The following is a 288,358-nucleotide window of genomic DNA, read 5'->3' on the forward strand; positions in this document are numbered from 1 at the left end:
ATTTTTGTATTATCAATATTATTCATCACTGTTCTGCAATATCTAACCCATAAAATAAGATCAAGCAGAGGAAAAAAAAAGTTTAGTTATTGAAGAGAAAGAGGAAAAATATTATTTACTGATGTTAAGATTGTCTTTCCAGAGGTATCAAAAACAGGAAAGAAACAGTTGAAAAATGAGTATCCTCCTTAAGCTACTTTGTCTAAATGACCAGTCTCCAACCAAATATACAAAAATCAATTGGTTTTATACATACAAGTAATAATTAATTAGAAGATTTCATTTAAACATCCCACTCATAATAAAATGAATAAATTAGCTAGGAATATATTTAATAGGAAATGTTTAAGACTTACAGGAAGAAAACTACCAAGTTTATTACAAAGGTAAAAGAAGACTTGAATAAATGGGAAGAAACACTGTATTTTGCTCTAGTTTGTGTACTGGGAACTTGTAAAGCTGTCAGTTTTGAATGGGGCTCAGAGCAACATAATCTAGTTCCACTCATGGATGTAGATGCAAAAATCCTAAGCAGAACAGTATCAGATGAAGTCTAGCAGCATATTAAAAGAGTAACACTCTTCCAGAACAAATAAGGTTTATTCAAAGAATATAAAGATTGATCAATTTTAGGACAGAAAATTTGTCTATCTTGTTGTCATTTAGATTCCTGGCATTCATCATAGTTCTTGGCATATAATAGGTGCTCAATAAATACGTTTTGATTGAGTGAACATTAAGTAATTTTTTAATTTTGTTACATTAACAAAGGAGAAAATCCACATAATATCTTAATAGATGTCACCCAAATCTTGATGAAATTCAATCCCCACTTTTCGTCCAACTCTGAGATAGAGTGAGCCGTTTTATCTTGGTAAAGTTTTCTACCAGAAACACACAGCAAGTGTTATACTTGGTAATGAAAGTCTAGATTCAGGAGCAAGAAAACTGTGCTTACTCTCACACTGATATGTCAAAACCTTACTGGAAGTCATAGTTAATGAATCAATAAAGAGAAAATTAAAAAAAACACCTACGAATTTGGGCAAGCAAAGAGACAAAACGGTCATTATCTGCATATAACGCAGGTACCATCTTCTGTGCAGAAACTAAAAGAGGGTTAAGTGAGAACTGATAAGGGATTGATTCCAAGATCAACATACAGTCATCTGTGTCTTTTTCATGTCCCAGCAATAACCAAATAAAACTTTAATAATCGTCCCTATCACAATTGTAACAAATAATTAACTCTTTTTTTCAAAAAAAATTTTTTTAATGTTTGTTTATTTTTGAGAGAGACAGAGCACAAGCAGGGAAAGGACACAGAGAGGGAGACACAGAATCCAGAGCAAGATCCAGGCTCTGAGCTGTTATCGCAGAGCCTGACTTGGGGCTCGAATTCATGAACCGTGAGATTGTGACCTGAGCCAAAGTCGGTTGCTCAATGGACTGAGCCACCCAGGTGCACCAGAAAACAATTACATTCTTAGTAGTAAAACTGAGAGAAATATGCTAAGACCTAGATGAAAAAATATTTTAAAACTTATGGAAAACCTTAATAAATGAAAAGAAAACCATGTTCCTGGATAACCTTAATAAATGAAAAGATATCTTCACAATCTTCCTGGATTGTGAAGATATCGCTTCTCTATAATTTCTCTATAAATTCAGTTAAGGCTTATTCAAAAATCCCATATGAATTTTTCTTGAAAGGAACTCAACAAGCCACTTCTAAACTTGGGAAGAAAAAATAAAAGCCAAGATATTTTTAAAAAGAGGGACAATCGGGGCACCTGGGTGGCTCAGTCAGTTAAGCGTGCAACTTTGGCTCAGGGCATGATCTCACAGTTCGTGAATTCGAACCCCACATCAGGCTCTGTGCTGACAGCTCAGAGCCTGGAGCCTGCTTTGAATTCTATGTTTCCCTCTCTCTCTGCCTCTCCCCTGCTCGTGCTCTGTCTCTCTCTCTTTCTCAAAAATAAATAAACATTAAAAAAAAAGAGGGACAATGAGGAGCGTTGTCAGGAGCCCAATCAATCAATAGATCAAAAAAGAAAGGAAATCTATGTGCCCACCTCACCCCATTCACTAAGAGAACATTCCATATGCATTAAAAAATTGTCAAGTTTTTTAAACATTTAAAAATATAGAGGACAAAGATAATATTTTTATAACTTTGGCATGGAGGCCTTCGTAAGTAAGATATAAAATCCAAAAGACATGAAGTAACAGATGGACAGATTTGCCCACATCAAAATCAGCATTTTTTTGTCTGACAAAAAACAATATGAAGCTCTAAAGCAAGTTTAGACTCAAACTGTTTTTTCGCACCATATTTAATAGAGGATTCGTAATCTGACAAAAACGGGAGCACCTTTAAATAGTAAAGGAAAAGAAGCAACCAATTTTTAAAAGGGGCAAAGGATAAGAGTAAAGAATTTACTGAAAAATAATTATAATCAGCCCTAAAGATGTTTAACTTCATTATTAACTGGGGGCATGTGAATTAAAATGAGAGTTTTGCTCCTAGAACATTGACTCAAGTTGTCGGTGAGGATTAGGGAACAGATGCTTTCACTTGATGTGTTGCTGGTGGGGGCATAAATCAGTGAAGGCAGTTTAGCAGTATCAGAGTTAAACATGAGATTCCCCCCAATTATACCTTTGGGCTTTCCATTAAAAGAAAATATATGCATACACTTATATATTGTTAATAAGAGCCAAACAGTAGAAACATCATAGGTATCGGACAACATGAATCATCTCTAGTATTGTATAATGTATGCGGGCAGAAGAAAGGAATACTATGTGGGCAGAAAAAAGGAATTATATTGACCTGTACATATGGACATATAAAGCAAGACATTGTTACATAAACATAAGCGCCATGAGCTTCAGGACTTTATTTTGTTCACCCTGTATCCTTATCACTTTAAACGATGCTTGGAATGTGGAAGGTTATCCGTTAAAAATCTCCTGAGTAAATAAGTGTGAAAAAAAAGCAAATGCGTGAACATTTTACGTATAGTGGTCCTATTGATGTTTAAAATTGAATATGTACTTATGTTTAAAAATATAGAAACGGGGCTTGAAATGAAGCAGCAAACTTATCTCTAGTGCTGGTTTGTAGGAATAGAGTACAGAAGTTGTTGGTGAAGGTGGGTATCTCATTTACCCTTTGCTGTGTAACGAACTGCTCAAATTCAAGGACACGAAACACCCACCATTTTATTATTTTCTCTGATTCTGTGGATCATGAATTTAGACAGAGGACAACAGAGATAGCTTGTGTCTGAGCTAAGGTAGCTGAATCCTCAGCTGGGCAGACTCAGAGGGCTGAGGAGATTTCCAAAGGCTGGGGTTGGATCGTCTGGAGACTTCTTACTCATATATCGTTGCCCAGGTTAGGATGGCTCCAAGCCTGTTCAGCTGGGACTGTCAGCTGGACCAGCCACATGTGACTTCGCCATGTGGTTAGATAGGGCTTCTTTGTCGCATGGTGCCTTCGGGGTAGTTGGAGGCATTATGGTGGCTTACAGCTCCAAGAGCAACTGTTCCAACGAACAAAGTAGAAGGTGTACGACCCATTATGACTTAACCTTGGCAGGAACACAGCATTGCTTCCACTGTACTCTATTGGTTGAAGACTTCACAAGCCCACACAATTTCAAGGGGAGGGGAGATAGACCCCACCTCTCAGTGGGAGGAATGGTAAAGAAATTGCGACTGCCCTTTAAAACCACCAGAGAAGAGAAATGCTTATTTCTTATTAAGCTTTTTTAAAAATTCAGTCTTTTGAATTCGAGGATTATTCATGGCAGGAGAAGAGTAGTTAAAAACACAGACTCAGGAACCAGAAGACCCTAGTTCAAATCCTGGTTTTTCCATTTAATAGCTGATTGACCTTGGGCAAACATTTAGCCTCTCTGTGCCTATGTTATTTTACATGTAAAATTAGAGGTAATAACATCTACCTCACAAGACTATGGTGAAGATTTCATGCATTAAAATATTTAAAAGTCCATAGAACAAAGTCTGGCATATAAGTATTCGTTGTAACTCTTGCTTATATATAAAAATGAAAAAAAAAAGAGAGCATGCATAAGAATTGGTCTTTTAAAAATAATAATAATAGGAGATAAGGCTTCGTTTTACTTGAACCCTTAACCCTCAGGTGAACTTAAAATCTTTTATTTTAGTTGCATAAGAAATCACTCGAAAACTAGTCTGAGTTTCCTCACAACATGGCCACCTTACACTTCTTATACAAGAAGTCGGTGGTCCAAAGATGACTGTCTCAAATGAATGAGGCGAATGCTGAATGCCTTCTCCTATGCCCTAACCTCTGCGGCCAACAGAGGCCCTTCTGCCATACACTATTGGTCCACAACTCCCTGAGCTTAGTTCAGATTCAAGGAGAACACTTATAGATCACCTGTTCGAGACGAATACTTACAGGGGCACCTGGGTGGTTCAGTCGGTTAAGTGTCGGTCTTCCACTCGGGTCATGATTTTGCATTTCTTCAGTTCAAGCCCCGCATTGGGCTCTGTGCTGACAGCTCAGAGCCTGGAGCCTGCTTCAGATTCTCTCTCCCTCTCTCTCTGCCCCTCCCCCACTTGTGTTTTCTCTCTCTCTCTCTCTCCCAAAAATAAATAAATGAACTTTAAAAAAAGAAGAATACTTAACACATCACCTCTCATTAGGAGGAATGGCAAAAAGTGTGAAAATGTGTTTTAAAATCTCTGTACTCTCTCAGGATGGCATATTGGAATAGAAACAGGTTATTTATTCACTTGCTGTTTATGTTTGTTCTCTTTAATAAATTAACACATGTGAGATGCTTGGGATGTACCATATCGAATGTTGAGTGAGTTAACTTCATTGCTTTAGCTAGAAATAAAGGATTCATTTATTAACAAAGGACTTGTTTATTAATAAAGGATTTTTTAGAATAATCATAGCGTTACCCTTTTCTATGGACATAATGGATAAATCTTGGGATGCTGTGCTATAGGTCAGGAAATTTCAAATAATCAACGGTAGGTAAATTTGTATGATGTATGAATATAGAGTGGTAATAAAATTCCTTGGTGTCCTTCACCTTCTTAGGAATTATAAAAAATGCATCTTTGCCCAAAGAATTTTCCATACTGTATATTCCCCACTGGGTAAATGTCTAGTTTCCTACTTTTTAGGGTGGTCTAGTTTCAAGCAAATAAAAATCTCTGCCAGATTTGAATATACACTTCCCCTTTCTCTTTCCAGTCACCTTGGCATTGTAGCACACTTCTAGAAAACTTAAGACTCCTATAGAAACCCTTCTCGGGATTCACCATACAGTTAGTTCTCTTTTCTCAAGCCTAGATGGTGAGCAAGGGCTCATAAAATGCATATCATATCCTTATATTATGTTTAAACATTTTTATTTCTCCAGAGAATTTAAAATACACAAACATGTGACTCTGTGAGGAAATGATCCAAAAAAGATTATAAATACAGCCATAAATGTCAAAGTTCCTAAAACATTTCACTGGCTCTATCTTCAGAAGAAAGTGTTTACACAGAGAGCACACGCCGGCATGTTTTATTATTGTTATGGTGGGCATTAAATGTTACAAATGCAATCTGTTTGACATACACATAAACGATGGTCTCCACAAACCTTTAAGAATCACCTCTAACACTGTGGAGCCCGTGAGCAGGAACATTTCAGTAAAGCACGGGCAACAGGCTCTCCAGAGCAAGCAAGACATTGCCATCACTAGGAGACAATTAGGAATTCCTCTTCAGCTTTTATCTTAGTAAATGCTGAATTTCAAACCTTATATGTTTCACTTGTAGAATTTCTGGTATTATATAGTAAGTGCTTAATCATCACTTGCTTTTCTGTTGGACACATTCAAGATAATCAAGATTTTTTTCCCTTTTCTTAAAAAAAAAGAGGGACAGAAGAAGGAAGGAAGGAGCGGGGAGGGGAGGGGAAGACAGAGTAAGAAGGGAGGGAGGAAAGCAGAGAAAGGAAAGGAAGGAAAGCAGGTGGAACAAAGAAGCAGATGCTTTCCAGTCCAGATTGGTGGGAGGTAGCTAGAGGGTCTCTTTCCTTGTGGGTTTCTCTTGCTCTTCAGTGGGTCAGCAGTAGGCTTTATCCGTTTTATCCATCCGGCCTATGCTACTTTCTTTCGAAAGGGAACTGCCCCACTCAGCTCCTACTGCCTTCCTGTTTTGTACAACGAGAATCCCTCCCCTAACCTATACCCCAACATCTCTAGAGCTGTGCTGTCCCATAGAAATAGATATATAATCTATTTTATTTTATTTTATTTTATTTTATTTTATTTTATTTTATTTTATTTTTTTGAGAGAGAGAGTGCTAGCAAGGGAGGGGCAGAGAGAGAGAGAGAGGGAGAGAGAGAATCCCAAGCAGGCTCCTCACTGTCGTCGAAAAGCCCAACACAGGGCTTAGTCTCATGGTTCCTGAGATCATGACCTGAACCAAAATCAAGAGTTGGACACTTAACTGTCTGCACCACCATGGCGCTCAAGCCATGTATATAATTTTAAGTTTTCTAGTAGCCACATTATGAAAAGTTAGAAGAAATAGGTGAAATTAATTTCAATGATATATTTTATTTAAAACAATATGTCCAAAATATTATTATATCAATAATAGATATTTCAATATATATTTCATCAACATAAAATTTTTTTACATTCTTTTTTTTTTAACACTGACTTTTTGAAACCCAATGTGTATTTTGCACTTAGAGCACATCCCAGTTAGAACCAGCCGCATTTCCATTATATCCGGTCCTCCATATTGCCCCCTAGTCATCCTTAAAATAAATCTCTCTTCACTTGAACCCGCTCGAGTTGGGCTCTGCTTCTCAAAACCAAGCAAAGCTGAATACAACGGTAAGTAGAGGGTTTGGTCACAGTGTCTTATTTACTTATTCCCGTCTTATAAAGAATTATTGGTGTAGCACCAGACTCCTTTTATTCAGCTATGTGCCGCTGGAGGTGTTTGGGATTATTTGTGCTTCATGGGATGATAGGGCTTAACTTTGCTTTTTATTTTTCCCATCTTTACCTCTTTCAATTTGATGTTACGTTTTGTTTGCAAAAATACTGGTACAATGCAATTTTTCATCAGGCAATTCAGAGAGTTCCTCTTAACAATGCCCTTTGAGACTATTATGAAAGTTGTTAACATTAAATGGCCCTAGCGAGGTGCTGTCTTTGATACTGTATAATTTCATTAACTGAAATCCAAGTAAAGATCAAATTTTCCAATTCATCTAAGCCATTTATTAGCCCTAGCTTTCTTGGTGATTAACTTTGATGACAATAGCATCTCACACAATGTTCAAACATAAAACTCGGTTTCTTACATTATTATGGGGTTATCTTTTGGTAAACATTTTACTCGGAAGCAATGTAAAGCAACCACGAATTTATGAGTTAATGATCCAAGCCTCAGTTTACCTATTAATTAAAAGGAAGTTGGTTTTTTTTTTTGTTGTTTGTTTTTTTAGAGAGAGACAGAGAGACAGAGAGAGAGAGAGAGAGAGAGAGAGAGAGAGTGTGTGTGTGCATGTACTAGTGGGTTGGGGGAGAAAGGGGGTTCATGACCTGAGCCAAAATCCAGAGTCCAATGCTTAACCTAATAAGCCACCCAGGTGCCCCTGAAAGGAAGTTTTTTTACTGTAAGATGTACTGGGAACAACAGATCTCAGTGATGCTTATGCGTGGTGCATGAATGTGCTAGGATACGAATATTGTAATTGCTTTATAGAGTATTCATATGGGGCACCTGAGTGGCTCAGTCAGTTAAGCATCCAACTTCGGCTCAGGTCATGATCTTGTGGTTCATGAATTCAAGCCCCACATCGGGCTCTCTGCTGTGGGTGGAGCCTGCTTTGGATTCTCTGTCTGCCTCTCTCTCTGCCACTGCCCCACTCATTCTCTCTCTCTCTCTCAAAAGTAAAGAGACATTAAAAATTTTTTAATAAAAAAATAAAAGTATTCTAATGCCATTCATAACATTGAAGAGTAAAATAATTGCTTGGGAAGAATGAACACTTTGGTTATTTGTAAAATGTATTTTAATTGTAATTATTTCCTCACCTCTGACCTTTTATGTTCAGCAAGGTTGGAACTAGGACCTTTGGTGCACAATTTAAGGGATGCCCCGACACTCAGTAATCAAGATAAAAATATTTTAATGCAAAATTTTAAAAAATAAAAATTAATGCCAAAAACGTGTGATGAAAAGTCAGAATTTTAGATAAAGACAGGCTCAGAGATTGCACTGAGTAGAGAAACCTGCTCCCAGACCACTAGAGGATTTTGCTATCAAACCACATTATTGTAATTTGCATAAAATTTCAGAGGCTTCCACCATACATAGAGCTCAATCAATTTTAAGCTCTTAAGCAATCTAATATCTTTTCTTACCTACTGTTGTTCTCCTCTCAATTTTCACACTTTGGGGTTCTCCCCAAATATTATATTAGGAAATTCAAATGTATTTCGCTCTTCAGATCAAAATTAAAGAAGTTCTCTGTTGGTGCTGCATGATTCTAAATAACTGTGAAACCTACTTTTAGGCAGAGTATAAATAACATGGTTGAGAATAGAAATCTATGAATAGTGCTTTGAGTGAAAGATCGGTGTAGCCAATTTCACTCCATTGAGGTAACACTAGACAAGATGAGCTTGTTTTATTTCATACAAAGGAATGACCAAATTAAGCCCAAGAAAATGTGAGATTTTCAATCATGATTTCTTTTTTCCAGTTTGAATTTTTACTCTTCTGTGCTGCTAGAAATAGAATTCTCAAGAGCCACCCTTTCTTTCTTTCATGGGTTATGGAAATACCAGTCTGTTCTAGACTTTATCATTGGCCTCCTGATGCCTTGGGGCTTTCATCACTGTTTTCATGTTAAGGGCAAATGGGAAGAAGCAAGTAGTAAGGCTGGTAGTCTAGGGTCTAAAAGCTACGTCAGGAGCAGTTGTGTGGCTCAGTCGGCTAAGCGTCCAACTATTGATTTTGGCTCAGGTCGTGATCTCCCAGCTTGGCTCCTGAGTTCGAGCCCTGAGTTGGGCTCTGTGCTGATAGCACAGAGTCTGCTCGGGATTCTCTCTCTCTCTCTCTCTCTCTCTCTCTCTCTCAAAATAAATAATAAACACTTTTTAAAGCAGATTCTGGAAAGGGCCCTGAAAATTCTGTATTTCTGACAATTCCCAGGGGATGTCAAAGTTGCCATTTCACGCACCAGACTTTGAGTAACAAGGATCTATGCTAATTGTGAATTTCTATTGTTTTTGAGACTGAGTGATTAAGAAATTACTGTACTTGGGAAAATAAATTCAGTTGCCTCTCTAGAATATAAGGTAGAAATTCTGTCCTGTTTGTTCTTATATCTATAGTGCTTAGAACATTATAGGGCATATTGAAGGTACTCAAATGTTGGTTGTGTCAAATGAGTGAATCAGTGAAATTTGGGGTTAATTTTAGAACAGGGTTCTTAAGGTTTTTTGGTGCCATGTTTCCTATCCCTTTGGCAATCTGGTAAGGACTATGGACCCCTTCTCAGGTTAATATTTTTATTAAAAATTTTTTTAAACGTTTATTTATTTTTGAGACAGAGAGAGACAGAGCATTAACGGGGGAGGGTCAGAGAGAGAGAGGGAGACACAGAATCGGAAACAGGCTCCAGGCTCTGAGCTGTCAGCGCAGAGCCCGACACGGGGCTTGAACTCACGAACCGCGAGATCATGACCTGAGCCGAAGTCTGATGCTTAACCGACTGAGCCACCCAGGTGCCCCTCAGGTTAATATTTTTAAATGCATAAAATAAAATGCATACAGATTACAAAGGAAACTAATTATATGGAATTATAGTTATCAAAATATATAAAAGTCATATGTGTGATGTAATAATATGTACTTTTAAAAGACAAAATCTAGCAGTAGATCTAATAATTACTATAATTTTGAAGAAGTGATGAGTATAAACAATGTTTTTAGATATCTGCAACAACTGTAATTTGATAGGAAAATATCTGTGACTTTGGGGTGTATGAAAAGACAGGTATTGCTAATATTACTGTAGGTTATTGCCTACATACATGATTTGAAGATATGCTCAATTCAATTGGAGGTAAGTAAAAATAATGTAATCGTTTGCACATTCAAGTTCACAGACATTCTGAATTCTATTCATGAACCTGTGAGGGTCTGTGAAACCCAGTTTAAGAATCTGTTTTCAGATAGTTCACAGGTTTATCTATTGACCTTTTCCAATGTTGGCTAAAAATTGCTTCATGAAGAGAAAAAATAAACTGTGATACTTACGATTATTTCATTTTATCCAACAAAGTGTCTAGTGCCGGGCGTATTATTTCATTTTCTTAACACAGTAGTTCAACTTGCAGAAATCTGAAATAGCTTTTCCCAGTGATAATTTTCCTCCCTTTCATTCATGTCTACAGCAGTGACAAAAATATAATGGATACCTACATTCACTGAATAAACAACTCACAAATGCAACTTTGTAAAGTGCATTCCCATGAAACAGATCCATAAACCTGGTAAGCACACCAAGACCCTGTCAGGAATGTTTGAACTAAATCTTAATTTGTTATTCACGAACACTTCACATGGCCTTCTAAATGAATTATTTGCTGCCTCATTGACAAGAAATGTAACAGACTACACATTCGAGAGACAGAACAGGACTTGTGGGATTGTTTTATTGAACAATTTCACAGGTGTTAACAATAGAGGTGGGCTGAAAAGTTGCAATCGAAAGAAGGTAACTCTGAGCCTGGAGTTATTCAAACACCTGTTGGCAAGTCGTCCTCTTTCTCTACCTCCCTTCTTTTGTAATAATTTTTTAGGGCCACCTTGCTGGTCTTTTCCTTCGGAAGTCAGACAGTGAAGAGAGGGGAGAGAAGGAAGAGAGAAAGGGCAGAAGGAGGGACAGAACGAATCTAGCACAGTGCTGACGACAGCCTAACTCCTAGAGCAGGGGTCTGCATCCAGAGCTGGATACAGGAGCACATGGGTGCTGTTTGACTCCTACGCCACGCATAAAAATTGAATTCGAATGGTCTTACACAGTAACGCGCAGGTAAATGGTTAATAACCAGCTCTCTGCGGGTGGGGGAGGGACGGAGGCCCTGATGAGTAGTGTTTGCCATCTCTGAGGGATAAATGGTTGATTTCAAGCTACCAAGGCGAGGACACTGAAAGGGGATTTAGCAAGAGATGTACGTGTACCACCATACATTTGTCTGGGGTCCCTGCGGCCAGCCAGCTCCAGTACAGCCCTTCCAGCAGGGCATGCCCTCTCTTGGGCTCCCATCGTTTCATGGTGTCTTCACCTTGCTCACCTTCCCTTTTCCCACCTCCTCGGTCCCACCGGGCCCTGGAATCCATGACTTCTGACGGGAGCTTTTCCGGGCTCCTGACATTGGCTGGAAAGCCAGAGTGAGAAATGTGCTGGCTATTCTGAGGTGTGATCAGAGACTTGTGTTCATTGTGAAGCAAGCAGGGAATTTGGCAGAAAACAACCAGGAAGGAGCCTGGATGCAGCTGCTCTAGGAAGTGTGACTTGGGTGTCAGTTGATTGGCGGCTACCTGTCTCTGTTGTTCCATCTGTCAGAGACAGCTGGGAGGTCACAACTAAATGAAACATGGAAAATAATTTGAAAAAGTCACGGGGCCACACAGAAAAAAAAAAAGTAGTACTATTATTTCTTTCCCTTCAGCTTCCCCTCTCTACTAAATGAGAGATTCTGCAAGGATTGGATACTATTTCTGTCTTTTCACACTTTTTCTCTTGCTAATTTTCAGTGGGCTTCTGAGATCTGATATAAACGTGCAGGCAATGTGGAAACTGATCAAGAGGCAGAGATTTCTATTAAAAATGATATGCATCTCTTTTACCACCCATTTTAATGTTGCGATTTTGGTGATGATCCATTTGCTGAAAAGGAAATAAAGACTTCAAGAACACGTTACTTACAAAATCATATCATGTGTCTTTTGGCCTCACATTTAAATCGGAATATAAAACCTAGATCTACTGCTGGTAATGCTCAGAACAGAAGTAAAAGATTTTATTCAGAGTTCCAAAACCAGTAGATCATGATCCATCAGGAGATTGCAAAGCCCTATTGAGTTCCAAGCCAGTTCCCAAAGAACACCCCCACTTCCCTCTCTGTTCGTGCCCAACATACACTTCCCTCCCCTTTATCAGAGGTGCTCTGCTGAGGAGGGAATAATGAAGCCAGCTGCTGTGCTTTTCTACAGCCGGGGAGAGTAACAGAGTGCTCCTAGCGGAAATTTGGGGACCCTCGCTTCATTCCATGGCTGTCTCTAACTTCTTCACTGGGTCTTCATTCTACCTTCAATAGTCACCCCTTGCCCTCCCTGCCACCGGAGGGATGACAGGAGTAAAGTAGCAAGCAGCGGGATTTGAATATTCATTGAAAGAGCACGTTTGCGATACCTCAGGAAGATAAACAGTAAACCAGGTTTAAATACAGGAGCACCTCTAATCCGTGGGGGGAAATGTTCCAAGACCCCCAGTGGATGCCTGAGACCGTGGATAGTACCAAACGCTAGATATACTCTGTTTTTTCCTTTACACGCATACCCATACTAAAGTGTAATTTAGAAATCAAACTCAGCAAGAGATTGACAACAAAAACTAATAATAACATGAAATAATTACAATGTACATAACAAAAGTTAGATGAATGTGGTCTCTCTCTTTCTCTCTCTCTGTCTCAAAATATCTTACTGTATTGTACTCACCCGTCTTGTGATGATGTGAGATGATAAGATGCCTGCATGATGAGGTAACGTGAGGGGAATGATGTAGGCTTTGTGACGTCAGAAGAGGACGTCAATCCACAGTTGACCGTGGGTAACTGAAATCGTGGAAAGCAAACCCATGGATGGGGGAACTACTGCAATGATAATAAGAATTCTAGAAGCTGTCTCCTACTACTTTGTGGCAGGTACATTATTTCATTTAATTCTTCCCTCAGATGTCCATGGCCTGCCTGTGGTCAAAAGGACACGTCAGACTGAAGAGGAAGGAAAGACACACTCATGAGCACTTGAATTAAAGAGCTACAGTGCTAACTGTAGTTACTGTCTTACTCTTTCCAGACATGGAACTAACTTCCATGCCTTGGATGCCCAGCCTGGCTAATTTCTACTCATCTTGTAAGACTCATCACAGACACTATATCTTTCAGGAAACTTCCCTGTTAGCTTCCCCACTGGCCTTCCTATAGGTGGACTCCTCTGATCATTGCACTTGCCACGATATACTGTCTGTCTGTCCAACTGGACTATATGCGTCTTGAGAAAAGAGCATGCAACTTGTTCTTGTCTGTGCCCCCAATCCTTTTTTTTTTTTTTTTGCCTTGTAAACAGTAAGCACTCAAAAGTGTTTTGTGAATGAATGAATGCTGAAGTGATAGTAATAATAAATGAAAAGAAACTGCACGGAGGTTATAGCAGAGAGGAGTTTTGAGCAGAATTTCAAAAAAGGGAGTGTTGAGGGTAAGCAGATATGTTTCCACAAGGAAATAAGAAGTAAACAAGATAGATGTAGAGGGAAGTTTATCATTTTGTTTAGCTAACATCTGAACTTCAGACAAACAGGAAATGAGGGAGGGCAACGGGTGGCAGTTAGTTTGAAGCCACTATGCAGAAGAATTTGGCCATGACAAGGACCCATCGATGCTACAGCGAGTGTGGATACGCCGTGCATCTTGAATGCTCAAATGCATGCAAGGTTGTCTTGCAAAGTCAAAACCCCCAAGAGCATTATAGGCACACTGGAAAGGAACGGAGAAAACCCTGGCTTTGTTCAGGGCTGCCTCGTTGGGCTGTACTTTTGACTGCAAAAATGAATGTGCTCTGGAAGTCCACATTTCCCCTTTCAGCCCCTGGAAAATAAAATTCAGTGGCACATATGTATCTTCACTGAATTATTAATGGCACCAGAAAATGTTCCCATTTTCAGTTTTTGTGATTAAACTTCATCTTTCATGAAAATCATATGTAGTTTCTTCATCAGCTGGTAGGCGGAACAGTTTGATACCTGAGAAAATCCCTATGTCTTAGATTCTTTGTTCTCTCATTAAACACTTTTGAGAAGGATTACTCCATTTTCTCCTATGTGTGTGCGCGCACACACACACACACACACACACGCACACATGCGTGCCCGCCCTCATGTCATTAATGGTGGATGTTTATCTTCTACAGTGAGCCTGCCATGTATTTTTTAAATTTGTCACTTCATAGCTGTTGTTGCCAGGTTGATGAAGACACAGAATCATTTCTGGCATTGGGAACAGTTTACCAAAAACCTGTGCTGCTCCTTCAACCCTCTTCTCCCACTCTTTAAGAACGCCTGCCCCTTTCTAATTTATTATCTTAAGAAACTTGCTATTTTTCCCCCAAGGGGAGGGACAAAAACTCACGCTTCAAGATGTTACTTTGTTTACTCCAGTTAATTATTTAAGAGGATTCTTTAAGCCCTCACTACTCAACCTTTACAATTCCACACAGAAACAAAGATAATTTAGAAGGCTGAGAATCTTTATGCAAATCGAGATTTTTTGAGCTGGAAAGGGCACATCGCAGCCTCAGCCTGGTGAGGGTTGGACACCAGGGCACAATGGTGTTTGGTAGCTCATGATGAGGGGGATTTGGGCCTCAAACGTGGAGCCATTTGTTGAACATGTAAGCAAATATTAATAATACAGCATTAATTTATTGCCTCTGCAGATTATTTCTAATACAGACTTGCTGACTTGTACATGTATAATACATAAACACATCCATAAAAGTTTAATGCCTGCAGAGTAGTACATTCACCCACAACACTGCCTGTTGACACGTTTTCACTCTTCTTAACACTGCTTCCGGGAGGAGTCAGCACAATGTCAAGGTGGCAGACTTAAGACTGACACCAGAGGAAGGGTCAGCAAATTAACTTTTCAAAACTTTGGGGTCAATGAAACACTTAGCAAAGAGTGCGGTGACCACGAATGTGGCTTCAGTTTATTTTGGAAGCTGGATCTTGAATTACCAACAGAAGCAGAGGAACCCGTCTACATCCCAAGGGCAAGTTGCACAGAGTTCAAAACGCTACTAGGAAGGGTGTCCTCGATGTTTTGGCTGAAGACATTTTGCACCATTTGATAGAGTCTCATCAATCTTAAAACACTTCAGCCCAGGCATTCCTTTCAAAATTAACACTTAGAAAGAAAGAATAGAAGAGAGGAATAGTGATAATTTGTTGCAAGACCTGAGTCCTAAAGTTTTGGGCACACATGACTCCTTTCCTCTCTCTCTGTCAGGGCAGCTGAGGCAACAGGCCTCCCTTACTGGGAACTCAGATTTCCAAGTGTAAGTCCTCCAACCCTTATAGGAAAGATAGGACACAACAGAAAAGCATTGCAAACCATTTCTTCTTCACCCTTTACCGATTGGAAACTAGGCTCACCCATAGCTTGGATTGTTTCTGAAGGCATTCGAATATACATTCTGCTTTTTCAGCTTCTGCGTGTCTGGCACAGAAATGGAAATTGGGACCAGCCGGCTCCATCCGTCGTCCACCCCCAAACAGTGTCTGACATTTCTGTTCCTCTCTGGATAGTGGATGTTCAGTCATTTTGCAGCACTCAGCTCGAGTCGAATAACAACTCCATTATGGCCCTGTGGCCTTTTTCATAACATTTATTTTCAGGTCTGCCATGTGTTGGGCATCCATAACAGCCGGGCTGACTATCACTCTGTGGCTCCAAAGGCGTCGACAGTGAGAGTGGATCTGGACTCCTGCAAAGTGTGATGGAATTGGCTGAATTTCATGTGACGAGCTCAGATTATGGTCCTTTGTCCAGAGCAGGCACGAAAGGAACAGAAAGGCTGGATACGGGGCCTGCTTCCCAAGAACATAAAGGACCATTTATGGTGACGCTTTTAGATTAAAGCTCAACTTTTTTCTCAATCCTAAAGCTCTGTTAATTCAGGAGGCAGGTTGCTTTACTGGGAATTTTCTTGCGATTAGCATTTGTGAAGGAAGTTATTGCTCAAGTGAAGCTGGTTCCAGCTTGTGGCTGAAACTAACATTTGGATAGCACCTTAGCAGTTTATCTCTTTGAATCAGTTATAACCACATTCCCCTAGAATCAGGGCCTGGTATCTCTTCATGGAGATTGCAGAATCACCTGCTTAGAGGGAGGTATGCATATATTACCTGCATCTATCAGTGATTAGCAAAGTAATAGATTTTGCTTCTTCCCTTTTTGCTTTGTACTGTTTCCTTAATCACTGAACTTATAAAAAGCTTTTATCATATTGAAAGGCTATGTGAAAAACCCAAAAACATTGGCCTTGGCAAAAAAATTATTATAATTTGTCACAGTCCGAAACTACTTGTTTCAGTAGTTGAATAGCTAACAAAGAGAGCAGCCATCTTTAAATAAGCATGCTGTTAGATTGAGTCTATTGAGAGCAGTTGTCAGTCAGTATACCAACTTGCTGATCACTGATGGAGAGCTGATGTCCAGAAAGCTGTTGCATGATTTAAACTCACAGAAATACTTTGAGTTGGGCAGTTCTCCAGGATAACCAATCACCTACATGACATCTCCATTTGGATGTCTAATAGGTCTCTCAAACGAGTCATGTCCACAGAGAATTCTTGATTTCCCCTAGCCCTCCAAAACTTATCCAGTCTTAGGCTTCTCCATATTTTCAATGGCACCATTTGGGTTGAGATGCTTAGGTTAAAAACTTGGGTATCATCCTTGATTCTCTTTTTATCACATACCCTATTAAAGAGAAAAGCGTACGGTAATATCACCTCTCCCTTCAAAACTTCTCAACATATGGATTTATTTTGAGGAGTTTGTTCATGCAGTTGTAGGGGTTGGCAAGTTTGAAATCTGTAGGGCAGGGCAGCAGGCTGTAAAGTGAGGCAGGATTTCTGTCACAGTCTTGAGGATGAATTTCTTTTTCTCAGGGTAACCTGAGTATTCGCTCTTAAAGGCTTTCAGATGATTGAATGAATCCCACCTGCATTATCAAATTGAATCTCCTTTACTTAAAAGCAACAGGTTTTGAGGGTTAAAATTTAAAATACAAAATATCAATCTTCATATCAACATCTAGGCTGGTATTTGACCGAACAACTGGGCAACCATAGCGTTTAACCATCACGGCACCCATCACTTTGTGGCATCATACAGACAGTGATCTACTTGTTTATAATAAATGCTCTTCCTTAAACTGCAAGGGCCATGACAATGAGGACCCTGTCTATTTGTATTGACACCATCCTCCAGAGGCTAGAATAGTAACCGACGTACGATAAATGCTAGATAAATTAATTGGGCTTCTTTCTCATCTTCCATGAAACCCAGAGAGTCACAGACAGTATTTTGACAGCACAACCATTCACCAAACAGGTATCAGATACTGAGAAGTAATTGAAGGAAGCTCTTCTGGAGTGCTAACATGTCCTCGCTCAGGTTGGAGGTAAGCAGGAGACTGGATCATTGACAGGAAAAGCTGACAACTGATGAGAAAGAGCTAGCCAATTTCAATCAACCAGTGTGTAATTTCAGCATCAGTTATTTAATTTGAATATGTGAGAAGAAAACTCATCACGGACAGTCTACATTATATATTTTAAAATAGTAAGTAAGTCCTATATTAAATTATCATTCAGAATAAAAATACAGCACCTCAAGATACCCATCTAAATTATAAGTTTATTTTAACTTTGAGTTTCGGGGGACTACATGGCTAGTTTTACAGTGTTGAGGAGACCTTTTAAGAATTTTATATATATCTTCATTAAAGGATTCTTCTTCTTAGTTAAGTTGATACAGTGGGAGGAGATAAAAGTGATAAACATCAAGGGGCTCTGGAGTTTAAGGCCAAGCACCTGGAAGAAAGTAGGACATAGAATGCTCTGGGGAAGGAGTCTGGTGGAGTTGAGCCAACACATTATTCAAGTTGCAATGTGTGTTTGCCAAGGCAAGATTAAGAAAGTCAGGCTTTCCAGACAGCAGAAAGACTTCAGCTTATTTGATCTTGGTAGTTATTAAAATATTTTGAAAAACTGGACCTTACAGCCCTTCCAGACTTTGGAATCTTAAAATGTGACTGATATGCTGGACCTGGGAAATACTGTGAATATTTTTTTAAGTTAGTCATGTGAGATATATGGACTTCAATATCCCACCATATTTAACTTTACAGTCTTCAACCCTAACTGTTTAAAAAGATCTTTTTCACATTTCTCGTCTTGTGACAACTCTGTGAGGAAAGCGAGGTAACGTTATCATCCTTATTTCACTGGAGTGGAAACTGAGGCTTTGGACATTTAATTTCTCGGTAGAGATCACACAGTTAGGAAGTGTGTCTTAGGGGGTGCCTGGGTGGCTCAATCGGCTAAGTGTCTGACTTTGGCTCGGGTCATGATCTCGTAGTTTGTGAGTTCGAGCCCCGTGTATGGCTCTGGGCTGACAGCTCAGATTCTGTGTCTCCCTCTCTCTCTGCCTTCCCCTGCTCATGCTCTGTCCCTCTCCCAAAAATAAATAAACATTAAAAAAAGAAAGAAAGAAAAAATAAAAGAAAGTATTAAAAAAAGAAGTGTGTCTTAGGAACAGTTTAAACCCCATTATTCTGTCTCCGTCTTAGTGAAGGCTGAGATTATCAAGGTATAAACCTTTTGGTTCTTTAGAACTAAATGATTGATGAGATGCTCATTCTATTAACTGGGCTGCTTTTTTTTTTCTTTTCCAATGATGCATCCAAGAATTTTGTCGAGACACATGAGAGTGTCTTTGCCTAAGCCTTGTAACAATTTAGGAAATGTTTTATTCTAGTAGAATGTGTGGACTAGTCCTGTATTGAAGGACAACTGCTATTAACAATTAATTATCTTATGTAGTGTGATTGCCTTTCTGTTTCACATAGAATCATAAGGAAATATTTTTCCCCAAGAGGAGTAATTTCTCCAGTGATCAACATATTCTTTTCTGGTTTCTGGTTTGGATTTTAGTGTGTGCATTTTTTTTTTTAATCAGGATTTTTGTTTTGTTTTATTTTTGGTCGATTCCTTACTTCAATTTTGTACAAGCCCTAGCACATTATTTTTACATCCACTGCTTCAAGAAATAAATTTACTCCATATCCATAACAGTTTTGCTGACTCTTTGAGGTTGCTTTTATCTTTTCCTGAGCTGTTTTTCTTGCTATGAAGAATACACTAAAAAAAGTAATATAGTATAAATTTGGACAAAATATTTGGTACAAGTTTTATTCAATACAAATTAAAACAACATCTGATTTGGTAAAAATTGAAACATATAATAAGATGGAGGACTGGTGAAAGTGGAAGAAACAGGAAAATTCTATCCTGATAGTGGACTATGCATGAGCCCAATCTTTTTGGAAACAGTTTGGTAGCACTGATACCAAAGAATTTTAAAACTTGCAAACTCTTTGACATTCCACTTCTATATTTAGGAATTTATCCACAATATTAAATGATTTGTGTGAAAGCTTATTTCCGTGGCTTTCAATGAACATTGTTTTCAAGAGTAAAATTTGGAATAGCTTAGGTAGCCAATATTAAGAGATTGGTTAAATACGTTAAGTACATCCCAACTCCAAATTATTGTGCATCCATTTAAGAGAGAGGTTGAAGAAACAATATGCATGACATTGTAGAAAGACGTTCGAGATATATTTTAAAATTAAAAATCCAATTAAGGGGCGTCTGGGTGGCTCAGTCGGCTAAATGTCCAATTTTGGCTCAGGTCATGATCTCATGGTTCATGAGTTTGAGCCCCACATCTGGCTCTGTACTGACAGCTTAGATCCTGGACCCTGTTTTGGATTCTGTGTCTCCCTCTCTCTCTGACCCCACTCCTGCTCATGCTCTGTCTCTCTATCAAAAATAAATAAACATTAAAAAATAATAAATAAATAGGGGTGCCTGGGTGGCTCAGTCGGTTGAGCGTCCAGCTTCGGTTCAGGTCATGATCTCACAGTTTGTGGGTTCGAGCCCTGCGTCAGGCTCTGTCCTGACAGCTCGGAGCCTGGAGCCTGCTTTGCATTCTGTGTCTCCCTCTCTCTCTGCTTCTCTCCTGCTCACACTCTGTCTCTCAAAAATGAATAAGGATTTTAATTAATTAATATCCAATTAAAAACAGTAGGATCTCACTTTTTAAAAAAGCATGTTTAGGGAAAAAAAGACTGGAAAATCACACACAAAAATGTTCATAGTTGTTGTCCTTGGGATATAAGTTTATGAATGGTTTCTTTTTCTTATCTGTAGTTTCTACACTTTTTAAACTAAGTTTGTATTACTTTTATGAAGAGAAGAAGGCAGACATTATTAAAAATCACAAACACTTGATTTAGTAGGTCCGATTGGCTACAAGTGATTGGTTCTGCATGATTTGATGTATTTTTTAAGGGGTCACTTTACTTCCAGGACATCTCACAGAATGACTTAAAGGTAAAATTTTTTAAAACCATTAGATTTTTTAAAATGACATTTCATTTTGTTTAGTTGTTTTATTTAAATATAATTGACACATTACATTCTATTAGTTTCAGGTGTACAATATAAAGATTCAATATTTATATATATTATGAAATGATCACCTCACAAGGTCTAGGGAACATCCATCATCATAAATAACATTTTATAAAGCCCTAATGAACCACTTTCAAACACCTTATTTAAAATGTACCAGAGTCACTCTTTGCAGATGGCTGGAGAAGTGATCATCCTGTAAAAAAAAAAAAAAAAAAAAAAAAAGACAACTGATTTTTTTTTTCTATTTCTATTGTAATAATAGCCTTGGTGCAGCAAATCCTACACCTAGCAAAGAAGAAACCTTTCTAGAGGCACTTGTCCATAATTGTGAACCACTTAAGCCCAAATGGAGTACAATAGATTTGAACACATGTAATCAAGTAACTGCTTTAATCTTGTTGAATTTGAGGTGCCAAAGATACATGGTACAATCTTAGAATTATAAAAATCTGGGAATTTAGTATTGGGTAACACTGGTGGCACCTTTTGCTCTCATTTTACAGATCAGAGAACAATGGCCCAGTAAGGCTAAGTGATGCATTCACAACTCAGACCCAATTAATGTCAAAACCAGGATGAGATTTCTAGTCCTCTAGCTTTTAGCCCAATCCCTTTTCCAGAATCAGGGTCCAAGTACCATGACTGTGTCATAAAATACATGGTATTGAGCAAGTTATTTAACTTCCCTAAGCCTGGATATTCTCATCTGTTAAGGAGTGCACAATATTATCTACATGCAGAGTTGTGGAGGGAATAAAATAAGACAATTTAAACAAAAATTCAGTACCACGTCCAGAATACAGGAGGGGCTGATTACATTGTAGCCGTTATTAGGGCTAGTATTGTTCCTCTAAGATCCACTTGAAAGTTGGATTTGGGGGTGCCTGGCTTGCTCAGTCGCTTAAGCGTAAGCGTCGGACTTCAGCTCAGATCATGATCTTGAGGTTCGTGCGTTTAAGCCCCACGTCAGGCTCTGTACTGTCAGCACGGATCCTGCTTCAGATCCTATGTCTCCAGCTCTGTGTCCCTCCCATGCTCATGTGTGTACTTTCTCTCTCTGTCTCTCTCTCGCTATCTCTCAAAAATAAATAAGGATGTCTGGGTGGCTCAGACAGTTAAGCGTCCAACTCATGGTTTCCGCTCAGGTCATGATCTCACAGTTCCTGCGTTTGAGCCCCACATCAGACTCTGTGTTCACAGTTATGGAGCCTGCTTGGGATTTTCTCTCTTGCTGTTTCTATCTCTGCCCCTCCCCTGTGTGCTCTCTCTCTCTCAAAATAAATAAATAAAAATAAAAGAAAAGAAAGAAAGAAAGAAACAATTTTTAAAAGTTGGATTTGTAAGGTGGGGCTTGGAAGACAGATTAGAGCTTATTTGGAGAATTCTCTGCATAGTGATGACATCTGGAACCAGGAAAGTGGATAAGATTGTTGACAGCATGGAGAGAAAAGGGAGAAGAAGTGAGGGTAGAACCCTGAGTCAAACCACCTTGAAAGTTTAGAAAACAGAAGAGGAACCCGTTAAAAAGACAGAAAAACCAAAATGGTACAGCATCCTTGAAGCCATGTGAGCAGCAGCCTTCGGGTTTATCATTTTCATAGGTAATGTTTGGGCAGATCATTTTTGTTGGCAGAGAAATAGAATCCAGATGCAAAAGAGAGAGTAGGTTATGTGTTGAGATGTCTCAAAGGACCAGAGAAAGTTGGTTATTTAAGACAGTGATAGGGTCAAGGAAAGAGTTTCTTTTTTTAAAAAAAAAAATATTTTTTAACGTTTATTTATTTTCGAGAGACAGAGCATGAACGGGGGGAGGGGCAGAGAGAGGGGGAGACACAGAATCCGAAGCGGGCTCCAGGCTCCGAGCCTGACACGGGGCTCGAACCCACGAACCGTGAGATCATGACCTGAGCCGAAGTCGGGCGCTTAACCAACTGGTGGACGCTCACCAAGCTGGAGGCTCACCACCCAGGTGCCCCAAGATTTTCCTTTTTAAATGTATGGAAGATCCAAGCATGCATAGGAAGTAGCAAGAGTTTGGCCTAGCAGAAAGAGACATGGGAGATGAGATAAGTGATAGCTGAATAGGATCCAGTCATAGGTTAGAGTTGAATCAGTCTTGGCAGAAAAGGGAAATCTGTCTTCCTCCGAAATAAGGGCAAAGGGAAGCTGAGGGTAGAGTGATTTTGAGGTGAGGAGGAGAGAGACTATGCATTCTTATATTGTCTGCTCTCAGGTCTTCGGGGTGGACTAAGTCGTCAGGTTATTTCTCTCTAATGAAGAGCCAGGGGCTGGAGTGGGAGTACGAGAGAGACAGAAGGTTTGGAACAAAGCACTGTGGGGAGTTGGCAGGGTCGATTCAAGAGAGATACGAACATGTTGGTGTAGGCTAACGGCCCACCTGCGGTCAAACAGCATGACCGTGTCAGCCCGGGACCAATATCTGGACCTCCTCAGCTGGGACAGTCGGCAAGCGCTTCCAGGAAGAGGGTTTCGGAGCTAACGAGGGAGCAAGAAAGTCCAGGCCGAGGGGGAGAGGTTCTGTCAGAACCGTGGTGAGGGAGTGGGAGAATAAAAGCAAAAGCCTCGTGCTGGCAGGAGCTGGGGAGAAGGTGAGGCGTAGCCAGTGGGGCCGTTTCCAGCGGGGCCGTTTCGGGCCTGTGGCTCGGGTGAAGTGAGGCACAGACTGGAGTGGTTGGAACAGAGAGGTTAAGAAACCGAAAGCGGGTTTCATCTCCGTCCACCCCAGGGACCGGGTGAGGGAGGAGGAGGGTGAGCGAGGGCACCCCTCTGCTCGAGGTAGGAATGGTGTGGAAGCAACTGGCTCAGGGCGTCCCATCCGCAACTTCGGTTCAGAGGCCCCCATGTCTGCCCCCTTCCCTGCTCGCACAGAGACTTTTTGGGTGTCTCCTCCCAGGATTCTTGACAAGCTGGTCTTTTGAATTCTGGTCGTCCGATTCATCTCAAGAGACCCTGGGCCTCCGGGTCTCCCTGCAGGAGGAGAATGTGCCTACCTACATTTTCCCCGAAGTGCCTGTTTGTTCGCTACCCAGATTCCCAGTATCGTCAACCTCCCCCGTGGTGCCAGCCTGCGCTCTCATTTAGAGCGGAGTGTGATGCCGCTATCCATTTTGCAGTCTTTGTACACATCAAAACAAACAAACAGAGCCCCAAACACACCCCAGCAGGCTTATTGTCAGAGAATTAGCTCCCATGCTGGCACAGCCAGACGAATTCAGATAAGAATAGCTTAAAATAAATCCTCCCAGGCAAACTGGTCACAGGCCAGAGCTATGGGCTCACTTCTGGCTACAACCACGTCGGGTACACATGTTCTGTTATCCTAAAAGATTTGATTTTATATTTTTCGAAGGAGCCAGAGATAACAGAGCAGCGAATTAAAATTGCCTTCTCCTCCCTGGAACCTGAGGTAGTTGAGGAGGTGTTTGGTTGAGAAGTCAGACAGCATGATTGAACATTCAAGAGCACCTGTTTATGATTACTTTTCGCCTCCAGGTAAATAGGAATTTGATCTTCTGCTGCTGGAGGCTTCTCCTCCCCACAAACATTAACCACATGCATCAGTTGGAAGGCGCTCCACTCCTAGGTCAAGCCTGTGGCTCCCTCCTCTCTAACCTTGAGAGCTACCTATGAACACTCTTTGACACTTGGTACCACTTTAACAGAATAAACATCTTTGGGGACTACCTCACTAATTACGGACAGAAAAATAATTTTCATCTTCTAGTTAACTCGGGTGGATTCGAAACGGGTGCCTAGATTATCCTTACCTACCTCTTCCTTCAGGGAAACCGGAGTCAAACATTGTAACCTTGCATATGCCAGTTTCAAATTATTACAACTATTATTAACACGTTCCCATGTCTGGCTGTGTGGATAGACGATGACCCAGCAAGGGAACAAGGTGTAGAGCCTGGAGTCAGATGAATGCTTTTCAGCTGGTGATGCAGAAAATATGCATGAACCTCGCTCGTGGCTGTTCTGTTTTCTTTCTGAGTGAGTTTTTACAAGCTGCAAATCACCCTGATTGTCTAAAAAGTGAACGGGTTTATCATGGCAACAAGCTTTAATTTGTTGCATGGACGGATAAGCGAAACCATTTTTCTAAACCTACAGTTCTAAATCAAAAATTTTTGCTCTCGGGGCACCTGGGTGGCTCAGTCGGTTAAGCGTCTGACTCTTGATTTCAGTTTGGGTCACGATCTCACAGTTCGTGAGTGTGAGCCCTGCACTGGGCTCTGAACTGCCCTGCCCCTCCCCTGCTCATGTTCGCTGTCTAAATAGATACATCAATAAACTTAAACAACAACAACAACAACTTTTACTCTCTCTTAGCACTTGCACTCCCCAATCTGGGAGGGCTCGCTCCATTCTGAAGTGAGCTATGAAGCTGAGTAGGAATGTGGCGTCATATAAAGGGGCGATGTTAATCAAGGGCAAATGGATCTATGTTTATATCTCAGCGCAATCACCAAGTGGTCTTGAGCAAGTGACTTAGCCTCCAATGCTATAGTTTCCTCATTTATACGATTATCCTAACATTTTCCACTCTGCATTACATGACATAATGCATATAGAACAGTTAGTACTACGGATGTTTGTTAGCAGGAAGAGGAATTAGTAACAGTCAACTCTGGGTCTGAGGCACGGTGCTAGATTCTTTGTACAAAGTAAGTCACTTCGTCCTCACAGCAAACCTGTGACATAGGACTATCATGAAGATCCACGTTATCCCATAGAAATACAAAGAGGTCAAAGAATAGAGGTATAAGAAGAAACCACCTGTACGGGAATAAAAAGTGTGCTGGGGGTGGTGATGGTTGCAGAAGCGAGCATTCGTTGAACGCTTACTAAGTACCAGGTCTTCTGCCAATTATTAAAATACACATTACCTTGTTCATGCCTGACAACCACTGTAAGAGATAAGGTACAATCTTCAGCCCATTTTGTACTGGAGACAACAGAAGGGCAGAGGAGATTGAACCCTTGCCCAAGGTCACACGACGGGTCCGTGGCAGGCTGGGACTGAATTTAGCCCCCTGTGACTTCATAAACTGCTTTTAGCTATTAGTCCAGTGATTCTCAGAGCTTGGTCCCCAGACGCAGCATCAGCATCACCTGAGAATTTACAACAAAGGCAAATTCTCAGGCACACGCAAGACCTACTGAATTAGAAACTCTAGGGGCAGAATCCAGTGGTGTATATTTTAATATCTCCTAGGTGATTCTAACGCAAGATCGAGTTTGAAAACCCTGCCCTAGACTGTATTGCCTATTTTTATGGAGACACTTTAGGCTTGTACTCTATAGAATGGATTTGATCTTTTCAGTTTGGCTTAGCCTTTGCATCTGGCTATCTCCAGAGCAAGAGCTCATCATTAAATTTCTTTTACCTTCCATTACCCCCTGCCCATGCTCCACCATTGCTATGCAGTGCCAGGGGAAAAAAAAAACCCTTTTGGAATAATATGTGATCATGTGCATCGTAGAGCTGTTACTGTGTATATTGTTGCATTGGAGGTGACCGGCAAGATGATACCTCACACCTTATTAGTTGTGTGTGGGCAACCAAGTTGACTTGTCTCTGCCTCCGTTTCTTCAGCTGTGCATTAGAGATGACCACTTCACCTATTTCACGTGGATGAACTGAAGATTAAGTATGACAATCCATGTGTCAAGTATGAGCTCTGAGCTTAGCATCTTTACTCAATAAGCATTAGCCATTATTATTAGAAAAAAAAATCTTGCCTGAAAAGAATCAGGCATCATCCTGAAAGAATATATAGGGCAAATAAAAATTTATATCCTAATGTCTAGAGATAAGCCTATGGGAGAGGCAGTCAGTGTCAAAAGTACCTTGTCTCCCAGGTTCTGTCCATTTCAGGAAGTAACTAACGGATCTGAAGATAGTGATTTTTCTATTCTATGCTTTCAATAAAGGTCATGGACTCTGCTTAAAGAGGCTGTGAATTGTGGACTTTGCTCTGAGTCACTAATGAGTGAAATGGATACATATTCAAATATATTTTTTTCTTTAAATTTCACTGGGGCAAACCGCCTCTAAACAGCCCATTAGTTAAAACACTTGAGTAGAAACAGATACGCAAGGATAGTGGGGTTTGTTTCATCAGCCGTTCTCTGTACCCAACTGCTTCCCACTTCTATCTAAGGGCACGGAAAGCTGAATGTGCTCCTCCGTGGGAGCCCTGCAAGAGTGCTAACTTCTGCAAGCCTTTGGAGGTGTCATTTGACCCGGTGAAAAGGGAAGAACTTGCAGAAGGTGCTGATGGAAGGACCATGACAGCCTGAGAGGGAGGTGGCATCTTGTGCCCTCTTTATTCCCCCTAATTTTTTTTTATTAGCCAGAAGATACGCCCAAGGGTGTCTTTTCTAGGGCACTGCATACGCTAGTCACAAACTGGGTGACGTATCCAACAGAATTTTATCATTTAACCGTTCTGGAAGCTAGAGGTCCGAGAGGGAGGTGTTGGTGGGGGTCGGTTCCTTCCGGGACTGTGAGGGAGAATCTGTTCCAGGCCCCTCTCCCAGATTCTGGTGCTTTGCTGGCAATCGGTGGTGTCCCTTGGCTTCTGTAGCATCACCCTGATCTCTGCTTTCAGCCTCACATGGTGCTCTCCTGTGTGAGTCTGCGTCCAAAAGCCCCCTTTTATAAGGACTCCACTCACATTGGATAAGGGGCTCATCTTGCTCCAGTAGGACCTCGTCGTAACTAATTCTATCTGAAACAATCCTATTTCCAAATAAGGTCACATTCTGATATAGTGGGGGTTTAGACTTCAACACGCGAATTCTGAGGGGCCACAATTCAACTCATAACAGATGGTAAATGAAACTCTATCCACCAAACTGACAGTTCTGGCCCGTTGAAACAGGCTTAGAGCAGTGTTTAAACTGTGATGTGCACATGAATCACCTGGGAATCTTACTAAAATGCAGACTCTGATTTCACAGGTCTGGGGTAGGGGCCAAAATTCTGCGTTTCCAGCCCGCTCCTACTGATGCTGCTGCTGCTGCTGCTACTTTGAGTAACAAGGTCCCAGAAGAAGCTTAATGGTGGTATATTCTCATTCCCGATCTCTCCCATCTATTATACCAGAGCTTACAGTCCTTCATCCCAAGGGCTCTCAGGTCACCACCTCCTTACCTGGAGTCATCTTATAGTTCAGGGCATAAAAGTGATTTGAACGACAAAATTCAGATGCGCTTAGCACCACTTAGGTCTGAACCAGTGGTGGCTAAATGTTGTCTGGTATACACATTCTTTTCTGAACTGTGACCACAGCACCTGTCTTGCCCATGTCGTCCTTAAACCTGTACTAGAACTGCATTCTGAACGTGGCCAGCATGGCTTCTGCGTGGTTTAATTTTCCTGGATCCCACTAGATTATAGGACTCGTTGAGGGTGGGTTAAAGTTTCCTTGGAGTACTTTAATAAACGAATGCCTGGACGGGGGGTGGGGGAAACATATTTGCAGCATATAACAAGCCAAGTATTAGCGTGCAGAACTTATAAAGAAGCTCTACAAACCAAATAACTCAATACAAAAATGGCCAAAGATTACAAGGAGGGAATTCACCTCGGAGGAAACCTCAATAACCCATAAACCTATGAAAAAAATGCTTTATTTCCATTAGTCATTTCAGAAATTCAAATTAAAACATACCGGAATTAAAATTAAAAACTTAAAATTAAAAACAGACATTAAAACCAGATTATTTAGTGTTCTTTAGTGGGATGAATATTTAAAACACTAATTGACAGCAAGAGTGTGGAGAAATTGGTAGTCTTGTTCATGGACAGAATCATAAATTGGAGGCAAATTTGGCATTACCGCTGCATCTTACATGTGTAATCCCTAAGTCTGTGGAGTTCTGCTTTTTGTATCTCTACAGAAACACATGGATACGTAAGGAAGCGTATTCAGGGGCAGTCATCGAAGTACGTATTCATTATTGACAGTAGCAAAATTTATTAACAATCTAAATGTACATGGGTACATGAAACAACTGTAGTGTAGACATAAGGCACAGCCATTAAATGAATAACAACAGACAACATTTCTTGGCTACATTACAGGTACCAGACTCTGTCCTTGGTGCTTTGCATGTATGAACTTTTTAATATGACGTAGGTACTATCTTGGTTCCATTTTAGTGATGCAGAAACTGAAGCACAGAAAAAGCTAATAATTTTTTCAAGGTGATTCAGCTGGGACAGAGATGAGATTTGAGTGCATGTAGTCTAGCTGCAGGGGATACGTTCTTAGCCAATTCAGGGGACCACAGGTAGAGCAATAGAATGGAGTGTTCTCTGTATCCTGACGTGGAAAGATTGCTAAGAAATATTATTACATAATATAAAATAAATGTGAATTTATAAATAATATAAGTATTAAATGAATGAAAACCGAGGTGCAAAATGAGTCCTCTGGTGTATGTTAAACAAACAAGCAAACAAACAAACCTCAAACACTTTTATACTTGGAGCGCCTTGGGTGGCTCAGTTGGTTAAGTGTCCGACTTCGGCTCCGGTCATGATCTTGCCGTTCGAGCCCCGCATCAGGCTCTGTGCTGAGAGCTCAGAGCCTGGAGCCCGCTTCTGATTCTGTGTCTCCCTCTTTTTCTGCCCCTGCCCTGCTCACACTCTGTCTCTGTCTCTCTCTCAAAAATAAATAAACACTAAAAAAAAACCGTACATACTTTATGGGAACTTGTGTACGCATGTAAATGCAGTGAAAGTTCTGAAAGGTATCACAACAAACAATTATCTCTGAAAAGAGGGAAGGGGTGACTCTGGAAGTTATGGAGATGGTACAAAGGACATTTTTACTTTTATTGGCAATAATGTTTCTTTGAAGGATTACGTATTAATTATCTTGCAATTAAAATTACCTAATTAAAACATTAATTGACGGGATCCGTTCTTAGTCCTGCGCTGACTTGGTTCCACCCTCCGAGCAGCGCAGAGATATCGCCACATTCCCTTTTGACCCAGATGGGCAAAGCCTTCTATTTCTGTTCTGTCGGCACAGAGTCGGCCTCCGAGCACATTACCTCTCCTCTGCCGTCCTCCTCATCATCACTATTTCTTTACCTTTCATTAAGATGTTATTTATTAACATAAGATGTTATTTCATTAAGATGTTATCTTTCATTAAGATGTTATTTCATTAAGATGGTTGTTTATGGGTGCTGCTGTTATAGTTGGGAAGGATATGAAAACTCTAGTTTGAGAGAGGCTGGAAATCTAATGGCTACAGCATGGCTTATACTGGTTGATGTCTGGGGAAAGGGGAGTATTTTGGTAGAGCTCTATGTTCTCAAAATTCTCTGTTCTTCACTAGGTCTGACACAAAATCCTCAATTTCCCTGATAGATCAAAATAACTTTGTCTCCTCAGTATAGTTTATCGTAGTTTTTTTTTTTTTTAATGTTTATTTATTTTGAGAGAGAGAGAGAGCAAGCAAGTGGGAGAGGGGCAGAGAGTGAGGGAGAGAGAGAATCCTAAGCAGGCTCTGTGCTGTCAGCGGGGAGCCCAACACAGGGCTCAGTCTCACAACCCTGAGATCATAACCTGAGCCAAAATCAAGAGTCAGATGCTTAACCAACTGAGCCACCCAGGAGCCCTAGTTTACCCTAGGTTATCACCTGGTCCTCCTATGCCTCCAGACCAAGCCACCCCTGTGATCAAACGAACATAGCCTTGTGAAAAGAAATGGAATTTATCATTGATTTTTATTTATTGACCAAGCAGATATTCTAGGTGATGCCTAGTGCATATAGACGGTGCATTTCAATTGCCAATTTTCATTTTTAGGCTGAAACCAGATGGCCAGTTCTACTTGTCACTGCGTCTAGTACATTCTGAGCCACTGGCCTGGAAACCGATACACTTGCAGCATAGTCTGGCTGTGTCCTCGCCTCGTCTGCACTTACATCCAAGGCACACGAAGAAACCACTCTCCCCACCAAAAACATGCTCACCTTCCACACCTCAAATTTTAGAGATTCTTTTATGCTTGACCCCCCAAAATACATTGACAAGATATAGATTCTGTGTAACTCCCATACATAAAGGTGTGCTTCTTTATTCTGTACGTAACTGTAGTAAAATTTAAAAAAATACACCTGCATGAAAGTGTATTTAAACCCTTCTCCCACAAACATGGGACTGAGGTACAAAAGTGAAACAATAAAACTTCTAGAATAAAATATAGAAAATCTTTATGATCTTAGATTGGGCAAAGAATCCTTATCTACTATATAAAAGAATGATCCTTAAAAGGAAAAACTGGTAAGTTGGACTTTATCAAACTTAGAAACTTTTGTGCTTCAGAATGTATCACCAAAACTTTTTTTTTTTTAAATAAGGAGATATCACTAAGACAATGAAAAGACAAGCTATAGACTGGGAGACAATATTTGTACATCATATATTTAATAAAGAACTTTATTCAGAATATATAAAGAATTATGACAATTTAATAAGAAGAAGACAAACAACTCAATTAAAAAACAGGTAAAAGATTTGATAGACGTTTCACCAAAGAAGAAATTTGAATGGCAAATAAGCATATAAATAAATATATGCTTATGATCATTACTCATTAGAGAAATGCAAATTAAAAACACAACGTGTAGAATGGCCCTATTATTAAAGAAGGCCAACTTTTGGGAAGGATATGTGTAGAGAAACTTCAAACTTCATGCATTGCTGGCGGATATGTAAACTGGTACAGCTATTCTCGAAGCAGTTTGACAGTTTCTGAAAAACTTAAACAATCTTTCCATACCTCTTGGCAATTATATTAAGAATCTACACAAGAGAAATGAAAACATATGTCCACACAAAGATATGTGTGCAAATGTTCATAGTAGCATTATTCATAATAGCCAAAAACTGGAAACAACCTAAAAGTCCAACAACTGGTGAATGGATAACCAAATATGGGGTGTGTGATATGTATGTATACACACACACACACATACAGTGGAATGTTATTTAGCAACAAAAAGAAATGAAGTACCGATGTTTTCTGTAACATGGAAGGGCCTCAGAAAACACGCTAAGTGGAAGAAGCCAGATGTGAAATTCCATTTACATGAAATGTCTAGAAGAGGCCAATTGATACAGACAGAAAACAGACCAATGGTTGCCGAGGGCTGGGGGTGAGCACAAGGATTAACTGGAAACGGTCATGAGGAAACTTTTGGGGAGGATAGAAATGTTAAAAACCTAGAATGTGGGGGCGCTTGGCTGGCTCAGTCAGAAAAGCATGTGACTCCTGATCTTGGAGTCGTGAGTTCAAGACCCACAGTGGGCATAGAGATTACTTAAGAAAAATTTTTTTTAAAACAACCACCTGGAATGTGGTGATGGTTGCAAAACTAGAAATTTACTAAAAATCAATGAGTTGTATTCTTACAACTGGTGGATTTTCTGGCATGTAAATTACACTTCGATAAAGCGATTTAAAAATAGAAAACTTAATAGCATATCCCTATGGGCCTGACCTAGACAGGGTCATTTGATCTATCACTCCAATACTAGCTTAGTTATTTGCCAGCCACATTAACCAGGACCTTTTGTCCCCAGAGGAGTTCATTACTCACATTAGGGATTGACCAGTACTCTGTATCATTTTAAAGACAGAGCACCAAAACAGTAAAGGGCAGAGCAGATAACAAAGCTGCCTACTCCATCATATGGTGGTTACAATTCCGAGAAAATTCAACTTGCAGGAAAAGTTGCTGCCAACGCATAGTTACTTAACGAGGTCTCGATAAGAGCTGCTGGCATTTTTGTAGACAAATACTCCCTTCTCACCCATGGCTGAAACTCTTCTTTCAGATTAATGTGGCCATTTTATATCCTCCAATCACTGAGGACAGAGGCCCAGCAAGCACACATGGAAAAGTCAGTGTGGAATTGAGACGGAGTCAGAAGTCACAGATTCAAACCCCAACTCCTACAACTCAGTGAGGTAATACGTAACAGTGTTTGCGAATTTACAAAGCACTCTAGGCATACAGGCTAGTGTTATTATAATTCAATAACTTTACAGTGTTTAAAAGAATTTTTTAAATGATGGCTTATCTTAAAATCAGGAAGTCTATGTTGAATTATTATCAACACAAATCCATATTTATATCATCTTGATTTGAACTCATCTCCTCTCCCAAACTTTTTTTTTTTTTAATTTTTTTTTTTCAACGTTTTTTATTTATTTTTGGGACAGAGAGAGACAGAGCATGAACGGGGGAGGGGCAGAGAGAGAGGGAGACACAGAATCGGAAACAGGCTCCAGGCTCCGAGCCATCAGCCCAGAGCCTGACGCGGGGCTCGAACTCACGGACCGCGAGATCGTGACCTGGCTGAAGTCGGACGCTTAACCGACTGCGCCACCCAGGCGCCCCTCCTCTCCCAAACTTTTAACTTGCTCATTTGTTTAAGGACTTTTCTTGAGTCCCTAACGCTAAAATTCATCCCCAGATTTTGCCTATTCACCTTTTGACAGATTCCCCCCATTTCTCTTCATTTCAGTGGTAACTACTCCAGTGAAGGTCATCAGCTTCTGAGCTTGTGACAGAAACCTTTTGCTTTGTTTCTCCCTCCCTTTCAAGCCATCCACATGGCTGTCCGGAACCCATCACTTTTCCCATCTAAAACATGCAGTGGCTCACTAGCTCTTCCAGTCTTATTATCTATCTGTTGATTCATTAGCTAGGCCACGAGTTTCATCTCAATCATCAGATCCCAATCTCACTTCTCCCAACATGAATCCCCTTCTCCAATCAAACTAGCCCCTTTCCTATCCACTCAATCTTGCCCATCATGGTTTATGTCAGGAAGGCCCTCTTCTTATTCTTGAATATTTCCTCCAAGAGTCATCTCAAGACTCACTTTGTAAATGGTAAAGTAGAAAGGTGGCTCTCGGCCCCCATATGCTCCTCAATCTGTCCATTCTCTCAGATACCCCAATACCTCATGATTCTGAGTTTCTCACTGAGGCTTCCTTCAGGTAGGCTTCAAAGTTATTCCCTCTCTTGACCCGTCCATCTACTGTTCCATTTCCTTGATGTTCAGATTTCAGGAGCTTTTTGGAGCTCAAATGACCCAATAAACTAATTCTTATTATGGAATAAATATATATACACTTTTGTACCCTGTCAGAAATGAATATCTCATTTGAAAAAGGGATAGTCTATGACACGATGCAATAGCCCAACAATCACTGGTGACAGAGAATGTCATGCAAGTGGCAGGGAAACATGGCGGGAGGTGGGAAGGGTACACATGAACATCATCCCAATGCCCTTGACATCACTCTTCCTACGCTGCCTCTTAAAACACTGCCTGTCCCCACTGTGAGGTATGTCCCAACTTCTTCTTGGTATAGTGTTTCTGGAGACACACAGGTTTAGGAGTCAGAAAGACCTGGATCTGACCCCTCACTCTGCTACTGACTAGCTGTGCAACTTTGGGCTAGTCATTTAACTGCTCTGGGCCTCAGTTTTCTCATCTGTCTGTTAGGGACCATAACAACTAGCTTATGGAGTGGCTGTGAGGGTCAGGTGAAATAAGATATGCAAAATGCTTAGCAAAAGTAAGTATAGTAAGAGGTGAACACAGAGGTAATATATCACCTCACAAAGTCTTGTTCTCAAATAATTCTATGAATTCCTATTGCATCTCTTCAGACAGTGCTCAAAGATAGGGATTTTGTCTTATTTTTCCTTCCTTTTTAAATTTTTTTTCAGAATTACAGTGGTTCCTTTAAGTATGTGTGTGTATTCATATATATTTATTTATTATATATATAAATATATAAATATATAAATATGTATATAAATATAAATATATAAATATATATTTATTCTCACATCATTCCCTAAGGTTTTCCATGCAGCTTTTCTTATTTCTAAAATAAAGCACTAAAAAGAAATAATCTCAAGTTTACATTTAGTTGTAAAGTTGCACAAACCTATAGGAAGGCAAAGCTGAAGAAGTCATTTTGTCCACCCAAGAAGTGTCATTGCCTGGTTTTTTGTTTTGTTTTGTTTTTCAATCCCGGATATCTCTAGTAACATAATACATTAACATGCAGATTTTTTGATGAGGTCACAGGCTTCTCAATGCATTCTTTTTAATTAATTAATTAATTAATTAATTAAAAAAATTTTTTTTGAGGGGCGCCTGGGTGGCGCAGTCGGTTAAGCGTCCGACTTCAGCCAGGTCACGATCTCACGGTCTGTGAGTTCGAGCCCCGCGCCGGGCTCTGGGCTGATGGCTCAAAGCCTGGAGCCTGTTTCCGATTCTGTGTCTCCCTCTCTCTCTGTCCCTCCCCGTTCATGCTCTGTCTCTCTCTGTCCCAAAAATAAATAAACGTTGAAAAAAAAAATTAAAAAATTTTTTTTGAGAGAGAGAGAGAGAATGTGCAAACAGGGGAGGGGCAAGGGAGAGGGAGGTAGAGAATCTTAAGTGGGCTCCACACCCAGCTCAGCACAGAGCCTGATGCGGAGCTCGATCTAACCACCATGCGATCATGACCTGAGCCAAGATCAGGAGTCAGTCGCTTAACCACCTGAGCCACCCAGGCATCCTGCTTCTCAATGCATTCTTGTTTCAACCCAAATACTTCTTTCTTTCTTTTCTTTTGAGGAAAAGTATTCAATGTTTTCAAATACCTGAATAATTTAGCTCCCAGTATTTCTTTGTCACAGATGCTGAATAGGCCTCATTTTCTAACCAATATATGATACAAGACTTAGGAATTAAAAAACAAATAACTGTTGGGGTGCTTGGATGGCTCAGTCGGTTAAGCCTCCGACTTCGGCTCAGGTCATGATCTCATGGTTTGTGAGTTCAAGCCCTGCGTTGGATTCCGTGCTGACAGCTCAGAGCCTGAAGCCTGCTTTGGACCTGTGTCTCTTCTCTCTCTGCCCCTCTCCTGCTCTCTCTCTGTCTCTCTCTCTCTCATTCTCAAAAACAAATAAACAAAAACCATTCAAGAAACAAAACAAACAAAAAAAACCCACAAATAATTATTTACTAAGCAGCATATTCTATTTGCAGAGTAGTGTGGTAATTAAGAGCATAGTTTTAGTTTGGGCTTGAATCCCAGTTCTTACCCTCCTGGAAAGCTTTCTCCATTCTCAGCCTCAGTTTCCTCATCAGAAAAATGGACTGGTAACTGCAACCTAACCCGTACAGATAGAATGAGGATAAGTAACGAATAGAGCGTGTTTGTACAATGTTTGGCACATAGGGAGCTCGCAGTTATTGCTCTATTTATGAAGCCATCGTTTCACCAGTCCGATATTACACGGGTATACCTCGTTCCACCGTGCTTCCCTTTACTGTGCTGCACAGACACCGTGTGATTTTACTAGTCGAAGGTCGGTCGCCACCCTGCACGGAGCAAATCTGTCAGCGCCATTTTTCCAACAGCATTTGCTCACTTTGTGTCCCTGTGTCGCACTTTGGTAATGCTCTCAAATTTTCAAACTTGATCTTTCTTGTTAGATTTATCATGGTGACCTGTGATCAGTGATTAGGACTCATTGAGAGCTCAGACAATGGTTAGAATTTCACAGCATTGAAGTATTTTTTTAATGAAGGTATGTGCATTGTCTTAAAAGAAATTTTTTTAAGTTCACTTATTTCTTTTGGGAGAGACAGAGCGAGCTGGGCAGGGGCAAAGAGAGGGAGAGAAAGAACCGGAAGCAGGCTCTACACTGTCAGCGCAGAGCCCCATAAGGGGCTCGAACTCATGAACGGTGAGATCATGACCGAGCCAAAACTAAGAGTCAGACGCTTTTTAAAAATTTTTTTCTTAATGTTTATTTATTTTTGAGAGAGAGAGAGAGACAAAGCATGGGGGCGAGGGGCAGAGAGAGAGGGAGACACAGAATTCAAAGCAGGCTCCAGGCTTCCAGCTGCCAGCACAGAGTCCAATGTGGGGGCTCAAACCCAGGAACCGTGAGCTCATGACCTGAGCTGAAATAGGATGTTTAATCGACTGAGCCACCCAGGCCCCCCTAAGAGTTGGGCACTTAATCAACTGAGCCACCCAGGTGCCCAAGGTACGTACGTTGTGTTTTAGACATAGTGCTATTGCATTCTCTATGGACTACAGTGTGTGTAAACATTACTTCTATATGCACTGGGAAACCAAAAGTGGTTTGACTCACTTTATGGAAATGCTCACTTCATGTACTAGTCTGGAACCAAAACCGCAGCATCTCCGAGGTATGCCTACACCAGATGCTTTCACACACATCCTCCTATGGACCTTGGACTTCTCAGATCCCAGAAGTCTGGGGCAAAGGACAGCTCACTACAACAGCCAGCATTTCTCTGATTCCTCTTCCACTCATTCTGAGAAACGTTTCTTTTCCTATCACTATTCTTTGACATCGTGGTAAAGCACACATAACATTAAATTTATCATCTTAACCATTTTTAAGGGGATAGCTCAGTAACGTTAAGTACATTCACATTGTTGGACCACCAATCTCCAGAACGCTTTTCATCTTGCAAAACTGAAACTCGGTACTTGTCAAACATTTCCCCATTCTCCACCCCCTAGCCCCTGATAACCACTCTTCCACTTTCTGTCCCTAGGAATTCAACCATTCTAGGAACCTCATGTTAGTGGAACATACAGTAATTGTCTTTTTATGACTGGCTTCTTTCACTCAGCACAGTATCTTCAAGTTTCATCTATGTTGTAGCATGTGTCAGAATTTCTTTGCTTTTCATAGTCAAATAATATTCCACTGTGTGTATATACCACATTTATTTACATTCATCCACTGATGGACACTTAGTGGTTTCTGCCTTTTGACTACTGTGATGCTATGAACAGAGGTGTACAAATATCTTTTCCAGATCCTGCTTCCTAGTCCTTGGGTATATACCCAAAAGTGTAATTGTGGGATAATTTTTTTCAGTTGACTGGGGAACTGCCATACTGTTTTCCACAGTGTGAGCCACCGTTTTATGGCTCTCTCTCAAGTTCCAAGAATCTTCAGAGGCTGTGACACATGACTTTACAGCTGCCTCCTTCTTTCCTGTCTTATTCTGCCCACATAGCAGTATCGATTTGCCTCTAATAGTGGCCAAAGTTCCTCTGTCTCGCTGTTGATCTTGACATCTGCTGCAACTGATATTCTGTGTTGTCAGTGCCTTGGTAATGTCTCTCGTTACGCCTAAAGCTACCTTTAACAGTCGAGGTTTATTGAGGAACCACCATATGGCAGAGGCTGGGCTAAGCACTTTGCTGCATTATCTCATTTAACTCCCACAACAACTTTCTGGAATGGGCTTGAATGCTGGCCCCTTAGACCAGTGTGGTTCTCAAACATGGCTGCACATTAGACTTGGCGAGGAGGGGCAGGGGCAGGGCACATGTTTAAAATACCCCAATTAAATCAGAACCTTCAGAGAATTTTTTTTGAGATTTTATTTATATTTTTAAGTAATCTCTACATTCAACATGAGACTCAAACTCACAACCCTGAGATCAAGTGTTGCATGCAACATCGACTGAGCCAGCCAGGTGCCCCACCTTTGGGAAGTCTATATAAAGCTCTCCAGCTCATTCCAACATGCAACCAACTTTGAAAACCAGAGACTTTAGACCCTAGCTGTTCAAAGTGTGGTCCAGCAGCATTGAACTCACTGGGAGCTTGTCAGAAATGCAGACTCTTAAGCCACACCCCAAACCTGCTGAATCAGAACCCCCATTTTAATGAGAACCCCCTGGGATCTGCATGCACATTAAAGTTCGAGAAGCACTGCCTTAGCACACAGAACATTTAGACAAATAAATCCAATAGAGCAATAAAGCTTCCACCTGAGGTCTGTAAGTGCTTCCTGGTCATTAACTAATTTATCTTCCTAATGGGACACTAGACCTATTTTAGAGATGCATAAAGAAAGGCATATTTGCAATTTTTAATTATTTGATTATTTCTCATTGTTGAGCATTCTAATTGACATGTTGAGGCATTATGACTCCTTAAATCAATCCCTCCCTTATAATCCTTACACTTGTTTCTAAAGTAAAAATCAAATGCAGTGAGCAACCAAATGAAGGCGTATCTACATGCAGGAAAAAAATGCCTTTTTACCCTCAGAACGGGTTCTTGCCTGGGTTTCTCGTTGCCTGTTCTGTGTCCCTGATAAACCCCAGAAATGCTTCCATTCAGATTTTCTGCAAGCTTCTGCTTCCAGTACAACTTGCAAGAGCCCCAGCTTCTCCCAAGAATTTAGCACATCGTGTGCACTTAGGTCCTATTTTCTTAGCGCTCTCCTAACCTTCCCAGCTTTATACTAAAACAACAAATTAGCACTCACCTTCTCCAAGCCCACAAATATTTGTACAATTAAGCAGCCAGCTTTGTAGTTAGTCAGGGAAGAGCGTTCTCTTGTATTTTGTGGCTCCAAGCAGCCGTTTTTCTTTTCTGGTTCAGCTAGATTAAGTCAGATTAGCAATATCAGATAAATAGGGCAACTGTCAAGGCACTCAGCAATAAATTGAAACATTCTATTTCAGGAATGTATAATTCAACAGCTTTGATATGTGGAAGTTCTCAAAAGCTCCTAGGGAGGAGGCCTGTGGAGAAATTCATCAGTATTCACCAGAACAAGAGATTTTACTGGATTTTAGAAAATTAACAATCAAGGAATATGCCTGGGACAAAACCCAAAGCCCTAGAGGGTAACTAAGGTGAATGCCTTCTGACCCCAAGCCCTATTAGAGCTCTTTATTTCCAGGGGTATTGTGAGCTAATCTTCTGTAAATGATCTATGCTGCACTCAGCTTTTGGTTTCTGGTTCCCGTGGCCAGAGTCACAATGCAAAAACAGGCCAGAGTTCAATGGAAGCCAGATCCCAGGCCTGGAGCAGATATGGCGCTGAAGCTTCCTATTCTTATTCTAAGAGTAACTGTTCCTTGGCCTCATTCTTTTTGGAGGGGTGGAGTGTATTAGCCTTAAGATAAATGTCTCTATCTTAAAACTGGGCTTTGTGAACAAAACCTCACCTCTTTTGAACAAAGAGTAAAAAGGGAAAGTGTGGGACGGAATAGAAATTTGAGTGGAGGGAGAGAGGAGCATATCACCGCACCCTTAGAGGTAAGACTCTATTTGAAACACAGGCCCCAAACCAAATGGCACACATAACTGTCTTCAGAGGATTCTGGTATCATCCTGGACTTGGGTCAGAGGCAACGATGCCCGTGTAAGAAAACACGGACCAGAACAGAGGAAAGTATTCCACCAAAGGTTTTGTGTGTTCGCTTTACTTGATTTTTAAAACCACTTTGCTAAGGTATGTTTGATATGTAGAAAGCTGTACATCTTTAACATATACAACCCAATGTTTTTGGGGATAAGTATACACCCGTGGAAGCACCACCACCATCAAGGCCATAAGCATATTCATTCCCTCCCAAACTTTCCTCCCACCTCCATGATGATGATGATGATGATTGCAAATTTTTTGAACATATGGTAAGAGCACTTAAGATCTACCCTTTTAGCAAATTCTAAGTATATATTGTAGTATTCTTAACTGGGCTCTATGCCGCAGAGTAGATCTGCAGAACTTACTTCTCTTGCATAACTTAGGGTTGCTATGTTTTGATTAGAATTTGGAAATATGAATGCAGGTCAGCCAGGCCAGTCACCCTGAAAAGTCATTAGGCCTGCAAGCTTTGGAGCAAGGGGCTTATTCAATCGACTTAGACCACCCAGGATGAACACAAGCAATGGTATTTTCTTTTAGTCCTCACCAACCTCCCAGACTCTCCCCACTCCCCCACCCCCACCAAAAAAAAAAAAGGAATGGAAGTTTCCTGCCCACAGTAAAAACATCCAGATTCCTCCAAGGACAGATGTTAGGAATCTGACTGGCATTCCCCAGGTCTCCTTTGCTTAGTGAAATCAGTCATAATTCATTAGCACCCTCTCTTCCTGGAGGAAAGGAGAATCATTACATTGGGAATTCCCAATTTCTTGAGAATTCCCAACAGTCTAGCAGAGGTTTCCATGCAAACAGTGCTTTTGGGTTTTGCTCAACGCCACTAAATCTTTGCAGGATTTAAAAACAAGGGGAGTGGGGAGAGCAGAACAGGTCCCCTGATGTATTTGGAATCACCCCTCCCTTCACCCCCAACAACTTGGCAACTGTTGATCAGTCATGCTGTGTATGTGATCACTTTCCCCATAGTGAGCTCGTGTCTCAGGTGGTTGTTTGCCAATCTTCCAGGAAGCTCATCTATCTTTCGATACAAAAGAGCTTGGGAGTCCACACCACACATCACTCACTCAGAATGTCTAGCCTTTTTTGATCTCTAGCAGTGAACAGAACCTAAATGCCAGCTGGGACATCTCAGTGTGTATCCAGTGTAGAGACCACAAAACCCAATGGCCCAGGCCACAGGTATGAAGCCCCGCCTGACCACAAACACTGCATCAGGAGTTCTCCAGGGCAGAGGATCATAGTATTAGCAAAAGAATGATAGCCAACATAGGAGTCCTTAGCATATGCCAGAATTATTACAAGTGCATTGCATTTATGAATTGCAAGCACATTGTATGTTTAATACTCACAGCAATTAAGTGTTTATTATTATTTTCTTTTTAATATGGGGACTGGGGAAACTGAGGAACAAAGAAGTTAACTAGCTCAAGTTCTCACAGACCAGGATTTAAACCCATGTAGTTTAGAACCACACTCTGCCCTTTTAACCATTATGCAATTCTAAAGAGACCCAAACACCTATTATTTCATTTCATGTAACGGAAGCAGGTAGATCTAAGGCCACTGACTCTAAAAATGGAAATTCCCACCTCTTCTAAGACCTTCAGCGAGTTCCTGGGAATGGGACAAAGTAGTAGTCTTTGAGTAGTCTCTCAGCTTGGATTCCTAATGAGTTGTTACGGTAGCCACCATATTGGATGTGTGTGCTAGAAGCCAAGTTCAATGCTTTAAAATCATAGATAATATAGTTTCAGAAGGGAATACGCCCCTCTGTAAGAGTCCTTACCCTTTATGAAAATTCTCTCTTATGTCATCAAAAGGGGATAGGAAAGCAGTTGATATCCCACGACCACATGTTTTCTATCACTAGAAAGGCCAATTTTGGTTTAAAATAGTAGTTCTCTTCTAGTGGCATACTCGGGAGCTACTTGGCTGCTTCCTGCTTCCCACAACTCATAATAAAATTCCACAGTGGGGTTAAAGAATAGGAAAGATCGACATAACCGATAGACCTGAGAACAAAAAAGGTCACATTCCTTTTGTTTGTTTCAAATAAATCAAATTAAGTCCAGATCTAGCCACCACTCAACAAGATTGATGAGAAATCCAACATTGGTCAATTTTCAACTTCAAAGGCTCTTTTCTCCTACCTTCAATCACATAAAATCTTAGGGATTTACATAATCCAGAGTCATGGAGGAGAACCTAAGTTCTCAGGCCCCTGTGTCATTTTTTTTTGCTCTGGCCTGCACGGATTATTTGAAATGCCAGCCTTGGTGTCATTCCACTCTGTCCATACCAAGCTCAATGTCTGGAGCCTTTAAAGCCATGACGCCTGAAAGCCTAGTCTACACCAGCACCACACAGCCCAACCTCCCGTGTGAGTTCACATGGCCTGGACTGTTTGCAACACAATTCAACTCAATTCTGACACTAATTACCTGAAATCAGAGCAACCTCCTACAAGTTAAGGGCTTAGTCCCACAAGACTGCCCTCACTTCAGAAACCAGTTGCAAGTCCCAGGTTGTCACCTGTACTTTTTTTTTTACAGCTTATTTATTTATTTTTGACAGAAAAAGAGCGAGCAAGCAGGGGAGGGGCAGAGAGAGGGAAAGAACGAGAATCCAAGCAGGCTCTGCACTTTCAGCGCAGAACCCAATGTGGGGCTCAAACTCACAAACCGTGAGATCATGAAATGAGCTGCAGTCAAGAGTCAGATGCTTAACTGACTGAGCCCCCCCATCACCAGCACTTCTAAACAACTGGCTATAAATTGGAGGTTCCCACGACCCCATCTTCGGGTTCTACGTTTTGCTAGAACAGTTCATAGAACCCAGAAAAATCACTTTACTTACCCTTACCGTTTTATTGTAAAACACAACTCAGGAACAACCAAATGGAAGGGATGCATAGGGCAGAACATGGGGTAAGGGTGTGTGGGGAGCTTCCATGCTCTCTCTAGGTGTACCACCCTCCCAGTACCTCGATGTGTTCACCAACACAGAAGTTTTCCAACCTCCGTTACTTAGGGGATTTTATGGAGGCTTCATTATGCAGGAATGATTGATTAAATCATTTTGCTGCTGGTAGTTAAGTCAACTTTAGCCACTGTCCTCCCCCCAAAGATCAGGGCTGGAGCTTAAAGCTCTAATTCCCCAATCGTGCCCTGGTCTTTCTGGTGACCAGCTTCATCTTCAGCTAGCAATCATCTCATTAGCATAGAAAAGACTCTTATCACCCCAGAGATCCCAAGGGTTTTAGTGGCTGTGTGCCAGGAACTCAGGACAAAGACCAAATATACATCTTATTATATCACACATGGTAATCTGGTCTCTGTGCCTTTTAGTGCTCATCATTTTCTGTCTCCCACTCCCATTCTTCAGAATCATCGGCAATCAGGCTAACGTTCCTTCTGGAAGTGCACGGTTTCATCTCCCCCTACCCCCCCTTATGACAATATGGTGGACTACCTTTGTAGAGCTTCTCTTTATGTTATTGAGCAAACACTACATAGCACTTACTGTGGGTCTAACCTGTTCTAAGCATTCTCCATGTTTTAGCTCATTTAATCCCCCACAACAATCCGATGAAGAAAGTACTATTATTTTCTCCATTTGACAAATGAAAAAAATGGAATCACAGTGAGATTCAGTAACTTGCACCATGACAAAGAGTAGTGGAGCCAAGATTCAAATTCTCCACTTGCTTTGAAATATAAAACACTGTGATCAACTCCCTGCATCACCACCCACCTCAGTAAGAAGTCAATCCTTTAGAAACATAGAGCGGTTGACTCTCGACTGATAGAAAGAAGAGAGATGCTGCACTTCTTCTCTGAAGAGTCTACAGCAGGTCAAAAAAAAAAAAAAACAAAAAACCACTGCCATAAATATAGAATTTTCAGAAAATCAATGGTTAGAGAAACAAATATCCCTAAGGCTCAGAGTCAAGCAAGATCTCTGAGATAAATCACCAAGAGGATAAGGAAGAGCCAAGGCTGAGTTCAGTGGTTCAAGAAGAACAGTCCCTCCAGCCTCCATTTACTAGGCATGCCTAGGGCAGGCTTATACCTTGAGGAAAGAGCAACATGAATGACCACAGAGCACCAGGGGCCCTGCCAAATATTACCACACCTGAACATCGTCCTCCCTCACATCCTAAAAGCAACATGGAGGTTTGAATAGCAATTCACACCGAGGGCAGCTATAACAACTACGGCAGGAAGCCGAAGCTCATTACGACGGGCCACACCATGGACTCCAGCACCTGTGATAGGAGACACAAAGGTAGAATCTGTTGGGGTCTCCTTTAACACCAGGCCACCAGCAGTAATGGTAGCTCATTTTCCAGAAGCACTGTAGTCCTCCACCCTCAGGAGGGCATACCTCCTGAGTAGTAACTCCACTGTTGAGGTGGAGCAAACAGGACAGTTATTGACTGTTGTACACTTGGAGTGCCTGTTGTCACCCTTAGAGCTTCCTGAGCGTATCAATAATACGGTGCATAGAGGGAGACTCAGCGATTAGAGAGCTCTGTAAGAGAGAACAAAACTTTGAAATCCAGCAAGCTTGGGTTCAAATGCTGACTCTGCTATTCCTTTCAACTTCCTCTTGGGAAATTATTATACTTTTCCACTTCCGTGTCTGATTTGTAACATGGGATCATGTGCTCTATCCCCGTGACTGTTGCTTGCATTTAGTGAGATAATGTTTTCTAATTCAGTAATTCAATGTTTCATGCGTTGTTAATACCTGACAAATGACAGACATATTAGGATTGTTATTTCTTAAATCTGCCTGACCTTCATTTCCTTATCCAAAAAATGGTGTTGCCTCACAAGGCTGTTGGGGAGAATAATTAATACAATTAATAATTCAAAGTGCCTTGGAGTGAAGGCACCCACGCTATATAGATTCCTAAAAGCAAAACAAGCACAGCTCCCGCGCGTACCCCTCCTCCTCAAGTGCCCCATAGATTTTCTTCATGAGGTCTTGCTGTAGAATGATTCAATTTTCTCGTCTGGGTGGAACTTTTTGAAAGGAGAAATACAATGAAACCTTGTTATATTGCTTGTCTATTCCCACATTCAACATTTCCCTGCCTGTAATGTTCCCAGTTCCTTGAAAAATGGAAACAACATGGTTTTCTATGTGTCTTTCAGTCTTCAGAGAACTCTCCTGCCTGCCCCCGGCAGTGGAGGCCTCGGACATGTCTCTTTATGCCGTTGTTTAGTGACGTTTTGCGTGCTTTTTAACAGCATCAGCCTCTCCACCCGCATGGGTTCTAGCTATCTTGGCAATGGCGGGGGTGTTTTTCATTGTTCTTGTGGAAGGCAGGCATTTGGCTGCTTCCACTGCAGCTGCTCAACTTCAGCAAAGATAGAAATGTGAGGGTCTGAGACATCCTTTGAGCAAACTTCCTTCTTGTTACATTGAGGTTGGATCTTTGAGGATTGAGCATTATAATCACATTGCGGCTTTAATGTGATCATAAAGCAGTAATTCTGTTGTTGTTGTTGTTGATGATGATGTTTGAACTGTATGTGTTTCTATGCGATCGTAATACTGCTGATTATTTATTTGACTGATGCCACTCAAATTTGACCTCTTAGAGTCTGCACCAATAAAGAGTTCAAACTGAAAGCAGAGGAACATTTAATTAGTCTTCACTTATAACAATCTGATGAGTTGGGTTAGCTTTAAAACAAAAAGGTTCAGTTGCCAACAAAGGATGCTAATTTTATACATTACATGTGGAGAAGGTCCAGAAATAACCTTCTTACAACATGTTACTTGGAAGCCAAGCATTTCAAGTCCACTAAATTAAAAGGTATAAGCATTCATGGTCAAATTTAGAAAGCTACTAAAATCTCATGAGCCTTTTTTGAAAGCCTATTTTGGAGCCAACTCTCCACTTGGCTTTTCCTTAAGTCCAAATACATAGGTTAAAAATTGTATTGTGTCCAGTTTACATAAGCTTACTAAAGTTGGCCTGTCCTTCTTAGCTGTTTATGGGGATAATACTTTCCTTAAGGTTATCATTTTTTGCTGCTCACTCATTCCATGGCATGTTATATTCCAAACTATTATGAGAGCATACAGGATGGTGCTCCCTAGGGACCACTTGCCACTTGACTAAGATAGCCTTCACACTCTGAATCCTATACATAAAGGCCCCTAACAGGCTGATTAATTTGAGGATATAATTTAGTGAGACAAGACCGAATATAATATGAACACAGAAACATAGAAACACACACATACTCTTAAGAAGAAAGAAATTGTATCAGCAAAGGAAGTTATGATGCAAAAAAGAAAATCAAGGGACGCCTGGGTGACTCAGTCGGTTGAGTGTCCGACTTCGGCTCAGGTCATGATCTCACGGTTCATGGGTTCAAGCCCCGCGTCGGGCTGTGTGCCGACAGCTAGAGCCTGGAGCCTGCTTTGGATTCTGTGTCTCCCTCTCTCTCTGTCCCTCCCCCACTCATGCTCTGTCTCTGTCTCTCAAAAATAAACATTGAAAAAAAATCTTTTAAATCAATACTGAATAAAAATAATGATTTTATTGAGTTCTAAGCATTTAGCTAAGTGATATGCATATATCTTATTTCTTCCTCATAAAACTCCCAATAAGCGACATTTATTAACCCCATTTTATACATGAGCAAAGCAAAGCCCAAAGAGAATAAGCAACTCGACCAGCAGCACATAACAAGCAAGAATTCTGAAATCTGAACCCTGTTGCATAAAATGACACCAGCATGGATAGAGCACAGGTGGGAAGAATAGGATGACATGAGATATGGTGAAGTTTGAAGGCGAAGAATCACTGGGAAACTTCTCGCTTTGGTTAAACTTTTACCAAATTTAAACAATATAGGAGGGGCACCTGGGTGGGTGGCTCAGTTGGTTGAGTGTCCGACTTTGGCTCAGGTCATGATCTCACAGTTTGTGAGTTCAGGCCCCACGTCAGGCTCTGTGCTGACAGCTCGGAGCCTGCAGCCTGCTTTGAGTTCTGTGTCTCCCTCTCTCTCTGCCCCTCCCCTGCTCATACTCTGCCTCTCTCTGTCTCTCAAAAATAAATAAATGTTAAAAACAATTAAACAATATAGGAAAAATTTCATTCTTACACAAGAATGGCATGCAAATTGATGATAAATCCCATATTTTTATTAAATATGCATAGTAAAATTTCCAGGACAACCACTAAAAGAATAGAATTAGAGTGTTTAACTTCCAAACCAATAAAGAAGGAAATATTTAATAAGAAACAAAATAAAAAGCAAATGTTAAATCATCATTTCTTTAGAGGAAAGAAAGAACAAATAAGAATTTAAAAAGCACAGAAAAGAGCATGGTAGATACAAATTTAAACACATTAGTAATTACAATAAATGTATTTGGATAAAATTCTTCAGTTAAAAGAAAAAGATTTTCAGTTTGGAATTTAAAAATTCAGTATATGCTGCTTACAAAATAACACTCAAAATATAAGAATATGGAAAGGCTGAAAATAGAGATGGGAAAGCATATACCCAGAATATCAGCAAAAGGTGTAACTATAACAATAACAAACAAAACAGATGCTAAGACAAAAAAGATTCCTAAGGGTACAGAGAGTGTATTCATTTTCTATTGCTATGTAACACATTGCCACAAACTCAGGCTTAAAAAAACACCAATTTATTATCTCATAGTTTCAGTGGGTCAGAAGTCTGGTACAGCATGGGTAGGCTCTGTGTTTAGGGTTTCATAAAGTTGATATCAAGGTATTAGCAAGTTGCATCTCCATCTACAGTCTTGACTAGGGAGAAAGTTCCTGCAGGCATCTTCTGACTGTTGGCAGAATTTATTTCCTTGTTTATTTCCTTGTTATTGAGATTTCTGTTGTTTTGCTGGCTGTTAAGCAGGGACCATTTTCAGCTCTTAGAGGTTGCTTTCAGGTCCTTGCCCTGGGGCCCCTTCCATCTCAGCAACAGAAAACTTCCCAACATCAAATCTCTCTCATGCTTTAAATCTCTCCAGCTTCTCCTTCAGCTCCCAGCCAGAGAAACCTCTGCTTTGAAAGATTAGGTTAGACCCACCCAGATCATCTCTCATGTCCCTTTCTTAAAGTCAACTGTGTGTGTCATAACATAATCATGGGGTAACAGCCATCAAGTTCTCAGTCTTAGGAATTGTGCAGGGTGTGTACAACAAGGGGGCAGGACACCTTGGGGACATTTTAGAAATCTGCCTACCAAAAAGCCACTAGATGAGGGCTATGCGAGGGAAGTCCTACTCTTGGACTAAAGGTTCACTTTTCCAGGAAGATAAAAAAAGTATAAATGTCTATGCATCACTAAATATCTCAAAATAATATTTGATAGAAATCAGGAAGGAAATTACATATCCATGATCATACTGGTATGTTTCAATATACCTTTCCCAAATGGCCAAAAAATCAGTAAATCTAGACTATTTGAAAAACAACTAAGAAATATGTGATTCTAGACTTTTTAGAATATTGCAATCAAAGAAAATACATTCTTTTCAAGCAAACATAGAATCACTACATACTAGCAATAAATTTAAACCTTAGATAAAATGAGAGCATTTCTAGAAAAATGTAACTTCCTCAACTTCCTCAAGACTTAGAAAGCCTGTATAACCCAATAACCTCTAAAGAAATTAATCAGTAGTTAAAATGTTTCTACAAGAAAATACCAGTCCCAGGTGGTTTTTAAGTGAATGCACAAAGTTTCAAAAACAGTAATTCTGAATTTACCCCAAATTTTCCAAAATATAGGAGAAAAAGTGAATATTTTCCAATCCGATACATGGGTCTAGTAAAGATTTAATATCAGAGGTAGACAAAGGAGAACATGTCATTTTTGTATGTGAACATAGATAAAAATTTTTAAACAATATATGGTCAAAATGATTCAAGAAACATAAAAAGATAAGGGAGCACGTAGGTGGCTCAGTCAGTTAAGCCTCCAACTCCTGGTTTTGGCTCAGATCATGATCTTGCAGTTTATGAGATTGAGCCCCACATCTGCTGTCAGCACAGAACCTACTTGGGATTCTCTCTCTTTCTCTCTCTGCTCCTCTCCTGCTTGCTCTCTATTTCTCAAAATAAATAAATAAACACTCTTTTTTACAAAAAGAAGCATATATAAAGATAAAACATCACAATCAGATTGAATTTATCACACTTCTATAAGGAGAGCATAACAGTAGAAAAATGTGTAAATATAAATTATGCCATTAAAACCTTTATTTAAATGTATATATATGGTCTTCTTGATATATGCAAAACAGGCATCTGAAATTTCCACATTCAGAAATATTTAAATGTTCCCTTAGCAAAAAGGAATACGATTGTACTTTAGTCTGATAAACACTGTCACTGAAAAGGTTAAGAAAATATATCTCCAATATATCTCTTGGTGAGAATGTGTCTCTAAAATGAGGAACAAGATAAGAATGCCTACAAACCACCAACTTTATTCAAGACTGAATTTGAATTCTTAGCCAGTGGAATAAAACAGGAAAAAGGTTTAAAAGATGTAAAGGCCGCTGAGAAAGAAACAAAATTCTCATTTGCAAAAAAGATGTGATTTTGGGGGTGCCTGAGTGGCTCAGTTGGTTAAGCATCCAATTCTTGATTTTTGGCTCAGGTCATGACCTCACAGTTCATGAGTTTGAGCCCTTCATCGGCTCTGCACTTACAGTGAGGAGCCTGCTTGGAATTCTCCATCTCCCTCTCTCTCTGCCTCTCCCCTACTGTGCTCACACATTCTCTAAATAAATAAATACATAAACATTAAAAAATTAAAAAAAAAAACCACCAAAAGGAGGCACATGAGAACATTTACAATGTTTGTGCTAAGTGATAGTATTGGGTAGTTTTCTTTTAATATATTTACTCTCCTACATTTTCTAACGTTTCTGCAATGAATATATCTTTCATAGTGAGAAAGAAGAAAAATAGATGGTAACTGAAAAAACTCACTGAGAGAGCAGTGGGAACTGGCCTCGAGAAATCCTTCTAAGAATAGGGCGTAAGTAAATAGAGATAAAGAGATGGGTATGGGGAGGCCGATTACACAGAGTCCAACTTGCCAAGGAAAAATCTGCTTGAAGTAGTCACTGTTTTCTCAGACATCTTTCATTGTACCTGTGCCCACATGTGGTGGTTTCCCAAGTACAGGCTCTTTATATCTACACTGTGTGGATTGAAAGTTTAGTCCTCTCTTTGTAAACAAAGGTTCAAAGGTAAATATATAGAGTTCTAGCCTTGGAATTATTAAGAGTGGAAAGAGAAATTTGAGGAACTTTAGAAACACAGAGAAGATAATCTCTGTAACTGAGTGTATACTGAAGCAGACAAAATTTAGAGCAGTCATGTGGGAGAACTTCTAGAAAATGAAAATTGTTAAACATTGGAACAGAGTAGTATTTGTATTTGGTGGGGAAAGGAAAACAAAGAACAAACTATTAAAGAGTTTACAGGATCTCATTTCCAAGATATCCTTACAGCGTCGAATAAGTAATCAATATTTTGAAGGCATGGATGGAAGCTAAGTTTAGAGGATAAGACATGTCTGGTGATCTATAGTCTTGGGATGGTTCTTGCTTATTTGTAGATTAAAAGAAGTAAGAAATAGCTTTATATATTACTATCAGGAGACCTTCAAGTTGTACTTGACGTAAAAAAAGCAAAGAGGATAAAGATATGTATATTAACCTACTGTTTATCTAAAGAGGGTAATACAGGTATATAAATATATATATGAGTATATAAGGGCAGCACATGCCTGGGAGATTTTATTTATTTAATAAACTTACATTTAACTAACATCTAATAAACATGCAACTAAAGGGTTAAACTGTGAACTTATGTAAGACAATTTTTTTAAGTTTATTTATTTTGAGAGAGACAGGGAGAGAGGGAGAGAGAGTGTGAGCTGGGGAGGAGCAGAGAGAGAGGGAGAGAGAGAATCTCAAGCATGCTCTGCATTGTCAGCACAGAGCCCAACTCAGGCTCAAACTCACGAACCATGAGATCATGACCTGAGCTGAAGTCCAGAGTCATGACACTTAACCTATTGAGTCACCCAGGTACCCCTGGAATTTTATTTTTTAAGAAAATCTCTAACAACCTGTGGGAGTAGTAATTTTTATAAAGACCATTACCTATGGTTTACAGAAGGAAGGAAGGGATAGGGGACAGAGATAGATGCTAGACTTTATTGAATTTGCCCTATTTGTAGATTTGACTTTGGAACTGTGTAAATATTTTACATCATAATAAAATAAAAATAAATTTTATAAAGTATTTTTGTTTAAAAAAATGAGACAAAGAGACCTAATGTATAACCAGTTGCTAGCATAGCAGCAAAGTGAAACAATTCCAAGTGATCTACTAAAACACTGTAATTTGACAACTCTAAAAGGATATATTCTGTGTACAAAAAGAATTTAAAACAATTATCTATTTTTGGTAATCATATTATTGTTGGTAGTATAAGCACTGCTATTCTGATCTTGCTGTAAAATACTGTGGGATAAAGCAACTGAATAATTATGAAATATTCCAATTCCATCATTTCTGGCATTGTTGAGACCCAGGATTCTTAAATCAGTTACATATTTGAGACTGAAGAGTTTAAGAAAAATTCTGTGGTCCCGAACTTGAATTGGAAACATCTCTATGAACTAATGGCATGTGTATATCACCCAGTCCACTGAAAATATCTAGAAACATTTCCCAACTCATTGTTACTGAGTCCAGTCCAGTTACTGAGTCAATGTCCAGATTGTGGTATCCAAATGCCATTTCCCACCAAAGGAGCCTGGGAACATTAAGAAACGGCTGATTTCAGCTCTGAATCAAAATAAGCCTAGCATGCCTTGTAGCAGATAACAACAACAAAAAACAAAAACAAAAACAAACTTATCAAAGATTACTAGCAACAACTCAAAAGTCTCCTATTCAGGAAAAATCTTCAAAATAGATAAAATTTCAAATGTATAAAACATTTCAAATCTGTTTAAATCCATTTTACAACGATACTTTAAAAATAACATGGGCTGTGCTAGAAAACTACTTTAAAAACTGATAGATAAGAAGGGAAAATCAAATATTTTATCCTGCCTTTCCTATATAAACTGTACTACTGAGTAATCACTAATAAACCAGGGAAATCTTTCTCTTTTTCAAGTCATTACAGCTATTACGTGAGGAAACTATGAAAATGCTAGAATCACGCTATTTTTCAAGGACTGAACTACCGAATCTTGATACTGATCATTAATGACTGTTGACATGACATAAACAGAAGCAACCAGACACTGCATGCCTCCTGCTAGAAGCAATCCTGTCAATGAGACTGTCTTAGCAAAGAAATCAGACCCGAATTGGATTAAGTCTCTAATATACAAAGTATACATACATATATACATTAATATGCAAAAACAACAACAACAAAAACAACCCGCAGAGGACATAAGAACATGTTAAAAGACACCACAGGGATGCAATCTGCAAAATCCAGGCTGCAGGGATCTCTATACGACAAATAACCATCCAGGGAAGAAATGGAAAGAAAATAGCGATGTATGGATCATGTTTGAATTCTGACTCAAATAAATAACCTTTAACAAACCATGAGACCGTTGGAAACGTTAACAACTGACTGGATATTGAAAGATATTAAGAAACCATTGCGATATTTTTAAGAGAGATAATGATATTGTGATTATGTTTCAAAAAAATGTAACCTAATTCTCTATGAGGGCAGTTAGATTTGAGCTGAGGAACAAAAGGATTTATGGAAAGTGCAAAGGAAAGATATGCTAAAGGAACCTTTTTTTTTTTAAGTTTGCAGGAAGATATCTATAGAATAACAACAGATGTCCTAGAAAGCATGCAAAGCCTCTTTCTCTCTGAAGAATCTAGGGCTATTCATAAACTGTTCAACTATTTTGTGTCATTAGCAGAGTCCCTCCAGTGAATTACAGCCTTCTAGCCACTTTGGGACCATCCATTACAAGATGCAACCAGCAGCCAAGATACCGTTGGCTCATTTCACTAAGTGTTTTCATAAACAGATTTATAATGAGAGGGAAATGCATTTTTATCAATACTAAGCAGGGCTGCAGAGAACTTCCCCCAATTATTAGGGGGCTCCTATTAATCCAGGAGCGATTTGCAGAGCCTTGCAGATAGTTAAACAGCCCCCAACCCTGCTAGCTTTTTAAAATCTACTAAACAATGTGAAGCCACAGTTTCATTTTTTCTTTCTGGCTGGAGATGGTGGAAATGTTCATCACCCAGTGTGAAGTAATATGTGAAACAGGTGTTTTATTCCCTAGCAGGTAAAATGGGTTTGATTCCTGTGAGATGTAGACATTTCAAGGCTACCAGCAAGAGGTCCAGATGGTGTGTATTTTCATACCTAATATTATATAAAAGATTTCAAATGTATCCTGACTCTTAACAAAACCATAAATTTACAGCTTATTGCCATGCTGAACAGCTCTGGTAGCTACTAATTAGTATTACTGTTTTTGCTTTACTCTTCCAGGGATCACTAGCATATCTGAGCCTTTCATTTTTAGCTTCCGGTAAAAAGACAAAAAATTCCAGGGTAGGGGCCCATCTCACTTCAGGGCCAGCTGTACATAGAACAGTAGAACCTTAGGGGGTACGCAAATGTTTACGAAGCCACAGGGGAAATGAGGGTCAACCTTTTAAGGAAAAGCCCTTCCAACCTTGAGGGCAGAGGTCTTTGCCTAGTTGTTCCCAATTTGAACATGTAACTGTTTCAGAAATACTATTGAACATATTTTAAGAATAATGACACCAATAGCGAGCATCACTGCAAGTTTATTATGAGCCAGGTATTTTTTCGGATTATGCTACACGCACTCCTGTTCAATATTCTTAATCGCCCTTGGAGATAGCAGTCGTAGCTCTGTGTTACACAGGAGGCAACTGAGGCTCCGACAACTTTAGCAACTTGCTCAAGAGCCAACTCAGGTCTAACCAGTGGCTGAGCCCTCCCTCTTTTTTTTTTTAATGTTTATTTATTTTTGAGAAAGAAAGAGAGATACAGAGCGTGATGGGGGCGGAGGGGCAAAGGGAGAGGGAGACACAGAATCCGAAGCAGGATCCAGGCTCTGAGCTGTCAGCACAGAGCCCAATGCGGGGCTCTAACCCACGGACCGTGAGATCATGACCTGAGCTGAAGTCAGACGCTCAACCGACTGAGCCACCCAGGTGTCCCGAGCCATCACTCTTAATAAGAACAGAATGCTTCTTCTTATCTATGTAGCATGGCAGTCCAGAAGGCACAGTGTCCATGGTGCACATAAAGAGACCCTTGGTGAGAGTTCTGTGGGATTTGTAGATAACACTATTATGAAGAAGGGAAGTCGAGTCAGCAAAGTAGTGGGTCAGGGTTGTTCCCATTCTAGAAGGCAATGATCTGGGTTGAGATGAAGGGTAATGAGGCAACCCATGGTTCCCAACAGCCATGGGCAACGTTTAACCTCCTGATCTAGCGCTCTCGCCTCTCATGCTGGTGTGCTAATCAGTGTATCACTCACAGCTCTGTGAAAGGAACACTTGGCTTCTTCTTAATATTTAATATGCTATACAGAGTGGGGAGCTAATAAGGGAAACTGTATAATCTCACATTGTTCATTTTATGAACAAGCTCTTGCTTTCTATTGAAAAGAGTCAACAGGACTGATTTCTTCAATCCTGATACCCCACGATTTAAGCTTCACTGATACCAGCCAACACAAATATCCCAATCCTGCTTCATCCCCAAGAACATGAAGAGAAGAAAGTAATGTAGAAAGAATTCAAGCTGATATTCAGCTGCTTGGCTTGGCCATAAAATTGCTTCTGTGAGTTTAGTCTGTCCCTTCACCTCCGTGGGGCTCCGTGGGGCTCCGTGGGGCTCCGTGGACTCGTCTCCAGAAGGCTTTTTGTGAAACAGGTCTAAGGATTCATGTAACTTTGAAAAATCAATAACTTAATGCACATGCCTGTAGCTTCAAAGTGTGGGCTCATGAGAATAATAATACCATGATTGATGGGATAGAAACACTTTAAAACAGGGATTTTAAAATCCTTCTTGTGAAAATAAAAGCCTGGGTACGGTTTGCCCTAATCTTACCTACAAGGCCGACTCTGAAATGGAAAGTTAACATAAGAGAACGCTAAACAAATCTGACCACATTTCTGGGTGAGTTTTGTGGGATGAAGTGCACTATTTTAACTTCACGCTATTTAAAAGTTCGAGGTAACAGAGACATTGGCATCTTAAATTTCTAGAAGAGCCAAGGGGCCATTGCATAAATAATTAAAGCCCCTCATTTTTAGCCTCTGCAGTAACTCTTGCAGACAAATATAACTTGGCTTTTACTTATCTTTTCAGTCTGGTAATTTTTTTTACAAGTGAGAAGGATCTTGACCAACAGGGGTCTAAATACATTTTCCACCTCCATGCTTCACTGAATTCTGAAGGAATACGCATGTTCCCTTTCTGTCCAGATGTGCAGAAGTTACCTGTGAAAGGCAGGGATAAAAGTGAGTTGCCCTCCGCGAGAAGCAAGTGATCTCCCCAGATCTAATCCCAGTGTATGGCTCCAGATTCTGTTTCCATTTCTCAGTGATTATGAGTTTTGCGCCATATCTTCTCCCCCTTTATTCCTGCAATATTTGCATTTCATGTTCTTATTCTCTTAATGCCTGAGCAATTTGAAACTCTCATATATAGGCAATTCCCAGATCTCGTTCCTAAAGCATTGTGATTCCCTTTCAGCTTTTCACAGGCACGTGTGCTGGGAAGGAACCGAGCCCTCCCTGTCAATCCAATTTGTGATAAGGATTTCCCCAGGTGCACCCATTCCATGGTTCCCGTGTTGCTTTGTGCCTGGTTGGCATCCTTTTGGGGAGCATTTGTATTGCTTTTTCATCTCCGAAAAGATACTCTAGTCACAAACCAGTCATCTGCCTGTTAAGCTGTATTTAGAACAAATCACTCTGAAGCAAAACAATGACAATGACAACAAAAGAGCTACACTTATTTTTTTCTAGACTTTTAACAAAATGTTTGATGTTGTGGAGATTTCCAAACAATTAATGTGAAATTGGGGACTGTTGTTCACATGATTTATTTACCATATATAGAGAACTCAGCTGGAACGCTGTTGCCGTGCACAGTCCCAATGAAATTTTCGCGGAGAGTTGGAAAATCAGGGAACTCTCTCCTAGGAAGCTGTACATTTTTCAAAGGATATAAGTAAACAGGAATCACAGGGCTCGAAAGCCATGGGGTCCAGGGAAGTCCACCTCACCCACCAAAGGGGACATACTGCTTTGAGCATGTGATTTCATACTCAAAACTGATAGGTTGTTTCCAACACTCTCTCTTGCAGGCTGAGAACTAGTCTTTCGTGTCACAGATCAGGGGCCTTGTGCACACGTGTGCACATACACAAAACAAGGGAACGAGAGAATGTTGAGTAGTAAGCACATTTTATGAAAGTAAGACCGAGACCTCGAAAATCTCAAACTTTACTAACGCCAAATGAAATACTCACAAAGAATCCAACCGATTTCTCATGAGTAGTTTTTCAGACTCTCAGTACAGGCCACGTGAGGTGGCCCAGGTTTTCATTCCACAGGGTAGTGCAAAACTTGGCCAGGAATAAAAAAAGAGCAGTGGCACCACCCAAAATAGTAAAAATGAAATAGAGAATGTGTGAAGTTAGATGCTTGATTTATGTGTGGAAACCAGCACCAAGAATATTGTTATGGGCCCGGCTCCTTGAGGCAAGGTTTGTTAGCAAAAACTGTCTCTAAATATTTATGCTCAGCTAAATAATTGCTAAATAATTCCAGTTCTCCACTGGAAATCTGGGATCAGGATTAGCCTACATTGGTAGATCTGTGAGACTGCATACTGGTATTTCATCCAGCAGTACTCTTGCTCGGTGATACTTTGGAAATATTTCCCTAAAATAAACAAAGCGCTTAAAGTAGTCCGTTCCATAGCATTTGTTTTAGGGCTATTAAAGACATACAGAGTTTTGGCTTTCCCACTGTGTGCCTACAAGGATTCTTTCATTTGCTGAGCCTTGCATATGGAGCGGTGCATTGAAAGTGGGGAAGGCAGTGGTTTCCTTCTTCATCTACCTTCCTGAGAATCAGCATATGTTTCTAACATTCTTTGGATGGCCCTGACTGGTGCTTAGTGAACCCAAGATTAAAAGCAGGACTCCAGTCTGCAGGGACTCTAGAAGAAAACATTTTGGATGAGCCAAGAGACAAAGAGGAAGCTTTGTCACTTGATTCAACTGCCAGAGAAACACCATGAAATTCTCACTTTCTTCTCATATTGGAACAGGGGATTGTTGCAGGGTTTTGACCCAAGATAGAAATGGTCTGCATTTACAAAGAATTCATTGAAATGAAATCCTGTACTTACATGTCTCTCTCTGGACACCGTAAACATGATTTAAAAAAAAATACAAAGGAGGCCTACAGTCTAAAGAGGACTGTACCCTAAACAATTTCTGTGACCAGTTATTTCTCCTGTTCCTTGTTTTTGAGCTCCAGTCTCCTCATCTGTGCATGGGACATTGGAAAGACTAAGTCTTTCTTTCTGCTTAGTTCTGCCCTTCAGTAATTCATCTCTGACTTAAAAAATCATGCTGCAGAAACAAAGAAGAAGAAGAGAGGAAAAAGCTGATGAAAGCAACGATCTCATTTGGAGACTGGGAGGGGTTGATGTAAATCTTTTCTTGTTATGACGTATAGAAGAGAAAGTTTGACCTTGGCCTTTGAGTTAACTATCCATCCCTTGAGAGGCCACATCGTGAAATTTTGGTAAAGGGCAAGGGACCGGGAGCCTCCCCGCTGACTTCATAACCCATCTCACCTGCTCGCTGTCTGGGTCAGTTACTCAACATCTCTGTGCCTCAGTTTCCTCATCTGTAGAAATGGAGATAATAAATAATGGAATCTGCCTCAGAGCTTCCTTTGAGGATTAAACAAAGTAACATAATGGAGCACAGTGCATGGGACTGAGAAAAAACCCAATTAGTGTTATCTGTTGTTATTGTTCCCTGACTACAGCACTCTGAGCTACAGGAGGAAAAAAATGTATTGATGTTACCAAAAGGCATTTTGAGGAAACGATAAAGAAAAATATTTAGCTAGAGCAAACGCATGTATATGGTTTCCTGTGCCATTTTATTTTTTTTAAGAGACGAAGAAATGGAGAGGTTTTTCTCTTCCTACCAGACAAGAGATACAGAGATGAAGCTCTGCAATCTAAAACAGATCTATTTTGTCCACTAATGCAGAAATAACATCATGTGCATTTCGAAGGCTCTGGATCTGTTTAAATCAATTAAGATAAAGTTAATGTATTTTAATATCTGAGCTCTTTCCTTATCAAGATAATTCTGCGATGTTTTCTTCTCGGAGCCCAAGGTGATGAAAAATAGACTCATTTATTCTATTACGTCTTGTAACTGTGGCTTCGTGAATTTTTTTGTGCGTTGTTTTGTTTTCATTGTAAAGCTACAGGAAGACTTTACGTGGCTCGAAAACTGCTGTCGGTTTTCATACCACAATACTCCAGGGCATTTGTCTCCTTCAGGCTGCTATTGTTTCCAATGTGGAGATAAATGTGCACTTGATAAAACTATTTTAATGATGCTAATGTTAATACTTTGGTAGAATACTTTATCTGCTAGTAATAGCTTTAAAGAGTTTGTTGGGATTTTGTCCTCTCATACATTTTAATAGAATATTAAGTTTGTAATTAGCAAGAAAAATACAGTAGATTCACCTTCACTTCCTTCACATTCACATAATGATTACCAGTGGAATATTTGCTGCTTTGTACCCTTTGTAGGCCAATCAATATTTTGGTGAATGGAGAAGTCTGAAGCACGGAATCGTAGTGTAAACAAATGAGAAACATTAAAAGTATGCTAAATATGATAGCCAGTTGATTATGTAAATTTAAACAGTGTAGGGCAAAGGAATTGCTTATTAAATGAGTCTGTTTTTAGTTCACTCTGGCATTGTTTATTATACACCATAGCTGGGTATTTCATAAATAGACTCCTTTTACAACCTGGAGGTTTGGGGAATTGCAGCTGATCACTGAAGTAATATACGTGCTTGGAGGCCATGATGGACAAAACTTGTCCTGTGACCATTTTTATTATACATGGAACAGACCTGGGTTTCTGTGGGGACCAAGGTGCTCTGACAGACAGCTCGTTCCAATAGAAGCACCTGTTACATCCGTCTGGGAAGTGGCTGGCTCTTAGCTACATCCTGTTAGTGGTCTTCGTAGAATCCACAACCTAAGATTTTTTCTGCTAAGAATTAAATGAATTTATTCCACACACAGTAGACTTAATTTGTCGACTATAGAAATATCTACAAGCTTACAACTCAAGAGAAATCTCTATCGAAGTGACAGAGTGGCCTGCGAAACATCTTACACTGACGCGTCAGATACTCAGTTGCCATCTTGGAAGAAGAGATCTGACCTCTCAAATGGGGTACAGTTTGAGAATTTGTATTAGAACCGGGATAACCAAAGAACAATAAATTGGCATTCCTATTTCTCAGAAGTCAAGAAGGATGACCCCTATCATCATCCGTTGGGAAAATCGATCTTCTAGGCTGATAAATCCTAATATGGAAGACTTCTCATTCTACCAATTCTGATGCGATTAGACCTGCATGTTCCACTTCTCAATTTTTCAGATTTCCTAATAACTCTGATTTGCATTTGGCATTCACTCCTCTGCTTCTTCACTACTTAGAGGTCATACCAAGGTCATCTGTTCATCCCAAGTTCTAGCTCCATGTAGCCCCTGTTCACATGAACACTCTTCCTTGCATCTTCTGTCCCTTCCCGTCTGCCCCCCCCCCCCAGCCTTCATCGATAAAAGGGCCTTCTCTCGTTCCAATTCTGCTCCTGTACACTTGCATCTGTTTTCCCCTGCATAACCACCGTGATCTTGAAAAAGTACTTCACAGTATCTACCTTTGTTTCCTCAGCCCACACATTCTGATTTTGGTGTCAATCATTTCATGGAACCTGTAAAGGTGAAAGTCACCAGTGACATTTTCATGAGCAAATCCAGTGTCTTCTCTCAGCCTGGCTCTCCGTCTTTCTGTACCATGTTGCCTATGTCCCACTTCTCAGTGTGGGAATTCCTTCCTTGATATTCATGTTATTGTGTCCCTCTTGTTCTCCAATCCCTGATTTTAATCTCTGATTGCTGCTTTTGCATTTCCTTTGCTTGTCTTTTCAAAAGTACTACTCATGTCTATATGCTTTATATATACTATCCAGAAATTTAATGGGCTAAGGATGTGGTAATTGCCATTTTACACACGAAGAAGTGGAGGCTCAGGGATTTAAATAACTTGCTCAAAGTCACATGTCTCCTCACTGAGAGACTGAGGTTTTGATGTCAGGTCTAACTTCATAAAAACTTCAGAGGACTCTGAAATGTTTTTTTTCTCAGAGCCCAAGGTGAGGCAAAAGAGACTTATTTATTCGATTGCATGTTATCACTGTGGCTTCAAGAAATTTTTTAACTAGTGAGGCTGTGAAGCCTCTAACAATATTACTGGAGCTCTTTCACCTTCCAAGCCAGCCATGTAACCTACAAACCCACCTGCCTCTGGATCCACAGTCTCCACTTTTCCTCCAAGTACAATACAAGAAGGGTTCCTTCCATTTATTCTCTGGATCCCTCTTATGTTGCTTTCGTAAGGTCTTCCCTCCTCTTTCCCATTTCCATCACTGTTTCTCTGGCTGTTGCATCAGGGTGATAAGTGTGCAAATCTCCTCTGCTCCCTCCCATTCCATTGCAGCCTCTGCCCCATTTCTGAGAAGATTCTCAAGACTCAACTGTCTCCATTTCTTCACTTGTCATTTATGTTTCAACCTATTGTGTTCTGGCCTGTGTCCCCACTACTCAATCGAAACTACTCTTGACAAGGCTTCCAAAGACCTCATGTGGATGGCTTCAGTGAGACCGTCCTGTCCCCATCCTACTCTCTAGCTCATCAGTTTTCCAGCTGCTTGATCTGCTTCCATGCTGCCACACGGTCCTGGTTTTCCTTCCACCTCCGTGGCTGCTCCTTCTCGAGCCCCTCTGCTGGCTCCTCTGCCTCTGCCCCACTAGGAAATCTTGGAATGTTCCAGGGCGTGGTCCGTGGTCCTCTTTTATTTCCTCTCTATCTCCATTCATCATTGATGATTTCATCCAACGTTGTGGATTTAAATACCACTGATTTGATGATAATTTCAAGTTAACACATCTGACCTTAATTTTTCTACAGGCTCCAGGTTTATCTATCCGGTTACCTATTGTTCAACATTCTGATTCAGATCGTACTTGGCGTTTTAAGTTTACCATAGCCAAATGTGAAATCAAGTTAATTTACCTCAAACTCCCAGTCTCAGTAATGGTACTCGCATCCCCTTTAGCTGCTCAGTGCAGAAGTTCAGGGGTCATCTTTGGCCCTTCCCTTTTCCTCATGTGCAACGTCTAATCCGTCAGCATTCTGCTCATTTCAAATTATATTTTGCGTCCATCCTAATTCCCAACTGCACTCCGCATTTCTAGTTCCACTTACCTTCATATCTTCCCTTTGAACAGGCATCTCACTCTTGCCCCATCCAGTCCGTTCTTCACGCAGAAGCCTGTATGTTAAAACATTAATCAAAACATGCCATTTCCTTTGAATCCTCTCAGTGATTTCCCATGAAACTTAGCATGAAACCCTACTTTTTCTCGAGGCTTCCTTCCCTCCTCTGTCCCAGGCCCCTTTCTCCATCTCTCACGTCCTCCAGCCGTATTCGCCTCCTTTCTTTTCCTCATACACATCTCCTTCTTTCATGCCTCAGAGCCTTTGCACATGCTGATTCCTCTGCTTTGACAGCTTTTTGCAGAGTTGAATTCTTCAGGTTTTAGTTAAAATGCATTCTTGTCAGAGATGTCTATCCCGATCACCTTATAAAAAGTGGCCATCCCACTCTCCAAATGGTCTCTATCACATCCTCCTGTTTATTTCCTTGAGAGTTTTTATCATAGTCTAAAAATGTCTTCTTCATTTAATTATTTATTGTTCGTTCTCGGTCTCCAGCCTCCAGAATGGCACTGTCTGAGAGAACTTTCTGCAGTGTTGAAAATGTTCTCCCGTGCTATCCCATACAGCAGCTACTAGCCACATTTGATTATTGGTCACTTGAAATTTGACTAGTGGGACCGAGGAACTGAATTTTTTATTTTAATTACTTTAAATTTAAATGTAAATAGCCACATGTGGCTACTGGCTACCATAATGAACAGCTCTCAAATGTATGTTCCACAAAAGCAGGGATCTTTGTTTAATTTGTTCATTGCTATACCCCACTGTTTACAAACATGCCTGAAACACACGTGATGCTCGGTTTATGATAAATGAGGGAACGAGTGATTTCTAGTGGGGATGAAATTCTGGGAGAAAAAAGGATTGTTTCTAATTGTGGCATGCTTTGCAAGTAATACAATCCTCCTTCCAGAAATGTGTTTGGACTATATATACCTTTCCTGAGATCTTTAATTAGGATTCTAAGAGAAGAACCCAATATTGTAAATTAAATTTTTGACCATGTTGAAAACATGCTTGATTCTTTTGCTGTGTTTTGTTAACCAGTGATACAATTATGCTATCTATGGAGTTATCATACGTAATTAATGAATTAATCAATTTACTTAATTCACAGGCAGAAAGATATTCTGTTTTCTAGTGTTGTCTACTAATTATGCAGTAAATCAAGGCTTTGAAGAGTTTCAACAACCATTCATTTTTTATGAATTAATCTTTCTTTGGCTTTCTTCTCTAGGGGTGAACAAATAATGCAAACATAGACCGAAGGATACATGAAGTCTGAATGCTAAGAGCATGCAGAGATGTAGCTGAATATATAAAAAAAATATGGAATTAATTTTCCAGTGTTGTACTAATGTCACCGGGCACAGACAGGGTCAGTCTGTGCCAAGAGCAGGCAAGACCCCGTGTTGCAAAGACAGATCAGTATTAAGGACTCGCTTTCTTAGAGAAAGATGCTAAATTAAACATATAATCAGTAAAAAAAAAAATGAAGAAGAATGTACAAGCAATAAATATAATAAAAAACAGAATTCATGGCTAAAGTACAACTTGGCCAGCTTTAATATTAATATCTAGCTATGAATAGCTACCATAATTACTGCTGCTGCTATGCTACCATTTTTTGAGAGCCTACTGTGTGCAGGAACTATGCTGAATACTTCACATACACAGTTTTGTTTAACACCCTGATCAATTCTGTACGGTGGACATTAATTTCTCCACTTTGTAGGGGAGAAAACAAATTCAGTTTAGACCCATAGTTCATGAATAGTGGAGCTACAATCTGTCCCCAGATAAATCTCATTAAAAAGCTTGAGCTTTTAAAAAGAAAAAAAAAATCAAAATCTGGTATTCTCTATGGCATTCAAATACAGACACATGGGAGTTTCTAGGTGTGTGGAATATGATCCAGTTTGGGATCTAACATTTTTAGGGTGTCGTTTCTATTTTTCTGATCCAATTGACTGTTAACATTCATGGCCTAAAGCAAAAGGAAAGCAGGTCATATAAATTAATAAAGCAAAGTTATGTGTGAGGCAATTTGAAGTGGTGGGACCTGCAGCAAAACAAAAAACACATACCCACCCAGTGGCATTTTTAGAAAAATATTTTAATGTTTATTTATTTTGAGAGATAGAGCATGAGTGGGGGCGGGGCAGAGAGGGAGACACAGAATGCAAAGCAGGCTCCAGGCTCCGAGCTGTCAGCCCAGAGCCTGACACGGGGCTCAAACTCACAGACCGTGAGATCATGACCTGAGCAGAAGTCAGACCTTAACTGACTGAGCCACCCAGGCAACCCCCATCCAGTGGCATTAAAGCTCATTTTAAGATGCTGTTATGGGTTGAAATGTATCCCTCTAAAAAAGGTATTCTGAAGTCCTAACTCCTAGTGCCTCAGCATGTGACTTTGTTCAGATTTAGGGACAGTGCATGTGTAATTAGTTAAGTTAAGATGAGGTTAATGAGGGGAGAGAGAGTAGAGTGGGTCCCTAATTGAATATGGCTGGTGTACTTAGAAGAAACAGAGATAGGGACATAGGGAGAATGCCACGTGAAGATGGAAAATTGCATTTGTGCATCTACGAGAAACATCGAATATTACCAGCAAACCACCAGAAGCTAGAAAGAGGCAAGGATAGATTCCCTGCAAGTTTCAGCGGGAGTATGACGGGGCTGACACCTTGATTTTGAACTTCTAGCCTCCAGAACTATGAGAAAACAAATCTTACCTCCCGTCAGCCAGTCTGTGGTGCTTTGTCACAGTAGCCCTAGGAAACGAATCCAGATGCACTGAAAGGGCCATCATCCATTGTTTAGATGAGCATATCAAATATAGTTGATTTGAAACAACTTAAACCCTTGACACAATGATCTACAAGGTAAATAGAGCCATTGATGATGAATAAATAACAGCAAACTAAGGCCTAACTCTGAATTTCTCTGATTTTATACAACAACTTACAGAGCACTGGGTATGTGCTATATAGTGCACTGAGTGCTTTGTAAGCACTAACTCATTTATTCCTCATCATAATCCTACGTATTAGGAACCGTTACTACCATCTCCATACGATTCAGGGGGAAATTTAGACACATAAGGTTAAGTGACACCCACGGTCACACAGTCAGTAAGTGGCAGAGAGGGACCAAACCTAAGCAGTCTGGTGCTGGAGTCCATGCCCTTGACCACTGTCCCATGCCAGGACACCTGAGCAAGGGTATCATTCGTCATCAGTGCTCTGACTCCACCTTTAGTTTTAGTGACTGGTGCGTGAATGTGACATTTCCCCTCCATCCATCAAGTCTATTGCAGGGGCTCTGATTGCCATGCTCCCTTCGAGGATACTCAGTACCTTTTGATTTGCTTCTTTGGTACGGAGAGGGAACAGCATTAGTTCAACTGGTCCCTTTCTGTAATAGCCCTGGCTTACCCAAAGATCGAAGGAAGGAATTCTAATGATTGCTAGCAACATCTATTCCAACCATATATTTAAAATGTGGGGGATTAACTCTCAGATATATTCAAGAGCTTATTGGATCTATCATGAGGCGGAGTGGAGCCAAACCCCCTCTAAATTTTCCCTTCTCCCAATACACATTTACCTTGATACACGTGTACAGAGATACCTTCTCCTCTGGGGATTCTGTCTTTCTTCCATGCTTGGGACCCTGAGTCTATAGCTAACTCAGGTCTGGGATCTGGTGAGGAGCTATGGGTCTCTAGGGAGATGGCTCAAGTCAAGCTTCTAGTCACCAGACCTAAAGTGATTTTGATTGTTTATTAAATAAATCAAGAAAGACGGGTGGTTGCTTATTAATTTTAATCCTTACAAGCCCACGTTTAATTAAGCACATCTGGGGATATCTGTGGGTCAGAGAAGCCTCAAAAATTCTGATTGCCTCACCGGCTTTGACGTCTGCATGCAGTCGGCGTCTGGTCTCCCCTGCTCACTAAAGTTAGGGGGAGTTTCTACTGTACTCCTTTTCATGAGTGTTGTCATTCTAGAGAGCAGAGCCAAGAAAGTTCTTTGTGCTCATGGCCTTGCTGAATTAGAGGATCCTCTGGACCCTCTAGAAAGGGGGGTGAGTGGGCAAAAAGTACCTGGTAAAAACAAACCAGCATTTCAACCTCTCTGTCTTCAAATTCATTCCCCCACATTTGTGGTTCTCAAACTTGAACATGATTCAGAATCTCCTGGAAGACTTATTAAAGCACAGTTAGCTACGTTCCTCCCCTAGAGTTTTTGAAGCCCGAGACTCTGCATTTCTAACAAGTTTCCAAATGATGCTGATGGTCCAAGAACCACACTTTGAGAACCGCTGTTCTATATTAAGTCATAGGCTTTCTAGCCTTTCAATATAATTTACTGGGGAAAGTATTCGATCTACATTTGCATTAACCAACCTTGAGAGTTTTTAGAACCACGGCCAGCTGTCTGTGCTAACACATTGAAGGCAACATTCTGAAGGCACATTCATACCAAAGAATTCAGACCAATCCATGTTTTTTTGATCAAGTACCTTCAAAATCCATCCCCATAAATCACACAAAGACTTTAATGGTCCATAATAGCAAGCTGTGCAACTCTTTTCTTTGCTCTGCCTCTGTATTTTTCACCCCAGTTCAGACTGAGATCAGATTCTGAATACTGGCCTGAAATAATTGTGGGAGTGGGTTGGGGGTAGAGTGGGGGCAGCTATTATTAGTTTCCTCTTTGCTTCAGCAAAAGAGGAAGTAAAGAAAATTTCGTGGGAGTTTTTCAGAGGGTGTTGGTGGGTTCAGAGTATTGCAAGCACTCTGAATTCTCTGCAGGTATCACCATTCCTATTGTGGGGAGTCAGGCTACTACTTAACCTTCACATAAAAGCTTTATGTGACTGTGAATTCAACTGTCACAATCCAGCAACCTTGTGAATTTTACTCTGGGCTTTTTTTTTTTTTTTTTTGGCAGCCTTAGCCCTTACTTAAAAGAGGCAAGAGGGGTGCCTGGGTGGCTCACTTGGTTAAGCGACTGACTTCAGCTCAGGTCATGATCTCATGATCTGTGGGTTCAAGCCCCGCATCAGGCTCTGTCTGACAGCTCAGAGCCTGGAGTCTGCTTCATATTCTGTGTCTTATCTCTCTGCTTATTCCCCACTCATGCTCTGTCTCTTTCTCAAAAATAAATAAACATTAAAAAAAAGAGGCAAGAGAATGTTTCAGCATGGTCAGGACAATCTCTGAATTTCATTTGGGGCCTCAAGGCCAGAATATATGTATTTCCATTTGCCATCCTCTTACCTTAAAGATAGCCACAGATAACTTCACTCCAGTCCCAGCATTCTTCATGCCTTTTAAGTTGTTCTATGGAATCGAAACACTTACCCTTGGTTTTTATTGTTAATGGGCTTCCAGTGCCGAGTATTCAGAGGCTACTATGTAGTTACTTTGCCGTATTATGTTTCAGTGTTTTTTGCAAAATTACGAATTCCAAACATTACACTTTTTCCTGATGGTGTTAGCTGTCCCCTACTCTTTGTTTCAAGTGTTGTATCAGAGTTCTTTGGTTGCAAACAAAAGATCCTAAGTAAGAAGAATGTATGGTCTAACTAAATGGATTTCAGGTAGCCCTTAGAACAGGAGGAAAAGCTCAAACTCAAGCTTAGAAAGTACTGGAACCAGAACAGCCCTGGAAAAGTAAATAATAAAAATTTAACAGGCAGTCTCATTAGGGGTACATGGCCCAAACGAATAAGCTGCAACTAGTTTTGGTCTTTGAGGAATTGTTTTTGAGAGATTCAATATTCACATTCCAGGAGGAAGGAAACTCATGTCCGCTTAACTATGTGCCCACCCATTTTCCAGGAGATGTCATTTCACCTTGATGAACAGTCTCACTAATATTGTGTTCAGTTAGGGAAGAAGCAGTTGCCAAGGCAAATTTAGGGTGTTTGTTCCCAGAAGAAAGAGGAAAAAATGCTGAGCAAGTAGCATGAAGTGTCCACCCCGATCACGGGTTGTATTAAATACCTCTCTGCTATACGTGAATGGGCTGTGTAAGTTGTAACAGTTGTACATGTATTCGGGGTCTTTATTTTACCCAAATGCTTGGCTTTTGGAGAGTCTAGTTTCTGCACTGTCTTTGTTCTATTCTGGCTACTGTGAGTGCAGAGTTATAGGTACTTTCTTAATAAATCACAGCATATTTTAGGGACAGCAAAATGAAGACGGACACAAGTGGGTTTTAATATCCAAGAGTGTAATAGTGTAAATCTCCCTTTAAACTTAAACCATATGGGTTTACAGAGCAGTTGAAAATAAGCCTGAAAGGCATTAATAGCCTTGACTAAATAGAAACAGACATCAACCTAAGCACACAAACAGTCAGAAAACCAATGGGATGATAGAGATGTACAACAAATACAATCAAAAAGACGCAATCAAATGTGGAATACAGCACCAAGGTAAAACCTTTACCTATTATTAATTATGACAGTAATTTCTATCTCATAACATCTCACATAGCAACTGTAACCAAGAACATCTGCATTTTAAACTGAAGGTGCCTCATACGCTACAGGGAGGCAGGATATAAGCACATCTAGGAGCTGAGGAAAATGGTTGCGCAACATCCAAGCTTTCACGCAAACCACCTCTTGCCTTAATGTGATGATGGATAGCATCTTCTCTATATACACAATGGTATGCAATTCCAAATAGATTCTGGACTAGAAGGGAAGGGTGATGTAAACGTCCTAAGTTTCTTTAGTTACATATTCCATGTGTTCTGTTTCAACAAATGCCATTTAAAAAAGGATACCCTCTTTTCATAAGTACCATTCAACCAAAGTATAAACCATCATAAACACCTTTGTCTCGAAATAAGCAAAGACAGTCACAAAAGGCCAAGAATTTCTTTGGTAAGCAGGATTTTATTGACAACCAAATCTCTCGTGATGTCTTTGATGTCTGTTCAATCAAATTTCTGCTTCCCGGGATTCCCTCATGTCCATTTACACAAAAAATCTGCAGGATCCTTGTACCTGCTTCTCAAGTCCTTAGCCCCATATCTAGGCTTGTGGTCTCCGTGTTCACTGGATAAGACATTGTTCTTGATCTTTTAAAAGCAAATATTGGGTTAGTCATATGAGAGCTCCTAGTGGTTGAGCTAATTTTCCCTGACAAACCATTAGTTGGTACTTAGTGTATCTGGGTCATATCCAGCTTCTTGTAACAACTATTAATAAAATTCATCATTTTTTTAGGGTGGACTGTGGGCTCAACGCCTACTAACCATTTTATGTGTGTCACCTTGAACTTCCCTTGCTCCAGTTCTATCTGGAAATACTAGCAGTGGACATATTTTGTTTTGATAATTCTTTGTATGAACCCCACCTTCCCGAAGTGTAAACAAACATCAGCTTCCTATAGATTCCTTGCACCTGGGGTAGAGATATGTCATAAATTCATCCTAACTGATCTATCCATGCAAGACTGCATTCAGAATTGAGTAATCTGAGGTCACAGGCTCGACATGGGGGGTGGGGGGAGCATTCATGTTACTGCCATGGTAGAAGCATGGGTGGCCGTGGTGAATTCAAGAGAGTCCCTGTCAACTTGGACTCAGGAAGCGTCTGTAGTGGTTGTGTCCCCATTCATCCAGCTTGTCCTCTGGGCTTTGGGCATTGTTTATTGTGCCCAAAACGTTATTTACTTCCTGAGTGAGCCGGTTAGTTCCTGAAACTATAGAGTTGAGTCTGTTACTCCATCATTCCTATGGATTATATGAGCTGCTTGATATCCTTTCAAAAACCCGACTTCGACTCAGGTCATGATCTCATGGTTTGTGAGTTCGAGCCCCACATTGGGCTCACTGCTATCAGCGCAGAGCCTCCTTCAAATCCTCTGTCTCTCTCTGCCCCTCCCCACTCTCTCTCTCTGTCAAAAATAAATAAAACACTTAAAAAATTCAATGTCACTTTAAAATATGAAACTAAGACCCATGAACAATACAATACTGTTACTATTCTCTTTCTTTTAAGCATGGAATAAATTGAAGCACAGGGAAGTTAAGTAATTTGTCTAATACCACACAAAGAATAAGTGTGGGAGCTAGAATTGAAATTAGTGCCTTGATAGTATTTCATACCTTTAACTCTCTCCACGGATAGGCTATAATTTGAATTGTTAATGATCATAGAGTTCGCGGGACATATTTGTGCCTGACCCTTTTCAGTGACAAGTTTTTAGACCATAAGAACATGGTATGCCGTGACGGGAGAAAAGAAAAAAAAATGTCTTCATGGTCCCAAGAGTTACACTGCAGATGCCAGGGAAGGAAGGGAAAACCCAAAATAGTCTGAAGATAGAAGAAGGAGAGTAGATTTGCAAAATCAACTTTTACAGGTTACACTCTTTTTATAGAGATTTCCATTTGAAGTGTATTCATTCTGGTCATGTTTTTTGCAAAGCATGGCCTGAAAATCAGGGAATGCCATTGTAGGTGACAGCAACACTCCTTAAGTTATCGTATCTTCATCAAAGAGAAACAGGTCTATGTCCTCAGGTATTTGGTTCAGATATTAAAATTTTCAAAGTGTGCATTGTCTACTTTGTTTCCAACTTTCTAATGATACTGTCCCCCTCCACCACCATCACCACTATGGTGGCCTGTGTCCACGATTGGAGCACACAGCCCTATTTTCCAGGGTCGTGAGGGACTCTTCTGGCTTGCGTCATTAGTGAAGGCTTCTGAATCCCTTCTCGCTTATCTTCCCCACATATTGTTTGGAACTGAAGTTCTATGACTCCCTAGAAATGTTTTGTTCAATGTTACTTGATTTTGAATGTGGCTTGTTCTCAAGGATCCATAGAATGAGTTTTGAGATGTCCATGTTCTGTGAATAGGCAAACACTCTTGGTTTCTAAAAATTAGCAACTTTTGTTTGTATTCTCAGTGAATCGCTTTGTGTTGACAACCTTTTATTGCCTTTCCTTGTTCCTTTATTAATTAGATATTTAAATGGGTCTTTTAAAATGAAAAGTTCCCATTATTACATTTAAATCATACTTTTATCATTATTATGTATGAATTATCCATCATTTTTAAACGTCAATTACTTTTTTCAGTGGAGATTCAGCACTGCATAAAGTGCCTGCAAAGAATATAGTCCAAGTTGGTAGACTTGGTCGACCTTTCCTAAGGCCTCTCTAAAGACCATAGGTTCAGAAACTTGAAAAATTCCCCAACTGATGACGATTAGGCTATGGTAACAATCAGGGTATACTCAGAACAAGAGAACTCACTCCAGATCTTTCCATGAAGGGAAGTTTATAATTAGAAAGACATTGTAAGAACAAAAAGGGAAAAAGGAGAAGGTGAGGAACCCCGATATTAACAATAGCAGAAAGTTGCTCTCATCCACAGCACTGGAAGAACAGACATAAGAGATGGTGTAACTAGAGCCCAGGTGCCTGGGCTTCCCTCCGGAGAACTGGACCAGAGAGGACACGCAGCCATTGCTGGACACACAGCTCAAAGTAGGGAAATAAGAAGAAACCCACTGGGTTTTCCCCTTCTTTCATGTCCATTTTCCTGCCAGGACCTCCCAACTGATGGAGTCTAACTGAAAGCCAGTTGGCAAAGGAAACTGGGAAATACACATTTTGGCCCTTGTGACACACAGCCTAGTGAGGGATGGGTGGGAAACCCTCCGAAGAGCAAACAGCAACCTAAGGAAAAGTTTGGAACTAGAGCAGGATTACGTCTGAAACTGCTTCCACTTATTCTTCTTCTGCCTGTACGTTATTTAATGGAGCTTTCTAGAGGCAACAGTTCTGTGAGGGCTCTCATTGTACAAAAAGCTGTTCTGATAATACACACAAAACATTATGTCATCAGATTATAGTTATTTTTTAAATATTAGTTTATTTGCCTTGCCTTATGATGAGCTATTTATTTTTCTTTCTTCTATATATAGAACCCAAGATAGTATCAGTGCTAATGAAGTCTTATAATAACAATTATTATTAGCATGCTCTTATTCCATAAACTGGCAAGTTTCCGGTACGCCTCCAACTCCATTCCCATTATTATAATCATGTAATGTCTAGCAATAACATCACATTAAAATTTCAAAGAATTTTTCTCTGTTCCCTGACAAAATAAAACCTTTACTTGTTTTACAGATTATAATTCCTATTTTTAGTCATAAAAAGGGGCAGATATAAGGGACTTTCTGGTTGATAATGCAGGAGGGAGTAAAAAGAAAGTGTTGTGAAAGCTATTTCATGAAAGCGCTGAGTGATCACCAGTGACCAAGTTGTGCCAAAGGCAAATGGAAGACAGCGGTGGAGACCTAGTAGCGAAGGGCAGCAGGTGACAGGGAGCTTGCGGTGAAGACGAGGCAGAGGGCAATTAAGTTATTCCACATGTATTTTAAAAGGACCCACCGCATTCCAACCACTATCTCAGCTGCTGGCCATAGAGAGAAAAACAAGAGAGAGACCTGCTATTTTTCTGTGGATCTTCTATTCTCATGAGGAAGAAGAAAAAACAAAGCGAGTTTAAAATCTGGAATAATTTTAGGGAGTGATGTTGTAAAGAGACGATATTTGCCAAACGGGCACCTTTGAAGAGGATGGCCAGGAAATTCCTCCCCGAGATGGCTTTGCTACTGAGACCTGAGTGAGGACCTCAGGACAAAGCATTCCACACAGGACATAATCCTAGAAACCGCAACAAACTTGGCATTTTTGGAGGAATCCAAAGGCGGCCACGTGGCTAGAACACAGTGAGGGAGGGAGAGAGGAAATGGGTTGGCTGCTGCAGCAGCTGCGTTTTATTAAACCCACAAATTAGGGTGGAACCATTATTCCAGGATGACTGTTAAACAGATAACACTGGGATTGTAAGGAAGGAATTCCGTTAATGCATGCCATGGTATTAGGTGCTTAAAGGACACCAAAATGAATATGGCACAGTTCCTACCTCTCAGGACACGCAGCTCAAGAGGGAGATGCCAGAATTAAAAAAAAAAAAAAAGACTCAGGACAAGAAACACACACACATAGTGCAATGGTTGTGTAGAAGGAACCCATTCAAACAAGGCAGTAAACTATTAAAGAAGACTTTATTTTCATAAAGAAGTTTAAGATGGAGTGTGATGCTTCATATGTAAAACAAAATAATTCAACTTTGAGCACATGCGACGAGGGACCATTTCATGTCTTCTGGTATCAAACCAGAATGTGGGTCATAAGGTTTCGGAGCTCGAAGGGATATTAGTTATCGCTAAGTTCAAACCCGTCACTTTTCTAATGAGGAGTTACAAGCGGTGAAACTACTAGCTCAAGGTCAGTAAGCTGACACCTGCCCATGAATCTTTCTAAACATGTCTTGTTTCTGTTTTGCATATAATAATAACACGGTCATAGGTGTCAGCTTTAACCAATATGCCAATACACGTTCTGAGACACAATTTAAAGGTATGGTTCACCTCATGTCATTCATTCATTCATTCATTCACTTACTCATCAACAGATATTTATAGAAAATATGCCTTTCATATGCCATCGAACACCTACTTTATATGTGCTCCTGAACATTTTATGGTAATCACTGTACTCTTACACAGTGAATCAAAAAGCCAAGTTTAAAACATACAGTTGTTATTTCTCCCTTAGCAGAATGTAATGGAAAGTACGAAGTCATTATAAGTAGAACCATAATTTTCCCAAAGCATGACAGTAATTCTGGGCTTCCTGTCTAAAAATAGGTTGGTCCACGCTAAATGGACCCCACTGCACTTCTTTAAATCACAATTACTAAGTAACCATCCACAAACAGCTGATGTTAGAATTACATGATCTAGATGAGCAAACTTCATACTAGGGCATTTAAAGATATGTCTGTGGGATGACTAATAGACTATATGGAGAGTGAAATGCTCAGCTGCTCAGAATTCTTAGCAGGTCTCTGAATTCTGTCTAAAAATATTGGCAGCAACATCTGCCCTCATTGTCAACGCATGCTGAGAAGGCTTTAATATTCACCCAGAACAGGTAGGCTCTTGGCTTTCAGGGCGGTTGAATAAAGATCCTCTACCCAGCAATCTGTGTAGACTGCATTTAAACATCCTTGGAGATACGGAAAACTGCTGGGAACTTAAATTTTAGTTTCAGGAGGATTGGTATTTGTTAAAGAAATCATTCATTTGGAGTCAACAGACAGGTTCTAACATCACCTGTGCAATGAACAAGTCCATGGCTTTGAATGTTCTCTTCTCCATCCCTGTATAACTCTTTACTGTGCTCTCAGGGCAACCCATGGGTCGTTTATGGATGGTCTTCTGATCCCCGAACATATCATATATCTTCTAACCCCAGTGCCTTTGCTCAGGAATCCAACAGATTCCTCTGTTTGGCATCTCTATTTCTGTGCCGAAAACAAAGCAAAATAACACAAACTTCTGCTTATCCTGTAAGGCCTGACTTGCATCAGGAAAAATGATCACATCTTCCCCAGTATTCTATAACTTTATTATGCATAAAGGCCTACTTTGTGCCATGTCCTTTATATGCATTTATCTAATTTAATTCGCACAACATTTTCCCTCATTTCTAAAGATGGAAATGAGAACCAGTGTCAAGGTGCTAGCAACTAGTACAGCTGAGATTCAAACCTACGAACATTTAGCTTATTTTCTAGCTATCTAGCCTCTACCTGCCAAGCATATCAGAACGAGTTTTATAAATCTCTACTTATTCTGCAGAATGTGACTCTTTGAATGGAAAGACCAAGAAAGTGGAGCTGGAGCTTGGGGAAAAAGATCAGTTCATCCTACAAACGTAAGGTGGTATTCCACCATGTTTGTCGCAAGATTGAAATCTGTTATAATAAAATCGTAATTGGGGCGCCTGGGTGGCTCAGTCGATTAAGCGCCCGGCTTTGGCTCCGGTCATGATCTTGGTCTTTGTGAGTTTGAGCCCCGCATTGGGCTCTGCGCTGACAGCTCAGAGCCTGGAGCCTGCTTTGGATTCTGTGTCTCCTTCTCCCTCTGTCCTTCCCCGACTCGTGCTCTGTTTCTGTCTCTTAAAAATAAGTAAACATTAAAAAAATGTTTTTAATCATAATTGATTGGGCAGGTTTGGAACTAGAAAGCACAATTTGTCACAGGCACACAAATTTTGATACTTCTCTTCCTTAGTTTTTCTATCTCCAATCCCTAAGACACATGGTATTCCGCATCTTTTTGCAACAGGTCTGTGAATGAGTCTCTCCAATTTTTCTAGAATGACTCATTTATCCAATTAATGCTTACTGAGCATCTATTGTGCTCAAGGCATTATAAAGAGTTCATAGAGGTATAAGGTTGAATCCAAGCCCTCAGTTCCACCCATAAGTGAGATAAGACATGTACACATGTAACTATAATTGAATTTTGTGTAACTATTCAATTTTAGGGGAAACACCACTTATCTTTCATTAATACAGATTCACACTTTTAAGCCATCATCAGTTTGCGATTCGTTTGCACTGTCACACCTAAGAGGAAGTCAGTTGAGAGTGGAAGGAAGGGAAAGGTACAGACAAAGCATAGAAGGGATGCTAATGTATACGAACAAAAACAGACAGAAGACATCATGGTAGTTCTGAGTAATATCTCAAAAACTCATTTTCCCTTTTACTGCAAATGGCAAGTTCTAAGTCAGAATAGTTGTAGTCAAATGGTGCACCATCCAAAACATCGCCCCAAACGGTAACATTATAAATACATAATGCTCCCTCCTCCCACATACACAGATAGCTATTTGAGGTCACCAGTATCTCACCAGTCTGGGAGATTTTTCTGTTCCTATAGCTCTTGGTCTCATTCCTTTAGGCAAATTAGCAGAGCTCCATCAAAATGCATCCTTAATTCATAAGCAGATAATACTTTGAGCTGGCAAGTCTCATAGCTGAATACAGTGCTGGCATCCGTTCCTTATCCAACACACCAGCAACTGCTCCATAGCCAAATCCCCTGTTAAGTCCTTCACCACACTGTTTATGTCTCCTGTAGGGTCCCCGGAATATATTTTGTGTATCGTCTTTGTCGGTCCAGAACTAGAAGCCCAACAGTACTGGTTAGGACAAATGTTAGTTTGCTAATGGGTTATTTCTTCTCATATTCTATAGACTTATTTATCCCTTTCACCACATGTCCTACTATTACCATCTAGAGACATTTGGGAGTTAGTCTTCCTGTGTCACTTCTGCACCAATGATTACAGAGCACTAAGCTGAAAATTATACCTTTGTCCTTCTTAAAAACCAGAATTTGGAGGTAAAGAATGGGAATTTCATGAAGGCTGCTTTATGTTTCATCTTTTGGTTGTAAATGACATCATAGATTTGAAACCCTGAATTCATATGAAAATGATCCGCAGGACCATGAGGCCCTTGGGAGCAAAAACTGTGTTTGTTCCCTGCACCCCACACAAAGTTTCCAAATGGGTGCTCAGTGCATTTGTGTTGAATCCAACTGAATAAAAAATTGCGGTTCATTTTGTTTATGCTGCAGATGGAAATCTGCTGGTAATGTCACCCAAGTTTAAAGGAAAATCCTTGGGTTTTAAAGAACCTAGGTAGCAAGACAAACAGTATGTGGAATGGTTGGAAGAGTTTTGCTTTAAGTTCCGAAATCCGTGGGGAACTCCTTTAACCAACCTGTTCTGTTTTGCATCTATCTCTCCACAGTGCTATGGGTTTTACCCAGTGCAAACATTTACCTGTCAAGTTGATGCTTGGATGAAAAGACAAGCGAACGTGCCCATATGTATGTATATTAAAAAAAAAAAAAGCAGAAAGGGTGCAACCTCTTTCACTCTTTTTAATTGTTTTAATTTTTGAATTATTTTAGTCATCTTTACACCCAACGTGGGACTCAAACTACAACCTAGAGATCACAGGGTCACATGTTCTTTCGACTGAGCCAGCCAGGCACCCCTCTTTCACTCTTTATAGTAGCAGAACATTTGACTTTTGCACCCTCTTTTCCATAGTCTCATGATTTAAATGCATCCTTAAAGCTAACCTGTCTTGTCAAGCATGTAATAACTGCAGGAAGGTACAGCGATTGTGGAGAGTGGAGAAGGGGTGATGTCCTGCTGTTCCTTTTTGTAGTCACTTTATCAGCCAGAGGAGTCAGTTTTCCCCGGTGGCTCCCTTCAGCTTGGTTGTCATTTTTCAGCGGTGAAAGCTACATCAACAGACAGCAGCCTCTTCAACGGAAGAAAGAGGATCTGCCACTTTAAATTTTCAGCAGGCAACTGGCATTTTATTATTTACGTATTTCATGTCATTATGTTGGATAATATAACAAATGATGCAATCAGATCCACGGGAAATTTAAAGTGGTGTGCACCTGTTCTCACCTGGGAGAGGAGCATAGCTCATGCACAACTTCCCCAGCTGAAACCCAGCAGTACACAAAGCCTTTGCACACGGCCGCGCTCCCAGACTGACAAATAGGCCAAGTTGGAGAACGCCAAACGCATTCCTTTAGCCTTCTTTGATGGGCTTGACTTGATTTGTTAAGAAAATGGCCTTTCCTCATATCGAAAAAAAAAATTCTTGCTGTTGTTGGCAAAATCGGTTCCCCAAACTGCCACTGAGGCAAGACTATAAAAGCCAAGTAGAAGTCACAAGCGCTTTTCTGAGGTCATTGGCTGAATATGCCTGCCGGTCCTAGAAATGGACCCATTTATCAGTAATGCTGCTACTCCTATTTGAATTTGTATGCAGAGGACACATAATTGCATTTTCTGCAGCAAGCAAGCCAGGAAAATACGTTTCTCAAAAGAAGAGAATCATGGGTCACGCGAAAGGACCAAGCTCCGCCCCTCACCCCTTTTTAACATCCTTGAGAAACTTGGAAGTTATTCAAAGAAAAAAATGACTAAAATAAATAGTCAGTCTGGTGGATAACTGCCCTTTGAGTCGTGAGTCATAGTGGGATAGTGTCAGGAGGGGTGGGGTACGGAAAAATGCTGAACACCCCAATTCATAGCCCGTCACTTGTCACCAGACCAGGTTCCTGAAAGAGGATAAACATTCAAGCAATACCTTTTTTTTTTCTTGTAAGGCTTTTGTCTGAAATCCCAGTGGAGTCTCCTAGCTAGCTAAATATCTAATAGGGCTACTAGATAATATATAGGAACCCCAGTCAAATTTGAATTTCAGATAAACACGTAATCTTTTCGCATAAATATGTCCCAAATATTGGACGCTGAAAATAACAAACAACAAGAACATCCAATCTAGTGAGATCAGACATATAGACATATGATGAAGTATTAATCACATTAAGACAACATGCTATACAGCACACGTTTAAAGTGTTTTGTTCATTCTATACTAAAATAACATATATAATATATTTATACTATACAGCAAGTCCCAAATATGGCATTAGACATATTTATACTGAAAAGTTATTTGTTGTATACGTGAAATTCAAGTTTAACTGGGAATTGGGGTTTTATGTTTGGCTCATTAGTTTGGCTTGGTTTTTGCTAAATCTGTCAACCCTACCAAGAAGAAAAGGACACCCAGTGGCTGGACTACCTATAAGCCTAAGACAAGTGCCCTGCTTGGCCCCTGTCACCTGGATCCACACCCACATCCGTCACATACATCATTACTAGCCCACCTGTCAGCAAAAAACACCGTAAGGAAGGAAGTCGAAGGAAGATGTGTCAACTCCTCTCAGCCCAAGCTTCCCCAGGAAAATGCCTCTTCCCAAATGGGAGGCAGCCCAGATCCCTCCATTACGTCAACCATGTATAAGAAGGACACTAGGGAGAGACAACCTGCTCAGGGTCTCTGAGTTTCAGTACCTTCAGTCTTTACCTCACAATCTCCACCACCAAGCACTGGGGTCCAACCAAAGACCTTAGACATCTTCTGGACAGTTATCTACCTGAGCATCAGAGATGCTTCTGCTTCTCAGACTGTTTGTTTCTTCATGACCATATCTATAAAAATCTTCTTTCTTTTGATAACGCCTACTGTAAAGGACATTAGTGTTCATAGCTGTGACTTTCAACTTTTCCTATGTCAGAGTCATCTGGCGGGCTTGCTAAAACAAGGGTTGAATTTCTAATTCTGTAGATCCGGGGTGAAGCTTGAGGGTTTGCATTTGTAATATGAACTCACATCATGGTGATGCTGCTGGTCCAGGGTCTACCCTTTGAGAACAATTAGGCCACAGATTAGTCTTCCTTGTCATGGCCAGATGTTGTCTTCTCATGGTTATAAGATACTAGTATCCTATTAAAGTGGCCATTAGACACCTTTAAATCAATTTTAGAAGACACACACATGCGTGTGTGTGTGTGTGTACATACACACGTTATAATATTTATATATCAATTACTTTGAAAGTCAATAAATACATATACAGCTAATGTTATATTAATTATAGAATGCTGCGTTTCTTACATATCTGCTTTTAGTGAGACACAGAAATTTCTCTATATATCTGAGAATACATTTCCCTTCCCACCCACCCACCCACCAAACTACTATGTATATAATATTTATACTTAGAGAAGATAGTACTTTTGCAAATAAATCAACTCGAAGTTATAAACTGCTCATTTAAAAATGGTTTTTCTTATTTTAATAAGTAATATATATTTTAACAGAAAATTTAAAAATAAAGAAAACATCTTCAAAATAAAACATAGAAGTTACCTCTAATCCCACTACCTAGAAAACCTCCATGAACGTTGTGTATCTTTCCTGTACTTTTTGTTTTCCCTTTTTTGCTGCATTATGAAATCAGGACCACATTGAACATACTGTTTTGTAATTTTTTTCACCAAATGATAAATTGTGGGCATTTCCCTATGCCACTAATATTCTTCGACAATATGATTTCTGATGACTACAAAGTGTTCTTTCGCGAAGATATGCCATCATTTGTTTTGTTTATCCCCTATTGTTGGGCATTTTTTTGCTAATATAAATAATGCCAGAGGTGCCTGGGTGACTCAGTAGGTTAAGCATCTGACTCTTGATTTCAGCTCAGGTTATGATCTCACGGTTCATGGGTTCAGGTCCTGCATCAGGCTCTGCACTGACAGTATGGAGCCTGCTTGGGATTCTCTCTCTCTCTCTCTCTCTCTCTCTGCCCCTCCTCCCACTTAAAATAAATAAATAGACTTTTTAAAAATTTTAATATAAAATGCCAAGAGAAATTTCCAAGTTAAAATGCTATCCTAGCTGGTCACTACAATCAAACTTCATCTCATTTTTTAACTAAAGTATCAGTGAAGACCAGAAAACAATTAAAACTCACAGTAAATCCTAACACTTTGATTTATGAACAATTTAATGCTAGAATCTGGACGGACCTTAACTAGAAGACAGAGAGAACTAAGCAAAAAATAAAGCTAGTTAAGTTTTATCTTATGAAATCCCTCTCCTTTACCCCTGTGAAACAGAAACCACGTGGTGGCAGGGAAAATGGGATACTATAGGAATGTCCTATGGTCTATCCTCTGCTCAGAATTCAAGATCATCACCTAACAGATTAGAAGCTGTTCTTTGCACGACAGCTGGTATTTCTTAAGGATGGACTCTCTTCTTTCCAGTACCTCATATTCCACACCTCTACGGAAACACCTCTACCCAGAATGCAACTGATTGCACAAATGGTGCACTGGTGGTAATGACCCCCATCTGAGGAAGTGGAGCCCCACGAAAACAAACAAACAAACAAACAAACACCCTCTGTCAGTTAGGAACACAGGGTTAAACAGACTGCTAGGAAATGTGTATCAAAGAGTATCGTGTTCCAAGTATTCTGCCTGTTTACAGCCTCATAAAGCCAGACAGTAGCCGTAGAAGATGCTATCTCAATAAAGCAGAACTGTAATAGATGAATGCCTTCCAGAAGTAGGTATTGGACTCACCAATTTTCCTTCTAGTTGTCATAATAAGTAAGGAATTATACCATGATACAGGTGGACAAAACCAACGGGAAGCAGCATATATTGTGTTTGTTGACATATGCCAAGCTCATAACAAAAGTGAATAGAAAGCACCAGGAAGCCCATGAGAAAATAATAAAAACATGAAAGATTCAGATGAGAAGTGTAACTATAAAAATTATCAACTGCCAATTCAGGGGAAAAAATGTGAAACTTTTTGACATCTTCAATTGATACAAGGGAAAATTACTTTGATGAAAAGGAGCTGAACTGTGTACAATGAGAATAACCCAGGAAGAGAGCCAACAAGTTGTCGTGAAGGCAACAGTATGAGACAAAAATAGACGTAGATGAGATGTGGAAGGATTGCAGATAAACTGAAAACATAATATCAGAATTTAAAATGCCATTGGAGGTCAAAAAGAACATAATTGATGTAGAGCACAAACTTGGGATCCTTTACCAGATTTCAGGGGAAAAAAACACAGCTATGAAAGTTACAAGAGAGCTGTAAGTTCAGACAATAGAAAGCTGTAATATATACTATAGAATAATTGGATTCCTGAAGAAAAGCTAAAGCAATTACAACAGAAGAAAGTACCAAATATAGTTTTTTAAAAAAAAATTTACAAACTAAATAAAAATCAGATTCCATCAGCTAATAATTTGTAGGGGGGAAAAATCAGTGAAATACTACCTATAACTGGAGTTACTCTGTGTAGATTTATTTTTTTATTTATGCCCTTAAATTTTTTTATAATCCTCCTTTGAGAGGTGGAGCCTCATTCCCTTTCTCTTGAGTGTGGTCCAGATGTGGGGCCTTGCTTCTAACAAATAGAATAAAGTGGAAATGATAGTGTGTGACTTAGGGACTAAGGCAGGCACTACAGTGTCCTGCTTGTCTTTCTCTCTGTATTTGCCTCCTTGTCTCTGTCTCTCTCTGTCTCTTTCTGTCTCTCTCTTTCTCCCATCACTTGCTTTGGGGAAAGTCAAATGCCATGCTGAACAGCGTGTGGAGGGATTCATGTGGTCAGGGACTGAGACCTCCTGGTGGCAAACAGGAAGGAACTGAAGTTTTCAGTCAATAGATGGCAGCCATGACAGCTGTCATCGTGGCATTAGATCCTTCAGCCCCAAGCAAGCCTTCAGATGACTGTAGCCCCAGCTAACTCTGGACTTCGACCTCATCCGAGACCCTAAGCCAGAATTACCAGCTAAATCTCTACTGGATTCTGACTCTTAGAAATGATAACAAATGTTTGTTGTTTCAAGCCACAAAATTCTGAGGTAATTTTTTACCCATCTGTAAACAACTAATACATCCTGGCAGCGTTTTTAATTTTCAATTTTTTGTATGTTAATGCAAATACTATTAAGTATAAATTATTTGAAAAATAGTTATGTGCTGATAATAAGCAATCACCTCTACCAAAAAATTACTTAAGAGAACAAAAATAGAAACAGCCTTCGACTTCTCTTCTACAATACTAAATGCTAGATATTAGTAAAGGAATCTCTATTGAATTTGGAGAAAATATTTTGACTCCATGATTGTTTACAGAGCTAAGACATTCTCAGATATTAGAGTTCTTAAAATATACCACCAAATGTTCTTGGGGGAAAAATGGCAATATTTTCCAAATAAGTTAGTAAAAAACCAAAAAGTTTAATAAGAGGAAAAAATGGCTACAAAAAGCAGTAAGCACTGCTAATTAACTATTGATGAGTGTAAAACATTGCAATATTGTTGAAAACTAGTTATTAAATGATTATAATTATCAATTTCTTCAAAATTCAAGATACGTAATTAAAAACCAAAAGTTGCTCTAATGATATAACATAATAAAATATAAATATACATTTAAAACCCAGATTATATTAGAAAGATTGAGACATGAGGGATAAGGGAGAGAGCGCCCTGAACTCTTTTACTTCTAGGAGTGGGGGAAGACTTAAAAATTGTTTCACTAAGGTTGTTGAAAATTAGAGAAATACAGAGTAAAGATTTATTTTGAAGTTGTTAAATATAACCAATGACAGAATTAAAATCAGGACCTATCTTCACATACCTGAGAGATAGTGAAATATGAAAACATGGTTTATACAACAAAAGTAAGAAAAAAGTGAAAAAATGTGAAAGCATAATGATTGTACAAAATACGTGGATAGATACAAAAGTGAATGTTTAAGTTATCACAAAAATATAATTAAGTTAAAATCCCACATTATAAACCGAGATATATACTAGGTCAAAAACAAAATCTGTTTACTGACAATGACATAACATCAAAAAAATGACACAAATTATATGAGTAAACATTAAAGTAAAAATAGATTTAATAAATTTCAAAAGAAACAATATTGCAGGACTAACATTAGACAAAGTGGAATTCAGTGTAACAGATAAAGGAATTACCTGTCTTAAGGGGTCATTTTATATTAATAAAAGTATACTTGACAAACAAAGTATAAATATCATAAACCTTCCTGTACCAATGAAAATTAGAACTACATATATAAAGCAGAAATTCTTATAAATACGATGGAATTGTAGGCATGTTAAATGTAAGTTTTTAAAGCTTTTTCCCTAAAGTTGATCAAAAAGAAGGGGAAAAAGAGTAAGAGAAAATACAGCATAATTTGAGATATCAAAATCATAAATCTCCCCAAAAGAATTAGCAGTTTTAGCTATTTTTTAAAAGTTAAACTTTTATATGAAAAAATAATAAAAAAATAAATTTACCAATCAGTAAGAAGTTTGGAACATATTTGACAAAAGGATAATATTCTACACTTAAAATTTTTTTAAAAAATGTAAATTGACAAGAATAGAAAAATAAGAAAAATCATGTACTGGTAATGACAAGCCCTCTTGGTGGGAATGCAAACTGGTGCAGCCACTCTGGAAAACAGTATGGAGGTTCCTCAAAATTTTAAATATATATATATATATATATATATATATATATATATATACACACACACACACACATATACATATATACATATATAGTATGTTATATATTATAATATGTAATATAAAATATATATATAGTCCAATATATAATATATATAATGGAATATTACTCAGCCATTAAAAAGAATGAAATTTTGTCATTTGCAATGATGTGAATGGAGCTAGAGTGTATGATGCTAAGTGAAATAAGTCAGAGAAAGACACGTTATGATTTCACTCATTGTGGATTTTAAGAAACACAACAGACAAACATATGGGAAGGTGGAAAAAGAGAGAGAGAGAAACAAACCATAAGAGAGTCTTAATGATAGGGAACAAACTTGAGGGTTGATGGAGGGAGGTGAATGGGGGATGGGCTAGATGGGTGATTGGTATTAAGGGGGGCACTGGTGATGAGCACTGGGGGTTGTTTATAAGTGATGAATCGCTGAATTCTACTCCTGAAACCAATATTGCACTGATGTTAACTAACTAGAATTTAAGTAAAAATTTAAAAAGGAAAAAAAGAAATTAAAATTATCAAGAAGCTCCCCAAAACACCTTTGTTAAAGAAAACAAAAGACTGTAAGTTCAGAGATTGAGCACGGAGAGGAGAAACTTCACTGCAAAATGTGAAATCCAGTTACAGAGTCTAGGCTCTGAGGAACACGGTCCATGGTAGAAAAAATTAGATAGGTCTTCTAAAGCTAGAACAATGCACATGTCTGTGTCCCATATTAAGAAGCAAAGCCTCTGAATGTTGTTGATTAGCTGGTGATGAACTGGATTTATTGGTTAAATAAGCACAGGCTGGCTGGAGATGGTCTGCTGCACATGTGGGGGCCCAGCTTTGGGCTATGGCATCCAGCTGCCTCTGTGTCATACATGAGGTGACCAAATGGAAATTCTTACTTCCCAGCAGGTGAGGCGACTAGATCAGGGTTTGTCAATTTCATATTGCTTAATTTTTCTTTTTACAATAAGCATGAATTACTTTTATGATCAGAAAAGAGAATAATATATTTCCAATTTGAAAACAAAATGTAAATTTTGAATCAAATCGAGAGTTTAAATCATGAAGCAACTCACAATGCCCTTCAAGAAAGCACCATAACGTGAGAAAATAAATTTTAAAAATTCTAAAATCATCACTCATATTTTCTAAATTGAGGGACAGGATTTAGGACTCAGAGTCATTTAAGGAAGAGACTGCAGTGCCTCACAGGAGCTCCTTTTTCATTACAGGTAGAATATTCCAAGGCTATTACAATAAAGCAAGAAGATCCATCGTATTTTGATAATTTCATTTTCTTCTGACCGGATGGACAGGTGCATTGATGAGGATTAAATTCCTGGGAGCTACTGACCTAGTTGAGACCTAATAGCCCCAAGTCAACATAACTGTGCAGGCGTACCAAAGAATAAGCTGATTCATCTAAAGAGCTTCTTTCTAAGGTAATTGTGAGCTCATTAAAAAGCCAAAAACTTAGGCCCTGAAACACATGTTCTAAAGGAATCCAGTATGGCCCCAAGCCAGTGAAACTGGTGCTCCATGAAAAATTTCAACAAATACAAAAGTATGTGTTGTGCATTACATTATTGTATCAAGTCTGTTCTGCTTCCTTCACCCCTACCTCCTACCTCGGGAAGATTACACTCAGACCCTCATGTCTCTGGGGCCAAAAATCAGGTCAAGAGAGCTGCTCAGCATCCAAGGAGGACTTGTTCTGCCAGGTGTTTATAAGTGAGCAAGAAGGAAGATGGGAAGAAAGGATCTCTTAGAGGTCAAACCAAGAGTCGTGTAGAATAAGGGACTGGACAACTACTGCACAGGCAGAACCAGGACCTATTCAAGGAATGTTTTCCAATGTCATGGCCAGAGTCCTGGCTATGTGTGCCAGAGGGCTTTCAGCGTTGTTATGGGTCAGTGGCTTCGGTGGACTTCCGACTCATTCCCTTTCCAAAAGGGAGTGTAGGTTGTGGTTGTTCTGTCAGTGTTGCCTACATATAGTTCATACATCTCCAGATCAAAAGGACCCACATGTAGAACTGGTATGGAGCTTATCACAAGAATTCTGGTACTTTGCGCCTAGTGCTATAATTGGGGAACACTTTGTATTATCTCTTTTAGGGAGGGATGGAGTGTATTTTCAATGCAGAAGGGAAGGAGAAAATACTTGTGACAGAGACGCAGGACAGAGGTAAGATTATATTATTGTACAAAATATTTGCTATCCTTCCCTGTGGTTGAATCACACACTCATACTCCATGGAAGTCAGTTTTTGTCATGATATGTGAGCAGAAGACACGTGAATCTCTACTGAGCAGAACTTCTAAGAATGGTTGTATGGTTCTGCCATGCTCTCATTTCCCCATAGCACAAGCCATTGCCCTAAGTCTATTCTATCATCCCAGAGATGAGAGTGAGGAAACAGACCAGCAGGTAATTCATGATGAGCAATAAAACAATTTAAAAATAAATCTTTATCATTGTAAGCCATTAAGATTTTTGAGTCACTTGTTACCCCAACATATCAATCTAGGATGGCTGATACAGGATACTTATTATGTGATTAAAGTGAATATTATTTGATGAAAGCTATTTCGGACCTCAGCAAATTCCCCTCTCTCCTGGGTTAAACATCTGCTTTGTCTTTTAAAATTCTTTCATATTTAAAAGTTTCATATTTTAAATTCTTTCTTATTTCCTTTTCATTTTTAAATTTAAATTAAATTTTTAAGTGAAAAGGAAAAGAAAAAGAAAAATTAATTTTTCTGAGTATACCTTTGACCTCAATGCACAATTACAAATATATACTGTTGTCATCACCGTTTTCTAAATCTTTTTGTGATTGTATTTTTATTTCCCCTCTGGCACAAAAGTTGAGTTCTTCAATTTTTTTGAGCTGCTGGGTCTTTGAATTTTAACTCGAAGTACTAATTTCTGTTTTCTCTGCATCAAAATTCAGAGCCCACATAAATTTAGCATTTTAATGTAGTAAAGACCTTTTTTGATACATAAATTTTATACATGTTCCAAAGCTGTCTAAAACAGATGTGTTACAGAAAGGTCTAAGGATTAATGCATATATATACCTTTATTTAATTATGGAAACTATATTACTTAGATCCTATATATCATTATTTACTTTTTACTCATTTCATTTGTTTAAGACTGACTGGGTTAAGTAATTTGGTAAAATAGTGCTTTGTATATTATTTCTTGTATTTCCAAAAGTTTTATGCTACGTATTGTTTTTCAATAATAACACTTCACACTAGTGATACCTCATATTTCGTATTTATTGAGCACTGACAAAATACTAGGCATCTTAGTTTTTCGCTTTCTGTTATTTTCTTTTGGATGTCTTTGTTTTCTGTATTTTTCTATACGAGATAGATTTTCTTCTCTCTCTCTCTTTATACTCTTTTAAGAAACTACTCATCCCAATTCTAATTCAAATGCTTTTTTCTTCTAAAATTTTTAAACAAAAATTTAATATTCATATTCAAAAACTTCTATGAACTCAGCAGTGTCAAGAAAATCCGAGAAGAAACATGAGAGAGGGGACTCACAGCTATCAAGCTTTGTTATATTGAAATTATCATTTAGACACAGTAATAATGTTGACAAACAATAGCAGCACGCACAATTTACTGAGCACCTGTTAATATGCTAAGCACTTTACATAATTACGTATTCTAATTATCACATTAATCCTATAGTGCAAATGCCATTATCTCCAGTTTCGGATGAGGAAACTGAAGCTCAGAAAAGTTAGGTAATGTTCTCCAATTCATACGCTCTCAAGTGGTCGAGTTAGGATTGTGCCCATGTCTGTCTGATTCTTAGACAAGTGATTTTAAGGCACTGAGCATCTATACAGAACACACTGAATGCCCTTCTTGGAGGAAAAGTTAAATAGCTTTGTCACTATTTGAGGTAGTGCATGATTGGTTTTTCTATCCAAGAAGCTTTAGAAGAAATACAGGATTATAATTCATCTTTGTATACCTGGGTGTTTCATAAGAATTACAGACATTTGTGAATTAGAATGAGTAACATTTATAGTGCTCTCCTTCGTTTGCTAAATACAAACCTTAAACATTCTTTCCTGAATTCTTCATCCAGCATTTTACCACCTGGTGGAACCACCAGCTCCTGAGTGAATATTCCTAGTTTTCACACGTGTAAGAATACGTTAAAATGTTTGTGCCGTATTCTTGTTGCTCATCCCCCGCCCCACCTGCACACACTTATCTTCCAGAAATAAATCTGAATAAAAAAGAGGGTTATTTTTTCCCTTTATTTATCTGGTAAGCTGTTTTAGTACAAAGGTCTCACTTCAAACACAATACCCAAAATAGAGTTCCTCCCAGCTTCCCCATCCACTAAACTGCGGCATTATATGTATGTGTGGTCTCTATCAACTTGACCTTCCTAGCAGGATAAACTAAATGTCATTCTTAAATTTGGGCTCTAAGGATATTAAATGTGAGTCTCGGCCTATCCAACATTTCAGAAGGAAAGAACATAAATCTTTTATGTTTTTTTCGTAACGCATGAGAAGAGGAAGGGAAATAAGTTTCGGTGTGGTTATATCAGGTGCAATTAGTTTGACTTTTCTAACAGAAACACCCCAAAGAACAGTGGCTTCAGTGGTATAGAAATTTACTTTTTTTTAACATATAATAGACAGAGCTCTCATAGCAGCTCTGCCTCATAAAACTGTCAGGGTTGTCTTCCAACCCTGGTTGAGAGGTCGTTCGGCCTTCCTCCCTAGGTATTGTCTTCATCAGCATGGCCCACGACCCACATTTATTTCAAGGGGGAAAGAGGAAAAAGAACGACATGTGTGTTCCTCTCAAGTCTACAAGCTGAAGGCTGCCCAAGTCAGATCCGCTCACATCCCATTGGCCAGATTTAGCTGCAAGGATGCCTGGGACTGTAGATTTTTATGGGAGCCATGTACCTCCGATGGTACAATGAAAAGTGCCTTAGCCTAAGATGAAAGGATTTCTGGAGACTGGTCGCACAGCAACATGAATGGACTTAACACCACTGAATGGTACATTCAACACTTACAATGGTAAATTTTGTGTTATGTATATTTTGCCTCGATACTTTTTTTTTATATAACAAAAGAAGAAATGCCTTAGCCTAGACGTTAAGAGAAATGAATTCTGGTTCCATCTATGCCATAATTAACTTTGTAATCTTGGGTGATTTTAGTTTTAGTGAACGTGACTTTACTCATCTATCTATGCAATGAAACCATTATAGGTTACCCTTTTGAGGTATAACTCACTTGACTCTGCATTAGCTATTTATGTTAAGTAAAAGTGGATTTATTGGACATAAGTAGGAAACTGGAAAAATAAATAAGTAGGACATAAATAGGAAACTGAAAATCAGAGGGACTAGTAAACTGAGGAAAAGGACTACCACTAGGTCCATCCACCAGGCCCAGTCTTGTCTACACTGCCCTTGTGATGAGTTAACCCCAACTGCTCCCTGCCTTCTTGCTGTTTACATTAAAAATTGTTAGGTCATTGAAGACAGTGTCCCCACAGGCCCAGCCTAGATCTGTTCCTACCCCAGGGCAGATAGAAGATGAACCTGAACCCTTTGGTTTCATTATGGAAAATAGATAAAACCTGGCATTAACACTACTCACAACAAAGGGCAGACACAAAGAGAATGGGACGCCTGAAAGTCCAGACAACAATACCCACCTTTTCCCTTTTCCTCAAAACTCTCTTCTTGGTCAACTTGCATCACAACACTTTCTCCTACTTTTCCTCCTGTTTCTGTAACATTCTTCATTCTCTCGGCTTTGCTTTCTCTCTGATTCTGAAATCTTACAGTTCTTCAAGAATGTTCTACGAGGGCCTCATCTTTTCTTTAGTAGTACACTCCGACACCCTTGCTCAACATTTCAGCTCCTGATTCTGCTGACGGTCCCCAGATGGCCGTCACAAGCCTGGGTTCTCTTGCAGTCCGGAAGCATGTATATAACCGTCTAGTAGATCTGTGACCCCTCAAACTTATGATGCCCAGAACCACATTCCTCAGATTTTCCTGAAATTATGCTTCTTTTTTGCTTACCTTTTCTACCTTGGCCAATGGCATTACGATCCACGTTGCCTGCAAGGTGAAAAGAAACCAAGCAAACGCACCAAACAGGAATTGCCTTGAACTTATCTCTCTATCTATCCACATCCATCCAACCACCATGTCTCTGAGATATTGTGCCTCTGAGATATTTCCTGAACCCTCACTTGGTCTTTATCCACATTGACAAAGCCCTTGCTTTTATAAAGGCTGTTGGAGTTGGTACCTAAATCAAACCCAAGAAACTGACCAGTATTGCAGCTTATAAAACAATATGCTTTGGAGATGCCATCACATATCAGTTTATATTCCTAATGAAAAGTAAAATTATTTATCATAACACACATAGCCATGTTTTAACTTTTTGTGTATTTATTTTAGCATGGTAACTTCAAAAAAAACAGAACGAAAGTCATATCAGATGTCACTGTTATGTTGATACATTGATTTAATATGTGAAATCAGTTTTGGATTATTACCATTTTTTAATCTTGGAAATACTCCAGCTCGACTAATTTGGACTTCAGAACTTATTTGAAGGACTGCGTCATATGCGATTGTTTACCAGAACTTTTTGAAATAGAATTTGACCACCACCATTAAAGTGTTCAGCTGACCACGGCTGCTCAAACATCAGTGTTTCCATTCTTTTATCGAATCCGTGCTTCCAAACAGAAACCATCAAAGGTCAGATTTGTACCGAAGCCCCAAATCTGAAGGTATAGGTCTATAACTTGAATTCCTGCCACTTAGGACAAAATTTAAAGATACTGATGCATTTTTTTTCTATACAAAATTAAGGAAGAAGTCATTTCTCAGTAGACATAGAGGAATCTATGTTGTCAACGGGAGATGCTTTCAATAAATATCCAAGAAACAGCTATTTCAATATAAATGCTCCAGATGGCTTCATCCCAGCCCTCCCACCCCTCCACACTCTCCCTCGTTACTTACGCAAGTCTTTTTATATATACTAATGTGCACATGTCTCCCTCCAAGGGCTGATGCTTTTTAATAAGTGTAAAGGGGTATTTTTCTAACTTGACTTGGCAACTGATGAGAATAGCACGCACTCCCAACTGCCACCAGTATCAGGTGGCATTCACTGAGATTCATGGGGACTTTCATTTTGTGACTGGTTGAGAAGGGAAGATTTGGTTGAGATCAGAGTCCAGAAAATGCAGATAAATGAAGAGCATGAAGAGCCCTCTGGAAGAGGTAAGGAAGCAGCTATGACTTACCCAGTTCAGGGGCTCGGATTGGGTCTCTCTGGGGAACGGCCTGCAGGCTGCAACTTGACAGAAATAGTGTCATTAGGGACTTTGTGAAGCCCTGGGCAGAAGAAAGTCTGCTTCAGGTTCTGGGTGACAAAGTGTGGCAATGGAGTGGGGGCAAGAGCCATTCTCTCTTTCTTTGCACAGGCTGCCATGACACAGCGAAGGCTGGTGTGTCCCCACCGAAGCCTGGGAACACAGAAGGTAGATTTTTCACAGTGAGCTCCACGGCCTGTGGCAGGAGTGAAATTTGCGAATGAATTTTTGAGACACACAGCTCCCTGCGTGAAGCAGGTAGGAGGAACAGAGGGCAGTCTTTGTCCATGGCACGTAGCCTGATTTTCAGCACATACATGGGTATCAAATTTAACAACCTGAGAGCAGCTGAAGCCAGCCGTAAATCACTAGTATCTGCCAGCTAAAGATCAGCCCCCTGGGGGTTCCAGAAATGCTCAGAGGAGATTTTGAAAGTGCAAACGGGTTCCAGTCAGGGCAGACAAGGCAAGAACGAAAACTTTGGTACTTGAAAATTCACTTGCCTATAAAACTGATGAGGTCTTCGTTGCATTAGCATTACCTAGAGATCAAGTTTAAGTGGAAAAAAATATATACAGATTTACCTTGGGAATATCAACTGCCACCTGGAGGATGAGGAAAAGGGTGTTTTTGTTTTATTTGTTTCGTTTTTTTTTTTTTTACAAGCAGAAATAACCCTAACCAATATCAGTTAGGAAGCCGTGTTTTGAACTAAGACATTACTAATAGTGTAGCTCTTAGATAACATTAGTATGTGAGCTATAGTAGAAAGTTTGACACAGAGGGGTACCTGAGTGGCTCAGTTGGTTAAGCGTCTGACTCTTGATTTTGGCTCAGGTCATGGTCTCACAGTTTGTGAGTTCGAGCCCCGTGTCAGCTCTCTGCTGGCAGCGTGGAGCCTGCTGAGGGTCCTCTCTCTCTCTCTCTCTCTCTGCCCCTCCCCCATGCATGCATGCATGCTCTCTCTCTCTCAAAAATAAACATTTTAAAAAAAGAAAGTTTAACAAAGAATTATATGTGATGCCTTTTATAATAGAGTGGGATTTGATCAACCAATTCTGGCAACCAGACCAGATATTTCATAGTTTCAGAATCAAAATTTTAAAGCACTATAGGACAAAGAAAAATTCATTCTTTCACTTAAAAAAGTTCTTTTCCTGGAGAGTTATGGTTTATTGCAGAAAGTTTTAGTAGTTTTATTTTTAGGGCATTTAGAAGTAACAGCAAAAAAATGGAACATTTTCCTCAAAATTTTCCTAGTATACTTTCTCAATAATATTCTATTGTTTTCCCAGTGTACAGAGCTTATTAACAATTTGCACGAATGTACATTTATCTAGGTGCTGATTTTGCTAATATCCTCATCAGGGCTCCAAATCTCCAGGCATCACTCCTTCAATAGATCTCTCAAATTCTGTCACGCAATCTTCTACACCTCATCTTTGTCTAAGATAAAAAGGAGAACTTCCATTTGCATCATTGATTCCACAGAAGGATATCATGATATAGAATATATTCATGGAATTGTCAATTGCTGAGAATTTTTGGTGGCAGTGTGAGAATATTTCCAAAAGGATAAAGGAAATTTTGCCAGAAGTTCTGTGTCTGGAAACTTGGTTTATAAATTCTGTCACAAACTGTGTGATGATGAGTCTTAATGTCTCTGGGCCTCAGTTTTCTAAGAGAGAAATTGATATGAATAATGTTTTGTAAAGAGCAAGTTACATGAAATACAAATCGTACGAGATTCTCCTTTTGAAAAGGGGCCTGCAGTCAAATAGGCCGTGTCAATGCCCGTTCCTCAAGTCTATATGACCATTATCACAAATCAACCCACTTATTTAATCATGGGATCCTTTCTTCAGGTTAATACCCAATAAAATCCAGATAAAACACTTTACCAAAGGCTAGATTAAATGATCCATATGTCTGTTTCCAACAACAAAAAAAAAAATTCCTCAAGAATAATAGCTTTAGACCTTAGCAAAATGGCTGACAAATGACAAAATCATAAAACAAAATTAAAAGCAAGTGAAAACTTCAATAACATAAGTGCATTTTTATTGTTACGGACCAATAGTAAAAGAAAGGATGATGATGTTAGGCTTTTATTTTTCAAAGTAACTTTTTTGGGGGCACCTGGGTGACTCAGTAGGTTAAGCATCTGACTTCTCAGGTCATGATCTCATGGGTTGTGGGTTCGAGACCCACATCGGGCTCTGTGCTGACAGCTCAGAGCCTGGAGCCTATTTCAGACTCTGCGTCTCCCTCTCTCTCTCTCTCTCTGCCCGCCCCCCTCCCCCACTTGTGTGTGCACGAACACTCTCTCTCTCTCTCTCTCTCTCTCTCTCTCTCTCACTCTCTCTCAAAAGTAAACAAATAAACTTAAGAAAACCTTTTTTTGTCCGGTATTATTTATACAATTAAAAACTTTTTGCACAGAAATGACAGTTTTCCCTCTGTGTCTAGCAAATATTGTCATTCTAGCAAATAATGTCATTCTGTTAATTTTTAGGCTGTTCTTTGACTACCGAACCTTTGGCTAGTCTTCAGTAGGGTGCAGCAAATGTAGGTAAATGGACATTTCAAACTTTCAGTGACTATTTCTTCAAGACAAAGCCATTAGCCTGTAGGAGCAGGAAGTCACTACACACACATATATATATCTTTTGCACTTGTACCAACTTCCTCGGGATGTTTGGCCAAACCATTCAACCACTATGTGGCTTTGTCCACTGAACTAGAAAAGAACACTGTTTGATCTTATCGTCATGACCCATAGTCATAATCTGTCCTGTCTGCCATGGCCAAACTGATTTGTGCACTTACATGGATGTGCTGATGTAATCTTACTGGTTCCTCTCTGTTTAGTGAACTTTAGACTGAGAGGTAGGTTTTAGAGTGTGCCTTTAAATATAATTTGTTGAACAATGAGAAAAGCTTTGTTTTAGTTTAATTTCTATTTTCAGTATTGTTAAGAAATTGCTTTGATTTCAGTTTTGGCTGTTTAATGGGTTGTCTTTTGGAGGAGCCCTGATCTCTATGCTTAAGAAAAAGAATTTTTTTAAAGAGTTAGGGGAGGGTGCCTGGATGCCTCAGTCGGTTAAGCATCCAGCTTCTTGATTTCAGCTGAGGTCATGATCTCATGGTTGTGAGATCGAGCCCTGCATCAGGCTCTATGGACCTTGCTTAAGATTCTCTCTCTCTCTCTCTCTCTCTCTCTCTCTCTCTCACACACACACACACACACATACTCTTCCCCTCCCCCTGCTTGTGCTCACTCTCTCTTTCTCTTTTTAGAGAAAATAAATAAAAAAATAGAGGAAGATTATTTTCCTTCTCTCTGAAGGCATAATTCTTCCTTGGTCCAAATAAAGCTCATGTTAAGATAGAAATTAGGTTTCAAACATTAGAATCATATAAAGCAAGAGCTAAAAAATCACACTTGTAGCCATAGTGTCCGAGAAGAGAAATCCCCCCCCCCACCTCATTTTCTTCATCCTGGTGGTAGAGGAAGATTACTTTCCTTCTCTCTGAAGGCATAATTCTTCCTTGGTCCAAATAAAGCTCATGTTAAGATAGAAATTAGGTTTCAAACATTAGAATCATATAAAGCAAGAGCTAAAAAATCATACTCGTAGCCATAGTGTCCGAGAAGAGAAATCCCGCCCCCCCCCCCTCATTTTCTTCATCCTGGTGGTAAGCCCAGATCTGCTGTTAGGAGGAAGTACTATCTTTCTTTTGTCTATTCTGTTAGAAAGGTACAAGCAGCATCGTCACAACCAGCAACACTTACCTTTACGTCTAAAACACTTGTCTTCCCCTACAGTCTCGGGACACGGAGCCTTGCCTTCTGCCAGCACGCCACTGCTGGGAGTCTGTCCACCACTCTTTATACTGAGATTGAGCTTGTTTCAGAAACGTGTACAGATCTGATGTATGCCTTCAGCCAGTTGACTGCATGTTTTCATTACACGTGACTCCAGGTAGTTCCAGCATGCTGTCAGATCATTTTTTCATATTCTAGGATGCTGACCGGAGGATATTGATTTCCTTATTATCCCAAGATTAGTGGAACCACTTTTGGCTTGAGAAGTATTTGAGTTAGAAAAGAGAGGAGAGGAGAGGAGAGGAGAGGAGAGGAGAGGAGAGGAGAGGAGAGGAGAGGAAGGGGAGGTTAGAAGAGGGGAGGGAAGAGAAAGGGAAAGGGGAAGGGGAAGGGGAAAGGGAAGGGGAAAGGAGAAGGAAGGATGATTCTAAGCCAGATGGCAGAAGATAATGAAGAAAAGTGTGGTAATGAGATATAATTTACATAAATTAAAATGCACCTATTTTAAGTGGAACAATTTCAATGAGTTTTGAAAAATTTATCAGTGTATCTACCACCACAATTGACAGAACACTTCCATCACCCCAAAAGATTCCTTTATGCCCCATTATACTTCATTACTCCCAACCTGCTGCCTCAAGTAATCATTAATCTGCTTTCTGTCACTGTAGGTTGATTTTGCCTGTTGTCGAATTACGTATAAATGGAATCATTCAGTTTATAGTCTTTTATATCTGGCTCCTTGTCTTCAGTATGATGTTTTTGCAATTCATCCACACTGTAGTTATATACCCATAATTCATTTCTTTTTACTGCTGAGTAGTATTCCATAGCATGGATGTGCCACAATTCATTTTTCCATTCACTGGCTAATGGCAATTGAGGTTGTTTAAAGCTCAGGGCTACTATGAATAAAGCCATTATGACCATCTGCGTAAAGTCTTTGTGTGGAAATACACTTTCATTTCTTAAATAATCTTTTTTTTTTAGTTGCCAATTTTACGTTGCTTATTTATAGAGATCTAATTGATTTTTTTTGTTCATCTTGATTCCTGTGACCTTGCTAAACTCACTGTTTCTTGAAGTTTTTTATTAGATTCCTTAGAATTACATTTAAAAATATATATTATTAAAGCTATTATCTGCGAGTAGGGAGAGTTTAATCTCTTTCTTCCAATTTTATGCCTTTTAAATTTCTTTTTCTTACCCTATTGCAAAGAATAGGTGTGATGAGAGTGGACCTCCTTGCCTTTTTCCTAATAATAAAGCATTCTGCCTTTCGACACTAAGTATGATGTTAGCTATAGATATTTTGTAGATGCCTTTTGCCAGGTTAAAGAATTACTTTCTGTTCCTAGTTTGCCAAGAATAGGATTTTTTAAAATGTTTTTCTGTACCCATATGATCACGTGGTTTGCCCCTTCAGACTGCTAATGGGGTGAATTGCACTGATTGATTGCCAAACATTGAAATAATTTGGCAATCTCTGGATAAACTTCACTTGTTTGTGATATATTGTTCTTTTGGCATATTGCTGGATTCAATTTGCTACTTTTTTTTGAGGATTTTTGTGTCAGGGTTCTTGGGAGATACTGGTCTGTAACTTTAATATACCTTTGGTTTTGCATGAGCATAATGCTAGTCTCATAAATTGAGCTGAGAAGTATCTTCTTCTCTTCTATTTTGTGGAAGAGATTGTGTACATTTGGTAAGGTTAATTCTTTCTTAAATGTCTGGTATAATTAAACAGTGAAATCACCTGGGCCTGGAGATTTAAATTTAGATTTTTTTTTTAACTCTGAATTCAGCTTTTTAAAAAATAATTATAGGGCTTTTTAGGTTGTCTGTTTCATCTTGGGTGAGTTTTAGCTGTTTGTGAATTTTAAGGAATTTGTACATTTTATCATAGTTGTCGAATTTATGTGCACGGAGTTGTTCGTAGCTTTCTCTCATGATCTTTTTGCCTTCTGCTGTGTTTGTGGTGATATCATCACTTTCATTCCTAATATGAGTGACATGTGTCTTTTTCTTTCTTTCTCATTCTTGCTAGACTTATGGATATTTTTAAGGAATCAGCTTTTGGTTTTATTTATTTTCTCTTTTTGTTTGTTTGTTTACTTTCACTTGTTTGATTTTTGCTTCCTACTACTTTCTTCCTTCTGCTCAATTGGGTTCATCTGATTCTTCTTTGTCTAGTTTCTATAGGTGGTAACTTAGCCTATTTCTCTGAGACCTTTATTTTCTAATATAAGCACTTACTGCTGTAAATTTCCCTCTAAGTACTGCTTCAGCTGCTCCTACAAATTTTAACATGCTGTACTTGTTCACTTCAAAATAGTTTTTAATGTTTTTTGAGACTTCTTCATTGACCATGGATTATTTCAGAGTGTGTTGTTTAATTTGTAACTGTTTGGAAAATTTCCCATCATCTTTCTGTTACCAGTTTCTAGCTTAATTCCATTATCTCTGAAGATATACTTTGTATAACTTTGATTCTGTCCAGTTTAGTCCTCCTTAATTTTTGACTTGTTGTCTAATCAGCAATTTCCATTCCAGTGAAACAAATATTCTAAATGTGGATATGTATACTGGAATAGATTAAAATCAAGTTGCTACGAGGCCTAAGTACCATGGGTAAAGATGCTTTTCCAGCATGTTTGCAATAAAAGTGAACTTTTTTAAAATTTATCTTCGATTGAAAAATTTGCAAGAGACATTTTAAATATTGGAAACCTATGTTGTTTGGAGAGTCATGTGGATGATGTATTTTGGTTTGTACATAGAATTCCCTTCCATCCCACCTCTACCCTACCCATTGTTGCCAGTAGGATAGGGAGTTTCGTGACAAGATCAGATTGTTAAAAAGAATTAAGCAACCCTGAAACTTTCTCTGGAATTTGAGTTTGAAGTGGGTGTCCTAGGAGAAATTTCATTCTATCTTATGGTAGTATTTTCCTCATTACAAGCTTTTCTACTCATGATTTATTTTTCATTAGTTGTAAGATGTGTTGGTATATTCACCATACTGTTCCAAAATCCCATGGTCTTTTGGAGGTGGTAATAGAGCAGAATGAAAGATACAATGACATCTATGGGTGGGCTTTAATCTGCAGATCAGTAGACTATAGTATGGAGTTTTTAAGAGTGAAAACGATTGGGTCGCCTGGGTGGCTCAGTCTATCGTCTGACTCTGATTTCCACTCGGGTCATGATCCCAGGGTCGTGGGATTGAGCCCCATCTCAGTGGAGTGTGGAGCCTGCTTGGGATTCTCTCTGTCTCTCTCTGCCTCTCTCTCTCTCTCTCCCCTGCTTGCACACTCTCTCTCTGAAGTAAAATGATAATAATACTAATTTTAAAATGAATGAAAAGATCTTTATACCATGTGCCATACTTTCCCTGTTAACAGAATCTTACTTTAGACACTGGGGCATTCCAATCTTTAGTTCTTAAATTTCAATATGAATGCATCTCCTGATGTGTTGTTGATGTAAGAGTCTCCTTCAGAGATTTAGGAATTTGCATTTCTAAAAAGCACCCGTAGCCTTCCTCTCTGGACCACTCTATGAAACCCATGGCTTTAATCAGTATGTGTGTCATTAATGCTCACAAGTAAGCAGTTATGTGAAATTTCTCCCGTTGGCCTGTTCCACCCACCCCTCACCCCCCACCCCCATCACATTTCTAGTAGTCCTGGGTTTTCTGCTGTATTTGAAATTTTGCCAATAAAGGGACACTAAGAACAACTACCACAGTGATAGAGATTTAACAAACCCAAGGCCAACTTGACACCAATGAGAGGCGGGAATCAGTGGATAAATACCTCAGTCTTTCCACCCCGAGGGGGGCAATTCTGAGCTTCATTCTTCCTGGTTCCTCTGAGTCTCTAATACATTACTGGCACCCAAATCTATGTCCTAGGGTTTGCTTTCATGGGAATCCAAAAGAAAATAGGAGGAATTCAATACATATTTGTTGGGTAACTTTTTAAATGTAGTTGTATAAAAAGAACACACAGCAAATAGAACATTAAATAGAAAAAATGCACTAAGACACTGAAAACTTCTGGATAAACACCTTCCACATCATTTTCCACCTCTCTCACACCTCTGATATTTAGACTCCTTTTTCTGGGTCAGTAAGCAAGACTGTCCATCTTGAGCCATGAAGCCATTTGTTAAAAAAGAAACCCCTGTGCAAAGAAACAGAGCATCTTCCTGGTCTCCTTCAGCAATATTTCATGGCTTCTCTCATCAGATAATTTGTTTTTAAATGTGTTGGCTGTGTTTTTAATGACTTTTCTTTTGTTCTGACCTCATTCAAGACAGGATTCAGGGTCACAGTTCTTTGAATGAGATTGCCCATTGGTTTTCTCTTCCTCCTGACTAAATAACTCTTTCTTCACACGTTTCCTTTTATTCAATTAGTAAGATGTAGGCTTCACTTAGTCAGCCTTTATCACCACCATGTATAATAAACCACTCAAAAACTCAGTGGCATTTAACAATAAATATTTATTCTTATAGTCATGAGTCTGTAGTTTCACTGTGAAATCAGCTAATCTAGGGTTGGCTAGCTGGGCTCTGCTTCAGTCTGAGTGTTTGGCTGAGCTTGGTTCCTCATGGTGAGGTGGACCCAGATATGATCATGTTTGTTTATACTGGGCTTCCGGCTGAAGGGAAGTAGTTACTCAAGACGTGGAAGGCTTCTGCTTGCCTCAAGACAACTAACACATTGACCAAAGCAGGTCCATGGTCAAGCCCAAAATCAAGGGGTGGGAGAATGTACTTGGCCACAGCAAGGGTGTAAGATGCAAGTTGTATCCCATAAGAATCAGGAATTGTAACCAATAACTCAATCTCCCACAGAGTTCTGGCTGATTGGGATGATGAATGGTCTTGTTTGGCGGTTCTCAAATTGTGATCTAGAAACCTGTGTGAGTTCCTGAGATCCTTTAAGCAGTCTGCAAGGTTGAAACTATGTTCATAATAATAATAATAATGTGATATTATCTGACTAATTTACTCTTCTTTTCTCATGAATGTGTAGTGCAGTTTTTCAGTGTATGAGATATAATAACATGGCAACAGATTGACTGCAGAAGTAAATAATCCAGCTGTCTTCTGAGGAGGTAGATATTTTTTAATGTTTATTTTTGAGAGAGAGAGAGAGAGAGAGAGAGAGAGACAGAGACAGAGCACGAGTTGGGGAGAGGCAGAGAGAAAGGGAGACACAGAATCCAAAGCAGGCTCCAGGCTCTGAGCTGTCAGCACAGAGCCTGACTCAGGGCTCGAACTCACAAACCGCGAGATCATGACCTGAGCTGAAGTCAGATACTTAACTGACTGAGCCACCCCGGGCTGTCCTTATGAGGTAGATACTAAAGACATGTGCAAAATGTAAAACAATGCTACTATTTTCAATAATTACTTTCAAATATATGGTAATTTTAAAGAAAAAGATATTATTTACATTAACATGTAATGACTTTATAATTGACATTTTAATGAATTTATAAATAAATATGTTTAAATGTCTCAGTTATTTATTTAGTTAGTTTATTTTTAAAATATTCTTTAGAATTTTTTTAAAGTTTCTTTATTCATTTTTGAGAGAGAGGGAAAAATTGAGAGAGCGCAGTGGGGTAGGGGCAGAGAAGAGGGAGAGAGCAAGCTGACAGCCCAAGCTGACAGCACAGAGCTCAATGCGGGGCTCAGACTCATGAACCATGAGATCATGACCTGAGCTGAAATCAAGAGTCGGACCCCGAACCAACCGAGCCACCCCGGCGCCCCTAAATGTCTCAGTTTTAATGCCAAATATAAATAGTAATAGATACAATCTATACAAACGAAAGCTGTATAGTGTATTTTCATTCTTTCCCCGCTTTTTTTATTGTGATGAAAAACACGTAACATAAAATTTACCATCTTAACCATTTTCAGTGTAAAGTCAGTAGTATATTTGCAATGTTGTGAAAAACGTCTCCCAAACCCTTCACGTTGCAAGTCTCAAACTCTGTACCCGTTAAAAACCAACTCTCCTTTCCCCCTCTCCCCCAGCCCCTGGTAACCATCATTCTGTTTGATGTTTCTGTGAATTTGGCTACTTTAAACACATCTTTTAAGTGGAATTACGCAGTGTTTTTCTTTTTATGACTGGTTTATTTCACCTAGCATAATGTTGTAACATCACATTGCAGGATTTCCTTCTTTTTTAAAGACTGAATAATATTCCAGTGTGGTGTGTGTGTGTGTATCTATATATCTATATCACCTATATCATCTGTGTCATTTATATCATCTATATCTATATATCTGTATCTATACCTATATTATGTGAGATATATATATGTGTATATATATATATATATATATCCACTCATCCATCAATGGACATTTGCATTGCTTCCACCTCCTGGCTATTGTGAATAGTGTTGCTGCAAAGAGAGGTGTGCAAACATCCTTTGACCCTGCTTTCAATTCTTTTGGATTTATACCCAGAAGCGGAACTGCTAGATTTTATGGTAGTGTGGTTTTTTTTTAAAATTTATTTATTTATTTTGGGAGAGAGAGAGAGAGAGAGAGAGCGTGTGTACACAGGCGGGGGAGGGGCAAAGAGAAAGGAGAGGGAGAATCCCAAACAGTCTCTGTGCTGACAGTGGAGCTCAGTGTCATGAACCTGTGAAATCATGACCTGAGCCAAAAACAAGAGTCAGACACGTAGCCAACTGAGACTCGCAAGAAGCCCTAAATTGCACAGTAGTTCTTTTTTTAACTTAATAATGTATTTTTAACTAAGTTGTTTTATTTGGAGATAATTGTAGATTCATATGCAGTGATAAGAAATAATACAGGGAGATCTATGCACTCTTTACCCGGTTTTCCCGATGGTAAAGTTACAGCACAATATCTCAGAGATGACATTGATGTTGATACAATGAAGGTACAGATCATTTCCATCAACACAAGGAGCCCTCAGGATTCCCTTTTATAGTTACACTCACTTCCTTTCCATCTCCTCATTAACCTTTGCATTGACTGTTCTTTCTGTACTTGAAAAATATTGTGCCATTTTCTTTTGGTCTCCGTGGTTTCTGATGAGATATCTGCTGTTTTTCAAAATGTTTCCCCCTGTATGTCAAGCGTTATTTCTGTCTTGCTGTTTCAAGATAATTTCTTTGATTTTAGTTTTCAGAAGTCTGATCACAATGCGTCTTGGATTTCTTTGTGTTTATCATATTTGGTGTTTGCTCAGCATATTGAATCTGTAGTTTATGTCTTTTGGAAGCGTTTGGTCATTATTTCAATTACTTTTTCAGCTTTGCCTTCTTTCTCCTTCATTCAGTTTTTCTATTTCAGTTATTGTGCATTTCAGTTCTAACATTTCCACTTGGTTCTTATTGATATCTTCTATACGTTTGGTGAAACTTTCTACTTTTTAAATTTGTTTCAAATATGTTTGTAATTGCTCACTAAAGCATTTTTATGACTGCTTTAAAATCTTTGTTGGATAATTCTTATATCTCTGTAGGCTTAGTGTTTGTATCTGTCTATTGATTGTCCTTTTTACATCCTGTTTGAGATTTTTCTGGGTTTTGGTATGATTAGTTTTTTTAACTGGAGTCTGGAAATTGTTCCGAATTTCTGGATCTTTTTTAAATCCTCTGTGTTAGCTAACTTTTTTTTGGCGCTGATTTGGCAAGGGAAAAGGGGCTACCTCCTTACTATTATCAGGTTGAGGGTAGAAGTCCAGCTTCCCCACTGCCTTTCACTGAAATCTGGTGGGTTCTCTTCATTATTGCTGGATGGGGACGGGGGTTCCAGTTCCCCACCAAAATTCCAGTGATATCTGCCTGGTTGGGAGAAGTAAGAGTACCTCACATAGCCTCCATTGATGCCATTTTTGGCATGGAGGAATGCTTTGTCACCCCTGGGCAGTGACTATCCACTAGACTCCCTCTGACATCACCCCAGCAGTGAGGCTGGGGCACCTGGTTACAGTCTCTTGAGAATGGAAGTCTAGACCCTCCACTCAACTTTGCCAGCCTGAGAGGGGTAGGGTACGGTAGGGTACGGTTTTTTTTTATGTGGTGGAGTAAGAGAGTTATTATCTAAAACTTTTCTGTTTACCAGGCTGTCCCCTTTCTTTTCCTTTGGCCAGAGAGAACAGGCTATCAGAGCCTTCTTTTTAGCGTGTGTATTGGCATTTCTGGATTCCTGCCCTCTTCAGCTCCAAGACTGGGATATATGAGGCAAAAAGGGAACCCAGGGCATGTACCACTATGTTGTTCTTTGTGTCCTGAGATCCCTAGGTGGTCTGCCTTCTTGCCACCTTTTGGAGTCTTTTAGTGTTTGTTTTATGTATAACACCAGAGTTTTTATTGTACTCAGCAAGAGGAATAAGGAAAAGTATGCCTACCCAATATCCCGGAAGTGGAGGACTCAATAATTTTTACAAGGATAAAAAGTCCTGAGACCAAAAGGTTGGGCAACTGCTGATTACATTTAACAGTTCTCAGGTTTTGGATTTCATGGATCTATAAAACAAAATAAAAAAGATTTTAAAAGGTAGTCTTAATAAGGTTGCTTTCTATTCATTGTACCACACAAAATGGTAAAAAAACAAATGGTCTTCTCATACTTTATCACCACCTTTTCACAAAAAAACTGCATTACCACCAAAAAGTAAGAAACCAAAAATCTCAGAAGTTGCAATCCTTCAAAATGTACAAATATCACATTACCAAAAAATTTTACCTTCACCGTCTTTTTTATGTACCTCAACTCCCTCAAGTCCACTGGAAACTCAATTTTACATAAGCACCAATGGAGAGACAAGCATGTTGGAGCTCCTTCTCTGGTTTACCTCTCTGACAGTGGCGGTTTTAAACTCAAACCAGGTGGCCTATTGTAAGGAAACTATACAAAGTGATTAAATGAAATTCTCTCTAGATTCATTTTGTGGGTTTGCAGAGAAAAGTACCTTTTTACGCTTGAACTAGAAAACCAAGCTGCTTGCTTCATGTAGGAAATTGCCACACATACCCATATATACCACGTATATATGGTATACCCAGATTCGGGTATACATATCCACGTATACCCAGATTCGGGGATAATTGTCCAATATGGGACTGCAAATAGGTCCATGAGAAGGACTGTAATGGCCGAAGCTTCTTGTTATTTTGGGATAGATGTTTATTACAAGCTTTTGTTTCTTATGTTTTTCCTCGTGTTTTTACCTAGAGGCTGTTGTAATAGGCGTAGTTTTAATAGCAAATAAATAAATAAATAAATAAAGTATTGGGTCCAATCCAGATAGAATTGGGCTCTGCAGTTGTTCTCTCCTACACACACTCACAGCATTACTCAGTTTCTGCAGGCTTCATGAGCCCAAGAGTTAAGAGAGATTTGGACAAGGCCCTTTGCTCCTTCTGGGTTCTCCAGCGGTCAGTGGAATGTTCCTCCAGGACGTGGCATCAACCACTGGGTCTACAGAAATAGGCTTTCTGAAATAGTGGAGGTTCTGTATATAAGAAGACATTATTTAAGTCCTTGTGGTCTTGGTTTGCTTTAACAGAACTCTCTTTAGATTGAATCATTCCCCAAAGGGCCATCAAGCCAAGTGTCAATTTAATCTCAAATCCTCAAAGGAAAAGCTTACAGTTGTCAATGGTGTGTCCTTCTCAAGTTGGAAATAAGACAGATCTAGCTTTCTGCTAGGCCAGGAAGCATTGATTGCAGGAGAGAGCAAATGCTCGTACAGTCTAATCAATCTCACAGAGCAGATGGATGTGGCAATTAGTGCAAAGACAATTTTGCCAAGAATATTAACACTTCTTAAGTTTATCAAGAAAGGGTGAAGTTTCTAGTCAATAATTTTCTAAATTTATAGAAGAGTTACTGGTGAACAACAGGGTGTGGGATGTCTAGTCTTATGCTTTTGCATAGGCCAATGAGTTTCTAACTAGTAGAAACGAAACTACTAGTTTCTAACTAGTAGAAACGAAAGAATTAGGTTCTTTGTACACATCCAGTGAGACTGTGGAGTTGAGAACAAATGAGTTCTATTTAATATATGCTCTAACTCTTGTAAAAAATACTGAAATGATTATTTTGTTTTGATACAAATTATTCAGAAAACTGCTTTAATTCCTTACCTTTCCAAACCTTGGCGCAGTTCAGTGATCTAGAACAGAGGTTGACAAACATTTTCTATAACGGGCCAGAGAGTAAATATTTTAGGCTTGATGGCCATATGGCTTCATAGCCATGCTAATTCTTCTGTTGTAGCACAAAAGCAGCCACAGGGAATATAAATCAATGGGCATGGCTATGTTCCAATAAAACTTTATTTATAAAACAAGTGGCAGTACAGATTTGGACCATGGACCATAGACTGCAGAAGTCTGATCCGGGGCTTTGATATGATCATTTGATCTCCTCTAATATTATAGATAGAATACTTTCTTTTTTCCAAAATTAGGGCACTTATTAGAAGCAGCAGACTTTAAAAAGGAGTGCTTCTAGAATCATTGAAAGAGGGCAGTTTCCATGATTTCCTTTTTACTCATATGGAAATATTCATGAGGTATGCTTCCCCTTTGAGTGATCTCGCTTGCCATCCAAAGACTTCTTATATCCTCCCTAACATCTTTGTCCTTTTTTCCCTGAGTCCCTCTTCCTTCTTTTAGCTCTCTTCTCTTTTTTCCTTAGTTTCTTTTGCACAACCCTCCCCCTACTCCCTTTCCACATTTCAACTTCGTTTTAGTCAAATAGGATTTTGTAGCATTGCCTAACAACCTAACCAAGAATTGAGTGTTAAAACTATCAACGCTTAGTAAGGATAAAGCAGTGAGTGCCAAGGCAAAAACTATAGCTACTTTTTGAGAGGTGAAAGAGCTTTTGAGAGATATATTCACTAGGGCCAGTTACATAAATTCTCTGTGTTTCAGTTTAATTATCAATAATCTATTGATAATAATGTATCTACCTTATATGGTTGTTATACAGATTAAGTGAGTTTGTATTGTAAAGTGCTTAGAACACTGCTAGCATTTAAGTTCAGGAACAAAGCAAAGGTATCTTCTCTCCCCATTTTTATTCAACATTGTACTGGATGTTCTAGAAAAAGAGAAGAGAAGAGAAGAGAATAAGAGAAGAGAGGAGAGGAGAGGAGAGGAGAAGAGAAGAGAAGAGAAGAGAAGAGAAGAGAAGAGAAGAAAGTAGGTATTTAGATTGCAAAGAAGAAATAAAGCCATTTTTATTTTTAGATGACATGATAATCTGTGTAGAAAACATGATGGAATCTACGAAAAAGCTCCTAGAACTATTAAGTGAATGTAGGCTAGGTTGCAGGATAAAAGATCAGTATACCAAAAAAAAAAAAAAAAAAAAATCAATTCTGTATCCATATTCTAGGAACAAACAATTAGAAATCAAAAATTCTAAAAATATATGTGATGGAATAAAAAATATGAAATAGTTGAGGGGTAAATCTGAAAAGATATGCTAGAACTGTATATTGCAAACCATAAAACATTGCTGAGAGAAAGTAAAGAAGACCTAAATAAATGAAGACGTATATAGTGCTCAAGGATCTGAAGATTCAATATTGTTAAAAGGCTCTTTTGCAAAATTATCTATGGAGTTAAAGCGATCTCAGTCAAAAATCAGCAGATGTGTTTTTTTCTTGTAGAAATTGACAAGCTGAATCTAGAATTCACAGGGAGATGAAAAGATCCAGAATCACCAAGACAATTTTTAAGAATAATAAAATTTGAAGACTCTAGATTACCTAGATCACTTGAATTTAAGACACGTAGAGCTAATCAGAACAGCATGGTCTTGGTGGAAAGGTTGATAAAAGTGAGAAAATAAATTTTAAAGAAGTCCAGAAGTGACACACACATGTATGATCAATCGATTTTGGACAAAAGTGCAAATGTAATTAGGTGGAAAAAGAATAAGCTTTTAAACAAATGGTACTGGAATAATTGGAAATGCTTATGGAAAAAAGAAAGAAAGAACAAGTTTCGATCCACACCTTGATACCTTATACCATATATAAAAATTAACTCAAAATAGATCATACTTAAAACTATGAATCTTCGAAAAGAAAAGAAAAAACTGTGACCTTGGATTCCGCAAATATAACACTAAAAGCAAGACTTTTAAAAGCAAAAACAAAATTGTTAAATTGGACTTTACCTAAAATCTTTCTGGTTTCAAAGGACACTATTAAGAGAATGAGAACATAAGCCATAGACTGAAATACTATTTGCAAATCACATATCTGACAAAGGACTTGTAACCAAAATATATAAAGGACTCTCAAAAGTCAGTAATAAGAAAACAAACAACCAATAAAAAAATTGGTAAAAGAACAAACCCTTAATAAAGAAGATACATGGATAGCAAATCACATGAAAAGATATTCAGTGGGAAATGCAATTTATTACAGAAATGCAAGTTAAAATTGTGAGGTATCACTGCACACCTATTGGAATGTTTAAAATTAAAAAGTCTGACCATATCAAGTGTTGGCAAGGATCTTAATCGATGAAACAAATTGCACTATATCTCAATAATATACTCACTACTCAATAATAAACAAACTGAACGTGGATCAATCTTATAATAATTATGCTTAGCGAAAGAAGGTGGACAAAAGTGAGTACCTTCTAAACTCTATTTATATAAAACCTTAGAATATGCAAACTAATTTATAATGACAGAAAGCAGATCCATGCTTTCATGGGCATGGTGATTAATGAGGATGGGAAGGTGGGAGGGAGGAATTATTACAAAAAGGCACAAGGAAACTACTGGGATAAGGGACGTGTTCGTTGTGTTCCCAACTGTGTGGGTGTATAAATATACACACATATCTGTATGTGTGTGCATGTGTGTGTGTGAAAACTTATCAGTCTGTGTACTTTAAGTGTATGCAGTTGATTGTATGTCAATTGTACCTCAATAAAGCTGTTGCCTACTCTAATAAATTGTGTGGGATCTCATGATATGCATTTCTGTGTGTCAAATATTCTTGTCAATTTGTGTTATTTTCTATCCAAATTTTTATATGTTTTGTTTTATTTTTTCTTTTTTGTCCCATGATATTGTAGTACATATAGAAGTCTTCAGCTAATTCTTTTTGTAATAAGATGGGATACAGAAAGACACACAAATACAAAAATGTCATATTTCAGCAGAACCATGAGATGCTATAGGCTAACAAAAGTCTCTTTACATGTGTCCATTTATTTTTTCTTTCCTTCTTTTTTTTTAAATGTTTATTTATTTTTGAGACAGAGAGAGACAGAGCATGAACGGGGGAGGAGCAGAGAGAGAGAGGGAGACACAGAATCCGAAGCAGGCTCCAGGCTCTGAGCTGTCAGCACAGAGCCCGCACAGGGCTCGAGCTCCCGGACCATGAGATAGTGACCTGAGCCAAAGTCGGACGCTTAACCGACTGAGCCACCCAGGGGCCCCTACATGTGTCCATTTAAAAAGCCCCACTAAAAGGATTGTCCATGGGATATAGGTCTCATTCCTTATTATGTGTCCAATATTTCTTCCAAATTATCTGATCTCATTCATTCACAAACCAAACATAGATTTCCATGTCAGGATTGGAGTAATACAGACACAGGATAGTGAATTTACTTGCTCTCATACGGTTGATTATAACTATAGTTTAAACATTGTATGAAAAACTGTAGCTAGATAGACAGAAAGTTCTACTGATGTTCCATGTGGTGTTTCCTCTCTATATTACAATTTTTTTCTTAAGTGTTCAATAGAATAGCTTATTTTCAGAATCATCCTGACGCAGTCTGACATTTGAGGGGTTTGATTTTATTTGATGCATTACTCTTTTTAAAAAATAGGATAGATGCCAGATGCCTCTATGAACTTACGTTTATAGCATAAGTCTACTGGACTCTACCAATTGGAATTAATTGTGAATTAATTTAATGTAGTTTGAGATGCAGGAATGATCGACTGCAATTAACTTTTTATTATGTTATTTCTGGTTCTTGAAACGGTAGCCCCCAATTTAGAGATTTTTTTTTCTCCCCAGGCTTAGATTTCTGTCCTTTTTAGTGTAGCCTTCATGGGCACCTTGCACATAGGTTACCTCACTATTTTTCAGGTCTACTGTGGTAGCCACTTCTTCATTTCTCTGCTTCTCACCTGTGTCTGTCTATTTATTTGTGTATAAGATGTCAAAGGAAAATGAAAAGTAACACCTCAAAATACCACCTTGAAAAAGAAGATGCCAACAAATTCTTTTCTGCACCTGAAGCTTTTAATTCTTTAATCCACTATGGAATGTTGCTTAATTACATATTTTATTATGCATAACTGAAAATTATGTACTTTAGTTTCAACAATGATATGAAAGCACGTATTGTTTATAAATAAAGAGAGGCTGGTTTGTCCCTTTTTTTCTTATGTTACAAATATTTGTGGAATTCTCACAGGCTCTCCTTCTAAAATTGGCTTTTTGAGAATTCCCAGAGAGTTCCGAGGAAAACTTCATTTTTTTCTCCAGAAATCAGAAAATTCATTATTTTGTAAAAAGTGACATGATGCCAGAACATCATTATGGGAAAAAGCCATTGAACAGTTTGAATATTTTTATCAAAATTTCATCTCTAATTTTAATGAGTTTCACAATGTCCTTATTGGGAAAATGTTACAGTGGTTGACCTGGGGATGAATCGTCAGGGGTTCATTACATTATTCTATTTTTTCGTGTATATTTTACATTCCTATAAGCTGTATGCTTTTTTAGAAAAAAATATTTTCTGTATATGGCTCTTACACCAGGACAGCAGAGTTTGGAGGTTAACATCTCACACATTTGATTTCAAATACTTAGTGATAGACTTTTTCATATTAACAAAATACATGCTACATTATATTTCTGAAATTTTTGAATTGCAACTAATGTTTCTACATTTTCTGCATTTGGAGAAGCTTTTATAAAGGAGAAGATAGAGATAGAAATGCATAGATGGAAGGCTTGGGTTTGAAACCAACATGGCCACTTAGATGGACAAATGAGTTACCCTAGTTGAGTTTCCTCTCCCTGGTTTTTGAAGTGGGACTTTTCAGAGCCTGCCGGAAGTGTCTCAGAGTGGGATGGAGGTATGTTTGCGGCAGTACCTTATATAACGAAGCATTTTACAAATGTTGCTATTTTCATCTTAAGCATATCTGCGTGTGCGGTCAGTGAGGGGCCCTGGGAACACAGGAAGGCTTTGAAAGAGACCTGGTAACATTTGGAAAGTAAAATCAGAAACAAAGGCAGAGTAGGTGACACCTGTCTCGGCAGTAAGATGCTATCGGACAGGTTTGTGCTCTGGACAAATGCTCATTCTGCATCACACTGCCACAGACTCGATGAGTTAGCAGACATTAAATATTCGGACCTTCTCAACATCCTCATTTATAACAGGTACTGTTTGTTCTTTTGTGAGTGGAAAATCAGAGCAGCACACGGGACGTCGTTTCTTTTGGGGGCGTAAAGACACGAATTAGATCCTGTCACTGTAATGAAGACTTAACTACCATAGAGAGCAAATAATACCAGTGCAAGAAATTCAACTAATAGTACAGAAATAATGTTCAAGATTTAATTTAGTGCAAAATAGGTCACTTTAGAGTTTATGTTTACTTTGCAAGGCAACAAGTATAAGGTACTCTTTTACTGTATTCCCTCATCAACCATTGCCAGAGACCGGGGGCCCAGGTCACGTGCTTTTGATCACAATAAGGCTATTAGCAGTTGAAAATAGTTGACAGAAGGTGACTTAATACACAACCTCGGTGTAAGGCAAGAAGCCATAATGGAATTTTAGTGGAATTATCTTGATAAAATTAAATTTGGAGATACATGATTCATAGAAGTAGGGTAATGTAAGAAAGGCTTAATTAAAAATGTTGCTCATCTTTTAAACATTAATTCCAAACTACTTTTATTTAACATTTGGTATTGTTAAACAGGTAATAGTATTCTGGACATACACCTTTCACCACATCTCTTTATTAAGGGTACTTTATATTTTATCAAAAATGTGCAGGTTAATAGATTGTAATTTAACCTCTGTTGCAAGACATGCAAGTATTTAGTATTTACATTGAAAGGATTGCCTTGGAAGAAACACTGAATCCGTAATATGCCCCCTTTAAAAGTCCAAAATATTTACTTGTAAGATAAGCTCCAGTATCAGTTATCTTCTGATATTTTAAATGTGATAAATGTTTCTGGACCTTCGTTGGTTTCCACACTATCATGCAGATTTTTGGCTTGCTTTGGCAAGACAGTCCTATTTGGGGGGCTATATAATAGGGTATACACATTTTGCTCCTTTTGAAAATATCACCAGGCAGTTCAGAATACCTCATTTATTGATAATATTGTGACAATCAAGGACCTTAATATTAGCTGATGGTAACAATAGGGAAAAGGGCAGAATTTAATAGTGGAATGTATGGGATTGTCAGTTTTACTCAATGTTGAATCATTTTGAAAATGTTTTCTACTCAAGCTATATATTTTAGATAAGCACAGTTAGATATAGATATCACTACTTGGAAAAAAAAAAACACTTCTTTTAAGCTCAGAATTCCTTAGGACTAAATGTTAATCAATACACATTTTATACATAATATGTACAGACTTTTTAACCAAGTGCCATACAACTAGGGCACAGATATTAGTTACCTTGGTTTTCAAAGGTTATGTGTCAACTCTGCATATTACGTGCCAAGGAGATACTGTCAACATTATTTTTTGCATAATGTGCAAGTATTATATGGCCACAGAGTGTAATACAAATTAGTGGCAAAGTGCTGAGGGAAGGAATCCATGACAGATTCAGATGCACAAGGTTGAATATTACCTGCAAACTACCTGACTCTGCTAAGGTCTTAATAGCACAAAGCGCTATGTCATGCCCAGCTTTTAAAAGTTTCTGAAATCCTTGGACACAATGAAGCTTGTTCAAGGAGTTTTTACCATAGCCACCTGTAGTAAGAGGACTGGTATTAACAATAAAAAACATCGGGGGAGCAATGTGGAAGATCACCCAAACGAATCATTGTCAAATTGTGCCATCTTCCCTGGAAACAATTTTGCTCACTCCATCATGACCATCACTCTCTTTTAATATGTGCTTTTATTTTAATTTTTGGCTTAAAAGATCATATTAGTACGATTATGCTGCTTACGTTAAAGGGTCTGAGACTTTCATTAGTATCGTATTGATTTCTTACACACACTCATCAATTCTTTCAAAATGTTATTTCAAAAGAAATGAGGTTACTGTGAATGGCGAAATCGTATTTGCAACCCAATTTTTCGTTCTAAAGAAATTAAATTTCTGGCACCTTATATTCTGTTGGGCCGGTTAAAAAAATAAAAGTCTACTCTTTGCTCTACCTTTCTCCCCCAAACTCAGAGGAGAAAAAGCAGGAGAAAGGAATTTGTAAAAAACTTTATGGCATACTCGTTTCTATGTATTCCTTTTTTAAATACATGAAATCTAGCTTCTATTTTATTAATTCAAATGTCGTTTGCTCAAGTGATTTTCTGAACTCTACGCAAGAAATGTTTAAAAGTTGTCTTCTCATTTAATAAAAAGAACTGAAAACTTTTTCAATACAATTTTAAGTTACAGCAAACCAGCTGCCTTCGTAGTTCAGCTGTGCTTCAAAAGTAAATAGTACTTTTACGGCTGAATTGGGAGTCTTCAATGATGCCATTTTAGTTCCTTAAGTAAAAGTTCAACATTAAAGCAGCCCAGTTGCGTACCACTGAGCTCATCAGGGCCTGGAAAAACGTTAGGCATGAAGAGATTGGACAATTTCAGAACCAACCATCAAGGAACCCAGACAGATACCCCTATCAACATCTAGGAAACCTTAAAAAGCAGCAAAAGATAAAGTGAATACAAACAAAATACTAACAATCAAAAACCGCAGCGCTGGCCTCAATCCCTTCCACGACCATGATTAGCACATCTCATTCTAGATCTTGGAGTTTACAGAGCTTTATGTTGCGAGAGTTCAGAAGACTGTGTTTAAGATCCAGGTGTGTTACTCTTATTCTCTTCATTTAGTTCCTATACTTATGACATACACAACAAAATGAGCTCCGAGTTAACTCATATTCCACTTAGAACTTAAAAAAATACATTGCTTACTGTGACGTTTTTATACAGAAGGTCCATTTTTTCCCTACTTACTTTGTTACTGGTAAAGGCCTTTAAAATATTTATACATTAGCTTAAAAAAAGCGTTGCCATAATCAAATATTGTGAACTAAATGCAGACGAATTCATTCTAAGTGCATAACTCCTAGAGACTAGATTTATGTTTTCGTTGGCAGGTCTTCTGACCATCCTGCTCTCTCTGTTTGTTAGGCAAAATGTTAAGCAAAAACAGGCTATGGTCTTTGTTGTTAAACTTAAAAAAACGACCACGTCTGTGACTGAAATTTACAGTGTTTCAAGTGACTTTTCAGTTGCTCTTTATAAAATCGGTAAAATATCCTCAAGAAAGTATCAACATGCACCTAACTGAGAGGGCCATCTTTGACTCTTTCAAGTTACTTCACATAAGCAGACAAACCCTACCATGTCATACCATACAAACAATTTTAATTGTGTAGTTACAGTCAATAACCACTCCTAATCAGAACATTTCTGCATAAAGAAAATTGTGATACACTTATAAAAACAGCCAGCTGTAACAAAATAGCTGGTGTTTTCATAGCCATAAACTCATAAAAAAGAAATACACCTTTATACAGAAATTTTATACAGATGTAGCTTTAAAATTGATTGTAAACCAAAGGAAGACACATTGCAAACATCCATTATTTTCACATTAATTGCATAATTTTCTAAGGTGATCTATTAGTTTTATTTACCTAAGCTTATTTGCATGATAGTAAAAATTGCATACAACAATAAGAGTGAAGCTTATAGTATGAATTGCTTGGATAACATAGAGCACTTTTTATAGGCAACTGTGTAAAGCACATTTTCTCTATTTAAAACTTTTAAGACACTTTGTTTTACTGCCCATCAAAATACATTTATAAATAGAAAAGAATCAGTATGGTAACAAGAGAAGCAATATTACATTTAACGGAAACTTCCAAAAAATTAATTACAACATGATGCTGCAGGATCTACAAATAAATAATGAGGACTAAATTGTGTTTCACATTTTCTTTTCATTTTTTAAAAAATCATGTAACAATGAGAATGAAAAAAATTACAGTGAACTTTTATTTCCAAAATAAAAACAAATTTGAATTACGGCAGTGCCATATAATACAAGGCATTTGTTGGCATATGTCATCTTTAAACTGCATTCCACAGTCTATAGTTCTTTTGTAACATACAATAGAGTAACAAACTCTTTTTTTTTCTTTTTTTAAAATAAGGGGCGAGTTTCCAAAGATCAGTGTGGAGTGTTACAGAAATAATTAAAGGAAGGAAATAATAATCACAGAAGTTATAATGCTTGTTTGAGGCTCCAGAATAATTTTTTTTTTTAAAAAAAAAGATATCACTGGTATCATGCTTACGGGTATGCACATCGATGCGTCCCGTGAACACAAATTTTAATTTTAAATACCAAACAATCCTCGATGCTTCACCTGGGGCTGCCAAGCAGTTTGTAAAACAGAGTAAAACATTTAGTGCAGTCTGTATTATCCTTTCTCAACTTTCCTGTTTGTGCAAGTTTCTGAAGATTCATTGGCCAAACAATGAACAACAAAGGTTTTCTGAGAGAATACAAGGTGGACTTCTCATGTCGTTAGTAAATACCAGTGGCACTGTTGAATGAAAATAATACTTTGATCTCAGTCTTTCAAGTCAGTGTTAATGTCTGTGTTTCCTTCCACCGACAGCTCTTCTTCTAGCTTCACCGAGAAAAGGGTGTTAGCATTTTTGTCTTGGGCACTCTCTTCCAAATCCTTAAGCAACTCCTCTTCCTTGTATTCGGCCACATCCACCTCTAAGCCGGAGTTGTCCTTCAGTTTGCCGTGGTGCTTGAGATAATACCGCTGGTTCTGAAAGAACTTGATGATGGTGTACTTGGGAAGGTCAAGTTGCGCGGACAGAGTCTGGATGGCCTCTTCGTCCGGGTACAGGCCCACGTCCTGGATGAAACTCTGGAGGATGCCCAGGGCTTCCACGGAAATTTTCGTCCGCGGCCGGGTCTTCTGCCGGTTCTCGTCCTCGGCCTCTGCGGGCGAGGCCACCGTGGGCTGCCGCGGGGGGAGCCGGGGCCCGGCCGGCTGCTGCGCCTGCGCCTGCGGGGGTGGCGGCGCCGGCTGCTGCTGCGCCTGCGCCTGCGGCTGCTGCTGCAAAGGAACAAGCGGACAGTCAGAGCTCTGCCTTCTCCCCAGGCGGGCGCGCGAAGCCATCTGGGAGGAAGCAGGTGGCTCGGAATCCCACCAGTAGCTTCTCCGAGGGGGACAAGATTCAGGACAAAAAGGGAGGCCGGCTAGATGGCCCACGCCATCAGGGGAAGAAGTCAAAATGATAAACACCGGGAGGGGAGGCGTTACTAGGATTTTGGAGGCAGCCGCTGGGCTGCATTATCGGAGGTCAGTGGAGCCTCCCTGCCCTTCATTTTCTGTCTGGCTCACGGAAGTGAAAAGTCAGCGCGCTGAAAATACGGGCCATGAACTTCACCAGAAGGATACGCATCAAAGACGAAGACAGCAAAGCAAATTATGATGTAAATAATGAACAAAGATTTAAAACGAAGATTGAGGAGTAAGGATTTCAAAGGCATTTTAGAAAGGAGAGCTACAGAGCCCTGGGGAAAGAAATGTGTGTTTTGCCTCATTTCATCCATGGCTAAAACATGGAGCAAGAACGGAAAGTCTTATTTAAATTCCAAATAAAATAGATAAACGTCTGCTCTTTTTCAGCACTATCCCCTAAGACTCCGAGGATTTTTGGGATTCTCACTTTTGTGAGTTTCCTACCAGTCAGTTCCGATTTAATACACGCACAATTACTTACCAAATTGCACTAGGCTGACACTGCAAGTTTTTTTTTTTCCTACGGAAAAATAAAGGTTTGATCCACCATACAACGGCTAGCAAATTGTTTTGTCTATAGTAAACTGAGATGTGATTAGGATTTAAATTTAGTGTATACAGACACTTTTTCGTAATTAGTGTCTGTATATGTGCTGTAATTTCCATACACAATTATACATAACAAATGTGTGACACATGCACATACTGTATACTCTATATCCATAATTCTTATCATCAAAGCAAATCAACCTGAGTAAGCCGCGAAATATTAGAACGTTTATACCGTGCCTAAGCATTTCCTTTTATCCCCCTAAGAAACAATTTTATTAAAAACAATTTACATTTTCAAACAAGTACTATTTTTATTACTTAACATACACCTTTCTTTCTTTTTTTTTTTTGTTTTTGCTAAACAGTAAGTTTTTCAGGCTTTCATGATTATTTTAGTGCTTGATATCCTAAGGGATTCTCTTTTCCAATTTATCTTTAATACACACTCAAGGATTTTTTTTTCCTAGTGGATGGATAGCCCTATTATTGTTTTCAGCTGTGTGTGTGTGTCTGTGTGTGTACACACACAGACACACACACACACACACACACACACACACACACACATTTTCCACAGCAATACCAAGAAATAATGCAGGTGATTCAACAAAGACAGAATTTTAGGACTCTGCAAAGCAATGGCATTTTCTCTTATATGGGAAAGCTAAAAATATCCCCTTAGATTTAACAGAAATACATCATACAAATCAAGGCCATAAGGCACCAACAAACTACATGATCGTAGAGCCTCCCAATCTAAACTCACAGGGGCGTTCCCTCAGTGGATGAATGGAGACCAGTCCCATGACCAGCTCAGCACACGGCTGAATCTGGGGCACAGTGGTCTTTGGCTACCACCATGGTTAGTATGTCCTTTGCAAGTCTGAAAATCCAGACCAAGGGAGAGCAGGTCTTCACGCCACCCCCTCTCGCTGGCATAGGTTAACTTGTGCCCGCTCACCTGAGGAGCAGCACCGAGCCATGGTGCAGGGGTCAGCAGGCCTGGTAAGAAAACGCCTCTAGACTCTCCTTTCCCAAGGGTGGTGGGAGAGGGGCTCTAAAGGAAAGACAAACAGACGTGACTCACCCCTAACCTGTGTTCTGTGAGGGTGTGGGGAGACAGCTACAAGGTGAAGGAAGGGCCAAGGAGTCAGAAGCAAGATTCCAATTAGGTTTCCCTCCCCTCCTCATCCTGGACAGCACCCAAGGAGGTATAACGTTGTGATTGCACAGACCTCCTCTACAGAAAATCCCTTTCCTAAAGGGCAGTGTTGGTAGTCATTAGAAAAATAGTGGGTTTTTTTTTTTTAGATTCTGATTTTCAAAACACAAAAACAAAATTTGAGCTCTCACACACAAAACCACCCAATTCGAACAAAAACACACTTGCCAAACAAGTGTTAGAAAGGGGGTTCCTGCCACTTTGTGGGTGGGGAGATGAGGGAAGAGGAACACAATACACATGTTGGAAAAAGTGTGTTAATTTCCCTTTACTCCCCTGAGCAAGATGGCAGCGTATTGTTATCTCTTGCTAAAGCCTATGTTTAGACTGGCGGGAAGAAGAGAAACGCTAATTTCCCTGCTAAGTGTAAAGCTCTATTTACTTAGTGCTATATTGAATTGGCCAAGGTAAACGAACCTGAATCTGCTCTGCTGGAACATGGATAATGTGGGGCGGCCTGTCGCCATGGTGATGCACCGCGTTGCTCTCCTGTTCATAAATGGCATCACGTTCTGGCTGAGGAAGACTGAGGAACCTTCGGATCATGGAGAGGTTCTCCCACAGAGTCCTGTTTTCTGGAGAGGGATCTTCTTTCCAGCGTAACAGCTCACACAACCACCCCTTGGAGACAAGGGCATAATAGGTCAGTTCATGCCTGTGGGGGGGCTGGTATGTTCCATTAAGAGCTAAAAAGAAAAGACCCTGTGAAGTTAACTTTTTTTTATAAGCTCAAAACACTCCAACCTGCTTAAAAAAAATTTTTTTTTAACCTGTTAAGAAAGAATAGCTGTACGTGTCAGGGAGGCAGGCTCTGTTTCTAATAAATGTTCAGATTTGCATCTCAAAGGAGGGTCATATTTTTTAGATTCCAAGGGCAAGACACATTTACCACGGACTTTGCAATATATGAAACATGAGAAGAGCCAAGTTGAGTGTGCTTCTAGTCGTGCCCAACTTTCTTGTCTGATGAGTGGCCGTCTGAGATCCTGAAGGTATTTAAGAGATAGGGCAGATTTTTGGAATAGTTTTTTTCTAAAAGGATTCCTCAAGTTTATACTTCTTGTATTAGGAAGGAAACTACGTGTAAATATTTGTGTGTGTGTGTGTGTGTGTGTGTGTGTGAGAGAGAGAGAGAGAGAGACAGAGAGAGAGAGAGAGACAGAGAGACAGAGAGAGAGAAAACAGACATGTGCAGTAGTGTGAGTGAGAACGTTGTCTAGTGTAAGCGTAATGCTCAGAATGGGCATTAGAAGAATTCTCCCAGAAACAACTTTCCAGAAAAACATCTCAGGGCCTGTTTTTTTTCTGCCCACTGCAGTGTGCAATATATGATTCATCAGGCAAGAATTTTAATAGATTTCCTAGGCTGAGAGAAGGAAATGTCCAATGAATGCCCAAACCTGAACCTCTCTGATGCCTCCCCAAGGGTCCCATGTTTGATCCTCAGATTATCTGTCAAAAACTGAGTGGTCCAACAGAGGACCCTGTCTAACATCTTCTAATCACCATTCCGAACGTTCTTCATTTTGGCTGCCATGATGGACACTAAGCAACGGGGTGGTGAGAGGGAGCGTGTGTCCCACCCAAACCCCTTCACCAGCAAGGCAACCACCTGCAGCTGCCGTGCTGCCTGCTAACAGCTCAGAGCCACATCCTTCTCTGGGGCGATGTCTGGAGTCATCTCGCCTGGAGATGCCTGGACAGTTCCTCCACGTCCTCACTGACCCCCTCACCCTGGGGTGGCCAGTGACTGGCTGACCCAGTGGTACAACGTTCCTGTCCTCTTCCCCTCAAGGGACCACTCACTCAACCCTTCAATTTACTCAACAGAGATGGCCCTCCCCATTCTTCTTACTCCCTTCCCCCATCAATACAGACCACCTGAGACCATACCTCTTACCGGACCCCTACCTCTTCCCTATCCTTCCTCACTCCTTCTAGGTCTCTCATAAAAGCCTAGACACTTGATTCCTGTCTTAGGCTCTGCTTTAGGGACTTGACCGAAGATGAAGGGATTTCTTGGAAATGCCAACTAAATTAGTTCGATGGGAGTGGAAAAAGCACAATTTCTTTATCATCTGCGTTTTAGAACCGGCCAACGAAAGTTTTTTTGGTGTATTGCTGCTGTTGTTGTACGGGGTGAGACCAGGGAACGGTATGACTTTTCTCCATTCGTCCCATACTGAACTACCGGAGAAAATTCCCCTTCCCCTTCTAACTGCAACATACAGCGAAAAGAAACAAGGCCCATTCTGCCCCAAATGGCCTACGTGAGAGAATTTAAAAGAAAAGATGGAGAGCTGCTAACATTAGCTTCCCAAGACCCACCTACTAACCAGCCAAGGGTGAGTGACTGTTGCTAAACCTCATGAGATCTATTTTTTTCTAAGACATTTGTTTCTCTACTCAACAGGTCTCTTAATTAAACAAATACGTACAAGGAGATGGTCACGCAATCATGCACTCATTCAGTGCCACTGAATGCATAATTCAAGGCTGAGAGAGCAGGCAGTAAACTGAAGATTTACCGGCAAGAATATTAGTGAAAAAAAGTAATAATTGTGATGAGCATGTCACTGAATGTGCTTCTTTCCTAACCATGGCGATTCTACGTTTATTTCCAGAAAAATATCTTGATGTGTCATATTTTCGCTCTATAGGAGTATAACATTAACTCTCAAACTGTATTTGAGTATTTGAGACCCACTTGCACATGTGCCCTGGAGATGTTTATTTAGCTCTTATTGGCAAATATTTGCTATCTGGATTGAGCCACGAAAATATTTTATATTTTCCTACATCTCAGCTATTTCTTTATACTTTACCTCTAAGTTGGATGCTGTGCAGGTTTCAGATATATATCTTCCTGTAGGCTTGAATATTAACTATGGTTAAGATGGCTTTCCTCCTCCATTCTTCAGCTACGGCAATTGACAGGCCCCCATGCCTACACGGAGGAAACTACTGCAGTTCTATTTATCTTTCAAGATGTTAGAGGGCGCATTAAAAACAGAACAGAAAAGTCGGGATTTGGGGGGTTTTGTACTTAGCTGGTATTGTATATTGGCCCACTAAGTGCTAAGCATTGAGCAGCTAAGGTTTTGTTTTGTTTTTTTTTTTAAGAACTAAATGCCTGTAACTAAAAATTGCTGAAAGTTAAATTAAGAATAATTCACATAAGAAAAGCTTCTTGGAGGGAGCTGAAACACTCCAATAATTTTTCCAATCCTTTAGAAAAACTTTTTAAAGTAACACAGAGATCAGTTAGCACTCGGATATATGTGAAAAAACATGTGGATCACAGATGTTCTTTGGAAAAGAAAATCATTAGTTCTTTTAAAATGGCTAATAATGATAGCTAATTCCTAAACAATCACACTCATGCTGGTTTAACAAATATTTCAGAAAAAGAGCCGTGACTCATTCGACAAATATTTTGCTCATATTGTCACTTCTGTGTCTCTACACTGATGAATGGATCCTTATTTTTATTAATTGCCCATGACTACCATAACATTTCCAGTAGTTTGCTATTAACCTCTGCCCTTAAATAATACTTCTAATTCCTTATCTAAAAATAATTTGATGAATTATAAGTTTGAAGCTTGTCTCTGCTAGCCTTTCAAGAGACATGATGATTTTAAGAGACTGAAATCAGATGCTTCTTAGAAAAATATTTAACGGTGCAGCTGGGAACTGTTAGTTCTACAAGGGTATTCCAAAAAGAAAAAAAAAAATTAAAAAGGGGGAGTGCTTTTCTTGACGTGTGTCTCTCTTGGAAAATAACGGAAAACAGACATTTTGATACGCTAGTTCTTTGTCAGCAGAGACATTGGCTCATTCCCAATTTACACTGGCAAAAATAAGATTAATTTATTCTAATACTATTTAAATACCTTGGAATATTCTGACTACCTCAAATCCTATCGACTGAGACTCTATTAATGATGACAGTAATCTGATCTAGGTTTTTGCACAAAGTGACTAAAAAAGCCAAATGCTTTCTAATTCCCCAATACCTTTTTCTAGGTCACTTTTCCATAAGTGATACTATTAGAGCCAAGAAACTTGGTAAGACAAGCAACGTGTCAGAATATTACAATATCTGACAAATAATGATGATTCCCCTAAGCACTGTATGGGTTTTTAAGTGATAAATGTACAGATCTGCTTGGTAGAGGAGAGGCAAGGAATGAAATGCAGGACTTTGCTGCAAAATGTGAACATAATTACATTTTTAAGAGAGGTCTCTGGGACTTGAAATATTCTAAGACCACAGGCGGGAGTAGTGAGCTACTCCCCAAATCAAATTAGATCACAACTGTTCCGTACAGTAGGAAAGACAGGAGCGTAACAGCCTTAAAATAATAAGACCAATCCATGCTCAGAAAACTAAAATGGCACAAGGAACAACCTAAACTTTAAGTGTAGTCAATTTGCCAAGCAACATTACACTGCATATAAAGAGGGCAAAATATAAACAGTAGCCACATGTAAATAAATTAGTAATACTTTCAGGATGTTACTACTTTTCAAACTGACAAAGTTTAATTTGACACCTTCTGTTCTAAACCCTTTGTTTCCATTCAAAATCACGCCTTGAGCTGTTGCTATCAATCACAGCGCTCCCCCATTACTTAAAAAAACTGGCTTGAACCCTGAATAAGCTGAAAATGCCATGCAGATGAATTCTGAGATAATATGTTCAAACCTGTTATATACAACACAAATCCTGTAAAGTTATGTATTGTAAACCTACATTTATTGAGAACTAAAAGTCTTAAATCCATCTGCCACAAAGGAAATACTGTTATGTACTTTATAGTAACCAAGAACCATCTGCAAATGTCTTGCTACCGTAAGCAAGAAAACGGTGCAGAAGATGCTAAACCTAAGACCGCATGAAATAAATAACATTCTTCGGACGGGTTTTGGTGAGGGATCTATTAAAAAAAAAAAAAAAAAGTAAGATGGGGGAGGGGCGGGGAAGGAAAAGAGAAAATGCAGAATGACTGCCAAACCAGTACTGAAAAAAAGCAAAACAAACTCAATGACAACACAATGGCAATTTATTATGGTCCATGAAACACATGACTGTATGCTCATTTTAAAGGAAAAATTAGCAGTTCTAAACTCAATATTCTAATGATGTGCTTTACTGACAGAATCTTGTTGTACCACATTTAAATAAAAATCCTGGCACCCTCATCTCTCAGCTGCTAATTTCCAACCAAACTCGATCCCTGATTTCCACTTCACTCTTTTTAGAACAATTAATTCAAGTCAATTCACTTCGAACATCTGAACGGAGAAGGGTACACAATGATTTTAATTGAGTCAGAAAAGTAACCTCCTTTCCTGAATGAATTTATTGTACCTATACAGTCTCACAAACATAAAAAGAGAACCCTTACAGGGCCTGTTCTGTGACAGAGCTGGGAACACATAACACAACGAGCTTTCCAGGGGAAAATAGGCTTCAGTATTCTCTGAGGAAAAAAAAATCATTTAATGCAATATACAGATACGTATATGTTATTGTTATATGCATATACATTTTAAATCCTAGAGCTACAAGAAAAAAGAAGAAAGAAAATGACAATTCTTGCTGCAACTAAGAAGGAAAAATACATCTTAAAAAACGGAACGGTAATGTGAGTTCTAAAAAGCAAAACATTTTATAGTCTGTGTTTATTCCCCCTCACCCTCATCTTTTATGTGTTATTTGCAGGAGTATTTTGTTCCAATCTCTGGGGCATATAGTATAATAATATATGATATTAAAAGAAATCAATCTAAATAGGGACGTATTTGATACAAACATTTTAGTGGAAAGCATGAATTACATTTTAGCAAGTAGTAGGAACAAGGATTAAGTACATAATCCATTAAATAGTACTTCCAACACAAAAAATTCAGTATTGTAGACTAAACTACACCAGGCATTTTGAATGAGTACATTTTCAACAACAACTAACTATAAAGCTAGCAATTTATCATTCAGCAAATAATTTTCTACTTTTAAAAGAATCCGTAAGTGTTACTTATGCTAATGAAGACAGTTTTTAATCTGCCCACAAACATGCTAATAGAGGGCAATTTTTTTTTTTATTTACAAAGCTGTCGGCACTCAAGGGTAATTTCGTATCAATGTTCTATAAGCTGGGGGGAAAATGGGTTCTAATTGTCAGAGTTGCAGAATCTTTCACCTTTAGCATGAAGGTTTACAGATATCACAAAGACGCAAAGCGAACGATGGCGGCGTAAGCCATGCCTTTAACATTCCAGAAGGGTTCCATTTTCATACTTTTTATGCCTTTTACTACACTCTGCCTCAAATACAGTATTAACACATTATCACCTCTTTGGGGCCCTACTGCAGACACAGGACCCAATGGAGGCAAAACCCCACTTCCAGATTGGAGGGGCCCGGATGCTTCACACACCAACTTCTACCCTTTTTCTTTTCCTCGAGAACAGTCGTAACACTTCAAACAGCGGGAAACAGAACAGTAGCAAAACAATATTGAAAGCATTTTAAATTATTTACTAGGTTAAGAGGGTGAAATGATACTTTAAATACATCAAATTTCATCGTCCAGGCCATTTTTTGGTGGCAAAGTGGTATTGATCTTTCCAAATGCTTAAAATTAACTATTTTCCAGAAGGTCATTATTTGATTAAAGGCATTAAAGTTGAGGGCAAGAAGCAGGGCACTTTTTCTTCTTCCCCATTCAAATCATCATGTAATTTAATAAAAACCATCCCATCATGTCCTGTAATAAAAACACTTATCTTAAGATACTGTTCTTTACCTAACATATTAACCTTTAAATGTTATGAAGTTCTTTAGAAGAAAAACCTTTGCTAAAGCAGATAATTCTATAACATAATGAGAGGCCCCCACCATTAACATTAATAAAGATACATGTTCTCCTCTATGGAATTAGTAGGAAATACATTAATCTTTCTCCCCAGTTTAATAACATCTACTTTGTGTTCTGTGAAGAAAATCTCAGCAGGCACTGAGTAACTTTGCCTGCTACGTTAACATTGGTCTTATTAAAGAAAACACGGGAAATAAGTTTGAAAGGAGACATACCAATAAATTTTCATGCTAAAAGTAGCACATTACTTCCACTGTATTTAAAGAGGGCTTTTAAAAAGAAACATATTTTAAATAGAATACCCGTGTGTATGTATTCCCCAAATATATTTATTTTCAAGGTATGGTTTCTGATACCTGTATTTGCTGAAAAGAAAAAAAAAATCATGATATTTTAAAACTATTACTAGTTTTACACTTCTAAACTGGCACTGTTGTAAACCCTCTCCAGGTTATTGAAGGGGCTCAGTATCTCAGCCAAAAATCTGTGGGTTTCCGTACTGTGGAAACAGGACATACAGTGGCTACTGGTCAATTTCTCCTGAGTAAATTTTTGCCACTTTATCTTTAAAAGGTTAAACACATCCAAGCAGAGTTTCTGGAGATTTCTGAGTAGCAAAAAGAAATGCTCATACAATGTGAGGAAAAGCTCCCACTAAAATTTAGTGAATTTTGAATAATCAGAATCATTGGTAAATAATCTTCAGCATGCAATTTTGCTTAAAATTTAAGTAAAAAAATGAAAATAGCTTTTATGTTCCCCTCTTTTCTACCTTGTCAAAGCCACTGGCTTTATGGCACACGTAAATATAGTGTTTTTTTTTTCTTTTGCTACAGATTGTTTGATCTATAGTAAGATTATCAGATGACAGTTTGGCCAGAGTAGATAAAAAGTGAATTTAAGTGAAAATTTAAGTGAAGCAAACAAAAATGTGGCTTACAAGCCTGCTTCTTGAATATGGTCTCAAAAAGAATTTTTTTTTGTTTTCTCTCCTCAATCTAAGATGTATTTTCGACACTACATAAATTTCAGTGATATGATTTGGCTCCTGTTTAACATTTATACACACTGTGCCTTAATATCGTACTTAAGTTTTTATTCTCTTCTCACTCTCCATAAATAGTGTCGTTAAAAAACAGAAAAGTCAGTACTCCCAAGGTCCATCAATGTCAGCCTTTCTTCTATCGTGCAGAATCCACGACTCCTTTCCACCTGTCGTCCACCACTGACTTGTCAGCCTGGGAGTCGTCTCCCTTGAAGTATGCTCTTAGGTACCAAGCATTCTTTTTAATTATTCCAAATGGACAATTATTTTGATTTCTGGACAAAAAACCATTTAACTAATCATGCCTTTTCTTAACTCAGGGGAAACAGTGCACCGATGATGACTAGAGCTATCATACGAAGTTGTGACACCTAAAGGAACAAATACATGTGATGTCTAACTTAGCCTATGGAACTTCCTGCCAGGTAAATACACAGGTTTAACTAAGCTTTCTTGAATCCCCTTAGCCATCTCTGAGATGCTCTTAGAAAAGAGATGCTGGGATGAAAATCATTGCTCTGGTCTTTCAAACTGCCCAAAGTTATCTTACTGTTCAAAATGCCCTTCAAAGGCTTCCCATCACAGAGAAAATGCTCACACTCCATGGGGCTGCCCTGAAGGCTACTCCCAATCCCATTCATGTCCTAATTCACTGGATTATTTATGAGCTGTTGCCCAGCACTTCCCCACTTTCTATTCTCCATCCTTCATCCTGAAGGAAAGCCCTTTCTCCTTTTTTCTGCCCATCCAAACACTAACTCTCCTAGTAATGCTCAAACACCTCAGTATATTGATAAAGGGTTATATCCCATGTAGGCATTTATGTATGTGAACTTGAGCAAATTACCTTTTCGAGCCTCAGCTCCTCCTCTACAAAGTGCAGACAATAGGAGTATTAATCTCACAGGACTGTGACTGGTACATACGAAATAGAACACATTCAGCCCAGTGCCTGGTCCATGATAACTACAAAAAGGTCTGATGAACTTAAATTGAAAGCACTTGCCTTAAAAAGGCTCACAGTGTATTTGGGAAGCATTCAGAAATAACTGCCAGTACAAGGCAGTGAGTGATAGAGGTCAATGATGGACAGACCCCAAGGGAGATCCAAGTGGCGAGGAAGAAGAGATGGTCTGTGTGGTCCAGAAACTCTACACTGATGAAAAGTGATATTGACTTGGCCTTGAAGAATAGGCAATATATAAAATGGTGAGGATAATGAAAAAAGGGAGGAAAATGAATTATCAATGTGCTGGGAAAAATAGGTAGATCAGTTGCTTGTATGTACCATTCTTTCGCTATAGCTCTTTCCCATACTGGACTTTCTTGAGAATACTCAAGTACTGTGACCTCACCTCCTTTACATGCTGTACTTCTAAGACCCATTTATTAAGAATGCCTGGGGTTTGGGGTGCCTGGGTGGCTCAGTCGGTTAAGTGTCTGACTCCTGATTTCGGCCCAGATCATGATCTCATGATTCATGAGATCAAGGCCCATGTCGGGCTCTGTGCTGACAGTGCGGAGCCTGCCTGGGATTCTTTCTCTCTCTTTCTCTCTGCCCCTCCCCTGCTTGCTCGTTCTCTATCTCTCAAAATAAAGTAAAACAAAATTTTTAAAAATCATTAAAAAAAAAAGCAACAAAGTTAAAAAAAAAAAAAAAAAGCAAGCCTGGGTTTGAATATGTATTCCTATTCCACTATTTACCAGCCCTGTATCTTTGGTCAAGCTTTTCAACTTCTTTAGACCTCAATTTTCTCCTCTGCAAATGGGGGTAACTTTACCACTACTCATAGGGTTGTGTGAGTTAAAAGAGACAATCCGTGCAAGGGGTTCGGCACACAGAAGCAGTATGACGAATGTCAGCTCTCACTATTTTTATTATTGTTGCCATTATCACAAAGATAATCCAAAGGAATTTGAATATCTGGGGAGTTAATGAAAACAGCTCAGTTATCACATCCCAAACTGAACCCAATATCTTCCTCTTATAGACTACGTTCTCCTCATATGTAGTTTAACTCAATAGCATCAACACCCACCTAGCCACCTGGGCTGAAAGGCTGTTATTTGAAGTATAAACTGGTATAATCTTGCTGACGGGCAATGTGGAAATGTTGAATGTAGAATTATCTAGTAATCACCTTTAAAACACAAAAGGCTTTTTTTACCCAATAATTCTACTTTTAAGAATTTGTTCTAAATAAATGATAAAGAGGGGTGCCTGGGTGGCTCAGTCAGTGAAGCGTCCAACTTTGGCTCAGGTCATGATCTCACGGTTTGTGGGTTCGAGCCCCATGTTGGGCTCTGTGCTCATAGCTCAGAACCTGGATCCTGCTTCAGATTCTGGGTCTCCTTCTCTCTCTGCCTCTCCCCTGCTCGTGCTCTCTCTCTCTCTCAAAAATAAATAAACATTAAAAAAGTTTGTTTTAATAAATAAATAAATGATAAAGAGGTATACAAATATTTAACTATAATAACGTTCATGTTAGCATTATTTGTGATAGGAAACATAGAATATAACTTAAATCTATCTTTAGATAGTAAAAGATATGTATAGCATATGAATAAATGTAAGACATATATATACATGTGCACATATATATGTATACGTATACATATGTGTGTATAAAGAACATAAATCAGGCTATCTTTAGTTAATTTGGGATTCTGAGTATTTCCTTACGTTCTTCTTTATGCTTGCATTTTTTTATAGTAGCTGTATGTTTTCAATAAAAAAAACTTAGCAAACAGCTTCAATTAAAAATCTGATATTTCTTGTCGGCTTGCTTTATAAAGAGAACAATCATGATGAATTCCTGCCAATTCTACTCCTTCAGAACATTTCTTGAATTGGTTCCTTATTTTCCATTCCTACTGCTCTGGTTGAGGCCAGAGCATTTCTTCCACGAACTAACGCTGATGGGTTTCTTTAATTCAGCTCCCTGCCCCACCCCCCATCTCAGCTGAATTACATTTATCATAAACAAACGTCCACACAAATAGCCCTTTGAGTGACATAGTCTTCATTTTCCTTCATCCAAGGGGCCTGGACATGCCCTGAGGCTCACGCTTGAATGAGTGAGTGTAAAAATGCAGCAAAGGATTCCCTGTAACACTGCAGTGGCAGTAAGTTCGAGGGAGAGAGAGAGAGAGCTGTAAAAATTGCACAATCTGGATCATTTAGTTAGTGGCAAGAAACCGTATACCTCTCTGTAATTCCTGAGGGTATCATGTATTGTAGCAAAGTCCCAAAACTTGCATTCATCATGATGCTGCAGTTCAAAAAAACTAAGACGCAAACTGAGCTCATCTTACTAGGTTTAAGGAGGCAGGGTAGCACGATTAAAGGCTTCTGTCAAAAGCAAATACAACATCGGATTGTTTCAAGAAGCTGAATGGGAAACTTCACTTTTCCTAAACCCCTCAACTCAAATAAATACGGACTCGTACACAGCAATGTTATGAAGCAAATGTCTCATCATGTGGTACCCTAAAGTCACCATTAAAGTTTTACAGGGTGTATTTGTCTTTTCAAAACTATGAAGATCATGAAGAAAAGAATGTTGCTGAATATCCATATATGCTACGTGCAAAAAAAAAGAAGAAACCAAACCTATAAAAACTTGAGCTTATAAAACAAATAATTTTTCGGTGATGATCTACTTGATACAGGGATTTATCTGCTTACAAAAATAACTTGCTACAGGTTATTTTAAACAAATATTTCCTCCAATGCATTTTTAGTTGGTTTATATAAAACTTTTCAACACTGCAGACATCTCCTAGAATGAACTATATGTCCCATTATGCATATTTAGGGGCTAGGAATTAAAAATTTAAATCTTCCCTCTATGATATCCTAGGAAAGATAACAAAGAATTTTTAAAACCAGAGGAAGGCAATTCGGGATTGTAAAAGTTATGGGACTCATATCCTAAGAGGAACAATCAAGCGGGCAGGGTCATTATGAGCTCCCGAGTTGCTTATGATTTTGCTGATAAAGTAACACCCATTTTGTGGCCAAAACCCACATCATTTTATCCATTATGCAAACCTACTAATCAGAGGTTGGCTTAATTGAGGGATTCAAATCTTGTGATTCCCAAGGACACATCAAAAAAAGAAGGCATAAATATTTCTAGAAGCATCACGTGGATCCCAGTGACAATGGCCGGGTTATAATTTTACCAATAAAAGGAGACAGGGGAGGCTGAGCTCTCTGCACAGGTCATCTGAGTCACTCCTCAGGACCACTGAAACTGTCTTATACCTGGGGAAGGCAGGCTCCGAGAGGGCCCCGGGGGAGGGGGACAGGAGTGTGACCCTACTCTGTCTTTCGGAGCACAGAATCTCCCTCCTCCCACCAGAGCTCCTTTAGGAATGTGCTGGGTTTTGTGAGGGCAAAATTGAGAACGGATGAAATGTGTTTCTGAATCATTTTGTTCTTCTACAAATAATTATTAAGTGCCATCTATGTGCCACCTACTGTGCAGGCTAAGAGGAGATGTGGGGACAGATATAATAGGGAGTCATTTCCGCCAGCACTTATAGTCCAGTGAGGAAAGAACAGCTTACACTTCAGATGTAAGTTGATATTAAAGGTGAAGCCCCCTGGACGCAGTCTCCAGTCGAAGGGCAAAGGCCCTTGCTCACAAAGTCATCTGTATGTGGCATCAGCATGTTGGAGAAAAGGCTGCCAATAGGTTTCTGTTTTTGCTGTTGTTGTTTTAAACGTTATGGCAATGAATCTAACCCCTGCTTACGTGCTCTGAAGTGAAGGACCCTTGAAAAATAAGCATAGTATAAAGTCATAAATAACAAAGGTTTCCCCTGCAAATTCAAGAATTCTTCAGCTAATGTACTAAAAAAATATGTAATTTTCCCCCTACATATAATTTATCTAATCATTGATCTCATTTTTTTTTTTGTGCCATCGACCCTTCTGGCAAGCTGGTAAAGCCCACAGATGATGCCTTTCCAGAACAATGTTTTTATGCGCCTGAAATAAAATGCATAAGATTATGAAGAAAACCAATTATGCTGAAATACGGTTATCAAAAATTTGTGATACAGTGATATAAATGCTTCTTTATTAACACACTCAATAACAGTACCTAACAACAGATCTGATAACTACTGTGATTTTATAGTGGTTAGCAAAGATAATATTTTGAGATATCTGCAGTAACTTAATGTGCTATGAAAATATTTGTGATTTTTACTGGTGACAAGTTCATAGGTATTGTTAATACTACTATGATTTATTGGCTATATTGATAATTGAATAAAATGTCAAACTTCAGTAAAATGTTAGTGAGAATAAAGCTTTCTTTTTCCCAAGTTCATGGACCCCTGGGGGGAAGGTGGGCTACAGTTAAGAACTCCCATCACTCCACGTGCATGTGTGTGTATACACACATTTATACTCCAATACACACACACACACACACACACACACACACACACACATTTCAAATATTTTTCTACAGCTATCTTCTATAAGCTCCTAGTAGTTTAGAAAATTTTGGTTATTTATGGATTCATGGAATAGATTTTATTTTATTTTATTTTTGCCACTAAAGGACCAAGCCTGTTAGAGACGGTTGGAGGAAAAGAGTTAATCACTAGTTCAGTGCAATGGTTCCCAGACTATGTCCTCAGGAGCCCCAGGTTTCGATCAGGGCATCTCAACAGTGCCATGATCGATGAGAAGGGCCACCTCCGTCCAGTCCTCAAGTCAATCAAAATGGGGGAAGGCTTTTGATTTATTTATGTCAGGGCTGGATGAGATTTCATTCATAAAACAACAGTTTTTCCAGTTTAAAAATCTCTGATTCACAATTACGCTAGCACATATATACCTCACTCTTTCTTCCTGGTCCCGTTACAAACTCACAAAACGGTTCACAACCTCTGAACAAAGCAACCGTATACTAATTTAGTTAACTTCCTACCAGCCGAGTAACTGCAAAGGTGGACAAGATTAGCAGAGTATCCTTTGAGAAATGTCCATCTGCCAAAAGAGGAACACTAAGGAGGTTTTCTGAAGACACCTGGGTTTCCCAAACAGAAGGGGGATAAGGCAGCAGGGCAGAGAGAGAGGATGGAGGCAGGGAAAGGAACCGAACAGTGACATGGGCGTCCTATGGGGCGCGGGGACCTATGAAAGGCTAGGAAACCAGAGTAATCAAAGCGCCAGGCAAGCAGCCCTTGCTCTCGTCACCACTTTTCAAAGAGCAAACGGTTATAGAGTATTTGCCTTTGAGATCTGAGGAGAGGGCAAGAAGGAAGCTAGTCAAATAGAGGATTAAAGCAAGGAAAAAAGTGAATGGGAAAGATGGTAGGTGGGGGTGGGCTGGGGGTGGGACAGGGAGAAAATACCCGAGCACACATCCGTCTCCTCACTATATATGAAGCACAATGCTCAACGTATCCAGAAATACAATGCAACTTTCTGTCTAGAAATTAAGCTTGATGGATAAGGCTTTAGTCCTTATGGTTATCCAGGGTCCAAGTTATTTAGTCTCTTTAATCAAAATACTAAAATAAAATCATTACCCATTAGGCTATTACCCTTCCCCCAATCTCCAAACACACAAGCAAAAATTAATTGCAAGCCAGGAAGAAAGAAGGCAATTTAGACAGTAACAGCTTGGCATGGACTGAGCTGGATTTCCTAATAGCATTTGTCTGTTTGTGAATGTATATTTTATTTACAGCTTTCACTTCCTTGACCTTATTGAAAGTAATTTATTTTTAGCTAATCTACATTTCATTTAAACCACCAAATACTCCATCAATGAACCAGCCAAGTAGCACCCATAACAAGTAGCACTCGTGCTGGCACCATTAGTAAATGGGTAAACATTTAAAGGAGACATGTGGGAATGGGCACTCCTCAGCAGCTATTAAATGCTACAGGTACCAATTTATGAACTTGCAAACACGGGCTTCAAGCTATTCCTTCAACTGAGCTGTCATTCCCTGCCTCCTTTTTCTGGTGTACTTTCTCTTTCACTGATCTCTTCCAAACCTGGGATTTCTCATGGACCAAGAATAGTTTTTCCTCTTTAATGTGTTATCCTTCCCATGACTTGCACCAGTCCCCAAACAGTGAGATGTTAAAGGCAGAATTTCAGGCATCGGTTAAAAAAAACCAAGCAAACAAACAAACAAAAAATGTGTTTAAGGAGGACACTCTTTAGCAACCTTCCAGTCACACTGTTTTGGCAAACCACTGCCCTGCCACATGTTAAGCCAAGCTCGTTCCCCAACTGAACTGAGCTCACCTCATGTCCATACTGTACTGGTTCCTCTAGGTCCTTGATAATGAGACAGAGGTCTTTCAGGTAGGTAATAACCAGTCTCAGATGACTTTACGAGAGCCTCAGTTCATCTATTATCAACATGAAGTTTTCACACTGGATCTCAAACAATCAATCCTCCCCACTCTATCCCACCTATGAATGCTTTCTGGCTACAGGCCCCAAAATAGGACTTTGTCTGTCCCCCCACCAAACTAAGCCCTGTCAGTATTCAAAACCTTACCTCCTCTGTGACTCATTCCTAGACTAACACACCTGTCGGCAGTACCTTCAATCAAAATAGCATCCTCTTTCATACTTGTGCACCTGTTTCAGCAACAAACACACAGAAGTCGGAACTGCAAGGGACACTGGGTCAGACATAATCTGACCCAACCAATTTTACCTTCCTAAAGGGGAAGTTCAGAGCCTGAGAGGTTAAATGACTTGCCTGGGGCCACACGGCATGATAGCAGCGGGACTGTGATCACCACTCTTTGCAATCCTCAATGCTTTCTCTGAAAGATGAAGTTTACGTCCAAGTTGTTATATAAACCATCTGTGAGCTTGTAAATTAGTTACCATCGCCCTATCTCTATCTGCCATAGATATTCAGAAACATGCCCTCCCATTCCTGTCAGCTTGGAATAAAAAGATGAGCTTCACTGTAAATGATATCGGTGATTTCAACAATGAAAAATGCAAATAGTGGGTCTGAAAGAAAACAGCATATAGCCAATTGTACTTTCCTGTATGTTTTCAGGAGGATCCAACAGCAATGCAAAAGAACAGCTGCTCGGTGGCTGGGGAAAGTGGCCTGAGTTGGGCAAGATAAAGTTTTGCGAACTACTTTCTACTGAATCTTCAACTATGACTTGTTAACAGATACATGAAAACTGTTCTTTTATTAGACAGGGTAGTGGAGCAGGGTCCACAAAGAAAACTGTAATCTTTTTTTGAACAATGGGATTTTTGTAATCTAATTAAATTGAATGAAAAGACATGCTCTTCTCTCACACTCAAAATACTCAATATTTTCAAACTCCATACAGAAAACAGCATCCCTAAACAGTAACTCTTTTTTGTTCCCCCCTCTCCTTCCTGAGCCCTTTTGTATCAACAGGTGTGCTGGGAACAAAGAAATTCTAATACACAAAAACAAAAGTTTGCAAACATGGAAAACTAGTGGATGATTTTTCAGAATGTTAATGAAATCTTTCATTCGCTGTGGAACAAATCAAGTTTCCTTTACCTAGTGAGCGCTACTAATGACTGCAAAATGTGATTCAATTTGCATGCTGGCTTATCCCTAACATATCTTGAGGCAGCTGTGCAAAAACTTCAGGGCTATTAAAACCAGGGCAGTAGCAATGAAGTTATGAGGTGCAGGATTTTTTTTTCTTACCTCCACTTCTCGTATTTCTTGGACTCATCCCCATACATCCTATGTTTAGCATTCTTGGGAACGCTGAAATACAAGTGACTGAAGCAGTGGTGGGTTGACTTTACTATTTAGTGACCAGTACCTTCACCTTTTAAGAAGGATTTTCGAGGTGATATCTTTCAACAGGAGATACTGTTGTGAGATTGCTTAGGTGAGGACCGAATCAAATCTTCCACGATATCTGCATCTTGCAAAATGACTACAAAGGCAGATGAAGACTGTGAAAAGAAACTGACCTAATAATTTGGTATCGACCATGTGAACTGCTGAGCATCTGAGATGGGAGATGGGTTCTAACTAAAAGGCAAACACTTTTTGTTTTCCCTTGGAGGTGATATTCAAGCCAGAATAAAGTATGAAGAGGCAGAAAATGTTAAAATTTCCAGTTGGAAGAGATCACGGAGCAAACCCAAAACACACAGAAAATAGCCAGAGTAAAAGGAAAGAAAGTTCTGGTCAAAAACTGCGAAGTTTTTTGTTTTGTTTTTTTTTTTTTTAATGTGAGAAAGTAACAAAGGAAGGGGGAAAATGAATAAAGTAAGGGAACAAGAATAAAAAACCCACAGGTCTATGGGAAATGGCACTTCTTATCAGATAATAGGAATCACCACAGAATCCTAGGAAGCTTCCAAAAGTGAGGTTCATAACTGAAGTAGTAAAAGTAAAGATAAAAGAAAAGGAGTGTATTTTATTTGGCATTAAAAGACCTTTAACTAGGCTGTATCTATGGTTTTAAATGTTCTCTAAAGTGGATTGTGGTGAACCTTCTCCAGAGGTACGATTCTAAATCACTACTGATCTTATTTCTTTCTCCTCTCTTAATTTTAGTTTTCTACTGGCTTATTTGCTTTCTTATGGCTCCAATACTTTAATTTTTTTATGGCTGGATTCTTCTGAGACTGGTGATAACTCTGGCCTTATATGGTTACCTATTGAGCCTGTACTTTCTGCCAGGTTATCTCCAATTTGTCTACTGAAACAGAAATCACTGGTTTTCACCTCTACCTTTCGGACTGATTCTGCAGAGCAACAGACATCTCTAAGAAGTAAATTTCCTGATTGGCCCCATTTTGTGTTTGCATTGCCTGGGACGTGACCATAACGCCTAAACTAGCAACTTTTCATTTAAAAAAAAAAATAGGGAAACTGTCCTTTAAAAAGCTATATATGCCCAACAGTAAATATGCTTTCAGAACTTATGTTCAAATAACAGGTTTAACCCTGAAAAAAAAAAAAAAAAACCAAAACCAAAACCAAAACCAAAACCAAGGGAATAGACCAAAGGGATAATATCCCTTCCATCCAAAATAAACGTTAGAGAAAATAATGGAAAGGCCAATGGAGAATCTTTTTCTCATTTGAGTTTTGGTGAAAGTGGAAAAATGGGATTTGAGGAAGACTGTGATAAAATAACCTGGAAAAAAACAGGCAACTTCTCCATTTTTATAGACACTTAACTTCTTTTCATTGCATTTTATTTTTATTTAAGCACATCTTCAACACGCACACATACATACCCCAACTCTTAAGAAAAAAAAGGGACTGAAATTTTAGTTACACCACATGTGGTTTTCATTTGTGAAAAATGAACAAGCTGTTTGTGGTTAAACTGTCTAATCGCCTGTTATCAATCTAGCGCTGCATTCAAGATTTACAGGATACATCAGCTTCTGTGCCACATTAGCTGTAAGGGGGGGGGGGGGTGGGAGGAAAAAGGAGGAGGAGAGAGTTTATCCTGAGGAATAATATTTCCAATGCAGCCACACTCGCACTACATCTGGTTGTGCTGGTAGCGGCAGTTAAATTGAAATATTTCACAGCGTGTGTCAGAAACATGCAGAATGGTAATTATGACAGATCTGATTAAGCCGGAGTGCCACAAGCTCCCTGGCCAGCGCCGGTTGTGCAGGTGTGACCTTGTGCGTGCCTGCGTGTGTAAATAAAATTAATTACAAGCGAGAGGGTGAAGGCTTCAGTGACATCACAAAGCGGAGAAACTCCCAAGGGGGAGACCTAATGGAATATTTTCCCTCAGTCTAATAATACAGTTCATATTGACTTGAGGTAATTAGTGGGATCATTAAAGCAGTTTTCCCGGCGTATTTGGCTGCCTGATCAGATTAGTGAAAATGTTCTTCAGAACAAGCCCTGTGTGGTCTGCCAGAGAGGAGGAAATAAAAAGCAACAAAGCATATTTTGGAATGATAAGCAGTGCTGGACTTTTAGTCTAGCAAAAAATCTCTACTTCTCTCTGGAGCCTCCAGATCTAAGTGTCCTGTCCATTTTAATTCTTCTATTCGACTTGGGTATTCCTATACACATTCGGAACTATTTCTTTTCCTTCCCCTTTCTCTCCGTCAAATCAGACTGCTTTGTCACAAAGAGCCATCCCAACTCCCAACAAATCTCTTTTAAACAAGGCAATTTTAAAATTGGGAAAAGTATCTTAAATGACTGCTTTCCTGTTAACTGACAATATGGGGCAATCAGGAGAGTCGAAAATCCGGGAAGCAATGCCACTTGAAATTCACCTGCTAAACAAAAGATGCCTCTCTTATGTCACACGGGACAGAGATTTACATGTTCATTCACATTTGGATCTCAAAATGGGTGTCGCGTAGGCCAAAGTTGGGGCAAACGCTCTTCCAGTTGAGAATACAGAGCCCTCGTCAAGAAAAGGGCCATTTGTTTGAAAATACTCTATTGAGCATGCTCTACCTTGCCACTGGAATGTGCCAAGCGCTGTCACAGATGGCAGGCTCTGACAGTTCCCATCCGTAGCGCCGATACTCGACAGTTCAGCACAAGATCAGTGACATTCTGTCTCATTAGAACCACGCTAATTATCACAGCTAGTTTCAGGGGAAACCATGTGTTGCAATGGTCAATTTGAAGGAGTCTGTGCATCAACAAACTGGTAATAAGGATCAGACACCTTATTATATGACAGCATGCTGCCTATGATCTGATTTACGGAATCAGAGGCACTGAGGCGGCCGAGGAGGCTGGCAGTTTATGAAACAGTGTGTTTAAACCCAATTCCTGAAGCATACTGGTTGAAAAGGGAACTGTTAAAAAAAATACACAAAGGCAACCGGAGTTGTTGAAGCAAGCGATCAAAGGAGAATAGATTCTCTATTAACATACAACGGACGTAGATTAAGACTTAGAAAAAAGACCACTTCATCAATTTAACAACATGGCAACTCCCAAAGAGGATGGAATTTCTATTTTTACAAGGTATTTCGTGACAAATTACAACAGAATGGCTGTATTTCTACTAATCTCTAAAATATATACATTTATTTTTACATGAGTTGTCTATGACATTGTTGTGTTTTGTCATGCAAAAGAATTGCACGTGTAAAAGCTTAACAACTATACGTCTAAAAATGAATAATCTTAAAGGTTACTTTTTAAGGTACTGAAGGTATTATTCTGGCAGAACAGAAAAAAAATCCACATTAGATTCATATTACCAACCTATGTTCTTCAATCCTTCTCTTAGCACCTTTCATTGATGTGAAATTTTAATGGTGCAGTTTCTTCCAGAGCTATTTTTCTATTGTCATTTTGCATAAATGCATTTTCATAGTTCATTCATTTCACAGGGCCTTTATTTTCATTTCTCATATGAGGACAAAAAGAAGATAAAGCTAAAATAAAACCTACCTTTACTACCCAAAACATAAAAGACAACTGTTGAGACTTCTGAGGAAACGCTTTTTCTTTCAACTTGGTAGTCTGTGAAAGGATTGTATCAGTGTTACAGTTATGTGCTAAGTGTCAGAGAATTACGTGCAGCCTGAGGATTAAATGCTTTTAAGAGTTAAACCCCACTGGTTTGCTCTCTTCTCTGCTCCCGTTTTGTGGCTACCTGAGCTTGTCCCGAAGAACTCACTCTTGAAGGGTCAAAACCTATCGTATAATACAAGAGCTTCCAGAAAAAGGATCTTCCCCAGATACTCAGTCCACGCTTTTCAACTTACACTAACATTTAAGGACAAAAGGTGGACTCAATTAAAACAGATTCTATAAATACATAATTGGTATACTTGTGCTTTAGAACGTGTATGCTGAACTACTTTAAAGTGACCCACTCTTGTGGGAACCTTCCTTGGACTTCCTCCTACGGTGATCCTCTTTAAAGAGCTGGCCCGGTATCTACAAATGGATTCCTTTCCAGTATTGTCTACAATTTTCTTGCGACATTTTCGAAAGATGGAGAAAATAGGCTTAATGAGTTATGACTATATTTATAACGGTTAACTTATTAAATGGGTCAATGAGGAAAATGTATTTACATGATTTTAGTTAATTAATTTTAAATTTAAGGGAAAAGAGTCAACATTTTATTTATTTATTTATCTATCTTAATTTATTCAGAGTGCATATGGGGGAGGGGAGAAGAGAGATAGAGAGAGACATCGAGAGTATCTTAAGCAGGCCCCACACCCAGCACAGAGTCCAACGTGGGGCTCAATCGCGCAACCCTAAGATCATGACCTAAGCCACAATCAAGAGTCGGACCCTTAACTGACTGATGCTCAACTTCACCCAGGCACCCCCAAAATGAACATTTTAAATGATTTGAAAGCGGCAGGAAGACAACTGAAAATCTGTCCAAGTTGTTTAAAATAGATAGCATCAAGTGTCTAGAAGGAAAAATACCCCTTTACATGATTTTGTAGCCAAAAATATATTGAGCAAGTGTTCTACTTAATTCTGGGTTTCCTCGATCGAATCCTAGATTTATAAAACCTAGATTTATAAAACATATGCTTGTCTTTATACTGTAGGGAGGCTGATATTCAGATCCACAAATTTAACTAGCTCTTAAAACACTGTGGAACAGGGGTGCCTGGGTGGCTCAGTCAGTTGAGCGTCCGACTTTAGCTCAGGTCATGATCTCGTGGCTCCGTGAGTTCGAGCCCCGCCACGGGCTCTGTGCTGACAGCTCGAAGCCTGGAGCCTGCTTCGGATTCTGGGTCTCCCTCTCACTCGCTCCTCACCCACTCACATTCTGTCTCTGTCTCTCTCAAAAATAAACAAACATTTAAAAAAATTAAAACAAAGGAAACAAAAAGCATCGTGAAACATACAATCATGTACCCTTTAAACTGTTGGAGCATGTCACTATTTGTGTATTTAAAACCGTTGATTTCTTGCAGTACCCAGTGGTCATACGCTTTGACCACTGGGTACTGCAAGGAAAAACTGTGTGCACTGAAGAGCCTGATGGGAGATGGACACCAGAACCAGAAAGAGAAAGCCTTTCTTTCTTTCTAAAGCTTACCACTGTACCATCTGGCAAAAGAGAACTATTTATAGGATTCAGTTCCATTATCATATAGCAGGCAATGAAATGTAGATATGGAACTGAGAGTCAATAAGCTGATAACTGGTACACTTGGAAAATACATATATGTGGAATGACTGAATCACATGTTACTACTGTATGTTTAACTGTATAAGAGACTGCTAGCTTTTCCAGAGCGGTTGTACCATTTACATTCCCATGGTCAGCAATGTATGAGTTTTTCAGATGTTCCACACCATCACTAACACTTGGGTCTTTTCACTTTTAGTTATTGTAGTGAATTTGATATGGTATATATTTTTGGCTTTAATTAACATTTTTCTGATGGCGAATGATGTGATAGCCTTTTAATTTTCCTTTTGGCCACTCGAATATCTTTTGTTGATAAGTGTCGAAATATTTTGCTCACTAAAACAAATTAGATTGTCTTTTTACAACTAAGTTAAAAAGAATAAAAACAAAACCGTTGATTTCAATAGTCCTGGTTAGCAACCAACTAGAAATATAATAGGCCTACATTTTAGAAAACTAAATCCAATATGGATTCCCAGTATTTAGACATGAGAGGTTTTTAGGTGGTTATCGACACAGAACACCTTAAATGGGAGACAGATGGAACAACACATCCTTGTCATTCAAGAATGCAGTACGGGGGCCTCCCGCATGGGTGTTAATGGGCACATGGGCAGGTTGCTGAAGTGGCTACACTCGGGGTGGTCTTGCTTCTCTCCTTGCTCTCCCCTCAAAGTACTTCTCTGACCCTTTCTCTACCAGGGATGCTGATGCAGGGAAATTTGAGCTGTATCTCCCAGGATCACCTCTACCCAGTAAAAAATAATACAAAAAATTTTAAAAATAAAATAAAATAAAATAGAAAGCACTAGATGCAGAGTGTGTAAAGAGGCAGTTCTCTCCTCAGACCTTGGCTGAAGAAAACTTGATTTGCCTGAGAGGAGGGGCTATGAGGACAATATGTAAAGATCATCCCACAGACTCCCAGAAAAGGATGTGGCACCAGAAATAACAGAAACCGTGACTCTCAGATCTGCAGGGGCCTCCTTTGTGTCTTAAATAAGAGGCTACACAGGTGAAATCGTGTTGCAGCAAAGTCTGTTGCATGAACATTCCAAAAGAATGAATCAGCACTGAGCTTCAAAGTATAGTTTCCGTGAAGTATAATTTAATTCTGACAAAATAAAAGATGCCTTCACTAACATGCTGGAATACAGTATGCAATCATGGTTCCGTGGTTTTTTTTTCCCCCTGGATTTTGTCCTTATGCGTTCCTATCCCCGGCAATGAAAATTACATTTTTTTGCCCCATTTCTAGCCCCACTGATCTGTGATATGTCTTCGTACTTGTATCTAAGACATTCTAATCACCATCTAAGAATTTCAAACCCAAAGGCCACAAAGATGCACGAAAGCTTCCTTCTTTCTTCCACTCCCCCCTCCCTTCGCTCCCCTCACTAAAGGCTTTGAACCTCGGTGACAAAAGTGTCGGAAAAGTGAATGGAAGAAAGCAAAAGGCTTTAAATTATATGGTCTCCTCCACTGGTCGTGCTGTCTTTTGCAGAAGCAAAGAACCACTTTTTTTCTTTTTTCTTTTTTTCTTCTTTGAGCACTAAAACCATACCTATCAACTAGCTGTTATCAGTAGCAGGCAAAGAGTCCTGTAACTGTACGGGACTGGTGGGTAGGGAGTGCCAAAGATTATACTCAGTCATGTTCAGTCAGATAGAATTTTCATCATCCCGTCGCTCTACCTAAAAGAAATACCCTGTTCAATAAAGCACCGGAGAGAAATCATTTTCTAAACACAAGTGGCGATGCAGCGCCGGCCCATAAAAGCCCTGTACTCCTGTATTACTGTATCTGGAAGCCCCACCTCTGCAGACACGAAAATCAATGTAACAATTCGATGTACAAGGCAAGGCCTATGGTGCCACTAATGTCCCCTTGCTGGACATACACCTTAAGTCTCAGAGCTCTCAGGGGGTTTGCTGTGGAATAAAATTAGATTCCAACATCTGCCACCATTAAGAAAAAATTCCATTTCCATCTCCCATATGAAAACACTATAACCAATGAACAGTAACTGAACCTTGCTACCGTAATGGTTATTACCCAAATCAACTATTTTTTTTTAAACAGTAAAATTAGCGAATTCTGCTCTCATAATTATTTGAATGTTATCAGACTAAATGTTTGATAAAATTCCAATATGATTCACTTGGAAAAACTGCTGCTTATTTGAATACCCAGAATATAAAGTGTATTCATTTGGAGCTATTCACATTATGTTTAAAGCATATCATCTTTTTAAAGTTTGCATTAGCCTGCTTTCCTACCCAAGCACAGAAAGTAGCCTACCTTCAGTTTTTACTTGCATATTTTATTCAGACATTTCTATTAGAGTTAAAAACAATCCCATTTCTATTACTCATCGAAAAGAAGAGATCATGTAATACATGTGAAATGGTGGAATCCACAGAGTTGGTTTCTTTTACTGAAAATACTTTGTGCATTAGTCAGTACATAGCCCAACTGTGATATGTGTGGTTTCGTAACATTCTGGGACCGTGGAAACTTTCAAATAATTACACTGCCTCCCAGCTACCTAAAGCTTTACCTTTTAGTTTAAAATGGAAAGTATTTCAGATACATACACAGATAATAAGAAGTCACTCTGTGTAGAGGTCTGAGCCCCTTGGGTAGCACATTATAAGACATTATCCATTTGTGCAGAGTGCTGTATAATTTAAAAGCTCTTCTGCATCTATTGTAGCATGTGACCTTCTCCCATGTTAAAAGAATCTTGGGCTCAAAAAGGTTAAATAATTTTTCAATATTATAACACCAGTGATACAGACAGGACCATAGCCTACTTTGGGGATCCCCCACCATGGATCTTCCCCTAGCACAATGGGACATGAAAAAGCCTGGATTCCAAGGACCCTATTCTGGTAAGAACCCATATTCCATGGAAACGTCAATGAAGAAAGGAAAGTTCTCACCGTTCCCTCGATCAAATTAGTCCAACACCCCTAATTCCTCTTTCCTAGAGCAGGGTATCACTTCAGGACTGAGGCTACCTAGAACCCCAAGGAAATTCTAAAATAGGAGGCCAGATGCAGAGAATCAAGAAATTAGGATTGGCTCTACTATTTATGAGTCCGGTGACTCTCGTGTATAAAATGAGGAAAACAAGCCCAGCTCAAAAGGTTACTCTGAGAATTAAATGTAGGTCATTCGTAACGCACAGTGGAGTCTAAGTACAAAGACAGTGCTGGAAGGTAAGCTAGCCCAGAGAACCAGAAGCAGATGGAGTGAGACGGGCTGAGATAAAAGACTTCTGTTCTTCCCTTTTTACACACACGTCATTTTCAGGGACCTCTGCCACACTCTGACAAGCCTTGACACATACATCCAAGACATAAATCGCTCTTTTAGAGGTTAAAATTTTGACCACGAGAAGGTCAATCTAGTTTGAAGACTTCAGCTGGGGGGGGGGGGGGGGAGGGGGTTATTTGCTGGTTTTTCCATTTCCTTCACAAAAATCATGGCAGAACAGAACTTAAATAGTGACTACTTCCCTTGTTAAGTCACACTTTTCCAAGTGGTATATATACACAGTTTTTGGACTGCTTATTTTTAAGGAATCGCAAATCTTTCTACATAGTTTCATAATGAGGGCAGTGCTAACACCTAAACTGACCAACAAAGAGAAAACTACAAAAATCCTCTGTTGGGAAGTTATAGGAGAGTAGTAGTTAGGAAGAATAACTATCCGAGAGAATGAAAGTTAACACTATGCTGGACCCCACAGCCAACAACCGGCTCCCTGGATTCTTTCTTCTTCAGTAATGAGGGGATCAGGTTAAGGGGTTCTGGGAAACACACCGTCCTGGCAGAGGCCCAGAAGCTGCCAATCGACACTTGCTGAAAGAGACTCACGGGGAGCTTCGTAGGACAGGGGCAGAGAGCTGGGATGTTTAAAAAACTCACCAGAACAGCACTCACATGACGTTACCAACCAACTGCCGCCACTGTCTACAGAGTTCCCACATCAGTAACTCAGCCCAGTTGGGCAGATGTGGAGACATCATTTAAGAGAAAGAAAGGATGAAGGTAACAAAGGGACTGCCAACCCTAAAGGAGCTCTGCGTTTCGGAAAGGAAATGGGGAGGGAGGAAACGCCACTGAATTCAAGGACAGATGACAAGCAAGGAAAGGACAGTTAACAAAAAGTTTTAGTATTTTGTATGTTTTAAGGCTGACCCCATGTATTACAATAATACACACCTAGTTTCTCTGTTTATCTATTTTTTGGAGTGGAGAAAGGGGCGCTATAGGGATCCAGTCTGTTGTTCTTGCTAATTTAATTGGACAGGTCAGAAAAGACGTAGGATCAGAAAGAAAGGCAAGATAATATACGTCTGAATACGAGATCCTCATCATAATTAGACTAAATAGCCCAAACAAGAACGTGCAGGGTGGGTGGGTGAGGGGTAAAGGGAGAACAGGACATTTCTCCTTAATGCATAGTCTTGGCATGTAAATGAAGACATCTGAAGAAGCACACAGGTTTGAAGCGGCTCTAACATTCTATCATAATTAGAAACATTTCAAGAGCCCTGTAATTTCCAATCAAAATTACAGTAATTTCCGATATACAAGCCATGATTCATGACAGAATTTTACATTCCATGAGAGATTACGGTGGCCTGATGTATGACACGCTGAGTACAGCACTAACATAAACAATTCAGTTTAATGTTTAAACAGCACTTGATGTTTAGAATCTCACAATAAAAGAAACATATTATTGTAGAAATTATCACTTTGACAGTGATTGAAGGGTAGGCAGGCATGTGGCCTATAAAGCTATAATTTTTACAGTCCACAGCTTGAGTTTAATCATTTTTATATAACATTTCCAAGATATCCCTTAAGTATTTCAACCAGTCTATAACTTAAATAAGAACAACCTTTTCTAAAGCAAAACTCCTATCGAGTACCACGATTAATGCTGATAGAGAAAAATTTTAGGAAGAGCTAAAAAAAAAAAAAAAAAAAGTATGGTATAGTCAATCCAGTGTATGTAAGTACTCTCAGAATTGTATATTTTTATCAGAAGTTGACAGCAGCAAAGAAGGCCGTTTTACAAAGGAGAGTTCACTAATGATAGGGAAAACGTGTCTGTCTAAAATTGCAAGTTGTTAAAATCTCACCTGAGCCCTTGACTGCCTCTAAATCCCCACCTTGATCTTGTTACCAAATATTTGTAAAGGAGAAGACAGTTCAGTATTCTTTTGGTCCTTTAAAAAGTATTTGTGGCTTTGAACAAAGGTTTAGAAGTAATTATAAGTTTGTTCCTATGGATGACCCTGCTTTTGATGGGCACAAATTATCAATATATGAGAATTATACTGATAAAGGACTGCATTTTCTGTCCTTTGTTACGTATTCATCTTGTTTAGTGGGGACTTGTAACTTTTCCAATTCATTTCTATTCATTTATAATTTACCAGACTTGGACAGTTTTTCTAGTTGCAATTCAGTCTGTACGTCTTACATATCATGTATCTATGGAAAAATGAGGGTCATTAATGTGCAAAGTTTTGTTTGGTGGGCGAGCTGGTTTGTTTTAGTGAGTGCACCTAATAGATGCAGATGGCTGAGTTGGAACAGAAGAAACTATTATGTTTGCAGTATTTTAGGATGGAGATCAAGGTCATCTAAGTAATAATGAAACAATAGTAATTCAAGTTACTTGCACCAGTACAATAGACCACATTGAGAAATTGCCTCTACATTACAATATCCTTCTGAAAACAACTATTAACTGACCCCAGAGAGTTACCGAGAAATCCTTGGTCTGGAGAGTAGGTGTTGGGAGGAAACAGAACCACTTATCTACTGCCTGAATCTGAACAACATATTTTTTTCATCACAGAGCTCTGTCAATAATCCTGGAGACTCTGACCTCTCATGGATGCAATAGGGTCAATACTGCAATAGGGTCAATTCAGTAGGGTCAATACTGAAAACAGACACCCCTCTGAAAGAAATTTTCACAGGCATCGCGGATCAACATTCTCAGTGCCTAACAGAGGCTCTTACCTGGCTTTTGGTTGCGGCAACCTTTGCAAACAGTGCTTGGGACACTTTAGCGCGCTTCATTTCCTGCTGAATCTCATCATAAATGGAAGCATTAATGTTCATGGTATTGTTCTCTGGTTTCCCATTCCTCTCAGTGGCAATCGTAGCTGTTTTCACCTACAAAACATTTTCAACATGACTGTCATTTTTCATTGGCCAAATTGTTTTGAAGCTTTTCAGGCTCGGCATCCAAACTGGACACTGTTGTTCCTTTTATGATCAAGGTGATCAACAGTGCAGTCATTCAACATTAGTTATTACCCCGAGATCAGATTGCTTAAGTTAAGAAAGTCACATTGTCACAGGTGATTGCATCGGTAATAAGACAGCAATTGCCAGCTGACAAACAGGAATTAGAGCATCATAAAGTAAGTTTTCTGGAAAACAGAATAGTTTCAAAGACTTGAAAACCCTAAACGAATTGTTTCCCAATTACTGTCCATTGCAATTCTAACAAAGGAAATTCACAATTAAAATCATAATGCCCAGTGCTGTACCTTCACTGGGTGCCCGGTGCCTAATAGACAATTGCATCACTAATAGCTATCACATACTACAGCCTTTTTAATTTTGGACTCTTTTTTTTCAATGCCTGTTCCTCTTATGTTTCATTTTTAAAATCTTCCATAACAAAGCCATTTGCAAAGCTGCATATTTAAATCTTCTATCCATCCATGAAACAGGTAGAGTGCCTTGTTTAATTATCATAAAGGCTGGTTGCATTTTACACGTGCGTGTCCGAGCTGTTCTGTATAATTATTTCATCTTCTCCTGGCACCCCAGTATGTAACTATTTCCTTTTGACTCGTGGAACCAGACAAGAAGAAAATGTTTCACAATATTTAACAGAACATTACTACAAGTTACACATATTATAGAATTGGTGACTTTATATTCAAAATGAATAATCTTGAGTGAAAAATTAGTATCAATGCCTTTGGTAATAACAATAAGCAGGTATCAGCAGGAAAATGACACAAAATTTGGGGGTAAAAATAAAATCTCAACCTCAAAATTTATTGATAACTATTATTAATTTTTAAAACTCCTAATTTAATTTTTATTATGCAGTCATGTGAATCAGCCTGGAAATTTTTACATATAAATGATGTCGTTGCTTTTTTACCAGGAAATTGGGGAAAATGTAAATGGAAGTCACCACAGATACAGGACCCTGCTTCTCCCAGCAAAATGACTCACTAAGGGCCACATTTCTTAGGATCCCTTCCAGAGCCCAGGTTTCCGTTATCATCTTGGACAATTCCTCACATATACAATGAGCAACAGAAAATGAAGTCCATTCCAGAATGAATGATTTTTTTTTTTTTTTTGGTCACGAAATGATACATCCTTTTAGTCACGCTGCAAATCTTTCAGAATCGCCGTTAATATTTGGTTATCAAAAGATATGCAGGGGTTATCCTAAAGCAATTCAATCCTCTGCACTTAAGAGAGGAAATAGGAGTCTTTAAAACATGCCTCCTAACTTCTAGCCAGTTAGCAAAATAACACCCTTAACTTGCTTAACTTGAGGAGGCAGCGAGATTCTTCCACTTGGACACTACCCTTCTAGGCACTGAAAGGATGATGCTGTGAAATGGGTGGGCCACAGGCCCAAGTGAGGACACAGAGAGTAAGGCAGGGTAAGTCACCAACTGGTTAGACCTCATTTGCCACTACTAACCTATAAGCTGGAGATGGGAATGGCAAGTGTGGAAGCGTGATTTCCAGAATGCCCCTTCCAGCTCTATGGCTCCAGAATGCAAGGACACTCTCGGAGGTATATTAACGACTGGAGGCCACTAAGAACATACACGGGGCTTTGAAGCAATAATCTGCTAAATACCACTTTAGGAGCCAGAAGAGTTAAAGCATTACCATAAATTGCCTACAAAGTTGCTTTGGTGAGATTCGCAACTTTGCTCTGGGGTGGTCTTGCTTTGAGGCAGAAGGATAGATTTGATCACCCCATGGGGTCTCTTTTAATACCTATTTTTCTCACTGCTTAAATGAAAGAGAAAAGAAAAGCCATTTCAATCGCTTTGAAAATTGAATGTTATGGAAATGGGGGCATGAAGTCCAGTACATTGGAAGAAAGTTCCTTGGTAGCAATCTGCTTAGCAATAGTTAAGGAAGCAGGCTTTGGAAACTTGTTTCAGTTTGTTTTTAAAATAATTGTCATTCTTTTGTAAAAACTATGTTTAAGAATTTATCTTTGAGGTGGGCTATAATCATTTGTTTCAACCCTGTGATCTGGTTTCTAAAAATTTCTTCTGTTTAATTTTTTTTAATAAAGCAATTTCAACTGGAACCAAAAAGCAAGAATTTCAAATCATTAAAAAAAAAAAAAATCAAGTAACTGCTTCCTAGTAGGCAACACAATCAAAAGTGGAAAAGGCGTACAGACGAAACCATTAAAACAGAAAAAAAAAAAATTAGAGCAACAATTTTTTTTAAATATAAAGAAACTCTATCACTCATTTAAAAAAATATTTAGAAAAGCTTTTCTTTATCATCTTGTTGGCTCAGATACGTATCTTATCATAGATAAGCTATTAGAATTCTGGAATCACATTTTTTCCTAAGCACAAGCTATTGCTTAAGGGGAACTGACTTGGACAGCTTTTCAAAAATATGAAAGCTGAATTTTTCCCCAGGTAAAAATGGAAACGAAAATCTTTTCTACCTCACTCTACTAAGTACTATTTTAGCTTAGTACAAAAAAAATCTTCGTTAATCCTGGTTTAGCTTTTAATATTATATCACACATTAAAATTCATAAAGTAGTTCATTCCAGGCAAAACAAACTACTCTTCAGCTCTTCTCCGCAAATAGCACAGGAGGTAAAATAAATGCAGTTGCTTTCCGAATAGCTTTTATCAAGGTAGGGTGTGCTACTCCCTCATTACCGCGGCGCCGGGGAAGCAGTTGAGAATTGGAGCTTCTACGATTACACCCTCCCAAGTGAGCACAGGGTGCAAGCACTGGGGTCTGCTTTATATTTCACTAAAATCTGTGCAGGAGAATGCAAATTTTCCAGGAAAATTCTATTTTGTTTCTCCATGGATCGCTGAATGCATCGAATCATGCTAGCAAACGAACCCTAGGTACTATATACATGCCACCTACCTCATACATACTACTCAAAACGAACTCTACTGTGGTCCCGATCAGTGTATGTACGATTCGTTGACGGAGGAGGGACTGCCCGCAAGCACATAGTGCACACGTGTGTGCACGCACACACACACGCACACACACACAATTAAAGTTGGTCGTAGTTTCAACAGTAATTATGGTAATAACAAAGGCTGGCAGTTATTAGTTGTTTCTAATGTGCTAGGCATCATGTTCAGGTACATTAGCTCTAACCTGCACAACAGGCCCGAGTACGGACTATTATTGCCCCAGTTGAAAATTGAGAAAACTCTCCTAAAACAAAGAAGTGATTTATTCATAAGGCAACATGAGCTCTAAACTCAAGTCTGTCTAATGCTAATGCTTATTTTAGAAACCACTGCACTATACTGAGGTCATGATGTTATACAAGAGTTCTTTATTTGGAAAAACTCTTACTTTTTAAAGATATGCTGGACCTGCTTTTTGGTGGCCTTTTGCTGAGTCAGGCTCATTAATGTCTAATTTTTAGCTAACGGCTTTATCTGCTTTAGTTATTACCCGGAGTAATCCAACCTGAATTTATTTGTCAAGGCATATAAACTACAGATGTTTTCTTGGAATTGTTATATAAGGAATGTGCTGTTTTGAAGTACTTTTACCAGTGACAGAAAATGGTCCCCATCCTTAAATTTTTACATATTAACACCGGCTTGAATATCATGGTCCTATCTTTTCATACTACTTTTCTTTCTGTTCTTTTTAGGAACAATATTAATTATTTTCCTAATCCGGACATCATAAAGTCCTCTAGTTATTTTAAAAGATGACTGTTAATGGGAAGCATCTTATAAACACGTAAGATCTTAAAATCATGCTGGCCACGTGATTCATAACAAAACTTTTACCAAATGTTAACTGAGCGCCCATGACTGAAGCCATGTTTCATTACATTATAGAAGACTTTGCTGTAAAGAGACGGAAGGGTGCAGCCACTATGTAAATTATACATTGCTAATAGGAACTTAGGACGTTTTCTAATGCCGTTATAAAATATCCCATCTTTCTTCAGGAGAAACTAAAGAATTACATAAAGAGACGTAAAAATATAAGAAAAAATAATCATGTAATTCATGTATAAGTTATAACTTGGTAATTAGAGGCTTTCAAACAGTCCTTATGGAAACAGAAATTGCTAACTCTAAAAGCCACACATAATGAAACACACAAATAAAATCAAATAAGCACATACCTAAACAGAAATCATCAACTTAAAACTGATCTGTTCCATGGAACAGACAAGTCCCAGAAAATAATCACTAATTACTATTAATCAAAGTCCTCTTATAAACTCATTTGTTAAATTTGCTAACCATAATCAGAAAAGAAACTTTAAGACCAGGGAGCTTTGGAGGGTTTGGGTTCCCCCAGACATTTTCATACGAACAAAGTTTGGAAAGGGCTACTCTCTCCACCATTTCAGAAATGCCCAACTGTCTGACGTCTTCAAAAACAGAGCATTTGTCAAACATTTAACATATTGTATCAGGAGAATGTTCTCACATGTGTTCCTCTTCCTAATCTAAAAATAAAACTTCCCATCCTCTATGACAGACAGAAAAAGTCCCCACATTTCATTTTCCCCTTCCTAAAATGTTTGCGTTTTGAAGAGGTGGCCTGAGGTGTGGAGAAAGAGCAAGAGACTTAATAGGGGTCGTGAAAATTGACAAGGTCTTAACTTTGTTTTTTTTTTTTTTCCTCTTTCTCCTACCAAAAGGTTGAAATGAGGATTCAATGAACTAACGTGCATGAGGGTGCTAGAGAACTATGAAACCATTATCGAGTACAAGGTATTCTTATTTCTCTAATTGGAAAACGTAAGTTATGAAAACAGGCTTTCAGCAAGTAGGTTGGGCCCAGAGCCAACTGCCGCTGACAGAGGACAGAGCCCATGGCTGAGCCCAACTGAGGCACAGAGGGACAGAGCCCAACTGAGGCACAAGGGACAGGTCTGCAGCAGGGGCATCTCACCTAGGCAGCAGCCAGCCAAGAGCTCTGGTGATATCTGAGGCTGGCCTAGATTTTCCCAGGGAAGTACTCCTTGGAATAAAACTTGGGGCTGGACTAAAACCAGGGAAGAGCCGTCTTAAAGATAATTTAGAATCCGAGTTACTCAATAGTTTAGGTCCTTAGTCTGGTATGACCCTGGGAAGATATCTCAATCATCCTCTGTATGGGGGCACCATGGTGGCTTAGTCGGTTAAGTGTCCGACTTTGGCTTAGGTCATGATCTCACGGTTCATGGGTTTGAGCCCCGTGTCTGGCTCTGGGCTAATAGCTCAGAGCCTTGGAGCTTGCTTCAGATTCTGTATCTCCCTCTCTCTCTTCCCCTCCCCTACTTGCATGCTCTCTCTCTCTCTCTCTCTCTCTTAAAAATATAACATCAATCATCTTCTGTATGACCTCAACTCTACAGGGAAGGAGCTGGAAGAGAATCCAGCTCTCTCAGGCCTAAAGGTAGTCTGGTCTCCTGTGAGCCATAAGAGACCTCTGCCTTTGAAAAGCAGTACTTTAGAAAGAAATCAGGGTTCGGCTCCAAACCAAGCCAAAGACTTGTCTCAAAATATGTTTTGAATCTCTTCCTGTACAGTGAAATGAAATGTGATGATAGACTCCTCTTTGTCAAAAATATAAAATTAAAAAAGATAAAATTCTGCAGTTTGTTTCTGTATCTGTGGTTTTGTCCTTTTTTCCCCTTCCATTTTAATCACTTGTAATAAACATATTAAAACCTTAAGTATGGTGTATTGGTTCCATTTCAACTGTTGCAAAACTATACTAACTCCACTGCTGGAGAACACATTAAGTACTCATTTCACATTGATAATACTTTTAATACATTTAAGATTTCTTAAAATTTAATTCAGAAAGTCATTGTTAAAGGGTAAAAGGTGGACAAAGTGGTTATGAGCTCTATTAAAATAATATTAAGTAATGCAAAGGGATTCTTAGGCAAGTTAAGATACTTGAAGATGTATATTATAGCAGTGAACTAAAACTACACACATCTGATAATCATTTCGGAATTTGGTTAGAGGGCTAGTAATTCTGCATTAACAGAAACTGTTTTCCTTTGAAAGAGTTTCACTAAGAATCTGTGGTATCTACATACTTTACTACATGTTCATCGTTGGCTGGGTATCCCCGCTATGGCCTTGGTCTCAACCCCTTTTGAGAACAAACAAATAAAGCTAAGGGTGGCTCAACTAGTTAATCAATAATGCAGGCCAAAATAAATTATATTTTCTTCCCAACTTACCAGCAGACATAGTCTTTAGACGTATATATAAGAAAGCTACCCAAGAGTATCTTAATGGTATATGAAAAGAAATACCACTTAAGAATTAATGTAAATGTGGCTAAAGGAAAAACTTGATGAATAAGGATAGCAGAATCACATTAGAAAAAACAAAAGCATTAAAATCACAGAAATATTAGAAAACAAAACTGTCTTAAGGAACTACTAAGTCAAATATTTAGATTAAAAAAAAAAGAAAAAAGAAACAGCTTAATGCTGAAGTTCATACTGATCTTAAGTAAGCAATTCTTTTGTTAGTATTGCAGATTAAGTGATAAGTAAAATAACTCTTTGCCCAGAGGCCTTCTGTGACGATTATAGAAGCAAAGTTAACTAACGATGGTGCATTAACTCTAAACACCACAAACTAAGTGTTAAACCAAGTCCAAAGTACATTATTTTTGTTTAATCACTCTCTAAAAACCATATATATATATATATATATATATATATATATATATATACACACACACACATATACATATATATGTATGTATACACATATATACATAAAGAATTCTTCATTTTTTTTCTTAAAAAATATTTTAAGGAAGGCTTTACAGATCAAATTCAGTAACTGTATGTGTAGACAGGTAGATATGTATACATGCAGATAAATGTCATTATTCTCTACTAGAGGCCCATGACTTTCTTATTCACAATTACAGCAATGACTTCCTTACACTCTGTGCCTATAGACATCAAGACCGAATGATTTTTATTACATAAAATGGAGAAAACGAACTCTGGATGTTTCCACAAAAGATTCATTTCAGAACATTACAATGTACAGCTTAAGGACCTCAACAAGTGGCTGAATATTATGTCTATTCTTTACTGATGAAGTTATTATCTGTGGCAATTTCATTTTTAGTGTTGAATGAGCTTTTCTATATTTCCATACTTGGAAAGGTGGGAATTTTTTTTTTTACTATTGATGGAAAGAAATTAACATCAAAATACAATTTCATGATGACCTTGTATGAATATTTTATGTTCCATATTCAGTTTTTAGAAATTTTTTTTAATATTTGTTTATTCTTGAGAGAGAGACAGACAGAGACAGAGTGTGAGGGGGGAGGGTCAGAGAGAGAGGGAGACACAGAATCCGAAGCAGGCTCCAGGCTCTGAGCTGTCAGCACAGGGCCCGATGCAGGGCTCGAACTCACAAACTGTGAGATTGTGACCTGAGCTGAAGTCGGACGCTTAACCGACTGAGCCACCCAGGTGCCTCCCATATTCAGTTTTGATCCAGCTTTAGCTGACCTTATTTTTAAGAGTTGTACATGCTATAAATTAAATGTGTAAAAATATACTTGCCTATTGATTTGAAGTCTAATCCATTATCAAACTTTTATCTATGAGTTTGTACTGCAAATCAACTTCTTTAATTCTCATAATAATTACAAGGTTATCTTTAAAACTCTATTTAAAAAATATAAATATAGATACATGTACACAAAGTCAGGTCCCTATACAGGTCCCTACTTCCAACTGCATGGTGACTTTTGTCTTTTCTAAAAGTGCAAAAATTCAGAAAAACAGAAAATGTGCCCATTTCTGGGAATATGGATGGCGTTCCTTATCAGCACCATTTAAAGCTGCCTTCAAGGATTGTATTAAACTTAATTATGAAAGATTACGAACAAGATGATGTGTAATTGGTACCAGCTGCAGTTCGTATTGGAAAGCATAAATACAAATGGAATTATTTATTTATTTTTATTTATTCACTATTCAAACGGCAGTTCTAAAACTCAGAGGGATAAAATGGACTATTACTTTTTTTCGTATTGAGCTTAAAATATTTCTTTACTTAATAATAGTAGTAGAGACAAACATCCCATTTAAAGACTACTTTTCACCCCCAAAGAACCCCCAAAAGGAAGCAACAGAAAGCAATTTTCTTTCCTCTAATTAGTAGCTTATTGTTTTTATATCAGAATCACTGATTTGGGACCAAATTCTCCTCAAGCAACTCTATGAATTATTATTTTTAGAAAAATTGGTATCTATTCATCTATCTTTCCAATTTCTTGTTGAGATTCTTCCTGAGACATTAAAAAGAAGAGGAAAAAGAGGAGGAGGAGGAGGAGGAGGAGGAGGAGGAGGAGGAGGAGGAGGAGGAGGAGGAGGAAGAGGAGGAGAAGGAAGAAGAAAAAGAAGGGCAAAGAGCACAGGAGACTTCACCTGGGGAGGGCGGCTGGGTGGTGTGCTTATCAGGGGGGCTGGACCCATAGCCGAGGCAGCATTCAAGCTCCTTTCCCTTTCATCCTGGTAAATTCGATCTCTTTCAGCTTCTGGTAACTGCAAGAAATTCTGCATAGCCCGAAGGTTTACCAGCAAAGACTGGGATGCAGTCTTGGGGTCCTCTTCCTTTCGGAGGATTTCTGAAAGCAAGCCCTGCAGGGAATGAAAGGCACAGGGTGAGCTTGCTCCTGAGCTCTGCCCAGCCAGCGGTGATCCTTCCCTCTCCTTCTCCACTCTGTTTAGAAAATGAACAGTCAGAAGCATCAATTCTACATAGAAATGTATTAGTTACATTTGAAGTGGTAAAGAGGAGAGAGCCTCAATTGTATTCTTAATTTTATTAAGCATCTGCTTTACGTGTAACACAAACTGAAGCTGCCTAATTGGTCTCCTTCCTTTGAGTAGCTTAACTTGCCATGAAATCTTTCACAGAGAGACGATCGAGCGAAGTTAAGAATAAATGAAATGCTCATAATACAACAGCATTGAACTGTATAGTTCTCAAGCTGCCTAGACAAAGGCAGTGGAAGGCTGACAGCCCGATACATAAAGATACAAGATACTACTAGAGAAGTAGAACTTTCAAAGAGAGTATCAGAAGATGAATTGTTAGAAAAAGAGTATTACTAAAGCATCATCTAAGATTTATGCTACGTTTTCACAGGCAGTACTTTAAGTCATCCCTTAATTTTCAATTAAGAGTCAATGACAAGTGATTCTTTGTATTTACCATTCAAGGAAAGTATACAGACTCTCTCGAAAAATTCTAAATACTATCATGCTCTGGGTAACAGGTTGAAATTCTGACCTTCAGAAAACATTGATTAAATCTGAAACACGTAGCCCCATATTTACATTGCAAAAATCCATCATAACATGCCCAGGAAAAGAACACTATCAAATTCTGTAGTTACTGAATTTCTTAAGGAATAGAAGTCTTTATTAGTAATAGAAGAAATTTACAAACCATTGTAAACTCCTTTAAGGTGTCCCTCTCCCTAAATACTAGAGCATGAATTGTCAACCAATTTTTTTTTTTAATTTTTAGGAGAAGCTTTTCAACAATGAATGAGTTTCCTCATTTTTGTTTAAAGAATTATATGAAATAGAATGATTACAAAAATTTTCTGCCCATTTGATAAGGACTGAGCAGCCTTTAACCTGTTCTATCTTGTGCATGAAATAATGCCTGGAATACCAGGACATGTTTGCCTTCAACGTTTAGCCAGAGTATCAGTTTATCACAGTACAGTTCGAAATAAAATGTTGCCAAGATCTCCATATAATCTGCAAATTTCACTTTCCAGCAGCCCTGCAGAAATGGTGAAAGACTACATTCGGGAAAGGGGAGGCAAAGTTTCATATCAAAACGAGTGAGCCCAAAGATGATAACATTTGGGTGTTTTCATGGCTTCCTACAAATGCAAACCTAATTTTGTTCCTAATTCTTCGGGGATAAGGTACCACATTGTCCAAATAGAACACTTGGATGCAGAGAGTATAAAACCATGGTCCACTTTAAAAATGATTTGAACAGGCTGCTATTAAAAAGAGCCTTTAATAGGCTCGGGGGCTTACTGTTAAATTTTAGTCTCTCACTTGGTCTGGAAAGGGGAACCAAACTTTGTTTTACCGTTAAGAAATGTGACTGAAGAATGAAGGGTGCATGTCCCTTCATTCATAATACTGACAAGTAATGCTGCAACTGTGTTTATACAGGAATAAAACATCCAGTCAATTTAACTAAAATTTAGTCAAACAGGCAGTCAATCATCCAGCTATTTAATTTGCACAAGGCCAACTAATTAGATTGACTGTTTTGGATGTGTCACACTGAAACCAAAAAATACAGGTCTCAAAAAATGCTTGAAAATAGGTGTAAAAAATAGTCCTGGGTCTCTACTTTTCCCCACCAAATGTTACGTATTAAAACAACGTGCCCGGCAAAGCGATATATGTGAACCACACAGAAATCAAGAGATAGAAAGGTACATTATAGACAAATACAGTGCTCTCACTTCCTTGAGCATAATAACCTAATATTCCTTTTTGTCATCCCAGCACAATGCCTATCACATGAGTGTTTAATAAACATTTACTAAGTGGATTAATTACGTGTATTCAGACCACAAAAGGAAAAAATTGTAAATGAGTGATAGAAACTCAAGAACAAGACATGCTACTCATGGGCAAATTTTAGTGGCAATTACTAATTTAATCAAAGTAAGCCTTCAATGAAAAGTTACATGGTGCCACATAAGATGTTCATCTACACTAACTGTTCAATAATTTAAAAAAACCAGATTAGGTCAAAAGGATCCTACAGATATTTAGGATGTCACTGTATTTGGGAACCTTGAAATTAGACATTTATAAATCTCAAGTAACAAAATATTGTATCATCTCCATTAAAAATGTTTTCTGAGACAGCAGACAACTATAGTGAGAAAAGCAAACACATGAAAAAATACATTAATATTCTCTATCAAGTCATGTTAACATGAAACTAAGTCAATCCTGCGTGCTTAAAGGAGAAGACAACACATCACTTGGGAGAGAATTTAAAATTTCCTCTTCCCATATTTTGATATTGGCATGACTTCCCAGTTGAGCATATGAAGTATTTTAGGGGCAGAGCATTTATTTCCACTTAATTATTCCACTGCAGCAAGCACAGTTTTTCTGCTTGCACTATGCTAAGGTCTAAAGCAATACTTTGAATCTTGGAACACTCAAAGAGCTCTAAAGCAGTGAGTGTAGACACTGTCAGGTGTTGTAGAAACCTTTGGATTTTTTTTTTTTTTTTTTTTGGCCCAGGCTTTCAATGAGGGGAGTGCCCCCTGGTGGAAATGCTTGAAAATATTGTTAGAAAATATTTTGATTAGAATGTGTTAATTACCAAAAAAAAAAAAAAAAAAAAAAAAATCATGTCACTTGAGAATAATTCTGTATGCAAAATGACTTTAGAATCTGAATATGAGAATGCATGTTCTGGTCCCATTCAAGTTGTTATGTGAGTGGTTGCATTTACAGACTCAAGATGTACATGGCCCCTGTTTCCCATATCCTGTAGTCAAAAATATAGTCCAGACTTAGATCAAGGTCGTTTGTAGTAATCCCCCACGGGGCAGAGTATGAGGGATCTATTACCAAAATTTTTTCTTCATGCTAAAAAAATAATATGTCAAGCTCTTCATGTACATTACCTGCTATCTTAGAGACTATACTAAAACACCAGGACTAAAACATGTACTGTGGATCATAGGTGCTCAATGAACTTACTGAACAAAGTCAAACAAAATCATCAGTCATTCTTGCCTCCGAAAAGAACTTGAGAATTTGTATGTTATGTAGTAAGTTACCAACGACTAATGAATATTAATTTTATTATATTAAATGAGAAGCTGCTTTTCATTGGGACTTTACATCATCAAATAATGCACTATGTGCTCTGTACATAAAAACAGAAAATTATTCTGCATTGTCATTGCACAGGGGTTAAGAGAGAATTCCAATTTTTTTCACTTAGTGAACTTAGTGATGAATTCCTAAACCCTTTTTACATTCCAAAAAGAGTTTACTAGTTATTACAAGTAAAACTCATTAGTAATTGTAAAAGAAAGAAAAAACCTTCAATAAATATTATCAGTACTTCCAAAAGCTAATTATGAATTCTTTAAAACAGCAGATAAGCGAAAGAGACTGCCAATCTGAACAAAAGGCCTGTCTGGCCTCCCGTTTGTCTCCTCTTTGAACATAATCACTGATTCAAATAGATTTTATCAGCTTCATGGAACTTCAAAGCCCTCAGAAGGAAAACAGGATTTTATGAAACCTCCCTCCCTAAAAAGAAAATAAGTAGAATATTCTTCAAGACTACCTACCTCTGTTGTTTTGTGAATTTTTAATCACATGTCCAGGTGAAAGACTATTTTCAACTCCACCTACTACCTTGGATGCCTGCCAAGTAAGTTATAAGCAGACGCATTTATCTCTGTCGCTTGGGAGGCTAAACGAGAGCTGTCACGTTGGGGTAATAGCACCTTTTTACCTTTTATTCAATAGTGATATGGATAGTGGACTTTCCTTAAATTACACTGTGAAGAATTATAGGAACACAGTAGCAATTTCTGTTATACTTAAGCAGGCAAATTTCTCTCCACCACATAATTTACAGAACTCAAATTCAATAAAACATTACATGATGGTCCATTACTGTTATCAGTTTTGAATAATCCATCTTCATTCTTTATTTTACTGGAAAATAAAGTGTGCCAAAGGGGTGTGGGGAGAAAAAAGGAAAAAAAAAAGCCACAGAATGGGATCAGAGTTAGATTCTGGGTTTTATTTTTTTTTTAATTTTTTAAAGGCACTAACGAATAAATATATTTGCTCCTATCACAATCCCTAAATAGCAATAATATAGGGAAGTGAACTGAAAAGTATAAATCTAGAAGCTTCGACAATTATTTTTAGCCATAGGTTTCCACTAAAAAGACATCAAGTAGGTATAACTGAATGAATGACATATGCTAAAAGCTGGTACCTTTGGTAGCAATTAAAGCACATACGCCCATCAATTTAGAAGGGGAAAAAGTCCTTAGAACAAGTAATTATATAAATTTCACCATAAATTTTCAGAAAAGGTAAACTTTTTTTTTAATAGTCACATGTGAAAGTCTTAAGAGAGGGGTTTTAGGAGACCCAATTAGGATGACGAGAAAATTCTCCAGTGAAGAGTTAAAACATGAAATCCAGGATTTTAAAGTTGCACAGAACTGTCAATGACTAAAATACTCTCAACTCATAACAGCATTATCTATTATATTAATGTTTTAAAATACTCTTTATAGGGTACCAAATTCTTTATTCGATCATATCATATAACTTTGCCTTTGCATGTACATATTTTACGTTAATTTTTTAAAACTCGGAGTTGGAATTGCACATTGTAGTAAGTGCACGCAAATGTGTGATGTGCGATTTAACTCTGCAGAGCTCCTTTCCTATACATATGCATTAGCATGTGTATTTTCGTACGCCACACTCACACCATACACTCTCACTCTGCACCTGCTTTTATTGAAATGCATACACTTCGAAATAAACACACTACATGCATTCATATGAATGTATAATCATTAAAATAAATGCAGCTGTGTGTGTGTGCGTGCGCGCGTGTGTGGTTTTTAAGTATGACCACCAAAAACACACGCATGCTTGCATGTTCAAAAGCTCGTTCCCAAAAAGTGAACACTTAAATATACATAGAAAATTACTCTTATTGAAGTAAAACAGCTTCAAATATGGCCAATATCCACTTCGACTCAGGCGTACCAATGACCAATATACAGGTTTAAAACCAAATCTCTCTATCACCCGGGGCTCCAAATAATTTTTTATGGTAGTAACTTTTTCTAAATTAGCTATTATTACTAAAGAGAGCTTGGTACTGAGGCTGTCACTGTTTTCATTCCCCTACCAACCTCAGAAAAATTAAGTCACTGTTTTTGGTGTTTTAACCACAGAGATAACTATCTTTTTAAAGAGATTACTATGGTATAAAGAGAGAATTCTGCCTTCTTTCCAGCAACAAATCCTAGAGATATCCATGGAATTAGTCAATGTGGGAACCAAAGGCAGGACAAATGGTCAACCCTTCAGAGTAACGGCGTGACATCATAACCCAAGAGAAGAAAAACCGTACAGATGGATAGTGACTTCACACATCCCTCAGCTAAACTCTCTTGTCACTTTTCACCATGTAAAATACTTTCCTTAGTGCTTTAAGACCTTGTCATTCTTCACCATATAAAATACATTCTTATTTCATTTCCTTATTTCTTAAAGCAGATTCCTTAGTGCTTTAAGAAATAACAATTTGCTCAGTTTTTAAAACACTTCTTAGCAAATCTGTATTTCATTTGCGTTTATGTCAATGTTGTCTTTGTGGGCTTTCAATTAAATTGACAAACATTTTACTGATCATTTATGAAGAGACCTATTTTTTGCCCAGTACTGAGAAATACTAGCAGTTACTGCTATTTACAGAAATAAAGAATGCTGACAGAAACAGGATAACTAGAAGTTTGACTTTTGATTCATTCACTCATTTAATTTTTTAAATAATAACTTCCCAACTGATATAAATGTCATGAAATTTACCAGCCACTAATTAACATTTTTAAGTTGTAAAAATATAAAATTAGTTAAATTCATACTAACCTGAGAAATTACCCTCTGCAAGTACCCTTTAAAAAAGACAAATGATACACACACACACACACACACACACACACACCAAAAAAACCCAAAAAACAAACAAACAAAAAAAAACAGATAAAGAAAATGAAAACAAACACTGAGTTAAAGGCTTTGTCAGGCCTCCTAACTTTCAATCCAGTTAAGGCAAGCCAAAAATAAGTCACTGCTGGGATTCTCCTAGGTATGGAAACTCTGCCAGCAAGTAATTAATACTAGATTATTTTTATACCAGAATCTTATTCTTATAATCACGTAATAAACAAAATAACTTAAATATGAAAGGAAAGTATGAGTCAGTCCAAAAAAAAACCTGACAAAAGAAAAGAACCCTGGTAAAACAACGAAGTTGAAAGGACGTAATGTCCTCATTTCTAATCAAAGTTACATGTTCTTTTGTCTTTTTTTAGTGTGCCTGGGCCAAAAATAAACACCATATATACCATAGTAATTTCCAAAAAAAGAAATTTTTAAAAAACCCTCTCATTTACAATTTAATAGAATTGGTTTAGGACTTTTCGTCTTAGGCCTTCTCATATCATACATCACTCTTTCTCCAGGTCCCTCTAAACATCCTCTGTGCTGATAATATCCTCACAGGTATTTGCCCAGGAGGACAAAGGTGTGAACACAGGGGTATGTGCAGGTCTCAGTGAAAAGACAGCAAACTAAGGCTTTCGGGCCAAACCTCCCAGGGGGCCTGTTTTATAGGCAGTTTTACTGAAACACCACCACACCTGCATCCATTCACCTATTGTCCCTGGCTGTGACCATGCTACCCACACCCTGACAGGGCCCTGATGGCCCTCAAAGCCTGAAATATTTGCTTTCTGGACAATTACAGAAAGGTTTGCTGATCTCTGATCTAAAGAATGAAGTTTGAAGGAATACTAACAATAATGTAAAGAGGGAAGAGGACAAAGCTAAGAAACATTTTATGTTAATAAGCCACACACACACACACACACACACACACACACACACACACCATATATTTTTCCCCCAAATGGCTGTTCAAATTAAATGGCAGAAATTGCTATGGAGTCTCACAATATGTTTTGTTTTGGTTTTTTCCAGAAAGTTGTAGAGGAACTTAAACAGGGCATGTTTATATACTCATGCTTGATATGGGGATAACAGGGGGAAGATAGTAGGCTAGAAGCCTGGAGTCTTACCAATGGCCTTGACCAAGTCATGAAACTTTTCTCAACCTGCTACTACTAACAGTCTATGACCTCGTTAGGTAAAAACATAGGTAATGCCAGTTTGAAATATATTCAATATTGAATTTATTCTTTCAAAGCCCCTGAGTCAAGATCAATCTGTACGTAGCTCTTGGTAGAGGAGGTTTATGATAGGGAAAGGAATGATAAGACTTAGGCATCATCAAGAACAGACAACATGATCACACAACAAGAAGGATTGAAAAGAGTAAGCGTAAAGTAAAAAAATAAGAGCATAGAGCAAAAGAATAAGCATTAGCAAAAATTGGGACCAAAGAAAGAAGAGAGAAAAAGAGAGAGAACCATTCCAAAAAGAACAAAACTGACCTGAGTTCTGTTAAAAGCCACACGTGCAAATACTGCCTGGGAGATTCCTGCTCGTTTCAGTTCATCACGTACCCACTGGTAGATTTCGGAAGACACCTCTGTGTTGGTTGAAACCTGTTGCTCCAAAGGCTTATTCATAGATCTACTGACAGGGGGAGGGTGGTTCAAGTATTGTTGGTTTAAGGACTGCTGGGCTAAAAGTCTATTCACTGCATACTGCTGGTTCAGCAGCTGAGCCATCACCAGCTGCTGGTTGACCAATTGAGGACTGATGGGCGTTGACACAAGCCCAGGGTGCAGGTTCGGTAGAGGGGTCCGGACAGAGGGCTGGTTGCCATGGGAGAGCTGCGCGGGGGACGGAGGCTGCTCAGCTGTGTTCCCTGGGACAGGCTGCTGGCCAAAGTTGACGTGATTGGCACCTTGCTGGGATAGTTCAGAAAGACTATCCATTTCGACTAAAGTAGACAAAAGTAAAGCCATGTTAAGCCAACAGTAATGGGTATTGACAAGCATTTCTGATCATTTCTTAAATAGAGACAGTAGGCACAGGGCACGCTGAAAATCCAATTGAACTAAAGAAAATGTTAAGATGGAACCCAATGGCTATGGATTCACTTTCCTCTTCTGCACAGTTCCACAAACGTTGAAAGGGGGACAATACGATACTTCAGATCTAATTTTATAATGTGGTTTAGACTTAAGGCATAAAATCAATTATTTTCAAATTCCAGGTGACTAGTTTTGGGGTCAAGCTATTTTTCACTCTCACTTATTACCCCCAAGAAGGCTTATACAGAATTTTTTTTTCTAAAACAGCTTCTAGAAGAACACCATGTGCTTAAGAGCAACTAGAAAGAGTTGGGCTAAGAAAATATATGCACTAAAGAAAAAAGAAATATCCAGGTATTTTCTCATGATAGATATTGACTGTTATTACTCGAAGCAAAAGTTTTGAAAGGAAAAAGAGGACAAAAATGTTATCTGCATTCAATTTTTACCTAGCCATGGATTGTAAAAAAGTAATCAATATAATAAAGTGAGCATAGTAAGTAATAATAACTGAGTGCATACTGAACACTGTGTTGAGTATCCTATATGGTTTGTTTCGTTTAATCCTAACTATCACCGGTGGCAAGTATATCCACCGGAGAATGAAGCGACTGGTTTACTGTACTGCAAGCCAGTATACCCAGTTTTGCTAAGAGCCAAATGTTTCTTGAAGAAGCTATGGCTACCAGCAATCTTTCAAGAAGGGTCAGAGAATCATCCTGGTGCAACAGTGATACTGTCACGATTTTGCAATTTATTACCACCTATCAGGATGAATGCTTCTCCCTTGGCTAGGTCCCTAATGCGGACTGGCCGAGAGTCAGCTGTCAGTGTGTCCAATGCTTTGCTGTAGCAAGGAAGAGACCGGTTTGATGCTCTTGACTGGAAAGGCTGAGCACGGCTGTTATATGTAAATAGGTGAGTCTTTTCCAAATAGCACACCATACCTCCCATGTATAGACTCTGGCTTGATTTCTATCGTCATTTCTCTTTTTATTAAATATTCAGGCCTTATATTTAGAGGAACTTATCATATTGCTATAATCACTGATATATGCAAAATATAACTAAGAATTGGGAAAGAAACCTTCCATTTCTACCAGTGGTATCAGCCCAAGTGGGCCATTCACAGGGAATAGTAATTCAAGCAATTATTCCAAAAATGATGCATTGTCTTCATTACAGCTCTAAGCTATAAAAGGCAAAGAATCTGTTTTGGTAGATGGATGGCTTTGCTTCAAATATTAAAAGCTAAAACACACTCAAAATTCAGGTTCGCTTGTTTCTTAAAATCTTTAGGAAAAGTCATTATTGTTGTTGTTATTACACGAACACGATGGAAGGAAAGAGACACAGGTTTAAAACAGCACGTAATGCTATGCATATTAAACATCCTGTTCCTATATTATTTTAAAATGCATTATTTGGAAGGTACAAGTCTGTGAAAGAAAACATTAATAGAAATTCAAACATGAACCTTAATCACAGTGTTTGCTCTGGCAACATTAGCAAACTCAAAAGGGAGAAAACATCAGCGTCTAAATGCTCAGGCACAGCACACAACTTGTATGGGTCGTCTCACACTGCCGACAATTTCTAATGCGTTTCCTGCTCAACACATATTGACCTGGAGTTGCACGCTAAGATGGGCCGCTGCACTGGAATTAAAAGTTGAGAAATGGTACAATGATGCGTCTGCTATCAGGGTGGTAAAGCTCAACGAAGTGCCCATCTAGAAGGGCTGGGGATCAGAGCTACAAAACTCACTTGGTCTCAACTGTGGAAACTATAAATACAATTTAATTTCCTTAAAAATTGGGTGTAAAAATAGGCGCTTTCTCCCCCTCTCAAACAAAAACAAAACACATAAAAGCATGATTTATCTCTGAGCGAAATCACAGCTAATATTAGTTATTCAAGGCCTGGTTAGGTCTTCACGGAGATGTTAAGAAATGACAGCTTCCCTCCTCCCGCCTCGATTTCCTGCATGTCTGACAACCAAGTCAGTTTGGCTGATTTAAACACAAACATTTATTGAATTTAATTATCTCATTATACTCATACCCACTCCCCACCCTCAGAGAAACGTTCTAAATTGATCTCTAATTGGGCAATCACAAGACCTGGCTTTAGATGTGACTTTGATAAACCCCCAAATGACACATAATGGTATGTAGTCACCACTGCAACAGTTTTTTGCTTACCCATCATATCTTTTGTCTTCTTGAAATGTTTGTACCACCTTCCAAATTCTTGACATTTTGCTGCTGAGACATTTGCATAGTAAGTGCTGTTCACAATGGAAGAAATCATACTCTGCATGAAGAGGGGGGAAAACATTTGTAATACACATCGGCACAAGATGGAACACAAAAATCATTTCAATTGTGTAAATGGCATTTTTTTAAATCAACTGAGTACCAATACGTTTTTGTTTCACGCTTTGGCCTAAAGCCTCAACTTCTTAAAATTCATTAAGTAGCGCATCGAACGCTTATTTAAGTAGAAAGCAACAGCCCCCTGAGACCAGTATAAAGCTATCAAACCAACGGACTTTGCTCTGGTACTCGTGGAACCTCCATCAATGCCATCTATTCTTAGGCTGACAAACTTTCACTCATCTCAATAAATCCCAATACGTGAAGATGACTTTATGACTGCAATTCGTAAGTAAACACTACTTTGAGGTTAAGTGGCTACACATCGTTGCTGCTCAAAGTGTGGCCCAGGGACCAGCAATATTAGCATCACCTGGAAGTCTATTAGAAATGCATAATCTTGGGCCCTACCCCAGACACAGCCAATCATCACTTGCAGTTTACCAAGATCCCCCAGGAATTTGAGTGTGCATAAAGTTTGGGAAATACTACTTGTACTTTCTACTATTATTTCGGTTTTAGCTGGAGGTGCATTAACTACGCTAACGTTCTTCAGAGGTGAACTGACCACATTGAGGGAAAAAAATACACTATTCACAGGGCCCCTCTATTTAGAGAAAGAAACATTCTACAATCTCATCGCTAGCTTCATCTACAGTAAAGCTGGATTTTGAATTCCAAACTAACCGTAAGATTTTAAAAGATACACATTTCATGCCTACTAAATTTCTCAAGGATACCACAAAAAAGAAAATGACCTATTTTGTCACTTGTCTTCACTCTGCTTTTCACAAAAACCCTGAAGACGGAATCAATGGTCTAACATGATAAAAATAAAGAGAGGAATGACCATGATTTTGAAGTTTTTGGTGTTTTTTTTTTTAACTCATCTCCAAGAAACAAACGTGTTTTCTTCCCAGCAAATTTCGGTTATGGTAATTTCAGTACCTTAATTTGTTGTTCTTTTTAACCCTAATGCCCTTATTACCTAGTAGCAGCTCAATTAATTTCCAGCTGCATTTTAGGAATAATTAGACTTGTACCACCAATCCTTCCTCCACTCCTATGTGTAGAAACATGAGAACTTACATTTCAGACTTCAGTTGGTCTATGGTGAAAGAGTTTACAGAAGGCAGCATTGTTTGGGAGGCAGGCAACAACCAGAAAAGCCAGTTTGGGGACAAAAGTATTTTTATATCATTATCTTCTTTAAGCTACTTCTAATTTAAAGTTTTTTTGGTGACTCTTGATTCTCCTGACATCCATACAGTGTTAATTTTGTAACATGCACAAGTTCCTGCAATATCTAACTCTTGGGGCTCTTTAAAGAACCTCCAATGAAAAATAAGCCAGAGTTGTATTATTTGTGTAAAACACGGCTATCTTTCGTAAGAGGCACCGTGATAGCTTTTTTTTTTTTTTTTTTTGGACACTTTCTACTTTATAGTCATTTTTACATTTTATTTCTCTAAAAAGACATTCTTAATGTGCTCGTGATTCTCTGCCATTAATCCAGTAGCTTGCAATTTTACTAAGAGCCTCCCTCAGTCCAGAGTACAAAAAGATACTTAGCAAGGTTGCCAAAACCAGAGCCAGAAGATTACCTGATCCAGTTAACAATCCGTCAGCCTCAATCACACTTACTCTATTGTAATAATGGATCAATAAAGTCAGACACTAATAAAACTATTCAGATCGCTGATGGATAATGGTGATTCTGCAAATGGATGACAGTTGATGCTCTTCAACTTTGGTCCAATTTTTAAAAAATTATTACTCTTGTTCCTAGACATTCTGGCAGTTTCTTAAATGTCAATGTAATAGTACATACAAGTTGTAGACGTAGTTTATGCCTTAGTTTTCAGAAACGTATGGGAATATCTCAATTTCGCTGAGGTTTCTGACGCTCAGTCTATTTCAGTTTGCCGACAGTTCTATACATGAAATTTGTTCTTTGCCGCACACCTACTATGTGTCTAGCTGGTACTAGAGACACAAAGGCAGATAAGACACAGCCTCTGCCTAGAAGTTTACCATCTGTTAGGAAGACAGATACATAAACAGATTACTTCAATTTAATGTGATTTAGCAGACCAACAGTGGAAAGTATATGGGGGGACAAAAGGAAGAATACACGGTACGTGGTAAGACAACCCATCTGAAATATTTTTATAAAATTAGAGCCCATATGTAATAGTGCTATGTAGTTCATTATTATCCATATGTGGAAAATAATATCCATATGTGCATGATCATCAAAGCTTCTTCCTGCCCTTGTTTAACCCCATTCGATAGGCTCTGTCCTTAAGTGACTTTCTGGATGTTTTCTACTCTGTCAAGTGATGTGTGCTTAAAAAACTCTGATTAATGTAAATATTAGCCTAAGCAAGATGTAAATGAAAAGGCTAATCCACAGGTTATGACACATGTCAAAGCCACTTTTTAAATTCTTTCTGTGCTTTCAGGGGGCTGGGGAATATTCCATAATTCAGGTAACTTGAGGTGACCTCTATTTTTATTAGAACAATATGTAGTAATCTGTACAACTAAATTGCTCAAGTACCACTGCGTCAGGACTTTTTTTTTCCATGTGGTAAAATCCCTATTGGGAGACTTAGCTGTGGCATCAGACTAGACCATGAATTTTGAGGGCAAGAAAGAGATTTCAGAATCTTGTGGGTCACATGGCATTTGAAAGATCATATTTAGGGGCACCTGGGTGGCTGTCAGTTGGGCTTCTGACCTCAGCTCAGGTCATGATCTCACAGTTTGTGAATTTGAACCCTGCATCGGGCTCTGTGCTGACAGCTCAGAGCCTGGAACCTGCTTCAGATTCTGTGTCTCCCTCTCTCTCTCTGCCCCTTCCCTGCTCGCGTTCTGTCTCTCTCTCTCTCAAAAGTAAGTAAACATTAAAAAAAAAGAAAGAAAGATTATATTCAGTACTGGTTCTTAAATTTAGAAAATCATAAAGAAACACCAATTATTTGGAGAACACATATAACAAAGCCAAGATTGGTACTATCTGCCTAGGGGATGGGGATATGCAGGGGGTAGGCAGATCAAGATCCACATTTTGAAAGAAAGAGGCTTGGGATTCTTATGTTGATTAAAAAAAAAAAAAAAAAAAAGCCTTTGGTTTAAAAAGATTATACTAAGTTGTACTTTACGCAGCTCTGGGGCTCTATATTATTGTCCAGCCCCAAATGTCTGGCATATACTAAATACACACTAAATATTCATTTGATGAAAGAGAATAGCTAAATCTGCATTCAAGTCCAAAATGTGTCGCACAGAGGCAGTGTGACCTTGGTCACATTAACTGACCACTCATTCTATCATAATCCCCCTTACTAGATGGGAATCACAGCAACACTCACTTCACAGGCTTGTTCTGAGAATCCATTCATTCAGGCATTTTTTTCCCATTCATTCAGCATGTTATCTACTGAACTCCTACTAGGTGCCAAGCACTAGGCAAGTTCCTAGAAAAATAATGACCCGAAGAGACATACTATCCACACTTACACAGACAATAAATAAGATAAATATGGTTCTCTTAGCACAGAGCCGGGAACAGACCAAGTATGGACTTCAAGATACGTTAATTACTATGACAACCCTCTGCCTCCTCCTCACTGGCTTTTATTATATGATCACATTTCAGATCAGTCCAAAGACTATGCTTTAAATAACAGAAGAGCATCAGATAAAATTTTCAAATGTTGTTATTTTATGTCAAATTTTCTTCCGAAGAACAGAGTAGACTAATTAAATTTATTAACTCGGGTCACGGGATAACAAGAGAACACACCCCGGGAAAAAAAGTATTTCTACCATTTGTTTCAATATTCCAATCTGGCAGTATCTTTGTGAAGCTGGCCTGTACCCAGTAGCAGGTATCAGGAAGACATCTACTGCTTCTCTGACTTGGATTTTCGAGCTGTGCCCTCTCTCCTCTCTATCTAACAGCAGCTCATTCTTCAGGACAGTTCAGGCACCCTTGCTTCTGCAAAGCCTTTCCTGACTTGGTATAGATCCAGCACATGGCACCTTCCCAGCACTCTTCCTGCTGCTGTCAGTCTTGGGGTTGCATGTCTGAAAGGCCTGGACTCACCACAGGGCTGGGCATATATTAGCTGATCAATCAAAGGATCAAAGATCACTGAATTAGCCGTTACTGGAGGCTACCAGAAACAATTTTTTTTTTTTTTTTTTTGCTCCTAAGGGTCAAAGGTAATGGCAGCTTGTCCCATGAATCTTTTCAGATGCATCATTTTTAGCTGTCATGATAGGACACATAGTTTAAAGAAACTTTGTTCATTAATTTGCAAGAGATCCCTTCCCAGGTTTTTCAAAATACATCCACACAGATGTCTCGGAAGTCGCAGTGCTTGGTGGTTATGTTATTCCAGTTCTCTCTCTCGGTGTCTATTTATACAAGCTCTCCAAAGCACTTTGAAAAAGGCACAAGTTGTATCGCAAGTTTTCCTACTCAGCGGCCGGTCTGTGTAGACCACCGATGGTCAGGGAATAAAACAATCAAGAGGACCAAACTCAGGCAGCTCAAATCTCAAGTTCAAATGCTACACAGTACACCAGCCAAGGACTAGGCCACAGCTTCCAGTGTTGGGAAACGCAATTTGAAAGTTGGCAGAAATTGGCTGTGGGTCTCATAACCCCAGTGTGACACAATATTCTCATCCTAGGAGCCAAGTTGTAAGCTTTTCTAAGATCCATAAAGCACATGTCTGCTCCCTATGAAGAGCTTCGGTTCTTTCTGAGAGTCTGCTGAAGTTCCGATCTGAAAGAATGCCATCTTCACAGAAACCCCAGTACTCTAGAATGATACCATCTGCCACAGGCTGAGCTTCCTTTTCAGCCAAATACATTATTTATAACCTTTCTAATTGTGAAAAGGTAAGGGTGGAATTTTTCTAAAGCCTGACTTAGATATAGTTAGAACATTCTAAACCTTTGCTCTCAAATACTGCAGGTCTCCAAATTTGAAAAACAAAAACAACAACAAAAAAAATCCCATAAGGAATTGCTTGAGGTCAAATCATTTTTCAACATATTATATATTCTTTCAACCCCCCCGCTAGAATATAACATACGCTGTAGGTATATATTTAGAACACATTTAGAAACTGAAAGAAGATGTTTTTATTTTTCTACTTGGTCATCCTGGTAGCCAATAAAGAGGTTTAGGGAGAGGTGAGGCCTTCTGGAGAAAAAAAAAAAAAAAAAAAAAAAAAAGGTTTATCAACTGGGGAAAGGCAGTGATCTGATTACCCTTAAAATTGCTTTGTTGTGCCTTTAACAACAACAAAAAAACCCACCCCAAAACAATGCTAATCAGGTTATTCAATCATTTAAACCAAAACTGTTCATGCTTTTCTGCCAAATCAACCAACCACAGCAAAATCTGTTATCTCTGATTGCTCAGCTTCCAGTCAAAAAACAGTTAACCCCCACTATACCAAAAGTTTTCCAAAATACCCTCCAAGCTCCGAATACTCGTGAAGAATAAAGAGAAAGCCACGTCATCTTTAAAGGGTAATTGAAGTGCTGTACCATATTTGCATATTACGATATACTCTAATAAACTAAACAGCCTGTCCCGGAAGCCAGAAGCTCCCTAGCATTTCATCTGATCTCCATACTGACTTTTTGTGCACTATTTTTTTTTTTTTTTTTAAACAGGACTGTGATATCATGATCAAAACTTACTAAAGACTTGCTGATGGTTTTACTGCGGTGGGAGGAGGTAGCAGGAGCATCTACAAAATGGTGGTTCACCCATGTTTAAAGCTTTCAGGCTCCATCAGCAGAGAGGGCAAAGGCTACAACATCTTATTTACACAATTATCTAAATACGATTAAACAGCTGATGGACAAATATTAAACTGGAAAATGTATAGTCATTTCAGCTTAATGTAATCCTCTTTCTGTAAACACCCAGGATGATTTTTTTCAACCAGAACAGTCCTGACATCTCATAAGCCTAAGGGTGAATAGCAAGAGATTGTTTTTGATAGTTATAAATATTCAAAAGACATGCAGACCATCTGCTTTCATAATACAGGTAAAGCAAGACTGAAATGGTGACTGCTGTATAAAAATGATTCTTTTAACAAAGTCTTCCTCTCCTCGAAAACTATAAAGACAGATGTCAAAAACTGTTTACACAGAGCAATCAGGAGCGTGCAAAATGTAATATTCCTTTTACACACAGTGCTTGCTAAAGAGATTTTTTTTTCTTTTTCTTCCCATCTGTGTGTTGCAACACATTTCTACAAGTTAAAAACATTTTTTTCAAACAGAGATCTCATGAATACCCAAAAACATGCTATCTGGTTTCTGAATGCTAATTAATTTCAACTAAGGAATCTGAATATCTTTTTCTGTAGGAAGGAATGTATGTTTTGAATTGGAATACTCTAGAGACAGCAAGGGAAATAATCTCACCCCGGTTTAATTCTATAAGGCGATTTTCATGGTTCTACCTTGTCTGTAATATATATCTGCTATGTCCATGTTTTAAATGAAAGCACATTACTGCTAATGTCTTTGGCATAAAGTCTAAAATAATTGTTTTCTGAAATAAATGCCCGCGCATGTGAAATGTATATACAGAAACCTTTAACTTCTCAGTCGATGCAGAGTGATGCATAAAACCCTATAGTTAATTTTCAGGACTGGAACACTAATCTTGACAGTAACCTTTTTATGTATTGTATTAATGGCACAGAGGCATTAAGCACCTTTTTATAATTTTCAATAAAATGAGCATTTACTGAACAATCTGTCAAACTGCTGGCTCCCTATTCTTTTACATTTTTATTTTTTGAGAAGTGTAACTTCATACACTCTGACGCCCCTCCTCTTTCTCTGTGTCCTGTCTGCCTGTGGCCTGAATTTCACAGCAGTTTTTCATATGCATGTGAAAAACCCAAAGGTCAAACTTTAATTTTGGATCAAATGGAATCAACTCCATGTTCAAACACAATTTTAATGGAGATTCTCAGCAAATGGAATTTTCTTTTAATCCCAAAGGATATCAAATACTACAAACAAGCTCTAAAAGGCATCATATGAGATGGTGACATGGAACGAATTTGTTGAAAATTAACAGGTAGTCCCCCATCTGGTATTTGGGGGTGGGAAGGAAGGGAAATGGGCTTGAATTTATGAGAAGCAAATGGCAGGATTTCTAAGTGTAATACTCTGTTTGTGCATGTTAGCTTATGTTCCCCAAATCTTTCCCTCTGGATCCTCTATTGCTTTCTAAGCCATTCTCTTGGGAGATACAACTGGGGCATATTCGGAATCTCAATTTGTTGAGAGGAGACTAATCACTTATAAATTTTACTTAAACTCCAGTTGTCATAGTTATGGCTCTTGCCATCGTGATCAATTCCAGTGCCTGAAAACGGCATTTTCACAGAAAGTAACCCTTGTGTCATGCTAAAAATGGAATCTCAGTACCAACTTCCAATACAAAAGGAAGCACAAAGAGAACACATCTAAATCTTTTTGAATTTTCTGGCGTTTCCTAAAGATGAAAACGTGACCATTCCAAAGCACAGAAATCTTATTTAATTATTTAAATACCCAATTCATAATTTTTAAAGAAAATGTTGGCTCACAGTTCACATGGTTTTTCCACATAAAGTAATTTTACCTAAGGCCCGGATAATACCTTCGACCAGATTCTCTACTCTGTTATTTTGTAGAAGTACCTATTCTAGAAATGTTTACCATCCTGAAACCTTCTTATTCAAACTAATTGAATATATTAGTAAAGGGCTTAAATTAGAAAATATTTGTTAAAGGTGTATTATGACTAAGGGTACGTAATATTTCAAATTAATTGCACAGCGGCTTACTTCGTTCATCTGCAACATGAAGGGGATTGAATTAGATAATCTCCAGGGTCCCTTCTAATGGCTTTCAGAGTCTATGAAATCTACATGTATTCCCAAACAGAGGTCCTGTAGGGTCTTCTTCAATGACTTAAGAAGATTTACCTGTAATACACATCAGCCATTCACAGGCATTCACTGCAAATGTCCCAACTACAGTGTTATTTTTAGGAAGGTTAAAGTCCCCTGGTTTCTTATTTATAATGTGATTATTAAAAATACACCCATCATTATAAATTAAACATTATCCTACTCCAAAAAGAATTTTCACAAGCTTTTCATTAGATTAATCTAAATCCAATGACTTATTTTACAGCAAAAATTGTTTCCTAAGATTCTAAATTTTAAGCAGTCTGCACCAACTTGGCAATTTGAGGAATGCTTGCTTTTCTTTCTCTGATGGTCCTTGCATAGTTAAATCTCTCATCCGCTATGGAGATTACAATTTCTAATATCTGTACTTAGACACAGCACAAGAAAAAGTAACAAATTTGTGTTAAATGCCAGGGGTCCTAAATAAAGCATTCTGAAAAACTTTAAGCCACGGAGTAAAAGGACTGAAGTAGTTAGAATCCATTTTTTCAAAAGTAAACACAGTTGACCCTTGAACAACATAGGTTTGAACTGCATGGGTCCACTTATATGCAGACTTTTTTACAGTACAGTAATGCATTTTCTCTTCTTCATGATTTTCTTAACATTTTCTTTCCTCTAGCTTATTTTATTGTAAGAATACAGTAAATAATACGTGTAACATACAAATATGTGTTAATCAACTTATATGTTATCTGTAGGGCTTCTGGTCAACAGTAGGCTGTTAGTAGTTAAGTTTTTAAGAAGTCAAAAGTTATATGTGGATTTTTGACTATGCAGGGGGTCAGTGTCCCCAACCCTGTGTTGTTCAAAGGTCAACTGTACTAGAATTAGGCTCTGTAACTCTTTACAGATTTTATGTTCCTTCTCTGCATTCTTTCTTCATATGAACACTATTAAGATTTTTAAGCCAGACTGCCTACAACTTGGGGAGAAAAGACAGCCCAGAATTTAGCTTTTTATGGAATGACAAAACTCTCTTTGGGAATCTCATGAAACCTGTGGAAGGTCTCTCCACATACACTCCCAAAAGTAACTTATAATTTCTGGGTCTGCACAAATCCTCATAAGCCTATCACAGAGTTGATGGATCCCCTCATATCTGATCCAAGATTTCACAGGAGACTAAGAGCTAAATCATGTCCTTGATTTCTGTGTTTTTAAGTTACTGTTAGTTGTTAACCAAGACTTTCTATGTCTACTCAATAAAGATAAACCAATGTCACCTCTGGAATAGGTCACAGAGGAAAATCAAATTAATCTGGCTCGTCTTTATCAATATTATGAAAACGCTTCCCAGCTTTGGAAACTGCCATATTCTGGTAATCACCTCTTTAGGAGTTATAGTGAAACAGTAAAAATGTTGCACAGGTTGGACATCAAGAGATAATGTGCCCCGTCCATCACTGGAGGTATGTGCTCCAGGCTGAGCTGGTGCTCATGCAGAAGGGTGGACAAGCCGGGTCCCTGGGGCCCATTCTGGAATGGCTGAACAGTTATCTACACTTGCAGCTCTCCCTAAATTCAGGTGATTCTGGGCCTTTATACAGTGGACTTTTACACATTATGTGTTTATAGCCCTATACAGAGTCTCCAATGCCAAATGTGGACTTTAGAACATCAATTGAGGAATGGACATTGTGAGCCCATATGGGGTGGTACTGACTGTTAGCATTTCTATGTTGGCAGCATCAGCATCTCTGAATATAAATCAATGGACTCTGCTATCGAAATTTTCCTTCTTTACATTATTTTTAAACACGAGAAATGGACAAATGGAACTAACAGTAAAAAAGCATGGATCTCAAATATAACACAATTGACCCAAAATGAGAAGTATGAGCCATGCTGAAATATATGTTTGATAGGGAAGAAAAATTTCAGACATGCATATAAATATATCGTTAAAAGGCTGTGCTTAACAGTGACATATAATTAGATCTTTTGCAGCATATTTTGCATCTCTGGGTCCCTTGTATCTCCAAGGCCACTGTTCTGCTTACAAACATGTAAATTTGTACATATATTCAAGAACATTATAACATAAGCAAAAATACAAGACAGCTTGGAGTATCAGTAGATTTCCTTACAGAAAAATTCAGAATTTGCTCTCAGTTAGATAAACTAAAAATTCAGAAGTGTAATAGGAGAAATATTTTGTACAGTAGGATATTATAGATCAGAGTATCTATAAACTACTACTAATAAAACTACTGACATAGTTTATTGGTTCATGAAATTAACACGGCAAAAAGCCTATGAGGCATCAGCTTCATAAATATTCCTGAGATCCTACTGTGTGCCAGGATTTACAACTGTGATGATGAATCAAACTTAGTCCCTTTGTGACAGTTAATCACAAGGTAAGGCGAGCCTAGTTAGTCTGCACATAATCTCAGAACAGCACGGAAAGTACTACGATGGGTGCGCAAAGGCAGGATGGAGCCCTGAGTGCAGGGAGTGGGGGTGAGGGGAGTTCACGAAAGGACACGAGACAGGCTCCCACCCACAGGACAGTCCCCTGAGGCATCTTTATGCTTTTTGGACACCGTCTAATCTAAGGTACCTTATTTGCTTAACTTGCAAATGGACTTATTTAAAGTGCAAGGTTTGAGCCTTTCCCCACTTCCATTTAAAAATACGTGGGAAATTTATAATGATTCAAAGGATGATGCTAAAAGTGCCCCTCACAGGTGAGAATGGACTGTAACACAGTCCTCTGCTTTTTCCACATGTGAAAAGTTCTTGGTTGTTTCCATAAAAAGTCTGCATCAAAATCTTCTTTGGAGCAGCAGTTTCTTAGATGACTATACAGCATCCCCATGTGTAATTGCAACCTCTCAATCATCATGTTGTAGAAAAACAGCCAAAGTTATTGTACACTTTAGAACCGAGCGATGTTCCAAATGTTTAACAAGTAGTATTTCACGTAATTCTCATAACAATCCTGAAAAATTGGTGCTATTATCTTCCTACTTTATAGATGAGGAAATTGAGGCATGGAGAGTCACTTCCCAGAGCTGACAGAGCTAGTAATGACAGAGCTCACATTCTTGACTCCTAGGTAATGAATGGTACAAGCTCACTAATTAAAGTGATGGCAAAGAGCAATGACACGCAAAGACTCCCATAAAAAGTGACAGAATGAAGTTGCTAAAGAAATATATCACACCAAGAAATAGTTCCATTAAGAAATAAAAAGAAAACGAAATTAGGCTCTGTCCTATGTTATCATAACCCAGGAGTTTCAACACATCTGGAAATTCTATTGTGTCGTTTCATAAAGTTAATACTTGCTTCAGGTAGCTTCACGTTTTTTAACTGCCTGGGAATAAAGGCTGGATTGACAGTAGAAAGGGACAAGCCTAGGACAATCAGTGGTACCCAAGGATGAAGTGAAAATGTGATCTCAAAGGGTGCTAACAAAGCGTTAATCTTCTCTTAACTTTCAACCTATCATGTGGTTTGCACCTTTAACCCCTCTGAGGAAACTAAATTAGATTAGCATTTTTATGGGAAAGTACTGCAATAAAGATAATATTTTTTTTTAAAGAAGTAAAGAAAACGATGATGGCTAAAGAGGATAAAGTTTTAGAGTAAAAATAAAAGAAAAAAAAAAGACTACTGAAGGATGTCTGAAAGATGTCAGCTACCTTCAATGAAGAATTCTGCAACCTTATGAATTGTCCGTGATGAAACTCCAGCACCCCATAATAATACTACATATTAGAACACAATACAATCTTACATTTCTGAAGCGCCCTTCATGCAAGCATCCCAGGGTGCTTTACAATCATTATGAGTTAAAATTAAAACTGAAGCACATACAATTCCTAATAGAATCGTTTTAAAAATGCTAAACAGAACAAATAACTTTTAAGTCTAGATTTAAAAGTCCCAACAGCCAGAGCGTTCCTTACTTCAATTGGCAATGAGCTGCAGAGCCGGGCTGAGGCTCTCTCCTGTTATGTTAAAGGCTCTCTTATGTTTTTTATACTCCGAACACGTTATGATCGAGCAGTTTCCAATGAAACAGGAAAAAAAAAAATTGGGTGCGTGTATCTATTTGTTTTGATTATTCCGAATTTAAGGTCTTTTGTTTATTTGTTTATGAGTCTGGCCAAATCTGACACGAAATAAAGCAGGTTTAAAAAGCAAGTCCAGACAGAGCCCAACTTGAAATTTAAGTAGTAGTTGCAAAAAAAAAGACACTCAAAAGCACTCTAAAACTAGCTCTGTTTTAGCAAGAAAATCAGATTTATTAGCATGATTTGGTTAACTTAAAAAAAAATTAGAAAATAGCATTTAATAGGCTTTTTCCAGGCCAGGTCTATATTCCTCAACCTTGGCAGTATTTATTATTCTGCAAGTCAGAAAAAAAAAAAAAAATAGGGGAAATGCTCTCATGATATGGTAATTTTCCTTGCATTAGTGATTTTGAGGTCAAAGGAAACCTGTTCAGATCTAAAACAAAGCACAGGTAAAAATCTATTAAGTGAAAATGAAGTACTTACACATTGTTAAGCACTCTCTAAATTGGCATGGCTTAAACTCTTTTATGTTTTACTATTGTGAAAAGATAGCAGCTATAAAATATTTGAGATCAATCCATTTTAAGTTAGATGCTTTATTAAGTTTGGCTTTTTTGATTAATATATCTGAAAGGTTACAGAGAGCTAACATCAAGCTACAGTAAAATCCTTATGTATCTAAATCAGCTAAAATTGAGCCTGCTATATGAGACTTAGGAAAACTTGCAATTTGGAGCACATTTTTATTCTTCTATTGTAAATTCTATACATTATAATATTAACACAGAGCAGATGACTAAGTTCAAAGAGAATGAAGAATAACTAGTTCCAATAGAAAGGCAGAAAAAAATAAGTAGCAATTCACACTACTACCCATATAAGACTGGTTTACCATTTCCTTTATGAATCTCATTGCTGAAAATGGTAGTAAAATCCAATCAGTATCAAGTACTTCAGTGCCTGGCAAAGCAGATGTTCATAACCTTGGATACCCATGGTCAGTAGAGTAAGGACTGGGAAAAGTCCTAGAATTTAAAAAAGTTTATGTATCCAATAAGATTTATGTATTAATCAGGAACGGGCAAGTATAAAAACCTACAAGCACATCTCAAACAGGAAACGCTCTATTTTTAAATGGAGTTGGGCAGTTATATCCTCATCTATCATATCAGGCCAGTGGCTGAGGAAGGTCTATACTTGCAAATAGACTCAAGAAATTAAAGTGCCCACTACTTCCAATGCAAATTCCTAACACTGTCTTGGGGTTCAAAATAAAGGCCTATTAGCTCAATTATACCTATTGATCCAGATGGATGTGACAGGATGGGGGGAGGAAGTGACTGCCATAGAGCTAGTAAACTCAAGCCTTTTGGAACCTCCAAAACACCTGTATCCCAGAAGTTAGTCCCTGTGCTCTAAACTACCCTCTCACTTCTAAACTAGGGGCATTAAACAATAATACTTTCAAAGCAAGTCAATGTGCAAACAACAAAATCAAAACACATCTGCTAAACCAAAATTTCAGCAATGAGAATAAATGCGATTGGAAAACTGTAAGTAGTTACCAGTACTTCAGGGAAATGGAAGTATTTTACAAAACGCATCAAATTAATTTGAGAAAGCCTTAAAAAAATCTTTCATCTATATATGACCAAGAAGGATATTTAGTTAAGCTCACAGGCTCTGGGTGTGAATTCTCTCTCCTCTGCTTTAGCAGCTATGTAACCATGAGACTCATTTAAACGCTGCCTCCACTGTGAGTACAACACAAACTATATTCCACTCAGGGTGATGGACTTGCCCATCCTACATCAAAAGCACTAAATAAAATTATTTCAATTATGAAGGTGTATCATCCTTATTACCACATAGAAAACAGGAAACCTGTCACACAGCAGACTGCCAATACATAGTTTTGAATGAGTTAAGTATGTGAACATGTGAATAAATTTCATAGGGTTAGACTCTCAGATGAAATACAATAGATGAATATTGATGTTGGGTGCTGTCTAGAGAGTGATTTTTTTAAAATTTTTTTAAGTGTTTATTATTTTTGAGAGACAGAGAGAGAGAGAGACAGAGCATGAGTGGAGGGGAGAGAGAGACACACACACAGAATCCGAAGCAGGATCCAGGCTGTCATCACAGAGCCCGACACGGGACTCGAACTCACTGACCAGGAGACCATGACCTGAGCCGAAGTCAGACGCCTAATCGACTAAGCCACCCAGGTGCTCCCTCTATAGAGTGATTATTAATGCTTATTTACAAATTTTCAAAGTGTCATTTCAGTCTAAAAATTATGAAACAATAATGCAAAGTGCAATTTAAAAAACACGTATTTATAGTACAACTGATATGGATTTTTAAGTTGTTGCTCTGGTGCTATGCATCATATAGACTGAAAATCAACTGAGCACAGAGGTCTATTAGATGCTTATGGCAGTGACTGTCAAGTTTCATAGAATCAGCATGATCAAACGGTAAGCTTCAGGAGGGCAGGTTTACCTGTCCTACCAATACCTAACAGAAAGTCTGGCATATATTAGATCTTAGATGCTCTCAGGAAAAGGAAAGATGATTTTATTCAATACAACTTCTAAATGAAACATTCTTAGGAGGGAGGGGAAGGTGGGTGATGGGTATTGAGGAGGGCACCTGTTGGGATGAGCGCTGGGTGTTGTATGGAAACCAATTTGACAATAAATTTCATATAAAAATATAAATGAAACATTCAAACTTAAATACATTTTATATATATTTTGCTACTTGAAAATAAAAATTATGCTTTTCACTTACTTCATGTAGGACTAGGGCCTGGGGCTACTGATCTCTAGGCGAGAAAGGAAATAGTAATCCAATCCCTTAACAATGTGAAAGTCATGATGGGTGAGTGTGTGTGTGTGTGTGTGTGTGTGTGTGTGTGTGTGTGTGTGTGGTGGGGTAGGGGTGGTAAAAATGCACGTATCAGATTATAATTTCTCAGGAATATCTGATCTAAACATTTTTAGAAGAAAGACATTAGTTAGGCTGGGAGAAGTAATCCTTGACCTTTTAACAAAATGAATCTATCCTTATACTGAATGTATGTATATTTATCCAGTGCTTAAGTTCAATTTCTAAAACTTCAGGGAAAACTAAAATGAAAATGAAATGTTTTATTGTAAATCAAATGTTTACTTCTTTCTAAGTTCCCATTTACCTCCCGAATCCATACATTCAATGTTCTTATGACCACAGGCTTTCTTGTCCCCAAGCCAGATTGATTCTCTCCTTCTTACTTGCAGTTCAGAATACAACGCCCGCCTTATCCAACCACATCCACTGAAAAAAGTAAAAGTAACAAGAAAGCGACCAAGAAAGCGATCGACTTCGGCTCCATAAGGAGCTAAGTGTTTGCATCTTAGCATGTTTTTACAAAAATAAACACGTGATACAAAAACGTAATAGATGGATGTCAATCTATTTGGGCAGATTCATGATTTAGGAAAGCGGTCACAGAAATAAAGGCATAGTTATAAATCAAACCACATGCACCCTTACGGAATTTCTGCAGCTGGAGAAAACCTTGCAAATATTATCACACATTATTGCACAAAAACATTAAGTGTGCATTTTAAAATCAACACACTCTACAATTTATCATTGGGAAAGGATTTTTGGGTCAGACACTAACCAGTGTTTTGACTAACCTCTAGGCTCATTGGCTTCTTCATCTGTCCAAGGAAGAGTCTGGGTACAATAAAAACCTAGTTTGAGGGGCGCCTGGGTGGCTCAGTCGGTTAAGCGGCCGACTTCGGCTCAGGTCATGATCTCGCGGTCCGTGAGTTCGAGCCCCGCGTCGGGCTCTGTGCTGACAGCTCAGAGCCTGGAGCCTGTTTCCGCTTCTGTGTCTCCCTCTCTCTGACCCTCCCCCGTTCGTGCTCTGTCTCTCTCTGTCTCAAAAATAAATAAATGTTGAAAAAAAAATTAAAAAAAAAACAAAACCTAGTTTGAATATTCCAAGGACATCTGTCTATCAAGTGTGGGGCAATCCTCCGAAGAGCACTGGAGGCAAGGCTTCTCAGGCACCCCAAGCACATTCCTGCTGGATTCCCATTGGTTTTCCCTCCCGGACTCTACTCTGTAAAGGGAGTCAAGCTAGGGTCCAGAGGCTGGACATTCTGCTAAGCATAGTATTAAGGGGCCCTGTAGCTATACTTGCCATTGAGGTATTTTATCATAGTAAACAAAACTCTCAATGTACAGCAAAATGTGTATGCTAGACTTTTATACTCAAAATGCTCAAGCAAGTAGATGAAAACTCCACAGGCCGGGGCGGGGGGCTAAACAAGTCTTAACATGAGTGTTTCTTCGCGTCGGGTTCCATTTTGTGTAAAAGTGAGGCAATATTTACTTGCAAGGCATTTTTCACAAAGCCATCTTCATCACTGTATCTCAACCACAGGGGAGAGAAAGAGTTGTTTTGCCCAGCTCACCATATATTTTGGGCTAAGGCCTGACAGAGCCTGGTTCTCTCTTCTTTAATAACTTACAACAAAAAAGAAAATCAAGAAGCAAAGGGAAACCAGTTCATTATTACAACGTTCCAGATTAAGTATTCAGATTCATGGACTCATTCTAGAGAGAGAAGTAACCCCCTCACATTTAAAGAACAGGTCGCCTTTTTTTCATATTAAGCGTTAAATTAACCTCAAATATCTGTTGCCACTGGTAAACCACACGTAGTTTTTTCGAAAGGTATTTTTAAAGAAAGGACAACTGTAACTACAACTGATGGTGAAGTTACAGCCTGGTTCCACCACTTCACGATCACAGCAGGGGCTCCAGCTTACACACAGCCTCATGTTCTCCTAGACGCGTCTCCACAGAAGCTCACCCACGGAGGACTCCAAAACCAAGCCCCGAATTTCATCTGGTCGTTCCGTTTAATGTTATAATTGTCTGTATTCGATTCACTTCCCATGATAACATTAAGTACGTTCACAAGTATATTTCCAGGCTATAGTGAGGTAGAGTTTACTGGCTGAATGTTGAGGTCACTGAACAATCAGTTCTCCCTGCTTATATCAGTAAATACTTGCACTAGCATTCTCTTCTCCGGTTCACAGTAAATGCCTGAAATCGTTGCCTGAATTTCCTCCCAAAATCAATGGGACATCCAGCAACATACTGGGGCTACGTAGGTCTTAACTTTGAATTCTAAAAAAGTTTATTTCTAGGCCATTTCAAGTTTTCAAATGCTAGTAACCAAGTGACATTATCTGGAGTTGTCTGCGAAACCCCAAGTCCCAGATGTAAGAGTCACCTGCTTCATTATATCATCCTATTGATTTAACTGTGTTTAATTAATTTAAATTACTTGTATTCGATGGTTATAAATTCACATCCTCCCTACTCCAAGGGTGAGCACATCCTCTCTACTCCAAGGGTGAGAGAGGGAAGATAGAAGGAAATAAGCTAAATGACAAAAAGAATTTGCTCTGAATTCCAAGAAACTGACACCTGCAATATAAAAATTTTTTTACCTATGGCTACAGCTTACCTTATGATATAGAAAGCCATAATTAACTATAAATTTAATTCACTTGCTTCACTCCTATAATTGTTAACAAATATCAAAGTAAAGCCGATGGACTGTAATGCAGCAACCTGGGATACATGGAGTTTCCATAAGACAGTAGCACAAAAGCCCGCAAGCTTCCTTCTGAAGGTACCAGTACCTTCACGAGCATCACACTGGAAGTATATTTTGAGAAAATCTCAAGAGCAGAAATGTTTATAGCAGAGTCATACGGTTCACATTCAAGTGACTGACAGACTAACACTCAGGATTCCATTTTGAACTTGACATAAAAGAAAAACCTCAAAATGGGGTAAAAATCTCGTCGGATCATACTTGAATCGTACTAGATCATGGGATGACCTCACATCGGGGGATGGCATCTTGACACAATTATGTAGCGACTACACAAGCAGCCCATGAAGAGCAGGTTCACAGCACCCTTTCTTATGTGAAATCAGCCGAGCGTGATCAAAAATGTTTGGTTTGAAATTTAGAAAAAGGGGCAGTCTCCATCTAGAGTTTTAGTTACGCTTCACCAAAATTCATTCTAAAATATCAAATACAATAATAAATCTTTGTCTCATTTCAAGAGTCTCTGATAACATGACAGGAATCTCAGAGGAAAAAATAAAATTCCACCAAAGAACAAAGCAAAACAAGTAAACCAATGCCACAGAACTGGTGACAAAACCCCGAGCACCACTCAACCTTTAGTTACAGGGAAGAAATTCCTTATTTTTATGATTGTTTATACGAAATGCTTTTTTTCCTCCTTTTTTTCTAACGGATAAAATATCTAGAAACTGTACTCTTTTTTTTTTTTTTATTGAGGTAGCATGGCGAAGTTTTCCATTAACACTTACGCTGCCGCTCGCGCTCACCAAAGGTTCCTGGAGGTTATACAACCTTTACTCTCTCTTACATAAGGACACTCAGGAGAATGCAGCTTCCATGCTCAGAGAACTCAGAGGAGGAATCTAAAAACAAGCTAAGGCAGTCTTCTGCTGAGCTGTTTCTCCTTTGCTCTTTTCCCCAAGGGAGAAAAAGCGTAACGGCGCTGTCCAGAATAAATCAGGCATATTGTTACAAGTCACCAGGGGTCAAGTCACCTTGCAATTTTGACAGACCTGCTTCAGATACCAGTTGCTTTCGACTATGGAGCCCCATCAAACCTGAAATCAGGGCTGCCCATGATGGCTTATTATTTATTACATGCTATGCTAAGTACCTGTGAAAGGGGGCACTCCTTGGCCAACGAACTCTGATTCATATCTTTCAGTAAGTCCTTCAGAGCATTCCTTACTGTGGTGTGCGACCATTGTTCGGGAGGCAAGTCTTCTAGTTTGGGGCAACTATTTGAGACATAGATTAGAAAGGGGATTATTACAAGATTGCATCCCGCTGCAGAACATTCCTTTAAGACAGACAGATTTCATTTTGCGCATCAAACAGATGCATCTGGAGATTGCTCTCGGTCTCCTGATTGTTCCGATTAGTTAATTACTTTATACAACACATCTGCTGTATCGATGCATGAATTATACATCAGCTGCCTGTGGTGGCTATTTTTTCACGTTACTTCTACCTTCCTGCTCTGATGCGCTTGGGAAGACAATTTAAGGTGTACTGCTTTCTCGCGAGCCATCGTGAAAAGCATTAACGTATTAACCGTTTTCCTTTCGTGACTCCGTTCATACGAATTAAAATGGTAAAAAAAATATATAAATAAATGAGATCGCGGCAATAGTGAATAAGGCATTCTTTCACAAAATGTACACAGATGGCACTGTTCATGATATGCAAAAATATTTTTCTCTTAAGTAAACTTTATGTAAAATGCCTTCTTGTAATGCATCATTTAATTGACTAAATATAAAAAGTCTTGTCTTTTGATATCCTGCATAAAACCTACAAATTTGGGGGTGGGGGGGGGAGCGGGTTTTCAATATACACTGAAGTTAGGAAAATAAAGCAGAAGGGGCAAAACAATGAAATCAATTTGGATTTACCTTTCTGAAACACCCAGTAAATGCACATCAAAGGCTGACCAGACACGCTTTATTTCCAAAGAGCAGGCACGGAAAACGTTCTGCCCTAGAACTGCTGTCCTGACTCACCTGTGTAACTGAATTTTCAATGTGACCACATGGTACACGTCTTGAAGCATATCTGCTACCGTAGCATCAGGGGCGTCTGTCACATAAGATAGTGGCACTGGATTCCACTTTCCGACCTGGATTAGCCCTATTCCAGATAAAGAGAATACATCACTAAATATTGTACCCTTCAGATAATATTTCCAGCAGGAGGTTGTCGTTGTCCTTGTTTTTTACGCTGCCCCCACCACAAGCAATACTGTGATTTCTGTTTGAATGATTCCCTTCCCTCTAAAAGGCAGGTCAATGAAAATATTCACAGCTTAGCTTTCCAAATTGTAAAATTATGTAAATGACTGAAGGGTTGTTTATTATTTGGGAAATAAAAGCCCATCAATAAAACCTATGCACAGGCCACATTTTCCTAACTTACAGGAAGTTCTAATAAGACATAGCTGAACCAGTTCTAAATGGCTTTACGATTTAGATAAGATTCTCTATTGCAATGGGAATCAGCATTGAAAAATACTTTACAGCCCATAAAACCATCAGAAACAGAATAAAAGAAACAGAACTAGATATTCAGTCATAAATGCAAATTGACTCTCAACAGTCCATCTGCTCAAATACGCTCCTCACTTCCTTGTGGGTCCTCAGTGGAGCAGATTATTAAGGTCAATAAGCATACTAATGATTCAGCTGAAGTAATTTAAAAAAAAAAATCTACCTCGACATTCCACACGCGCAAAATGTGTGTTAACTAAACCAAACTGAATTAAGCCAATTTTTTAAACCCACAGTCTATAAGGCACGAGTGCAACACACAGGCTACAGTTCTTTGAATAAAAATATTCAGTGCTTTCCCTGCAAAGTAAACAAAGGATGCCAAGCAATTTTTCCAACCCCACGGATGCATTATTTACCTTTGGCCTGGGCAGCAGAGCTATGCGAATAACCCAGAGACAGCAATGCCATTTCTATCAGCTGGTTGAAAAGCATATCCTTTCTCACCAACACAAATTCCGCATGCTCCTCCTTGCAGTCATATTCAATGGCATTTTCATAATGTTCCACCACGCAGAAAACTGGTAGCATGGTTCCTGTCAAAGAGACAGAGAAGGAGAGACGCAAACCGACAGCCTTCAGATACACAATCCGGGGGGAGGAAAAACTAAGCCATGAAAATAAATCTTCCCAACAGTGAGAGAAGGGGAGACTGTGTTTCCCAGGCAGACAGGGCACAGAAATACAAGCACGCACACACAAACATGTACGTTCTTTAATGTTTTAAAGTTGTAAGAGAAATATTTAACTAGAATGTGAACTTGGTCCTAAGGTAACTTGGGCTCTGTTTTCATCTCAACAGTGTATTTTCCAAAGTCAATTAACGCAGAATTACCTTTTTGATCAAATAATAATGCTGACGAGAGAGAAGTATCTTGTCTGATCTCCCAGAAGTGGTATACAGTTTGCAAATGTAACTCACTACACTGGTCTTCAGAGGAGCCCACCTTCCCGCTTCCTACATCCTTTTGTTGATATTGAACTTGCCCTGCTTGTGCCCAGAGGATCTTTGACTATAAAATTATTAGCATTTTTCTTCCTTTTTGAAGATCGTTACTTAACAGTTCCATACAAGAAACACAAAACTTCACCAAACTGATGTTCAAAATATGTGATTTCAATATGTGCATAATGCAAATAATTAAGATTTATCTTTATGGCTACTCATTTAATGTACCTGACTAAAAAGACATCACAGTCACCACATGCCCTGAAAATAAACAATCTTTGTGACAGGTTAGGAGACAGAGAAAAGGAAACTGGCCTCGTAATAACAGATTCGGATAAAGGAATCTGCACAGATCTGATGTGTTCTCTATTTACTTTAGTCCATGTAATAACTCAGTAGCCAGATGATTATTAATAAGCACAGGCCACACCACTGTTGGAAAAGAGGCTTCTAGAAACTGAAATCACGGAATGCTGTAGTCCTCAAGGTGTTTATGCAGCGCACTGTCAGACTTCCAGTGATATACGGAAAAGGGTTAAAAGCAGATGCGTCTGAACTGTACTGTGGCAAACTGCCAGGAGGGTATCATCTTTAGCATAAATGATGACAAGGGTTACTTTAACAGGGCACCCAGGATCCCCAATTAGTCCCATAACGTTAATGCCTCTATAAGCTCTGCCCTCTGGACTCCCAGAATCAATCCTACCAACTTCTGGAGATTTCTAGCACACACCAACCAGAGCTAAAAATCAGGATATCCTACTGACACCAGCGATGCCCCTTCAACACGCTCTGTTTTCTCGTTTATGCTGAACAAAAGCTGGCAGTAAAACAGCTACATTTGTCTACATGCGCATCTTCACCAAAGCCTTAGCGAACTGTTCACTAGAGATTCTAGCTCTGACAAATAAACCCCTTTAGGTTTACTTAGGAAAGCTCACAAACTCATTCGGAGGTACCCAACAGGCTAGGCATGAAAAACAAGCCACAGAGCTTGCCAATATTCTTGTCATTCATTCATCTGTTTTATACCAGAGAGAGAACCTGTCAGGGATCAGAAGAAGACTTGGGAAGACCACAGCAAAAATAGCAACATGCAAACTGGTGATTTCTTCCTTGGCTTGAAGGTACTTTGGCAAAATTTCCTACACAAATAAACAAAAACATCCAACCTCTTTTTCTTAAGTAGTGCTTTCTCATCTCAGCCACAATTTTTATCTAGCACCTGTCAAACAGAAACCATGCACATGAAAAATAAGATGAAAAACAACAACAACAACAACACATCATCACCACCAAAAAGCTTTAGTAATTTGGTTGTTTGAAGCTGAGAACCTTCTACAATTAAACTGGATTTTAAAAATATGTCACTGTGAAAGCAGTGTTTTAAAAAAAAATTGAGCAGGAAGTGAAATTACTGTACTTTGGTTTCTCCTCCCCCTGTTCTGATGGCTTCAAAGAGTTGGGTTAGTGCAACAAAAACACACGCATTGATTTTTCCTCTTATAGAATGATACAGACGTGTTCTATACTCTATGCTCCTTAGACCTATGAAAGTAGCTGTCGCTTTTGCAAACTGTTGAAACATACTGGATTTACTCTGGATTTTATTTCGAGATACCCTATAGATAATTAAGGTGACTACTGATAAGGGGCAACAGAATCACTTAATTACAAATCTAGCTGCTAAACCTCCCAGCCAACTTGTCACCGTCGCCTTACTGATACTGGGAGTAACGCTGAACAGGAGCCTTCTCTGAACTGTCTGATTATTAGTGCTAGTGTTTGGCGAGACTTCCAACTACAGCAACTTCGTAACCTTCCAGCATTAAAAGGGGAGTGCACTGGTCACTGCTGAATGCTAAAAATACCACATGATTTAAACCTGGAGGCAGTCTTAGAAGCTTTTGCTGAAGGTTTATGAGCCTGTGTAAACAGCACGTCTGCCATAAGGAGCAGTGAAGTCTGTAGAATCCTTGTCTAAAACTGTCCTGGCATTAAAGTTTGCTGTGCAAATATCACATAATACCAGAGACAGCTGAAATCTCCTATTTAGGAATTTATGGAACTTATATGTTTGCAGGCGTCAGAAAGTCTTTTTTATAGAGCCCCAGTGCTTCACAGTACAATATTAATGCACTCAGTTTGAAAAGCCGTAATAAATTATATTTTTAATGCTCTTACCCTGGCTTTCTTAAGATGCATACATTCTTGGCAAACAATCAATAAATAGGGTAATCATGAGTAGAGGCCAAAGAATTTGCTGAAGTGCTGTTTTTCCATTTTTAATAGATAAAGATCTAACAATACGGACTGCTGTGTCTGTTCATTTCAGGATCAATATATTCTTTGTTTTCGCCAAACCAAGAAAAAAATAAATGATTGTATGATAAATGTTATGCATCAAACACAATGAAATTCCTCTGCCTTCTAACTTTACCTACTTAATATTCTTGGTTGCTAAAAGATGGCATTTTTATCCTTGGCTTATTAGCAAATGTAAGGAGAATCTGACTCCTATGCACAGTTGTTCAGAGACAAAATAAAGGCCATTATGAGACACACACGTTCTACCCATAGAGGCACTGATCTACACAAGTAGCGGTGCTGAACACAAAGTTGTTAAACTTCATCAATTTAATATAGAATTGGTAGAAAGGAGTCACACAGTTACACGCTTCCCCCGATAAACTTGCCTAAGTCTGCCCTTCCTTTATCAAAAATACTCAACTGCAGCAGAAACAAAGAACTAGAATCATCAGGGTTTTCACTGCTAAATAATAAATCTGCTCTTAAGAAAACAAACCACAAAAAAGGATATCGCAAAACTTTTCCATCGTATCACGTAAGGTTCCCATTGTCTCTAAAACGACTTACAGCTAGTAACCCTCTGAAAAAGCTAGAACAGTACTCAATCTAAGTGTCTTATTCTCAATCAGGGTTAGTTTAAGCAACAGCCACCTACATATTCTCTACTACCACAACACCTTATCCACGGAAGCCTTGTGTCAGGAAGGCCATTATATGTAACTCAGTCCTTATCATCCCAAACAGCCAAAGACTGCAGTCTACATAGGAGACAGGTCAGGTACCGCGCTCAAGCACAGAGCCTATACTTTCCAAACATGACGGACACTGCAGCCTGGAATGCAACTAATTTCACATCAGAAAGAGAATCAAGGAAAAGGACATACAGAGACACGTTCTGCCTCTCCCACCCCCACACAAAGTGGCCTTGAGTAGACACAAGGCCTTGCAGCTTTCCAGGATTGGGCTCCCAAGTATTTACCTTTCCTAAGGTTGGTTTTCATCAGATGGCCCGAGTGTTTTAAAGGCACTCCCTGCATTTTTGCACCTGTGCTCCCAAGCCTTCCTCTTCCTAGCGGGCTCCCGTTCTGCTCCAGGCGGGCAATCTTGGCTGGTGGACCCTTCGGATCGCTCACATTGTTAGACATTTCTGAATGTTCTTTCCCCTGAGTTGCCTCGTTCAAATGATCCATACTCAGTTACCCTCTAAAGATCACCTGCCAGAATTTAAAAAGAAGACATGTTATAATTGGGTGGGGGTCTCTCCCTCTCTCTTCCTCTCTCTCTCTCTCTCTCTCTCTCTCTCCATATATATATATGATACACCAAGTAAATATTTTGTCCCTATTTCTCTCCACAAATATAACATACTTGTAAAATTGCTTAACTAGGTACATAATATAATGCAGATGTTAATTCTATTTCTAGATCACAGTATTACATTTCCATTCAAGTTAACAAAATAATTTGTGGAGACTGTAGCAACACACATTAGAATAAAAACACAATTTGTCACCTACCAACAAAACTAAGTTGGAGGAAATGGGCTTACTTGTAGAACAAGAATTACCACCAGTGTAGTTAAAAAGAAAATAACATATTTATGTACTCCCAATTTTTAAAAATTAGAAACTCATTACAGAACACAATAGCAACACTTTAATCAAGAATGGGAAGATTATCACAGTCCAAAATATTAATTAGACCTGATGTGTATGTTTATATTTTTACATAGTTTAATTTTTATGAGGAAAAATAAATATATATATGCCACCTTAAAAAGAAGGTACTAAATATCTGCTTTTTAAACTCTTCATTGGCTTTACAGGTCAATTCACAGAAAAAGTTTTCTACTTTTCAAGTTTTCTATTTTCAGGACTTACATGAGCTGTTAAAGACCTAGTCAAGTCTTGGCTCAAACATGTGATTGGATCCCTTCACCCTTAAGAAAATGGGAGGTGGAGGCTTTCTTCAAATATTTCAGGTACTGAAGCATTACAACTTATGTGTTTTAGTGTTAATATTTAGGCGTCCCTCAGTAATAGAATGCTGCTAACAAGTTCACCAGAAAAAAACTTGAAAATACTTTGTGTATACACATTAGATTGAAGTGCTAAACTCACTTTAAAAAAAAATCTTGATGATTTTGGTAAAACACAGTCACTAGCATTTAGTATGCAGTGAAGTCAACATCTTAACTGACTTTAGGAAAAGTGTAACAGATCATTGTTTTCAGTTATATTATACATTGGACATCAATTTTCATAGTTTATAATAAAGCAATTAGTATGACCTCAAAGTCACTTCTAAAATACACTTTTAACTGGAACTGATAAGAACAGATTTAGTAGAATTATTTTATAAACTTTCATGGTACTTGAGGTGTGCAGCACATGAATACTAAGGGGTTGGGGATCATATTTAGGAAAGCCAAAGAGACTATAATAATTACCACTTTCTTCCAGCTGTCTGGTAATTCAACATATCTTGTACTTAAAAAAAAAAAAAAAAAAATTATTGCACCAAAGAAGCTATTGAGATCTGTGTTTGTTGAAAGCCAGCTTGTATCAGCATGGCCTTTCTGTAAATGTTTTTTGCCTGTTCAACCAAAGATTACTTTGTTCATTATAATCAAGAAAAGAGGTGAATTGGGGTGGGAGGGGGAAGTAACAATGGTAATCTGCAGGTTTAAAAGTAAAAGTAACCTTAAGAATACCAATTGAGGAACTATAAAGTTTGAGAAATAATGGCTATTTATCCTTGTACTCTAGGGTGGCACGCTGAGAACTAAAGGTTTACCCTTGATCGAGGTCCCATCTGTTTTTGGTTATGAGGTTCATTAACAATAAATGTGCCTCTTTTAACCACTTTTTATCAAGATTACTCTTTTCCATTATATTAGACTACTACCGTCTAAAGCCAAAATTAGAGAGTGATGATTATTAACTTATTCAAAACACTGTTTATAATGTTTCGTGTGGATTATAATACAGAGCTGCTTTTTCTGAAATTGGTTGCCTTACCCTAGAGCAGATGATGAATTTTATAACATATGATTTGAAAAGAAAATACTTAACCCGTGGGGCAATTTGAGAAAAAAAGGTGGGGGGGGGTGGAGTAGACAACAGCATCAAAGTTAATGCTACAAAACATATTAAGTAGTCATGAGGCTTAACAGCATTATAAGCTGTACAGCAAATGAAAGTGATAGATTATAATTTAGTTAATGTATTGACAATCAAAACATCATATAGGTCATACAAAATTATCCTTCCAATACCCACCTATAAGAGTCTATTAAACACTCAGTCATCTTGTAAAAGGCTTTACATTATAAAGCAAAATTACATGCACATAAAACACCCAATTTACTCATTTAAACTCTATGCCCAAGGCTAAAGTTCACCAAACCTCAGTTTGGTCTTGCAAAGAGCAGCCTTCAGGGGCCTGCTGGACTGACAGCACGGGAACTAACTAAGGTCTCAACAGATACCAGGCTTAAGAGTTTTCTTTTGAGTTACACATTTTAAAACGCATTTTAGTGTAAAGTCTGGTTGGCACACAGAATGCAGGTTACTTTCTCGAAATCCCGTTTCCCTCTCTCTAAAACAAATCTGTATGTGATCATTACTGAATTAAACCGTGAACTCAGACACTGCTATCATTTCCTCTAAAAGGAAAAAAGAAAAGCACAAAATTCTGGTTTCCAGAACCTATTTTTTGCAACGTGGGATCTTTTTCAACCAGTTCCTTGCTGGATCACCTCATTTGCCCCCACAGAACCCCATAATCACATTTTAAGAGATTGTGCCCTTATCCATTCCATATGGCCGGCACGATCCAGGCCAAGCTTTCACTGTGACCTTTTAAAGAGACAAAGAAGCAAAGTACTATCTAGAAACAGAAACACTGCAGTTTTACTGAGTGAAATTAGCAAAACCGACCTGAAACTCACCACTTCAAAACTTGACAGCATATAAATAACAAAAACAAAGGAGATTTCCTTTGCAGCCCGGGTTCTTGAAGAGAAGTTCAAGACTGATGTTTTCTATGTCCTTTTTTTTTTTTAATTAAAAAAAAAAAAAAAAAAAAAAAAAAAAAGCAGCAGACCTGAAGGCGACTTCCCCTGAAATTGTATTATTTTCTCTTCCCCTACCCCCGCCCCCCTAAGCGGGGGAAGGGCAGAAATAAACGTCTAGAAGAGTAGCCATGGGAGAGGGGGGTTAAAAAAAAAAATCACAATTCGAAAAACAACATATATGGTTTGTAAAATGTCTAACCTCGGAGAACGGGGTTTTCGATGGGGGAGGAGGGGAGAGTGGGAAGTAGGGAGGAGGGAGAAGATAAAATTGATCTGACAAGTGATTCGTTGGGGGGAAAATCGTAAAAACAAAGCAAAACCCGTTATGAGCCGTGCACTGTGGTGGTGCTGGGGAGGCGAGGTGGTGACTGAGGATTCTCTTAAAAAGGGAAGAAAAAAAAAACCCCCACTGCGGACAAGGTCTCCAAAAAGGAAAAAAAAAAAAAAAAAAAAAAAAAAAAAAAAAGGTCCCCTCGCTCCCCTCCCTCCCTCCCTCCCGCTCGCTCTGGTTCTTGGGTGTGAGGACAGAAAGTCTACTTCTGGCTGTCACTTGCGGTATTATTTTCCAATAACCCCGGAGAACGCGGGGAGGGGAAGGCCACCTCGCCTCCCTTCCAACGGCCCCCACCCCCTCCCCAACAATTTCGACTGATTATTAACAAACCTTAAACTTTCTTCCCACAGCCTCGCACCCCCAAGGAGGGCATCTACCGGGGAACAGCGAGGGTGGGGGGCAGAAGGTCGCGGAAAGAGCCCCGGAAAGGCACTGAAATGCCACTTTTGACTCGGCCCTCGCTGATAGCAGCCCCGAGGACCCTCTCCCAGCCCATTGACGCGGGGCTGCGAGCGCCTGGGGAGCCGAGTGAGTAGAGAGAGAGAGAGAAAAAGAGGGTCTGGGGGGAGGGGGAGGGAATCTGAAGGCGCCCCCCCAGCCACCTCCACCGCCTCGGCAGCGACGAACTCCCCGCCCCCTCCCCCCAAAAAGTCGCCGAGCTCTCACTCAGCCCGAGTCCGAGGTAAACAACGAGCACCACAATGGCACTGGGACTTAGGGGGGAAAAAAGAAGCCCAGAAACCCCAACAAAACTGATGAGGAGTTTCCCGAAATGCAAGAGGAGGGGTGGGAAGCGTCCCTTGGAGTCGCCCCGGCTTCAGGCTCGGTCCCCGGGCCGGGCTAGAGGGCGGCTGTTGCTGTTGTTGTGACGAGGCCGGTTGTTGCTGGGTGGCACAGGGAGAGGTGTGTGTGTGTGTGTTTGTGTGTGTGCGTGCGTGTGAGCGCGAGTCCCCGGACGGGGCTGCTGCTCTCTCTCTCGCTCGCTCGCTCTCGCTCTCGCTCGCTCGCTCTCCCCCGCGCTGCCGTCTCTGCCCCCATTAAATTATTAGTTGACTCATCCCGGCCGCTGTCGCCGCCGCCGCCGTGCCCAGCTCGGCTCCGCGCGTCCGCCCGGGCTGCAGCCCTCTACGCCGCTGCTCCTGCCGCCGCTGCTGCTGCCGCTGCTGCCGCCGCCGCCGCTGTGGCTGCCGCTTCTTCCTCCTCCTCATTTTAATACAAAATCACCCCGCTCGCAGCCCCAGCCCCGAGCACGCAGCCTCCTCCCGGCCGCCCGCCGCCGCCCCGAGCCCTTCCCCAGCGGGGCCGGCTCATCCGCCGCGTCCGGGGAGCGGGAGCGAGCGAGAAAGTGGCGGTGGCGGCGGCGGAGGGGGGAGGGAGAGGAGGAGGAAGGGGGTGCGGAGCGGAGGAGGAAGGCGGCGGGGGGGGGGGGCAGGGTGCAAGGAGAAGGCGGAAAAGGGATGGGGATTAAAACCCGGGCTGGAGGGCCGGGATTGGGGGAGGGGGCGGGGGCGGCGAGTTAAAAAGCAGAAAGACAAGTAACTAGTGAATGAGTGAGGGAAGGGGTGGGGGGGGTGGGGGAGCGCACGATTTCCGGCCCAGGGCGCGCAAGAATTTGTAATGAGCTTGATTAGAGTGAGGCGGCCCGACATTTATTACACACAATACCCAGAATAACAGGGCGCCGCGCGAGGGCTAGCGCCGGCCGCCGCCAGGCGCGCCGGGGAGGGCGCGGAGGGGAGGGGAGAGGGGGCTTCCCTGGCAGCGGCCGCCTCGGCGGGGAGGGGAGCGCGCGGCGCGCGGGCGGCAGGGGCAGGTGTGCGAGAGTGAGCGGGGCGGGAGGAGGGGCACGACTGGCGGGGGGCGGCGGGGGGGAGAAAGTGCGGGGGAGGAGGGGGCGAGGGCCAGGGCGGGGGGGGAGGGCGCCAGGGGAAACTAACCAACCACCCACGCGCGCAAAAGCCTCAGAAGGGAGTAGGTCGGGAGCGTCGCGGGCGGGCACCCGGGCGAGGCGGGGAGGGCGCCAAGGCCCCGCGGGAGAGGGGCCCGGGCGTACAGGTGACGGGCACAGAGTACAGAGGTAGGGGGACTTCAGAAGTGGCTGAAGGGGACAGACAATTGGAGGTAGATCTCTGCGGAGAAGCGCGGAGGGTGCAGAAACGTTTGCACAGGAATAAAGGCCGGGAGCCTTGAAAAGAAAGCTCTCGCGAATATTTATCCTCAAAGGAGGATGAATCCCAAACTATTGAGAGCCAACATTAAAAAAAAAAAAAGATGAGTAAGAGCGTTCTGTATCTAGTCAGGGGTGGGTTCAAAACTCCCTCACTTCTGAGCCATAAAACACGTTGGAGGAAGAAATACGTGGCCCATAGAGGCTGAGCCACAATTTGGGTCACTTGAAAGAGATCTGACTTGTTATCACAAAGGAGAAGATGTCACCATTCTTAAATTAATTCACGACGAGTAAAAGAAAAGTTTGGATGGGTAAATACATCTGTCGTAGCAATAAATACTTGTGTAATCTAGGGTAAATTACCCGGTTAGATTAATGGTCATTAGCACAGAAGTATGATCCTCTTATTTAGATAATCTATTAAATATAGTTCCTATAAAAACGAAGAACATTACCATCTCATTCAAAACAGAGATGCAGCGTTTATCGCTTGGGTTTCAATACTAACATCTTAGAACCCTGAAGGCAGTTAATCATTAAACAGAACCAAAAATGTTGTAAGAATTATTTTTCAGAGTACACTAGTAGGGAAAAGAGAAAAATCGGTCAGATAAACATTTTGTTACACATAAAAAAAGCAACAAGTTAGCACAAGTACTGAGATAAGAGGGAAATATGCAAATTAAGCTCTTTAAAGCTACCAATACACTCTTAGAGACACTGTTTACATTAGAAATCTAAGAAAAGCAGAAGGTAAAGCAGAAGATGAAGTATAGGAAATAATGGCCTCCTGGGGAGAACAAGTTTAGGAGAAACACAATGAAAATATATCACTCTAATGGCACCCAAGTTTCACCCACAAACCGGAAAGGTTAGTCAAAATCGAGGAAGGCAACCGTGAATCTTGGCACATATAAACCCAAGCCTTGAGCAAAAGGAAGAACATGTAATAATAAAACACAAAACACAACATTGAAAGCAAGAAAATAAATATAAGGCAATCTTTACCAAAAAAGCCCACGTGATGTCACATTTTTAAAAGCTGAAAGGTGGGGAAATACGGAGGAGGATTTTGTAATTGAAGTGTAAGAAATACAATCAATAAGGAAAAATACAAACGTGTAAAAAATGTAGCACTGCTGTCTGAGTTGGTATTGTGGATGGAAGAGCTTAAGCTTATTTCAGAAAGATATTTAAAAGAAAAACACAGATAACTGGTTACCATCAATTATCTCTATGACAATGATTTTTGCAATGATAGGTTAAATTAGGAATTTCCAAGATGTAGATTTTAATAGTTGCTTCAAACTGGTGATGCCTGACACGTTTCCCTGAAACCTGCTTGGATTTCAGCAGGAACAGTGCATTCTAGTATCACGCTGTGCAAACTTCCAGGGGAGCAAAATTTTAAAAAATAGAAAAATTATAATGGACTACAAAACAAAATTTATCCATGCAACTTCGCCTCAAGTTAAATATTTTTAGAAAAAAAAAAAAAGAAAAAAGGGAATGAAAGTTGTTGGAATACAAAATTTGAGCAGAGAAAAGACTAAAAAAGGGTTACTGAAAACATTAGGACACAATGGAATAAAATACTGTAAATATGTTTATCCTATCATTTACACAAATAAATAAGACAAAAAGATCCTGATTGCCTTAGTCTCCTAATGATTTGGCCAATACTAATGTAATGTGGGAATTAAAATAGCAGTCTTTAAATCTGAATAGAACCTTTTAACTAGGAATTACAAGCTAATTCTTAAACACAACCTAAGTGTGTAATAAGGATGGACATGGCCTTGGAAAATGATAAAATAAATGAGGATAGTGACATCTAACAATGACTTCATTACAAAGAATACCGAAATAGTATCATTATGTATATGTTAATGACATATGTATATACTAATTTTCCCTCAAGTACATTCTTTATTTCAGAACTGTATAAGAAATGACATAAGTAAAATGACACACAAAAGCTTATGCCCTCCAATGGTATATAGTACGTTAATGAGCTTACTTACTATATATTCTCTCCCTCTTTAGAATACTCATTATAACCACTGAACGTTGGCCAGTGTAAACCCAGGTTGAGATAAAGAAGAAAAAAACATAATTAGGAAAATACCACCTTCCTAGGCATAGGTGAGGATAAACAATTATGGTGGAGGGGGGAAAAACATCAATTTATTCCATACAGGCATCTAATATTTGTCAATAAAGATGCAAGTATTGCAAAAAAAAAAAAAAAAAGTTAAAGTAAACTTTATAAATTAAGCTATCAAAATATAAAGCCTCAGGAACATGAAAGATCACAAGTCAAATACATGAACTATTATTTAACACGTGGGTATATGGTTAAAACACAGTGCATCCATTTTTTTATCCCATGAGAAGGCATTCAAACTGGCTACACAAAGGTAGCAAAGATACAATATTGTAAAAGATACACAAGATTTTTTTTTAAAAAAACTTAATAATGAAAGGACTAGTGCATATTTCAGATGGCACCATATTAAGATAAATATGCAGGCAGATATCCGAAAGCATTAAAACACATTCAGAGTTCTGAATAGCACATACATTTGTAATAAACAGAGAAAGCATTTAGAATCTGAACGCTTTTAAGATATGGCAACTCCACCAGTGACTGTTAGCAAAGCAATGCTTACCACCATAGCACTTTCTAAGGACATGTTTTGTTTTGTTTTTTCATCTTTTTAAATTCAAATAGAGTTGGCTATCTCTCTACACTTTTAGAGCAGCACAATTTACGTAGCATATTGCTCTTTTTATCGTGTCAACTCTTTGTTTTTTGGCTTTAGCTGCAGGTGGTGTTTTCCATATATGAATTTCTGGGAATATGGTCTGTGTTGGCCATATAAGGATGTCTATTGGAGCCATATGTTTTGCTGTCATGTGTCTCATTTTGTCTGTCTGAAATGTCAGGACTGATTTCCACATCGTTTCTTGAATGGACCAAATACAAATTTGTAAGAGCAGAGAGGAAAAAGCTGGGGCTGGAACTCACACAACTTTGTCAAAACATATATTGGAGAGGAAATGCAATATCCTGTAAACATTTGCACCCTTCTTCTCACATCTTATCTGTGACTGACATCATCACAACTGCACAATTTAGGAGAGAATCTACTTGGTCAAGTTCAGAAGTTTGCAGTATGCGGATGCATGCAACGCAATCAAACAGACCTCACATCTTTGGAGGTCATGGTATGACACATGTTAGCTGCCCTACTCTGAGCCTGGGGTCCAGCCTTGAACTTGGGGAAGGGGAGGTCACGCTCTTCTTGCTTGGTGAATAAATGGAACTCCGACTGAGCTTTCTCACTAGTCTCACAAGAAGGTATGGCCTCCATTTCTCAAAGCTTCTTGCATTGCTCCTTTCTGAAAGTCATTGCAGTCTTAATCAATTAACAATTATTGACTTAATAAATGTTTTGCATACCAGACTGTAAGCCTTATGAGAGCAGAGACGGTCTTGCCCATTGCCATATTACCAGGAATTCATACACTGTCCTTGCAGTATTTACATTATGAATAAATAATTGAGAGCAAAAAGCTCACAGTGTCACCTGCCACCAGCCTCCCCTGCTAAATGCAATGACAGTTCCTTTTAGAGTTCACAGAAGTGAGGAGGAGGGAACTGTGGGGAAAGTGGCTACAACATTTATATTTGAATTCACTGAAATTAAATAAAATTTACAATTGAGATCCTCAGTCACGATTCAAATGCTCAATAGCCTCACGTGGCTAGTGGCCATTGTGCTGGGCAATGTAGTCTACAGAAGACTTCCACCCCTGCAGAAAGTTCTCTTGGACAGCACTTATCTAGAGAACTTCTATAAAAGACAGCGAAGTAAATCCAGGACCTAGCCAGGAAGAGTCTTAGAGGTGCTGAATGGCTTTCAGACATTCTAATGATGTCCAAATTGAAATCATTTTCCATTTTAGAATTAGCCCATAGATCTATAAAGTTGCATGGAAATGAGGCTTGTGTGCCGCTGTACACAAATTTAAGACAACTTTCTAGGCATGTCTGTATCTGAAAGGGTCCTGTAGTACATTTGGAATAATATGCATTTACCCCAAATGCTGCTTTCCATGAACATTTAAATAGCTCACAGGTGAAGTTAAAAACCACAGAGTCATTTCCCACCCTCATTCCCACCCCAGAATTAAATAAGCATAGTTGCCATTAGAAATGGCTCTTTTGGAAGCTTTAAAGTAGATACCTACTCAAACTGGGAGGGCTTCCAGATACCAAAGAAATAATGGTGTACTGCAGGAAACAATAGCAAAAGGCTTGACTATCTTTCAGGAGAGATAAAAGAGAAATGATAATGAACTCTAAACATGGGGCTTAAGGTTTTTTGTTTTTGTTTTTTCCCTAATAAGTGAGGTTTCAGTTATAGCCAGACTGATAGTGATCAAAAGTTATTTCCTGATTACCTTGGGGCAGATGTAAATACCCACTGGTAGCTTGGGATATGGTCTTAATAGACAAGGGTCATTATTAAAACTGAGCAAAGAAAAGACAATGCTTAAGCCAGTTTGGGGAGTGCTGGATAAGGGAAATGAACAGCCATTGTAGATGGCTTCTAGGGCTTGACAGGATATCTGGGCCTTTTACCCAGAAATACTACCTTTCTTAACAAGAATTGATCAAACAAAAATTTTTTAAAGCTACCTTTCCTTTCATAGATGCCGGTATGGATCATAACCTTGACAAGGCTCCACGGTAATAGTTCCATCAAGATTGGTATCTCTATCTAGACTCACATCCAAAATTGAGTAGGGGGGGGATTCTTGTCATTGCTGTTGAGTCCTCCAGTGTTGATATCACCACCAAAGTACTTACAGTTTCAGGTTACCTCATTCTCCCATTGCTTCTGGAGTGCCCTTCCTCCCCCTTCTCACCTGGGGACCTCCCTTCTGCCAGCTTGATCGCATCGCTTCTGTCTGAAGCCTCTTTCCAGCTGTTCGTTTTTTCCTTTGATGTTCCGGCACACTACCTGTCCTTCAGTGCAACATTCTGTTTCTACCTGTCTGCTCCTCCGAACTGCAAGTCATTAAGCATTCTGAGGGTCTATTTGGGTCTGTATTCCTGGAGTCTCTCACAGTGTCATCGCAGGAAAAGGAATCCAAGAACTGTTCTTATGAGAGAGTACTCAGAAGAATCTTAGGAAGATTCTTGCAAACTCAGGAGGTAAAGCCAGGTGCCAGGATCAGAAGTTAGCTCAGTGGCTTCCCAAATTTGCTGCACATTAACATGACCTAAGGAGCTCCTTCAACAATCCAGATGGCCAGGCTGCACCCCACTGCAAAAAAAATCAGAATGGCTGAGAGTGGGAGCCAGGCATTTGGTTGTTTAGAGCTCCTCAAGGTGATTCCCGTGTATAGCCAGCTTTGGCATTCGCTGGATAAGGTAATGTTTTGGAGAGAGGAAGTCAAATAAACTTGCTAGGACATCTTCAAAGTGAAGTTTTCAACCCAATCCTCAGGTCACTTGGAAAAGTCAAGGCTGTTCCAGGAGCCAGCACTTGCCCCCCAATTTAGGGAATGTATGTGCAGGCAAGCTACTTGTTTCAAACAAAAAAAGGTGGGCGCGAGCTGTTAGACCACTGATTGGGTGAAACAGTCATGGTGTTTGAGGAACCAGGATAAATTAGCATTTGGGCACTTGCCTGAGATTTACTGAGGTGCCAGAAATCCTGTGCAGGTATATGATTTATCATTATAGACATAAGTGACTAACCACAAAATTACACGTGGAAGTTAAACTCGAAAACCAGTCTATTATTTACTGGAGCCAGAACCATCCCAGTTTCCTCTAAGTCCTTTTCAACATAGATGAGCATGAATTTTTCTCCCTGAAAACTTCAACCTTGAGTGGGTTTCCCCTTGAACAGCTGAAAACTGTTCTGCTTGCTTCCAGACTAAGTCCTGCACTTAAGCAGAACCGAAGGATTCGCGTTGTCCCTGCCAAGGAGCTAGTGGCGGGGCGTCACAGCCCCTGCAGTACCCTCGGGAAGTTCAAGGGATTTTAATTCCAGCGAAGTCAAACAGCAATCGTTCCCAATCAACCTTCAGCCAAGACATATCAACCAAATCTTCTTAGTGATGTGAATGTTATTGCTCGTGTTTCCTGGTTTAATTGGAGGGAGGAACAGTTTGAGGTTACAATGGACCTGAATCTTTGTCCAGGTTGTTTCTGGGAGTATCAGCCAAAGGCAACATCTGATACTGTCCTGCCATTCCCACTGCCACAGGGCACTGGAGAGGGGCTGTCCATCAGGAAAGAAAACCAGGAACAACTGCATCACACCTGGACAATGACTAAATACCGCTATAACGCTTGAAATTTGTTGCAGCAGCAAAGGCGAAGTTTAATAGAAAAACTAAAGTGCATTCTATTTGGGACGAGGGAGAAGATGTGGAAGCAGACTGTGGTGATGGTTGCACAGGAGTGTGGATGTAATTAATGCCACTGAATTGTACACTTAACGACTGTCAAGATGGAATATTTGTGTTATATATCTTTTACTCCAACAAAATAAAAACAAAAAACTAAGGGAAAACATATATTCCTAAAATTGGCAGATATGTATTATCATCAAAGTATCATGCCAAGCAGAAAACCAATGAGCTACAACCTATCGAACAGACCTCCCCTTACCGCCAACCTTCCACTGCTTTGTCCTTACCCGCCAACAGCCACAGTCCAGTCTATGCTCGATAATTAATTCATATGATGAATACCTGACCCAAGGATAATTAACATGGATTGGTAATTAGAGACCAAGATCCCACCCGAAGTAGGTAATTTGATGGTCCTCTGATGCAAGAAAATGGTTCTCTTTTCAGATTTTATTCTATACGATGGCACGTTAGCAACAGCAGAGAAAGAAACATAGACAAAACCAAACAAGTAAGAGTACTGTAAGTCCAAAAACTCTTTTTGGATGTTTTCAAATGAATAAAAATGAACTATACTCATGAAATACTAGCTGCTCCCAATTAAAGAGCACTTAAGAGTGTTGAACACTTGCATGCACAGTCACACATGTTTGGCAACAGTATAAATGCAGTCAATGTAATAATTTATAAATTGTCTCTGTATAAAGACTTTAGATTCTATTTTTTTTAAATAGAAGAATAGAACCTTTTGGTTATAAAGAGCCCAGAAGGCTTTCAAATTTAATTCTATCAGTCACTTTTTAGTGATACTAATTAGGATTAAAGTATTGACCTCTGCATGCAATAATACATAATATCATCTTTTTCTCTAAAATATTGTCCTATATTCTGTTTCCTATCATCTGTTCTGATTTTATATTAGGGATTTTTATATTAATGATGGGATTTTTAATGTATTAGAAATTCATATAAAACTTAGATCTTACTGCAGTTCATACCTACACATAGGTATTTTTCTGATGGATGCATGACTAGGGAAATATGAATACACAGTGAAGCCAAATTAAAATGACATGTTTATTATGTATAAAATCATAAATAAAATACTTAAAAATAGTTGCACAGTACAGCTATTGCGAGGGCACATCCAGTTACCTATTTTGTAGTTGCCTCTTGCTTAACTCGTGTGTTGATTGTGGAATTTAATTCATTAGATAACTAAATGGACTATAAATATACATGCAAATTTCCAGCTGATCCGAAGCAAAAAGTTGATAAATAATGCTACAGCATAACTTTAAACACAGAACTAGTGAGCCTGGAGGCTATTTTTTAATCATTTATTTTTATTTATTCTGTAAAGACTATTTTCATTTGTGTTTTTTATGCACACACACACACACACACACACACACCCTTGGGAGACAAACAAACAACATACTTATGAAAAATTTTGATGGGGACCAGCTTGTAACTGTTTTGAGACTGCACTGCTTTAAAAATGGACAATACCCACTCTTCTGTTATTTCTACCACTGAAAAAAAACACCACATATTCAAATTATAGTTAATGAAGATTACACTTATCTCTCCATGGAAGTGACAAGGCTCTCAAACATAACTTCTGAGTTCACTTTGCACAAAGGGGTTTTGTCACTAAGCATTTACAATACTGCAAGCAAATGAAAAGGCATCTTCGCGGCCGGCACATGCCACAGTTTAGGATATAAACCAAATCTTGGGACATTCTCAATAGATTTGGGAAATCCAACTGTTTGGCCAACATCCAAGTATGAATACATGTATATCTGATATACATAGATCGTAACATCATACATGTTCACAGATAACATTTGTTCACCATAGAAGAGGACACTATGTAATTTAACACAACTACCACACTTTTCATCAGAAATTGTTTAAAACCCAGAGATAGCGTAACTCCTACAAAAGAGGAAAAAGGACATAGCGGGAAGAATAGCGGAGAAAAGGTAAGGAACCGAGATTTGGGTCTCGCTTTTTCCTTTGCTAGCCCGCTGAGTGACCCTTCCTAAGTCAAGCAGAATCGGGTTCTGCATCTATAAAGTGATGGAAAAGAATCTGATCATCTTTTAGACCACATAAAAAATTCTCTGCCCTCAAATGTAACTAAAAAAAAAAAAAACAAACCAAGTTCACTTTAAAGAGAACATAAAGATATAAGGAAATTTATCACACCCTACATTAGATGTTTATCTCTATGTAAGAGACAGGTGTCAAACAAACAAATAAGAAAAAAAAACCCACTAAGGCAAAGAGAAACTTTAACTCACCAGATTCCATCTGTTACATTTGAATTCATGCATAATTGATTATCCATGACTGGTAAGTTCTTTTCTCACTAGCCGACCACAGTTTTCTAAACATTAGGTATTAAATCACTACTAAAGTAGACTACATTTTAGAAACAGCAAGGGCAGAATAAGAATATTTTAAATGAAAAATTACATGCCGGTTAATAATAATACAGCTGACCTATGTTTAAGGGAGAGAAATTTTAATCATGTGCATATTAAATATTAATAGCCTATTCTGTTATTGTTATAATAAGGTTAAGTAGGCTTCTCCATGCTTAAGGAAAGAGGGAGAAGTAGGAATGCATAATGGTGCAAAAAGATACTGAGACAGGAGACAGACAGAAGGAAAATGTGTCAACAATAAACAAGAGGAAATGAGAAAGAAGGAAAAGATGAAGGTGGAAACTAATCTCTATGTGTCATTATGACTGCCAGAGTACTGGCAAAGAAGCAGCATCCTTTTATTTCAATTTTAATCATTTCTGAATTTTAATACCCGGCTCCTTTTGTAATTCTCCTGGCATTCCCCATATGCCTCCATCCCAGCCAAAACACCAGCGTAAATTAAATGGCAGGCAACCACACCACTGATGTAGCCTCCCCAAAGAACCTACCAGGTGACCAAAAGCAAAAAAGTAAGGTATGTCTACCTCACTTCCCTGAGGACCTCTAGCCAATTAACTGGCTGAATGTTCTCTACTTTCTTTGATTTTGAAAAGAAGGACAGGAGTTAGGTAATCTACAGATAGAGAATCATTAAAAAAAATAAAGCAAGCCAGTAGTAATACAATAATCAGTGGCCATCAGGGCCTGGAAAAATGAGTTTGCTCTCACTGGCACTAAGGAGCATCACATGATTATTTAATTACAGCTCTAATTTTTGTCTCGTGGATGGCAACATATCAACAATTAATAGGGCAAATAGAGGAGACTGTTTTTAAAGAGACAGAATGTGCATGATAATGTAATAGGTCACACAGCAGTGCACCGCTTGAGGAATACTTCCTTTTGTGGAACTAAAGAGGACTGGCTTGCAAACAGCTCCATCCACGTTTCAAAAAGAAAATAAATTTAAAAAGCAGGAGTCTTTTTTTAGATAACTCTCAAAGAACTTTTCAGAACGTTTTAGAGGCGGCGAACGCAATCCTACTGCAACTCCAGCATGAATTCTAAGGAATGGAGTGAAATCTTTGTTAAAATAAGTACCCTAAATCTTAAAATATTTTTAAACAGTGTATATAGCTACAGTGAAAATTTTCTTTTCATGCAATAATTATGACAGATATTTACTCAATGGGATCCAGAAAAAAAAAATCATTTTAGTAAAGAACAGGTACAGGTCAATCAGTCATGGGCCAGCAGTCTGTAGTATTTTTGGTTACACGGTATCACAAAGACCATTACATGGGTGACCTGCCTGCACCCAGGTCTGGGTTGACTTCAGTACAGTTCGTTACTACACCAAACACCAAAGGACCATGGACCTACACTGGGATTTGTCACCTAATCCTGAAGGTCAGATGATGAGGGTAAAATAGACCCTGCTGCTATTGTCAAACAATGACAGCACATAGTTAAAGAAGAAACACATTCAATTATCCAGGAAACTGGGACATGTGTAGATTAAGTGTTCAGATAACCCCAGCAAAAACAGAAAATTAGAGGAAAAAAGTCTCTTTTCCCATTAAGTCATTATTGACCCAAGCCGAATTCACCATTTGATTATTAGTTTAGCAAATCTTTAATGAGCGCTCACTACACAACACAAAGGACGCTATGAAGTTTCTCCTGTTTTATAGAACACAGACATGTATCTTACACTGAATTTCTTTTTTGTGGTCTTTTAATGCCTTGTAGAAATAAGTAACAGCAGCACCTAAAAATTCATAAAGTGAGAATATTAGTGTACTTTGAAATGTTACATATTACAAGGTTACAAGGTCTGCATATCCAAATTAACCAGGGAATTCAAACAGTTAGCCAACTTGGTAGCATCGTCTAAGTAAAGCTAAGTCCAGCTTTAAATTCTAGTGCGGTCAACCTTTGTTGTGCCATGCCAGAAGCCAAAGGAAAACCCAGGGTTGACGTCTGGAACATGAATTAGGCTTAGACGTATCTCTGTGATCAATTGCTCCAATGTATCTTAAATATCAGGTTATAGAGAATCGTAAGCAAACATAACTTGGCTAAAGAAACAGTGACTAAAATCATTCTACAAAAAGAAGTATGAAGAGGTGCTAAATCAACTCCAGAAGCTTTTAATGGCTTTGGTTGGCCAAAGTCACCAGAGTACAAGAAAATGTAGGCGTCTCAAAATACAATGTGGGAAATATAAAACTGCAGAAGGACAACAAATTCTAATGCCACTGGCAAAAGTGACCAAGTCAGTAACAATTTCAAAGAAAGGAGGAAAGACAAAAAAAAAAGAAGAAAAAAAAAGAAGAAAATTTTATATCCTGTGAAAAGTTTTAAAATTAAGTGCGGTAGAAAACAATTTGATGATTCTGGATGAAAAATCTGACTCCATACGTTCTAAAGGAATATTGTTAAAGGAGTCTAGCAAGCAGCAACTTGCATGCAAGAGTGTACATCATTCTTTTTTAACGTGACTGTTAATATACAGTTAACATGTCTCAGAAAAGGCTGTAATTAACTGTCTACTGCTCTAATAACACTAATAAGCATACAGTATTATTAACATACAATGACTCCATACAAAGTAAGACTGTCATTTTTTTTAACTTTTAAGATAACGTTCTAAATTGTTTTTGAGTCCTCTTAAACCACGCCAAAGAGAGCCCACCTTTAAGATTTTTCTTAAATAACAGCTATTAAAACGTTGTTCTTTCCTTTCACAGTCTGGAGAAATCTGTCTAACATGAAGCAGGACATCCAGGCATCATCTCAGTTGGTGGAAAGACAGTGGGAAAACACCTGGTTTATTTTCTCAATTCTATATATTCTGCTAAAATTGAACACTGTAAGCGTTTTAATTTAGTTCTTCATTCACTGATAAAATGTGTTTATCAGTGAATGGGGCAAGGTTTGCTATTTCAAGAATCCCATAGCCCTGTTGTTAATCCCCAGTGATTTCCATCGTCTGGTTCACTGGAACAGGAAAACTCAATTGCATTCAACATCAAACAGCTAATTATGGATACGCTCTATTCAAGACTATCTCCATTTCAAAAGATATCTGCATATACTAGATTCTATTTTATTTACAATAATTATCACAATAAAATATTTATACCATAAAACCGCTTTTACCTTAAAGTCCTTATCGTTATAAACATTAAAAGGCCAAATTGTCATTTATATGCTCTTAACGGCATATCAGAAACCATTGAGTAAGACTAGAAAGGAACCTCCAGCAATCAACTCCACTGTATGCCTGGCTTCCTGGAAAATAGCATGTAAAGAATTCCCTCTCACACAGATTACTACCTTTTCTTTAAATATCTCAAGGAAAGAAGGTCTACTAATGTCTCCTGGGAGCCTCCTACCATACTTCACCACCCAAAGAAGAATGCCCATTGAAGAATTTTTGTTGGTGTCTGGTCCCAAATCATCTCTAGCTGAGAAAAAGCAACACCCCAACACAGAGATCTCCCCCGAACACTACCTGCCCCCGTCTCCCCCTGTGGCTGTAGCCTTGATTCTCCATATGGAACCGATAGGAACTTTTTTGGCACTTACCCTCCAAATATCAGAGGCTGCTCTCCAAATCTAGCCCTATGGGAGAGCTCGCAAAAAGTAGTCTTTGATGAGGTGACAATGACGAAGTTCTCTCTGGCACTGCTAGCAGGGCAGAAGCATCCCCAAATGAGGTGTTGCCAGTTGCCTGTGAAGCAGCTGGACCATGACTGCAGTTCTGAGGGTGCGTCACAAATCAGGTCATAGCTCTGGGTAGAGTCCACCCACTTCACCCAGCATAACGCCCTCCACTTCCTGCACACCTGGGGGGAGGAAGGGGTGCAGAGGAGGGGGGCCGATGCAGGTCCACAGACATTCTAGTAAAGGCACGGCCAGGTGCAGCCTGACATCTCCTTCTGTGAGTGTTTTCAGCTTCATTTGGGGAGCCTGCACCCCAAGGTCCTCAAAAATTTGTGCAACAATGAGCGGGCTCTAAAATGAGTGATGAGTGTAATAAAATATTGCACAGTTAAACATTTTATCCAGCAAGATCTTTCCTCCACTGGAAACTGAACCAACTCTTAATTTTTGATTACAAGATACTTCACTACCAAATGTCAAATAACTGGACTGAATAAATTTCAGCAGAATCTAGGGACATAAATGCTAGGGTACCAGTTAACTAATTTTCATCTCTCATAACTAAACTAGATCATCACATAAACTGAATTACATCCTTGAAAGTCCACTGAAAGAGGTGATTAGAATTTCTATTATGAACCTTCAGACAGCAACAACTGTGGCAGTGAGGCAGAGTAACTTAAAAGAATAAAAATAGGCCAATATGCTGGAGAAATGCTCTGCTACTAAATCTCACCCTGAATATATATACACACAATCTGTATCTATTTACTCTGAAATGAAATATCTGATCTTAAAAAAGACTTTAAAAAAATAAACAGCAAAAGGTACCGTTGGCGTAAGTTCAAAAGTACTAAATAATGTGTGTTAATGTGTTGATCACACTCTATGAAGACATCAAGTTTAAATAGACTTAACCATTGAGAATAGCACTTAGGAATGAGATATAAATTACCATAGTAGACACTTTTTCTTTGGTATAGTGAAGAAGAACCTTGTGTAACAGATTTGATTTATATGCTGTATTAAGACCACATTCTGCTCTGATGTCAATGGAATATATGATTAGAGATTGACAACCGTGTGTAGATGATGGTGTAAGAGCTACTTATAGAACATAAGTGAAAACAAGCATTTTCACAAGTTAATCATAAGTTTGGGAATTCAGCTTTCACAGTATATTGAGCAGTATTTCCAGGAGTCTTGAAAGAGAAGGGGCTTTTAACTTAAAAAGAAGACAACAAGTGCATTTAGTATCAGAACCAAGTTGAAATCTCTCTTAAATGTGGCAGATTAACAAGAAGACAAAGGGGGCAAGCCTATTTTCAGAGGAAAGCCAACAGTATCAGTCAATCAATCAGTGAGCCCCACTTTGTCCTCACGTTAGCAGATCTCCATTAACAACTGAACCATTTCATGTAAGACTTGGGAGGTACCACACTTGATCAAAGTTATTCTCTAAGTAATCAGATAGTTTAAGTAATCTCGTTGGAACTTTGCAGAAAGTTAGTTTCACAAACACACACTTCACTGTGTTTGGATGTGTTGGTCCTGAGGTTGCCCTAAGATGACTATTTTAAGTGGCATGCAGAGTCTTTTGGGGTTTTGATGTTACATTTGAGGTATGTAAAGCAAAAGTGCATAGCGTGCCTTTCAACCGGTTCCCACACGACAGAAATAAGAAGATATTACTCTGCTTTAAAGTTTTGCCACTGGTAAATGATTAAGAAAAACTCCTCTCGACCCCTACCCCCAACCAGGAAGAGCCTGAAGCCCTGGATTATAGTACAGGTAGATATTAAAATGGAGACAGAGCCGTTATTTAGTGGTGACAGGAATATAAATACGTGCGCTAACCTATAAACTGGTATTTACTTCAGGAAGGTAAGTAATATTTTTCCTCTGATTGCTGAGCTGTCAGTTTAATGCAGCGTAAATAAACAGTAGGTGCCTGCTAGCTCGAAGTAGGAAGTGTTCATTCCACACGAGGAACAGATTACTGAAGCCTGATGCTCATGATGCTGAAACATAACTTTCATTTTACCAGAAAATACACCCTACCGTGGATGATTTTTCGTGCCTGATCTATTAATTAACTTAACTCTGTTCTGTCAAAATGTAAACCAATTTGTTAAAATCACCCCAGAGTTCTGGAGTTTGAAAACCAAATCAATTTGAAAAGCAAGAGTAATGACCATTCTGTAATCTGATCACAAATGCTAAGAATGAATACTTAAAATAATAAGCATAAACTATACAAAGCTAAGACAAAGAACATATTTAAATATAGAACTTAATAATCTGAGATGCTCAATTTACTCAAAGATCTTACTCGTTTGCTAATTAAAAACAACTAGCACCTTTAATATTTCACAACCTTGTGCTACTTGGGTCTGTTCAATATGTATGCTTATTCTGCTCTCTGAAATATCTCAAAGTAACCACTCATAAAAATCAAATCACACTCCTTAATTCTAATAGACATATCACTGAGCTCTCCTGAGAGACGTGGCAAGTTTGAAGATCAAATGATGATACCCTTCCTAACAGCATTCATGTAAAATGTGGATTTCTTCCCATTTTCATTATACCACAAAGCTATGACAGTCTATGGCAACTAATTCTCTCCTTATACACAAGTGTTGAGTAAAATATTTCATGGCATTATTTAAAATGGGAACTCATCTAAAAAAGGACAGAAGGCAATTCGGGGAGGTTTCTATTTAAAATATGGACAAATTCTGATAACTAAACAGTGGATTGTAAAGGAAAAAGAGGGGCTAAAAAATAATGTTTTTGCCCTCAACTACAACATGTCTCGACATAGTCTGAAGACTGATTCAGTCGTATGCATTTATTTTACATACTTCATCAATCCCAAGTACTCATGTAAGACTCACCCAAGACAACACGTTTTGGAAGAAATGATTTGTTTGTGTAAGGGGCACATCTACGTATGGCCCTCTTGGAAATTTACAGAGCAGAAAAAAAGCCACTAGAGTGCTTTATAGAGTCCCTGCTGTATATCCATGTTGTGTTTAGCTTAATAGTGTTTGTAACCAAAAGATTTTTATAATAATGAGGAACAGGTGCCTGTCACCTGACCTTTTAGGCCTAATTTACAATCCACAACCTGTCACATGAGAAAAATAATTGAAAGTCTCCTTCAGATACTTCAGTCTTTGCTAATTTAATGTAGTCTTTCTTAACCATCACTCAGCATACCATAGCTGATTCAATCACAGGTTCACATAGCTGGCAACGGACTGCTCTGCAAAAATAAACCAATACTCATTTTGTTGTTGTTCTTGTTTAAGATGCTGGGAGACAAAAGAACGACTTTTGTCGATTATCAACTGAAGAATATATTAATTTACTACCACAACTAAACAAAAGGCATTCCTTTTGAATACTTTTACATACAAAGAACTATTATTTATTACATATTTCAGCTTGTGGGAAAATGAGGAATGCATTGATTCTGGAAATAACTATTCAGACTTTTTTGGAAGTTCTTTAGGTCTTCTCTCTCTATCTTTTTTTTCCCCCTTCTCCCCCTTGATCCCCCCACCTCCTACCCCACACACATTTCAAGGCACTAGTGCTTTAGGAGGGAAATCCCTATCTGTTCTTTTTTCATCCATCATTTGTATTCATTATTCAGAAAGGAATACAAAATTGAGCAGTGATTTTTGTTTCTCTTGTATAATCTTGTTACATGTAGCCATACTTAAATTTAACAATGCTTTGTATTTTATAGCTACTGTTTACATATTATGCATTACATGCGACTGAACAACCCTACATTTAAAATATTGTTTCCATTAGAAAAAATATGAAGTAATAAGTGTCAAATGGAGATGAAGAATAAACATGCTTGGTATATTTATAAAATGCATAGTCACTTAAAACGTGCACAAATAGGATACATATAAATTGCAACTGTTACATTTTACATAGTGTACACATGGTCTAAAGTATATTTAATAATGTGCCTAGCCAAGTTAATTAAAGTATTTATGTCTGGTGACTGTGTTAAACACTTGGAGAGGTAGTGAAAGATGCAGCCAGTTACTTCTGCTAACTAAAGTTGAAATTATGCACTTATTATAACCTTTTCTAACAATGTGAGAAAAACAGAGTAAATATATTAAATTTGTTTCACAACAGATGCTTAGGTTGTTAATATTTAAGATGCCTATTCATGCTATTCCTGTCTGCACATTTGTCAAAAATGTAAGCTTGAATGCTAATGTTTGCCAGCAGACTGGAGCAGCCAGTATATGAATGTACTACTGTTCTACTAAAATAATATGCAATAGAAATAAAGGACTGCTGCTAAATCATAGCATTAGTCTCACACAGCAGATTAAAGGGTTTTAGAGCTAACACCTCAACCTTGGCTTTCTCCAGTCTTAAAGTACGGTTTTGGTTGTTGTTGTTGTTGGCTTTTGCAGCTACGTTTTACTATAGAATCAATCTTACATTCCTGACGTCTCAGAAAAATCCACTTTAGATAGGGTGTAAATTTCAATAAAGTTTCAACGGCATGACTTACTCGTCGGTAGCACAGACACTGGAGATTTCAGGGACTGCTTGGGACAAAACCTGACACCTACCAGTCGCCTTTCACTAATTTCTTACACCTCCTCTGTCCTGTTAGAAAAGTCAGGTCCCCTGGCCTCCAAGGATGCAAGCAGGGAACCCCAGCCAGTCCGGGTAGAAAGGTTGTCTCTTGAGAATAGAACGTCTTTCTGCTTTCCCTGTCTCTTTTACAACCCATGTAGAGTCCAAGTCTTACAGTATTTGCCTGGAAATCTGTAATGCCGCGGAGAAAGTTCGCCGAGGAAGGGCGCAGAGGTCAAAGTTGCCAAGCAGGGCACTTTGAGAGGCGATCCTGTGGTTGACACTAGTAAGTGAAATTTGCAACGCCCCAGTGGAGGTCCGGGCCAAGACCTCCAGCAAGAGCCCTAAGCCCCTTTCCGTCTTCTGGGGTCATCCCAAGAGTCCTGCTCAGTGCATTTCCCCGGTATGCGCGTGTCACTCCCCGAACCTGACACCTGCCTGCTTTGTCCCTCTGATCTTGGTTGCCCAGACCCACGCTCCGCCGCCCCGCAGTGAAGCGCTCGGAAAAGGCCGCCACGCTCGGGTCGGGACCGACGGAGGGAGACAAGGTGCGGATCTCGAGGCCGCACCTGTGATGTCTCGGTTCTGCTAAGAGGGCAGCACCGCTTCCCGCCTCCAGCCCTCCTCCAAACCTACATTCACTCCAGGAGTCCCTTCAGCACCGACCTCACGACCGCCAGCGAGGGCTCGCAATGCGGAGAGTCGCGGCTTTCAAAATCCCGGCTCCAACTTCAGCGCCCCGGCGCTCGAGTGTTCCCGGGATGGAGAAGTTGCCACTAACTTCCTAGGCCCCTCTCCGCCGCCGCTCCCACCCGGTCGCGCGGGCGGGGGGCGGAGGAAGGAGGAGATGGACCAGGGAAGGATGCTGAGCTTACGTGCGATCCGGCGGGGAACGTTTCTACTCCCCCAGTCTACTCCGCCGGGCACCTTTATGCCAGCCCCGCTTCAGGGCGCACAGAGAGGTTTGCTTTCCCTTTTCCCGTTTGCTTCCTTCGGTCTTTGCGGCTCCCCTTTTCTCTTCCAAGAGGGGTCACACTGATGACCTGAAGGAGTTTGTTCAGCCAGGATTTGTTGGGCAGGTGTGTTAGTGTGCCCACACCCTGAGAGAGAATGAATGGCATCTCCAAGTCCCCCATCCCGGGTGCTCTCCCACGCTCTACCCGCCCACCCCTCCGGGGTCCGACTGCTCACGAGGGAAGGGGCTCCGGGGACCCCTGCCGCCGGAGGTCCACAAGAGGGGAGCCGCGCCGCCCCAGGAAGGGGCGCCGTGGGTGGGTGCTACGGAGAAGTTTGGATCGATTCCGAAAAAAGGGAGACAGACATGAAAGAGCAAGAATAGGGGGGGAAAAGAGAGGCAAAGGAGCAGAACTCACTCAGGCATGGGCGCTGGGGGCGGCGGTGGCTGTCGAGTGCGGGCCCGCGACCAGGAACAGCTCCCCGGGCGGGCGCGCCGGCGTCGGACTTCCGAGGCGGCGGCTTCTGCCTCTGGTGCCGCCGCCGCCGGAGCTGCGGCTGCCGCGGAAGTTAATTGCAACTTGACTTCAAGTTGTCTTCTTTCCCCATCCGAAGTGGGCGTTTAAAGGGGAGAGCGAGGCGAGGAGCGAGCTAGCGAGCGCGCGGGGCCGAGGGAAGGAAGGGGGGGGGGGGAGGGAGGGGATGTTAACGGGGGAGGAGGGGGAGGGGGCGGCGGCGGGGGCGGGAGGGGGAAGGGGCCGGCGGGAGCTGCTCTCCGCTCGGCGGTCGCCGCGCCCGCAGTCTGGAGGCGCACCGGAGCGGCCGGGGCGCCCCCCGCGGGAGCCCAGAGCCCCCCGGAGCGCGCATCCAGCCGCGGCTCCTTCGGCCGGGCACGCCGCGCCCGGGGGCTCCGCGGACCCCGCGTCGCCGCCGCTCCCGAGCTTGTGCGACGCGGGCTGGTCGGCGGGGCGGCGAGGGCCCGGCCCGCCTCCCCAGCGCCCGCCCCGGCTTCTCCCCCTGGCGGTGGAGCCTCAGCGGCCGCCGGCTACACTGAGCGCGCCGGAGCCCGAGCCGAGCCGAGCCCGAGCCGCCGCCGCCGCCGCCGCCGCCGCCACTGCCGCGCGCCGCTCCCAGGCTCCCTCCCAGCGCGCCGGCCGGGGTGTGGGGGGCGGCGGGCCGGAGGGACGAGGGCGGGCGAGAGGCGCGCGCTGGGATTGGCGCCGAAGACCGGACCCTCAGCCGCTAGGGGTAAGTGTGGGCGCCTGGGAGTGCGCTTAGGGGTGCGCGGCGCGGTTCTCGACGCCAGCCAACCCTGCCCCCTCACCTCTCCCGTGCCCCCACCACGCGCACCCCTCCTCTTGCCGCCTGCGGCTTCCTCTTGTTGTTCGTTGTTTGGCTGGGCTTTTTTTTTGGGGGGGGGGGGGGGAGAAGCGGGTGATTGTAGTTTGTGTGCCAGCGGAGGAGGAAGTCAGGTGAGAGGCCCCGACGCACCCCCCCCTCCCACCCAGCCCGCATGGGGTGTATCGCTCCCCACTAGAGGCATGTGGGCCAATTTTTTTTTTCTCTTATCAATGTTCGGCCGAGAAGATCTTTCCTAGGGGGCCTCCTTTTCTCACAGCCTGCTCTGTCCCTCTCCCTCCACCCTACCTTCGCCCCTTTCAGCACCCCATCCAAGAGCGATGCCCCCAACAGAGGAGCACGTGGCGGCGGGAGAAGGAGGGGGCTGTCTTGCAGACCCCCACGCTGCGCCCCTGCCTGTGTGTTTAATATGTATTCTCCCGTCGGCAGCTGCACTTCTTTGCAAGCCACTGAGAAGAGACCCCTAAATTGAGGTCCAGTTAATCCAAAAAGCTGGAAGCAAAAGGGGCAAGTGATGAGAATTTCATGACAGGGGGCTGGCGGACGAGAGGGCCAAGGGAAGCTTCCCAAAAGGTGAATGAAACTCCAAAAACCTCTGCAAGAGCAGAGTGACTAGGAGGTTTGGGACCCCAGGCTAAGGAGAAAGGAGAACTCCACCAACTTTGCCCCTCTCCTTCTGCCACCCTCCACCCCCACCCCCACCCCCACCCCCACCCCCACCCCCACCCAGTTGCAAGGAAGCTAACAGGTCTTTTGTGTTGTACCCTCTTTGGGAAATTTGCATTGAGTATGACAACAGAAAATTACTACTGTTTACTCAAAGTTAAGGGGTTTGCAGAAAGGAAAAAACAGTCTACTTTTTTTTCTCCGTGTGTGTAGTTGTTAGGTTCAAACCTTGAACGGCAAAACGTCAGTTTGTAGCAATAAGGACTGTCGAGCCGCCTCAGTGTATTTTTAGAAGCTGCACTTTTCTGAGTTCCTTTCACACAAGGCTTGCTCTCTCATTAAGTCCCCATACATAATTGTATTTAGAGAGAAGGAGAGTATGGAAGCCGGAGGGAGATTGCTAAGATCTCCATCCCGCCAGCGCGGAGCACTGTTTGCAGTGAAGTTCCTGGAAAGTGACTGTGGGCTGAGAATTCAGTTTTTCCTAAAAGCTCTGTTAGGTCCTCTTCTGTCAGATGTCTATGAATAAAGCACGCTGGGAAAATCCTCCTATCCGTGCAGTCTTATTTTATCTTTTACACAGTGGTTGATTCTACTTTCAAGTTCTGGTAACAGCACATCAACTGTGCTGTATTTCCGTGTGGTTTTTTCTAAATAAAGGAGGGTAGTGCTTGTATTCACACTGCTTTCTGATATGCCAGTTTTTTTCCTATCAAGTGAGTATTGGATTCACTGGAATGTCCGTCTTTTTCAGTTGACTGTCATTTTATGCAGAGACAACAATTCCAAAGACATTAGAATATTAAAAGTTTATGCATTCGTGTTATTTTGGAGAACTAGTCCCTCGTTTCTAAGACACAAGTGCCCACCTCAACTCCTAGTTCTGAAAAGCAAAGCAAAAAGGTACAAATGCCATGGGCAAAAAACAAAACACAAGTTTTCCTTCCTGGACCACTTTGCGTATCCATAGGACCCAAGAGGCACCGACTCCTCCTGCCTTAATTTACCAAAATGCTGAATTGCCTAACTAGTACCAGTATCTCCATCTGGTAATGACATCAGGTTTGGAATGGAAGAATTCTCAGTCTTTAATTACTGCTTATTAGCAATTTCTTATAGCAGGCAGCTGATTCTCCAATTCTGAAAGGCTGAAAGGCTGACATGAAGCTTGCAGAAATTGAAATACCAAAAAAAAAAAAAAAAAAGATTTTTTTTCTCTCTTACATACTCATTTATTCCGCAGGGTCATCAACTAAGTCCGCCGAATTTAAGGTGTGATATGCTCCCTTGCATTAAACCATGGGAACATTTTGCCCCAACCTTATGAATTTGCTTTTTTTCCCCTAAATAGTCTTGAACAGAGAGCTCACAGGCTCTATTATAAAACAGAATTATATAATGATGGGTACAGTACATTAAGTAACATAACTTGATAAACTCTTTTGTAAACCTTACCCCCGGCACATAGTAGGAATACATTAAATACTGAATTAAGATGTTAATGGTACTAGGGTAAGGCTTTTTTTTTTTTTTTTCCCCAGAGGAGAAAGGTATTTTGCCTGAAAGTTATTAGGGTAATACATTTCTGCTCCTAGATTTTTTTTTTTTTTAACAAGTCCAAATCTAATTTAAATGGTTGAAAGACGACCAAATCGGAAACATATCAAATGGTTAATAATACTAGCTAGTGTCAAAAGCTGATTATTTTCCTAGGAGAATAGACAACAAATATTGCTTATCAAATAGTGTGAGACAGATACAAAGGAGGGATAAAACAGTATCGGCTTGCAAGGAATTCGGTGGCCAGATGACATCAAAATGTGAAAACACAACTCAGTGGATCAGCGAATGGATGGAATCAAAGGAATATTTGAGAGAACAGATTTTTTTTTTCTTTTTTAGACCAGAGAAAACAGACATCCTTCAGTTCCAAGTTGAAATGTATTCTTGAAGTTACTTTGCCCGCCAAACCTTCAGGGGCTATCAATGCAAACACCCTGAATAAAGGGGAATTCACCACTTACCTACCCAAAGGTGGGGATTTTACCTCCAGAGTAGTTACCACAGTGTATATTGTGTATATAAATGAGGAATATCCTAAGTAGTTCATTCCATCTTTGTACAATTTTTTACATTTTCTAAAAAATTGAACAAAATTGATGCACACTTTCTTAAAACTTTCAACCCTAAAACTCCTAAGTCCTATAGACCCTAAAACTTCCAGACGTTAGTCTAAGTTCCATTTGCAGCAAAACAGAGCAAATCTATTACATTAGGATAGGCTATCTTATGGCGGAATAACAAACAATTGCAATGTTTAGTGACCTACAATGGCAGAAGTTGTTTTCTTGGTCATGCTGAGTTCATTGTAAGTCAGCCCCTTCCACGTCTCCTCACTCAGGGTCCCAGGCTGACAGAAGAGTTGCCATCTTGAATGTTTCATGTTGCTATGGCAAAAATAAAGGTCATTTAAATGCTATGGCCGGAAGTGACACATGTCATTTGGGCTCACAACTGACTGGCAACAATAATTGGATGGCTCCATAGAATCACCACAATGAGGCCAGATAGTACAGCCTACCTTGTGCCCCAAAGTAGAGAGCTGTGGTGCACAGGTTTAAGGACTAACATACTCTTAAGGACCCTTGTGCACTGTTATCCTTTAGCTAAGTGATCCCACCCTGCTCCTTTGTGGCCCAGATGTTCCATTCTTCAGGGTAAATACTGCAGGAAAGGCCACCACGTTACAGGGAGACATGCTGTGACTTCTTTCACTGTCTTTTCTCTTTGAATACAAGACTCCAGTCCCACCCCTCTCCCACAGATTGCAATGCCCTATCAATTTTAAGTCCGTCTTTATATATTCCCTAATATTATATATATTTTATTTTTTCAAGACTTGTTTTCCGAGAAAGGGTACGATGAACAGAACTTTTGAGAAGTGTTATCTGGGGGAAAAAATGTTATCTGAAGATGTCATGATCATTATCAAATTTTGAAATTTGTCTTGAGTAGCTACTTCCCTTATTTTAACCATCAGAATGTTGCAACACAAATAAAACAGTCTTTTGGAAGTATTCATTCATTCACTTACTTATCCATCTTTTTATTGATTCGATTAATACTCATTTATTGATGCCAAACACTCTATTAAGGACCGGGTATGTGGAGATGATTGGGAGTTCTTCTTTTCAAGAAACACATTTTCCAAATGGGCACACAGAAGGAAAAGTCGTTGCAATGCTAGTAGAGGCACAAAGTATTATGGGAACACTTGCGAAGAAGCAAAGAACTCTCTGGCAAGATTAAGGAAAGTTCTATAGAGGAGTTGAACTAAGTCCTGAGGGTAAGTGAGTCTTCTCTAGTCGGGAAAGGAAGATAGAGGATATTTTAAGCAGAGAGAGCAATATGAGTGAAGGCACTGAGGATGACAAAGCTTGTTGTTTAGGAAACTACCCAGGAACTCAGTGTGGCTGGAACAGGAGGTCTTTGTGAAGGATGAAATCAAGCAACTACAAATTGTAAAGAATCTTGCAGACATGCTGTAGAATTTAGGCATTAGCCCATCTATCAGGGATTGCAAACCCTTCTGTCTACTCTGGGCCGAGCATGGATACAAGTGAGCTAAGCAGACCAAGTTGAGACCGTAAGCAATGGTGGAGACTGGCAATCTGGAGAATATGGGACTGTCCAAATGGGATAGTCAGGGCCAACGATGCCCAATGTCAGATCTTCTAGTTGTTAAAGAGAAGCTGCTAATTTGGATTTATATGAAAAATTGAAATATTAAGTGTTGAGAACTTAACCACATTTTAAAGTACACATGTGGGGAGAAAACTACATGTGTACAGACCAAAATCAGCTTAAAGACCACCAGTCAGATGTCTCCTACCATATGAGATAGGGAGCCATTAAAGGTTGTAAGGATGGGAGTAACACCATTGGACCTCTTTAGAAAGTTTACTGTGGTGGCAAAGTGGACAGGAAAATTCTGGAGCCTGGTAGGCTGTAGTTGATATTCCATAATGTCATTTGAGGGGTGATGCAAAGCCTTTTATAACACTGCCCTTTTTTAGTACACAACTTCCCATGCATGTAGGGGCAACTGATGAGTATTTGAAAAGGTGATGAATGGAAGAGAAAAACCTAAAGTTTTAGAAGGAGGGCACATTTTTAGAGGGTTCCTTATACCATATGCTACCTTTGTTAGACCGTTAGTTTGTCAAGAGCACAATGATCTTATATTGATCATATGTAATTTTTCTATATCTGTCTGTGGTAAACGTTATTGGTTTTTAAAAATGCATAAATCATTTAGAGTAGGACATAAAGATCAGCACAGCATCAGAATGTCTATTATCTAGGACTGATCTTACTGATCCTACCACCTTGTAAAGGAACTCCAGCTGAACACATGTCTGTTGTAGCAGGCCCTAAAAGTCTGTACTCCCAGGATCTGCAAAACTCCACTAGACCCATGTGTATAGCTTATGCAGGTTTTTGGTGACGGCCAAACTCTTTATTACTGCCCATCAGAGTATATTATAGTTCAATCCATCCCAGAGCCAGGTGCCTAAGACTGTCTTGATTATGTTTAATTTTTCAATTAAAAAAAAATTGAATCCACTAAACACTGTTCCCAGCTTCTTTCTTGCTTTGAAACCATACTTACCTGCCACCCTGCAGTCACCAATCCCCGCACTCTCTCATAAATTCCCATTAAGTGTTAGAAACACTAGGTACTCTTCCTAAGGTATGCTGACTGGTTGTAGGTTATGTGTGTTCCCATGGGCACATCCATATTCTGAAAGCCACTCAGTTCATTGGACAATCAAGTCTTTAAAGTCTTAGCAGTTTGGCTCTACAAATTGTCATTTTTAATTGAACTTTCTTGAGGTATGATTTATGGACAGTAAAATCTACCCATGTTATGTGTTCCATGAGTTTTGAATCCAAAGAAGCAACATGAGCAAATTATAATATTTTAAGTGAACTTCAGAGGAGAAATATACATACAGACTATATATAAATGGATATAGATAGATATAGAGAGATATATAGGTAGATGATGATAGATCAATAGGTGGCTAGATAGACAGGCAAAGTTAGCCTTACAATCCAAGCACCTGGATTGTAATCCTGGTTCAACTAGTTCCTGCTTGCATTTGCTTGGCCAAGTCTCTTAGCTTTCTGCCTCTATTTCCTCATCCATGTGATGGGGATTATAATTGTACTCCCCTCCTAGAGTTAGCAAATACCAGTGCATCAACACAGCTAGTAGTCAATAGAGACTAACCCTGTTTTCTTTTGTTAATGTTGTTATTGTCATTATTATTCTAATAGAGAGGAAATCCAGGGACTTAAACAAGAAAACGAATTGACTGGAATGTAAGTGGGGTAGAAAGAAGCAAGTACCTCCTGGGTGGCTTGCTGGTATGCTAAGGGGACTCAAAGCCAGAGAATAATTAATGGCCTCTATTTCTGGAATATTTTTTTACTGAAGGATTTTGGAAGAAATAATCTTTCTATTAAAACAGCTACACATACGGTGGAATGCTTTCTCTCTTCTTTAACTTTTGTGGAAATGTTTGCAAAGTACAGAACATATTCACTAGTAACATCTTTAAAAAAATTTTTTTTAATGTTTTATTTATTTTTGAGAGAGAGAGCAAGCAGGTGAGGGAGAGAGAGAGAGAGGGAGACACAGAACTCAAAATGGGATCCAGGCTCCATGCTGTCAGCACAGAGCCTGATGGGGGGCTTGAACTTACAAACTGTGAGATCATGACCTGAGCCAAAGTCAGACACTTAACCAACCAACCGAGCCACCCAGGTGCCCCTCTAGTAACATTTATCTTGAATTGTTAAAGCACCTCCTGCTTTTATATGCTATGAATGCTGCCCAAATGTAGAATCTTTGCCATTAGTTAAATGTTTACATTTTAGATGAAAAATGTGTTGGAAAAAGTATTAGAGTATGACCATGGGGAAATCAAGTCACCAGGAAGAAAGGAGGAGAACTGGACTCTAGTTCTGATTCCATAACTCACCCACTAGTTTGTTGATGACAACAAACATCAGGGTGGGGATCTTTGTTCTTTTCACTCTTAATTCCCACATACCAGTTGATCTCAAACTTTAGCGTGTATAGGAATTAAATGCAATGGTTATTTAAATGCATATACCTTGGCTCCGTGCTCATTAATTCTGATTTGGTAGAAATAAGTGGGGATCCAGAAATCCAAGTATAAATGAAGGTTTTGTTTCACTTTTTATCTCCCCCCCAACACCACACACACACACACACACACACACACACACACACACACACAAACTGGAAAATGCAGTGTAAAGAGTATTTTAGGCATAATTATATCAACCTGCTTAAATAATGTCACCAACTATCTCTTGTTTCTCCTTTCTTCTGTGTCAACTTCTGTTTTACCTTCATTCTTAATCTAGTTTTCCCTTTGCTATGATAAGCTAGTCCCTCCAAGCTTCCATTCTTCTGACATAGAAACTCCAACCAAAGAGCACTCCTCTTCCTCAGTTTCTAGCAAAAGAACTAGACCTGACTGTGACTGGATCAGCTTGTACCACGTACTCATAGCTGCATTTATCACCCTGGTCCGGGGCTGTGTTTCTTTAACTTGCCAGCTTTGGGTCAGATGCGCGCCTTGGATTTAGGAGTGCAGCCACCCTACCCAAACTGTGTCGCCTGGGAGTGGGGGAGGTACTGTTCTCCAAGATAAGTTAGGGGTAATTTTTCCAGAAATAGGGAAGGCTTATTGGCCAAATCTATAGATTTTCATCCACTACTGTACATTTTTTTAGAAGCACTCAGATGAGAATGAGCCAACTGCCGTGGCAAAAGTATAACTAGTGTGCCAAGTTATTGAAGCTTTCGGCCTCAAAGGTGACCCACCAGGGCCTGGGAAGGGCTTAGGATGCCCAGAGTTCCTGAGCCAGTTGCTTCATACATGTACCCCAGAGGCTTTGGCAAATATTAAACATTCTCTGTATGCACTGTGAAGATGATTTGTATACAGGTCATCTGTGACTTGCACATCGGGAATCAGTGGATTTTAAGATTGTGTTTTGAGGTCATCTCAAACATGCAATAATATTATTTCTTTTGGATCTAAATGAGACAACTTGGAAGTTGGTTTATGCAATCAAAACATTCCAGGTATAGTATACATTCCAGGTATAGTATACAGAAGGGGGACAAACAGACAGGACCAGCAGTTGAATCCTGCTTTGGCTTGGTTATCAGTTTTGTTTTATTTAGTATTCTTGGACATACATAGTTTGTTCCATCTAAGAGATACAGTCCTAGCCTAGATCTCAGCATGCTTGGCTCCTTATAATGTTTGGAACATAAGTGAATGTTATATGGACATTATATGTTATATGGACAATGGAAAAGGGTAAGCTGGCAACAGCGTGGAACAGAAAACTGACTTGACTATTAGTCATGAGATAAATTTTAGGTATATTAACCTGAAAGTTTATGGAAGAAGTGAATTCTGATGAATGAATTATTAACTCATTCTTCTGTTAAGTGTAGAAGTTACTATTATTTTCTTAACCTCATTAATAAGGTCAATAAAATAAAATAAGTTTTTTTTATTTAAAAAAATTTTTCTAACGTTTATTTATTTTTGAGACAGAGAGAGACAGAGCATGAACGGGGGAGGGTCAGAGACAGGGAGACACAGAATCCGAAACAGGCTCCAGGCTCCGAGCTGTCAGCACAGAGCCTGACACGGGGCTCGAACTCATGGACCGCGAGATCATGACCTGAGCCGAAGTCGGCTGCCCAACTGACTGAGCCACCCAGGCGCCCCAAAAAATAAAATAAGTTTGCATCAGCATTTTAGTATTGAGTCATTGGTTTCAGATGGCTTCAGATGGCCCCACTCCACCAACTTTAACCTCCACCAAAGCAACCCCACACACAAAATAAAGTATTTTCAACAAATGATGCTAGAATAACTAGATACCCATGCAGACAAAAGCAAACAAACAAAAACCAAAACAAACAAACAGAACACTTTGACTTCTGCCTCACACCATATACAAAAGTTCATTGACAGTGGATTATAGATCTAAATGTAGAAGTTAAAACCATAAAGCTTTTTGAGGAAAACATAACTTGGAGATGCAAAAAAATTTCTTAGATAAGCCATAAAAGCAGTAAACAATAAAAGAAAGACTAGCTAAGTTACATGTTAAAATTAAGAACTTCTCACCTGAAGGAAAGCAGGGGGATGAGTAAAGCCTAAAGATCCATGATTAAACAATCATTACCACCAGTGATATTTTCTCCCCTGTGCGTTAGTTCAAGTTGACCTGTAAGTGATGGAAACTGACTCTGTGAACTTGAGCAAAAAGGGAAAAGCCTACCGGGGCTTTTTGTGGAATCCGAAGTCAAGGGTACAGTGGGGTGTCAGGAATAGAGGTATTGAAGTGCTTCAGGGACCCCAGTCAGTCTTCTCTCTTGTCCATATTTCTTCTCTGTCTTTCTCGTGGCAACACAGCACCCTCCTTTCCTCAGTTCCATAGCAGATCATGGTTGCCAGTTGTTCCTGAGCTATAGGTGTTGCAGTCAAGCCACCCAGAAAAAGGCCCATCTTTCTGTCCCTCACAGTTCTTAGGGATGGGTCTGATTGGCTCACTTGGATCCAGTGACCACCCTTAGTCTAATAAACTGTGACCCAGAGGCAGGGTGATTGATATTTAAGAAGCATAGCAACTCCTTTTATCCATGGGAATATAGATGGAAAAGAAGAAGCATTCCAGTTGATAGTCTCTCTACGTTTCCTCTTTACTTGACAAAAGACAGAGTTGATGGAAGTGTGTACTTGGTTAGTTTTTAATGATCACTAGTTTTGGTGTATTGATACACTATCCCTTTGAGTATCTAATATCAGCATCTCTGCATCTCTGCCAGTTGACTGATATATATTAAGGACCATAAACAAAATTAGTTCATTTTTAAAATGGTCACATTTATTTGTAAATTATTAGCCCAGATCTATTCAAATGCAGACATGCTTTGTTCTAGTCTGGATATACAATCAAATTAATTTAAATAACTTTAATCAGCTTCAAAAACAGCAAATTCCAAGACAATTAGGTTAACTTTAAGAACTCATATTTATTGAGTTAACAGATGGTAAATTAAAAAACAATGAAGCTAATTTTTAAAATCATTCATTGAATTAAAAAAACAGACATTTAACAAAACTGTTTTTAAGCTGTTTTTTCATCCCAATATGCATATTTTAAGATTCCAATTTGGGGAACTTCTGGGAAGACACCAAATGAGTTGCAGTATGTGAACATTCTTCCAGTGAATTACTTTTTTAAAGGATTTAGAACCACCTGAAAAAGAATTTTATGAATCACCAATAAAGATACAAGAAATAAGCATATTCTAGAGATTGGAAGGAATGAAGAGTCTACTTCATCAATTCCAATTTACTCTCTAACATGCTGCTCCTATGGCCTTCTATGTTGCTGGCCCTGACACACTTTGAGAGTTTCCTGTGCTAACAGAGTGAAAGTTATTCCTAGCCAGAATTGCATTTCTGCATTTTAATGGTCAAGCAGAAGACTTCCCTTTGATGGCTTCTTGGGCCTTGTGTACCAATGACCTGAAATATATTGTAAATGCTAGAAGCTGACTCTGCAAGCTTACAAGGAAAGGGGACTTCTGTGGAAGCCCACTGACGACGTGGGATCTTCTCCCCTTGGGCTCCCACTTTGCTGGGTCTCCTTGCAGTTTTTGGAAATAGAGCAATGAACGTATCCCAACACATGAATTTTACCGGAAATTGGTCATTTCCATATGCAAGTTCAATCATTTCTCCCACTTCCTGTGGTTTTATAGATAGAATTGGAGATACCATCATGGCTACATTAAGATATGTCACTTGCGTTGTACTTGCTATGATTGGTTTTAACATGATGGCATATTGAAAACTATAGTTATATATGTAGAAATGCAATTACTACATAAAAACATTTGAAATAGATTTGTTTAATGGCTGCTTGATCAATTGGCGTTATAGTTTTTTCTTTACCTTGGAGAGTTGCAAACTATAATATAATTTATTTTAAGGTCCTAGTAACCCATTGTCTAAGATCTGGTTTTACTTTATGTTTTAAATCTTACGTTACTTGGTCAGTAATGTTGATAATCATATTTACTGGTTTTGGTAGACCAATTTATTAGTTACAATTTGAGTTTCAGACACTTAGAAACATAAAAACACATTTATTATTGAAGTTATGGTAGTAAAAATTATCTTATTGCATAAATATCTTCTTGCATTTGAAACTACTTAGCCCCATCCCCTTTTTGCCTCGAAATAATTGTTTTTCTAATAACCTTCTGATAATATGAGGCTTTTTAGGAATGTAATTATAACAATATAGTGGGATGGACTATATTGTTTTTAATTAAACAAGAACAGGTAAAAATAAGAATAAATTGTGACTAGATGAAAAATTCAGGAAGTGAAATTTCAATTTGCAGGAATAGAAATTAGGGATATAGAAGAAGAACTTCATAAGTGGTCTAAACATCCAAAGGAAATGAAAAAAAGTTAAAAGGGTAAGAGGAAATTGGATAGACACATCTTGGAGATTTAACTTAGAATGTAAGCTCCTTGAGAGCAATAAACATCTTATTATTGTAACACTACCCCTAACAGAGGGCTTAACACACAGTATATGCTATTAGTATTAGACAAACATTTCTTATATTTAAGAATAAAATAATGGGTGTTCCTCCGAAAACAGAGCATGTGGATCAGAAGTAAAAATCAAAGTTTGTAACTTTTTCTGTGTAAAAACTGCAGTAAGATTGTAAGACTTATTTTGAGCAAAACTAAGAAGTAGAGATAAATGCCTAGTCACAGGCTGGTAAATTTTTAACTTTCTAGAACGAACAAAAAAATTCCTGCAAGTGTCTAAGAAAACAGATACTCTTGTAGTCTGTCTTCATACTTCTTTTACAGAACTGGAGCTTTTTTAAGACCAAAGGTAAATTTTTACATACTTCTAAGTAAAACAAGTTTGACTCTTTAAGTTTTATGCCTACCCAATTATTGGCTCATACGTAAAAGCAACAGAAGAAAATTTTTAACTTGGGAAGGTCTTAGAAAGTATAACAACAAAGGGTACTTAACTGCAAAAGTTGCAGAGATATCATCCAGATCACTCAGTGGTCAGATATATAAGAAATCAAGAATGGGAAATTTCAGGAAAAAGTTTAGCCTTAACTAAGCATCGAAGGTCAAGACAAAGTAATAAATGAATAAAACATAGTGAAAATTGAAATGAATTAAGAATTGATGTTGATCACCGTATGGTTTTCTTTACTAAGGGAGCAATGTTTTCAATAAAATAATCCTAAAAGCTTTTTTTAATTTTTAAATGAAGAGCCTGTAACTAGTAACCACCATGTGGAAAAAGAAGGTGGAGAAAACAAATGCATTAGCAGTTGCTGCTTTAGTTTTAAATCTTTAGATAAGAAGGCATTTAGGATAGTCATGAGCAATTCCAAATGGATACTAGTTGAGTGGGAAGAAAAATATCTATTTTATAAATAATTGTAGAAGATAAAAATAAACAAAACAGTCCAAAAGACAAAATGGAAAGGAAACAATAAGGAATGATTGAAAAGAAGAAAACATAGAATAAGTGCAGCCAAGCTCAAAAATTATGACAAGTATAAATGTCTTAAATTTCTCTATTCAAATGGGAAGATCTTCACATTAAATTAAAATGAAAGTCGTATGATTTGGTGGTGCTTAATAGAGTCATACTTAAAGATAAATGACATGGAAATACTTTTTAAAAGGGCAAAGATTTTGCAGCCTAACGTGCTCACATCTAAAGCAGATAAAGCAATAGCAGAATTACAAAAGAGACTATTTTATAATAATTATTAATATAACATTAGTAAAGGAATAATGACACTGAAAAATAATGCATTAAATAACTTAAAACATAAAGTAATTTAACGTGCTTTTTATTTAAAAAAATTTTTAATGTTTATTTATTTTTGAGAGAGAAAGGGAGAGAGAGGGACAGAGCACAAGCAGGGGAGGGGCAGAGAGAGAGGGAGACACAGAATCCTAAGCAGGCTCTAGGCTTTGAGCTGTCAGCACACAGCCCCAGTCGGGGCTCTAACCCAGGAACCGTGAGATCATGACCTGAGCTGAAGTCAGACGCTTAACCGACTGGGCCACTCAGGCACCCTTTAGCATGCTTTTTATGATGGAGCAAAACAGTGAAAATAACGTATATCCAAGCAGCAGTGCAAAAGTTTACAAAATTAGAAACTTAAACTAATGAAATATTTCACATCGGTAAATTAAATAAGAAGTAAATGATTATTATGATAGATTGCTTTTTAAACACAGTGTTGGACAAAATTTAACACTTGTTCCTGATAAAATGATAAAAAGAAAAAATAAACTGTGTTTTAACATGATAATAAATTTGTTTAACCAATAGTCAAAATTAATGTAAAAATACTAGAAATATACATCTTTAAAAACAGAGGTGGGTAGAAGTTGGTATAGTGGTTCTGCCATAATAATTGTTATTAAACATTATTTTAAAGCCCTTATCAATATAATAAAACATACTAAAGGAAAAAGTATGTTTGAAAACCCAAAGAAGTGAACAAAAATGTGTATAGACCTAATTAATTAGTGAAATCTTGGAAGACATATGACTCTTCACATAAACCAATAGTATTTCTAAATATTAGCAATCATTAGCTTAAACACAAACCTCTAAAAGATTTATTTTACAAGAACAACAAGATATGTAAAACTCTGAGTTTAAACAGAAATATGCTACCTACCTAGATAAAACTGTTTGAGAGCTATAAAAATATTAAGTTAATCAAAATATTGGTTTCTGATTTTGAAAAGGTAACATTTTTAAATTGTTAATTATTTCCAAAGTATAGATTTAATGGGGAATCTAATAATCATGTCTCTTTTGTTTTTCACATTTTGAGGTAATGGTGAGAGGAACTTGATTTTCACATAAATCTGGAAAAGAAAGTAGGCAAGAATAGTAGAAATCATTTCTGAGAAAGAAAAATAATGAGGGCAGACTAGTCTTATCAAATATTAAAATATATTATAAAGTTATAATAACTAAAATCATGTGATACTGGCACCAAAATAGATTAATTAGGAAAAATAAGTGGTTAACAATTATATAATAACAAAATATTTGATAATGTTAGAACACAAACCAATGGAAAGGGAAAATATTTTACAGTGTGTGGACTGATTAACTGTTTGAAAAAAAACAATTTATATACTCATGATACACAAAATAGCAACACTTAAACCATAGGAAATCTAAAGGGACTTGGTTTTAAAGATTTAGAATACTGTAACAAATTGCAAAGTGAAAAATAAAATAGATTTGATTTATATAAAGATAGCAGCAAAACAAACAGTAGGCTAGGTACAATTATTTGAACATAACAAAAGGGTTAATTATCGTATTATTAACAGAAGCTCATACAAACTCCACAGCTAAAAACTAATACATGAGATAAAATAGAAGCCTATTTAGCCAATATATGAGATAAGACTAAAATCACATTTCACAAAAGATGAAATATAACACATTTGCAAACATAAAAACATTCAGCCTTACTAATAATCAATTGAATATATACTAAAACAAAAATAAGCTGTATTTAGGCTTAATCAATTATTTTAACTTTAATGTCAAGGATTTACATTCCCAGCTGATACAGATTATTTTCATTTAGATAAACTTACCCTCTGGAGAAAGTGGGAAACCTGGATAAAATCTAGCAAATATTTGTTTAAAAGCATCCTAGAGCTTTAAGGTGGAGAGGATTGGAGAAGCCAAAAACCCAGAGAGTAGGCAATCCAAGAGAGATCTCACTTACACAACTACCTGTTAGAAGGTAAAACACCACTTGACAAAGATATCACCCAGAGGCTCAAATTATCTGTACAATTTTTCATACACAATGTCTGGCAATAAAATTAACCAGTCATACCTGTAGACCAGATAACAGACTTTAAAATATCTGTAATTAATAAATTAACAAAATTAGATGAGCAGATAGGGAATTTCTGCATATTATTGGTAACTATATAAAAACCAAATGGAAATTCTGTAACTAAGAAGTAAACTGACAGAAATTAAAAACTCAATGGATGGGTTTAAGAACAGATTAGAAACAGCTGAAGAACAGATTGATGAACTGGAAGGCAAAGCAATAGAAAATTTAATGTTAGTACCCAGAGTTAGCAAGGTACAGTGGAAAATGGTTTCTTCTTACATAACTGGTGGCATGTAAATCTATGTAATACTTTTTGGAAATGCTTTGGTGATGTAAATCAGATATTAGAACAAAAAAGAGGGGCACCTCGGTGGCTCAGTCTGGGGCTGAGACTTCAGCTCAGGTCATGAGCTCACAGTTCATGACTTTGAGCCCCGCATTTGGCTCCCAGCCGTCAGTCTGTCAGCACAAAGCCCACTCTGGACTCACTGTCCCCCTCTTTCTGCCCCTCCCCCACTTGCGCTCTCCCAAAAATAAATAAATATTTTTTTTAAAATAAACAAAAAAATTTGTATGTTTTGACCCAGTAATCTCATGTCTAGGAATATCTATTATGGAAATAATTTTTTTTAATTTTTTAAATTTAGAAAAAATTGTTTTTACATTTATTTATTTTTGAGAGACAGAGAGAGAGAGAGAGAGAGGGAGCACAAGTGGGGGAGGGGCAGAGAGAGAAGGAGACACAGAATCCGAAGCAGGCTCCAGGCTCTGAGCTGTCAGCACAGAGCCTGATGCAGGGCTCAAACCCACAAACCACAAACGACTGAGCCACCCAGGTGCCCCTACAGAAATAATTTTTTTACTGTGAATTGTTTTATGTATAAAGATGTTCACTACAGAATTACTCATTATACTAACTACAGGGTGCAATGTTTTAAGTGCTTTACTTCAATTTATGCAGTTAATCCTCACAAAAAACCCAAGGAGGTAGAGGTTGTTACCACTAATATCCTCATTTTATAGATGAGAACAATAAAACCTTGAGAGGTCAAGTAGCTTGCTCGAGATTATGGAACTAGTGAGTAGAGAAACAATGTTTGAACCAGGCTGCCTGGCTCCACAGCTTGCACTTGAACCTGCCCTGGGCTTTTGGAAGCAACCTAGATAGCTAAGAACTGGAGACTTGCCAAATAAGTGATACCCCCCAGTCTATGTAATATTATGCGGGCATTAAAAATGAGCATCACCAACACTTTTAGCAACATGGGAAATAATTCTGATATAATATGAAGAGGGAAAAAAATCAAAATCCTAGAATTACACCAAATAAAAAATATATGTACAAATATGATGGGAAGCAAATATCCCCAAAGGCTAATAACAATTATGTGAGGTTAGTAGCACTAATTTTCCGTTTCTCTTCTTCCATTCTTCATTTTCTCAAAATTTTAATGATGAGTTTCATATATATATATATTATGCTTCATATAGAAAATACCATTACCTATATGTAAAAAGTAGTAGTTTATTGGGTAAGAACCTGGGTTCTGGAAGCAGACTGCCTATGTCACCACTTACTAGGTATGTGACCTTGGGCAGGTTGTTGAACTTTTGTTTCTTAGTTTCTAAGTTTATCCTATAAAATGAGGACAATTTTAGTATGTATCTGATAGGGTAATTGTAAGGATTAAATGTGCTTAAAATGTATTTAGAACAGTGTCTGAAACTGAAGTATGTAAGCATGATCTAGTGTTGTTATTCTGCAAACAGGCCTCATTGTTTTAGACCCTGAGTGACCAGACAAAATGACAATTCCCCCCTGCCAGTCCTTTGCTAGGCACATACATTAGCAACAAGTTTTGTTTCTAGATATAGATCTTTGTCCTTACTATGAATTCCCCAATGCAGAGATGTCTAGGAACCAAGAACCGTTGGCTAAGGAGACACTTCCGAACCCTTTCCAAGAAGCAGTGATAATCAAATGTCTGATGTGTTTTTTATTTTAGAGAAGTTCAGCCTCCTTGCCTGTGTCACATCTCTGAGACCTGTACAAGAGTGATTGAAGCTACCCCTTGAAGCCAATATTACATGAACGTCATCAGCAGTGAATTAGAGAAAATATTTATCTATTTCCCCAATTTTACCCTTCTCTGTTAAAATTTTTTTTTCAACGTTTTTTATTTATTTTTGGGACAGAGAGAGACAGAGCATGAACGGGGGAGGGGCAGAGAGAGAGGGAGACACAGAATCGGAAACAGGCTCCAGGCTCCGAGCCATCAGCCCAGAGCCTGACGCGGGGCTCGAACTCAGACCGCGAGATCGTGACCTGGCTGAAGTCGGACGCTTAACCGACTGCCAGGCGCCCCTACCCTTCTCTGAATGAATGACTTTCTACCGGCTCCGTGATCTGACAGTCCAAGTAACAACAGAAAGCTGTTTAAGAAATAGGACACTTGTTGTAACTTGATTTTTCTGAATTGAACACCCCAGGGGGACTGAAAATGTGCTTCAAAACTTTTTTCCACTTGGCAGATCCAAAAAGTTTGGAAAATTTTTATAGAATTTCCTCATTCCTTAAAACAGTTTCATTGAAATTGTAAAAGAAAAAAAAAAAAAAAGATCTGTTAGATGCCAGGATTTACTGTTAGCTGTCTTAATGGCTAATGAAATGATAAGACCTTGCAATAACCCCTGCCAATTAAAAATTAACAGGTGCTTGCCAGGTAGAATATTGCATTACCTGTAAGAGAAAAGGATGCAGATTGGTATTTCACACATTTGTGGGAATGATCACCTTTGACTTGTGTCTCTGGTTTTCAGGACATTGCACGTGTCTGCTCTTGTAAGACTTTGGCTGCAGAACCCAAGTGTGAACCCTGCTCGGTGAGTTAGCTGTTTCCTGAGTGTTGTCTGTCTCTTCCTTGCCTCTGTCAAGACCCTGTGATGTTCACTGTCAGTGTCCTTTGCTTAAACTTTCTAAAAATTCTCAGCTGTCTTTTATGGTAAATGTCTAACATATTGCTCTAATCGAGTCTGAGTTTTACAGTGTTGCTAAAGAGCTTGCACACAAACCCCCACTTTGTTCCAGGGTTTACCCCAAACCTTTCCCACTCTCTTTCCTAATAGTCATCTTCTAACACAAGACTACTCGTTAAGACATTCACTGTCTAAATCACAGGTCAACATTTCACAGTTAGTGATGACTGGTCCCATGAAGGATGAGAAGAGCATGGTAATAGTGAAATTCCTTTCCCCTTTTACGAAAATAAATCACGAGATTCAACCAGCAAATGGTGAATCAATGGCAAGTCAATAATAAGGTGAGAGATTATGTTACTGAAAAATGACCTCAAGATTAATTTCTTATGTAGATAAATGCTGGACAATTTCTTATTGTCATAGTGTTATTGGAGGTTATTTCAAGTGTTCCTATTGCCACATGAGGTAACGGAATTGAGATGGGCCCCCTCTCTAACAGGCCATCTGTGTCTGAATCTGCAAAAATTTCTAAACAGTTCTGGTCTTCAGTATCTCCACTTGAAAATGGGAGTGATAGTATTAATCTGTTAGGTTATGAAGGCAAAATGTTATAACACGAAACACCTGACAACCAGCAATCACTTCACGAACACTAGTCCTCCCTACCACTGTTTATTTTGATAGAAAATAAATACATAACCCAGAACTCTGCTTTCATCTTCAAATATATTATTCTTCATTGATTTTTTTATGAATATAATCATTGATTCAGAAAATAAATGGAATTTTTATCCCTCCAACCTTCATTCTTTTATTCATTTCTCAGAGCTTTAATGAGCATCTACTATAAGCTAAGAAGTAAGTGCTGTGGGACACAAAAAGGAGAGTGAAGTACCCATTGTATTCTCATGGAGATTGGAGTCTAGAAAGAGGTTGTATGTATGTATGTATGTATGTATTAAATGCCATTAGAGAAACGAAGTATTAGCTTCGTTTATTAGAAGGAGAAAGTATTTTATCTAGGGTTTCAATTTCTTTTATCTAGGGTTTCAATTTCTTTATCTGTGAAATGTGTAAAATAATCTCTGCCCCGCTGGTCTTTTAGGGGTCTGGAGAAGATCAAAGGGGAGCCTGCATGTGAGATCTCTTTGGAAACCCTGAGGCACTCTGTGAATGAAAAGGGTAAATTTTTTCTCTCTTCCCTTGTACCATAAACGCCATGAGAATGTTTGACAGGGCCTGTTATGTTGGTCTGTAAAAATTTTTGAAGTATATATATAAAAAAATCACACTGTAAACCTTAAATATTTACAATTTTTATTTGCCAATTAAACATCAGTAAAGAGGGCTAAGTTTTTTTTTTTTAATTTTTTTAACATTTATTTATTTTTGAGACAGAGAGAGACAGAGCGTGAACAGGGGAGGGTCAGAGAGAGAGGGAGACACAGAATCTGAAACAGGCTCCAGGCTCTGAGCTGTCAGCACAGAGCCCGACGCGGGGCTCGAACTCACGGACCGTGAGATCATGACCTGAGCTGAAGTCGGACGCTTAATCGACTGAGCCACCCAGGCACCCCAAGAGGGCTAAGTTTTGATGAAACAATGAACCACTGATGGAATGAAAGAATCCGTGAATGTTATGCACTGAATGTCTGTGCCCCACCCCCCCAACCTCATATGTTGAAATCCCAACCCCCAATGTGATAGTGTGAGAGGTGGGGCCTTTGAGAGGTAATTAGGTTTATATGAGGTCATGAGGGTGGAGCTCGAGTTAGTGCCTTTACAAGAAGGGGAGATACCAGCATTTCCTCTCCACCACATGACGACACAGTGAGAAGGCAGCCATCTGCAAGCCAAGAAGAGGGCCCCCACCAAGAACTGAATATACTGGTGCCTTGATCTTGGATCTCCCAGCCTCCCGAGCTGTGAAAAAATAAACATCTGCTGTTTAAGCCGCCCACCCTGTGGTATTCTGTCATAGCAGCCTGAGCCGACTATGACAATAAGTGAGAAAATACATGAGTAAGTCAATGAAGGAAACAAAACAAAGATGCAGAGTAGGAAAACCTACAAAATAAACGAGGAATAAAGGGTTGTCTTTGAAAATATGCAGTATAGCTGAGTGTTAGGAGTATGACCCATAGCTAGATGGAAGGATGGATGGACGCAGTGTTCTCAGAGTGTGGTCCGTGGACCAGCGGCATGAGTATCGTGTGGGAACTCATTAGAAATGCAAGTTCCTGGTCCACCAGCCAGTCCTGCTGAGTCTGAAAGTCAGAGGTAGGGCCAGCAGTCTGTGTTTTAGCAATCCCTGTAGATCATTCTGAGACAAAGTAAAGTTTTGAGAACCATTACTTTGTACTAACATGGGGACTTTGGAAATTATTCTGCTGTAATACATTCAGTGTTAATGAAGGTTTTTAGCTGTGGATGGATATAATCAGACCTGTATTTCTAGGATGATGAGTCTTGGAGCTTCGCCTAAAAGAATTTATGGCTTCAATGTAAAAAGGACCATTGGAGATACTGGAAAACACATTGTATTTGCCAAGCCCCAGAGTGACAGATTTTGGTTTTTCCTACTTCCTGATAATATGCACATCATCAGCTAGGAGGCAGAGCAGTGCAGGCACTGCCCCCAGGCACTGAAGAAACCTGCTTGGTCTGCAGAGACCCAGCGGGATGAGAATGTTGAGCTGTCAAATATATCAAATACCAGTCCTCACTGATCTTGGAGAGCCCTCTTAGTCCTGACCAGCTGTGGGGAAACATCAAGTGGAACCTTCCAGACCAAGATAAATGGGCAACTCTTCCTAACACTGGCCTAGGTAGCTGCCCTGGCTGAAAATGCAGCTCCGTATTTAGGGCTGGTGGAGACAGGTCTGCCAAAGGGGAGGGCAGTATGGAGGAAAAACGGAAGAGCCTCAAGGGGAAATAGTTGCTTTAAGAAAGAGTCTAGGGGCGCCTGGGTGGCGCAGTTGGTTAAGCCTCCGACTTCAGCCAGGTCACGATCTCGCGGTCCGTGAGTTCGAGCCCCGCATCAGGCTCTGGGCTGATGGCTCGGAGCCTGGAGCCTGTTTCCGATTCTGTGTCTCCCTCTCTCTCTGCCCCTCCCCCGTTCATGCTCTGTCTCTCTCTGTCCCAAAAATAAATAAAAAACGTTGAAAAAAATTTTTTTTTTAAAAAAAAGAAAGAGTCTAGAAGCCCAAGATACAAGCGTCGGGTGGGGAATCAGCGGGGAGAAGAAGGATGAGGGCTTCTCAGAGAAGGACTGCTCAGATGCCCAATCATCTGGGTTTGCCCAAGACACAGGGTGTTCAGGACAATCCCTGTCAAACCAGGGCAGCTGGTCACCCTACAACTGTGTTCCCTCACCTGTGTTGAAGACCATGTGACAGCAGAAAAGTCACCGCTCTAGACCTTGTTTCTCAAAATATTGTCCACAGACTGGCAGCATCAGTATCACCTGGGAGCTTGTTAGAAATGTACCTTCTCAGGCCCACACTAAGGCTGCAGGATCATACCTGCCGGAGAGGAAGAACCCCAGGTGATCTGCAGGCACATGAGTTGAGAAAGACTGCTTTAGAAGATCCTGTGAGCCCTGGGGAAGAAAAAGTAGCACTGGTAGGGAGCAGAGAGAATTTCTTGGCTGTGATCTGGCAAATGTCCAGGTCGGCCAGATTCTATACTGAAACTGTATCAACCGGACCCGGCAAGGAGCAGAAGCATTGAGAAGGTTACACAGTAAGGGGTGCCAGGAATTGAGAGCAGAGAGGTAAAAGGACAGATGACACAAACTAGCCAAGAGGGGCCTCCTGAACTATTAATAGTAGTAGTTGTAGGAATGTAGGAAAGCCAGAAATCCAGCTGTTATGTGGCGAGAGTAAAGCTGGAGAAATAATCTTCTGTACCTGTTACCGTGACCCTGTTTCGGTAAAAACAAAAACAAAAACAAAAAACAAAAACAAGCTGACGTGGGCTGGGAAATGTGAAATGCGGAGTCACAGCATTGTGGGTAGGCTTGCAGAGGAAGAAAAAAGGATCACCCACTAAAAGTCTCAGCATTAGCATCTTGGCCTTCACTCACTTGCATATTGCTCAGATATGCAAAGCAAGTTCAGTTTTCTCCCTTTTTCTCTACCTGGTCTGATCTTCATGGGCTCCAGCTCTGCATTCTAGCAGGAATAATTTGCACTTAATTAATAGTGTTTCATTTTCTTCCCGCTTGAACATAATTCTTTGACTTTAAACATTCTAACCAGGGGTTCTTAAACTCAAACACACTGCAGAATCACCTAGAGGGCATGTTAAAACACAGATTGCTGGGCCCACCCCCAGGGTTTCTGATTCAGTACATCTGGTAGAAACTTAGAATTTGCATTTCTAAGGAGTTCCCAGTCGATGCTGATATAACTGGTCCAAGGAACACGCTTTACAACCTCTGATTCAAAGTATTCGGCATTTTATTCCCTCCCAAAGGTGATGGTTTCAAAGGTCTTAGATTAAAATGTTTCTCAAATTGGTTGATCTTCTGTTCTATCTTGGATCCAGAACCTGGTCTTCCTGTGTATGGCCGGTATGCAGTGGCACAGGCATGCTTGCATTGCTGGTTCAACACATCTGAAATGGTCTGTATCTTGTTCCACAAGACAAGTCCTTTGGTCACATGCTAGGATGTCCTGGCAAGGTCAATTTGTGATACAAATCTCTAAAAAGCAGCTCTCACTTGTATTTACCTTGCTTCAGACCAGTAGTAGTTTGTGGACTGGCACTGGCCCATGGACCACGTTTTGAGTAATGCTGTTTAGATGACTCAGTCTTTCTCAGATTCTTTACCTCCTTCTTCCTCCTCTTTCCCAAGATAGCATTTGGGTATGCAAGGCGGGGGGGGGGGGGGGGTGTCTTATTTTATCCTTGTGACAGCCTCGTATCATGCACCATCCTGTAGATACTCAGTGATCCTCCCTATTGAGGGGCTGGATTCATTCTTTCCCTGGAATGGGGACCACCGAAATGCAAGTAGATCCCATCTGATCTTTTGGAATGATGTGTGCCGGTCTTCACGACTGCTGCCATAGCCCTGAACACATCCCTTAGTACCCAAGGTCTATCTTCACGGCCTCTGTCCCTGCTCCGAGACCGCCACTAGTCTACCAGTCGTCTCCATGGGAAAGTAAGAAGCTCCAGACACTCCTGTTTCCCACATGAAGGCCATCAGGAGGCAGGAATGCCTTCCGAGTCCTGTGTATCCATCCATCTGCTGCCGCCTCTGTACCTTTGCTTCTGAGCCCCTTGGGATTTGGTGTTGAGCCAAATAGCCAGAGCCCGCTAGAGGCAGTGTAGTGCTGGAAGGAGCTTGTAGCCCAGCCAGTTGTTAATTTTTCAGGAATTTGGCCTTCCAGCTGTCCAACGTGGCCATTATTAAAAGTTAAAGGATAACAACATACATTTAAACAAGTTATATTAAAAGCAAAGGTAGTCAATACACAAAATCATCACCTCCTATTTATTTTACTGCGCTGGACTGTTAATCTATGTTTAGCATACGTGTGTGATAGAAATACTGTATAATCGTGTACTGCCACACAGGTCTTCTAAGCCCTGTTCGGTGATACCGTGTTGAGAGCTTCCAATCAGCCAAGGTAGGAGTATTTACGCTGTAGAAATGAGCAAACATTATAAATCAGGGTTCCACTCTCTCTCATCTCCACCTCCCCAAGGCCAGTTGTTAAACATTTACCAACACACCATTGCTTAGAGCCTAAATCTGGGAGTGAGCCACTAATCCACTGGCCTCTAGTCACCCTTTACTTACATAGATGTTACAAAGCTGCTCTTCCCCTAAAGATTAGCTCCTGAAAGGTATCTGTGAAAGAGATATTGAATACTAGAACCTTGATATCATCTTATCTCCTTACCCTACTTTTATCTCTCTTTTCTCTCTACCATCTCTTGGGACCAGAAGAATTGATCTTCTGGTTTTTTATTTCCTCCACAGCTTATCCTCGTACATTAAGGGTGAACATTCATGGCCTAACTTTACTCTCTGGCATTCTTTCCCAAAACGTATAAATTTATTCTAATCATGAGAAAACATGAGACCAAATTGAGGGGCATTCTACAAAACTTCTTCCTAGTTCCCTTCAAAACTGTGAGATCGGGAAAGACAAGAAAAGACCAAGAAACAATCGTAGCTTGGAGAAGGAGACTTGTGTACTAGATTCAATGTGGTATCATAGATTGGCCCCTGGAAAAGAAAGAAAATTGGTAGAAAAACTGAGGAGATCCAAATAAGGTCTGAGTATTGTACCAACGTTGATTTCTTAATTTCAATCATTGTTCCATTGTTATGTAAAATGTTAACATCATATGAAGCTGGATGAAGGGTATATGAGAACTCTATATTATATGTGCAGCTCTTCTGTAAATATACAGTTATTTCTAAATAAAACTAATGATGGGAAAAATTCATGACCTAGGTAATAGATATCTTTTCTATCCTATGGAAAAAACCTACTATGTGCGTCCACCTGCTTTGTGATATGCAAAAGGCGGGGGGGGGGGAATGGGGATGGTATAAAATCTTTTTCTAGATAAAGATAAAAAGCTTTACTTTCAAGTGTTTTTTCTTTTGCAGAATAAAAAAAATTATTTTGGATGTTGTAAGCTGAGCATTAACTGTTTCTTTCCCTTTCTTTGTAATCTTGCTGTAATAAAAGTAAGTTTGTAAGCGGTATCTTCAGATGATGGAGAAGACATAGAAAGTAGATTAATATAAATTCAAAATATCACCTTTATTTTGTGTTGATCTGAAAATGGGCCACTGTTCACACAGCTACATTTCTTTCTAAGTGGAAGGAGAGCCAGGAAGAAAAATCCCTGAGCAGAGAAGAGGAAATGTGCTCTAAGGCAATGCTTCTCCAATTTTAATTTGCATTTGCTTCATCTGGGGACCTTGTTAAAATGCAGATTCCTTTTCAATAGGTTTGGGGTGGGGATCCCAAATTAGTCTGATTTTCCAGTAAGTTCCCAGATAATGCCAGCCTGCTGGCCTCTGAGTAGCAAGAGTCAAGGGTCCTTTCTGAGGAATTTCCTCTTCCTTGGCACAGGAGGCATAAGGCAAGTGCTTACCAGCCAGAGGCTTAAAGACACATAAGAAATGCACAGTAAGACCAGAAATAAAGCAGCTAAAACAAAGAAGACGCACATTAATCAAAGTATGACATTATTGCACATACTGAGATGGGGTGAAAGAAGGACTATTCAGGAGGTCACTGGACATGTAAAGCTGTTCTTGAAGTTTAATTTGAAGCCCCAACTAAGAAGCATTGTATGTAGTCATTCCCTTTCACTACACAGGAAAAATGCAACATTTTCTATGAAAGAGGAACTACAGCTTTCAGAATTACTGAATTGTACAGTGCCAATGTACATGAATCTCTTCCCCTCTCCAACGTTTCCAATGATGATAGTTCCTGGAAAATAGTATATCGTTTTTTCAAGCATATGCTCAGTCTACAAAAAAAAAATTCTCCCGAAAGTTCTCTTCAAGCTAGGAAAACGGGTAATTGGCCTGTATCAACGGGACAACTCATGCCAGTCAAAACACCATTACAAGAGAATAAAGTGTGAGGCATGTGCATCGGCATGTTTTTACCCCCACCCCATGAGGAGCTTCCAACGTGTGACATGCACTTTCACTGTCTTTTTCAGCATTTAAACTGAGATGTTTTTCTGGAAGCCTTGCTCAGTGGACCTATGGGCCCTCTGGTATTCTTAGACACGATTTATAAATGTTGTGATGAACTTGACCAAAGTAGATCTGGCTTTGCTAATCACTTATTAGTTCTTTGACCCACTATTTCTTTGTTTAAGAAGCAATGTTGCTTGTCTTCGGATACATATTATCCAATTTGCAGAAAATATAAATAATATTGCAAATAGCAAATGAGATCCAGCGTGCGGCTTCCTGCATCCCGGTGGGCACAGTCCTATTTAGTAATAGCTTTCCCTTTCACTGTTGCCACTGGCAGACAGACTGCTTATGCGATCTTTGGCTTCCCTAATGTCTCTTCAGGGATCAATAGAGTGTTTCTTTTTTCCTAGATGCCAACTTCATCTTCTTTATACTTTAAGAATACAGTATCAGTTTAAGAATACTTCAGGAATACAGTATTAGTCTAAAGACCGTTCAATTGAAAGCAACCTTGCAGAGATGTAGTCACCCATGATTGATGTTAGGCGAGTGAAAGAAAAATGTAGGTTTGTTTTACCCTCTGCCTTTCAGATCTTTGAAAGAGAAAGGGGACTGGTTTTTCAAAACTGTGCCATTGTTGGAAAGTAGCCATCGCCTACCTTGTGCTATCTGATCGTATCCGTAGATACAGGAACGTGTATGTAGCAGCCACTTCTCTCAATACTTTTGTTCATTTTTCTCTTGAAGTAAATATTAATAATTGGAAATTAGAGAATTGCTATTTTAATGTTTCAAGTGAAATAAATCTGATATGTGAATTACCAACAAAGACTTATGTCTCAAACAGGAAATAACAATTCATGAAACCAAATTTAAAGTTCAAGCAGAGCTTTCACGCTGATGGATTCATATTTTCCTTTTTCTTGGCCCTGTGGGTCTGTTTTTAATTTTAATTTTTTTTATTTGTTACTTTTATCATTTTGAAACATATCCTTGTCTCAAACTCTTTGTGCAATGGTGAGCGTATAAATAAGTACAAATAAATAACTACTGACCACATTTCTACTGTGAAATTTTTTATTTTAAATGTGACAACTATCCCTCAATTATCTGTGCACGTTCAACTGTTGGCTGAGCCAGATTCTTGGGTATAAGAAAAATTGGTGAATCTGACATAAAAGTGCAAAATATCTTTCATGCAAATAATACTAATAATACCCAAGAAAGCAAGAAAGCTTACTTAAAAAAATAATTGTTCTTGACAGGAGATTTATAAATAGGAGCCTAATTAATAAATTTCACTATTGTTCTCCTTAGCTGCAGCCATGCCCCCTTGGACTTCTTTATTTCAGATGACCTTGTACTTTCTTTGCAACTCACACTAAATAATGTGTGTTGTTGTGCATTTTTTATATCAGAAAGCAAAATATTAAAAAATTAATCAATGTTGCAGAGAAAAGGGCACTCCCATAATAGAAAAAAGAAATACAGCCTTATTTCATCATCTTCTTAAAGACTCTCTAAAAGTGAGTGTAGTTCCTTTAAAAATATGACATGATATATTGTTTGAAAGTTGCTTTAACTATCCATCACTGATTTAGATGGTCATTTGACACAACTTTGGCCCATGGCCATGTAAAAAACAAAAACAAAAACCTTAAACTGTGTATAGTCATTCATACAGAGGCATTCACTTTTAGAAATTTCTGCTAACCAGGGCACCTGGGTGGCTCAGTCTCTGTTAAGCCTTTGACTCTGGATCTCAGGGTCATCAGTTCAAGCCCCGTGTTGGGCTCCACACTGGGCATGAAGCCAACTTAAGAAGAAGAAGAAGAAGAAGAAGAAGAAGAAGAAGAAGAAGAAGAAGAAGAAGAAGAAGAAGAAATTTATGCTAAGGAAATATGGGTGTGTTCACAGGTATTATGAACACAATGTTCGCCATGGCATGGCATATATTGGGGGACAATTGGAAATGCTCTGGTGTCCAAACATAAAGACTAGTATAATAAATTATTATACAGCCAACCTATAAAATTCCGTTCATCATCACAAAGAAATAATGCAGCACATATTTAATGATGAGAGACACATGAAGTGTTAGGTGAGAAAAGTAAGTTAGAAAACAATTTGTATGAAATGATCATATACACACAACCTCCATACATATGTACATATGTGTGTTATACAGTAAAATGTTAACAGGTCAATTATATCTCAATAAAGCTGGGAAAAAAATGTTAACCATATCTTTCTGGGTGTTGGGATTATGGAAATTGTTCATGTGTGTTTATATTTTCTGTTTTTTTCAACATGTATGTATGGTTTTTAATAAGAAAAACAATGACATTTAACCTTTAAAAATAAGTGAATTCCATTAATACTCTCCTACTTGTCCTTTGAAAATCTGATAGCTTTATATGTTAATCGTTCTGTAACGGGTAGTTTATTTTAAAAATGGAAACACATCAGATAGTTGTTTTAAAACGAACCAAGAAAGGGTCATGTAAAATATTGTAGTGACTTACTTTATTAGTAGATAAATATCCTGATGAACTATTTCCTGGTGAGAAGTAGGAATTGCTCAGGCCCAGGTGACATTTTCCTGGAATATCATCGAAGCTGCAAGCGATTTGCATAGCTATTCTAACCTTGTATCTTAAGGAGTAGTTTTTAACGTTCCTGCATAGATAAGACAGCTCCTGGAATCTTCCCAGTGCCCAACTATTTCTTTGATGACTCAGTATAGTAGCTGATTCGTTGATATGCATGTTAAACTGACATATATTTATTAAATGTCTATTAAGTATTTAAATGTTCCTGACGACTGAGCATACCAGCCCTGACCTAAAGGAGCTTCAGCATTGTTGGGAAATAAATAATATGAAACAAATATAAACATTAAAAAAAAAATAAAAACACTAAGTTAACTGAGGAGATAAGAACCAGAGTATTTATAAAAAGCAAATGATAAATATAGGAGGAAAGTTTGGGAAAAGGTTCCAGGAAAAGATGTGATTTGCCCTGACTTTGGAAAGATGAGTGGGATTTGGGCCTGAGGAAGGAAGGAAAAGACATTTTAGTTATAGAGATGAAGGTCCCAAGTCCACAGGGCTGAATTTGTTAGTTGTGGGATTGCTTACTGCAGTTTGGCCAGAGTTAGGGATTTGGTTACCACAGGGCAACAGAACAACAAGGATATCTGGCTGGGGGGAGGTGAGATGGCAGAGAACAGGTAGCATGCTATATGCAGGAGCCCAAAGTTAAAGCTGAGGGGTGTATTTTCTTGCTACTCGGACTCCATGCTCTGAGTTCCTCCCACTTCTCTGACTGTCCTTGGTGGGGTCCCAGCCCCCTCTCTACTCAACCTTTGAATCTTGGGCTTCTCCACGATCCTTCTGCTTCTTTTCTGACCCTGTGCTTTTCCTGGATGGGAGTAGAGCCTTTGAAACTATCCGCTCCTGTGGTTTAAAACATCTAGATAGGTCCTTGAGAAATGGTTGCTTCTTGGGGCAGGGATAATACAAGCTGAGCCTGGAGGGTCTTACAGTCCCAAAAAGTAAGGCGGGACTAGGGACGGAGGCAAGTCAAGAGGACACAGGAGGCAATCTGAAAGAGCTCTCAATGACCAAAGCTGAAACTGTTTCAGCCACAAAATAAAATATTGGTTATTGAAGTAGAATAAGATAAATACTCAGAAGTCCCTATGGGTGTGTGTATATATATATATATATATATATATATATATATATATATATGATAAATACTCAGAAGTCCCTATGGATATATATATATATATATATATATATATATATATATAAGTTTATTTTATTTTGAGAGAGAAAGAGAGAGAGCATGCACGCAAGTGGGGTATGGGCAGAGAAAGAGAGGTTGAGAATCCCAGGCAGACTCTACATTGTCCATGCAGGCCTGATGCAGGGCTTGAACTCCTGAACCCAGGCGCCCCAGAAGTCCGTACCAATATAAATAAATTATTAAATAAATAATGGGGAAAGGACCATTCCTCCTTACAGAAGAATTCCAATTAATAAATGTAAAAGGAAAGAAAGAAACAGTAAGTCCTCATTAGAACGCTAGTAAACACTGCTGTAGGAAGGATCTACCTATGAATGCTAACATCAGTGGGCAAAAGTTCAAGGGGAAAATAGATATTTGCATAGCCTCAAAGTATTCTTTCCAAAATATTTATTATTCACAAAGGGAAAAAGAGTAAATTTACAGTCATTAAAAGCATAGGAGATACCACCTTAACCAAGTGATCAAGGTTAACAGTGCTGGTAAAAGAACACATACCCTGATTCTGATGTGCTGAAAAGGGCACCTCACCTTTGTGATATCATTCCCATGAATACATAACTTCAGTTTGATCACGAGCAACTGCAGGAAAACATGAGGGACATTTTACAAAATACCTGACCAGTACTCATTGAGAGTGTCAAGGTCACGGAAGACAGTGATAAACTGAGGAACTGTCGATTGGAGAAAACTAAGACACAAAAACTAAATACACTGTGAAACCCTGGATTGGGTTGGACGTTGGAACAGGAAGAGGACATTGGTGAGGCGCCTGGGCGGCTCAGTCGGTTGAGCATCCGACTTCAGCTCAGGTCACGATCTCGTGGTTTATGGGTTTGAGCCCCGCGTCAGGCTCTGTGCTGACAGCTCAGAGCCTGGAGCCTGCTTCGGATTCTGTGTCTCCCTCTCTCTGCCCCTCCCCCACTTGCACTCTGCCTCTGTTGAATGTTTTAATAGACCTTAAAAAAGATTTTTTTAGAAAGAGGACATTGGTAAAAAAAAAAAAAAAAAAAAACAAGAACTGGTGAATTCTGAATAAAGTCTGTAATTTAGTTATGGTATTTGTGCCATAAGAAATGTTAATTTCTTACTTTTGATCATTGTACCATGGTTATATAAGATGCTAAATTTAGGGGTAGCGTTTTTGAAAGGTGTGTGGCAACTTTGTATTATCTTTGCAAGTCTTCTGTCAATATGATGTTAACATAATATAAATAAATAATATTTATTTCTAAATAAAAAGTTTAAAAACAAACAAAATATCCATATACAGAGAACTCCCAATCCTCTGTGTCTCTGGAGGGATCTTTCTTTTTTAACATCTTTACACTTTTCCCATCCACCTTTAAAATCTTCATCCTCTTAGTCCTTATATGTTTTATTTCCTCCTCTTAGAAATAAAGACCACTGGGCCTTCACAAGAATTTGTCACATTGAAGTGTATTGTAAGGCTCTCTTTCTCCTCCAAGTACAGAAATGCTGGATAAAATATAATCATTTTTAATGAAATACATAGGTTGGGGTGCCTGGATGGCTCAGTTGGTTAAGCATCTGACTCTTGATTTTGGCTCAGGTCATGGTCTCACAGTTCGTGAGTTTGAGCCCTACATCAGGCTCTGTGTTATCAGCGCGGAGCCTGCTTGGGATTGTCTCCTTCCTCTCTCTCTGCCCTCCCCCGTCACGCATATGCTGTCTCTCTCAAAATAAATAAGTTAGCTTAAAAAAAAAATAAATGAAATACATAGTAAAATCAAATGGATAGAACAAAGCAGTCATCCATAGACATGAGACCCACGGACCTAAGGCAGGGGGCTGAAGTTGTAATGCCATTGCTGGGACAGGAAGTGAAGGGTCAGGCCTGTGTCAGCTAAGAAGCTAGAGGGACTGGAAAACATCAACCACTGGCCTGGAGAGGTGTCCAGGAAGTGTGCCTTAGGCCAGGGACCATAAGTAAGAAAATCATCACTCATAAGATACCAAACCCAAGCCTATACTCTCTGTGCTTGTGGAATTCAAATTTATACTACCTATGTGGTACAGAAGCCAAGAGGTTAATGTAAAAACTGTTACAGAATGGGTAAAACCCCTATGGGCTTAGCAGGGGTAAAGCCACTTTATAGGGATGCTTTCATAATCCAGAGCGCAAGGGTCTCTCAGGTATTCAGATAAACTGAATATTAGTTTACTATCAAAATTATAAACTGCCTAGACAAACAAATAATCATGAGAAACAATAGAATTAGCGCCCTAAACCCTAGAGAAAATAAAACAATCTCTAGCATAAAGTAAGTATGTTTAATTCGCTTAAAGAGAAAAAGAAGATATAATACTGTAACTAAAGAAGAAGTCAATATGAAACTAAAAAGAGAAGATTTTAAAAATGGACTTCTAGAAATAACACACTGATATTACACCTCAATGGAAGTATTACACAGTAGATTAGACACCATTGAGAACGAGAATTAGATACTAGAAAACAGATCTGAGGGAATTCAGAATAAAGATCAAAGAAGTACAGAGAAGAAAAATTTGGAAGAGAGTTTGAATTGTGAAGGCTGGAAGAAGAAGGTTCCATTTTTTTTTTTCTAACAGCAGTTCTACAAGAACAGACTAGGGGGAAGAAACAATGCCTACATTTTATTTATTCAACTTTAAGGCCAAGTGTATATATCCAACAGATACTCAACAGTTGGTCGATAATAAGGACCTTCTGCTCTATTCAGTGTAGACCCATCACTCATTAACTAACGTATCGCACTCAACTCATCTCTCTTGGATTATGCTACTGCTGACTGGATAGAGCCTCTTTAACAAGTATCTCAGTGATTGTCTCTCTTTCTTAAACTTCTGTATCACTGGATCTGAACCAACCAGCTAAGTACTTAATTATGTTCTGCACTACTGGTTGAGAAGCGATGACAGCTAACCCCATCCTGCTCGTTGCCTGTTTTGGCGTGGTCTGCAAGCTAAGAGTGGTATTAATATTTCTACATGGTTGGAAAGAATCAAATGATGAATATTTCATGGCATGGAAACATTACATGAAATTTCAATGTGTCCAGTGAAGTTGTTTTGAAACACAATCATGCCCCTGCATTCATGTATTGTCTGTTGCTGCTTTCATGCTACCAGGGCAGAGCTGGGTAGTTTCAGCAAAGAATATATGGCCCACGGTGACTAAAATATTAACTTTCTGGCCTTTTAAAACAGATGAAGTTTGCCAATCTCTGTTCTCCACTCTTTGCTAATTCTGTCACACATACGAATCTTGCCTTTCAAATTTGCTTGAAAACTACTTGAAGTCAGGAACATTGTCATATGTTTCTTTTGTCTCCCCAACACCTGACTCCATCTAGGACAGTTATGGATTTTCTTTAGCAAATTTTGGCATGTCAAATACAAGATTTTAAGAAATGAACCTGACTTCATAATGCGGAATAGATTAGAAAAAAAAGGGAGAAATGATAATAGCTTATATGCAGTAATTTAGGCTTAAAAGCAGTTGTTATCCTATTTTGGGGCTGTGATCTTACATGACCTGGTTAAGTGCACAGTTATGGGATAGGGCAGTAGAGGCAGCGATCTGGAATGAAATTCTGACAGTTAGGTGGCACGGGCCAGGAGGGAAAAGATGGGAGGAGTTTCAGTCTGGCAGACAGAACACGGTTTACAGAGGGTTTAGCCTCACACAACCCAGAAAGCATTAGGCAATACAGATCAGGGAGCACCAAAGAGTAAAGCCGGGGGTAGGGACAGAGCCACAAGGCACCTAGAGGCTTCTGGGGCAAGCAGGTAGGGCACAGTTACCAGGAAAGTTGGCCAGCTCGACTGCATTCTGCCTGAGATTAGGGAATAGAGACATTAGCCAAGCTGCAGCTCAAGGGAAGAGAGCAGAGAATCAACTGTGGTGCAAATCTGAATGAGTCTCATAGGTACAAGAGTCTCGAGAGCAAGCTTCTAGCTGAACTAGGGGTAGAGATACTTACATGCCAAGTCCTGGAGTATTAAGTTGGATCCTACCTAATGTCGGATTTGGTTCTGGAGACTAGGGTGGGGCATGCCACACAATAAATACCACGGCTCCCAATATATGGCGGCATCCACCTTCGTGCCTGAATTACCGCGCCATGAGCAATAATGAAAGTGCTGCAAATGTGGCAAACTATGCTAGGTAAGGCAGGGCCTCTGACACCCGGTACACCACCAATGGCAGTGGAAGGAAAGATTTGACTGTGACAGATATTGGAAACAAAAAATGGATCTGTCACATTCCTCCAAGAGATCAAGAAGAGATTCGATCACAACGACAATATATGACACGATGGAGGTCACGTGGCGCAGCAGACACCGTCAGCGCTCTGCCCACATCCCCTTGGCATTCACCTCTACGTGCAAAAGGCTTCGACTGTGAACACCTGCACCTCTCTGCAAGAAGCTTTGTTCTGGTGGTAAGCAAGCTCGGTCATGAGCACAGCTGTCAACGGCCCCAGAAACAGCCATTAACCAATGATGGCCCGTGAGATGGATACACTCCCCAGCTTCTTTGCCCCTCACATAGAATAACTCTGAAGCACGTTCGACATCTGTGTCCCATACAGTAGCCACTAGCTACTTGGGGCCATTGAGCATCCAGAAGGTGGCTAGTGTGACGGAGGAACTAAATTTTAAATTGTATTTAATTTTAATTAAGTTAAAATGATTCTCCTCACTTACTGGAACACTTTCAAGTATATTTGGAAAAGCGTGGCCATTTGAATGTATTTCTCCAGCTATAATTTTGCAAAATCTAACTGCACATCAAGATGAAAATTTAATGTCCAAGTCAAGTTGTCCTATAAGCATAAAATTGACTTCAAAGGCTTATTCAAAGAGTTTTAACATCTCATTAATAATTTTTACGTGTTGAAATATGGTATTTCATTGGATTTCAGCCATTGAATTTAACGGGTTAAAGAATTATTAAAATTAATTTCACTTGTGTCTTTTTACCTTTTTAAGGGCAGCTACTAGAATATTTAAAACTACTGTTTCCATTGGACAGTGCTGGTCTACATGTCCTCCCTGGGTTCCAGAGTGGGATCGAGCTCCTGTCGCTCACAGTGGTAACTGGCTTGATAACACACCCATTATTGGCTTCCTTTCCTGTCTCATTCTTCTGCTTCTCTACTAAGTATCCTAGGAATTCCCAGGGTGCTTAGAATCCTTGTCTCAGGGGCTGTCTCTTGAGAACCCAAACTAAAACAAATAGCATTAAGACCAGCATTTAGAGATGAACTATTCTAACCTCTTAAATACACAGGTGGTTGTTGTTTTTTTAAAAATGAGGTTCAGAGAGGTTCAATGACTTAGCCAAGGACTCTCAACTATCTAGCTGCAATCTCAGAATTCTATTTCAGAGCTCGTGATTCCAAACCCCTTTATTTTCTCATCACGTTACATTGCCTTTTAAAGATTATTGGCAATTTTTGCAAAAGTGATTTCGAAAGAGAAATGGAGCATTTAGGACTCGTGCGATGGAATCACAGTAAGCGATTCATGTATGTTTTCTGCGTGTGCATTAAACCCGCTCAGGTGGTCTTCCCTTGCTCCTGTTGAGAAACTTGGAGAGGCTCCTTGACTCTTCTGCTCTTTCTCATACAACTGAAAGTCTTCTGGTTGCAATCTCATCTGAGAAATTAGTGTATCCAGTCCTGATAGGAATCCAACTTGATTTAAAGTTAACTCTTTCTTCCTCTACTCCTCGTCCTCCAGCTTGCTCACTACTTTATCACCAGGGGCCGGAACAGAGAAGCAGCACCATGTTAAGATGCCGATGCCCTCTCTATGCCTGGCAGACATTTACAAGTGACACTTTCCCTCATAGACACTTTGGCCGGTTCTTTAGAGCTTCCTCTGCTTGTCCTCTCTGACTGAAACTCCCTTGATGTGGTAGTGTCTCCTTTGGCTGCCACCCTCACCCCCCGCCCCAACCCGGTGCTTAATTACCTCAACCGTCTGCTTCACACAGACTCTCTCTGTGGTCCTTGCGGGAAGAAGTTTTAATTACTGGAGCCTGACTCACCTACTCTGGGATTTGTGCACCTTGTACCTCTTGTCAGTGGGAAGCACAATCGCCTCCCAGACCAGCAATGCCCGTTCTTTTCCCACTGTGCTGCCCAAGCCCCTTTAGCTTCCCCAGACAGGAGTCAAGGAAGGTGCTCTGTGTCCTCCAACTGCAAGGAACACATGTCAAGCAGTAGTTTAGAAGGTCTCATTGCAGCCCCTCGGATTAGGTTTGGGAAAGGAGGTAGGAGTGGTTAACTCCCCACCTCTTGTGAGCTGGACCCAGGAGCAGTTCCCTTTCCAGTTATCCCCCTCACAGATTCTGCTTCCAGATCCCAAACCTGAACCTTTTATAACTTTGGCGTGGGTGAGGGGTTCCAGGAAATCTGCAAGTAGTTTTCAGCACCCCTGTTTTGTAAATTTCCATATGGTCTAGCACCTCTTTTGTCTGATGGCGTTACTCTAACGTGGTAACTCAACTGAAACTACCACCTTAATATTTTGATAGAGCTGATACATTACAAAACGTTGTCCTGGGAATAAGTGAAATCGACATGGCTACCGTGGACCTTTTATAACTGGAACATGGCAATGAAAGAAAGAAATAAGCCAGCGGGTAGGTAATTAGTAGATATGGCAAAAGGTTAGTTTTAGGGTTTGTGATGATTTTTAAAATAAGAGATAGAGGCCTTTCAGATTTGAAAAGATCCTGGGTGAAATTACAGACAAAAATAGTGTTTTACTGTGGTACCTTGTTGTTTTTTCTTTTTTGACTTCAACTGTATGCTTTTTAATGAAATAAATAAGTATTAGATGTCTTAAGAGTTGTGTGATCTCCTTTGATAACTGCTGAGACACCAGAGGTTTCAATTGTTGTTGATCCTCTTTGATCTCCCTCAACTACTCTTTTTTTCAGCATTGTAGCATTTTTACAATTTTCATAAGAGAACGAACAATAAAAGTTCACACTGTCACTATAATTAATTTGAAGAATATGGTTGTGTCTACACAACAAAATCACTTGCAACCATCATGTCCATCTTCTTTCCGTAGATTATTTTATTTGCATGCATACAGCACAACTATAGCAAGAACAAGCAAATATATATTCTTTTCTTCCCAAAAGACCCTTTCACAGTCTCAAAGGTTCGCACTGAAGCATTTCAAACGGCATTCCTGTTTGAAAACTTATACTGTCTTTCATAGGAATAACAGAATGTTTAGTAACCAAGCTCCAACCATACCAAACTCTGAATTTCTTGTTTGAAAATAGAAACACACAGTGCCCAAGTTGGCATCACTTAATGGGTCCTTTCCAGTGCTGTTCAGAAAACAAAACAGCTGGGCTTTGTTTAGATGGATAATTCATCAAGGATTTCCACTAATAATCGTGTCCAGTGAGTTCAGTGGGAGCATACTCAACTTTGATGCCGTATCAATATAGAATAAGCCATGACTGTTTTCTGCATTTTTTAGCTTTCAGTCAGTATCAGCCTTGTTTTAAAATGAACAAAGAAGAAAAGAAAGGGGAAAGATGTAATGTTAATAGGTTTCCTTTTGTGATCTCTCAGGGAGAGGTCTTTTTTAAATAAGGGGCTTGAACTTGACCTTCTTCGATGGCACAAAGGTCCAATGCACAATTTTTAAACTTATATTTAAATTTTAATAATTTTACATCGAAGGAGGTTGGAACCAGACTCTCAAACCTAATCCTTAATCTTTTAGTGTAACTGACTGGCAAAGAAGAAAAGCTTAGGGAAAAAGTCTGCAAAAAGTACATAAATATTGCCCTGATTTCTGTATCCCGCAGAATCAAACTGTATTCAGGTCAGTATTACAATGTGTTCAAGTTTGAAAATGCCATTTAATATAGAATTAGAGTGAAAAAATATTCTAATTTCATGATAAATCTAGTTTTTTTTTTTTTAAATCATATTCCCAGTGTTGGAAAAATGGTACAAAAAGCGGCACTGTCATATGCTCTTGGTGAGATGGTAAATTTTAAAAATCTTTCTCGAAGGCAGTTTGGACATTTCTATTGAATGCCTCAGAATTCTGCATAAAACCTTTAAACAAGCATTTTTACTTTGGGGGATTCATGCTAAGAAAATAGTCATAGATGTTTGCAAAATTATAGCTACAAGATTTTTATGGAAGTGTTTTTGGTAGAAACAAGAACTGAATAAAACATAAATATTTAACAACGAGGTTTTATTTAGCCACTAAAATGATACTAGAGAAATATTTAATGCTATGGAAAAGGTAGAAAAGGCTGATTAAAAACAGTATGCGCAATGTGATTCCCTTCTGTTAAAGAAAAGATATTTGCATCAAAAAATATTGTATGAAAACAAATAGAAGTGTTAACAGCAGTATCTTTGTATGATGGAGTTATGCACACCATTTTTTTCCAACATGGAAATAGCTTTTTTAAAAAATATTTTTCAAAGTTAAAATGCATGCTAGGTGTAGCAAACTCAAACCATAGGAAAGTAAAATAAAAACAAAAAATTATAAGCCCTCCTCCCTATAATTGGATTTGGCAGAATGCGCATGCACACACACACACACACACACACTTCTATGTCTTGGTTTCCATATTCAATATTCAACATATTCAACAGTGCATCTTGGGGAGTTTTACAGTTTTGCATATTGACCTACTTCATTCTTTTAAATTGCTGCATAGTGTTCCATAATAGAAATATGTAATAATCTTCCTTATCAATAACTCTCCACCAGGCCATTCTGTTCCAACAGCCAGATCTCTAGATTATTGGCATAAACTCTTCACTTCTCACCTTTTCCAGATTAAATAGTTATTATGTCATTGGACTCTCTTTTTTTGCCTCTATCTTCAAAACAACTCTCCATGGCTGATAGCCAAGCAGACAAACTGTGTTGAAGAAAACCCGTATGTGGAATTTAACAAAAAGAAAGAAAGAAAGAAAGAAAGAAAGAAAGAAAGAAAGAAAGAAAGAAAGAAAAAAAAGAAGAGACAAGAAAAAAAAGAAAACAGACTCTTAAATACAGAGGTGGTTATCAGAGAAGGGGGAGGGGGAGGGTGAAATAGGTGAATGGAATTAAGAAGTGCACCCGGTGGGGGGGGGGCGCCTAGGTGGCTCAGTTGGTTGAGCACCTACTTTTGATTTTAGCTCTGATCATGATCCCAGGGTCCTGGGATCTGGCTCTGAGCTGAGCAGGAGCCTGCTTGGGATTCTCTCTCTTTCCCTCTGCCATTCTCCCCAACTAATGCACACACATGCACTCTCTTTCTCTAAAATAAATAAAAATTTAAAAAAAATTTTTTTAAAGAGAGAACACTTACCATGATGAGCACTGAGCATTGTATAGAATTGTTGAATCATTATATTGTACACTTGAAACTAATATAACACTGTATGTTAATTATACTTCAGTAAAAATAAAATTAATTAAATAAATGTAAATGGAAAAAAAAAAAGAAAGAAAACGTCGCCAAAGGCAGCAATAGACGCTCAACACTACCCAGCAATCCTAATTATTTCTCTGGTTAAATCGCCCTCCCACTGTCTGCCACAGTTATTTCCAACTGCCTCCATTCCGTTCGGATGGCAGGCTCCCCTAGTCTTTTCCAGCTTTCCTCTCAGAGGTGGGTGGTGCTTCTTAACATAGAGAAAATTGAAGTGTCAACCTTCCTATACCAATTTACAAACGTTCTCAAATGCCTGTCTTTCCTCCCCATCCTCTTTCTAGCCACACTGGTGGAAGTTTATTTGCTTTCTTGATTTCGTTGAGGAAATTGTAGAAGTAAGATTGCTTCAATGGTTGTCCAGTATATACATACGTTTCTTAGTCTTGATATCACGGCCATTTTACTTGATTTGTGGAGTGAATTGGTGCACGTTCTTTTGTTTGTGTTAACTTTCTCTAATTGCTAAAAGGACTTAAATAAGAGAAATGCTCTGTTCCTCGAGGGTTTGATGGTATTTTGGCACAGGTCTTTCACAGTGGTAAGGGTGATGGTGTGTGTGTGTGTGTGTGTAACTCTGACAAGCCCTCAGTTTTGCCTCCAACTATTGCTCTCTCCCAGTTCTTTTGCCCACCTCCTGAGCTGGTGTTGCTGATTTTTATCTTCTCAGAAAACATCTTCTTGACCTAGATCAGAGATTCTTTACTTTCAAAAAATTGGGGGTTGCCTAGGTGGCTCAGTGGGTTGAGTGTCCAAGTTGAGCTCAGGTCATGACCTCCTGGGTTGGGTTGGTGGGTTTGCGCCCCCCCCCTCTGCCCCTTCCTCACTGGCACTCTCTCATTCTCAAAAATAAACATAAAAAAAATTAAAAAATTAAAAAAAATTATAATGCCATGGACCCCTTTGGCAGTTGATGAAGTCTGTGGACCACTTTTTAGAATCACTTTCTACAATGTCCTCCCTAGAATGTGACTCTTATTGTGACTGGAGCAATGTGATTTTCTGTGCCTTCCTACAAATAATGTGTGTGTGTGTGTAGATTGTGGGTGGTTTTTTCCCCCCCAGTTATGTTTATGGTGTTCTCACAATGTTTTTCTCGATATGCTCAGTATTTTCGTCGAACGCAAATGCATAAAACCTGCTCGTGTAATATACTACGTGTGCTTGCCTTTACCTCCTAACTCAGTGTACAAAATGGGAATCGAAGAGGAAACCAAGTCAAGAAAAGAACCTCTGCTGCTCAGAACTTGCAGCACTCATGGCCCGTATCACTGCACCATCTGTGAATGCTAATAAGTTACTTGAAATAATATTTCAAACAGTTATCTCAATCATGTGATTTGTTTGAACTTGCCTGGCTTATACTTGTAGTTCGCTCAGTTATCTGTAGTTACGGAACACCATACTGCCTTAGGGAGAGTTAAACATTCTCATCCCAACTGTCCAGTTTTACAAAACTTTAGCAAGTAAGGGAAAAAGCTCATCTCTTTCACTCAGAGGCAAATCGGACCAACAGAGAGTAAAATGGATGGCAGAGGCACCAATGGTGGCAGAGAATGTGGATAACCGGGCACGTTTATCTGAGGGGGCGATCAGCTCCTGTGCCGGAACATCCGTAGAGGGGAACTTGGGAGAGTATGTATCATCTACAGGCCGATCTAATGACTATGATAAATGATATTTTCACATACCTATACCAACTGAAAAATGAGATACACATTTCTGTGATTGATACTGATGAAAGTTCACAGTGTTGGTAATTCTACTACGTTTCTTGCTTAGATTTATAATTGACGCTTATGCTAAATTTCAGTTAGGGGTTAGTGGGAATAAATACATAATTTATTTGGGCCATCCAAGATTATAGACTCACTGGAATTTAGACTCTAGAGTTCTGGAATCTTAATTTACGAAACTATTGGTAAAGTATTGGTAAAACTATTGTTGTTATTTTATTTAGGAATTTAGGAATTTCTAGGACATAAGAATTCCAGAATTTTCATAAATGTCTTAGACACTTAATAATGATCATTTAAATCGAGAGTTTAACTGCTCTCTTTTTGGCTACTTTTGTCTTTATTGTATGCTTTTCCCTTGATAATATCTATCTATCTATCTATCTATCTATCTATCTATCCATCTATCATCTATTGCTTTATTTAAGTACTGCCTCAAGTACTCCATGTAGAAAAATTTGTGGATTATGAGCTGCCTGAGTCTTGCTATGTATGCCCACAAATGTTTTTCTTTCACTTGATTGATAATTTTGCTGTATGTAGAATTTTAGCTTCAAAATAATTTAATCTCAGAATCCAGGAGGAAAATTTTTCATGGTCTTCTAGCATCCAGACATGTCAATGATACGTCTGCATTCTCATTCTCATTTTATCTCCATTCCTTTGAAGCTGAAGGAAACTAGCTTCGTATTTCTGTGATTTTAGTTTTTATGATATTTCTCTTTATCTTTGAAGGTGAATTTTTACTCCATTGAGAACCTGGCAACTTGGCAATTGACAGCTTAAAAAATTTTTTTTAATGTTTGTTTATTATTTTTGAGAGAATGAGAGACAGAGCATGAGTGGGGGAGGGTTAGAGAGAGAGGGAGACACAGAATCGGAAGCGGGCTCCAGGCTCCGAGCTGACAGCACGGAGCCCAACGTGGGGCTCGAACTCACGAACCATGAGATCACGACCTGAACCTAAGTCAGACGCTTCACCGACTAAGTCATCCAGGCGCCGCTTGATAGCTTTTTTAAATGAAAGATTTCCATTTTTTTTTCCCCCAGCTCAGGGGAATTCTTCTATTAATTTTAGGTTATTCCAACATTGCATCTTCCTCATTCCTTACTGGAATTCCTGTTAAATAGAAATTGAAACTTCTGAATTTATTCGTTATTTTTCCTAATGACTTCCTCATACTTTCTGCATCTTTATCCTTTCAACGTGTTATGAGAGAAGTGCTTTGTTTGATCTTCCAGGTCACTAATTTGCTCACCGGTTGTGTCCATGCTGAATAACTGGAAACCATGAAACCTAAAAAATTGGAAATTATGAAAATTTATAAGAGCTTTCTTTTTTAACATTGGGCCACAGATTCACCAGCCCTATTGGATTTTATATGCCAACGTTTATATCTTCCTCAAATTCCTGACTGAGCTCATTTACTGTTTGCATTCTTCCTGTGCTTCCAGCACTGCCATGGATGTATTTTACTTTTATTTTATTTTTTCCTCTGTGATTTGGAATGGGAAGGAAGCTAAGTTTTCATCAACCATCTTAAATCTGGAATCTGTTTATTGGTTCTAGTACGTCTCAAGTTTCACGTTAGTCACTGGGTGGGTTAAACAGACACGTAGAGATCCCAATCAGGCAGAACATCATGAACATCTCAAACAGCAAGGAAGTTCCTCTGAAGCACACAGGAAAAGGTAGGAGACAGTGGACAGAGTAGTCTGAACAACAAGTTGTGGCCACATTGTTAAGGCGCTTTTCTGTATGCATTCGGAAGGAGTCTGGATTTTGTTTTATAGGCACTAAGGAGCTAACAAGGGATTAAAAGATTTCAGGAAGAGGGGCACCTGGGTGGCTCAGCTGGTTAAGCATCCGACTTCGGTTCAGGTCATGATCTTGCAGTCTGTGAGTTCGATCCCCACGTTGGGCTCCATGCTGACAGCTCGGAGCCTGAAGCCTGCTTTGGATTCTGTGTCTCCCTCTCTCTCTGCCCCTCCCCAGCTTGCTCTCTGTCTCTCTCTCTCTCTCAAAAAGTAAATAAAAAATAATGAAAAAAAATTATAAAAAGTTTTCAGGAAGATAATTTTGTCTATCCTGTGGAGGATGGAGAGGAAAGAGGCAGGACTGAAAGGGAAAGCCATGTAGGAGGCAATTGCTATAGTCCAGAAGGATCATTATCACCTGACCTAATACCTTCCATGCACTTTTATTAAAAAATGGCATGAAATCTTACGTAGAGAGCTACAGGAATTAACCAACAACCACAAGGGTTACTTCTTTGTATTTTATTTTTTGTTGCTTTTTTCTTATCTGCATTGTAGTCAAAAAGAGAACTGTCAGTATATTTCTATAACTTTACTGTTACATGTCATATGGATTCAGATCACATATTTCATGCATAATGGATACATCATGGGGCTGCTAGAAGCTGAAGCTGTATTAGGAGTGTGTGGATAATTTGAATATTGGTGGCAGGGAATCACGATCAATTCCACATTGTGAACCCAGGTAGCTAGATGTGCTATCGAGAGGGTGAGACAATTCATCCCTAAACTCCAAGGTAGAGTCCCAAATATGTGACGGGTAGTTAAAAGAGGACAATGTTCCCTGAAGAGCAAGGGCATTTCTAGTTCCAGCATAACCCCATTACTGTAGTATTAGAATTTACAAACAGGGTCACGCTTCTCTGACTAGAAAGGTAGACACTGGGAAAATTTAATGAAAGTGTAGTAATAAAAGTGATGAAAGTATTTGCTCCACTTGTAGTCCTGCATCTGACAAAGCACTGAGGTCATCCTGGCAAGACCGATGTGGAGCAGGTGCTGAAATTTAAATGGATGAGAAAAGTGGTCTAGATGCAGATCAGTAATGGAGGTGGATGAAGTCATCAAAGAAATGGGTGTATAACAATGTATTACGAAAATGCCTTTCAATTGTCTCTTTCAAATGTTCCTGATGTCAAATGTAAGGCAGAGTTTTCAGAACCAAAATCTTGGCTGTAAAGTGAATCCAGGTTTGTTTTTCTTTGTTTCAGGCTGATGTCTTTCGTTAAAACAATTCTTATAAAAGTGAGTTTCCCCACGTGCATATCGCAGTCTGTAAACTGTCAAACAAAAGTGTTTCTACAGCGTAATGTACCGAAGTAGGCATATCACTATTAACAAAAATATATTTGAAAACAACATTCTAAATATTGTAGTACAATTTAAAAATTGCTTGAAATTTGCACCATGAATTGATACCAAATAATGCTGACACTCAACTTGATCTATTGGTAAAATGAGTTTTACTAAAATATGTTTTTGACTTCTTCAGATAGTACGTATACAAATTCACCGTAAGTCACTGAGTGTGAATTGTGTGCCCACCTTGTACCAGCTACCACGCAGCAAATCAGATAAAATACCCCTCTCTCGAGGAGTTTAGCTTCATTCTCAGGTAGGGAGACAAATGATAAGCAATAAGCATTGTAGATAAGTTAAATAGGAAGAAGTGTTATGAAAAAGGTAAAAAACAAACAAACAAAAGAAAACAAAAACCAGCCAAAGTCAAGGGGTTCAGGAGTACGGGTGGGATATTTCAATATTAAGTAGATCTTCTGGGTGGGCCCCACCAAGCAAGAAACGTCTGAGTGAAGACACAAAGAAGGCCATACAAATAGGAATATGAATTATTGCCTTATGTACTTCACAAAGAGAAATTTGTTTTCATGGAGAAATTAGGATTTATCTTCTCCTTAAATTAGCAAATCATTTTGATTTGTCAAAATCCCAAATACACATTGACTCCAGCACATTCCCTCAAATATACTGAAGTTCCTTTCACATTAATGTCTAACTACTTCTTTTGAAATAATTTCAACATATTACTATGCGTAGTAAAACCAGCATTTGTCTATGCCTCTCAGAATTTAAGATGTAGGTACTCCACTTAAAAAAAAAATCTTATATATATCAACCCACCAGGTACCGTGCCTCTGAAATGTTTAAATACATCTGCAGCCACATCTGGAGCCGGACTATATCTGAAATTGTAGAGGTTCATGATTTCTTTTAAAAAAAAAATTTTTTTTTTTAGCGTTTATTTATTTTTGAGACAGAGAGAGACAAAGCATGAACGGGGGAGGGTCAGAGAGAGGGAGACACAGAATCTGAAACAGGCTCCAGGCTCTGAGCTGTTAGCACAGAGCCCGACGCGGGGCTCGAACTCACGGACCACAAGATCATGACCTGGGCCGAAGTCGGCTGCTTAACCGACTGAGCCACCCAGGCACCCCAAGGTTCATGATTTCTAAGAATGAGTAACGTGACATAGGGATTTTGAGTGGCCATAGGACTCAAAATATTTGAAGTCTTTTAATTTCTTAAATTTCAATAATTTTTTCATTTGAAATATGCAACATGTGTTCCCTTTCCACGTGTGCTCATCTTCTACCTGAACAATATTTGTTTGCTGAGGTTATAAACGCCTCTGCAATGACAGCTTTATAGGCAGACAGCAGGTTCAGTCTGATTGCACTGAATAAGGTGCGGTGATTTGCACTCACTCTTTCATGAGATATTAATTTTGGAGGTTATTGGAATAAACCCTATGCATTATACAGGTTTATCACTTTTATTTAAAGATGTTTTCTTCTATGACTTTCTGATTATTGTCCTACCGTGCTACATACCAAACTACCTCTTCTTTATTTAGTGATTATTTTAAGGAGCTGTGACCATCGCGTGCCAACTTTTTAATTTCACTGATTAAAAGAAAAAAAAAACACCTCGTTTTCTTAATCACAGTTTAGTTGGCCTTGCCTAGCTCAGCTTGCAGTGGGGGCACAAAGAATACGAAACTAGTAAGCAATTTGTACTTTTTAAAAAAAGTTTTGAACATTAAAAATAAATGTAAAATTGTCCCCAAATAAGCAATACTCATTAAATGACGAAGTTGTATTTTATTTTTTATTTATGTATTTGTGTTCTCAGAGAGAGAGAGAGAGTGAGAAAGAGAGGGCACAAGGGGGCTCGAAGGGCAGAGAGAGGGAGGGAGAGAGAGCAAGAGGGAGAGATAGAGAAGCAGGGCTCACCTGAAATGGGGCTCAAACTCAGGAACCATGAGAACATGACCTGAGCCAAAGTCAGATGCTTAACGACTGAGCCACCCAGGTGCCCCAAAGAAGATGTTGTATTTTAAATAAATAATTCACTGGAGAGCCTGGGTGGCTTAGTCAATTAAGTGTCCAACTCTTGATTTTGGCTCAGGTCACGATCTCATGGTTCTTGAGATCTAAACCCCACACTGGGCTCCACACTCAGTGTTTGGGACTCTCTTCTCTCTCCTCTCTCTCTGAGGTACACTCTCTCTCTCTCTCTCTCTCTCTCTCTCTCTCAAAATAAACTTACAAAATAATTCAAGGGAAAGAAATATTTTATGTCTTTTCTTTGAAAATCAAGTACTTATTTGTGTTCTTCTGTTTGGTTAGGAGAATGTGTACACTTACCTGAAAGAATAGTACTAGATTGTTCCTGTTAATAAGCCCAAAGGAAATAGAAACATCAGTGTTTGCTCAGCTCTGTTCAGGTCTTTGCTGTGCTACGTGGAGGAAAGGTGCCAGAAAACTTCCTTGCCTGTGAGTGTGTGTGTGTGTGTGTGTGTGTGTGTGTGTGTGTTTCAGTGGAAGGGGGAAAATAAATTCCAACCATACTGTAACTTTGTAGCACCTGAACATAGTGTGTCATACTACCCTTTCTCTTTTCCTTACATGTTGCTGTACATGTTTGCTGCTGTGGGTATGTGATTTCTTATGTTAGCTTTTCTTGATGTGGTTACACATCTTGCAGTGAATGACCTCCTGGGTTTTTGTATACATGCAACCAACACTCATGTTATGCTTCGCGAAGATGTAATAATTTTCAATGTTTAAAATCCAGTTATTATGCTGTTACTTTTTTAACCCCTACTGTTTGCTCAAGTCCAAAAATAGAAACAAATAAGAGGAGTCTTTTGATCTGGTTGAACTCATAGGTTATTGGTGGAGGCTAAGGGGCTGCAGACATTAGAGTCATGATGCACTGATAGACGGAAGCCCAAGTTACTATGAGACCAGGTAGTTCAAGAAGGAAAAGTGGTCGGGATAGGGAATTTCAAGGAAAACCCAGTGGAGGAGGTAGAGTCTGAGCTGAGTCTCAGGGGAAAAAAGCAGGATTTAGTTAAGTGAAGAAGGTGTAAGGGAGGCATTTCAGACAGAGAGAACAAAGTCTACAAAGCAAGGATGCAAGAAAGAACATTTGAAACACTTGTCCTTGTTAAATGCAATGACATTTCCACTCACAAAAACATAAGCAAAACTGAGATGCCAAGTTCAGATGATTGATATCCCATTTCACATCTGAATTATTGCGAAATCCTTAAATACAAAATGTGTACTCCCTTGCCATTTTTGAAAAGCAGAATGTTTGAATATTTTCCCTTTTGCCAAAAGTAAACTCTTCTTCATAGTGAGCTAAAGGTTTCCTTAATTTTCCTAAATATACTCTATTAGAAAAAAATACAGATTTTCCGTGGTCAATAAATCACATGAGCAATTTTATACATTTCTTTGGAATTAACAATACACAATGGGGAAAAATTCTGCTTTGGTCTGGAGCCATCTTCCTGAGTCTGCTAGCAAATTTGAGACCCTCAGGCCTTGACATCTGAGATAAAGCTGCCAACCGCATCAGAAACTCAGCAGTACAGGATGTTCTCTCTCTCTCTCTCTCTCTCTCTCTCTCTCTCTCTTTCTCTCTCTCTTTCTCTCTCTCCCTCTCTCTCTCCCTCTCTCTCTCAAAAGTAAATAAACATTCTTTTAAAAAGAAAATAACATTTAGATATTTTCATTTGGTATACTCAGTCCAGAGCCTGTGAACTCATTCTTCTGGGTCCAGGTAACTGTCACTCAAGGTGTGATCTTAGACTATCAAGGTCAAAATCACTTGGAATGTTTCCAAAGAGTAGAAATTTCTGCATTTCTCTCAGGGTCTATTGAATCAGGATCAGAATACGGGCCCATATGGCATCTTATCTGCAAGCCCCCAGGTGATTTCTGATGTCTTCTAGAATTTGCGAACCACTGGTGTAGATCTTGCATCCACTTTGGTCCAGGGTTAAACTTTTAAGGCCAAAAGTGAGTGAAAACCAGTAGTGTATGTTTGATTTGATCCACTGAGCTTAAGAAAATTATTTCCATAGTTTTCCATAGTTCAGAATTGTAGTCCTTCTTGATTTCAAGATTCCTTCTCACCATTATGGAATATACCACAAACATCACAGCTTTCTTTTTGCACATACAATACTTTCAGAAGTCCAAAGCTCACTTTTGTCAAGCTTGAGGCTATAACATTTATTTCTCCCTGATACATATCAATCTGTCTTACAGAATGTTTTTTTATTCTTTATTGATTTATACCTCTCAAGCTTCCATTTGCCTACAGTTTTTCTTTTTTTAGTATTTTGGTATTTATGATGGGCACTTAAATCTATTTAAATTATTTCTGAACTACATCTCTCTTCGAATGCCATAAACATTTTCTTGTATCACCAAAATGTCTAGGGTTCTTTTTCCTCTACTTCTGATTTTAAAAATGTCTCTGGGGGCGCCTGGGTGGCTCGGTCGGTTAAGCGTCCGACTTCGGCTCAGGTCATGATCTCATGGTCCTTGGGTTCGACCCCGCATCGGGCTCTGTGCTGACAGCTCAGAGCCTGGAGCCTGTTTCAGATTCTGTGTCTCCCTCTCTCTGTGACCCTCCCCCGTTCATGCTCTGTCTCTCTCTGTCTCAACAATAAATAAACGTTAAAAAAAAAATTAAAAAAAAATGTCTCTGGTTACTGTTCCTCAATATGGTATTTGCCCATGAGATCTTTATCTCATTAGACAGTGTGTTAATTCCCCTTGCTATGTTGTAAAAATCCTTCTTGAATTCTCCTTGATTTATAACTGGAACAACTAAGAAGCAGGGGCAATTTTTTAAATGTTTTCTCCCATTCTCTGACTTTCCATGACCAAGTGAAAAATGAATGGGCATCACACTGTAAGGACGTTTTCCAGTCTGATCAATGCTAGGAAATCCAACATATATGGGCTCCTCAGAATTATGTGTGATCACATAGCATGCCAGAATGGAATCCAGTCCTCTCCATTTCTTCCTTCCGAACTATTGTCTTACCCTATTTTCCAGCGTTCAATTAGGAAGTAAAAACTGCTAATGAGTATCATGATCTAAAGAGTCTATTATCGGAAGACCATGCACAAATCTGGGAGAAGATGAAGAGAAGTCCAAAAGGAAGACTTGAACGATCGGATAAAAAACCCCAAGCAGCCCTTCCGACACACGATACAAAAGAGCAGATGATGGTTTGTAGGAAATTCTGGAAGCTAAGCATGTCCAGATGCTGAAGTTGTTTTATGAAGGAGAGTTGGCAAAGAAAACTTGCAAGCTGTTGCCTCTACTTCAGGTGGTGGGTTTGCAGTAGCTGTTGAGCAGCAGGGCGAGCAGTTTGGAATAACTGGACACAACATAGCGGGTAGAGCGAGGATATGATGGCATCCACAGCCATCTCTGCATCCATGACATCCATGCAGTTCTCACTGCATCTGACCATGAAAACCTCAGAGCATAATGGCTGTGGCTTCAGTTCCACCTTTCAAAAATGTCCTGTGGGTTTCTCTTTTGGTTAGCTTTAATCTAGAACCATATGTGAAAGAAAGTTCTGGGAAGATTCTTCCGGCATAACCAAGTTGACAAGTTATCAACACAAAACCTCCACAGTCGTTATCTGTTTGACGCATATGTGTTTATTGTTCTGGCATGATGTTTTATTTTTCACAACGACAGCCACGATTTTGTTTTAACTTACTTTAAAACAGACAGAAAGCCATTGCCTATACACTCTTCCCCTTCTACCTTGTACACCGTTGATACTGTGCAAACAAACTTTTCCCTAACGGATTTGGATGAAGATCTGAAAAATTGCTATCCAACCTACACATACGCTCTTAAGAAGCTGTATGAAGTCTCTGGTGGCACTAGGAACCATGTCTTCACGACTCTACCCACAAGTCACTCTCCTGTCTGGATTCGATCCCCCACGTTTCATACAGAAGTCTCTTAATTATGTCCAAACCAGGGAACCATTTTAGTCCTTGCTGCGTAAGAAACCACTCCACAACTTGGAGGCTTAAAATAAGAACAACTCCGATTTCTCTTGATTCTATAGGTTGGCTGGTTGTTTCCTCTGCTGGTTCCACCCAGGTTCACTCATGAGGCTGAGTTAGCTGGAGGACCATCTGTCCTGCAGAGTTCAAGACGGCTTCATTCTTATTTCTGGCATTGGTGCTTGCTGTTGGGTGAAGCATCTTGTCTTTGTTTCGTGTCCCCTTTGATCTTCCAGTAGGCTAGACGGGCTTCCTTACACAGTGGTCTCAAGGCAGCACTCCAAGACAGCAAACTGGAGCCTGTAAAACCTCCCAGGTCCTAGCTTCAGATGTCACATTGTGTCACATATGCACATTCTTTTTATGAAAGCTTTTTGCAAGGCAAAGCAAGATTCAAAGGGATGGAAAATATTCTCCACCTCTTATGAGAGATGACAAGTGTTTGTGGTCATGTTTTTCAAAGTACAGTACCAAATTAAAGTCGAAATTATTTTACAGTTAGTGTCTTTAGTAAGAATCTCCCCCCCCCACCGCCCATACATGAGCACACGCGTGCACGCACACACACACACACACACACACTACACAGGAATTCTTTTATCAGTGATTCTCAGCTGAGGTGATTTCATTCCCATTTTTCCCATGGGACATTTGGCAATGTCTAGAGACATTTTTGATTCTCTCATCTGATGGTAGGTTGCTACTAGAATCCAGTGGGTACAGGCCAGGAGTATTGCTAAAAGTCTCGTAATTCTCAGGACAGGTCCTGATAACAAAGAATTATCTGGTCCAAAGTACCAATAGTGCTGAGATTGATTAACTCTGCCTTCTATGGAATATAATTCTAGCAAGTTGCCAGAGTAGAACTTAGGTCAAGAATAATACCTCAAGGTATTCTTTTTACCCAGTCTGAAATGATTTAAAATTTTGAAGGGATCATAAATTTCCTTTTGGATGTAAAGGGACTTTAGGCATTCTGCCTTTCTAACATTCATTATTTATGAACAAACCATTTTAGATAGAATATGAACCACTCAAACCCTTCTTTAAGATTCTAACTGAAAACAAAACTTAGATTTTTGAGACTTTGCCTATTAGTTTTAATTTCCAACTCTCATTCTGGCTTCTAACCCAAACCTAAGGGATGTGTGTAGACACACACACACACATACACACACACACACACACACATGCACACACACTCAATGTCTTAGCTATTTCTGTAAGAAATCTTTCAAGGGCTTTCCCACATTGTTTTAAAGCTGAAAGTATGTATTAATGACCAAAGCCCTTGTCTCATTAACTCAAGGATAACAATTTACCTAGAACGCTGTGATCTCTCACACTGTATCTATAGATATGGGCTGATAGAAGTGATAAAACCTGCAGTGGATTCTCCACCACACTGTCCTTAAGGAGGCTTAAATTTTCAAGCTTTCCCCTCCAGAACAAAGGAGAGTGCAATTTAACTCAAAATGAGATAAATTGGTAATAACGCAAAACAAGTTAGAATTGCACACAACAAGAAATTGGACTTCCTTAGGGCAGAGAAAAATAAAAAGGCTGAAACGGGAAACCATGGAGAGGTTCTGTGCTGAATTTTTAAATAAGAATTTAAAAACCAGAAGTGGGTGAGTGATGCGCCATAGCTCTGGTTCATACTCCAATTCCAGTTCTCGAGCTGCTCTTGGCTGGGACCGTCACCAAGTTTACTTATTCACCTTCTCCCCCAAACACATCCCCTGAAGGTGTGATCACAGGTATCTCACCTTATCAGCAAGGAGGTACTCACACTTCCTCCCATGTGACAGAGGCTGTTTGTTTTTGCCCCTGCTCCAAAGCAGTGCTTACTAATGATGGTAGAGGGGTAGATATTTGAATGCCTTCACAGACATTTACTACACCAGCTCAGGCCTGAGCATTCTTGTGTAACTGAGAGCACGAGGGAGGGGTGGAGGGAGAGAGACACACACACACACAGAGGGAGACACAGAGAGACAGAGAGAGAGGAAATTCTCGTAAATTCAAGAATCCATTAAGATCAACAAAATAGTTCCCCTAATCTATGGATGACACCAAACTCACAGCTATAATTAAGATCACTTTAGTTGCCTCAACAACAGATTAATTCGTCTTTTCAGCTTAAGGGTTGATGTCATGAAAGCAATATTTTACTTGAGAGAAATTGCTGAAATCTGTTTGCTTAACAAAGCAATTATTGATAACTTGCAATGGCTTACTGCTGCCCAACTTATCAACTGGTTAGCAAAAGCAGTCTCACGTCTCAGTAGTGATGTGTGTTTCTGTTTCAGGGAAGACTGGCAAATAATATTTTTTCCTAGAGATAGATCAGAAGACAATGAGGCCTTAAACTATGAGATGTCCTATCTGCATAACATGGAGGGGTTACCCGAGTACTAACTAAACACACTGTGTGAGTTTTCTGCCTCAGGAATCTTGACCCTTGACCTTCGATCCATTTCTCACTTCAAAATAACAGTGATGGATAATGGAAACAGTTGTCTTTGACTTGTGGTGTCACAGAAACAGTATCTTCTCCTTCGAAACCTTAACATATAGGTATCATCCAAGGAGCAGATAAATGAACTCCTTATGAAGTGCTCTCAGAATGCAGACATTCCCTTTGCAACCACAACAGAGAAACAGAGGCATCCCAGGCAGGCCTTCGTCAGCCTTGAAGTAGCTATTTTGTTTTTTCTTCTCCACACTCAGAAGTAGATAGCAGCTTCTGGTGACATTGGTTCATAACTTGAGTTCTCGAAATTATACAACACTAGTTCTGAAGTTATTACTGCACCTAATTCCCAAGGTATAACTACACTCAAATGACTCACAAGGAGAGCTGTGCCCTTCAAACCACTTTAAGGCATTTCTTCCTTCAGATTGTGGCAGAGAGAATCGTGCAAAATTAAGACTCCTTTCCAACAGCCATGATAATACCACCTGACATTTATAGAGTGTTGCAGCTTTTCAAAATCCATTGCATTTCAAATGCATTGCAGAGAGAGGCAGTATAGTGTAATGGTCAAAACCTGGCTTTGGGGTCAAGGTGACACATATTTTCAGCAATGTAAAGGCTCAGTTTCTTGATCTGTAAAATATTAATATTAGCACCTAAGGTGCAGCGTTATTATAAAGATTACATGTATGTAAATAACTTAGTCTTGTGGCTACACCCTAGTTAGCATGCATAACTGATAGCTATTATTGGTACCACCGTAATGCAGGTGTCCTTTTCACCATTTATGTTTCATATATTTAGACCTTAAAATAGTCATTATAGATTTATTGCTAAAGCACAGAATTAAAAAAAAATCTACATCAGAACCGAAGTCCCTGGAAAATTGGCTCCACATTCCTGCAAGGGAGCACAAAAGAACGAGACAGGCATTACGATCATCTATGACCAAATGAACCGCATTCTCATTAAAGCTCCTCCAAGATCATGGGTTCCAGCTGACATCTTCTAAATCCTGTCTTCAAACATCAGAAACACAGGCTGAAAACATTGAAGTTATCAATTTTAAACTAGAGTCTAAAATTTGTAGAGTGCTGACAGAGCACCAACCAGTGCTCGAAAAGATAGACGATGCTTCCTATTTTTGTACTTCATGCCATCAGGAACACCTTCTTCAGGATCTTTTTCTGAGGTGCTAATTCACTAAACAAACAGCACGCATTACCCCAGGCACCAAATCCTTCAGGACGCTCCCAAGGTGCCCATATTCCTTGGGAGAGTTTGGGGGCCACAGAAAGCACAACAACTGTTTCAGAACCTGCCACCTGGTGTGCCAAAGAATTACGCACAAGAAAACCCTGGCGGGGAAAATGCAAGATGCTAAACTAAGCATCTTAAAGAATAGATGTGAAAGGACTTAAAAGCTTTAAACCACCCAGCAAAATTCAAATTAGAAATGGATAGGTAGTCACATAAAGGATTTGAATTAAAATACAGAAATAACATACTGAAGCCTGACATTCTGGGGTAGCAAACCCATTCACTGATTCTGAAATGGAACGCTATTCTGATACTCCACATCTCATAGAAGTCCCGAATGCCAAAATTGGAACTTAGACGTGTATAAACCAGGGGGAATCCTTTAAATGATAGGCTCTCCTTGAGCATTTAAAAATATGACAGATCTTAAAAATTACATACATATATATTTCATAGAAATGCATCAAATTTGTGGAAAATCTAAGCCAATGTTGCCCTGAGAGAGGGCAATCAAGGAGAGCAGAGGAATCTTGAACATGTGTGCTCAATCTATTTATAGGCTGGAAAGGGCAAAGAATGTCATACCTGGAGTGAATTTGCCTTTAGAACTTTGAACCATTTCCTTTTTGTTTTCTCCCAACCCTGGCCACAAGCGCTTTCTTTTCTTTACCTTTTAGCTTTTCATTGAGAAAACTTGAGAAAAAAGTGAGACTTCAAGAGGTTGGTTTGAAGGTTGTAAGTATGTCCATCCAATGTGTTTAAGAATACTCTGCCATTTTGCTATTTCCACCCTTTCCTTCCCTTATGTCTATTACTATGGCTTTGGGTCTGGTGTTAAAATGTTAATGTGTGTGTGTGGGTGGGTGTATGTGTTAGATGGCTCTATTATTGGAGAATAATGTTCCTGAGATGGCATCACAGATGAGGTCATATTATTTAAGGAGTTGTGCTAATTATCTTGGTATGTTTTGCTTTAATAGAGATAAATATATTTATCCTCCAAGGTTTTCTTGACAACTATAACTTTCACTTAAGGTTTGCTTTTCTCTGACTCTTATATACCTTCTCTCCCCACCTCTGTAAACACGCACACACACACACACACACACAAACACACACACACAGACACGCGCACATACATACACACGACACATTTTACAGTTCTGGAATGTCATTTTTTTTCAGAGTCTTCTAAATCTTTTAACTCTTCTCACTCTTTCTTTCTCTTTAAAAAAATTTGTTTTTCTTTCTTTTTCCAGGACCTGTATGAAACCCACCTAGAGTGTCCCTCTAATCCTCTTGCTTATTGCTCTAGTCATGAAATGTAATTTATTCAGTAAGCTTGCTTTTTTCCCCTCTGAGAATCTCAAAAAGGAAAAGTCATGAAAATTGCTTCTCTTGGTCAGCATTTCCACATGTCAAAGCTCTGATCAGGAAAGAGAAAAGAACCAATCTTTCTTTTACATGGGAATTGAATGATCTATACAAATTAGTTTGAAATTTGGGACAGAAAGAAGATTATTGGAATTTTTAAGTTTTTTTTTTCTTTTTTTCCTGAAAAGAACTGGTTCTTGAGGACATCATCTGGAACAGAGAGTGCATTATGATTTTTAAATAATTATGAAGGTGACCTGAGTAAACCTTTGATTCTAGAAAATTCCTTTTTAGAGTTACTGTAAATATTGACCAGTAGTTCATGAGTCGTGGGGATAAACAAGTTTTACACGAGTCATTCACAAGTGCCTTAGTGAACAAATTTTACTTCAGAAAGGACATGCGTGCCCTATAGGTGTTCAAATTATGGTATGCTGGGAATTCCAAGATGTCATCCGAATCTGAAAACACTATTGTGATGCAGTAATGCTGCCATCTGCATTTTGAGGGTCTATTTTTTGACAAGGAATCTGAGTTTTCTGGCAAGCAGGATGCACATCAGAGTACACAAGAGCCATGTCTTGGTGACTTCCGCCCGAGAGCACATGCACAGCTTCCTGTTTTGGTCTGATAGCTTCCCCTGGGCTTTCATAGATGCAAAATTACTCACAAAGAGATGGGTTGCCCGGGCGAAAAAGTAGGTGTCTTATTTTTGGAAAGCTTTATTTCATATTATCGTTGTCATCTTAGTCTACTAAACCTATTTCCTCTTATATTTTACACTGACACTTAAAATGTCATTTCAACTGCTTGTAGGAAATACTGTTTTTCCTCCTCTTAGGCCGATTCCTCTTGTTATCTATTTTCTTTTTTCTCTCTTGGTGCTGCTGTAATATTACCACTTGATTTGCTTACAATATGAATGACCAGCTAAAATGTCTTATGATATATGGGGTTAATTTATTTGGTCAGCTATTTAAAAATATTTGTGAGCCTTTCTTGTCTCCACATGTATATATACCCTGGTACAAAGATGCTTCAAACGTTCATTCTGCTTTCAAGTGGTTTACAGTTTGGGTTGGGAGTTATACTTACAGAAACTGTAGTACAAAATAAAAAATGATTGGCTCCTAAAAAACGTAAAGGTGAAGTACTATGAGGGATTTTCTCATGTCGTTTTTTGGCCATTGTAGATCTTCCTTGGTGAAGTGTCTGTTCAAATCTTTTGCCCATAATTTCTCATTGGATTTTTTAAAAAAAATTTTTGAGTTGAAAGAGTTGTTTATATATAGTCTGGGTATAAGTGCTTTGTATGTATGTATTTATTACAGGATGTGGCTTGTTTATTCATTTTCTTAAGGTTAATGTTGATGAAGTCCACTGTATGTATGTGTGTGTGTGTGTGTATGTATGTATCTGTATCTGTGTGTATATATATATGTACATATATATATATATATATATATATATATATATACCTATAGATGGGTAGATATTTTTATTTATCTGTCAAAGGAATTTTTGCCTACTCTAGAGTCATGAGGATATATTCCTGATACTCCTGTGTTTTTTTAATGTCTAGGTCTACATCATAAATCATTAAGGGAAATGTACTTAGAGAGACGCAAATCAGAGCCAATAAGTTATCACTGCACACTCACCAGAATGGCTAAAATTACAGAAAAAACTGACAATACGTACTAAGTGTTGGCAAGGATGTGGAGTAAGTGGAATCATCACATACAGATGGTCCCCAACTTTTGATGGTTCAATTTAAATTTTCGACTTTACGATCAGGCAAAAGCAATATGTGTTCAGTAGAAACAGAACTTCAAAATTTGAAATTTGGTCCCTTTCCAGTGAGTCACAGTGACAGGATCCTCTCGTGTTGCTGGGAAGTGGCATCGAGCTGAAGCTCCCAGGTAGCCACATGGTCACTAGGTCAATAGCGAGTACACGTACAGCAATTCTGTTCACATGTGATCATTTTGTTTTCCACTTTGAGTACAGTATTCAATTAATTATATGAGATATTTCAACCCTTCATTATAAAATGGGCTTTGTGTTAGATAATCTTGCCCAGTCGTAACCTAACATTGGGTGTTCTGAACACATTTAAGGTAGGCTAGGCTAAGCTTTGATGCTTGAGGGAGTAGACATATTAAATGCATTTTCAACTTAGGGTATTTTGAACATACAATGGGTTTATCATGAAGTAACCCCACTGTAAATAGAGAAAATCTGTACTGGTAGTCGGAATGTAAAATGACGAAATCACTTTGGAAATCAGTATAACTATTTCTCATATAAATAAACATACACCAAACCTATGGGTTAGCATTTATACTTTCAGGTTTTACCCAAAAGAAATGAAGACATATGTCAACAAAAAGACTTGCATAAGAATGTTCATAGTATCCTTATTCATAACAGTCAATCATTCATATGTCTGTCAATAAAAGGGTAGATAAACAAACATTGATTTTTTTTATACAATGGACTATTACTCAGCAGCAAAAAGACATATAATACTGATATACGTAAATAATCTGGATTATTTTCAAAATGCTCACTAAGGAAGCCTTCCACAAAAGAGTGTATACTGTATGATTTCATTTATATGAAATTCTGGAACAGATAAAATCCTCTTGTGACAAAATAAATCAAAGCAGTAGTTACTCTACAGGAGGGGGTGACTAGAACAAGGAAGGAGAAAACTTCCTGGGCTATTGAAAGTGTTCTATGTTTTGACAGGAGAGTGAGTTGACACAAGTGTGTAAATTTGTCAACACAACGGATGCACACTTACATTTGTGCATTTCATTGTATATAAACAATAGCTCAATAAAAATGGTGACAAAAGCCCAAAAAGCCCAAATTTAGCAGCTGATTGGTCAGAAATATGACATTTGGGTTTAAGAGTGGTTTCTGTACTCAGAGCACCCTGAATTCAAATTATAGTTCTAAAAATTATTAACTATATAAGTTTGTGTAAGTAATATAACTTCCTTGAACTTCAGTTTTCCATTTGCAGAACTGGAATAATTTCTTCTTTCAAGAGATGTTGTGAGAATGTTTGTAAAGGGCTAGTCACAAGGGCTGGCATACTGTGTTAAATTAATGCCACTTGAATAATTCTCCTTTTTTTCCCTTTATTTTTTCTTGTTATTATTGAGTGAAGTGTCAAATACAATTGTGAGGTTTTGAGGTACAGTGTTTGGGAAGACGGTAAATTGTCAACAGAAATACAGAACACACTGTCAAGGTCATACCTGAGAGACAATATAATGGGTTCTCTTTTGAACCTAATGAATTTGAGTAGAGTTGTTCTGAATGGAGTTGGCAATAAGGGGTCTGGAATTGAGGGGAGAAATCAGAAATGGAGCTTTGGATTTGAGCTGTGATGAACTGGTAAACCAGTTTTCCGGGGGGGGGGGGGGGGGGTGGAGGTCTGATAGGCGGTATTTGCTGATTTCCGTGCTGTGAATACTTCCAACATGGCCAGTTTCAAGTTACCAAACCAGTTTGCAAAATTCCTGAGTATTTACCAATCAGCTCTCTCCAGCTGGTGCCTGCCAGCTCGGCTCTCATATTCTAGTAGATCTGAGTCATTTGCTGAAGCAGAGCAGGGGAGAGAGAAAAATCTTTTCTCATCTTGTACCAGGGCCTCTTGCCTAGAGGATAACAATGCATTTAAGTTCTCTTGCTATGGGTCCCCATTTCTGAGTGTCTCTCCGGGGCTCACACCTTTTTTCTGCTGTGGAATGGAAACACCTTACGTCCACTGCTTTTAAAGAGGGCCTTCACAGCACAGTGGCTTATCCACTCTCCGGTTAACATAATACAGTTTCTTTATCCTTTTATAATACAGAGGCTGCTCTTTCCAGGGATATCCAGCAGGGACGTCAACCTGGAGGAGTTCAAGCATAGCCCTAACCTGTAGAAGGGCAACTAACTCTTCCCTCACTGCCTCAGACAGCATCCTACGCTGGGGTCCTGCCTCACTTAAGATTTCCCTTCTCCCTTGCTGGAGAAGAAAGGAACACTTTTCAAACTGAGTTTGTCATCTCTGTCTCTCATCCAATCCCCCATCCAGTGCACAGGTCTGTGTTTGCATGAACTGCAGGTGTAGACAGGGTTCAAGTCTCTTTCCATGGGTGTTGGAACAGTGACAAACCATGGGATGAGGTTAAGCCCGTATTTAATGTAACTGAGCTGTCCGTGGCTATATGGACACTTTGTCAAGAGCACATGGGTACTGGGGCGCCTGGGTGGCTCGGTTGGTCAAGCATCCAACTTCGCCTCAGGACATGATCTCGCGGTTTCGAGCCTTGCATCGGGCTCTGTGCTGGCAGCTCAATTTGAAAAAAAAAAAAAAGGGAAAGCACATGGGGACTAATTCTTAATCCATTGGCCAGCTAAAATGCTCCATTAAACATACATTTCCAGAAATTTTTTGTCCCAAGAATAAGTATTTTTGCACAGATGTTTCTTTACAACATTATTTATTATAAAGCTAAACTCAAACAACCTAGGTGCCCACATTTCTGTATTATAATATGACATACCCATTTAAAATAACATGATATAGTCCTTAAAATTTCTTATGAAAATTTTTTATTCACGTGAAACATATTTACACCACAGTGAACTATTTGCCATTTTAAGTGTGTTAAAATAGTAAAGAGAAATCACTGGAAATAAATTTCTTTCTTTTTTAAATTTTTTTTAATGTTCTTTTATTTTTGAGACAGAGAGAGACAGAGCATGAACAGGGGAGGGGCAGAGAGAGAGGGAGACACGGAATCTGAAACAGGCTCCAGGCTCTGAGCGGTCAGCAGAGCCGGACACGGGGCCCAAACTCACGGACCGTGAGATCATGACCTGAGCTGAAGTCGGACGCTTAACTGACTGAGCCACCCAGGCGCCCCATGGAAATAAATTTCTCAAACTACTTACTGATTTTCTTTTGGTGGTCAGATTATGAGTGGTTTCCTTCTTCTTCACTATGTGCTCATGAACTTTTTCAAAATTTCTGTGCAACGAGGAAAAATATCTCTCTCTTTTTTTTTAGTTTATTTATTTATTTTGAAAGAGAGGGTGAACAGGGGAGGGACAGAGAGAAAGGTAGAGAGAGGATTCCAAGCAGGCTCCCTGCTGCCAGTGCAGAGCCCAACGCGAGGCTTGAACTCACAAAACCATGAGATCATGACCTGAGCCGAAACCAATAGTTGGATGCTCAATCGACTGAGCCACCCAGGTGCCTTGCAAAAATGTCTTTAACAAAAATTTCTTCCAGCTCCAGAGTCTGCACTCGTGTTCTGATACCTTTGGTTTATCCAGTCCAATTTTCTAAAGTTAAAAGTCCATTTGAAGTCCACATTCAAATTTTTTCTAAAACACATAAGACCTACGTCTTGTGTCATAAAACCGAGGTCTTTCAGTCATGTTTTGTAGTAGTGTTACTTCTTTGGTTATTTCTTTCTACACTTCAAGAAAGGAGGGTAGATAAAAAAAACAGGAGCCTAAGTTTTCTTCCCTGCGAAGCCCTTTTAATTTGTAGGTAATTCAGATCTTCAAACCTTCAAAAAGATGCATTTCAATATTCTTGAGTTGTATTTTCCCAACATTTTATTATGGAAAATTTCAAGCGTCCTAGAAAAGTGGAAGGAATGTTGCAGTGGATACTCATAAATCTACCGGCTAGATACTGTAATTAACATTTTAATATATTTGCTTTACCACATATGTATTTGTCCATCCATCAGTCCATCTTATTTTTTGATATGTATCCGAGTAAGTAGCAGACATGAAAACATATCACTGTTAAATACTACATCATGCATATGTTTAGCTACAATTCAATATCTTTTACATTTCTTGTCTTTCATGGTAACATTTATATGCAATGGAATGTACAAATCTTTTTTTTTTAATTAAAATTTTTTTTTTAACATTTATTTATTTTTGAGAGACAGAGAGAGACAGAGCATGAGCGGGGGAAGGGCAGAGAGAGAGAGAAGGAGACACAGAATCTGAAGCAGGCTGCAGGCTCTGAGCAAGCTGTCAGCACAGAGCCCGAGGTGGGGCTCGAACCCACAAACCGCAAGATCATGACCTGAGCCGAAGTCGGATGCCCAACCGACTGAGCCACCCAGGTGCCCCAAATGTATAAATCTTAAATAATCATTCAGTGAGTTTTGACAAACCATATACTTGTCGCCCAAATTCCCAGGAAATTCCCCATGCTCCTTCTCAGTAATCCAGGCACTGACCCTCCCAGAGCTGACCATTGCTTCTATTTGATTCTATTAAATAATTCTTTTTCCAAGTCTAGAACTTCATATTAATGGAATCATATACCACATAGCCTTTTGTGTCTGGCTACTTTCACTGAGCATAATGTTTTGGAGATTCACCTCTGGTTGTGTTTCTTGTACAAGACTTTTTGTAGACATCTGTTTTTACTTCTTTTGGGTAAATACCTAGGGATAAAATTGCTGTATTATAAAGCGGTATACATTTAGTTTTATAAGAAACTGCTCAACCTTTTCCTAAAGAGGTTGTACCATTTTATATTCCCACCTACAATTAATGAGAGTCTCATTTGCTCCATATTCTTGGCAACACTTGGCATTATCTGTACAGTCAGTCTTTTTTACTTTTATGTTTTCAAATTTTTGTCCTTCTCATGGGTGTGTAGTATTAACTTGTAATTTTAAATGTGTAAACACTTGGTCGGTTTCTTTGTTGTCCAAGTGGGAAAAAAGGCAACAGCCAAGTTTTGCTCCAAGAGACCCAGCCTCACTGAGTCTACAGAACATTGAAATTGGCACAGCTCCAGCATTTTGTAAGAATAGATTTTTCTCCCATGGGGAACTCTCTTTTCTCAACACTTGAAAGGTATTTACTATAGGCTCCCTTTATAATTATCTGCAACATGATAGTTGGTCCTCTCCTCCCAAAGCCTTCTCTTCTGCTTCTCCTATGTCTCTTTCTCCTTGGACCACGGGTAGGGATTACAGAGTTGTTTCATATATTCCAGATATCTCTGTTAGGTAACTTGTCACATGTAGACATGTGTGCCCATCCATGTCTCATCTCTCCTCTTAAGCTATAAACATTTTGAAGGAAGGACAATATTTAATTTACCTTAGCACAGTCCCCTGCATATGGTGTGTGCTCACTGGACATTTATTGAATGGGTGATTGAATGGGAGGTGATGGAGTAGTTTTGAGCACAGACCCTGGGGTCAGACTCCACTACCTATGAGCTGTGTGATCTCAAGAAGGTTACTTATCCTCTCTGAGCCTCAGTTTCCATCCAAAAAAAAAAAAAAAAAACAAACGAGGACAATGAGAATACTTACCTTGCTGAACCCAAGTGGCAATTAATGAGATAACTTTTTTTTTTTTTTTTTTTTTATTTATTTTTGGGACAGAGAGAGACAGAGCATGAACAGGGGAGGGGCAGAGAGAGAGGGAGACACAGAATCGGAAACAGGCTCCAGGCTCCAAGCCATCAGCCCAGAGCCTGACGCGGGGCTCGAACTCACGGGCCGCGAGATCGTGACCTGGCTGAAGTCGGACGCTTAACCGACTGCGCCACCCAGGCGCCCCTGAGATAACTTTTAAAAAGTGCCTAAAGGGGCGCCTGGGTGACTCAGTTGCTTAAACTTCCGACTTCAGCCCAAGGCATGATATCACGATTTGTGGGTTCGAGCCCCACATCAGGTTCTGTGCTCACAGCTTAAAGCCTGGAACCTATTTCAGATTCTGTGTCTCATTCTTTCTCTGCCCCTCCCCCGCTCATTCTCTCTCTCTCAAAAATAAATACTAAACATTAAAAAAAATAAAAAAAAATAGAAGTGCCTAGAAAAATGTTTAAAATGAAGTAAATATATATAAATAAAATGAGGCTCTTATATACAACATCATAGGAAAAAAACTGGCTTTCTAAACCTATATCCATCCTGTGATATAAAAAAATTTCCTTAAAAAAACACAACACAAAAACAAACCAACAACAAACAATTGCAAGCATTTAACCCAAACTAATTCTTCAAGTACTCTAGTCATGTGATTCCAGAATTTGGTGAACAGTCTATTTACCTGCTATAATTCTGTAACCTTTGATCACATGCCTTTCACCCTTTAGACTAGGCATGTTCGTAGCATTTAAAAAATAAAATATTGGGTCTTACATTGTCTTTCTTGAAGTACCTTGATCAGAGGTCTGCAATATTGGGGATGAAAACTTTATTCCCCTGTTCCTTTTAAAGAGAAGGACAATTAAATCCTTAATGGTCCCAACTATCATTTAACTTGTGTTACATTGAATTGCTTTACATAAGAAAAGAATGCATCTTTAACAATAAAGGAAACAGGAAGCATTGATATTAACAGTAGTTATGGTCGATAGGACCTACATGTTCTGAGAAGTCATGCTATACAACCTTTAAAGAAGGCTTAGGGAGGGACGCCTGAGAGTCTCAGTCAGTTGAGTGTCTGATTCTTGATTTCCGCTCAGGTCATGATTCCAGGCTTGTAGAATTGAGCCCTGTGTTGGGCTTGTGCTGAGTGTGGAACCTGCTTGAGATTCTCTCTCTCTCCGTCTGCCCCTCCCCTGCTTGCACGCTCTCTGTCTCTCTCTTAAATAGAAAAAAGTTGTTTTAAAATGATTAAGAAAGAAAGAAAGGAAGGAAGGAAGAAACAAAGGACTTAGGGATTTTTCTACTGCAGGGATTTGAAAAGAGAAACATGGAAGGGTCCTGAGAGCAACTTCCTGAAGAGGAAAAGGCTAGATGATTTCCCAGAATCTACAGTACCGTACCAGTGATGGTATGACTATCTTTTTCTTCACTGGGCTGGATTTCCGTAAGGAAACATTTTATTTTCTGGAGTCAGAATGCATGTGTTTGTCTCCATACAACACGGAGAAAACATGCCCATAAAATCAAAAGAGAGCATTGACCACTGTGACCTGTTAACATGTTTCTCTGCCTCTCTTCGGATGAAAGATTTCAAATCTCATCATTAATGTGGCGAGAAGTATTGAATTGGAAAACACTAATATTGTCTTTCCAGATCGATTCATCCTCGGTTTGTCACATCAGAGCAAGAGAGGAGATATTAATGGTCACCTTGGCTGTTTTCTCGTGACCTCCAACATGCCTCACATTTTAAATTGAATCCGGATCGGGGTGTCTGGGAGCAGGGAGTGGAGATCCACAGGGTGCGGAGTAAAGTAAAGGCTAGATGTGTCCTCTTGGTATTAAAAGAAGGCTTTGCAAGCAAAAAAAGAAACGGTGTTTGGTAAAAATGAGTGCCGTTTCCCCCTGCTTCGGTATCTGCTTGCTTTCACAATGGCCGCAGTGTTTTTCTTTACCAGGTAGGTGGCCTCTCCATGTATCGATGAGGCGCTGCGTGAAAATGTGCCTCCTTATGTCGGAGGGAAATTTGCTTTCACTCCTTTCCCCGGCTCTCTGTGCCTCCCTTTGTTCTAATCATACACGTGAGGAGAAAAGCCAGTGATGGCAGCAACCATTTTCTTCTCCAGCCACTTTTTGGAGTTAATAATTCACACGGATCTTTTACAAACTCTCATTTTATTCTTAGAAATGGCCTTATTGCTAACAGTCTGCTCTCCAGTTGTACTTTATCAAGCAGCAGATCTGTTGTAAAATGTGATGACTGGATTTCATCTGTTTTGCCACCCCCTAAGAATTCATTGCCCACAGTGCTTCGACTGCTGTTATAAGAGACGGTTTAATTTTTGTGGTACATTGATTGATAACTGGGCTCCCTGGTAACATGGCCTTCCTTGAATAGGACCGCTGTTTTCTAGGTCTCAGATCCCCTGAAGATGCTACATAACTCCCTGTATGAAACAAATCTTCCACACCCTAATAGTAATATCCCGAATCCCCAAGTGAACAGATCGCACATGCAAGTGCCTATCGGTATCTTTATGCCTGCAGGTGACACAGATATGGGAAGGAAAGTCCCCCAGGTCTCAGATATGATGGAATCAGAGACACAGAAAGACAAACAAACAAAACGGGAAGACTTGCCACGATTCCGAAAAGTTGTCTAAATTGGTCTCTATCGAGTAATAAAATCACAGGTACTTCTTCACTCCTTGACTAATTTTCTTTTGCTTTCAGGTGAACGATGTAGAATCCCTGCTATGTATCTTCAAATTAAAAAAAAATAATAATAACAACAAAAGAGAGGCGAAAAAGAGTTTGCAGAGAGGAGAATTGTAAAAATCAGAAAAACAAAGGGCAGGAGGATTGGGCTGAAGGTTTGGAATCACCAAGCTGTGGGACCCATGTTATCATCAATTTATGAAAACGTCATTTAAAAAAAATTCACATCATTCTCTTTGATATGTCAAGGTCAAGAGACTTCATGTTTGCATATACTTCGAAGAAGGGGACAATGATAAAGGTTCTAATAAAATCAGCACTACTGAATATGATATGCCCCGATTCGAGAGACCCCCCCCCCCCGAAAACAAACCACCAGAGTCCAGAGCCAAAGCCAAGCGGCAAGGGTCGTTTATTGCAGGTTCGAACCCGGTCCTCCGTGCACTGGTCGCCAGTGACGCAAGAGGCCCCGAGCAAGGATCTTACAGCTTCTTTTATAGACAGGCACAAACAAGTTAGGGATTTTTTTGAGGTTACAGAGTTGTTATAGGTTGACATTTAAATTTGAACGTTCAGCAGAACTTGATTGGTTCCAGCCTTTATTTCAAACCATTCAGCAGAACTTGATTGGTTCCCGCCTTTATGTCAGACTACGACTGGGCGCGACCTAACTGGTTTCAGGAACTGCGGGGGAGGGGAAAGATCTTTTCTTTGCAGTTGTGAGTACACCTGGTAATTTTTCTCTTAGCCTCTCAAATAGTCTATTTGCTAAGCCCACTGCATGGAAGAGAGTTGAGGGGGGGGGGAGGGGGGCGGTGATTGGTATAATTTCAGCAGGTAATTTCATACAAAACAACTTCTTAACAGCCTACCATGCCTAATGATTTGAGTGAAATTCATTTCTTCCCAATTAGTGTATGCCTAATACACACGGGAGCAATGTTAAAGTTGGAAGGTCATGAGTTCTAGCCCAACATTTTACGTTGCTTTGGTAATGATCAGGCATGCTCCTCCTGTGGCCATTCTTGTATCCATTCCCAGAGCAACTCTTATTGGTCTCATCTTCTTCTTATTTCGGGTAAGTGAGAAGGGTTAGATAAAACGATCTCTGCATTTATTGAGCATTGTTTATTCATTCCACAAATATTCATTGAACACCCACTGGGCTTCTGGCACTAGAAACTGGGGATTCTGTAGTTTTCTTTATAAAACAGAAAAAAAAACACTTCTGCTTCCTGGATCTTATATTTTAGTGAGGGAGACAGTAAACCAGATATGTAAGTAAAGTAAATGTCATGTTTGATAGTGAGAAGGTCTAATAATAAGTAAAGAACAGAAGGAGGGGAAGTTTTAGATAGAATAGGTGAGGGTCGCCTCACTGAAAAAGTGGTTTTAAGTAAAGACCTGAAGAAAGCAGAAATAGCCATGTAGATATCTGAGTGATGAGTAATCTAGTCAAAAAAGCAAGTACAAAGGCCATGGGACTAAGGCATGCCTGACATTTTTGTGGGGAAAAGCAAAGCAAAGAGACTGGGATTACTAGAGTGGAATAGATGAGGGGAGCGTTATAGGAGATGACATCACAGAGGTAATGAAGACCAGACCATGTAGGACCTTATAAATCATAGAAAGGAATTGGGATTTGATTTGAGTCTCATGGGAAGCCATTAAAGGGCTTTGTGCAGATGACTGAGATGATCCTTTTTTTTTTTAATGTTTATTTATTTTTGAGAGAGAGAGAGTCAGAGCCTGAGCGGGGAAGGGGCAGAGAGAGAGAGAGAGGGAGACACGGAATCCGAAGCAGGCTCCAGGCTCTGAGTTGTCAGGGCAGAACCCGCCATGAGGCTCAAGCTCAAGAACCGGGAGATCATGACCTGAGCCCAAGTCAGACGCTTAACCAACTGAGCCACCCAGGCACCCTGAGATGATCTTTTTGATAGAATCACTCTGGATGTTATGTTGACTGAGAATCCATGGAAGCGGTGCAAGGATATATGGAGGGAGATCAGTTAGAAGGCTACTGAAATTATCCAAACATGACTGGATTAGGGTGATGCTAGCTGGGGGCAGTAAGCAGTCTAGTTCTGGGTATACTTTGAAGGTGGAGACAATAAGATTGGATGATGGCTTTCAGAGTAAGAGTAGAGTTAGGAATGCCACCATGATATTGATCTGAATTACTGGTAGAAGGGAGATTCAATGAAGATGGGGAAGATTGGAGAAGGAGGTTAGTGTGTGTGTGTGTGTGTGTGTGCACGCATATGCATAAAGATTCTGATTTTGGCCATACTAAGAGAAATATATCTATTAGATATCCCAGTGAAGTTAGCAAATAAGCACTTGGACATGTGGAGAGAGAGAGACCAAAGCTGGGGATAGAAATATGAAGATCACCAGCATAGAGATGGCATTTAAAGATCTCTTGAGACGGGATGAGATCATTTAGGTCACTTCTTAAAGAAGTTCAGGGAGATAAGGAGAAATCAGCCAATGAAGCTGAGAAGGAATGGTGAAAAAAAGTATGAGGTTCTGGAAGCCGAGAGAAGAATGTGTTTCAAGGCAGAAATAGTGATCAGATGTGTCAACTGTTCCTGAAAGGCCTAATAAAATGGGAGTCATCAGGTAGGATTAGCCATTGCATTGAACAAAATAGAGTTCATCAGTGACTTTGAGAAGAACTTAATTCTGCTCGGCTCAAGCTCTAAATACACCTCATCAACCTCTATGGATTAAGTAAGAAGATGGGTTCAGATGTAAACAACTTGTTCAAAAGCAAGCTGGAATGAGAGAACAAGATATTGAGGAAGAAAGTTCTAAATTCCTTACCAGCCACACCTTATAAACAAAAGTGTGGAAATGATGTGATATTGAAGACAAACAACTAAGCAAAGAAACAAACACATGGAACATCATCCAGGTAGGATTACCATAGGTATGAGGCTTCAATAGAAACCATGACAACGGGGGAAAGAGGCCTTGTAGGGACTCTGTATGTATGTGTGTGTGCTCTGCTTTTTCAATGTATTTGTCATGCTGTGGCCTTGGCAAAAGCAAGAGCTAGGGAAAAATAAACAAGGGATTCCTTACCTTTTGGAAAAAAAACCCAAAACTAGTCTAATGTAAGTGGTTAAAAATCCTCTCTGTAGTTCTCGATTTAAATGTAAAGATTCGATTGAAAAATACGCGGGATTGCAGTCGTGGCGGTGGAATTGGTAGAAAAGTGTACTTACGCTGTGGAGTGGGGCGTGGGGATAAGCTGGGCCAAAACAAGAGCACATCCCTTTGCCTCGTAGAGAGTCTCAAAGTCAGTCTGATTGGAATGAGAACTGGGAAAAGGGCAGAGAGATGGGAGGGGGTACCTTTGCCCAGGAAACACAGGAAACATGAAGAATGGTGATGGTACCACTTTCCATATTTGGAATTGCATTTTTTTGGCAGCCTCAACTAATTGACATATAGTTTTTAAAAAGAAAGCTGCCCTAAAGCTCTTGGACTGTAGGCCAGCCCTGGTGCTGCCTCGCGGGACAGAGGGGGACATTAAACACACTGATTTCTACTGGTCCTCTGGGTGTCCCTTAACGTAGGGACAACGGATTTACTCAGTAAGTGCTGACAAATCCAGGAGTCAGGTGCAAGGGGGAGAGTAGAAACAAAGCTGAGAGATGATGACCCATGAGAGAAACAAAGAACTTAACTTTAGCTCCTTAAATAAGCCCCTCAGGAGCAGTGAGGTGCATTACACTCCCATCCTTGGTGGTCTTGCGCTTTTAAACCTCTGCATCTAGGCTTTTAACCAGTCAGGCTGACAGGCTCCCACGGCTCACATGCAATGACTCTGGGTGCGGGCTGGCAGTCGCCTTAGTTGCTTGAGTGCTCGTCATTGTCCTCGCCCTGAATCTGCCTCTGTGCGACCACCAACCGGCTCTTCTCTTTCCACTCCAGCTCCAGAGTGTGTCTGTGCCTGCCTCTTAGGGAGCCGGGTCTCATATCTCCTTTTCCAGGGAGACTCTGGTGAGAGGCCTTGTCCCAACTTCTCAAGAAGCCTCTGGTCCTAGCTTTCTTGCAAGGAAGGGGAAGAGATTAGACAGGTTGAGACCACATTTTCCTCAAGCGGAACATAATTAAGTCCACAGGCTGGGAAGTGTTTCCTTCCCTGGAGGCTCAGGAGTACAGACACAAGGTGAAGGGTATAGTAAAGCAATTTCTAGAGGATGAATACTGCTGAATTATTTTGGAATGGCCGTGCCACCTGCTGAACATCTCCTTTATTTCTGGTAATTCACTAAATAATTCACCATGTGCTACAGTTTGTCTACAGTGTGGTGAGTTAAGACCGTTGCCCTGTTTGGAAATTTTTTCCTGTTTGGGAACATATGTCCACCTGAGTGGAAATCACTTTTAGCGTCCTGGAACTGAGGTAGTCAAACAGTTTGCACTCTAAAGAAGTGAGAATGAGAATTATTTTAGGTCCATAATGGTTTTAGGTCGGGATCCCAGAAGCAGATCCGGAGATGAGGATTTGTGTACAGGTGATTTATTTAAGGAAGTGCCCCCAGGAGAAGCCAGTGAGGGAATGGGAGACTCAGGACAGGAAAAGGGAAGAAGTCAAACAACATATGTGTTTCAGGCCCAGCCCCTAAGCGGGAGCTTCAGCCTGATCCCAGAGGAGAGCCCTAGAGTGGAAGTTGATTTGTGTACCGCAAGGCAACTGGAAGGAGGCTGGGCGTTTATACCCTTGCATCATCGGTCCCTGCTGAGGCCAACCTGAGGGCCACGTAAACTCCCAGTACTCCTGTTCCAACAGCCCCAGGCTGATCCTCTAAAGGAGAGTCATATGCTGGGGGTCATTGGAAGTAAAAGCCACCAGAGCAGGAAGGAATGCACAGAAATGGCCAAAGGAATTCAAGAGGATTTGGGTGGGGACACTGCAGTGCCTGCCACATCATAAACGTTTATGGAGCCCTTGCTGGTGCCAGGAAGCTTTCTTTTCATGTAGTGTATCATACCATTCTCACCCTTTCTCTGTGCATCATCTCTATTTTACATACCAAGGGACTGACGTGTCAGGTAACTTGTAAGAATGTTCAACAAAGGTAAATGACAGAGCCAAGTCTCAAATCCTGTCTATCTAAAGACCATGTCCACGGTTACTTTTCTCTCTTATATTCCTTTCTGGTCACTTACTATTTATTTATTTATTTATTTATTACAATTATTATTTATCCTCCTATCATATTCCAATACTCCTTTTGATTATCTTCCTTGACCCAAAGTGTGGGGTTCAGTTCAGGAAGAGCTGGGAGAATAGTGTGGGGTTCAGTTCAGGAAGAGCTGGGAGAATATGGGATAGGACAAATAGGAAAAAGAGACATGACGAAATAGTTTATAACCAAGGAACATTACAGCGAGTGAGGATAACTCTGTGTCCAGAGGAAAGTAGGAGATCTGATAATGATCTTCAACTGACGAAAGGGTTTAACGCTGAATAGACTGACCGGCTGTGCTCAAATATCTACAGAGTAGAATAGAAAAGAAACCTCCTTGCTTTTATAGCGGGAGGATTTTCGGTTGAGTTTTGGGAAGTGTGCTCCCTTGTCTTAATGGCTGTTGGGCACTAGAGTGAAATCCCCTAAACTCATATTGGAAAGAAAAGAAAAAGAGAAGACAAGCAAAGAGAGATGTGTAAGCTCAGCCTGCTACACTGTGCAAATGTATGAGATGTTACCTTGAACACAGCTGCTTCGCACCTGCAACCTTCCACAGAGGAGGAACTGTGAATTAAAAAAAAAAAAGGCGGTAAACTTCACTGGAACTTAGGATGCTTGGGAACCTGATGGTCCTCCAGAAACTCATTGTTTACACCAGGGAAGAGATACATATTGATCTGGTCCGGTCATTTTCTTCTCAATGAGAGCACTTTTTTTTTCCCCACCTTTGTTCCTTGTCTCCCAAAGAAAAGATCTCAAATGCTATTCCATAAACGTAACAGAACATTTTATGGAGAAATACAGAGAAATAACATTTGTCATGCTATAGTGTGGCATCGAGCCAATGACTGGGTTGCAGAGGGAATGGACTCTGACAGCTTATCTTGTGAAGTGTTACGTATCTTTCAATAATCTTTGGTTTTGTTGTTCTCCGTCCGTTCACTGCTGCTGCCCCCAGGCAGGGATTTTCTGTGTAAGATGACTCCATTTAGATTTCTTAAATATTTCAAAAATTATATACTCAATGAGGCATCTGTATCGTATGTCCTACAGCCAGACTTGAACTATTGCACTATTTTGTAATAGAGTGTGTATTGAAAATTCATTTAGCAGTCATGCATGAATATATCTTTCCCATAGAAACTCTGACGTGGATGGACTAATGATTTCGGGATGCCATTGTAATCCCACCAAATGTGCCTGTGAAGGTACTATTTTTTCAGCTATACTGTGGACTAAATTGATACTTCTGAGCTAGCGTAGAAACGTGATCACCATCCAGATCATTATTTCTCTGGAAAGATGAATTCCAGTTCTGGATTTGGGACCCCAGGAATATCTTCATCCCAATATACTTCTCAGTGGGGGTTTGAAAGGGGATTTTCTTTTCTACACATTGGGTGAGGCCAATAAGGAAAAGTCAATTACTCCCCCAAATCCATGACTGCTCTTCCTCCAGCCAGAGTGGTGATTTGTTCTCTGTAAAAGAAAACTCCCTTGCCTTCCATTTTAATATCAGCCATTCATAGAACTGAAGAATTTGTACGAGAGTAGCAATTATTATGACTAAGCACTTAGTATATGTCAGACACTATGTTATACACTGTGTGTATATTATCTTATGTAGTAGCCTTTATAATAACTTTGGAATGTAGGTGTTATTGTCACCATTTTACAGAAGAAGAAACTGATTTAAGAGTCCACTTGCCTGAGGTTCTAAAAATAAGTGATGGAATCTGATGGAATCAGAGCTCTAGACTCCCTGACTTTAAAGCCTAATCATTTCATGGATGTTGGGGTGGACATTTGTTAGGAGCACCCCTGATATTCATTCTCCTTTACCATTATTTTCCTTTGGAAAATTTAGCCCTCACTGCCTGCCCCCCATACCATAACCCATATGATACCACATCATATCATAGACATTTTGTTTGTGGGGAACTAAACTTACCACCTGCTTTAGGAGTAAGCCCAGATTGACGTAAACCAAACTGTATGTTTCATTCCTCCTGCCATATTGTCTGGATGAGTTGGTAATTCAGCGAGAAACAGCGAAATAGAATGAGATATTTGCCAGTCTTCTCAGAATGAGAAGCTTCCATCTCTAACTGTATTGTATAAGGATATGAAGTTCTGAAACGGTGGGAGCATTTTGTTACCTGTTGGCGAAAGCATGGTTCTGCTGGGGTAACCACTATGCAGGCTGAGTTTGAAGCCACTGGGGCAGAAGACAGAGGTCAGACACAGGAATCCAGGTTCATACTGACAACGATTAAACTCCTAGATCAAGCCTTACCTGAAGGAAGAGCTTAATTGCAAATTATTTGTTCAAACTACCATTTGTAGTTTGAGTGACTCTATAGATTTTGTGCTACTTTACCCTCACCGCAAAAAAAAGTTGTAAGTGACACAGGCAGTGCCCAGGAAATGCACCTTCATTAAGAACCTTTACCTCTTCCAGACTCTGATATGATGTCATTGACTTCCAGAGTCACATTTCTGAGACAATTCAACAGCCTAATTAATGAAATTAAATTACATTCAGGCTGTTCTTGATAAGTGAGAAAAGTTGTCCACTTAAAATTTACAAAGATTTTGAACAATACAGAATGGAAACAAAGAATCTATGGGTTAATGATCTTAAATTAGAGAAAATCTTTAATTAAATGATGCTATTCTCTGATAATTCTAGTTAATTGAAGTTTCAACTTCATAGGAATAATAAAACTTGGGGTCTGGACTGGTGTTCGAGGAGCAAAAATTTTAAATTATTTCCATACGTTTAATTTAAAAATGTATATACACATTGGTTTCTCATCGGAGGCAATATATAAATATATCTTAAGCAAAGTATATTTTCCTTTCTCTTGGTAATTGCTCATTTTGTACAAATTAGCATTGGTCCCTTCCCTTGAATGTGGTAAGAATACATAACCATAGTTTTCAAGGTGTTATGTTAATCACATATAAAACCAAATGCCTATCATTATACTCGAAATTAAGAAACTGAGAGAAGTTGTGAGGGTGAAAACAGTACAGAGGAACTAGGAAAGGATAGAAGAAGTTGTCCATTTCAAAGGTCGTTTCACTGGGAAACTAACGAAGTTTAAGTTTCAGGCCCTTAGTTGCAGGGGCGCCCTTCTAAGGCGGTGGAAGGGACTCTAGTGATGTATACTTGTAGCTATAGGATTTTCCAAAATTTTCTAAAGCTGGATTTTTTTTTTGTTTATTTATTTCTTTTGAGAGAGAGAGAGAGAGAGAGTGCGCGAGCAAGCAGGGAAGGGGCTGAGACAGAGGGAGAGAAACAATCACAAGCAGGCACTGTCAGTGCAGAGCCCCACGTGAGGCTCAAACCCAGGAACATGACCTGAGCCAAAACCAAGAGTCAGATGATTAACCAACTGAGCCACCCAGGCACATCTCTAAGGCCAGATATTTTAACTGCAGTTGGTGAAGACAATTGTCTTTTCTCTCCTCTGCACTGCCCTATTATATTCTACTTGGGTTTCATAGCATTGGAGTAACTACAGAAATTTTGGGGATCTGGCTAAGGGAAAGTTCCCTTGGGGATGCGGTTCAAGAAGCACGTTATTTACGTGTGTCACAGACACTTCATATTTAGTATTGCTAGCCATCCCGGTATAGGATCGCCCCCAGGAATACCCATTCTGTCAACCGTGCCAACTTACCCACCATTGAATCAAGAACTTTCCAGGTCAGAGGTTTTATCCTGCAATGAATGGGCGCTGGTGTCCAGCACTAGAAGAATAGACATAGTGAGGAAAAACCCAGAT

The 288,358-nt window shown here is 39.3% G+C and overlaps 1 protein-coding gene and 2 long non-coding RNA genes across 11 annotated transcripts; 2 read left to right on the plus strand and 1 right to left on the minus strand.

Annotated features, from left to right (window-relative positions):
• Positions 1-113,513: 113,513 nt before the first annotated feature.
• Positions 113,514-213,589, minus strand: SATB1 (SATB homeobox 1). 8 transcript variants are annotated; one of them, XM_042903117.1, is made up of 13 exons: positions 192,329-192,875; positions 190,826-190,865; positions 189,356-189,590; positions 185,477-185,653; positions 184,575-184,701; positions 183,686-183,809; positions 164,669-164,780; positions 161,916-162,370; positions 154,045-154,257; positions 145,341-145,496; positions 117,632-117,835; positions 116,954-117,049; positions 113,514-115,248 (listed from the first exon to the last, which is right to left on the minus strand). In XM_042903117.1, exons 3-13 carry the CDS (start codon positions 189,564-189,566, stop codon positions 114,748-114,750), a joined length of 2,376 nt encoding a protein of 791 aa, XP_042759051.1. In that variant the 5' UTR covers positions 189,567-189,590; positions 190,826-190,865; positions 192,329-192,875; the 3' UTR covers positions 113,514-114,747. The 8 variants fall into 8 exon arrangements, with proteins under 8 accessions (XP_042759051.1, XP_042759050.1, XP_042759053.1 ...); XM_042903116.1 differs by lacking the exons at positions 190,826-190,865; positions 192,329-192,875 and adding an exon at positions 213,509-213,589; XM_042903119.1 differs by lacking the exons at positions 190,826-190,865; positions 192,329-192,875 and adding an exon at positions 213,011-213,087.
• A 670-nt stretch (positions 213,590-214,259) lies between these two features.
• On the plus strand, positions 214,260-235,132 carry LOC122229947. 2 transcript variants are annotated; one of them, XR_006207206.1, is made up of 4 exons: positions 214,260-214,337; positions 232,021-233,111; positions 233,285-233,361; positions 234,638-235,132. It is a non-coding gene; the product is annotated as an uncharacterized LOC122229947 (long non-coding RNA). The 2 variants fall into 2 exon arrangements; XR_006207205.1 differs by lacking the exon at positions 234,638-235,132 and adding an exon at positions 233,578-233,603.
• Positions 235,133-269,324: 34,192 nt separating this feature from the next.
• On the plus strand, positions 269,325-279,689 carry LOC122230160. The gene is made up of 3 exons (XR_006207317.1): positions 269,325-269,903; positions 277,949-278,047; positions 279,373-279,689. It is a non-coding gene; the product is annotated as an uncharacterized LOC122230160 (long non-coding RNA).
• Positions 279,690-288,358: the final 8,669 nt, after the last annotated feature.

This window comes from Panthera leo, chromosome C2 (assembly GCF_018350215.1).
Source record: "Panthera leo isolate Ple1 chromosome C2, P.leo_Ple1_pat1.1, whole genome shotgun sequence".
NCBI lineage: Eukaryota > Metazoa > Chordata > Mammalia > Carnivora > Felidae > Panthera > Panthera leo.

Excerpts from the sequence above, each read along its gene's own strand:
- SATB1 (XM_042903116.1), bottom strand. The coding sequence starts at position 189,566 with ATGGATCATTTGAACGAGGCAACTCAGGGGAAAGAACATTCAGAAATG. Across the intron at positions 162,371-164,668 it reads GAAGACAAAAGATATGATGG|TCGAAATGGATAGTCTTTCT; the intron begins GTAAGCAAAAAA and ends TGTCTACTTTAG. Across the intron at positions 154,258-161,915 it reads TGGCTTTTAACAGAACTCAG|GGCTTGCTTTCAGAAATCCT; the intron begins GTCAGTTTTGTT and ends CATTCCCTGCAG.